Source organism: Paroedura picta, chromosome 9 (genome assembly GCF_049243985.1).
Source record: "Paroedura picta isolate Pp20150507F chromosome 9, Ppicta_v3.0, whole genome shotgun sequence".
NCBI lineage: Eukaryota > Metazoa > Chordata > Lepidosauria > Squamata > Gekkonidae > Paroedura > Paroedura picta.
In genome coordinates, this window is record NC_135377.1 from 8,278,598 (window position 1) to 8,566,955 (window position 288,358).

The window sequence follows — 288,358 nt, forward strand, 5'->3', positions numbered from 1 at the left end:
TTCTACACATAGTTTAAACCAGGGGTAGTCAAACTGCGGCCCTCCAGATGTCCATGGACTACATGGACTGCGGCCCTCCAGATGCCCATGGACTACAAAGATGTCCATGGATTACAATTCCCAGGAGCCCCCTGCCAGCATTCGCTGGCAGGGGGCTCCTGGGAATTGTAGTCCATGGACATCTGGAGGGCCGCAGTTTGACTACCCCTGGTTTAAACCCTAGGTGGTTCAAAATTAAGATTAACTTCACAAAGAGCGAGACGCGAGCCACCAGCATGACAACGCCATCTTGTTTCATAGTTTAAACCCATTACTGCAGATTCTATTCTCTGCTGTGAACAGGAACTGTTCCCTGCCCTCCTCCAAGTGACAACCTTTCAGATCCTTCAAGAGACCCATCCTGTCCCCTCTCAACCTCCTCTTCTCTAGGCTGAACCTTCCCAAGTCCCTCAGCCTTTCCTCACAGAGCTTGGTCCCCAGGCCCTGGATCATCCTTCTCATTCTCCTCTGCACCCTCTCCGTTTTGTCCACATCCTTTTGGAAGTGAGGTTTCCAGAACTGCACCCAGGACTCCCAGTGGGGTCTGGCCAAGGGTAGCATTTCTTTCAATAGATATCATAGAATCATTGAATCATAGAGTTGGAAGGGGCCATGTAGGCCATCTAGTCCAACCCCCTGCTCTACGCAGGATCAGCCCTAACCAACCTAAAGCCAAAACCCAGCTGAGTTGGAGGAGACTGGAGGATGTTGAAGGAGGCTTCAGACTTGAGCCAAAGGGAAAGATGGAATGTGAGTATTTTAATGAACACAGGGATAAATGAATAATCATCACTGTGTGGAGTTGGAGGACAGGCATAGGAATGGGAAGGCGACTGTAAGCCGCTTTGAGCCTCCTTTGGGTAGGGAAAAGCGGCATATAAGAACCAACTCTTCTTCTTCTTCTTCTTCTTCTTCTTCTTCTTCTTCTTCTTCTTCTTCTTCTTCTTCTTCTTCTTCTTCTTCTTCTTCTTCTTCTCCTCCTCCTCCTCCTCCTCCTCCTCCTCCTCCTCCTCCTCCTCCTCCTCCTCCTCCTCCTCCTCCTCCTCCTCCTCCTCCAGGGAAGAGTTCCTCCTAGCAACGGGCTTCCATCTTTGGTCAGGCTAGGAAGGGGCTGCCTCTGTCGGAACTGTTTCCTTTTCTGAGTTTGACTATTCTAAAGCTCCGGATGAGTTTTTCTTGCGAGAAGATCTCCAGGGTAAATGAGTGCACCGCTCCTCAGAAAGGAAGCTACACACAGCATGTGCGTCATTCGAACGTCCGTGCCTTGCGATGGTGCAGAGAAATCGGCAGCCGTTGGCGGTGGAGAATCTTTCTCGGAGCACGAATTCCCAGTGTTCATTAGCGAAAGAGGTACAGGTGCGGCTTTAAAAATTAAAGAGGCCTTAATTGGGGGTGGGGAAGTAGAGGAGGCCTGTCCTGCCATTGGGAAGTCACCCGCAAAATGAAAAGCAGAACGCCAATTGAGGGCGGGAAATGTTTGGAGGCTGAAAATAGCAAATGCTTCCTTCCTGTGATGGGGCTGGTGCATTTGAGAGTACACGGAAGTTTCGAGGGGAATTAAGGTAAAGGTAAAGGTATCCCCTGTGCAAGCACTGAGTCATGTCTGACCCTTGGGGTGACGCCCTCTAGCGTTTTCATGGCAGACTCAATACGGGGTGGCCTTGCCAGTGCCTTCCCCTCGAATGCCCAAATTCCTGAATTTTATCGATGTCCTCTCAGACTGATTTGTTTCTTTTGGGGAGGTCATGAGTAATTCAGGGAAAGAATGGGAGGGAATCTGGAGAAAGGGCCCATCAGGACAATTGTGGCTTTGCATTTCAAAGCAAATTCGTTGAAGATGTGCTACAGAACCACTAAAAATTGCCCTACAATTAAAGGCACGTTCACAGAGCCAGCCAGGTTTCCCCCCCACCCCTTGCAACAAAACCAACCAGGCTTTTCCTTACCTCTCTTCTCCTTTTGCACCTTTTGCTCAAAGTGAATCTGCATCTACTGTTATTTATTTGAGAGACAGCTTGGCGTAGTGGTTAAGATCAGTGGCTTCTAACCTGGCAAGCCAGGTTTGATTCCCTGCTCCTCCACATGCAGTCACCTGGGTGACCAGCAGCCAGCTGGACAACCCTATTAGACCTGTTCTGTCAGAGCTCTCTCAGCCCCACCCCACTTACAGGGTGTCTGGTATGGGGAGAGGAAAGGAAGGTGATCGTAAGCCACTTTGAGACTCCTTTGGGTAGTGAGAAATGGGGTATAAAAACCAACTCTTTGCTTCATGACTAGTGAAACCCATCTGTCATATCACCCCATGCCCTTCTGTTCTCCAGGCTACGCGTACCCAACCCTCCCAACCTCTTCTCATAAGGCATTGATCCCAACCCCTCCACCATCCTAGTCGCCCTTCCCGTTGGACAATTTCCTTCTTGAGCTGTAGCACCCAGAACTGGAGACAATAGTCCAAAAGAGGTCTAACCAACCCCCAAACTACAAATGAGTTGCCCTAAGAGCTTTGTGTAGAGATATAAAAGTATGGGAGAGAAATGAAAGCACAGCATCCGATAGTGGAGCCTACCAGTGACAACCGGACGCAACCGACCAGTGGCAAACCAGACGCCTCCAGGAAGTCCATCAGCAGGGGGCAAAGGCCCCAGTACTCTCCTGTAGCTCCAGTCTCTGATCCTCAAAAGTACATTTTGGTGGACTGCAGATTATCACTCCATCTTCCTCACACCCTTCACCTCACATGCTGCAGGATACCGGTTGCTATGGAGATTCGACACTGATTTAGTCTAACTTTAGAGAGACCTTGCACCCTTGCCTATTTTTAACAGGACTTGTTTGGAAGACTCTCTGCTGAACAGCTCTGATTCTCTAAACAGGGCCACCAACTTGGGTTCTCGTTTCTTAAGGGTTTCATCCTCGTCTCAGAGGTCCTAAATGATGACCAGTGAACGGATGGGCCCTGGAGAAGACGCATCATCTGAAAGAGACCAGAAGACCTAGGACCAGACCTTGTCTTGTGATGGAGAGGTGGCTGCTGAGGAGACATCTAATGCTGCCAGACTTTCTCCACCCAACCTGATCTCCTAGATCAGTGGTAGTCAAACTGCGGCCCTCCAGATGTCCATGGACTACAATTCCTATGTGCCCCTGCCAGCGTTTGCTGGCAGGGGCTCATGGGAATTGTAGTCCATGGACATCTGGAGGGCCGCAGTTTGACTACCCCTGTCCTAGATTGAGAAGCCTCAACATAAGAACCTGCCATGGGAGCAACGGGCTCTGAAGGGGGAAGGCCCACCTCTCAGTGGATGGCTTCTTCCCAAGGAGACCTCTACTTTGTGTTCTGAACAGTTATTTCTTTATTACATTTCTACAAAACAAATCCTCGAATGCATTCTGTTTCTTCGCCACCCGTTGTTATTGTGGCGTGTCTGTTTAACTTCACAACAACAACATAACATATTTAACAATTAATGAAAGTTTCTTTTAAAAATTCCATTGAAAATTAAATTGAAGTGACAATTTAAATTAGTGCCATCATCATCATCATCATCATCATCATCATCATCATCAGGTCATTGTCAGATCTCCTGCAGCTAGACTACATTCAGGGGGCATCTTTAGTGGGGAGGGGGGGCAGTAGCTGCTGTTTCACTGCCCCCAACCATAAGCCTTGTGGAGGAGCTCTGGCTTGCAAGCCCTGCAGAATTGTGCTGACTCCACCAGGACCACAGGTTCAAGGGGGTGGCAGGTTACAGCATTGTGCATGGGGTTGGACTAGATGACCCAGGAGGTCCCTTCCGACTCTATGATTTGATAACTCTATGATTCTGGGACCCAGATCTGCTCTGGGAGCTCATTCGGCTAGGTAGCGGCCAGGTGTATTTCCTTGGGGCCAGGGCCCATCAACTGACTGGAACCTGTGGAGCGGATTGCTCTCTTAGGATCCCCTCCTCACTCTCAACTGCATCCTTTCTTAATTCTGCTGCAAGCAAATCGGCTTCATTACAAACATAACAGGAACTTAATCTAGGTTAATTAATACCATTGAGCAAATGACCACGGTGCTGGAAAGCCATTCTCCCCAGAGCGTGTAGTTCCAGGTCACAAAAGCATCCTCCTGACCTTTAAACCTCTTCCCCATAGACAGGTCTTTCCAATTTTGGCATAGCTCTTTAATGCAGTGAGGGAAGTTATACGTTCTTTTGTCCCGGAGAATGCAAGCCAGGGCGTTCTCTGGGACTGAAAGATCGAGATAAATAATGGCGCTTGGATTAGCACCTCTCCAAAAGAAGAATTCATTTACTTTTTAACTTAGGAGGAAGAAGGAGGAGGAGGAGGAGGAGGAGGAGGACGAGAGGAGGAGGAGTTGGTTCTTTGTACCTTTCTTTTTATATGTTTCTAACATCCTGATGAAGAGCCTCTTTTGGCGCAGAGTGGTAAGGCAGCAGACATGCAGTCTGAACCTCTGCCCATGAGGCTGGGAGTTCAATCCCAGCAGCTGGCTCAGGGTTGACTCAGCCTTCCATCCTTCCGAGGTCGGTAAAATGAGTACCCAGCTTGCTGGGGGGTAAATGGTAATGACTGGGGAAGGCCCTGGCAAACCACCCCTTATTGAGTCTGCCATGAAAACGCTAGAGGCCGTCACCCCAAAAGTCAGACATGACCCAGTACTTGCACAGGGGATACCTTTACCTTTACCTTTAACATCCTGACATAAGAAAACGGGTCCCAAATACATATAACCTTACTCATCCTGAAGCTCCAGCATGATCGCACAAGAGTCAAAACTGAATTGAGACTGAACCGAAGAAGCCCACAACCAACCCCAAGTTATGTACAAAAGCCCCACAATAGATCTTCCTGTCAGTGCGCGCGATTGGTCAGTTCCACTGGATCCAGCAGACGGGATCTAGCTGCACATTGGTCAGTTACAGTGCAGGCTTACGATCCTCCTCCAGACCTCAAGCTGGGTCCTCAAAGAGCCAGTTTGGTGCAGTGGTTAGGAGTGCGGACTTCTAATCTGGTGGGCCTTGTTCAATTCTGCACTCCCCCACACGCATCCTTTGGGTAGAGAAAAGTGTTATATAAGAACCAGCTCTTCTTCTTCTTCTTCTTCTTCTTCTTCTTCTTCTTCTTCTTCTTCTTCTTCTTCTTCTTCTTCTTCTTCTTCTTCTTCTTCTTCTTCTTCTTCTTCTTCTTCTTCTTCTTCTTCTTCTTCTTCTTCTTCAACTACAGACACAGCAATTTCCATTGTTGAAAATGGCCCACAGATTCATACTGGAGACCAGTCCAGCTGCTCTGTTGATCTGTGGATCCATTTCGGTGAAACGTGGTGGAAAAGAAAGTTCTCCTCATTCGCCATTCTCCTTCCAAGCTGGCAACCACCTCTTCCAGGAGCAATTTTCTCCATGCTATGTTTGAATTGTTGGACACTAAATGAGAATGCTTGTTTCCCCCTGGAGCATTTCCTGGAGCTTACGCTTTCCTCCTTGCCAGGTTATTTATCTTCCCAGGAGACTGTTTGTTTTGCCGGTCACTGGTATTCTATTTTTATTTTCAAAGGGGTGGAGGAGATGAAAGACTTGCTAAATGTAAGGCCTATTGATTTCTTGGGACCGGGTAAGTAATTTGCTTCGGTGCTGACTCCGGAAGCAGCCAAGTTTATGGTACTGATGAAGAGCTTCCGGAAAAAAGGGGGTAATTTCCATGGGGCCATGCTATGTGGCAGAAGCAGAGGCTATGGAGCCTGGATGAATAATGCAAGGAGATGCATAGGACCATCATGTGGGCAGAGTGTGGTCAGGTGACACCCAATTTATGGAGAACCCAGCAAGAACCTTTCCAGGCAAGTGAGAAGCAGAGGTGGTTTGCTGTGGCCTTCCTCTGCAGAGCCTTCCTTGGTGGTCTCCCATCCAAGTCCAGACCCTGCTTAGCTTCTAAATTTTGGTGACCCCAGGAAGGGACTTTCAAGGCAAGTGAGAACCTGAGGGCGTTTGACATCATCACCTGCTTCTGCAAAGTCTTGCTTGGTGGTCTCCCTTCTGTGGTTTCACCTCGTCTCCCTTCTTAGGTTTCTCCTTGTGGTGACCCCAGCAAGGCACTTTCAAGGCACATGGGAAGCAGAGGGGTTTAGCCATGGTCTTCCTCTGCAGATCCTCATTTGGAAGTTACAGCAAAACAAAATGGAGGGATTTAGACAGTGCGATATTGATACCCTGGCTAGGTTCATGGGTGGACAGGCACAAAAAGCACGCAGAGACATCTAAGTAGTAAGTCACAACTAAAATGTCTCAGAGAGATTCCCCCATGCTATCCACCCCATTAATTACATGCCTTTTAACCATGGGAGGTCATGTGAAGGTACAGAAGCTGAAAACATCATACAAACCTTGACAAAGTTGTTTGGATGTAGCCAAACTGTTCAGCAATCATTTGCCTTCCAGGCTGTAACAAAGGACAGGAGTTGAACTGGCAGAAGATTTAGCATATCTAATTCTTTATATCACTTCAAGGTACAACCAGAAAGTGACGATGGTAGCTCTAGGAATCATGGGAAGCTCTGTGATAAGACCTATGTTGCTTTATATCCAGGCCAAAGTAGCTCATGGGGCCTTCAGCCCCGTGGCATGGATTTCCTGTTCCATCTCAGCATTAATGAATTCCGTGCTCGGAAATTTTTATTTTCAGTGAGCGGGAAGTGTTTTGTCCACATGAGGTTTTCTTTTTTTCCAGGAAACCCGCGCTGACAATGAAGCCCAATTAATGGGGCCAGTTGAAATGGAAGAGGGAGCATTTGAGGAAGATAATTAGGAAATCCAGACTCTGGTGCTGGAGACAAACTAATGACACTCCAGAGAGAAATGAAACTCTTAGATTCGGTCCATGCTAATTAAAGGAGAATGTCAAAAAGAACACAGTGAGAAAATGGCCTCCTTTAAGGAAAACATCCCCTTCGGCAAAGTAAGAACCCTACATTCATGTAGCAGAGTCTTATTAAAAAACCTGATTTGGTTTAGGGCCAGGAAAACCTGAAGGCAAGGTCACGTATTACTGGTTTAGACCAGCTTTTGTCAACTTTTTTTTGAGAAATCCCTGAAACATTCTCCAGGATTTGAGAAGCCCCAGAAGTGGCAGGATCATGCAGAATAGGGTTGGGAAGCAGAGCTATATCATGCCTACCCAGGGCCCTTCCCCTTCATACCCCCTCCAGGCCCTTCATTGGCCATTGGGGGGGGCAGTCTGACAGATATATATATCACCTGATATATATATAAAAGATTAATTAACTCCCACCCATCCGGGAAACGCTTCCAGGGTCGTCAAGTCACCCCTTGTTCATGCAAGATGGCCAAGCTGACGGACCTAGTAAACAGGAGACCTCCAGATGAATTTCAAAGCCGTTGGCCTTTTTATTTGGCCTATATTAATAATAAAGAAGAAGGGAACGACAAAGAATGAGGTGGCTGGATGGAGTCACTGTGCGAGCTTAAATGGACTCTGGGGAATGGTAGAAGACAGGAAGGCCTGGAGGATCATTGTCCATGGGGTCACGATGGGTCGGACATGACTTCGCACCTAGCAACAACAACAATAACAACATATTAATAAGTAGGTTTGTAAAGTATATTAGAATAGAGGGACAATTGAAGTAGTAAGATACTACTTATTGGCAGTATCTATTCTTAGGGATTCACAATTTCTGTTCTATGTTCATATAATATTAAATATCTATAATTTTTTTTTAAAAAAAGACCCCCCTGGTTCACAAAGCCCTGGTTGAGAAAGCCTGGTTTAGATCAAAATGTCTGACACTGAGTAAAGAACTACAACCACTGTCACGCTTCTGCTCCAAACTTCAGGCCGAAACTGGAGTTGGCAACCTCCTCCCCTAGAATGAAGACTGCCGACTGTATAAACTGACCGGACTCAATTAAGCCAAACAGACCATTTGCGAGTTTTATCCAAAATAATGTGTACTTCCCTTTTAAAAAGTGCAGGTATAATCCAATTTACCCCCAACATATTATAGGTTCGCCAGTGGTGGCCATACAAAGACCTGGTATGGTGGGATGGCACTGTTTTACAGGTCCTGCAGAACTTTGGCAGTTCTGTGAAGGCCCGTGTCTCTGCAGGCAGCATATTCCATGAGGCTGAAAAGGCCATGACCCTGGTCAAGGCCAGGTGTGCTTCTTTTGGGCCAGGGACCCCCCCACCCCCACCCATCCCGAATTTACAAAAGGCAATACTATGAGAGCTGGCTCGGACAGGTGACTATGGATACGTCATTGACACCTGGCAAATGGCCATACCAAATAGCCATGGCAGGAGTCTGGCAGACAGGCAGAACCCAAAGATATGGGCACAATGCTGGGGAATCACCCATGAAGCTCACCGTGGGCCTGATGAACCAGCCAGCCTGACTCCAAGCAAGGCAGTGGCTTCCAGTGTTCCGATGCGCCAAGAGCGTCGACATCTGCTTTGGCGTTTGTGATCCGAATCAACCGGCTCGGCTGCGCAATCAGGTGCCCTGAAGCGGGAATCTGGAGCCGTGCAGGGCGTTCCGCTTGACCTTGCTTTTGCCCTTGCTGCTCTCGATCAGAGCGTGCTGCACGGAGGCCCCTGCATGCTGTAGGAACCCAAGTCGCCACCTTCCAGCAGAGCATGCAGCTGTTCGACAAAGGGCGGTCCGGCTGTATTTCAGCGCCTCTTTTTTTATCAGTGCCCGACGAGCACCTTCCACCTTGCCGGGTTTCATGCAGTGATAAACGCAGGCCAGATCGGAAATCGATGCCAATAAGGGAGGCTGTTCCAGCTTCTGCTAATAACGGGGTGGCCCCTTTTTTACAGCCAGGGCTGCTTTGGCGGGAGGGACGAATCAGAGCCAATGTTATCAAGGCCTTCCTGTTCTCCTGACGCCAATGCTTTCAGCCTGAGAACACAATCCAAAGGGCTATCTCTCACTAGAAAAATATATATATATATATTGCAGAACAAAAAGCAAATACGTCCTCATGTTTCCGGTGAACTGGCTGAGTTTTTGAATAAGAAGCCTGACCAGGCAGTTCTAAAGAGCCAGCTTGGTGTGGTGCTTAAGAGCGGCGGCTTCTGATCTGCAAGTTTGATTCCCCACTCCTCCACATGAAGCTGGCTGGGTGACCTCGGGCTAGTCCCAGTTCTGGTAGAGCTGTACCACAGAGCAGTTCTGTCAGAGCTCTCTCGGTCCCACCTAGCTGTTGTCAGGATTGGTCGGAGAATTCACAGGGCTTGTAACACTAGAGCCAGTTGAAGGATTTGCGGGACCCTGGCAGAGGACAATTGCAGCAGAAGCAGACAGACTGGGGGTGGGGGGGTGGAGGGGCCTCCCCACAGTGGGAAGGGGCATCACTCTGAGTGTCCTTAAAGAGGGAAGAAGAAGGAGGCGAGACGCTATGGGGGAAGGGAGGAGGGGCACTGTGTGGGGCTCCTGGAAGCGCAGAGCCCCTAACATGTGTTACTTGTGCTACAAGCATAAACTGGCCCTGTCTGTTGTGGGAAGGGAAGGTGATTGTAAGACGCATCAAGACTCCTTTGAGTAGTGAAAAGTGAGGTATAAAATCCAACTCTTCTTCTTCTTCTTCTTCTTCTTCTTCTTCTTCTTCTTCTTCTTCTTCTTCTTCTTCTTCACAGAGTGGCACATTTCTAAACCCACTAGAGTCAATGGGCTTCGATGGGCTTAAGACTCTGCTTAGGAAGGAACTGTTGGTGAATACAGTGATAACACAGGTGCCAGGCAGATCCTAACAACCAGCAGGATTGGGAGCACAGGCACACAAATGGGGGGACGACACAACCCAGAAGTGACAATGGTAGCTCTAGGAATCCCTGGAAACTCTATGGTAAAACTTTCAAGTAGGAGGGTCGTGTGGCAGATAAAGGGGAAGGTGTAATGTCGCAATGGGATGGGTTTTATGTAACACCATGTAATGTTGTATTTTGATGTGTCTTAATGGGGGGAACTTAATTGGGATTTTATGTAGGGGAATTGTTTGTAACCTGCCGTGGGCCAGCTTGCTGGGAGTGGTGGGTAATAAATCCAAACAACAACTTACAATTGAATTGATTATTTATTACGGTCTTTGACCAGCATATCCAAACAACAACAACAATAACAATTTATAAGCAGGACTGGGCATGGAATTGGATTCACTGTGGGTGGGCAGATACTTGTGAATTTCCTGCACCCTACCAGGGGTTGGACTAGATGACCCTGAAGAACTTTCCAACTCTATGATTCTAAGACGCTCTTGAAGCCAAAGTTGGCCTCTCCCAAAACCCAGGACAATTATAGGAACTGACTTATTCCAGCCAGTTGGTTTCACACACCCTGTGATCTTACAGAGAGTGTCTCCCCCTCCCCGCATCAATTTGAATGTACATCTCACAACTTAGCACCTCTAGCCAGAAGACAGACATAATATTCAAGACAGAGATAAGAACACCAGATGGCCCTGGGAAGCAGAGGCACTAATCCTCACATGGGAAAATGGGAGGGATCAGGTTCTGAGAGTGAGAATACCAAAGGCATCATGGGACTCCGGTCAAGCCCTGGCACGGGCCAGGGGGAGAATACGGAAATTGGCAGAGCGGTTCCTTCTTGCAGGCCCTCCGGAATGGTTTGCAATTTTGGAGTGCCCTGATCTGACTCGGCAAAGTGTTTCGCCGGGCCGGGAATTTTGCATGCATCTCTGCCTCCCGATCACTTCTGTGTCAATTTGGCAGATGTGTAAATTGCCCTACCGGATAGAATCACACTAATTGTCAGTCTCAGCCAGCAAACGGATGTGTGTCACACCCAGGGCTGTGCGACAGGAAGGTTGATTGAATTAAGACTCCCTTTTTCACAGCTGAAATAGCTCCAGATGAGGAGAGCTATGAAATGATGAGACAGCGGGACAGAAAGAGCTTCGATGAACAGCCCTCAGTAGTCCCTGGTTACAGTCCTGTGGTGCGTACTGTAGAATCATAGAACCATAGCGTGGGAAGGGGCCATAGAGGCCTGCTCATGGAGGTCCAGCCCCCCCGCTCAATGCAGAGTCAGCCTCAAGCATCCAGGATATTTATCTGTCCAGATGTTGCTTGAAGACTGCCAGTGAGGGGGAGCTCACCACCTCCTTAGGCAGCCTATTCCACTGCTGAACTACCCGGACTGTGAAAAATTTCTCTCTGATATCTAGCCTATATTGTTCTACATATAGTTTAAAGCCATTGCTGCAGGTCCTGCCTTCTGCTAACAACAGAAACCTTTCCCTGCCCTCCTCCAAATGCTATCCGTTCAAATACTTCAAGAGAGCCATCCTCTCCCCTCTCAACCTCTTCTTCTCCAGGCTGAACACTCCCAGATCCCCCAGCCTTTCCTCACAGGGCTTGGTCCCCAGGACCTGGATCATCTTCATCGCTCACCCCCCTCTCATGCTAACTTACTATTCTTCATGACGTAGTGGTTAGAGAGTGGTGGCACCTAATCTGGCAAGCCGGGTTTAATTCCCTGCTCTCCCACGTGCAGCCAGCTGGGTGACCTTGGGCTAGTCACAGTCCTGATAGTGCTGTTCTAGCTGAGCAGTCTGGTCAGAGTTCTCTCAGCCTCACCTCCCTCACAGGGTGTCTGTTGAGGAGAGGAAGGGAAGGTGTTTGTAAACCATTTTGAGGCTTCTTCTGATAAATTAAAGCGGTATATCATCATCATCATCTTCTTCTTCTTCTGCTTCTGCTTCTTCTGCTTCTGCTTCTTCCCAAAGCTACACATTTCTAAACCCACTAAAGTCAATGGGCTTAGATTTCTTTTTGGGGAGGGGGAGGAAGGGGAGCTCTGCAAATTAACACCTGTATCTTGAGCTGAGCATGGACACCAAAAGCAAAATTCAAGGAAGTGCTTGGAGCATGGGCGGTATGCATGCAGGGATAGTGGTGGTGGAAAGCACCCTCACGACACAGCTGACTTCTGGCCACCCCATAAGGCTCACAAGACAAGAGGCATGCGGGGGTGGTTTGCTGTTGCCTGCCTGAACGTCACAAGACTGGTATTCCGTGGAGGTCCCCCTTCCAAATGCTAGCCAGTGCCGACCCTGCGTCGCTTCTGAGATCGAATGAGAGCAGGCCAGCCTGGGCTAACCCAGTCAGGGTGGCTTATGCAATAATGGGACATAAATTGTTAATTTTTTAAAAAAATGCTGTCTCTGACCCTCTGGACCCAGGCTAACTCCAAAGGTTAACCCTGGAACAAAGAGAGAAGAAGGAGAGCTATTTCTTTTGTACCCTGCTTTTTAGAAGAAGAGGAAGAAGAGTTGTTTTTTATACTCTGCTTTTTACTGCCCAAAGTAGTTTCAAAGCAGCTTACAATCTCCTTCCCTTTCCTCTCCCCACAACAGTCGCCCTGTGAGGGAGGTGAGGCTGAGAGAGCCCTGATAATACTGAAGAAGAGGAAGAAGAGTTGATTCTTAGATGCCGCTTTTCTCTACCAGAAGGAGTCTCAAAGCGGCTTACAATTGCCTTCCCTTCCTCTCCCCACAACAGACACACTTTGAGGTGAGTCCGAGAGAGCTCTGAGAGAACTGTGACTGGCCTAAGGTCACCCAGCTGGCTGCATATAGAGGAGGGGTGGTTAATCAAACTCAGTTCTCCAGATTAGAAGCCTCTGCTCTTAAGCACACCCCCACTCACTGCCTCTTGGATGAAACAGAAAGCCAATTAAGGGCCTGCGTCTTGGGTCGCGCATGCACGTCCATTTGCCCACCAAAATCCGAGGAACTGCCTTTTGCTCCAAGTTTTCCGGCTGCCCTCCGATGGCAACCGGCAGTTTCTTAGCCACACCGCCCCGCTGCTCGATCGCTCGAGGAGAGGTTTTGAATCGGAAATAGCGAATGGCTGATCTCCATTAAGGCAGTGGTGGTGTTGGGAAAACTCCGCTTAGGGGGAATTACACATCGTACCAGCGCTGCCTGCCTCTTCGGAAACACGTCGGGTCATCTCCCCGATTGCATGCAGAAAGGATTTGGGCTCTCTAATGGAAGCTCGGGGCCTTTGGTCACAAAGGTCAGGCAGGGGCACCCGTCAAGTGGCTGGATGCCTCTTTTCTCCGGCAGGGACGTATAATGAGCTCAACCGCTCAGGCCTGCCCAATTATTTTATGCCGTCTCTATTGACAGGGTGCTTCTCTGCCTCGCAACGGCATTGTGTTATTTTTACATAGCCGGCGCTGGGGGAAAGCACTTACAACTTCCTTGGGGGCTGTGCTAATAGGCAAACATGACTCCGGTCAGAGTCAGCAGCTCTAGCGGGGCCAAATTGGGAGAGGTATCGGAAACTAATTGCTCTCCTTGACGGTGCGCTTCCTGCCCATGGTTGAGCTTTTGGAGTTTGACCCTGAAAGGGACAGAATTCTTCATACTTTAAGTGTGGGTGTGTGTAGGGGGGAATGCCACTTTCTGAAGAAGGTAAATGTTTGTTTAAGAATTCTGATGGACTTTCATTGGTCCAGACTAGGCCTACGCAATTTACAGGAAGGGACTGAGGCCTGGGATAGACCAGTTTTGTCAGATCTCAGAAGCTAAGCAGGCTCAGGCGTTGGATGAAAACTCTGTGGAGGAAGGCAATGGCGAACCACCTCTGGTTCTCATTTATCTGGAAATTCCCTTGCCGGAGTCACTATAAGTCATCTGTGACTTGATGACTCTTCACACACACACACGGACACACAATGAAAGCCTCCATGGCTGGTTCAAGCAGACTATATGACACACGTCAGCCGACAGAAAGCTGACAGACTTAATGGCTGTCACTTTTTGCTTGAGAGCATGCATACTCATCTTCTTCTTCTTCCAGAAGAAGCAGGAAGTGGGTGGGAGCCCAGATTAAACAAATCAATCTCCCAGGCATGTGCTAGGATTTTCCCACTGCAACCTCAGAGTGACCACTAGGTGTCACTAGTGAGCACATAGGTGCGGCTCAGCTGCTTAAACAATTTAACAACAGCCCTTCAAGGCTGACTTCACCCAATTACTTGCTGATGGCAACACTTGGAACCTCTGTTTGTTGGGGAGCTGTACAGATACGTGACCACCAAGCTCCCCAGGGGTGACAAACTGATTTGTGGATGTGATGTCAGTCTGTTGGGCACTTGTAGAAAACCTTTTTCAGATATGTGTGCGAAGCTTAACCTTTGCCCTGGATGTTGGTTCATTTGTGCCAATCCCCCCCCCACACACACACACACATCTCAGCCATTCTTTAAAAATATCAGACTTGGAGTTAAGCTTGCCAGCTCTGGGCTGGGAAAGACCTGGAGATCTGGGGGAGGAGTCTAGGGAGGGAGGGGTCTGGGGAGGAGAGGGAACTCGTTAGGGTACAAAGCCATAAGCTCCACCTTCTGAACCTGCCATTTTCTCTGAGGCAAGCAATCTGGACTGACCAGAGATCCATCGTAAGAGCAGATCTCCAGGTCCCCCCGCCTGGAGGTTGGCAACCCAACTCAGAGGCCCTCTGCACGGGAATCCTTAACTGCATTGGTAAAAGGGAATCTGTAGTCCTCAAGGTCAAGTGGAAGGGATGCAGGACCCCCCTTTTCCACCCACCCCCCTTTTGCAGGTTTCTGAATGAAGCTCTGCTGACTGAATGGAGCAAACTGGCCCATTTTGCATTCTGTTTTTTTTTCCCTTTCTTTTGTTCTCTCGCTCCCCCCCCCCCCCCCGCCCATCCAAAAGCCACAAAGTCTGGGCTGGTGTCGAAACATTTGCAGGGCTGCTCATTAGCACTCTTTGGTGACAGAACGAAGGAAGTCCAACTGCTCCGGGGAGGGGGGAAAGAATGCAGAAAGTGACTCAGCCACCGGCAAATTACATTCATGAGACCTCGTATACAGCAGGGGATGCAAAGAATTAACAAGCGTTGCTTGCCACAGGTTTTTTTTATTTTGGCACTGCAATGCCCTTGAATCAGTCAAGGAAGATCGCACAAACCAACCACTTCTAGAAGTCCTGACGCAAACTAGAAGTCGTCCAGGAACGGAAGAGGGGCTGTGGGTCAGTCCTAAAGCCCCTGCTTGGCAGGCAGAAGGTCCCAGGTTCCATCCATGGCACTGCCAGTTAAAAGGATCAGGTGGCCGGTGATGAAGAAGGAGAATTGGTTTACATACCCTGCCTTTCTCCACCAGAAGGAGTCTCAAAGCGGCTTACAATCGCCTCCCCTTCCTCTCTCCACAACAGGCACCCTGTGAGGTAGGTGGGGCTGAGAGGTAGGTGGGGCTGAGAGCTTTGAGAGAACTGATCGGTGAGAACAGCACAATCAGGACTGTGACTGGCCCAAGGTCACCCAGCTGGCTGCCTGTGGAGGAGGGGGGAATCAAACCCAGCTCTCCAGATTAGAAGCTGCCACTCCTAACCACTACAGCACACCGATGTGGAAGACCTCTGTTTGAGGCCTTGGAAAACAGTTACCAGTCTGAGTGGGCAATACTGAACTTGATGGACCGCTTGTGTGATTGACTATAAGACGGTATCATGGCCTCAGGAGGAGGACTAGGACGGAGCTCAAAGGGGAAGGCCAGCTCCATAATGGGCCAATCAGATAGGATTGCTTCAGGCAGCAGAGTTTGACAGGCAGCATCCTCCTTCTCCAGCATCAGAGAGGGGGTGTGGCTCAGTGGTAGAGCATCTACCTGGCATGCAGAAGGTTCCAGGTTCAATTCCTGGTGTTTCCAGTTTTAAAAAGGCCCACATAGAGGTGATGTGACCAGAGATTCCAAACCGGGGTTGTGGGCAATCCTAGGGTTATGTGAGAGCTCCCCAGGGGTTACACGGCCTTTCCCAGGAATTCAGAAGGCTGCTAACATCACTGGACATCCCTGGAGCCCCCTTCCCTTGTTGTTCTACAGGCCTCGTCTCTTTCTCCACCATGGAAACGGAAAATGATTGGCTGATCGATTGGCTGGCTCCTGCATCGCACTTCTGCACCCACTTCTGATCATCACTTCGGGGGTTCCCCGAAGCCTGAAAGCTAATTCAGGGGTTCCTCCAGGGTCAAAAGTTTGAACAAGGCTGCCTTAGACACTAGAGAGGTGTCACCAGTCTGAGTGGATAATGCGGACCTGGAAGGACCGGGGGTCTGATTCTGCATTAAGGCTTCCAGCTTTGGCTTGGGAAACACATGGAGGTGTTGTGGGTGGATTTGGGGGAGCAGGATCTGGGGCAGGGGTGGGCAAACTGTGGCCCTCCAGATGTCCATGGGCTACAATTCCCATGAGTCCCTGCCAGCGAATGCTGGCAGGGACTCATGGGAATTGTAGTCCATGGACATCTGGAGGGCCACTGTTTACCCACCCCTGGTCTGCGGAAAGGGCCTCAGCAGGGTCAAATGGCACAGCAGGGTCAAAAAAGCAGCCATGTTCTCCAGGGGGACTGATCTCGGTTACCAGGAAGTCCATTGGGATAGCAGGGCCTTTCCAGGGGCCACCTGGAAGTTAGCAAGCCACCTGAGCTGGCCGTCCGTGTTCGTGACACTGCCGCTTCCTGAATCAGACTGTTGTTCCATCAGATTCGTGTGCATTCGAGTGTGTCCTGCCCTCCGCAGTCAGCTGCCCACCTGCGTCAAGGCCGCCCGGCCGTAAGCCCGAAGACACAATCCTCCTCACCTGCTTGCTCACCCAGGCCTCTTCACAATCCTCCTCACCTGCTTGCTCACCCAGGCCTCTTCGGCAAGCCACGGTTGCGGATCCCCGCGCTCTCACGAGATCCGTCCCACTCGCGAGACTCAGAAGACTTCTGCCGCAGTATCTGCACGCATGCATAACCGCGCCCCGTGCAAAATGTGGAGCTCCGATGAAAACAGGGCAGCCCAGGAGTCTGAACGTCTCAGCGCCACTTGGGGAAACAAGGCTGAATCATTCCGAACAGGAGATTTCTATTCAGAGCATCCGGCCCTCCCCCCTCCCCCTCCCCATATCCGGACCAGCAAAATGCTTGCTGATCGGCACCCCTACAGCAGACGATGTTCCAGTGGGTACCGCGTTCGGTTTGGACCGGCTCTGTTGCAAGGCAGAGTGAGATAAAAATAGCACAGCACTTGGTATGCTGGAAGGGCTACAGAAAGAGCTGTTTGGTTTAAAAATATGGCATCACCTTCCATAGGGTTGACAGGTCCCCCCAGCCATGGGCAATGGGGGGGGGGTGGAGGGAGATAGGGTTGCTAGGTCAAGGTTGCAAAACTCCTGAAGGTTAGGGGATGGAGCCAGAGGACAACAGGGACCTCAGTGGGGTATAATACTAGAGCCCACCCTCCAAGCATCCATGTCCTCCAGAGGGACTGATCTCTGCAGTCTGGAGTTGAACTGTAATTCCAAGGGATCAGAATCCCACAGAGCTGGAAGAGACCACCAAGGGCCATCCAGACCAGCCCCTCACTCCCCCGTCATCTTCTCAGGGACTGACAGGTGCTCGTCCCATCTCCTCCAAAAGACTTCCAATGAAGGAGACTCCACCACCCTCAGAGGCAGCCTATTCCATGTGTGAACAGCCCTCACCATCAGAAAATGCTTCCTAATATTTAGGGGGAACCTTCTTTCCCGACATTTGAACCCACTGCTCCTTGTCGTTGTCTCAAAACTGCAGTAAACAAGGCGGCTCCCTCTTTCATGTAGTTAAACCGAGCTGTCCTACCCCCCCCCCCTTGCCCTCCTCTTCTCCATACGGCACAAACCCAACTCTTTCAACCTTTCCTCACAAGACACGGATCCCAGACCCTCAACCATCCTGATGACCCTTCTCTGACCACCTTCCATCTTGCCCATATCTCTCTTGGACTGTGGCACCCAGACCTGGACACAATATTCCAAATGAGGTCAAACCCCAATAGAGTGGTATTAATATAACTTACCTTGCTCTAGTTTCTAGGCTGCCAGCAATGCAGCCTAGTATCGCATTAGCCTCCCTAGCTGCCATATCACACTATTGGCTCACGTTCAGCTTCTCGTTCACAGGTCCCACCTGGAGGCTGGCATCCCTAGCTTTACACCTTTGGGTGCTGGTCCCAGTTTTGCAGAAGCAGCCTGGGCCATCCCCGAGACAGGCTCTGTCTTGGGACAGGAGTTATTTCTTATGCAGAGGAAATCGATGGCTCCTCTCCACCTGCTCTATGTTGTTGTTGTTGATAGTATATTTGTTACCCGGCGCTATTGGTGAACTGTCTCGTGGCAGGTTACAGAATAAAACCTCACATAAAACAACATTATGTTCCACATAATAGATTTCTGGTAAGGGCTTGGAGGAGGAGCTGGTCTCATGGCTTAAGTGCCACTCAGCGCTTAACACCCACTCAGGGTGGCTGTCCTGCCCCCGAGTGCCTCCTCCTCCAACCAGCTTGCCTGTCTATCCTGCAGTCCTCTGTCCCCCACACCTAACCACCCCCTCCTCCTTCCACTTCCCTCTGAGGCTCGGAGGCTGCAGATCCCTGCTCTGTGAGAGCTGCCCCTGCCGATGAGTTCCCTAACAGCTGCCTGGAACCCACAGAGCGTAAAGCCCTATGGGGGGCATAGGGCAAAAGGCGATCCCTCAGAAAAGTGAGTCCCCAGACCACAAAGGGCCTTAAAGGTCAAAACCAGACCCTTGAACCTGATCCGGGCTGCAGCCAGTAACCAATGCAGCTGCCTCAGCACAGGCTGGTTCCTGTTAGGGCCTTCCTTGAAGAGTTCCCTCCCCCCTGGACTTCTCCAGGGCCTGTCCCCAAAACTCCATGAATCCCCCAAATCAGAGCTGGGACCCCTAAATCCAGCTGCTTCTCAAATCTGCCCACAGATTTTCACACAACCATGTTTGACATGGGACAACCACTCTAGGTCGTGTTTAGGTGTGGACCGTAGTGGTGAAGGGGTAGCTGGACTCCAGAGACTCCCAAAACACTCCTCCGTTCCTTTTCTGGGCTTTTCACATTTGCCTCTAGGTGGCAGCAGATTTTCAGGAAAAAACAAGGCCTCTGAGAGGCCTGCAGTTACCATCTTGATACTTTGGATCATAACTAGCCTGCTCCACTTCGTCCTAACTAGCCATTTTGGTGGGGTAGAAAGTTTTCCTTCGGAAGGATATTGACCTTCCGCGATCCTCTTTGGTGCTCTTCTTTTCTCTGGCGGTTGGTCCTTCAACAAGCTTCCATCCCACAGACTACTACTGAATTATTCTCTTTCCTGGCTCCTTATCTCTGTGAAAATCAGCGTACTGTACTGAATGGGAAAGGGTGTATCGTCAGGCGGCTCATCCAACCGGGCTGCGTAATGATCTCATGGACGGAACTGGGCGGCCATCCAGTGGGAGGAAGAGGCATGCTGTCCAACCTGGGCATGGCCGACTGTTCCCAATCAGCACGTCTGTTGTGAATGGAATGACATCTGCTATTTTAAAATGTTCATATAAATGGACGGTCTTGTTTGCTTATGAATTTATTGTGTATAAAACGCCCCGAGACAGTTTTACTGGGAGGGGTGGAATATAAACCTGCAAATGAAGAAACGAATGAACGAATAAATGAATGAATGGACAAATGAATGAATGGACGAATGAATGAATGAATCACATTACAGATGCCGATGGGGTCAATGAGGGCAAGTAAAAGCAATTGAGAGCAAGAGGAAGTGAGGGCAACGGACATGAACTGTTGAACATTTTCACAAAGACCGTGCAGGTAAGTTGTCTAAATGGAAGGGGGAGATTCAGTAGTGCAGGAAAATTATTTCCCTCCCCACTCCTGCAAAGAATAGCATTTAGAATAAACAGTAGCTTCCTTTGATACCAAGACTGACACAGGATGAATGGAGACAAACTTGGTAACTATTTCTAGTAAGAGAAGACCTCCAAGGCAACAGCATGCAACCTTGGATGAAAATTAGAGTCCCAAATGTGGCCAGTGAAGGAATGTACTTACAGGTATGGATGTGGGGTGGTGATGTCACTTCCAGGGGCGTGTCCAGCTGGCATCACTTCCGGGGCTCCTCGAAGCCTGAAAAATTACTTCAGGGGCTTCTCCATGGCCAAAAGCTTATAAAACCCAGGTCTTACCTGAGAAATCTCCTGGGCCTAGTGAAGACGTCTCTTTTTGTCTCTCCCCTTCAGTCGAGGGGGGATGTTTGGATTCTCTGCTTCTCCTTCCCTCCTTCATCTCTCTCCTCCCCCTTTGCATTCTTATGCCAGCTTTATGATGCTGTGGAGAGTTTTAATAACAATATTCAGCTGCTGTTTTTTACTATCAATTGGCTTTATGGCTGTTCTATTACTAATGTATCATTCTTTCTGGTTTTACGGCATTCATATGCCTTCCTAATCTATCGGAGGCTTGCCTTGGGAGCTGAGAGACTGCAGGGAAGAACCAGTTTGAGAAAGTAAAGAAGACATTAAAAACTCAAGTCTCTGGGCGATTGTCCTCTTGGTTGCCTCTGGGTTCTTTCTGTGGGGTGTTTTGTCAGGGTGCAGAGAACAGCTCTTGATGCAGGTGTGTATATAATCAGGAGAAGACAACAATTTCTTTTAGCGTTTAAGTCAAGGCTGGAAGGGAGAAAGAACAAAACAACAGAAAGAATTTAAATCTGCAGGCAGCTTCAAATGTGCTGATTCCATTAGAATCCTAGAATCCTAGAGTGGGAAGCGGCCCTACAGTCCATCGAGTCCCACCCCCTGCTCAGTGCAGGATCAGCCTCAAGCATCCAGGAGAAGGATCTGTCCAGCCGCTGCTTGAAGACAGCCAGTGAGGGGGAGCTCCCAACCTCCTTAGGCAGACCATCCCACTGCTGAACTAGACTCAGAGAATCCTAGAGTTAGAAGGGGTCATCCAGGCCATCTAGTCCCACCCCCTGCTCAGTGCAGGATCAGCCTCAAGCATCCAGGATAAGGATCTGTCCAGTGGTTGCTTAAGACTGCAGGAATCGTAGAATCATAGAGCTGGAAGGGACCTCCAGGAACAAACCATAGCCTTGACTAGACACACTTTTGTTGGCAGGGTGATGTCTCTGCTTTTTAGGATGCTGTCTAGAATTGCCATAGCTTTCCTCCCCAGGAGCAAATGTCTTTTAATTTCTTTGCTGCAGTTCCCATCTGCAGTGATCTTGGAGCCCAGGAAAATAAAATCTGTTGCTACCTCCATTTCTTCCCCATCTATTTGCCAGGAATTGAGAGGGCCGGATGCATTTTAGAAGCAGATTTTCCTGTTCTGCACGGGAAAATCTAGCTGACAAAGCAAATTGAAAGTGCGTTATCCTATGTGTGCAGAATGAGCCCTGAACGAAAACTGGAGCATTAATAAAGGCCTTGAATGAATTCTTAATCAAGCAGCATATTCTAAACTGGTATATGTTTTTTTTTTAAATATATATAAGGCAATGTTCCCTTCTGAATTGTTTGACAGCGCCGGAAAATTACTTGGCTTTTAAAAGAGCAGGCTCGGAAGAGGTAATTTTTCCCGAAACAATTACAGGTTATGTATGAACCAGACTTGGATACACAAGACAATATTTATCTTTCAGCATGTTCCTCGCCGAGCTCAAAGGAGGAATTGTTAGAGCATTTCCCTACCATTATATTAGTGGTGTTCGGCTGGGAAATTATGTTTTAAAAAGTTTCCCAGTGCTAAGCTCTCTGTGAAGTCGGCATGAAATCAGCATGATGAACGCTGGCAGACGTTGTTCTTTTGCTTTTGGACTGCCAGAGAAAATCAGTCTGTGTGGTGAAGGTTCTTGAAGTAAGATCCATTTGCTCTCATGGGACATGGCTCAGTGGCAGAGCATCTGCTTGGATGCAGAAGGTGCCAGGTTTGGTCCTCAGCATCTCCAGTTAGAAAGGACCAGATTGGAGATGATGGGGAAGAGCTGAGCCTGAGAGGAAATTAGAATTGCTGGAAGAGACTATGAAGATCAATTCAGTCCTGCCACAGACACCTGACAGGTGCTCATCCAATCTCCTCCTAAAAATGTCCAGTGAAGGGGACTCCACCATGCTCTGAAGGTTGTTGTGGACCAATGGAGAACAATGTTTACTCCCTTAGGCCCCCACTGGGAGGGTCCATGGGTCTCTGGTCCCCAACATCTCCAGTTGGAAGGACAGGGAAGGAGGTAATGTGAAAGACCTCCCCCTGAAACCCTGGAGAATGTCTGCCAATCTGAGCTGACCTTGATGGACCCGTGGTTTAATTCAGCAGAAGACAGCTTCATGTGTGTTCATGTGCTCAATGCGGAGAAAGGAGGCGTCTAAATGAAGTAAATAAGTACATTTTCTTGCCTTTGAGACTATTTTCTTTACTAGAAATACACGGGTCTCCTCCTGTTCTCAGTAGGGTGTCCCCCTGCCCCCCCCCCCCGGTCCTGTTTCAGATTCCAAAATGTTCTCAGGGCAAGATGTCACACTTTGATGAAAGGTCTCACCAGGCAAAAGCACAGTCCCTTGTACTCATCTCAAACAAAGAAAATAAATACTGTCAAATCAAGTGCTGAGTGGAGAACATTGCCAGCCTTTTCCAGTCAGGGTCAGAGCTGAATCCATGTGCAGGCCACGAATGGAAAGAACACCAGCCAAAGCCATGAGGAACCTTAAATCTTCGCAAACTTCTAACAAGCACCTCTCATTCTCCAGCATTTCATATGATGCTGCCTTATATGAAACGGCAGGAATTGGATGCTTTAGGATGATTTTGGATGCTTTAGGTTGCTTAGGGCTGATCCTGCGTAGAGCAGGGGGTTGGACTAGATGGCCTATGATTCTATGACTCTATGACTCTATGATTCTATGAAATCCAACCACTGGTCCATCGAAGTCTGTACTGTCTATTCCAGCCCTTCTCAATTTTTTTTTGCCATCGAGAACCTCCTGAAACCTTCTCCAGGCTTCAAGAAACCCCAGAAGTGGCATGATCCTGTAGAATATGGTTGGGAAGCAGAGATGGGTGCACAGGCCAACCCAGGGCCCCTCCCCTTCCCACCCCCTCCAGGCCCATCATTGGCCATCATTGGTCATCGGGGGGAGGGGTCTGAAGTGACCATATATGACCATATCACACAATCACTGTTTAACAAATTTAAAAAATATATAATTTAAATTAATTCACTCCAACCCATAACTTCCACATGTATCTGAGGTGGTTCACAGAACAATAAAACAATTCCATAGTGGAAGAAATGTCGGCAGAGTTTGATTATGCAAAGAAGGTTCTGAGCACTGGCTGCTTAAAGAATAAATAGCCTTATTGAGAATAGAAACCACCGTCTAAAGAGAAAGGAGAGAGGTGGTCTTAATAGTCCAACAGACTAACTGTGTTCTTGTGGAGACAATCAACAAGGAAGTGGGCCCAAAGGAGCAGGAAGTCTCCAGTTCTTTGTGCAACACCCACATTGTTGACATCTTTAGTCAATTGGAGATGTCCTTCCTCATGTTCCATATCTGAATTTTTTTTATTGAAAGCTTCTACCTCTGTTCAATGGAGAGCCAGTTTAGTGTAGTGGTTAGGAATGCGGACTTCTAATCTGGCATGCCAGGTTCGATTCTGCACTCCCCCACATGCAGCCAGCGTGGTGATCTTGGGCTTGCCACGGCACTGAGAAAACTGTTCTGACGGAGCAGGAATATCAGGGCTCACCCACCTCACAGGGAGAGGAAAGGGAAGGCAACTGTAAGCCGCTTTGAGCCTCCTTCAGGTAGAGAAAAACGGCATCTAAGAACCAACTCTTCTTCTTCTTCTTGCACCATGTCTGAGTTTTCTACATCAAAAGCTCCTACTTCTGTTTGACAGAGATGCTTTTCTTCTGTGCCTCATTTCTGAATTTTTGACACTGAAAGCTCTTACCTCTGTTCAACTGGGATGCTCTTCTTTGTGCTCCATGTCCAAATTTTTGACATCAAAAATTTCTTCCATCTCTGCTTAACAGGGATGCTTTCTCCCCAGAGCATGTTGAGGCTTTTTCCTATGCTAGCTTCATTCTGGACAACAGTTTGTCTTTAAAAAGTTTTTAACTTTGATCGATGCACTGGAACAAATGACCTCAATCTCAATCTCTCTCTCTCTGCCATTAAAACCAGATGTTAGAATTTGCTCTCTCTTCCCGGAGACTGAATTTGCATTTCCTTTATATTTCAGATTGGAATATGTGGCCGCCGTCTTTGAGGTTCAATTTGGCTGCAATCAACAACAGGGGGTGGGGGGTGGGTGCTCATTCTAAAAACAGCTTCCCCCTATTACTATTCCCTTGACATGTCCTAATCATAGGACCACGTACGGGAGAAATCATCACCCCTAGTGCCTTTGAAGGAAAGACTTGATGAGATAGTTTGTATTTATAGCCCCGTGTCTCGTTCCAAAACCGGGCAAATAGCTTCTTCAGAGATGAAAGAACCGATATCTGTATTGTCGCAAATTTGTCTAGCTTGATCACTGTGAATGACTGATCAAGGCCTTTCATGGGGGGGGGGACTTAATCTTTCTAAGTAACTTTGGATGCTCCTTGAATGGGCAATTCATTTGCAGGAATGGAGAATGGAGGGCAGGATGCTGTTTCTGCTGGCTGCAGAGGAAAGGACACGCAGTAATGGGTTTAAACTACAACGACATAGGCTAGATATCAGGGAAAAAAAAAACTTCACAGTCAGAGTAGTTCAGCAGTGGAATAGGCTGCCTAAGGAGGTAGTGAGCTCCCCCTCACTGGCAGTCTTCAAGCAAAGGTTGGATACACACTTTTCTTGGATGCTTTAGGATGCTCTGGGCTGATCCTGCGTTGAGCAAGGGTTGGACTAGATGGTCTCTATGGCCCCTTCCAACTCTATGATTCTATGAGAAGACAGCAGGGCTGCTTAGAGATGCCAGCTCTACACTGCGAAATCCCTGGAGATTTGGGAGTGGAAGAAGAAGAGCTGGGTTTATATTTGTACCCTGCTTTTTACTCCGTGAAGGAGTCTCATAGCAGTTCACAATCGCTTTCTCTTCCTCTCCCCACAGCAGACTCCCTTTGAGGTAGTTGGGGCGCAGAGAGCTCTGAGAGAACGGTAACTGTCCCTAGGTTACCATGCTGGCTGACCCTGACGTGAATGGTGGAGTGAGCTTCAGGGGACAGCAACAGAGTAAGGAGTCAAGGTGAGGGAGTGTGTAGTGTGTACCCTTTTGAATTCTCTGCAGCTTGGACATGGAACCAGGGATCACACAAGCCTTCATTAGGCTAAGGTGACCAGATTGTCCCACTTTTGGCGGGACATCTGGGGGTACCTGGCAAATTGTATTTATGTTGAAATTAAAATATATATATTACAATACTATTTTTGCGTTCCTTGCGTTCTATGAAAGTTTTTGTTGCTCTATATAGATTTTTAATCAAGAACCCCTCCCCCAGTCAATGACGTCCCGCTTTACCAATGTTAAAATCTGGTCACCTTACATTAGGCCAAGAGTAGTCAACCTGTGGTCCTCCAGATGTCCATGGACTACAATTCCCATGAGCCCCTGCCAGCAGTTGCTGGCAGGGGCTCATGAGAATTGTAGTCCATGAACACCTGGAGGACCACAGGTTGACTACCCCTGCATTAGGCCCTTAATCTTCAGTTATCTGTTCCCGGGGGTGGCAACCAGATGTAAATCTGGGGGCGATGGTAGACCCCCCTGCTGGGCGGTCCAGATTGTACAAGGATGGGATGAGATTTCAATGTCTGAAAGATTGGGCACGCCCTTGCAAGTTTTTAACTGGTATTAAATTTTGCCACTGGACTCAAACTCTGTTCTGTTAACTCCAAAGCCTTTTTCATGTCCCTGGAAGGCAATAGCTTTCCCTCGGGGTAACCTCTAGGGCAGATCATCCATCCGCTCCCAAATCACTGGCTGAGGGATGATATTTAAAACTCTGCATCACTCCAAAGTCCTGCCAGGATCGGCGGGTTTTCCTATTGCAGCCTTTGCAAACGAACTTTTCAACATTTTCGTCTGAATCCTAACCTGCCCTCCATCACCCAGGGCTAATTTTTTTCCAATTAAGAAGTTTAGGTACCGATCCATAACGTTCCCCCTTCCCCTTGCACATTTGGCTCACAATTATAGGGGAATTAGCGGCCCTGTTTTAATTAAAAAGCAACCACTAATTAATTTATCCTGCAATTCAACCTTTCAATCTATCAGGACGTGGGCCATAAATCCAATCATTCCCTGATAATTTGACTGTTAAGTCAAAAATGGACTCTCAAGACATTATTCTAAAGACATTATAAGGTGGTGGGGAGCTCCCCCTCACTGCCTGTCTTCAAGCAGCAGCTGGACAAATATTTAGCATGGATGCTTTAGGCTGGACCTGCACTGGGCAGGTGTCATGATCGCCCTCTCGATCTCCTGGGGTGTGTTAACTTAGAGGTTCAAATGACCCGAGGGTCCTTCTTCATCCCTCTCAAACCCCCTCATTCCTTCTGTTTTTCTGCACCTCCCCTCCCCTCCTCCATCCTGTGGTTTATGACCTGTAGAGACTCTCTCTCCAACTGCCAAGAGCTCTCCCTTATATATCCTCATCCTTGGTTTGCAAAGAGGGATTGGAAATTTACTGCCAGGAATGGCAAAGGAAAGTAGATTTGGTGTCTCCTATTTTTGTGCCTTTTAGATCAAAAGCTTACTCTATGGGAACTATTTCTCCCGCTTAAACTATCCTCCCCACCCCCATATATAGACCTGAAGGAGCCATCTATGCTTGTCTCTGTCAATGTTCCTGTTCCTGCCACCTTTTCTCCTGCTTTACCTTATGGAACCCTTCAATAAACACTGATTTCTTTGCACCGCATGTGTATGGAGCAGTTTTCTATGTTTTTCTATGAGGGGGTGTCTTCTGGTCGGCCGGACCAGCCTATGGTTCGTGACAGCAGGGGGTTGGCTTGGATAACCTATTCCAACCTAGTATAAGGACATCTGTGGAGGGGCTGTGGTTCAGGGGAAGAGGCTCTGCTTTGCATGCAGGAGGTCCCAGGTTCAATCCCCAGCATCTCCAGTCAAATGTACTAGACAATGGGTAATGTGAAAGACCTCTGCCCAAGACCCTGGAAAAGCCATTGCCTGAATAGACAATGCAGTACTCTCCGTGATGGACTAATAATCTGATTCAGAATAATCCAGATTCATATTATTCTGCCACGGTATAGGCGCGGCCCAGTTACATGCATGGTTGACATTTTCACTTTGTACAAGAATAAAAAAAAAGAGTGTAATGCATTTTGAAACTCAACATAAAAAGGTGTAAGTCAAGACTGAGCTTGGAAAAACAAGGCAATGGCTGTTCAGCTGTGCCACTAGAAGAGGGGGCCTGGATAAACATCTGGTGCAGAGGTCCATCCGTGGCTATTGGCCACAAGGTCTAGATCAGTTCGAGCCCCTTGTGGTGCAGGGTGGTAAGACAGCTGACATGCTATCTGAAGCTCTGCCCGTGAGGCTGGGAGTTCGATCCCAGCAGCCGGCTCAAGGTCGACTCAGCCTTCCATCCTTCCGAGGTCGGTAAAATGAGTACCCAGCTTGCTGGGGGGTAAACGGTAATGACTGGGGAAGGCACTGGCAAACCACCCCGTATTGAGTCTGCCATGAAAACGCTGGAGGGCGTCACCCCAAGGGTCAGACATGACTCGGTGCTCACACAGGGGATACCTTTACCTTTACCCAGTGGTTCTCAGCCTACCTGGTGGCGCAACACCCTTTGGGTTGCCGAGGCCGCCGTGTCACTGCTATCCCTTTGAGTGTATGTGGGGGAAATCAGGTGACAGGCATGGACTGCTGTGAAAGGTGGGAACCTGGCAGGGGCTCATGGGAATTGTAGTCCATGGGCATCTGGAAAAGTCATGGTTTGGCCATCCCTGGTTGAGACTCCCTTGGGCATTTTGATATTTGAAGGTGGAAGTTACTTGTATTCCATTTTACTGTCAAATGTTGACATTGTGACTGAGGAGCCACTGACGAAAGAACACTTGAAAATGAGCCATTTTACCGGGGCTCATTTTGGCTCCATGGCTGTTGCTGTCACATTACATTTAATAGATACATTGATTTTCACCATCGTTAGTTTGTTTTTGCTTCTCCTTCGTTTACCTGCCTCCCAGCAGGACCATTCTTGGTTGTCTGATGAGAGGTGACCTCAAGATGAGTGTTTATCACCTGGATTATTTGACTACCATGAGCTTGGCCATTCGTGACAGAGGAAAGCTCCCCTGGCACAAGGAGATCTGAACACTGCTGGAGGGAGAGCCAGCAGGCTCTATTCCAAACAACCCGCTTTGATTCCCCGCCCCTCCACATGCATCCTGCTGGGTGACCTTGGGCTAGTCCCAGTTCTCTCAGAGTTGTTCTCACAGAGCAGTTCTCTTAGATCTCTCTCAGCCCCATCTACTTCACAGGGTGTCTGAAGAAGGAAGAGGTGTTTGCAAGCTGCTTTGGGACCCCTTCAGGTAGTGAAAAGCCGGGCAGGAAGAAAAACAGCTTCCCTCCTCCTTTTTCCAGCCGAAATTTGGGAATTTCAGCTCTCCAACCTCAAACGAACTGTTGGCAGCACATCAGTCTGAATAGTAATGCCATTTTTGATAGTTACTCACAGGGAGAAAAACACACACACACACATGGCTCTAGATAGCAGTCTCATTTCCTGGAGGCACACTGGGGAAATTACATGAGCTGCAGAGGTGTGCTTGGCTGGTGACGGAGAGGTCTCTGGATGAACATGCGTATTGCTTCCTGGATGGCACAATGCATCAAGTAAATCTCTCCTCGGCTGCCGCACTGCACAAAGGAAGCCCCCGGAGACCTCCCTGAAAAGGAATGTGAGAATGAGGTCTACTTGCAGATCTCCGAAATCCACCTGAGAAGTTTCAACATTATTCTAGAAACCCTTTTGCCCAGGGGTAGTCAAACTGCGGCCCTCCAGATGTCCAGCGAATGCTGGCAGGGGCTTCTGGGAATTGTAGTCCATGGACATCTGGAGGGCCGCAGTTTGACTACCCCTGCTTTTGCCCTTCGGCAATATGCCTTCAGAAGCTTTGTCTCGAGAGAAACCTTCACGCTTAATTAGAAGGAAAGTCCGAGTGGCAGATCCCCATCAACATTCTTGATAAACTCACAGTGCATTAGCAGCAAAAGCTGTTTCTTGAGGTTGTGACCTTAAGTTCATGGTTATTCTTACTGAATACGTTAGTGTGACATCACTTCCAGAGGAAATCCAGAAGGGACGGCAGAGGGCTCTAGGAATCACTGGAAACTCTGTTGTATTCCATAGAGTCTCTGGTGATTCCGAGAAATCCTGCGTACCTGCTGGGTTTTCCCAGGGAATTAAATTGGCCCCCAAGCCTCCCCCCTCCTACTACAACCGCTACGGATCTGCCTAACCCACTGGGTCTTTTGCAGTTCCATCACTCTCCAATGTCATTGTCGTTATGTTAATGTTATTATTGTTTATGTTTATTGTTGTTATTGTTGTTATCACCTGTTGTTATCATGTATGATGTAACCTGTATCTTTTTCTTGTTTCCTGTAAACCGCCCTGAGCCTCCGGGGAGAGCAGTATATGAATGAATGAATGAATGAATGAATGAATGAATGAATGAATGAATGAATGAATGAATGATGTAATGGCCCACACAACTCAGCTGTTTTTTTAAAAAAACTCCCCGCCCACCCTGCAGCTTGGATCGGCTGCAGCTAGCAGGAACCCAGGGCAGGAGATGTCTCACTCTGACAGGGGAACAGAAAGCCTAGTGGGTATAGTTGATCTCCTCACAGTTTGTGCTTTTGGATGAAGGTAGCCGATATTGTGAACGCTAGGCCTTTCTCTTTCACCTCGTCAGTTTGAGACCGCTGTGTCTGGGAACTTGGTGGGACAAAGCATTTGAAAACGCAGCTACCTCTTGCTTAGGAACTTGATGAATCCTGCAGCTCCCTGCTGGAGCTTCCTTTGATACAACAAGCACAAAGCCAAGCTCAGCTGCGAAAGAAATGGGAGGCAAAGGAGAACAGTGAAAAAGAATTGTCGGGTCATATTTTCCTTACGACTATTGATCGCCTCTGAACAACCTCATCTTGGGAATGCTAAACATTATTGTGCAGGTATTTTTGCAGGCAAGCCATGTGGCAGCTGAGTCAATGCTCTGGCACGCAGTGTGAATCAAATTGCCTTTGAGGAATACCTGAGCCATCCAGGCTAAGCTTTGAAAATCAGAGGTGAAGGGAGGGCTAACAGAGACATGGAGGAGGGCTGTGGCCATTGGCAGCCTGTAAGTACGGGAGGAGGAGGAGCAAGATGTCCGGCTGCTTAAAGAACAAAATAATTTTACCTAAAAGGGAGGGGGGGGAACTTGGTACAGAAAGAGGGGAGAAGAGGCCCAACTAACTGTTCTAACTGTTTGATCATTCAGCCTGTTGTCTAGGCAAGCTGGCGGAAGTTTGCTTAGAAGAGCAGGAAGTTTTTCTTTGAGCCAATCAGGACACTGGAGGAGATAGCTTAGGAAAAAAAACAACCCAGGAAGTTTATGCTGAATACACATCTCCTCCAGTGCCCCCTGAAGGACACTCTTTATATTCTGCTAAATCATGCATACTGCCCCTTTTGGGTCTCTGCAGCCATGGCATTGTATGTCTGAATATTCTGGTATATGAAAATGCCCCTCACATTTCCATGGGGCAACAGTGGCTATATCACAAATCCTGTTTCCAGGTCCTTGCATTTGGCAACTACTCATGGGAATTGTAGTCCATGGACACCTGGAAAGCCCAATAAATGCTAATTAGAGGGGGCCTTTTCACACATGCTAAATAGCATGCTTTCAACCCACTTTCAAATGCACTTTGTAAATGGATTTTACAGTGTGGACCACTAAAACCCAGTTGCAGATTGAAATTGGGGTCATGAGTCAGCCTTAGGCACAGGAGGACTGCTGGGGGTGAGGAATCTGACTCTATCAGAAGGCTCGTCTCCTGATAATGAACCTCCCACACCTGAGCCATCAGCGCTGTTTGAAAAACAAGTACCCAGCTCACCTGAAGGACCTACACCATTGAAGCAAAGGAGCTGGCAGCAAAGACAAGAATTTAAAGAGAGAGGATGTTGTGCTTGACTACAGGCTCCTTATTGCAGGGAAGAGAGATCTTTGCGGGATGAGGGCGAAATGCAGGGACCCAGTGGCTGGAAGTATTTCCAGAATCAGAGCCTGGGGATTGTCACGCCCAAAGAAATGGTTTGCAACAGCAGGTCAGTGTGGGTGAGATGGGTGTGAATTTGGTTTACATTTGTACAGGGCCTCATTGGCCTACTCTGAAGCCATGAACCTTACCTGTTGGACCTTTGGATTGCTTCTAGAACAGGGGCAGTCAACCTGTGGTCCTCCAGATGTTCATGGACTGCAATTGTAGTCCATGGACATCTGGAGGACCACAGGTTGGCTACCCCTGTTCTAGAACACACCTTGAACCTTTAGCTGTGTCAGTGTTTGGCCCATCCTCTGAGCATGCTCCTTATTGCTGCCCATCCTGACCTTGGACTGGATTCTGAGCATGCTTCTGCCTGCCCTGCCCTTGGACTCGATCTCTGCCCTTGGACTCGATCTCTGACTTTGGAGCACCCCAGAGCTGTGCCTCTGTACCTGGCAACCTTCTTGATGGACAGACCATCCAATTTAGCATAAGGCAGCTTCATGTGTGTGCGTGTAAGAAACAGGAGATGGTCCGTGGAGGCCTGGTGGCCAATCCACCTAATTGCTAGACGAGATCCCAGGTCTTTTGATGTGGACCCCAAAGGGGCTGCCTCCTACTGCTGTCGTTTTGACTCTGCTGCACTTCTGGGATCTTCCAAAGCGAGGTGTGACTCCAATCATACAACCAACAATGTGTGTGTTTTTTTAAATTGAAGTCACCCCCCTGCGAAATCCTTGAATTGGGTCATCCATACCAAAGACAGAATAAAGGCCTCATTCAGAGAGCCAACATAGCATCGTATTTAAAAGCAGAGGACTCTAATATGGAAGGACCGAGTTTTCTTCCCCATGCCTCCATGTGTAGCCAACTGGATGACCTTGGGATAGTCACAGTTCTCTCAGAGCAGTTCTCTCAGAGCCTCACCTACCTCAGAGAGTGCTTGCTTGTGTGAGGAAAGGAAGGGAAAGGAGTTTGTAAGTTGCTGCGGGATACCTTCATCCTAGCAGGGTATACGAAGTCTTCTTCTCCCCCATCAGGGCCTAGCTAATTTGACAGGGAGACGGGTTTTATTTCTCCCTTCTTTGTTGGTGCTCTAAATGAGTCTTCCTAATGAACCGAGCTGGCACGTTCGGCTCCTCTGCTGGCTCCCTACCTAATGATCTATGGCACCATGGGGACCGGTTCTATCCAAAATGCTATTTGAATCCACACGCTATGAATCACAGAAAGAAGGTAATTTTCGGGCTCGGGATCTGAGGCTTAGACATTGATAGGGACCGCTCTGCGGAGGCCTTGGCAAAAGCTGCCCTCGGATATGCCGTTCTATTTTGGCAGTGGCGCATGCAGGTGCATTTAGAGAAAGGGCCTGGCTGAGGCACTGTGAAAGGGTCAGGATGTGCAAGATGCGTACCATGTATGGCTCAACAGCATGTTTGCTTATTGAGTTATACTTAGATTCTTACCCCATCACTCCTGGCAAAGCCAGAGTGTCGTGGTTTCAAATCATAGAATCATAGAATTGGAAGGGATCTCCTGGGTCATCTAGTCCAACCCCCTGCACTATGCAGGACACTCACATCCCTATCGCTCATCCACTGTCACCTGCCACCCCCTTGAACCTTCACAGAATCAGCCTCTCTGTCAGATGGTTATCTAGCCTCTGCTTAAAAATTTCCAAAGATGGAGAGCCCACCACCTCCCGAGGAAGCCTGTTCCACTGAGGAACCGCTCTGACTGTCAGGAACTTCTTCCGGATGTTTAGATGGAATTTCTTTTGAATTACTTTCATCCCATTGGTTCTGGCCTGTCCCTCTCGGGCAAGAGAGAACAATTCTGCTCGATCCTCTATATGGCACGAGTATTAAAACCATCCTAAAACTTAAAACTGCCTAATCACAGCCTGGTAGCAGCTTCCTTTGCCAAGATTACATCTCCTAAGGGGAGCATTGGAGGTGTGGAGTTGGAATATTTAGATTAGGAACTCCTTGATCTATTTTTCTTCAAGTAATCTCCCGCGTCCTGATTGGTTCAGTGGAAGACTTCCTGTTCCTTCCCCTTCATTCATAAGTATCCAGGGACAACCGATGGCATCTCGACAAGTGGATTCTTGAGAACATCTCCTGAGTCACTCCCCAACAGCAGAGTCACTCTATAAATATACTATAAATATCCAGAAAATCCCGATGAGTCATGAGGATTGCCCTGCATTAGTCAGGGAATATTATTCTTTTGAGCCAGTGCTGAGTCACAGAAAGATTTATGAATGAAGGAGATGCCGCCACTGGGTGACAGGGCTCCATTCATCCTGGAGAAAGGCATAAACCATCAAGGCAGCCTTAACGTGAGGGGTTGGAGGAATACCCAAAAGAATGCCAAGTCTTTTTTATTATGATTACTATTGTAGCCTCGTAATTGGCAAATCCAGTGGCCGGAGCTGGTATTGGGAAAGACACCTTGCCAAACCTGAAAGAGAACCTTGGTTTGCAGAAAAATGGGAAATCTAATGATGATGATGATATGATGATGATGTCAAGACACGATTGGCCCCTAGCACTAAAATCATAGAATCATAGAATCATAGAGTTGGAAGGGATCTCCAGGGTTATCTAGTCCAACCTCCTGCACTATGCAGGACACTCACAGCTACCTGCCCGCCCACAGGAACCTCAATTCCAGGCCCAGATGATGCCCCTCCCCCCCCAAAAAAAGCCTGTCCTGGAGGAAATTTGCTTCCTGATCCCAAAGTGGCAATCAGCAATTCCCTGGGCATGCCAGAAAGGGCCACAAGAGCCAAGCTCAGACACAACCCCTTCTGCCCACCCACTCACCATCTGCCTCAGTGCAGAGAATCAACATTTCTGTCAGATGGCTATCCAGCCTCTGCTTAAAAACCTCTGAGGAAGGAGAACCAAGGAGGCCTGTTCCACTGAAGAACTGCTCTGTCAGGAACTTCTTGCAGATGTTTATCCAAAAGTTCTTTTGAATTACTTTCATCCCATTTGTTTTGGTCTCACCCTAGAATAATAGAGTTGGAAGGGACCTCCTGGGTCATCTAGTCCAACCCCCTGCACTATGCAGGACACTCATATCCCAATTGCTCATCCGCTGTCACCTGCCCACCCCCTTGAGCCTTCACAGAATCAGCCTCTCCGTCAGATGGCTATCCAGCCTCTGTTTAAAAATCTCCAAAGATGGAGAACCCACCACCTCCCGAGGAAGCCTGTTCCACTGAGAAACCACTCTAACTGTCAGGAACTTCTTCCGGATGTTTAGATGGAATTTCTTTTGCTTTAATTTCATCCCATTGGTTCTGGTCCAACTCTGCTCTATCCTCTACATGGCACCCTTTTAAATACTTGAAGATGGTTATCAGATCCCCTCTCAGTCGTCTCCTCTCCAGGCTACACAGACCAAGTTTCCTCAACTAGGGTTGCCAACCTCCAGATGATGACTGGAGATCTCCTGTTATTACAACTGACCTCCAGATGAGAGAGATCAGTTCACCGAGGGAAAGGGGCTGCTCTGGAGCCAGGATTGCATCGCATTGGACTCTGCGGAGATCCCTCTGCTTCCCAAATCCCCCACCCCCAAGCTCCACCCCCACCAAATCTCCTGGTCTTTTCCAACCCAGGACGAGCACTGATGACTTGTAGAGAGAATTAGTTAGTATCATGGTGGAAAGATCCATCAGTATGACTAAAAGGGTTCTTCCAATTCCAGTGGCAGCAAATATTTAAATACCAGTGCTAGGAGACAACCTCAAGGGAAGGTCTTTGCCTTTATTGCCAGTTGGTTGGTCCTAAGGCAGGGGTAGTCAACCTGTGGTCCTCCAGATGCCCATGGACTAGAATTCCCATGAGCCCCTGCCAGCATTTGCTGGCAGGGGCTCCTGGGAATTGTAGTCCATGAACATCTGGAGGACCACAGGTTGACTACCCCTGCTCTAAGGCAATTGACTGGCCACTTTGTGAGATGAGGGGCTGAGTTAGGTGGACCACTGGTCTGATCCTTCAAGGCTGTTTGAAAAGTCGGTGGAACTAACCTTGGTCAAGGAAAACCAGGATCTGATTAACGGGCTGTGAGCCAAGGCCTGCTTTCGTAAGCTAACCATGGCACAAAGAAACAAAGGCTTCTTGTGTCTATAAGAATACACTCATTTGGATCCACGTATGTCCATGCTAGGCAATTCTAGTTTCCATCTTTGTGCCCTGAAAGTCCGGCTGGGGGATTGTGTCTTTGTTACATCCAGAATATAGACCCAGGACATGTATTGGCATACAGACCTATGTTTAATCTCCCTGGCTGTAAAAAGGGTGTTTGTGTGTGTGTGTTTGTGTTTGTCCATATGGATAATCTATTCATGTATGTGTGGGTTGCTAATCGACCTCTGAAGAAAATCCAATTCGATCGAAACTTTCGAGGTTGTTTGGTATCCATGGCCTGTTTTTTGCCACTGTACGTAATACTCAACGAGCTTTTGCATATTTTCTCCTGCAATCTTAATGTATTGTTCTTAATCGACCTTGTTTAGCACTGAGCAATAAAAAGTACATTTAATATATATTTATACTTATGGGGAAAAAATAGAGAAAGGAACAAGGGCCATTCTGTTCTCTCCCTGCGAAGGGTGCATTTGTCAAACGTGCAAAGCATAGGCTCCGATTTACTTTAAAAATCTCGCTGGCTGTGAAGGTATTAATTCAATCTCACACGTATCACTTTGTGAAGCCACAAAGTGGAAAAAAAAGTCACCCGTTGGGGATGTGAAATGGGTGTTAATTAGAACCCCTGCCTTCCCCTCCTAAAAACACCCCCCCCCCCAAAGCTTCTATCTGCAAGACCGAAAACATATTATAGAATGACTGGCTGGCATTTCTCCCTCCACAGGAGAACTTTAGTCGATATATCTTTCTTACCTGCAGACTCTCCTGTCCTAATTTGTGAAGATATTTTCTTTCATGCCATGCCCGGATTTTTTGTTGTTATTCAAAGGTACAATTTCTAGTTACCGTCACGGTCACTGCCTTGTAGAAACCAAATTATTTGAAAATTGAGAGATTTCTTATCCTCTTTAAAGACTGACAGATTCGAGGAAAATGGATCTTCCAAAGGCTGAGAACACTGTTGGGGAAATGGAGCCTCCATGTGCAGGAGCAGTAGATCTTTGGATAACAGGAGGAAATGTCATACTACGTGCCCTGACTTTTAAGCTTTCTGGGTAATTTGGTGGGCCAATGGAGTATTAGATTCTAGTTGGGAGTTGGGAGAGGCCATTTAGTTCAAGCCCTTGCTCAATGCAGGAGGAGCCTAAAGCATCTTGCGGGGTGGGGTGGACAATCTGCAGAAGAGAGCTTGGAGCAGAGATCCTGGACTCTTAATTGGGATTCACTGAGTCTCCGTTCCTAACCATTCATGGGACAATTTAATGGACCAGTCCACTGTTGTTCAGTGTTCTTATGCTTAATAAAGAGTTTGTTGTTTGGAGCTGAAGTGCTGAACCCATGGATTTAATACATCGCCCTGAACTACGGATTAGGCAAATTCCCGAGTGACCTCAGGCTCAACATGACCTGCAAAATATGCATTTAAAATGCAGCCCTAAACCCCATCTTTGTCTTGCTGGTTTGATCACTTGGAACGTTCACATTTATTTTGCTACCTGCTTCAAGGCCAAGAAGGCTAGTTTCTAATGACCAGGAGAGATCTACCATGTAATGAAACAATTAGTGGAAGCATCACATAAAAAGACAGCTAAATCAATGGTACAAAACAGCTATCTTATGAGTCGAGGTAGGGGAGGTTCTGTTTTTCAGGTTTCACGGACTGATAAAACTTTATGGAGCTGGGAGTTTTGACCTGGCGTGCGTGAAGGCTCAAAGGGAAGTTTGTTCTAATTTTCCAAAACAGTAACCATGAGAATAGACAGATTTAACGGGGAGAAAAACAAATGCTTTTGTAACACAGAGCATTTACATAGGCTTGGGTCCTGCCTACAGTTTCTTGCCTGCCTTTGACTGAAAGATTAAAAGGACCACCAAAACTTTGCTTTTGGATCATGGGAGAAAACCTCTGTCCTGCTTCTCCTTTCTAATTGCATCCCAAATACTGCTCCCCGGAGGATGGGAGATAGAATGAGACCACCCTGGTGGGACCTGGGGATCACCTGCAATGACAGCTTATCTCCAAGACTACAGAGACCAATCCTGTTGGCATTGCAATCAGCAAGTAATTTGGTGAAGTTTGCCTTGAAGGGCTGTTGTTAAACTGTTGAAGCAGCTGAGCTAAACCTTTGTGCTCACTAGTGGCATCAAGTGGTCACAGATGAGATTGCAATAGTTAAAAAAGCACATACTTTGGGGGTTCCTTTGTTTAAGGTACACTCCTACCTATTTCCTTTTTCTTCAGGAAGAAGAAGCATCAGTGCGTGCCCTTTGCTGAATCAAGGAGAAGCCATTAGGCTCTTAGCTTTCTTCATATGTAGTCCAGCCTGCAAAGCTAGCCATAGGGGCTTGCTATGTGTTTCTTTTGTATCTACACTTTAAGCTTTTGTACACTGCTTCAAAAACGAGACTGAAGCAGATCCATATGATATCTATCTGGAAATAATCTTTCCAGTAAAGAGTCTCTCTTTCAAACCTCAAAGGGTGTCAAGTCTGGATCTGTGCCTCATCCACAAAAGTAAGGAATAATGGCTTACTTCCAAAATGCTCTGTTATTCTGCAGCTCTGATTTTCTGGTGGGAGTCAGCACCCACCCAAGTCCAAAAATCCCAGGTAGTCCCCCTGGAGAAAATGGATGCTTTGTGTTGCAGGCTGGAGTTTTAGTCATGGCAGGTTGCCCCACCTCTTCCTGCACCCACATGGGGAAGCCTTTGGCCCAGTGCACCTCATCCGCCCCCGATTTGTGTTCTTGCATGGAAGCTGGGGCAGTGAAGTTCCCAGTGCATAAACGGTCACAGTGTCTGTGATGGGGAGAGGAAAGGAAAGGTGAATATAAGCTGCTTTGAGACTCCTTTGGGTAGAGAAAAGCAGCATATATGAACCAACTCTTCTTCTTCAGTAATCTCAGGGCTCTCTCTGCCTCTCCTCCCTCACAGGGTGTCTGTTGTGGGGAGAGGAAAGGGAAGGCGATTGGAAGCTGCTTTGAAACTCCTTCTGGAATCAAAAAGGGGCATACAAGAAGCAACTCTTCTTCTTTCTCTTCTGCCTGTCAATTTACCTGCAAACAACAAATCCCTCCTCTACCACAAATGTTTAGGAAGGGAGACCTACCGCTTCAGAAGGCACATGTGTTCCACCTTGCTTTGCTTTTCCCACCCGGATTTCTCAAGCCACCGATTTGGAAGATTAAAACCGCCTCCGTTACAACAAGGCCAGCCAACCTCATTTCTCCCATTCCTGCAATGAAGTCCAATCCGTTCCTGGTCCAAGGCCGCAATTTTTTCATGCCGTGGCTGGCACAGGGGCCTCCTCTCCTCAGGGTGGTCCCTGGTTCTGAAGCCCACAGTAGCTGTCTGTCAGTTCCGCTGGCAGCTTCCGGAATGATTGATAGTGTGGACAGATCGCTAGTGGATGCTCTGTTGCCAAGTTCCTCTGATTCACAGCCCACCGTGTTCGCCGGGCTTCTGAAGCCAAATGACTCTTGCAGAATATTTTGACGTCTCCTGCCAGCTCCTGGACTGCTGCTTCTCAGCCCATCTGGCTTCAAGGCTAGCACACCCAGAAGGCTTTTACAATAATGGCCTTGCACTCCGTAGATGGCAATCACACCTCACATCCTAGGATATTAGAAGGAAGAAAAAGAGCTGGTTCCTTTATATCCTACTTTTCACTACTTTCCAGCTCTGTGGCTGATTCTGATCTTCTTCCTCTATGCTCTTGAGTCATGCACACGGCAGATTCTGCACAGGCCAACAAGTTCAAACCCTGCAGGGTGCAGGTCTTGTCCTCTCGCCCCAGCTCCTGCTGAGCCGTCCGCTGCGGTGTGCTGATCTTTGGTTGTCCCTCTCTCCGCTCTGGTCCTCTGCTGATATTTATTATCTTGTTAGGGCTTTCAGCGTCAGGCTGGGCATGATGAATCGGCCCCCATGACATTTGGCAAGGCGAGAAATCATAAAGCCGTTTAACCGTCGAGAAGGCCAAGATGTTCTTTGAGAAATGCCTGGGTGTGCTTCGAAAGGGTAAATGGATTTTTTTTAATGGCTGGAAGTGGGGCTGCGAGCTCCGGATTGATGTCATCTGGAGCTTGGCAAAGCTGTGCATCCATGTATCAGCCAGGTGTGGTGGTTAAAATCAGTGGCCTCTAATCTGGAGAGCCAGGTTGGCTTCCCCACTCCTCCTCCCCACGCGTTGGCAACCTCTGGCCAGTCCCAGTTCTCTCAGAGCTCTCTCCTCCCCACCTACCTCACAAGGTGTCTGCTGTGGGGAGAGGAAGGGGAGGCAATTGTAAGCATCTCAGGAGGCCTGCTGGGTGATCTTTGGCCATTCTCAGTTCTCTCAGAGCTCTCTCTGCCCCACCTACCTCACAGGGTGCCTCTTCCAGGGCCAAGTCTGGGAAGGAAGGACTCCTCAACCAAACCACAAGCCCTGATGGAAAGGCCTTCTTCAACAATGACCTTTGGGTCCAACACAAAGTCTCGAGCAGGCCCTATGGTTGCCTGGTTCCCCTTGGCCACCAGCAAGGCAAGGGAGGGCGAGGGTTGCCACAGGGTGATCTATATGGCCCCCCTTTCCAAGAAGTGATGGTTGCTAGTAATATCTGCACCCTCCTCTCTCCCACTCCTCCTTAGATGTTGGGATAATTGAGATTGAGGCATTGTTTTTCCGCCATGTATCTTTGTGGGCTGATTAATTGTATGTCATTTTATTTTGGGTTTTTAGGGGATTTTTTTTTACTCAGTTGTTGTAACCCACCGCAAGCCATCAGGGAGTGGCAGGGAATAAATTGAATTATTATTATTATTGTTATTGTTGTTATTATTAATAATAATAATAATATCACAGTCGGGAAATTCCTGAGCTTGCCCCTGCCCTGACCAGCCTTGCAGCACCCTTGCTAAGCGTCAGGTGGTGGTGGTGGGGATGGGGAGCACATGGCCAAGCTCGCCTCCACCACAACCACCCTTGCAAGGCCTTGGAGGGGCTGCCGAGGTGGGGAGAGCCTGGTCGCGCTTGTCACCACCCCATCCAGCCCCGTGGCAGGCTTGGGAGGCCTTTGCAGGGCTTGGGGGAGGGGGAGACTCTTGGACGCAAGAGCCTATTGTGTTTTTCATTTGTGTTCTTTATCCCACTTGCTTTTCTCCTAGTCAAACATAAAACGACATTCTGCCATCACTGCAAAATCACGCCGATAAAGTCTCTACGGCAGCAGCATAAGGAAACCCCCAATCCGTTCTGATTCCAAGTTATCGACACCACAGGAAAGCGGGAAGTAAATAATTCCCTTAAGTCCGTAATCAGACGGATTTGGCTCCCCATCACAGCTGTTTATCTTGCTTCTGTGCAGTTCCGGTCCTTCTCCCAGGAACGTACGTTTTTTCAGTCGAATTCACGGCCCGACTGTGCTCGGAGTCCGCGATGGCTCCTCTCATTTGTCCCACCAGCAAGAAATAATTCCCTCTGATTTATGCCCCGCTCATGTCTTCATGATGGCAAACTCTGTTTTCCAAAGGCGTGCCATCTATCAAGAGGATTTATACAGTCCACTGCTTATTATTCTACTTTGTTCTCCTCTTCCGCATCGCGGGGTTCGGCAAAACCACATTAATTCCCCCCCCCCCTTTTTCCTCCAGCGCACTACGATAAAGAGAAGTCCTTATTAACTATCCTGGCTTCCCTCTACAAAATGAAAACTGGATGATCTGGGAGCTATAAAGAAAGGGCCGCTGGCTGTCTAATGAGTCAAGAGGAAAAGTCCGAAACCAGCGGCCTTCTAAGGGGTCAGCAGTGGCCCTCGAGGCAAGACTCTTCCACCGCCTGGTTCAAAGCGAAGGTAAAAACATGGTCCAAATCATTGTTCTCCGTTATCAATGCACAGCCTGGACTTATTGCTTAAGGAAAGGCATTTTGCTCTTTTTGGAGATCAAAAGTATTTCACACCTTTCTGGCTATTTCCCTTGCGGCAGACGGACTGCGGGGAATAATTGGCTGAGCTGGAATGAAGGCCTGGAAGGTTAGGTTGCTCAGGCAGCTCTCACTGTTCACAATCCAGCTGTTGGGAGGGAAAGGGGAGTTGTCCATTGGCTGGGACTGATGCTCTGTGAGAGATGGGGCTGAAGACAATTCCGCAAACAGTAAATAATACACTTTCAATGCACTTTACAGGTAGATTTCCCTGTTCTGCACAGTATTCTGCACACAATAGATAATGCACTTTCAATGCACTTTAGAAGTAGATTTCCCTGTTCTGCACAGTATTCTGCACACAATAGATAATGCACTTTCAATGCACTTTAGAAGTAGATTTTCTTGTTCGGAACAGCATTCTGCACACAATAGATAATGCACTTTCAATGCACTTTAGAAGTAGATTTCCCTGTTCTGCACAGTATTCTGCACACAATAGATAATGCACTTTCAATGCACTTTAGAAGTAGATTTCCCTGTTCTGCACAGTATTCTGCACACAATAGATAATGCACTTTCAATGCACTTTAGAAGTAGATTTACTTGTTCTGCACAGTATTCTGCACACAATAGATAATGCACTTTCAATACACTTTAGAAGTAGATTTTCTTGTTCTGCACAGTATTCTGCACACAATAGATAATACACGTTGCAGAAGGGACAAGGCCTGCCCCCAGTTTGGGAACCCGTGGCCGTCTAGCGCTCTCCCTGTAGGGAAATGTTTGTTATCTGGACATAATATTTCACTCGGAGGTTTTGTCTCCTGGATGCTCACAACGGCTGGAGAGTACCAATGCACCCATAAATAAATCTCCGTTGCTGATGGAGAAAGGTCACTAAATGTTTCCCCGCTGGAGTGTGAAATCAGTGCAAACTTTTAGCCCTGTCTGATCTGGCAATTTGTCAACCCCATGAGGAGCCGGAGCAAAAATCAGGGAGAACAAGACGAGAGAGGAAGAGAGGATGAGGGAACTGAGCCAAGCTGGTCATAGGAGTGGGGGGAGCATCGTTGCTTAAATCAATGTCAATAAGGAGAAAATAAGATGGGGATGGGGTTGTGCATTCACTCTGTCTGCTAAAACTAGGAGAGGAAGCAGGAATGCTAGCTGTAGTAATACGAAACAGGAAGAAATGCTTTCCACAATTTTGAGAAAGAAAAGAAACTACCAATACCTCTATGCCACTACAGAAGTGGTAATAATATTTATTGGAAGAAGAGCTTGGGGGGGGGGTTACCCCGCTTTATATTACCTGAAGGAGCCTCAAAGTGGCTTACAATCGCCTTCCCTTCCCCCACCCCCATGACACCTGTGAAGGTAGGTAAGGTTGAGAGAGCTCTGAGAGAACTGTCACTGGCCCAAGGTCACTCAGCCAGCTGCTTGTGGAAGAGTGGGGAATCAAACTCAGCTCTCCAGATTAGAGGCCACTGCTCTTAACCACTGCTCCAAGCTGTTTTTTTTTAATGCTTTAAGCACAATAGTTTTAGTATTGCTACTCTACTACAAAAGTAATACTACTAGATTTAGCAGTGTGTATTAGTAATAGTGGAAGTCGTAGTCCTAAGTATAGTGGTACTTCTTTTAAAGTAGAGTGGCAATACCAACACTGTTTTTCTAATTAAAATTATTACTATTTCTCTCAGCATAGAGAACCTACTATTATACTACTACTATATTACTACTAGCAGTAAAGTATCAGTATGTATTGTATGCTGAGAGAAATAGGGACAGTTTTAATTACAAAAACAGTGTTGGTATTGCTGCTACTACTACTACTACTAGTAGAGTAGTAGTAGTTAATCTAAGCTGAAACAATGTTGCTGGTCCAAGGTCACCTACTAAGCTTCCACATCATAGTGGGGATCTGAAAATAATGACTCCCACTGTAAACCACCTCCTGGCTCTCAGTTCTCCTTGAGCCTGCCTTTTAATGTGGGTGGTGATGTCATTTCCAGGGGATCTTGCAGGAATGCATGGCCAACTGACATGACTTCAGGATCTCCTCAAAGCCTGAAAAAAAAATTCAGGGACTCTTTCACAGTCAAAAGCTTGAAAAAGGCTGTCCTAAGGTATCTCTCACTGGAGTTGGATATTTTTTTCCGTTGCTTATTTTGTAGGGAGAAGGTTCTCTTCCCTGGAAGGGGATTGGATTCGATGAGTCATAAAGAGTGTTTCGTCCTTCATACTGTGCTTGTTCAATGATCCTTCGATAACATAAAAAGCTCCAAAAGACTGAACAAACCCAGCTCGCCAGATTAGAAGTCCGCGCTCCTAACCACTACACCAAGCTGGCCTCAGCTGTAGTTCCGGGGGATCCCACTTGAGAACTGGAATCTCCATCAGGATCCAACCGCTGACAGGTGAATGTCCCGCATTCAAAGTGCAGGTCAGACTTGCTTTCAACATTTGCATAACTTCCCCAGCTGTTGATTGCCTGTTGCTAAAAGAACATTGAAAGAAAATGCCATTTGCATGGCTTGCTGCACCGGTGGCCTTCTTTGTGAATATTTTACTTTTAAAAAATGGCAGTAGACATTCACAGCATTTATCCCCAGGACATAAAGGTAATTTCTACAAGGAGATGGCGTTCCAAATGATTATTTTGTCTGCCAGTTTGCATCTTAGCATAATGGCCCCAGCTTTGTTCTGTGTTCAAAGTGCTGATCGATTTGGTTTTATTTTCGGCACTGGGCTGTTGTTTATCGCTCTTCCCCATCAGAGCATGAACCGGCGGGCTGTTTCACATCTGTCCTTTAAGCAAGTGGAAGAGGTTCCAAACCAAGGGCATGAGGGAAGTTGGAAGCTGGCAGTTCGGAAGGAGAAAGCACGCCTCCGCCCTCGATTCATGTCAAATGACTTCCTGTCATGTGATTATGACCTGACCTGGATCTCAGAAGCTAAGCCGGGTCAGCCCTGGGGGATGGTTGGGACTTTTAGGCTTGACTTGGTCTCTCCAGAAAATTAGAGCTGCAGATATTTTGAAGGTATGCAGTTATTAGTTACCTTTGCGGATGAGGCAGAGATCCAGACTCATAGTGCTTTGTGGTTTCAAAGAGAGTAATCTTTACTGAAAGATTATTTACAAATATATATCATATTCATCTGCTTCAATCTCTTTACTGAAGAAAAGCGTAAAAACTTACACGATAGTTACAAAAGCAGCACACTGCAAGCCTCTATGGATAGGGTGCAGGTAGGACTAAATGCCACACATCATCAGGTGGAAAGAGCAGAGTGCCTAATGGAATCCAGCTGTTTTCTTCAGCAAAGCATATCGAGGGGGGAACAGAGGATATGTGTATTTAGCATAGTTAGATCAGGAACTTCCTGATTTTTTTAGAAAAAAATAATCCCTCTTCAATGTCCCGATTGGCTCACTGGAGACTTCCTGCTTCCTTGAGCACACTTCCTGCCTGCTTGCCTCCTTACTGAAGACACAGGAAGAAACAACAGAACAGGGCAGTTAGACAGTTAGGAATCTCTCTCTGTCTTTCCATACAAAGTTGTTTCTCTTCTAAATAAAACAATGTTATTATGTTAAGCAGCCTGGTGCTTTGCCCCTCTTTGCAAATTCAAACTCTGCCAACAACGGTTCAGTGGGTGAGCTTGCTTTGCATGCAGAAGGTCCCAGGTTCAATCCCCCCAACCTCTCCAGTGTGGAGAGCCAGCGTGGCATACTGATTAAGAGCAGCAGGTGCTAATCTGGAAAACTAGGTTTGATTCTGCACTCTTCCACTCAAAGCCTGCTGGGTGCCCTTGGGCCAGTCCCAGTTCTCCAAGAGCTCTCTCAGCCCCACCTACCTCACAAGGGGCCTGTTGTGTTGTAAGGAAGGGATGGAGATTGTAAACTGCTTTGATATTCCTTCAGGTAAAGAAAAGCAGAGTACAAAAAGCAGCTCTTCTTCTAAAACAATGTTTACCAACTAGGGTTATGGCGAACCCCAGGGTTATTCCAGAGGTCTGGCAGGGTTATATGGGTTGGGGGAGATTTAATATAAAATGTTTTTAAAAATAACTTGGGTTGATTTTCACCTTATTTGGGCAGGCCAGCTTGCCCCTGCCAGAATGGAAGGTTCCAATCTCATGGTTGGTGGCAGCTGGAATCCAGCACAGTGAGTCCTTTTGGGGTTAGTGACTCTTGTGACTCTTGGGGTTAGTTGGGGGGTTGTTTAATTTTTTTTTTTTACTTATGGGGGTATGTGGGTTGGAAGGAGAGATGGGGGCCTGTCCCGGCCTCAGGCTCAGCAGAGCAGAGTGCTTGACCGCTTCGGGACTTGGGGGTGACTGCATGCCTGAGATTGATCGTGCACTGAGCAGGGGCTGGATTAGTGGCCTGTATGATCCCTTCCAACTCTATGATTCTATGATGGGGGGCCAGCTCCCATTCACTACTGCAACAGGGCATTTCGGTCCCAGTGGCAGCTAGAGCGGGCCTCCGCTCTGCCACTGGGTGAGTCCTCTTGAGGTTGGTTGGTTGGTTGGTTGGTTGGTTGGGGGTTGTTTCATCTGGAGAAAAAGGAGGTGACATGTCGCTTCTCAGGGTGTGGCAGGGAGACATGACCAGCTGATGTCATTTTGTGGTGCCTCGAAGCCTACAAAATTTTTCAGGGGTTAGTCCACCGCCAAAAGGTTGAGAACTTCTACTAAAAGATGTGGAAGCTCTACACATGAGGCCCTGAAGAACCAGTGCCAGCCTGTGTAGACCAGGGTTGGCCAAACTGTGGCTCTCCAGATATCCATGGACTACAATTCCCAGAATGCGTTGTCAGGGGCTCATGGGAATTGTAGTCCATGGACATCTGGAGAGATACAGTTTGGCCACCCCTGGTGTAGACCATACTGACCTTGATGGGCCGGCTGCCTGATTCATTACAACCCACCTTTGTTTGTTCAAAGCAAAAATGGAGGACATTTGCATGCTGAATAGGACCCGATTTGTGACAGGAGGAGGCTCCTCCTTGCAAGAAGACCTTTTCTAAAGGTGGCAGCGTCTGAGTCCCATTATCTGCGGCCAGCTAACTGAGGAAATCTTGTCGACCGTAATTAATTTTAAGGGAAGGTCGGCTTTAGTGATTCCCGATTTCATATTCAGCTCCCGAACTGCCTCTTATTTCTGGCAGCCAAAGCCTTTTGCCGTTTCAAACCTTGACGATGTGATTAAGGAAAGGAAGTCTATAACTTGTTCCTGATGTTTTATTTAACATAGTTTGGTGCTTGATTAAGTCCCTCTAATTATAAGAACTGCTTCGGAGAGCTTAGCACGTCGATCGGATTTGGAAAGTTTCCGCAGTTGAATGAATAGAAAGCAATATCGGAAAGGTCCCCCCCCCTTCCCTCTCTCCATCCACCACCTTCCTTTGTTAATTCCTTGCTATTTGCATGTATAGATATATATTGCTGGGGCGGGTAGGCTATGTTTTAAAATGAGCTTTGGCACTCTGCTACATCCCAGCAGAAATGAAGGATGGCCAATGCTACTCAGTTTTGCTATTTATATTCTGCCTCTCTACTCTAGTAAGGACTCCAAGTGGCTTACAGATTTATTTTCCCCTCCTCTGCTTTGGCTCTGAACAGCAGCACTCTGGGTAGACTAGAATCCTAGAATCATAGAGTTGGAAGGGACCTCCTGGGTCATCTAGTCCCACCCCCTGCACTATCCAGGACACCCACAACCCTCTCGCTCATCCACTGTCACCTGCCACCCCCTGGAAAGCTTGTTCTGTGAGCTCACCTGGCAGAGTGGGGATTTGAATCCGGATCCTAGTCCAACATGACAACCCACCATAATCCCCTTATTCTTTTATATTAAAAAAAAACTACATAGGGGATGGATGATGAAGCTCAGAGCAGCCTTTTTCAACCTTTTGACCCAGGGGAAACCCCTGAAATATTTTGGGGTTCCCAGAAGTGGCGCCATACCCTTTCAAAGAAGTGGGCTCAGAAGTAAGATGTGGGAGCCAGAAAATGTTTCGATTGGTCAACCATTTACCAATTTACCAAGAGGCTAGGCCTGTAGGGCAACAGGAGAAGTGGGCTCCAGTGACATCTAGTGATATCTGCGGCCATCTGAACTTCTGGAAAAGTCCACGAAGCCTCTGAGGAACTCTTGCAGAACCTCAGGACTCCCTGGAACCCTGGCTGGGACTCGGTGGCTTAAAGTTTTGATTGATCATTGATGGGGAGAGACAGTTGCTAACAACAACAATGTATTTCCCCAAAAAATCAGCTTGAGTGATTGATTGATAATGGGCTCAGTTTCTGAAGCTAACCTGGTGCTTTCATCATCTTATTAAACTATTGTATACGTGTAGCTTGGAGAAGAGGAGGGCCAGGGGTGATATGATAGTGTGCTCAACAACGTAAATGGTGGACATGTTGGAAGGAGAGCCAACTTATTGACTGCAGCTTTAGAGACGAGGACTAGGAGCAGCAGGACAGAATATTCTGCCCCAGAGGTTGATGGATTCTTCTTCACTGGAAATGTTTGGATGAACACAGTATATAATTTTTAAGTCTCCAAGACGGTGGGGGCTGGACTGGATGACCCTTCGTGGTCTCTTCCAGCTCTGTGTATGATTCTGATATCACACCTGGCAATGAGCTATAATTCCAGAGGATATCCAGGTCCCTCAAATTGTCATCATATTCTTCATCCTGACAGTGGGCCTGAGGATTGAAATTCCTTTAAGTAGGTCACAACATAAGCTATACAAATATACAGATATTGCAATCCTCAGACTATTTACCCAGAAGCAAGGGGACTCAAAAGAGAGCTCCTTTGGCAATCAATAGGCGTTACAACCTGGTAGCTACATACACAGCTGCAACCTTGAAACGTCTTTTAAAATATTCTTCCAGGTTAAAAAAATAAAATACACGAACGGTCAAATAATTCTATTGATAAAGCCGAGGATAGAAGGGGACACAGGAAGGTGAAGCATTGAAAAAGAGAAGCCGCGTTTTCAACAAGCATCTCAAAAAAATAAGGCAGAAGAAAGGGAAGGCCAGGGAGGTGAATGGAGAGGATTGAGAGATTAGAGGGACGGCAGGAGCTGGAGAATAGATGAAAACGATTTACAGCATCTTCAATTACATTTGGAAAAAAAAAAAAAAACAGGGAGAATGGGCTAACCCACAGAGAAGCCTGCCTGGATGGCTGTGTGAGAGAACAAGGCAAACGGGGGCAAAATGCCAACAATACACAGAATGAGCTTTTCAATCAAGCTTTTTGTTTCCTATTGAGGTAAATATACAAGTGCAACCCCTGGGGGGGGGGAGGGACACAAGGACTTTGAGGGGGCACCCTTTCCCCCACATGATTTCCCCATTCCCTCCTCCTGGCAACCCCCAAATCCTCCCCTTTCCTTGCTTCCCTCTCTCCTGCACACCTGTCCGCCAACCGACCTTTTATCTTTACCTCTATTTGTTTTTGTGTTTTGTTCATTTATTGGTTCATGTTTCAACTTGCATCCCTCGCTTTCTCAAAAGGTCTCATGGCGGATTCATAGAATCATAGAATCCTAGAGTTGGAAGGGGCCATACAGGCCATCTAGTCCAACCCCCTGCTCAACGCAGGATCAGCCCTAAGCATCCTAAAGCATCCAAGAAAAGTGCGTATCCAGCCTTTGCTTGAAGACTGCCAGTGAGGGGGAGCTCACCACCTCCTGAGGCAGCCTATTCCAGTGCCAGTGGAATACACAGGTTTAAAAAAAAGAGAGAGAGAAATGTAAAATTAGTTAAACAGATTTAAAACGTTTTCAAATTCCACAGCCAAAGTGTGTCTCTCCAGACTTCCACGGACTACAATTCCCATGAGCCCCTGCCAAGCTCATGGGAACTGTAGTCCATGGACATCTGGAGAGTCAAAGTTTGGCCACCCCAGTTTGTGATCTTATATGGAAAAAGGGGGATCCAATTACCATAGCCCTCTCTGAGGAATTCAACCTGGTGGCTACAGGAACAGGAGGTTGGACTAGATGACCCAGGAGATCTATGATTCAATGATTCTAGGTGTAGTAGTCAGCAGCTGAATATCAATGTAAGCCTCAACCGTGGGCACGGTGGAACAGCTCTGATTTACAGGCCCTGCAGATCTGTCTTATATTCCACCTTTGTCCATGAGGGAAAGACAATTAGTGTAGTAGAATGTTACGGATCCCACCCTCCAAAACAGTAATTTTTTTTTCCAGGGGAACTGATCTCTTTAGCCTGGAGATGAGCTGAAATTTCAAGGAATCCCCAGATCCCACCTGGGGACTGACTTCCCTAATGGCCATGAAAGAGTTAAGGACATGATAGCTTTTTTGGGGGGGGGGGAGGACTCTGTGGTGCTCCCCTCCCTTGGTGCTTATTTTGCTTAATGGTTAATCCAGGACTGAGTATACCCCAAAGTTACAAGGTGGACCCTGACGATGGGTGTTTCTGTATTCCTCAGTAGGCCTGAGTCAAGAACGTTTTCTAGTTCTAGTGCTAGCGGGGATCTGGAAGGACACAGGGACCTTTCACACCCATAATGCAGGTTTAATCCACTTTCAGTGCAATTTGCCACGGGATTTTACCAAAGGAAATGGCAGAACCCACTTGCAAACCATCACTGAGATGGGTCAAGACAGCATTATTTGAGCAGATGTGAAAGACAGCTTGTTGTACTGGTTAAGAGTGGTAGCCTCTACTAGGCAGAGCTATGTTTGATTTCCCCTTCCTCCTCCCCATGCAACCAGCTGAATTGACCTCAGTCATATAAGAGCTATTCTCATGGAGCAGTTCTTCCAGAGCTCTCTCAGCCCCTCCTACCTCAAAGGAAGTCTGTCACAGGGAGCAGAAGAGAAAGCAATTGTATGCCACTTTGAAAGATATAAAAACTTCTTCTTCTTCGTCTTCTTCTTCCTCTACAGTGAAGGAAATCTCTCCCTGGCTAGATTTCGTGTCAGTGCAGTAAGTTATGGCCCTATAGTTTCTGCAATTCACTGAAGCAGCCGATATAATTCCAAGTGGGCTTCACCAGTTTGGTGTAGTGGTTAGGAGTGCGGACTTCTGATCTGGCATGCCAGGTTCAATTCCGCGCTCCCCCACATGCAGCCTTGGGCTCGACATGGAACTGATAAAACTGTTCTGACCAAGCAGTGATATCAGGTCTCTCTCAGCCTCACCTCCCTCACAGGGTGTCTGTTGTGGGGAGAGGAAAGGGAAGGCGACTGTAAGCCGCTTTGAGTCTCCTTCGGGTAGGGAAAAGCGGCATATAAGAACCAACTCTTCTTCTTCTTCTTCTTCTTCTTCTTCTTCTTCTTCTTCTTCTTCTTCTCCTCCTCCTCCTCCTCCTCCTCCTCCTCCTCCTCCTCCTCTTCCTCCTCCTTGCGCATAGTGAGCTCATGACAGGGCTAAGCGTGGCTGAGCCATTCTGGGAGAAAAACATCTGAAAAAAACCTTAACGCAGCACTGCTGATTTCTGCAGCAGCCCTGAGCGAGGCGTAACATCTCACTGCCGCCTCTGTATTGAACGACAGAATAATGCAACCAAACAGCATGTTGCCCCTCCTCTCCTGCCTTGTCTGCTATAAGGAGAACGTCATGCCTCTTCCCCCGATGCAGCCAGCACAGACTCTAAAGTATCTTTTGAGTAAACCGTGTCATTCTGCCTTTCTTAGCCACGCATCAGTAACAAGGAGTTTCGGTGTCCTCTCCGCGGCGTCTGAACTAGATAAAGCACAGCCTTTGATCGCTGGCAGGCGACGCAGTGTCACATCAAACAAAATCAAAATTCCCCGGCCCACATGCTCTTTTTCTCTTCTCAGGCGCCGCGGCACGTCCCGTTACAGCGTTTAGCGGCGCCTGGAGCACTGATCAATGTCGCTCTCGCCGAAAAATCTCCATGCTGCGGCTATGAAAGCAAATGTGAAATTCTGCCCAGCGCAGCAGCAATTAGACTTGAAATTAATTCTGGGATTTTTTGCCGGAATTACCACGGCCTCCCCCCCCTCTCCCCCCACCCCCGCGGTGGCAAAGTCATTTTTGAGCAATTTTGACAATGCAATTTAAACCTAAGTTGAACAGGCTTTTGTGCCGCTGCTTAAATGAAAGCCGACAGAGCATTTCGAGGCCTTGGGACTGCCAAATTTAAGGATAACCAGTTTGGGATTGGTGGATTCCTTTATTGAAATAGTTTATCCCCAGCTTCTGTGTTGTGAAGAGAGCTACGAGGACTCCCAAATAGCTCAGCCAGTCTTCACCTCCTCCTGGACTTCTATTGCATTTCAGCCAACGCTTACCTCTCAACCATGTCCCCTGCTTCTCAGCCAGCTTCCATCACCATTCTGTCTTCCACCTTCTCAGCCAACCATGGCTGGTCCAAGGTCCCCCAGCCAGCTGCATGGGGAGGAGTGGGGAATCAAACCGGATTCTCCAGATTTGGGACTGCTGCTCTTTACACCACGTTGGTTCTCAATATTAGGCAGTTTCGTGAACACATTTCACTGTCGGGGGAGGGTTGTAGGTCCGTGGGGGAACGCCTACATGACTGGCAGTCTTTCCCAAGTTCAGCCCAGGACCAGGCGAGAGGTGATGTGAATGGCCTCTGGCAGAAACCTCCACCAGTCTGAGTAAATCTGGCTTTCTCAGCCAGGATTTTGTGAAACCCTGGGGTTTCTTGACGACCCTGGAAGCGTTTCTTGAATGGGTGGGAGTTTATTTTTTAATATATATTTTAATTTTTAAAATATTTATTGGGGGATAGGAACATATACGGTCATGTCAACTCATTGACCCGCCCTTCTTCCCCCAATGGCCAATGAATGGCCTGGAGGGGGTGGGAAGGGGAGGGGTCCCAGGTGGGCGTGTCCACAGCTTTGCTTCCCAACCATATTCTGCACGATGGCGCCTCTTCTGAGGTTTCTCGAAGCCTGAAGGATGCTTCAGGGGTTTCTCAATAATTAAAAAGTCGAGAAAGGCCGGAGTAGAGAAGGCTGATCCTGAAGGATTTTTGGTTTGATTCAGCATCATGCTCCTCCAGGTGGATTCAGGACAGCTCACCCCTGTGCTTCTGCCTCCTGCATCTTTCAGTGTACTTCCGTGCTCTTAGCCTGCAGCGTCTGAGAAAAGCCATTTCATCCCCTTTCTTCTCATCAGAACAGAAGTCTAGGTCAAGAGGTGCCATTTAAAATCCTCCATCCCCTTTCTATGAACATCTGGATTTCCCTTGAGCAAAATCTGTGTTTCCCAAGAGCGTTCTCGATAGAAGATTCTTCCTCTAATTTAGTGGTTCTCAATCTTCTTATGCCACGACCTTTTAATGCCATTCCTCATGTTGTGGTGACCCCCGACCATAAAATTATGCCAGTGTTTTCTCACAGAAATTAAACTGAAACTGACCAATGGCTTGAAGATCCATTGGTCATGATTGTACATAAATCGGCTTTTTTTCCAGGGTTTCTCAGTTCAGTTCTGCCTCTTGTCCCACCATGCCGATCTCGCTTTTTTCCGCTGCTCCAGACAGACGAATACTCTATCTTGATCTACCCTGCAAGGCTGTTGTGTGGATGGTGTCCCCCCCCCCCGGCCAAGCTGCTTGCCCTGCCACGACCCCTATGCAATGGTCATTCGATCCCCAAAGGGGCCCCGACCTTCAGATTGAGAACCACTGGTCTAATCCTTAGTCTAGACCAGGGGTAGTCAAACTGCGGCCCTCCAGATGTCCATGGACTACAATTCCCAGAAGCCCCTGCCAGCATTTGCTGGCAGGGCCTCCTGGGAATTGTAGTCCATGAACATCTGGAGGGCCGCAGTTTGACTACCCCTGGTCTAGACAATACCACTTGGGGAATCTGGAATAGTCACAGACCTTAACATTTTCAAGTCTAACTGTTAGATTAAGGATAATCGGTAAGTAACTATGCCTGTTTGCAGCCTTGTTTCTCCAAAGGAGGGATTACAAGCCTCTGTATCTCAGGTGACAATTTTGAAGTCAAAGGAGACCTTATTTTTGAGAGATCTTGAGAAAGTCTGGAGTCAATCTCTGAGCTGTATGGACCATCAGTCTCTCAGGAAGGTCATCTGACATCCCTCGTCTGTGACATTCTGAAATTCAGTTTTTCATCTCCATTAACAACCCAGCCAACTGTAATTTGGTTTTCTTGGAGGCCTTTTGATTCTGGATTCCCGCTCTCTCCCCCCTTCCCGTATTCTTCAGGAAGAAGCACGGAACAGAGAATAGGCAACGATTTATTGGCAGTTCTCATTACGGGTGGTTTGCTGACCTGCTGTTAAGGAAATTTTGACTTGGTATTCTTCAGATTCACTTGGCCAGGTAATTTTTTTGACATAGTTTTCCCCTCAGAGGTCTTTAAACCTTTTCCCGCATCTTCCAACCTCTTTGAGCACCGAGGATAAAATATCAATTATAAGACAAAGAGTTGCTTTTTTGTACTCTGCTTTCTTATGACCTGAAGGAGTCTCAAAGCGGCTGACATTCACCTTCCCTTCCTCTCCCCACAACAGACACCCTGTGAGGGAGGGGAGGCTGAGAGAGACCTGATATTACTGAAGAATAAGAGTTGGTTCTTATATGCTGCTCTTCTCAACCTGAAGGAGTCTCAAAGCGGCTGACATTCACCTTCCCTTCCTCTCCCCACAACAGACACCCTGTGAGGAAGGTGGGGCTGAGAGAGCCCTGAGATTACTGAAGAATAAGAGTTGGTTCTTATATGCTGCTCTTCTCAACCTGACGGAGTCTCAAAGCGGCTGACATTCACCTTCCCTTCCTCTCCCCACAGCAGACACCCTGTGAGGGGCTGAGAGAGCTATGAGAAAACTGGGATTGGCCCAAGTTTACCCTGATAACTACATCTGGAGGAGGAGTGGGGAATCAAACCCATTTCTCCAGATGAGTAGGCTACTGCTGTTAACCACAGTACCAAGAATGGGAGGGCAAGAAGGGATCTGATGCATGGCTCTTGTGGCCCTTTCTTATATGTTCATCGTAATGCTTCTTGATGCTCTGGGTTCAGGAAGGAATTCTCCTCCAGAAGAGGTTGGCCCTGAGATTCCACAGGTTTTTTGCTTTTCCCTGAGGCAGCAGAGGGGTTTTATTGTAAATTTACGGCACTCTGTAGGAGGGTTGGACTAGATGACCTCGGGGTATTTCCATCTTGATGTGTCTGTGGTGTGGAGTTGGGGAAGGGGAAAGGGAAGGACCACACTGGGGTATAATGCTATAGAATCCACGCCCCAAAGCAGCGGTTTTCTCTACGGTCTGGAGAACAGTTATAATTCCAGGAGATCTCCCTACCCCACCTGGAGAATGGCAACCACACATCATGGCCATGGGAAAGATGGGCAAAGAAAAAAAATATGCACAGTTCCTTAATGAGAACAGTGAAAAAGGCATCGAGGGGGAGAAAACGGCACCACATTTGAAAAGCTCTTCCAATACTATTATTATTATTATTATTATTATTATTATTATTATTATTATTATTAATAATAATAATAATAATAATAATAATAATAATAATAATAATAATAATAATAATAATAATAATAATATACTGCTGTTCCTAATTGGGCTCAAGGCGGTTCACATAATTGGGCTCAAGGCCGTTCATGCACTGGAGGTTTCATGCCGGGCTGCAGGCTGGAGTTTTAGTCATGGCAGGTTGCCCCACCTCTTCCTGCACCCACACGGGGGAGCATTTGGCCTGGTGCACCTCATCCGCCCCCCATTTGTGCTCCTGCATGGGAGCTGGGGCAGTGAAGTTCCCAGTGCGTAAATGGTCTATGAGAAGCTCTTCCGCTGCCACAAATTTTGCAGGTCTTTCAGGCACTCCTGGACTCTGGCTCTTTTCTACCTGGAGAAGTGACCAGTGACTCCCGAAAGCTCCTCCCCTGTCCCAAATTGTGTTAGTCTTTCAGGTGTTTCTAGGCTCTTTCTCTTTTCCATTGCTACAGGCAGACATGGCTACCCATGTCTGGGTTTTTTTCTTCTAAAAAAACCCCCAAAGCTGTATTTCCTAAATGTTCCTAATTGGGCTCAAGGCGGTTCACATAACAATTCTTTTATTATGCGGTTCACATAATAAAAGAATAAAAAAAGAATATTCGATTTTTATATCACCTTTTCCATATGCATATCCCTTCCCATATGCACTATGCAAGGGAGTGGGGGTTCATGGGCAGCTCAGTTGCATGCAAGGCCCCCGACATTCCCCTCGTCCGTCTGGCCGTTCCACGCACCAGTGGGGGAGACACGGAACGGGATTTCTTTAACGCGCCGTGAATGGCGAAGGCCCCGGAAGGGGGAGGGACGTCGCCGTCCGACGACACTTTGACAGCATCATCCGATGCTCAGCGGGCCCCTTCATTTCTGCTCATGAAAAGTGCCAGTTGTTTAAAGTGCCAATTAATTAGGAAGCCTGGGACTCGTCATTAAGGCAAACGGCAGTCAGAGAGCAGCGGCGCAACGCCCGTCATGGCAGAAGGAAGCCTGATGGCCACGGGAGCGATTGTCCTCGTGGCTGACCCATGCTGGTCAACACATCCGCAATTAGCAGAGCTCTCACACACGCGCACACACTCTCTCACACACACACCACTGTTGACATGAGGGACCAGCTTGCTGTGTGTTTGTGTGAGTTGGAAGGGCTTTTTAGAGATCAGTGACTGTGACGAAGAAGAGGTGTGACTCAAGCAGCCTGCCATTTTGACCTTGTGAATTCATGGCCACGTAGCCACATGACAGGAGAGGGAGAGAGAGAGAGAGAGAGAGAGCTGCATAGATCACCCTTTCCCAACCTTTTGACTGTGGAAGAGCCCTTGAAATAATGTTTCAGACTTCAAGGAGCACCAGAAGTGCTGCCAGGGGACCATGCCCCCTGCTACGCCCCTGGAAGTGTCATCACTGCCCAGACCCTGTTGGAATTACCAGAGCAGGAGATCCTTTGAGGGGCTTAGTCAGCCAGGTGGCCCCTCAGGTATGGCCGCCAGTGAAATCGGGGGAAGAATGTTCGTAATCAGCATAGTTCAGTAGTGGGATGGGCTGCCTCAGGAGGTGGGGAGCTCCCCCTCACTGGCCATCTTCAAGCTGCGGCTGGACAGATCCTTCTCCTGGATGCTTGAGGCTGATCCTTCATTGAGCAGGGGGTTGGACTAGATGGCCTGCGTGGCCCCTTCCCACTCTAGGATTCTAAGAGTCTAGTTCAGCAGTGGAATGGGCTGTCTAAGGAGGTGGGGAGCTCCCCCTGCCCCACTGGCGGTCTTCAAGCTGCAGCTGGACAGATCCTTCTCCTGGATGCTTGAGGCTGATCCTTCATTGAGCAGGGGGTGGGACTAGATGGCCTGCATGACCCTTTCCCACTCTAGGATTCTAGGAGTCTAGTTCAGCAGTGGAATGGGCTGCCTCAGGTGAGCTCCCCTCACTGGGAGTCTTCAAGCAGCGGCTGGACAGATCCTCAGCCTGGATGCTTGAGGCTGACCCTGCACTGAGCAGGGGGTGTACTAGATAGCCTGCATGGCCCCTTCCCACTCTAGGATTCTAGGAGTCTAGCTCAGCAGTGGAATGATCTGCCTAAGGAGGTGGTGATCTTCCCCTCACTGGGAGTCTTCAAGGAGTGGCTGGACAGAGACTTCTCATGGATGCTTATCCTGCGTTGAGCAGGAGGGTTGGACTAGATGGCCTGCATGGTCCCTTCCAACTCTATGATTGTAGATGCCTTCCCATGGGAAGGGGGCAGTCTCTCAAGTAGTATCCAGCCATGATTTTTCTCCCAATGAGCTAAAAGACTCAACATGTTGGAAATGAGGGCTTAACCCTTTCCCACCCACACCTCTCCTTTCCGCTGTCCCTTCCTGTGTGGCACAGCAAATGCACATCTAAGAAGCATGGCAGAAGACCCGTGGAGTGCCTGCAAGAGCAAACAGCCAAATAAAGATGGCACACAGCCTTCCAGGTCAACCCTCGCTGTGGACTGAAATGGCAGGCAGGAGAGGAGTATGCCCTTGTAAACAGCAATTTCTGTGCCAAATGTGCCTGGGAAATTCATATGCTCCATTTCGCAAGCAATACAAAGGCCAATGCAATTTTTTTACCTAGGTGATCTGTACTTGATATGATTACGGCTGCCAGGATCACTCTGAGAAATAATATATAGCAAAGAGAAAAATAAGGCCAAGAAGAACGGGCAGGCTTAGAAAAACACAGGGAAGATTTAAAATGGCAACAGCATAACCAAAACCAAACTTATAAGGCAGTTTGGAATACGTGGAGATCAATAGACAAATGTATCCTCGATGGATTTGGATTTTTCTAGTAGAGTTGTTTTGTTGGAATTGCAACCAGCAAGTAATTTGGTGAAGTCAGCTTTGAAGGGTTGTTTTTAAGCTGTTTAGATAGCTGAGCTGTGCCTGTGTGCTCACTAGTGGCATCAAGTGGTCATTGGCGAGGTTGCAGGGAACAGTTTTATCAGCGCCGTGGCGAGCCCAAGGTCACCCAGCTGGTTGCATGTGGGGGAGTGCAGAATCAAACCAGGCTTGCTGGAATCGACATCCGCATTCCTAACCACTCCACCAAGGAGGGTGATGACAAATAATTAAAGGAGAAAAGGCAGACACCAGAGAATGGGCCTGCTAGATAAATATTATTATTGTTGTTAGAATCATAGAATCGGAAGGGACCTAGTGGGTCATCAAGTCCAACCCCCTGCACTATTGTTGTTGCTATTATTATTATATTTATTACCCACCGCTTTCAGCAATGCCATCTCATGACGGGTTGCAAGTAATGAAACCTCACACAAAATACATAATATTATTATTAACTCCCCATTCAACAAATATATATCCCAGCGGCAAAAGGCCTATCCTCCCACCCTCAGATCAACTTCTTCCCCTCCCAACAAACCTTACTCCTGTTAAGTCCGCTCCCCAGCAGCCAGGTAATAGGCCAGGAGGGGCAGGGGTTCCCCCACTTCAAGTGGGGGGGGGGGCTGGTGACCCTAGAATTCAGCTGCATTGGCAGAAAGCTCCTCCTTGGTGGAGTGACACCTTTTGCAGCCGATAAATCTCACTGCTGAAACATCTGCCATTCTGCATCTCAGAATCTCCTTGGGTAATTGCACGTTTATGAAGGAAATGGGCAGATCGTGTGGGTTTGAAACCGTCTGGGGCTGTCTTCGGCAATTGTCAGCGCAGAACGTTTCCCAAGCAGGTCTTAAATGTCTTGTTTACTTCTCTGATTTGATTTAAGAGACGGCATACTTCTCTTTCTGGGCTGGTTTGTGGGGGCGGAATTTGTTTTCGTCTAAAGACTCTCCAGAAACGACTGGACTGGCAAAAAGGAATTGTTCTGCCAGCGCTGTTTGGCAGCGCGAGACAAATTTGAATTTCTGTGTTTGCGACTTCTTTGGGCTGTCTTGTTACGCAGAAAGAAGGAAATAGCTCTTGGGAGAGGAACACTCCATTCTGAAGCCATCCTTGTCTCACACGAAGGTTTGCAGGAGTCAGTAACAGGGCAGAGAGGCCGAGGCCTTCCCCTGATGTTGTCTCCTGGCTCTGGGATTCAGAGGATTAGTGCTTCTGTACATGGAGTTTCCTCGCATTTGCTACGGATAATTGGCCCTGCTAGACTCAACCTCCATGAAGCTATCTAGTCCCCCTTTAAAGCTGGTTATTCCTCTGGCCATCACTACATCCTCTGGCAATGAACTCCATGTTTTAATCCCTCCCTTTACAAAGAAGTTTCCTTTTGTCTTTTTGTCTGACCTGAACCTACGGCCCATCAGTTTCATTGAATGCCCTTGAGGTCTAATATTTTGGGAGAGGGATTTTTTTATTTTTTTTATTTTTTGCTTTCTCAACTCTCTCCACCCTGTGCATAATGTTATAAACCTCCGTCACGTCCCTCCACCCCCCCCCCCTTTTGTAAGCCAAAAACTCCCAGACTCTTTAGACCTTTCTCATAGGGAAATTGCTCTGACACCCTAAACCTGTTGGTTGCCCCTTTCTGTACGATTCCCAGCAGTCCCATGCAGAGTTACTCCCATGTAAACGCACTGATTCCATTGCACTTGAACCAGAATTACGTTCTCAATAGACCGTTAGTAGATTGTAAGATGCCGTTTTGAGCTCTTTGCAAGAAGAAAATGCAAAGATGAAGAAGAGTTGGTTTTATACCCCGCTTTTCACTACACAAAGGAGTCTCAAAGTGGCTTACAGTCGCCTCCCCTTTCCTCTCCCCACAACAGACCCCCTGTGAGGGAGGTGAGGCTGAGAGAGCTTTGACAAAACTGCTCAGTCAGAACAGCACCATCAGGACTGTGACTAGCCCCAGGTCACCCAGCCGCCTGCCTGTGGAGGAGCAGGGAATCAAACCCGGCTCGCCAGATTAGAAGCCGCCACTCTTAAGCACTCCACCAGGCTGGCTCAATTTGGACTAGGTTGCAGGATCCGACCCTATAAGAACCGGTTACACTTTCCAACCCACGGACGAGATGGAATAAATCACCGCCGGTCTCCATTGTCCAGGTTTTGACCTGCCGCTATGATTTATGTCTGCAATAAAACAAAAACCCCAGTTTGCTGAATTGTTTTTAATTTCACTGGAGGCATAGCCTTTCCCTCTGTTCATTTCCCCCCCCCTCCCCGAATCTCTCAGATAATTATTAATTTAATTATCTCAAAACAGGCTCACTCCATTTGGATGGCCATTTTTTCCTAGGCATTTTTTCCTCTGGCTTTTATTCCGATTATAATAGAGCTTTCCCTCCTTCCATCCCCCCGCCCGACCCCCACAAAAAAGGAAGAGAAATCTTTTCTGCTCGGCCTTTTTAATTCACACATGTCATCCCTGCCAGAAAAAGTCATTAGATTCATCAGGGCCACGGCAAATGAAGCACATGCTGGTAGCTTGTAAATCTACATTATACCCCTAGATATTATTGCAATAGAAATTTAATTGAATCCACATTGGAGGACATCGACTAATAACTTTTCCTCGTCGTTTTGTTCGGATAGAGGAAAGCACAGGGCAAAAAGTAATTAGAAGCAGTTGAGGGCAAGAAGGCCTGTGTGCTGGGTTGCCAGGCTCCAGCTGGGGCCTGGAGTTCTCCAGCAATTATAACTAATCTCCAGGTTACAGACATAGAAACATAGAATCATGGAGTTGGAAGGGACCTCCTGGGTCATCTAGTCCAACCCCCTGCACAACGCAGGACACTCACAACCCTATCGCTTATCTACTGTCACCTGCCACCCCCTTGAACCTTCACAGAATCAGCCTCTCCGTCAGATGGCTCTCCAGCCTATGTTGGAGACACCAGGCACTTAACAATCCGGAAAGTGCTTTATACTGAGTGGGACTTTCTGTCCAACAAGATCAGGATTGTCACCTCAGGCTGACAACACCTCTCCAGGATGAAAAGTCGAAGGACTTTTCAGCATGGGGTCACGGTTAAGAGTGGTGGCTTCTAAACTGGCGAGCTGCGTTTGATTCCCCGCTCCTCCTCCACATGCAGCCAGCTGGGTGACCCTGGGCTAGTCACGGTCCTGTTAGAGCTGTTCTCATGGAACAGTTTCTCTCGGAGCTCTCTCAGCCCCACCCGCCTCACAGGGACCGTTCCTGCACTAAGGATGTCATTCGGATCTGTATTTTTAAAGGGTCGAGTTTTTTTGTCTGTCTCTGCTCTGAAATTCACCTTTTCGGGCATAGACCCGAATTCCCCCCTTGTTTGCCCCCAGAAATCTGGCTTTCACTTTTCGAAGTGGGGTCTAACGGAGTCTATTTTGGGGCCGTTCAGTGCAGAAATGCACGTATTTCGTTTTCTACAGCACTTGCCATATTGAGTGTCTGGACGCCCCTTTCCTCGTCACTATGACCGTTTATGCACTGGAGGTTTCATGCCGGGCTGCAGGCTGGAGTTTTAGTCGTGGCAGGTTGCCCCACCTCTTCCTGCACCCACACGGGGGAGCATTTGGCCTGGTGCACCTCATCCGCCCCCCATTTGTGCTCCTGCATGGGAGCTGGGGCAGTGAACTTCCCAGTGCGTAAATGGTCTATGAGAAACTCTTCCGCTGCCACAAATTTTGCAGGTCTTTCAGGCACTCCTGGACTCTGGCTCTTTTCTACCTGGAGAAGTGACCAGTGACTCCCGAAAGCTCCTCCCCTGTCCCAAATTGTGTTAGTCTTTCAGGTGTTTCTAGGCTCTTTCTCTTTTCCATTGCTACAGGCAGACATGGCTACCCATCTTGATTCTTCTCTTGTCAGTTTTTTCTTCTAAAAAACCCCCAAAGCTGTATTTCCGAAATGCAGACCATTCTAAATGGGTCCACCTAACAACTGTGTGGACCAGGGGGGATCAAACTGCGGCCCTCCAGATGTCCATGGACTACAATTCCCAGGAGCCCCTGCCAGCGTTCGCTGGCAGGGGCTCCTGGGAATTGTAGTCCATGGACATCTGGAGGGCCGCAGTTTCACTACCCCTGGACTTTTGAAGTCCTACATGGAAATGGCAAGCAGGAGAGGAACTCCATCCTGCACTGAGCTGATCCACAGCGCTGTCAGGAATCCTATTCAGGGCAGGGAGGCGATCTAGCCTGCATTCCCTAAGAGGAAACGGGTAGCGAGGGGGCCAGAGTGGGAGTCATAGCACTCTCCCCCACACCCGCAAATGTTCCTGACAGTGTCACACACTCGGTGGTGCTTGTTAAGTAACATATTAATAGTGCTAGGAAAGAAAAATTTGGGGAGAGAAAATTCTGACGCAGCCCCGGCGGCCTCGGCACAGGCCAATGTGATTGCCGGTGAGGTCATGCAGCCCGAGGCAACCAAACGACAAGCACAAGGGATTCTGGGAAATTTCCCCACTTGGGATGCTGAGATGCCAGTTCTGTTCCTCACAATTTGGGGGGGGGGGAAATTGCCCTGCTTCTGCACCCTCTAGGTTAGCCTGACACAGGCAAGCGGCGAACCGGCTTGCCTCCTTACTTGAAAAACCACGCAGGGGCCAGAACATCCCAAGCTCTATGCAATCCTCCTTGCCAGGGTCTGCCTGGTTGCCAGACTCCTGCCCTGATCATTTGGGATTGTCACCTGTCCATGAGCTGTCTATGGCCCTGGTCCTTCTATGTATTGCCATCTGTCAGTGACGAGCAGGCCTGGGAAAGTTAACCAGATTGTAACTGTTTTAATTGCTTTGCACTGCGTGTTCCTTTGTGAAGTCTAATATATTTATTTATTTATTTATTGGATTTTTAGACGGCCCGGCCCGGTAGCCCAGCTCTGGTTGGTGTAAAACATATTCATGTAAATACAGATTACAATTTGATTAAAACAGTTTAAAATAACAATTAAAACAACAGCAATCATTAAAATAACAGTAAAACAGTTTCTTCACATGCAGCCAGCAGGGTGATAGTGCTATTCTGACTGAGAAGTAATACCAGGGCTCTCTCAGCCTCACTTCCCTCAAAGGGTTTCTGTTGTGGGAAGAGGAAAGGGAAGGCAATTGTAAGCCGCTTTGAAACTACCTTGGGTAGAGAAAAGTGGTATATAAGAACCAACTCTTCTTCTTCTTCTTCTTCTTCTTCTTCTTCTTCTTCTTCTTCTTCTTCTTCTTCTTCTTCTTCTTCTTCTTCAGTGATATCAGGACTCTCTCAGCCTCACTTCCCTCACAGGGTTTCTGTTGTGGGGAGAGGAAGGGAAGGTGATAGTAAGCCGCTTTGAAACTCCCTTGGGTAGAGAAAAGTGGTATATAAGAACCAACTCTTCTTCTTCTTCTTCTTCTTCTTCTTCTTCTTTCTTCTTCTTCTTCTTCTTCTTCTTCTTCTTCTTCTTCTTCTTCTTCTTCTTCTTCTTCTTCTTCAGTGATATCAGGACTCTCTCAGCCTCACTTCCCTCACAGGGTTTCTGTTGTGGGGAGAGGAAGGGAAGGTGATTGTAAGCCCCTTTGAGACTCCCTTGGGTAGAGAAAAGTGGTATATAAGAACCAACTCTTCTTCTTCTTCTTCTTCTTCTTCTTCTTCTTCTTCTTCTTCTTCAGTAATATCAGGGCTCTCTCAGCCTCACCTCCATTATAGGGTGTCTGTTGTGGGGAAAGGAAAGGGAAGGCAATTGTAAGCTCCTTTGAAACCCCCTTGGTTATTAAAAAGTGGGTACATAAATCTAGCGCTCTTCTTCTTCTGTCAATGGTACCTATCTGTTTTCCTCTATCGGACAAAACACCTTTGGAAGGGACAGGCCAAGATCTGGGAAATACCCTCAGTGAAGGGTTACAAGCCTCCCCTCCTTCTCCAATCCTGATACGAATCTACTCCCTGCTTCCTGCACACACCCAGCAGTTTTCCCTACTAATAAATCCCCCAGAGAGCCTAAACCCCAGATACTTTGGATTGTTATCTAGTTCCGCTATCAACACGCCCAGGCTACTGCTGCGATCGTTAAAGCCCGTCGCAAATTAATGCACTGTATTAATAGTTTCACATAGAGAGAGAAAGAGAGAGAGATCTTTCAGTTCAAAACTGGGACGTGGCATCGATCGCTTCCCCCCACCCCTGGCCACAATGCCATGAGCAGAAAACTGTAAGAGGATTGACACATCTCTTTATATCAAAAACACGGGTTATGGATATATTTAGAGATCACACAGAGGCGGCACAAAAGAAATGACTCTTGATCCTGACTTCAGAGGGAAAGCCGTTATTGAGTGAATAAAAAAAGAGATTTCTTTTTGCCGTGCGTGTCAAACTGAATGAGAACAAAAGACAGTGCCATGGGAAGAGGTGAGATATACACCTGCATGGTGGGCAGGCAGCTGTACAATATATCTCTTCGGCTCCAGCGGAAGGCACGTTTCATTGCGAGCTCCCTGCCCACCTTTATAACTTTTATAATAATATTTGGCCATGATGCTCCCAGCTGCTCAGCGGTTCTTGGAATCAGCATTCCGGTTGAGGTCAGCTTCCGCTGCTCAGACCTGGAGCCCAGCAGCGCTTTTGGAGCTGTTCTCTGGGTCAGGCACGTCGTTGTTTTGGAAGGTTGTGATGCTCAGAGTCCCGGAATCCCCTGACATGGTTCCCTGAGAGAGGCTGACCCGCTATCTGCAGCACCTTCCTTTTTAAAAATGTTTTCGATGGATATTAAATGTACAGAGGGTTGGACTAGATGACCCATGAGGTACCTTCCAACTCTATGATTCTATGAGTTGCAAATCAAGTAGAAGTGGAGTGAGAAGGGGGGGGATTTCTCCTCCACAGTTCTTAGCTTCTCTGTGCGCAACTTCATAAGATTGTAACTTAAATTCACAGCTCTATTTTAATGTTCCAAAATCATGCTGGGTCATCTAGTCCAACCCCCTGCACTGTGCAGGACACTCACAACTCTATCGCTCATCCAATGTAACCTGCCACCCCCTTGAGCCTTCACAGAATCAACCTCTCCATCAGATGGCGATCCAGCCTCTGCTTAAAAATCTCCAAAGATGGAGAACCCACCACCTCCTGAGGAAGCCTGTTCCACTGAGAAACTGCTCTAATTCTCAGGAACTTCCTCTGGATGTTTAGACAGAATTTCTTTTGAATTAATTTCATCCCATTGGATCTGGTCCATCCCAGGATTCAGCTGAGGGTGGGGGTGGTGAACATGAGAGAGCTAAACCAGAGTTAAATAAGAGGAAGCCCAAGGAAAACCTGCTTTGAAATGTTCCCACCGGTATTTAATAGTTTTGGGTTTCAGGGAATATTTCGGAACAATGCGGTATCCGAGGTTTAATTACCGAAAAACACGACCTTTGCTTCTGGCCTTCGTTCAACTGCGTATAAAATAAGTTTTTAAAATCCTGCATTAATTGTGTCTCTGGTGGCAAGGCAGATACAGATACAGGCAAAAAAAAAAAATTCTAATCTATCTCCACGATTTAATTGTGCATAATTATTGGATCTCGTCTCTTTAATCTAACCAGCATTCCCACACTTCTGTTCGGCAGGCAGAGGGATTAAAGAATGGCAGTCATGATCTGGAAGTTATTGGAGGATCAAATATCCTCTGGAGGATCAAACATCTTCCACCAATATGAGGTGTGGGGGTTCATTATCAACCCAGACGAGGGTCTCCTTTCTCTGTTGGCTGACCTTTCATATGCTGCTGCGGCAAAGCCCAATTTTGGAGAAGATTTAAGGACCGAATAAGAGACAGAACGCTCAATTCTGCAGCTGTAGGGCCAGTGCTGCCTGTAGAAAACTGGGAGTCCAGCAAGATCTGGAGGCCTCAGCTCAACATCCCATCGGCAACGAGCTGCATCAAGATGCACGGCTCACCCCTCTTTTGTGATTCTTATTAGATTTGCCCCCGCAAATCTAAGTGCAACATTGCGTCACCTCTATTTTTCAAAGCCGGAGGACGGAGCTTGCCTGTTTCACCTCGAGAAATGTTGCTAATAACTATTTTTAACACCCTCTGTTGTTGCACTGACGCAGAAGATGAATTACTTCTCGCTTTTCGTCTGGTGGCTTGCTGGTGCCGTCGCCCTCATTAAATTTAATGAGTCTCCGCCCCAAAAAAGCCCTCCTAACATGTCTGCTTGGCTGAAAAGTGCAACCAGCCGCCAATGATTCTTGTGACTTGGGCTTGAGAGCCGTCTTGGGGGAGGGATTAAGAGCTGTGGCTTCTAATCTGGAGAGCCGGGTTTGATTCCCCGCTCCTCCTCCACATGCCGCCAGCTGGGTGACCTTGGGTTTGTCATAGTTCTCGCAGACCTGTTCTCACAGAGTAATTCACTTAGGGCTCTCTCAGCTCCACCTATCTGTTGTCTGTTGTTGGGAAAGGAAGGAAAATTGCAAGACACTTTGGGGCTACTTTGGGTAGTGAGAAGTGGGTATAAAAACTGCTCTCCTCCTCGTCCTCCTTCTACTCCTTCCTTCTTGGTGTAGTGATTAGGAGTGAGGACATCTAATCTAGTAAGACAGGTTTGATTCCCCGCTCCTCCATAAGCAACCAGCTGGATGGCTCTCTCAGCCTCACCTACCTCATAGGGTGTCTGTTGTGGGGAGAGGAAAAGGAAGGCAAATGAAAGCTGCTTTGAGACTCCTTCTGGTAGAGAAAAGCGGCATATAAGAACCAGCTCTTCTCCTCCTCTTCCTCCTCCTCCTCCTCCTTCTTCTTCCTCCTCCTCTTCCTCTTCCTCCTCCCACTTCTTCGACTGAAACCAGCTTGAATGGATGAGAGACAGAGACCTTTTTAAAATACCCTACCTTTTAGTATTTTTTTAAAAAAATTATTTAAGCAGACAGGTGCTGTCCTCCTTTTTGCATATCTAAACTCTGCTGACTATCCAAAGGCTAATCAAAATTTGCCAATTATTTATCAGGTGCTATGACCATAGATGGTCATGTTGACCTGCACCTCTCAAATGGCTAATGGTGGACATGGAGGGGTGGGAGGGGGAGGAGATCCGGGTGGACATGTCCACAGCTCTGCTTCCCAACCATATTCTGCACCATTGTGCCACTTCTGAGGTTTCTTTAAGGTTTCTTTAAGCTTTAAGAATGTTTCAGGATTTTCTCAATAGTAAAAGAGTTGAGAAAGGCTTGGGTAGGTTAATGGAGAAGAGGTATATCATGAGCTACTAGCCCTGGTGACTAAGGTGACCCCCCATTTAGAAACAGAAAATGTCAGGCTGGGGAATTTCATACCTCATAGGCCTAACCCAACTTGACCTGGAGGGAGGGAGGGTAGTTTCTTGGCTCCTTTCCATGTTCCCTCCCACTTGCTGGACCAAAGTTCTATAACCCCCTTGCCAGGGTATTCCTGTGCCTCCCCCCAACATGCCTCTGCAACTGTGTTACTTGCATTCTCAGATCAGGAGGCCAAGTTGCCTTGCATTTCAAAGGATGGTTATATTGGGATTCTCACTTCCAGGTGAGAGTTGTGATTTGCATTTTTGGTTTGAAGATAAGCTCTTTCCTGTGTGAACTCAAAGACTTGCATATTTCTCTACTGGGGAGAGATTTTTTTCTATAAAGTATCTTTGATTATCATAATCCATGTTCAAAGCATCTCAAGGCAGGAGGAGCCCTGATCACAGGTTTAACTGATAGAGATGTTTAAAGAGTCACACCAATGCAGACAGCAAAAGCAGCCTGGTCAGAATTAGAACAGCCGTATGTTAATTCCTCTCTGAAAAGCCAGCTCTCTCTCTCTCTCTCTTTTTTTTTACAAAACAGACTGTTTAGCATTTGAATGTCAGTGAGAGGCAATTTGCATGACCACGTAGACAAATTAATTAGTTGAACAATGACTGCAGAGGACAGCTAGCAAGATATTTAGGTCTCTCCTTTCCTCCTTCTATATATAACCGTTTCGCTTCTGAATGAGAACTATTTTTAAGCAGCCTAGTGCTCGGCATATTCAAGCTCTGCAAACACTTACAATGTTCTAGCTGTAGTCTTTTCCATCATGACCTGCTATTTGTCTCCCTCCTACTATTTTGAAAGACCAGCACAATCTGTATATTTCATAGTAAGGTGGTTTCAGTAGAACAGCTGCAGTAGAACAGCTGGATTGGACTTCAGGAGCACCTTGGGAAACAACAAGAGAAACAACAACAACAAGACAAAGAGAAATTTGCCTCTCGAAAGCACAAACCTTTTGATCTCTACGGGACCACTGGACTTGAATCTAGCCACAGTAAGTTGGGGTTCCTTGATTATTTCAAAGAAATTAGCACGCCTTTTTCAAAGGCAGAAAAAGACTTCATTGAAGAAGAGCTGACATTTCACTACCCAAAGGGCCCTTAAAGTGGCTGATAATCACCTTTTCTTCCTCTCGCCTGTGAGGGAAGTGGGACTGAGAGAGCTCTGACAGAAGTGCTCTGTGAGAACAGTTCTAATAGGACTGGGACTTACCCACAGTCACCCAGCTGCTTGCATGTGGAGGAGCATAGAATCAAACCGGCTCTTCAGATTAGAGCAGGGGTAGTCAACCTGTGGTCCTCCGGATGCCCATGGACTACAATTCCCATGAGCCCCTGCCAGCATTTGCTAGCAGGGGCTCATGGGAATTGTAGTCCATGGACATCTGGAGGGCCACAGGTTGACTATCCCTGGATTAGAGTTTGCCGTTCTTAACCACTACTCCAAGCTAGCCTGCTAGAGATAATAAATCCTGGAAGCTTCTAGAAAGCTCCGCACAGAAATTTGTATCGTTTTGGTAAATGAGTAAAACTTTTTATATCACAAAAAATAATCCCTGTCATTTCTTGGTAACAACTTTCCTCCCCTGAGCATGAATGTATTTCTATTTACGTTACGCTTAATACCTCGTTGTCTCAAACGTACTGAAATGAAAAACTGTCTGATACACTGATCTGCATTATTAACTTCTGTTCCCAGATTCTCCTGAAAAATAACAGCATAATCATCGTCTCGTTGTTCTTTGAGGGAAGAAAAAAAGAGAGAGCAAGATACCCAGAGGGAAGAAACAATCTCTGAAGAACTCCCTTTTGAAGACGGATGAAGAAAAAAATTGGGATTGTGCCTGGAATAGTAAGAACACGTAAAACAGAAGTAAGAGTAGCCTTTGGGTCATCTGTCATTTTAAAACTTGAGCGGGATTCTTTGCAATAAGAAACCTACTGGAGGGACATCTTTTGAATGCACATGAAGCTGCCTTCTAATGAATCAGAACAGTGGGCCATCTGGTCAGTATTGTCTACGCAGTCTGGCAGCTGCTGTCCATTCTTGGGTTGAGGTCTTTCACGTAACTCCCTGTCTGGCTTTTTACACTGGAGACCCTGGGACCTACCTCTAGCAGCCAATCAACTGGCCCATGGGAGGACTTAATGGGAGAAACACGAAGGACAAACCTAGTCACCAGCATCACATAACTTGGTATAGTGCAGGGGTAGTCAGACTGCGGCCCTCCATAAGTCCACGGACTACAATTCCCATGAGTTTGACTACCCCTGGTATAGTGGTTAAGAGCGGCAGCCTCTAACCTGGAGAACCAGGTGTGAATCCGCAGTCCTCCCCGTCCTAGGGTGACCTTGAGCTCTCTCAGCCTCCCTTCCCTCACAAGGGGCCTGTTGTGGAGAGAGGAAGGGAAGGTGATAGTAAGACGCTTTGAGATGCCTTCATGTCATGAAAAGTGGGGTATAAAAACAACCTCTTCTTCAAAAACCAACATAGGACGTGTCATCCTCCCACCAGCAACAGCTGGGTGATGCTCGAGTTTTAGAAGTTGGTTTTACCATAGAGCTTTTGTCCAAATACCAGAGTGGCATCCCAACATTGCTGGTGTGATGACATCACTTCCTGTGTGATGTCGGCAATGAGGCCTAAGCATTTCTTCCCTGGAAGTGCCCCCACCCCGTCTCCTGCCGGTTGCCAGACTAGCCTGGGTCATCCAAGATAGAGTGGTTATTTTGGGGGTTTCCGAAAATGCTGTCAGGTTGCAGCTGATGCATGGTGACCCTATAGGGCAGGGGTAGTCAAACGGCGGCCCTCCAGATGTCCATGGACTACAATTCCCAGGAGCCCCTGCCAGCGAATGCTGGCAGGGGCTCATGGGAATTGTAGTCCATGGACATCTGGAGGGCCGCAGTTATGCAAGAGACATTCAAAAGTGTTTCACCATTGCCTGGCTCTGGGTAGCAACCCTGAGCTTCCTTGGTGCTCTTCCATCCAAGTAGTAACCAGGGCTGATCCTGCTTAGCTTCCAAGATCTGACAATATCACGCTAGCCCAGGCCATCCAGGTCAGGCCAGATGTCTGTGTACCCCACCTACAATAAGGAAAACCAAAAGTAACATTAATGTTGTTGTTTACCTACGCTGTTTACAAATGCCATTAAGGCAACTGGCGAAGGGGGAAGGGATACGGAAAGAAAAATGGGCAGGACAAATATGCTTGCAACAAACGCAGTAATGGGTTTAAACTACAACGATAGAGGCTAGATATCAGGAAAAAAATTTTTCACAGTCAGAGTAGTTCAGCAGTGGAATAGGCTGCCTAAGGAGGTGGTGATCTCCCCCTCACTGGCAGTCTTCAAGCAAAGGTTGGATACACACTTTTCTTGGATGCTTTAGGACGCTTAGGGCTAATCCTGCGTTGAGCAGGGGGTTGGACTAGATGGCCTGTGTGGCCCCTTCCAACTCTATGATTCTATGATTCACAAAGAAGCATTTTTAAAAAAATCAAAGCATGAAAGGGGGTCACCCTCCCCTCCCCAGCACGCCACCTTTACGTGAGCCCTGTCAGCTTTCACTGCATGCTCAGGCATTTAACTACCTTTTTGGAGTCTTACACTCATTTGCATTTGAGCTGCCGGACCTAAATTGCCGGGCTGCCGCATCATCCCGATAAACACCGCAAGACTCAGTAAATAATAACAATTACCAATCCCCCCGAGAGTCCCGGCCCACTTAAATTAACGTATCTTTTAATTAGCTTTCGGTACTCGACGAATACACGTTAACCATCCTGCACTGCTCACGTCTTTAGAAGAGGTGGGTTATTAGGAGCGTGGCAGGATCTCTTCTGAGCAGCTATTACGTAAACAAAAAGACAACCTATAGACTTTTAAAATATCCTTCCCCCTCCAGGTACTTGACATCTGTACAGTTTCTTTGCAATAGCCTATATTAGTCATTCTCAATAGTTGTTGGACCACAGTCCTTTTAAGAGCTCTTATAGAATCATAGAATCATCGACTTGGAAGGGGCCAGACTGGCCATCTAGTCCCACCCCCTGCTCAGTGCAAGGTCAGCCTAAAGCAGTGGTTAATGTAGACGCCAGGGTTTGTTTATTGCATTCCCTGAAATGAGAGCCACAGTCGCTAAATTTTTAGTTGGAGTACTTCTAGCCAGAAATAAGCTCTTTGAGTGTAGTACTGTTTTATCTGTTTTGCTGTTGCCTTGCTCAGACCTTCTGCCATATCGGAATATCCTGGAATGCCAATAAAGGTGAATGAATGAATGAATGAATGAATGAATGAATGAATGAATGAATGAATGAATGAATGACATCATATGTCACAAAAAGAGCACTTCATCAGGTCAGTGACCAGGATCCCCTCCTAAACTGTTTGGGCTCTTCTTCTTGTATTATTCTAGCTCTGGTCCCCTTCAGATGTGCCAGGGGCACCCAGGGGACCCTACAGTTCCTGTTGATAACGGCTGACTTATATGATGCAGAAATAAAGAGGGACCAGAGTGAACACTGGAGGGCAGGGGTAGTCAAACTGCGGCCCTCCAGATGTCCATAGACTACAATTCCCATAGGCCCCTGCCAGCATTTGCAGAGTTCAGCGGAGCAGAAGGTGTAAAGCCGTTCTCACCTCTAGCCTCTAGGCTGCACGAGATGCATCTATCTGGAAGCGCTGCTTTATTGCTCCATAAATAAAAAAAGAAGGTTCTCATCTCACATCCCATCACATTCCTTTGGGCCTTGCCAAGAAGTCTATTCCTAGCTTTTCATCGGATTTCACTCCCTGCAGGGCAGGCAGCCAAGGCAGTATGACAGAGATCAGTTCTCCGGAGAAAAATGTCGACTTGGGAAGGGGAACTCAATAATACCCTGTTGCCAAGAGTGTAGTATAGTGCAGCGGTTAGGAGTGTAAACTGTAATCTGGAGAACTGGGTTGGATTCCTGGCTTCTCCTCCACATGTAGCCAGACCTTGGGCTAGTCGCAGTCTGTTTAGAGCTGTTTTCACAGAGCAGTGCTTTCTCAGCCCCACCTGCCTCACAGGGTGTCTGTTGCAGAGAGAGTAAGGGAAAGTGATCGTAAGCCACTTTGACACTCCTTCGGGCAATGGAAAGTAGGGTATAAAAAACCAACTCTTCTTCTTCTATCGACATCATTCCCCCTTCCCAAACGATGCCCACTTCAGGTTCCTGGGGATTTCATAGAATCATAGAACCATAGAGCTGGAAGGGGCCATACAGGCCATCTAGTCCAGCCCCCTGCTCAACACAGGATCAGCCCAAAGCTGCTATGATACCTGATCTCTGGATAGACGAGATCAGTTCCCCTGGAGAAAGCTTTGAAGGGTGGATTTCATAGCATTAGTCCCCACTGAGGCCCTTCCCGGCCCCAAATAACCACCCTCTCCAGGCTCCACCCCCAAAGTTTCCAATTATTTCCTTATCCAGAGCTGGCAACCATATGGTGAAGATCTGTGCAACATGATGGCAGCCATTTTTTAAAAATCTGTTCTGCTGCTGGGCAAAAGCCCCACCCACCCTCTTCCCTCCAAACACTTTGATGGGTGCCAGGAATTTCATGGGCACCACGCTGGAGACCCCCGCAGTGGGTGCTCCCAGGCAGGCCGTGGCTTTCCAAGCCTTGCCAGATGTCACCCGAAACAGCTGCATGGGCTGAAGTGACATAAGGGTACATTTATTTCTGGACACGGAAACCCCAGTTTTAAAAAAGGGGAAAGTGAGAGAAGAGGAATCAAGGGCTACGTCTAAGAAGGGAATTTCAGAAAGAGACATTCCCTTCCCCACAGCAATGCCTTCCCTCCTCTCCTTTTGGCATCCTGCCAGATGAAGGGTTCTGGAGGATTAGTCCAAATAAAAGAGATTATACGACTTAAAAAAAAACCTGCACTGATTTACATTATCCGCCAAAGTCAGCCCATTCCCTTTTCTTCTTATGATGAAGACAATGCGGGAGGAAGGGAGAAGAATCACCGGGGGGAAAACAGGCCAAGCCAGGGCCAATTCAATCTTGACAGATCAAAAGCTTTCATTGCTACACCCTCTCCATCCTGCTCTGTGAATCTTAACTTTGGGTAAGCCACTAAGTACCTCCAGCAACATCCGCAGAGATCTCGCTTCGCTCGAGGAGGTAAGCCGGCTGTTTGAAAGAGCGGCTCCCTTGATCCTGCCCGGCCGTGGCAGGATTCTTCAGAAGAGAACAGCGCCCAACGATCTGGATGGATGGGTGCAATATGAATGATAAATACTGGGTTCAAACTATTTTAAAGCAACTTTATCCCACATTTCTCAGTAAAACAGCAGTGGGTCAAGACGGCAAAGGAAAGAGGAAAGTCAAGATGTTGGCCCCTCTGTTGGGGGTGGTGTTAATGCTGGCATCATGGGTCCCTGGCATGGTGCCCAACAGGACCTTATCTGGGGCCCACCAAGTGGTTTTAGAAAGTGGGTGTGGCTAGGCAGAGCTGTTGCCCACCAGGGCTTCTGATTGGCTACTGGAGATCCAATCGGCTGGGCAGATTAGAATATCATTGTTTCTGAGGGAGCTATCAACACACTGTTGCGTTTTACTCTCCTGTGTTCCTCTTTCCCAGTGTATTTTAAAAATTATCCTTCTTCTCCCCTGCAGTTGGCTCCCTCTGTGCATGTGCTGCTTCCTTGGGCGGTAGCCATTTTGTGTTTGGCTCCGCCTCCTGGAGTAGCCATTTTGTGGTTCTGGGTCACTATTCCAAAGATCCAAACCAAGTACTACTCATATGGGAACAGAGGACCCACAACTGACTGTCTGACCCATAGATATAGGGGCCCATAGATCCAACCTGTATAGGGGCCCATAGATCCAACCTGAGTAGTGTCACATGCAGCTTTCGTGTGTCATGTGTATTTTAGGGGATTTTATTGATCTTGTAAGAGCCTCTTGTGGCGCAGAGTGGTAAGGCAGCAGAAATGCTAGCTGAAGCTGTCTGTCCATGAGGCTGGGAGTTCAATCCCAACAGCCGGCTCAATCTGGTTACAGATTGATTTAAACCAATTGGCTCCCTAGTGGATCTAGTGGCATGCTGTCCAATCAGGGCATGGCAAAGACCTTTAGAATCTACCGGCTCCCACAGGGAGACCAGTCGGGCACGAGCCAATCCGTGATTCAGGATCACGATCCTGCATCAGACTGCAAGCTCTTGATCCCAAGAACAGAGAGGCCACGGCCCTGATCCGTGGAGGGGAAGGCCCCAGGTGCAGCTCCTGGAAGCTCTGGGCCTGTAGCACATGCCAACTAAACTACAGGGATGAAACAATTTTGATCCCTTCCTGGTTTTGTTTGCAAGTCTCTGTCACTTTGGTCCAGGAAAGCACCCCCCCCCCCCAACGCCCAAGGTGGAGGGAGGGATGGAGAAAGGCCTTTGAGCATCCTTTTCTCCCGGCAACAATAAGAAGCTGGGGGAAGGAGGGGGGTGGGGGTCACATGGGATCTGCCGGTTCCTTGAATGAAAATCTGCAGCAATGCAGATTGACGTCAGCGGCCCTTCCCCTCCCTCCTCCCCTCCCCCTCCCCCCTTCCCTGGGCTGTTTTTGTGTTTTGACTGAACAGACGCCGGAGCCACAGGCAGGAGGCGAGAAGCCACCGCACTGCAGCAGAAGCATCGCAAGGAGCCGGCAACGGCAGCTTGGGAACCCAGCAGTGAAAGGGGGGGGGGGCTGGAGGTGGCAGAAAGAAGATCAGTCTTTGGTTGGGAAAACCAGGTGTCTCTGCTCTTCTATGAGTTGCCAACTTGGACATGTTGTGTGCGTCTCTTTCCTCCAGGGCATCGGTGTGTTGCAGGTCGCTGCTTCAGCTGCCTTGTCACCAACTCTTTGTTATTGCTGGTTTATGGAAGATTTGTTGTGTGCATGATTTAAGAGCGCACGACGAATATCTTACAGGGCGACACTGGAGGAGATGTGTAGTAAGAAGATTAAGATTAGGGACCTTCTGGTATTTTTCAAATAATCTCCTTCTGATTGGCTCAGCTGGAGACTTCTGGCTCCTTTGAGCACGCTTCCCCTCCGATGCCCTCTAGAATATTAGTCAGTTAGACTGTTAGTGCTACCTCTCTTTTCTCTTACTTACAAAGTTGTTACCTCTTTTCAATGATTTTATTCTTCAAGCACCTGGTGTGCCATTCCTCCTTTACATCAGGGGTAGTCAACCTGTGGTCCTCCAGATGTCCATGGACTACAATTCCCATGAGCCCCTGCCAGCGTTGGCTGGCAGGGGCTCATGAGAATTGTAGTCCATGGACATCTGGAGGACCACAGGTTGACTAAGCCTGCTTTACATATTTAAACCCTGCCAACAGTTATTACACTGGTGGTGTAGTGGTTAAATGTGTTGGACTGGGATCTGGAAGAATCCGGTTCAAATCCCCCCTTGCGTCATGGAGAACTGGGATTCCATAATCATTATTCCAAATAACTTTCTTTTTACTGGGTGGTGTTAAGAGCAGAGGCCTCTAATCTAGAGAACCAGGTTTGATCCCCCACCTGCAGCCAGAGGGGTGACCTTGGGCCAGCCAGTTCTCTATGAGCTCTCTCAGCCCTACCTGTCTCACATGGTGTGTGTTGTGGGGAAAGGAAAGGAAGTTAATTGTCAGCTGCTTTGAGACACTTGACACCTGCTGGGTCGCCTTCAGTTATTCACAGTTCTCTTAGGGCTGTTCTCGCAAGCAGTTCTCTTAGAGCTCTCTCTGCCTCACCTGCCTCTCAAGGTGGCTTCTTGTGAGAAGGAGAAGGCAAGGTGATTCTAGGCCCCTCGGATACACAGTTCCCCAGGGGGGGTCTGTTGTTGGGAGAGGAAGGGAAAGCGATTATAAGTGTCTTTGAGACTCCTTTGGGTAGTAAAAAGGAGGGGGTTATTTTTAAAAAGGCCAGCTCTTCTTCTTCAAATCCAGCTAACTATTTAACTATGGGATCTAAGCTGTGAATTATACCCTGGCCTGGAAAGTTGATATGGTCTCATGAAATCTCAGGAGCTAAGCAAGGTCAGCCCTGGCTCGTATTTGGATGGGAGACCACCAGGAGATAAGAGGGCTGTGATGCAGAGGCCAGCCATGGCAAAAGCACCTTTCTACGTCTCTTGCCTTGAAAACCCTCCAGGACCCCCGTCAGTGTGCAAAGCAAAAAGAGCGAGAGACCTCTTTAAAAGTGAGCAGCAGTTGTCGAAGCAGAGGCTGGTGTTCCCTGTGTCGCAGAAAACCTTGAAATTAACACATACCAATGCGGGCTGTCATGTGTAATCTAAGTAAATGTCAAGCTTCAATGGAAGCACAAACCGAAAGGTTTGTTTTCAGATTTCTGTAAACTAAAAAAAAAAAAATGATGGATGGAGACCTGTTTCTTCATTTCTATGACACGTTCAAAAGACAAAGCAGCATTCAACGGGTCGCTTGTCCCTCTCGACAGCCAGGTGAGCGATAGCTCGCCAAGTGAGCCAGTTTGGTGTAGTGGTTAGGAGCGGCAGCTTTGAATCTGGCAACCTGGGTTTGATTCCCCGCTCCTCCACATGGAAGAAGCCAGTGGGGGGACCTTGGGCCAGTCACAGTTCTGTAAGAGCTGTTCTCAATAGAGCAGTTCTCTCAGAGCTCTCTCATCTTCCCCTCCTTCATAGGGTGTCTGTTGTGGGGAGTGGAAAGGGAATTATAAGCCACTTTGAGACCCCTTCCAGTAGAAAAAATAGCGTATAAAACCCAACTCTTCTTCTAGCCCCGCTACAATGGTATGCTCCTACAGAGCTGTAAGCTTCTGAGTTCAATAAGACTTAGTCCCAAGGCGAGAGAACTTTGATTTTTTCTCATCCCAACCCTTTTTTCATCCTATTTTGATATGAAACTCCACCTTTCCGTTTTGGGTCTCCCTTGCACAAACTGTGGTTTTTATTTTCCTATTTTCTGGTCCGCGTGACATTTTCCCCCCTCCTATAAAACGTGCGTGAGCGGAAGGTTGTGCTTCACACTGGGTCCCATGCGCAGTCGATGCTGACAAATGCTCCAACATCTTCCACTCGGCCGGGCGCACACATGCACACATGCCGCCTCGTTTGGCTCTGCTCGCTGGCGCTATGCTTGCTGAATTCCTTCCACATGCGCATCACCTCTCCTCTGCTGCTCTCATCTAATTATCACCTCCCCTGTTAATGCACAGCTGCCGGCTCCACCGTTGTGTTAAAAAGGCAGCGGGGGGGGGGGGTGTTCATTCTGTTTTGGAAAGTTTGAAGCCGAGCAGATATGCGGCCTCAGAAGCAGGCGAGGAGGCGGAATGGGCTTCTGGCCTGGCCTCGTGTCAGAGCTGAGATCATTCATGATGCAGCCAAGAGGAACAGGCAGTTTTGGATGGCCATTTGTGCAGACATGGGACTAGGGATGCCGGCCTCTAGGCGGGACCTTGGGATCCCCCAGCTTCTCTCCAGGCAACAGAGACCAGTTCCCCTGGAGAAAATGGCTAGCATTATAGTCCGCTGAGGCCCCCTTCCCACTCCAAATCCGACCCACTCCTTGCTCTCAGTATAACATGGCTAATCTGACCCTTAGCTTCATTTGTAGGGTTGCCAGTTCTGGGTTGGGAAATAACCAGAGTCTTTGGGGGTGGAGACGGGAATGGGTGGGATTTAGGGCAGGGTAGGACCACAGTATTGTATAATGCTACAGAGTCTGTCTTCCAAATCAGCCATTTTATCCAGGGGAACGGATCTCTCTCACCTGGGACTAAGTTATAATTCCTGGAGATCTCCCAAGTCCCACCTGGGGATTGGCATCCCAATTCCTCAGTCTGCCTCCTATACCTCATTCTAACCCTCTGGCAGGTCTGTAGGCATGGGGAGAAGGGCAGGGAAGGCAGTGTCCACCCTGCCTGCCCACACACCTGCCCGACTGGGTGAGGGCACCCTGGAGCCAGGCAAGGGTCTGAAGCAGGTGCTTCTCGGCTGGGGAGGACTTCTAGGTGCAACCTCACTGGGCCCTGAGAGCCAGCTGGCAGCTGGAGGAAGGTAAGCAGAGACACAGCATTTGGGGTGGGGTCGGAGGGTCAGGTGGAGATGGAGCTGCAGTGTGTTGACCTTTTTCGATCTGTTCACAGTAAGTGACATGTCCCTCCACAAACATGTCATGTCAGATGTGCTTCCATTTTGCAAGTGAAAAATTTCTTTCTCGAGTTACCATCGGAGTCAGGCCATCTTTGAAGCATGCATGAACAGCAGTTTCCCTGAACTGGGAAAGGTGGGGGATTGGGGATACTGCGAAAATGCATCTGTGCTTCCAAGGCAAATGATGGGATGGTTTACTATTTAGCCCAGGGCTTTTCTTTTCCCTTCCGTCTTCCCTTCCTGCCCCCCAGATCAATTTCTCTCTTTTTAAATTGGCAATTCCCTTGGGTGTGCTATATCTATAGGTCGCTCCCCATCATAAGGAGGAGATGAGAGCTTTGGCTGGCTTCTTATTTCTCTGCCCGGCTCTCTGCCACTCTTCCCACAAAGACTCTTGAGAAATCATTCTGAGCAGCGGGAGAGGGCTTTGAAAAGACAAAGGTTTCGTCGCAGAGATGCTCTTGGAATGAGCCGGGGATGAATTTCTTCCTGCCAACTGTGGGAAAGGGCACATGCGGGGATTCTCAAAAGCCCCAAGGAATATTCCTCCCTGCAAAAGGAATCCACCTGATGATTAAAGATTTCCAGCAAGCAGAACGTGTGTGGAAAGATCATAAAGCTCAGCTAGTTCTCACCTACTGATGGTCCCGGGCCCCAGAGGAGTATGTTTGGCCTCGAACAGAGGGGCTTTTTGCCCTGAGCTCCAGCTTGGTGGAATGAGCTGCTAGTGGACATCTGGGTCCTATTGGAACTATCAAAGGTCGGGTGGACCTGCAAAATTGGGCTCTTCCACCAGGCGTATGGTTGAGGCCTAAAGGAGCAACGGAACTCTGAAATGAGCCTCTCCCCTCTCCTCTCCCCTTCTCGAACCAGGGGAAGTTAGAACTGGGGAAAAACTGTTCTAATCCCACCCATTGAATTGTTGGAGCTCTTACTTCTACCTGCCACTACTGGTCTATGTACTGTATTTATGATGATATTTTATGATTTTAACCTTTGAATAAATCATGTTGTGGGCCATCTTGAGCCTGCTTTGCAGGAAGGGACGGCCGAGAAATTAATTAAAGAAGGAGGAAGAGGAGGAGGTGGTTCTTATATGCCGCTTTTCTCTATCCGTAGGAGTCTCAAAGCAGCTTCCAATTGCCTTCCCTTTAGAGAATGATTGAAACGTGTATTCCACCAGGCTGGGGCCAAGGCCAAAAAGGCCCTGGGCTTGGTCAAGGCCAACTTCAACCTCTTTTGGGCCAGGAACCCTGAGCAGATGTTGGTTTGACTTAATTTTTATAAATATTTTCAAATGTGTTTAACCTTTATTGGGCAATACGCCCATATATGGTCATGTTGACTCACCCCTCTCCCCAAATAGCCAACGATGGGCCAGGAAGGAGTGGGAAGGGGAGGGGCCCCGGGTGGGCGTGTCCACAGCTCTGCTTCCCAACCGTATTCTGCATGATGGCGCCACTTCTGGTGTTTTCTCAAAGCCGGAAGAATGTTTCAGGGATTTCTTTAAAAATTGAGAAAGGTTGGTATATACAAAGTCATTTCAGGTATATTGTACTTTTTTCTTTATATGTGATAAACTCAGCGAACAATCTTACAATTTGAACCTGCTCCCAAAACAGACTCTTTGAACCCAGCAGGAGATTCAGGGAACTTTTGCTAGCCACCTTATTAACAACCTAACTTGTGGATGATCATCTTTTTTTTAATAGCAATCTGCATTTCAATTATTTTTAGCAAACCAGGTAAACTGCTACTGGGAGAAATGCAAAAAATGAACCTATTTCAGAACAACGCGAGGAAGCTAAAAATAGAACAGGTCAGTATTTTGCATGTGTTGATAAAATGGAACGGCCTAATGGTAAATTAAATATTATCCCCATGGGATGAGAGAGTTGCTAATGATTCCATTAGCCTACAGTTGACAAAACGACTCCTGTTTTACTAAGCCCCCTGTGATATATGGCTTGGGGCGTATAGTGTATCGATCGTCTTATTAAAAGAAAAACTCGCCTTCCAAACATTATTTAAAAGCCCCATTTTAAAAATTAAAATGGGAATCGATTGTTGCTGACACAAACAGCTCGGAAAGGCAGGATTTCTCCCTAGCAAAGACACCGTCTTTTCCGAAAAGGAACATCACTGTAAGTGCACCATCGGTTACCGCAGCAGATGTGTTCCCCTCCCTTCCCCTTATCTTTTAACGAGTTATTTCGAACAATTAGTGAGCAAAGTAATGAATTTCCCTTCTGCAAGCCGGAGCTGGCGAAAAGTAATGACAATTAAAAAATGCCCTGTTGGGGGAAAAGCCGTTATTTGCGCGGTAATGTTATTTTCGCAAGATGATATCGACTTGTTTTTAGCCAAAGCTGCTCAGATGCTTGACGGGGACAACTGGGAGAGGAGAAATGGGAAATAAACTTCAAATAAAAACGGAGGTGAATAGCCCAACTTGCCCTGAGCTTTTTGGAGCTTGGAAATTAAGACAAGCTAGGGATTTTTATTCCTCTTTTCACTACCCAAAAGAGTCCCAAACCAGCTTGCACACACTCTTCCCTTCCTCTCCCCACAACAGACACCCTGAGAAGTAGGTGGAGCTGAAAGAGCTCTAAGAGAACTGATGTGCAAGAACAGCTATAAGAGAACTGTGACTGGACCAAAGTCAACCAGCTGCCTACATGTGGAGGAAGGGGGGGGTGAAATTCAGTTTTGCATGTAACAGGCCACCACTCTTAACTGCTGCACTATGCTGTCTCTATGAGCCTCTTGTGGCACAGAGTGGTAAGGCAGCCGTCTGAAAGCTTTGCCCATGAGGCTGGGGGTTCAATCCCAGCAGCCGGCTCAAGGTTGACTCAGCCTTCCATCCTTCCGAGGTCGGTAAAATGAGTACCCAGCTTGCTGGGGGGTAAACGGTAATGACTGGGGAAGGCACTGGCAAACCACCCCGTATTGAGTCTGCCATGAAAACGCTGGAGGGCGTCACCCCAAGGGTCAGACATGACTCGGTGCTTGCACAAGGGATACCTTTACCTTTACCTTATGCTGTCTCTAATGGGATGGGAAACCACCAAGAAAAATGGAGGCTGCTATTGGGATGGCAGGTTTTCTTTTTCAAGTCATCAGAAACACCAAAGCACCCCTTTCCCAGGGCAAACAGCTTGAAGCATGTTCCTCTGAGGGGCCAATTCCTCTGGAGGGTCAACAACAGGGCAGAGAGGCTGAGGCCTTCATAAGAACAGAAGAAGGGCCCTGCTGGATCAGATCAATGGTCCATCTAGTCCAGCCTCCTGTCTCACATAATGGCCAACCAATTCCTTTGAAGGGCCAGCAACAGGGCGTAGAGGCCGAGGCCTTCCCCTCAAAAGAATGTAAAAAGAGCCCTGCTGGATCAGACCAATGAGCCTTGTAGTCCAGCCTATCTCAAACAATGGCCAACCAATTCCTCTGAATGGCCAACAACAAGGCATAGAGGTTTAGGCCTTCCCCTGACATTGCCTCCTGGCTCTGACATTGCCTCTAAATGTGGAGGTTCTGCTCACATCAATCATGTTTAATAGCCTCTGGTAGACTTATCCTCCTTGAATCTAATGGATCCTCAGGGCTGGCCTTTGTTAGCACTTGGAGACTACCAAGAAAAACGACGGCAAACCCCCTCTGTTCTTCTCTAGCCTTGAAACATAGGGTCACTTGGCTGCATTTTTAGGATGAAGGAATACAAACCTCCCCAAATGGCAGTTACTTAAACAGACTGTTGTCGGACAGTTGGAGGACCTTCAGTGAAACTCAGTCACATATCCTGATTTGGGGCATGGCCACAAAAAAAGACTCATTTGTGATTCAGAGTTCTTTGACTAGCAGCATAACAGCATGTTCAACAACAGTATCAACAAACATAGTGTCAACAACACATTTCAGGTGGTAATTCTTCTGCAGTCCCATAGTGCAGGGGTAGTCAACCTGTGGTCCTCCAGATGTTCATGGATTACAATTCCCATGAGCCCCTGCCAGCGTTTGCTGGGAATTGTAGTCCATGAACATCTGGAGGACCACAGGCTGACTACCCCTGCACATGTTTATCTGGATAGGAGGGGGGTGTGATGATCGTCCTCCATCAAATACCTGGTGGAAGAGCTCTATTTTGCAGAGCGTGTAGGGCCTGGGTCTCCATTGGGAGCTCATTCCACCAGGTGGGGGCCAGGACAGAGAACAATCCAGCCCTGGTTGAGGCCAGATGTGTGCTTCCCTGGGGCCAGGGATCACCAGCTGGTTGTCATTGGCTGATAGAATCATTGAACCATATAATCATAGAGTTGGAAGGGACCTCCTGGGTCATCTAGTCCAGCCCCCTGCATTATGCAGGACATAACCCTATCGTTCATCCACTTTAACCTGCTACCCTCTTGAACCTTCACAGAATCTTTGGGAGATTTGGACATAGAGGAGGATTCTTCAGAGGCAGGCAATGACAAACCACCTCTGCCTCTGCCGGGCCTTGAAAGCCCTTTGAGGGGGTTGCCATAAGTTGGTGGTGTCTGGCACAATGTAGACAATCCATGGTTTCTTCACCCCGACTTCCCCTAGGACCCCAGAGGGCCAAACTCCCAATTCACGATCCCTGGGCCAATCTGACCAGGAGGGGAAATTCCTTCCTGATCCTAAAGCAGTCTTGATCTCTATGTACTTGGCATTCTCATGTTCTCCCACCTGCATATTTAGTTGTGGCCTGGCCCATTAATTTGTTGCAAGATCTGCATTGTGCATAATTGCGCTGAATTTAATGGGTGTCCTGCAGGGGGCATCGGAGGAGATTTATTTTTAGCATACGAGAGGGACTTCCTGATGATTGTCAAGTGATCTCCTCCAGTGTCCTGATTGGCTCAACATGAGACTTCCTGCTTTTTGAGCACACTTCCTTCCTGCTTGCCTCCAGAACAGGAGTTGAGCAGAGGAATGACAGCAGATGGCTGCTAATTAGAGAATTGGGTCTTTGGCTCTCTGTCTCACTCTCTTTCTGTACATAGTTGTTTCTATTCAGAAAAAAAACTTATTTTAGTCTTCAGCAGCCAGACGCCCCACTCTTTCTGCATGCTCAAACTCTGCCAACGTAATTTACAGGGGTTTAGGCATGCTTAACTGTGCACAGGATCAGGTTATTCGCTGACCTGTTGGGAAGAAACTCCCAAAGCATAGCTATGTTCTGTCGCAAGATCTCAAACCAAAACAGGATGAAAAGTTAGCTATGACCCAGAGCCTCTTGTGGCGCAGAGTGGTAAGGCAGCAGTCATGCAGTCTGAAAGCTCTGCCCATGAGGCTGGGAGTTCAATCCCAGCAGCCGGCTCAAGGTTGACTCAGCCTTCCATCCTTCCGAGGTCGGTGAAATGAGTACCCAGCTTGCTGGGGGGTAAACGGTCATGACTGGGGAAGGCACTGGCAAACCACCCCGTATTGAGTCTGCCATGAAAACGCTGGAGGGCGTCACCCCAAGGGTGAGACATGACTCGGTGCTTGCACAGGGGATACCTTTGCCTTTAGCATCCACTGGGTGAAGGCACAGCCTCCTGTTCTTTATCACAGGAAAGTTGTGCCAACTTTTCTCCCTGCTAATCAGATTAGGAGATAGTCCCGAGCGTTTGAAAGAAGCCAAACAAAGGCCACTGCCTAAGAGGTTTACTGCATGCAATGCCATTAGAGATGGCTTGAATTGTCAGGTGAAATAAAGTCCCGGTCAAGCATCCGTCCGTGAGCTAATGAAGACCTGGAATGCTTCGTCGGGTACGAAATATGAATGCAGTTACGGGTCGGACAAGGAAAACGAAGAAGAACTGGGGATTTCTTTTGCCCCACCTTTTACTACTGGAAGGTGTCTCATTGGCAGAATTGTTCCACCACGAGCAAAGTCTAGGGTTTCATCCAGACCATGAGAATATAAAGAGCCCTGCTAGATCAGCCCATCTAGTGGAGCGTCCTGCTCTCTTTCCTCTCTCTTGTTGTTTGTCTTCCCAATGAAACCCTTTTATGCTTTCAAGCATCCTCATGCTTTGTTCCTCTTTGCATATTTAAACTCTGCCAAGGGGAACAAACTGTGGATGGGGTTGGCTTGGGCAGTCTGCAATTTGACAGCATCCTGGTTGATCTAGTCCAGCATCCTGTCTCACACAATGGCCAGCCAGTTCCTCTGAAGGGCCAACAAGGCCTTCTCCTCCACTGCATCTCTCCCACTGTTATTCCCTGATAAGAACATCAAAAGAACCCTGCTGGATCATAGCAGTGGTCCATCTAGTCTAGTATCCTGTCTCATACAGTGGCCAATCAGTTCCTTTGGAGGACCAACATGGCATGGAGGCCGGGGCCTTCCTAAGAACATAAGAAGAGAACAGCTGGATCAGACCAGTGTCCATCTAGTCCAGCATCATGTCTCACACAGTGGCTGGTAGGTTCCTTTGGCGGGCCAGCAACAGGGCAAAGAGGCTGAGGCCTCCTCTGGAAAGGACAGATGAAGAGCCCTGCAGATCAGACCAGGGGTCCACCATTCTGTCTTTCAAAATGGCCAACCAGTTCCTTTGGAGGGCCAAGTATAGCACAGAGAAGTTGAGGCCTTCCCTTATTAAGAATGGCAAAAGAGTCCTCCTGGATAAGATCAGGAGTCCATCTAGTCCACCATCCTGTCTCGTAAAATGGCCAACCAGTTCCTCTGGAGGTCTAGCAACAGGCCACAGAGGCTAAGCCCTTCCCCTGAGGTTGCCTCCCTGCACTGATCATCAGAGGTTTACTACTTTTGGATGTGGAGGTTCCCTTTGGTCACCCTAACTAGCAGTCACCAATAGATCCATGAATCTATCTAGGTCAGATCCATCTCTTCCACCGCTATCATGGCCTATGTAATAATAAGCCCAAAATTTGTCCCTAGAATATGGCATTATGACTGTTGACAGGAAGTGACTGAACTAGATCATTGGCCAGTGGGCAAAGACCTAGCAAGCCAGAGCTGTCATGTAGGACAACTTTCCTGAGTTTGACGCCCGATATCTCATGAGACTTTGGATCTCCACCATGGGCACTGAAGATGCAGGTCATCTCTACCTGCAGCCACTGACTTTGCTCACTGTTTGGGCTTTGTTGCATGCAGCGAACCCCAGAATAAAATTGGGGGGAGGGGAGAGAACTATTATGGTAATGATTTTTTTTTTACATCTTCATTTCTTTTCTATAAATGATCTCACTAGGTCATGGAACAATATAAGGCCAAGCCAGGACCTGGTACGGATGAAACGGTGACCATCACTAGCAATTTGATGATCTCTCAGTTCCATTTTGACTTCTTTGGGACAGGAAAGAAGGACATGGGTCAGAAATGAGTCCCCAGAAATCTGGCTTAGGTCTCAATTTTGCCTGATTTCCCCCTTCTACCATCCGTCTCCCAGTGGCTGCATTCAAGGACCTTACGGGACTATGGCAACGGAGCTGTTTTTTTTTATACCCCACTTTTCATTACTCAAAATAGTTCCAAAGTGGCTTACAAATATCTTTCCTCCCCCCCCCCCCAACAACAGGCAACCTGTCAGGTAGGTGGGGCCAAGAGAACTGTGTTGTGAGAATAGCTCTAAGAGAACCTGACTAGCTATAATTCCAGGGGATGCCCAGGTCCCACCTAGGGACTAGCACCTGTAATTTTTGCCCCCTTTGGGAGGGGGATCAAGGTGGAGTCAGAGCCCATTCTGTCAGGGATCAGGGCAGTAGCCCCCGGCACCTATCCCCTAAGGTAGCCCCCGTTCACTCATTACCTGCTACTGATTGGATGATGGCCGTTGACTTGATTCCTACCCAGTTCAGCATCTTAGAGATGCCGGTGACATTGTCTCTGAAACCTGTTTCTTTTCTTTGCTGCTGCCCAGAGGCCTACTCCTGGCATTTTTATGGCCCCTTTTCCACGTACAGCTAGTGACACTGCTGGACTTCAGAAAAGCCTTGAGGTAGTCAGTGAGAGAGCTATCGGGCAGGGGACTTGGGGTTTCCCCCAAGAGAAATCCCACGTGAAGAAATCTGAGCATGAGAATTCATTGCTGCTGGCAAATGGTGGGTCTTTCTTAATGTTCTATCCATATATTTCCTGAAAGTTAAGTAATGGATCGAGTGACTCCAAATGCATGGTGGGATTGTAGGGGAAAGTGTGTCACTGTTATCTCTCTCTCTCTCTCAAAAAAGGATTTTTCCATTCTATGGCAAGGATTTAAAAAGCTCTTCCGTAACAGTGGAATAATTGGTGCATATATACGCAGGCCTATCTGAGATGAGACGAAAGAAGGTTAAGAAAGGGATCTCGATGTCCTTTCTTGGCAACCCTTTATGATGAATTCGAACAGAAGTTCAGATGGTGCCAGAGCACAGTGACAGGAAGGACCCAAAATTTCATGATTGGCTACATGCGTAAGTGCCATCCAGACCCCAGCAGAGAGACTTTCAAAGCTAATGAGGAGCAGAGCTAGTTTGCCCTCACCTTCCTCTGCAGAGCCTTCCTTGGTGGCCTCCCTTCCAAACACTGACCCTGCTTAGCTTCCAGCTTATGGTGACCCCAGCAAGGGGCTTTCAAAACCTTGCATGGAAAGTTCCTCGCTGGAAACACCATAAGTTGGGAGCTAAGCAGGGTTGGTATTAGAAAGGGAGACCACCAAGGTATACTTTGTAGAGGAAGGCCTCGGCAAACCACTTCTGTTTCTCACTTGCCTAGAAAGCCCCTTGCTGGGGTCAACATAAGTTGGGAGCTAAGCAGGGTCAGATGGGAGACCACCAAGGAAGGCTCTGCAGAGGAAGACAATGGCAACCCCCCTCTGTTTGGAAGCTAAGCAAGGTCAGTACTCTGAAAGGAAACCACCAAAGAAGACTTTGCAGGGGAAGCTCATGACTGATCATCAATTTTGGGTGCTGTGGTGGAGCTGGGATGTCCTCCACAGCACCCTGTAAAAGAAATACACTGAGTTGTCCTGCAGAAACTCCCCTCCAGACGATTGGTGATTACACGTTCTCTTTCCCGATGTGATGGACAGAAGTTGCAGGCCCCAACCGTTCTAGCGCCTCTTGCCCGACACAGCAGGGTCCCATCTAAGAGATCGTGTTGTTGATCCACATCGAACGTCTTTCAGTCTCCTCCCGCCGTCCTGATTGCAACAGAGATTTGCCTAAATGCAGATCTCTTTGTGTACTTCAAGGGTTTGCTTACATGCCTGATGGCTTAATTGTCTGTTTGTCATCTCGCATCAGCAGGAAGTCAGAGCCAATTTTGCTGCTGTGAGAAAGGAGATGAAGGGGTTTCTACTGTCCCTTTTGGCATATACAGGTCTGGGCCCCCAAATACCCACGTTTGACACCATCAAAAAGAACCTGTAGAAACGGTGGTCTGTATCTTATCTGTTTGAAAAGACCAGGTCTCCCAGATCTTCATTTTGAGATGAGTTTTTAGGTTCACCTCTTCAAAAGGGGACATCAGGAGCCCTATACAGATAATCCATCTGACCAGCCTATATGATTATGATGAAGAAGAACTGGTATTTATATCCCACTTTTCACTACCCAAAGGAATGTCAAAGTGGCTTACACTTGCCTTCCTTTCCAACAGGGTTGTTTTGGGAAACAGCAGCTACCCAAAGGAGTCTCAAATTGGATTACAATTGCTTTTCCTCCCTCTGCCCACAACAGCCACCCTGTGGAGTGAGTAAGTGGGGCTGAGAGAGTTCTGAGAGAATTGTGATTGGCCCAAGGTCACCTAGCAGGCCTCATGTGGAGGAGTGGGGAATCAAACCCTGTTCTGCAGATTAGAGGCTGCCACTCTTAACCATGACATCATGCTCACGACCACAATGGCTACTTGGAGTAGTTCTCCAGATGAGAGGACGCTTGCTCAGTGGTAAAGAAGGCAAATTCAGTCTTGGGCTGCATCAACAGAGGCATCATGTCAAAAAGGACATGGACAAAATGGAGAGGGTGCAGGGGAGAATGATGAAGATTATCAGGGTCTGGAAGTCAAAGCCCTTTGAGGAAAGGCTGGGGGACTTGGGAACGTTCAGCCTGGAGAAGAGGAGGTTGAGAGGGGACAGGACGGCTCTCTTGAAGTATTTGAAAGGTTGTCACTTGGAGCAGGGCAGGGAGCAGTTCCTGTTGGCAGCAGAGGAGAGGACACGCAGCAATGGCTTCAAACTACATGTAGAATGGTACCTGCTATATATTAGGGGATAAATTTCACAGTCAGAGTAGTTCAGCAGTGGAATAGGCTGCCTCAGAAGGTGGTGAGCTCCCCCTCACTGGCAGTCTTCAAGCAAAGGTTGGATACACACTTTTCTTGGATGCTTTAGGATGCTTTGGGCTGATCCTGTGTTGAGCAGGGGGTTAGACTAGATGGCCTGCGGGTCCCCATCCAACTTTATGATTCTATAGAAACGAATGTTCAGTACCAATCGAAAGCCCCGTCCCATTGTCTGGGTGAAAGAAGCGACGCAAAACTACCGCTCACTGTTAGGTCAGAAAACCACATTCAATATTTCCTTTTTCCCTTTGCGCTGAGCCGCCAAACCGGAACGGAACGCCCCGCCGAGCAGAGCACAAGTGTGCCCTTCAGTCGCGCTCGTCAAATCAAAATTTGCCTTGGCTGATTAAAATTGTCCCTCACGCTGATTAATCAATCCGCCAATTAAAGGGGTGGAAGCTTGCCACTCTGGGTCTCCCCCCCCCCAAATTCCCCCGAAATCTAAGTGAGACTCGAGAATCTTTCCAATGCTTTCTACACAGGGAGAATATTAGTTGCTTAAGATGGATGTGAATGAACTTCAAAAGGCCACAAGAAGCACGTTGCACTTCTTCAGGGAGTTCGGTGATGCTGGCATTTCCATTCCATCTCATCCCCTTCCCCATCTTTATGCTGCTTGCAAAGCACCTTGCTTGTATCCCATGCCCCCAGTCTAGCCTTTGTTGGGTGTCAAAGGGGAAGCCAGATTTATTTTCCATCAGCAGAGAAGCTGGTTGGATCACCCCCCAGGTAACCTGTTGGGTAACAATCACCGAATCATATTATGGGCCTGTACTGGGATTCATCTATTATCCTTCCTACTGTCCCTGAGCCCTACTGGACCCCACAGTGATCCATCCCATCCAGCGTCCTGTCTCATACAGCAGCCAGCCAGTTCCTCTGAGGACCAACAGCAGGGCACAGAGACCAAGGACATAAGAAAAAGACCTGCTGGATCAGACCAGTGGTCCATCCAGTCCAGAATCCTGCTTCACAAAGTGGCCAACCTGTTCCTCTGGAGGGCCAACAACAGGGCACAGGGGGTCAAGATCTTCCCCTGATTAGAACATAAGAAGAACATTGCTGGATCAGACTTATAGGCCATCTAGTCCATCATGTTGTCTCACGCAGTGGCCAGCCAGTTCCTCTGAAGGACCAACTACAGGGGACAGATGCTGGGGACTTCATAAGGACATAAGGAGATCCCTGCTGGATCAGACCAGTGGTCCATTTATAGTCCATCCTCCTGTCTCACACAGTGGCCAGCCAGTTCCTCTGCAGGGCCAACAACAGGGCACAAAGGCCGAGGCCTTCATTAGCAAATAAGAAGAGCCCTGCTAGATCAGACCAGTGGTCCATCTGATCTAGCACCATTACACACAGTGGCCAACCAGTTCCTCTGGAAGGCCAACAAGGGAGCATAGAAGCTGAAGCTTTCCCCTGGTAAGAGCCTAAGAAGAGCACTGCTGGATCAGTTAAGTTGTTGATTTACTCTAACATCCCATCATCAGCATCTGCAACACAGGCACAAATGAGCTCAAGAACGGGAGAGCTGCATCTCACCCCAGTGAGCCCTAATTTGGGAGTCTGAACGAATTTCAGAACGGCAGCTTGTTAAAATGAGGATTCAGTAGGATGGGATGCGGCACAGAGCACAGTTCTAAAAAAGATCAGGGGACAGATTGGAGAATAGGCACTCATCCCTAGAAATTGCCAGGAGAACCAGGGCTGAGTTCTGCTGAGATATATTAAAATATAATAAAATAAGCGAGAATGCAAAAGTTGTCCGTTAACAGAAAATATGATCATAACAGTCGAGATGGTCTCTTAGACTTCCTTCATTATCTCCACACACCAGAATCACCTCCCTTGAGATTTTGGTCATATGGAGCACAATCTAAATTGAATCCATTGCTCGTCATTTAAGAGGCTGTTAAGGGGCCACGATTCTATGATTCTATGATTCTAGAGGCATCGGATTTGGCAGGTCTGTTGCTCAGGGAATGGGCCCGTTGCCTGCTGATGATCTGACAATCAATCCCTGACTTCACTTGGCCCACTGTCCAATCACCTAAACCAGGGGTGGCCAATGTATGACTCTCCAGATGTCCATGACTACAATTACCACAAGTCCATGCCACCACTTTGAGACTCCTTTGGGCAGTGAAAAGGGGATATAAAAATCAAGTCTTCCTTCCTTCCTTCCTTCCTTCCTTCCTTCCTTCCTTCCTTCCTTCCTTCCTTCCTTCCTTCCTTCCTTCCTTCCTTCCTTCCTTCCTTCCTTCCTTCCCTCCCTCCCTCCCTCCCTCCCTCCTTCCTTCCTTCCTTCCTTCCTTCCTTCCTTCCTTCCTTCCTTCTTCCGTCTTCGTAGCTTGACCTTCTTGACAAAATAGAAATATTCTGGGTTGAGTTGGTTTCCCCCCTTTTGCCATTTCTCTACCAGCTTCTTGAACTGGGTGGGGACAGTTCAAGAAAGCCCCAGTTGTGAAATGTAACTTTTTTATAATCTACTTAGGGTGTTGAATGCCCAGCAAGCTGGTCCCCGTCGCTCACATTTTGCCTGTGAAAACAAATTTTTTGCCTCCCGAATAGCTGGTTCACTAAGTACGGATTAATCCAAATCTCTATTTGTCTGGGTGTTGCGTAATTATTTCTCCCAATCCAAGAGCCGGAAGGCATTCTTAAGTCAGCAATGCAGAAGGAACACAAATAAATCTATTATTCACCGCTCGGTGCTCCAAGGAAGCAAAAAACTGAAAGACAAGCGTTCAGTTCAATCTATGGGCATTGACCTTATTAACGTCCTTTGAGAGCGCTCTTCAGGAAACAGCATGGTGTGGGCATCGTTGTTTCTTGGTCGGCTCCTGCCATTCAATGTCTTTCCTGTTAATAATGGCAGAATGGCGGACTGAGGTCATGCCTGGCTCACAGTGCCGGGTGGATGAGAGTCCTCTGCTTTGGTCAATTGCATTCCAACCCCTGATCATTACTCACATGTTGGAAGTTCAGGCCCTCCTCCAGAGCCTTCAGGCCCCACCTGTGTTCCTCTCCCCCGACACATACATTCAATGCCAACTTTGCAGTTGGGGAAGAAGGGGGTGGGAGGCGGGTTTTGAATGTTGGTTTTATGGTTTCATGGACATAATCTTGTGGGCTGGCTGGTCTGGGGGCAGCAGCATAAAAGTCCAAGTATCTGTTCCACTATATATTTCTGGTAAGGCCTGAGAGGAGGAGCATGTCTCATGGCTTGTGCCAGTCAGCGCTAAACACCCACTCAGGGCAACTGAGTGCCTCCTCCTTGAACCGGCTTGCCTGTCTGTCCAGTGGTCGGACAGTTGCCATCCGTCCCCCAACCCTGACCACCCCCTCCTCCTTCCACTTCCACCGAGGCTCGGAGGCTGCAGATCCCTGTTGTGTGAGAGATGCCCCTGCTGGTGAGTTCCCTAACAGCTGTCTGCAGCCTTTCCAGGTCCTGTCAGGGGGAGGCCGGCCGCTCGCCTAATCTAGCGCCCGCTGTGTTCCTGAATGCAATGGGCTTGGCCCCTAGTAAATAAATAAAATAAATGCACTCTCAATGCAGTTTAGTAGATTTCCCTGTTCCGTGCAGGAAAATCCAGCCGCAAAAACACATGGGAAATGCATTCTCCTTCTTCTTTGACTTCCAGCCCCCGGCTTAAAGCTCTGCAAGGGCAAATCTTGAAGAAATGTCCCTAATTTTTCAATCCAATCCAAGCAAAACACCCCTCCAACTGACTCATGCTCTCGATACCTGAGATGCTGCCAAACCCCACGTGTGTGGGAGCATTTGTTGTGGGGCTCGTTTCTAGCCTGTCCGGCCTCTGCAAATCTGGTGATCAAAATGCCGCTCTTGGCAGGTTATGGCGATGCGGTTTATTTGCAGCTTTTCCACGATGGCTTTTCACAGCGACGTGGGGAACAAACCAGATGGAGAGACAGTCGGTGGGTCTTAGTAAGAGACAACGTTGCTCGTAAACATGCCTGATGGCTTCTCTCTCTCGCTCAGATTCCTCAGGATGGCCTATGTGGCTTCCCGTGCTAGGGTCACGTCAAGGTGCACCCAGCACCTGCAGCAGGTGTCCCAGGACTTCTTGGTCTGCAAAGGGCATGGAGTTATTCTTGGCTTCTCGAGAAGGAAAGGGGATGACAGATGGATGTTCTCAAATGGTGTGCAAATAAAAGCCGATGCGCCTCGTTGCGTGCCAGGCATGGAAATGTACCCAACCCGATTCAGTCCTCTTGGGATGAATAGGGAGGATATGAGGGTTGGCACCTGGGGAATCTACTGAGATTATAACTGCTCTTGAGGGCAGGGGAATGGCTGGAGAAAAGGGCTGCTTTGGAAGGTGGACTCCAAAGTGTTAGACCTCACCCAAGTCCCTCTTCTCCCCAAACCCAGCCTTGGTGTAGTGGTTAGGAGTGTGGACTTCTAATCCGGCGACCTGGGTTTGATTCCTCATTCCTCCACATGCAGCCATCTGGGTGGCCTTGGGCTCCCCATGGCATTGATTAAGCTGCTCTGACTGTGCAGGAATCTCAGGGCTCTCTCAGCCTCAAATCCCTCACAGGGCGTCTGTTGTGGGGAGAGGAAAGGGAAGGTGAATGTAAGCCGAGTACAAGCAACAAAGGAGATTTTTTTTATCCCTTTTATGTATAAGCCGCTTTAAGACTCCTTTGGGTAGAGAAAAGCGGCATCTAAGAACCAACTCTTCTTCTTCTTCTCCAGTAATCTCAGGGCTCTCTCAGCCTCACCTCCCTCACAGGGTGTCTGATGTGGGGAGAGGAAAGGGAAGGCGATTGGAAGCTGCTTTGAGACTCCTTTGGGTAGAGAAAAGCGGCATCTAAGGACCAACTCTTTTTTTTCTTTAGTAATATCAGGGCTCTCTCAGCCTCCCCTCCCTCACAGGGTGTCTGTTGTGGGGAGAGGAAAGGGAAGGTGACTGGAAGCTGCTTTGAGACTCCTGCGGGGAGGGAAAAGCGGCCTATAAGAACCAACTCTTCTTCTTCTCCAGTAATATCAGGACTCTCTCAGCCTCACCCACCTCATGGAGTGTCTGTTGTGGAGAGAGGAAGAAGAGGTAATTGTGAGCCACTTGGAGACTTCTTTGGCTAGTGAAAAGTGGGATATAAAAAAACAACTCTTCTTTGTTTTCTTCTTCCTCCCTGTGAAACCTGCCGGGTGAGCATAAGCCAGCCACAGTTGTCTCAGTTCTCCCAGACCAAACCATAGAAGGAAAGACAGGAATTTGGGGATGTTCAGCCTGGAGGAGAGGAGGCTGGAGAGGACAGGATTTGTCTCTTGAAGTATTTGAAAGGTTGTCACTTGGAGGATGGCAGAGAAAGGTTCCTGTTGGCAACAGAGGAAAGGACCTGCAGTCCTGGCTTTAAACTACATGTAGAAAAAATTACAGTCAGAGTGGTTCAGCAGTGGAATTGGTTGCATAAGGAGGTGGTGAGCTCCCCCTCACTGGCAGTCTTCAAGCAGCAGCTGGATATTTATCCTGGATGCTTTAGGCCCGTCCTGCACTGAGCAGGGGTTGGACTAGATGACCTGGAAGGCCCCTTCTAATGCTGTAGTTCTTTGATTATAAACAATAGACTCTAGTCTGGGTCTAGTGGCACCTTTAAGAGCAACACTGTTGAATTCCACGTAGAAGCCTACATGTGCACACACGCGTGTATTATCTGTATTGCTTTTATGTCCTTGTGTGTGAATACAAACCCTCAAGAGCCAAATATATCTGGCTTGAGTCCAGCCTGTCATCTCCTGGATGTGTTTCAGACTGACGAAGGAGGTTCCATCTGGAATAGCATTAGCTGATTTGCCGTTCTAACCCTGCCGGCTTAGCCGCTGCTTGGATTTCCATGTTTGCAGCAAGCGGCAGGATCACACACAAACACAAGCGTACAAACATGTGCGCTCAAGCGTAGCCCCCCCCCCCTCCCCAGCTTCCATTTATAGCCCAACCAGCTGCAGAAGGACGATGATACAATAGCCATGATTAGCTCCCCGTGGAAATTGTAAGGCCGTTTCGGGAGCAAAGTTTCCCCCCAGTTGGCTGCGGGAGAGCGTTAAGGACGTGGCGTTCCGCCACCGTGCAAAAGATCCGGGCCTTCAACCCCGTGTGCAATTTTCAGCCTCCTTCACAAAAAAACATCAGCCGCCGTGCAGCTGCCCAGGAGGCACACACACACACACACAAATGCACACGTCCAAGCTGATCCTCCAAAACTCCCCTTATTACAGATAAAGATTTCATTTGCTTCGGGAGCTGTAATCTTTCAGAGAGGCAGCAGATTACAGCTGCAGCGTTGATAGGAGCAGGGAAGAAATCTTCATCCCAGTAAGGAGAAATATCAGAATCCTGACGTGGGGCTGAATTGGCAGGGTGTGGGGCAGCCAGTGGAATGCACACACACACACACACACTGTTCTGATCCCCTTGAAAAGTGTGGTTTTCTTTGCAATTCTGGGAGCGGTGCGATGCGTAGCATCACATACCGCACCTTTTTGGGGGAAGGGTTTATTTTGCTATCAAGTTTCGGCTGACTTATACAGACCCCTGTGGAGTTTTCAAGGCAAGAGATGTTCAGATTGGATTTCCCTTGCCTTCCATATGCACCCCCCCAAGGTGCTCTCTGCTCAGCAAATTCCAGCCAGCTGGTGGTCTCCAGCCTCAAGGACTAGCGCATCTTGCCTCAACCAGAGTCAGGGCTTTTACAGCCCTGGCTGCAGCCTGGTGGCATGAGCTGCCGGAGGAAACACAGAAGCATGCAGAATTTCCAGAGTCCCGAAGGTCCTGCAAACCGGACTCTTCCGCCCGGCATTTTGCTGAGGCCAAGGATTGAAGCCCTTACTTTCTGGTGCTCACCACTTTGGGCAAAGGAACCCCTGCTTTCTGCCCCACACACAAAGTGGCAAGGAGCAGAGAACAAGGGTCTCAAACTGCTGCAAAACCGTTTGGCTCATGAAACAACCTCCCGGTTCATAACGATCCACAATTTCTCCATGAACCTGAACTGTGAACATGCGGTTTGTGTCCATCCCTCTTAAAGACCTCAGCCTGAAACGGAGAGTAGCATTGCTGGACTGCGGGTCTGATTCAGTTTATTCCATCTGTGTGGCAATAGGAAGAACTCGGCGACCACAACAGACCTCGGCGAAGAGCTCGACGACACGGCAAAGACCTCGGCGACCACAACAGACCTCGGCGAAGACCTCGGCGACACGGCAAAGACCTCGGTGACCACAACAGACGTACCGGCTTAGGTTTCCATTTCCTGCACCACCTGAATACCTTTCTCTCTCCAGCTGTGCTACAGGCGTACAGAGGTTTATGATTTTTATTTTTTATGTATACTTACATTTCTAGACCAGGCTGTAACTGGTCATTACACGCCAGGAACATATATTGAAGAAAATGCTTTGGCCATTAGTACCCACTGAGGAAAGTGCTTTAGTCACCATCTGAACAGAAGACAAAGGGGGTGGGGGGAGAGAAGCCCTCTATCCACTGGATGGGCTCCTGGCCATGCAAATTATCAGGAATTTGCACATCAAAGTTGCCTGCATATTCCCCTTTCCTGGTGCTTTATCCCTGGATCAGCAGGGAGTGATTGCAGCAGGATGAATGGCAGAAGAAATCTAAGACCACTGAATTTCTTCTTTAAAAAAATAAAGGCCAGAGAGAGCCACCTGTTAACTTCTTCTCTTTCCTGCGGTATCTATTGATTTAAAAATGAAATAAAATTGCCAGTTACGGGAGCTGTGCTCACCTTCTGCTTCCATGTAATACTTTTAAAAGGGTAAACACAGCCGAGTACAAGCAACAAAGGAGATTTTTTATCCCTTCATTGAGCTAAGAACCAGTTGGCGAAACCGGCTTTCCATTGGGTTTTAAGAACCCCATTCTTTTCCCTTGAAGCTAGTTTGCCTCGGACTTTTGATAGTTTGATATATTCTCAGGGAAGGAGGGTGTCCTTTGAAAGAAGGAATAGAAAGTCCGGGCCTAATAAAAACCCAAACCCTGTAAAGCAATCCATTCCCATCGGCACATTAAAAAAAAAACGGTGTTAGCTTATAGGTCTACCAATGTGACAGATCCCAAGGATCACCAAAAAGACAAATTGGGATTGTAGATCGAATCAAACTGGGCCTCTCCCTAGAATCTGTTAGGTGCAAAGTCATGTCCGACCCATCGCGACCCCATGGACAATGATCCTCCAGGCCTTCCTGTCCTCTACCATTCCCCGGAGTCCATTTAAGTTTGCACCGACTGCTTCAGTGACTCCATCCAGCCACCTCATTCTCTGTCGTCCCCTTCTTCTTTTGCCCTCGATCGCTCCCAGCATTGGGCTCTTCTCCAGGGAGTCCTTCCTTCTCATGAGGTGGCCAAAGTATTTGAGTTTCATCTTCAGGATCTGGCCTTCTAAGGAGCAGGCAGGGCTAATCTCCTCTAGGACTGACCGGTTTGTTCGCCTTGCAGTCCAAGGGACTTGCAAGAGTCTTCTCCAGCACCAGAGTTCAAAAGCCTCAATTCTTTGACGCTCGGCCTTCCTTATGGTCCAATTTTTGCAGCCTTACATTGCATTGGAAGACCATAGCCTTGACTAAACGCACTTTTGTTGGCAGGGTGATGTCTCTGCTTTTTAGGATGCTGTCTAGATTTGCCATAGCTTTCCTCCCCAGGAGCAAGCGTCTTTTAATTTCTTTAATTTCTTTAATTTCTACCTAGAATAGCCTTTCTCAACTTTTTTTTGCCATTGAGATACCCCTGAAACATTCATCAGGCTTCAAGAAAGCCCAGAAGTGGTGCAATGGTGCGGAATATGGTTGGGAAGCAGAGCTCTATACATGCCCACCTGAGACCCCTTCTCTTTCTACCCCCTCCAGGCCCTTCATGGGCTATTTGGGGAGAGTGGCCAAACTGACTCTCCAGATGGTCCTGGCCTACAATGAGCAAGGGCTCATGGTAATTGTAGTCCATGGCCATCTGGAGAGCCACAGTTTGGCCACCCCTGGTCTAGGACAATTTGATTGGGCAGAGGTTACTCAACCTCCATGGGAGAGTGAACACTTGAACCTAGGTCTGTGAAGTCCTCATCCAGTACACACTATCTGCTACAGGGCAGTGGCTGTCATAAAGCGAGGCATGCTGGCAGGGGCTCCTGATAATTGTAGTCCATGGACAGCTGGAGAACCACAGTTTATTTCACAGAATCACAAAATCACAGAATCATAGAGTTGGAAGGGGCCATACAAGCCATCTAGTCCAACCCCCTGCTCAACGCAGGATCAGCCCAAAGCATCCTAAAGCATTTATTTGAAACTGTATTTATTAATCGCCACTCCCAGCCCGGCCGCCAACCTAACTTGCAAGGTTGTCCTAACTTGCAAGGTTGTCATGGGGCTTAAAATGAGGACACTATAACACATGCACTGGCCTGAGCTCCTGGAATTATTAAAGATGTCCTCTGTGGATAGGGCACATGTATTCTTTTGGAGATCTATTCAGCCCAACTGTTGGAAAGAAGCTAATGAAAGGGAGGGGGCTGGGAAAAACCAAGGGCTTAAGTTGCATGTACCCTAGCAGACATAAAACAGGGAAACAAAGAAAGCATGAATGCTTGGAACAGAGTTATGGAAAAGCTGAAGAGTGAAATGACAAGGAAGTGCCCTGGGGGAAGGCCTGCGTGCCAAGAGGATTCACTTGGGGGGAGGAGGGAGAGTAAATTATTGTGTGGAGCCTTTGTCCTGGCCACGAAAGGTGTGCCAAAGCCTGAAATACGCATCATGTGAAGGGGTAATGTTCTTTTGCCACTCTATTTTTAATTTGCATCATTCATTTATAGTAAACATCATGTCACCTCTCCATATCCAGCTTAACTTAGCATGTTAATATATTGACAATGACCATTAACATGATTTTAGCGCTAGCAGTAAAGGCCATTGCACAAAAAATACCATGGTCTCCAGACTGCCTGTGACCCCTTTCCATACTCCTCTTTGCCCAGTGGTTCTCAGCCTGGGGGTCGGGACCCCTTGGGGGTCAAACGACCCTTTCACAGGGGTCACAGCAGGGCAAGCAGCTTGGCGGGGGGGGCGCCATCCACACAACAGCCTTGCACGGTAGATCAAGGTAGAGTGTTTGTCTGTCTGGAGCAGTGGAAAAGAGTGAGATGGGCACGGTGGGACAAGAGGCAGAACTGAACTGAGAAACCCCAGAAAAAAAAAACAATTTATATACAATCACGAACAATGGATCTTCATGCCACTAGTCAGTTTGGGCTTAATTTCTGTGAAAGAATCCTTGCGTAATTCTATGGAGGAAGGTTGAGAAACACTGTTCTGCACCTAGTGGCCAAAAGGTGGCCAGAACTACTCACAAGACCAGGGGTAGTCAAACTGCGGCCCTCCAGATGTCCATGGACTACAATTCCCAGAAGCCCCTGCCAGCGAATGCTGGCAGGGGCTTCTGGGAATTGTAGTCCATGGACATCTGGAGGGCCGCAGTTTGACTACCCCTGCACAAGACCCATAACATGCTGAATAGGATAGATTCAACTGGGTAGCCGTGTTGGTCTGAAGCAGCACAACAAAACAAAATCAGAGTCCAGTGGCACCTTTAAGACCAACAAATATTTATTCAAGGTGTGAGCTTTTGAGTGCAAGTCTGAGGAAGAGTGTTTGCACTCGAAAGCTCACGCCTTGAATAAATCTTTGTTGGTCTTAAAGGTGCCACTGGACTCTGATTTGGTTTAGTTATGCAGAATAGGAGATAGCCTAGTGAAGGACACTTCCCACTGCCTGGGAACAGACTAATACGTGTTTGTTTGTGTTTGCGTGTGTGCGCACATGCGCACACACATGCATGCGCACACACTGAGAGCCAGTAGTGGAAAAAGGGATTGATAAAACAGGGAAGCAGGAGCTGAGCCTGATGGCTCCTGGTACCTTTGTTCACTTTTCCTAAGAACCACGTTACGTAGCGCGGGGGGCTACCTGACAATATTCAAAGAAGCGTGATGTGCATGCAAATGCTTCCACTCAGAATTAAACTTTGTTGGTCTTAAATGTGCCACTGTACTCGAGGTTGTAGCTGTGGGGGCAGAATCGGGGAGCCAACGGTGCTGCTGCGTAAGCTGCTTTGGGTCCCTGGTGGAGAGATAAGTGGCATATAAATATCTACCCACTCCATGAAGTGTGGACAAGAGATGAATCTGGAAGGATGTTATGGGGGAGGGGGGGCTGCATACCCCGAATACCGAGACACTGAGCTGCCAGTCACACCGCTGGCTGAGGCCGGCAACCTGTCGCGCCCGAGAGACATCTCTGTTTCCGAGCTGCAGCCAATTACACCGTAATAAAATGACCTTAATAGTTTGTGTTTAGTTGATATAATTGGCCTCCAGGGAACGTATTAAGGACTGAACAAATGGAAATAAACGAGGAAGAGGCTTCGAGGGGGGAAAAGGCGGGTTAGTGAGCACAGTCGTTGGGGAGCTCTCTATCTGGCGCTGGAGATGGGAGTGATACAATTAATTAATCTGTAATGCCCTCGATGCGTCCTTTCACTGAGATGGTTGCCATCGCAGAAGAGATGGGCAAGGTTGAGATTTGCACTCCTGGCCATTAATAAAGGGATATTTTGGAAGCGTTTCCACAATAGGTTCCATACTGTGCCTTTCTTTCTTTCTTTCTTTCTTTCTTTCTTTCTTTCTTTCTTTCTTTCTTTCTTTCTTTCTTTCTTTCTTTCTTTCTTTCTCCCCTCCCCTCCCCTCCCCTCCCCTCCCCTCCTCTCCTCTCCTCCCCTCCCCTCTCCTCCCCTCTCCTCTCCTCTCCTCTCCTCTCCTCCCCTCTCCTCTCCTCTCCTCTCCTCTCCTCCCCTCTCCTCCCCTCCCCTCTCCTCTCCTCTCCTCTCCTCCCCTCCCCTCCCCTCCCCTCCCCTCTCCTCCCCTCTCCTCTCCTCCCCTCTCCTCTCCTCTCCTCTCCTCTCCTCCCCTCTCCTCTCCTCTCCTCTCCTCTCCTCTCCTCTCCTCTCCTCTCCTCTCCTCTCCTCCCCTCCCCTCCCCTCTCCTCTCCTCTCCTCTCCTCTCCTCCCATTCATTCATTGATTCATTCATTCATTCTGCTGAGCAATATATGAACACTAGAAGCTGTCATAGGATGAATGGTTCATCGAAGTCAGTATTGTCTACTCAGACGGGCAGTAGCACTCCAAAACCCACCATTCTATCCTAGGCTGAACTTAAATTCTTAGTGGGTGTTCTCATAGAGTTCCAGTATGGTGTAGTGGCTAGAAAGAGGCAGACTATAATCTGGAGAACCGGGTTTGATTCCCCACTCCTCCCCACGCAGCCAGCCAGGTGCCCTTAGGCTACTGCTAGTTCATATGGAGCTGTGCTGAAAGTTCTCTTAGAGCTTTCTCAGCCCCACCTGCCTCCCAGGGTGTCTGTTATGGGGAGAGGAAGGGGAAAGTGTTCATAAGCTGCCTTGGGACTCCTTAGGGTTGTGAAAAGAAGAAGAGCTGTTTTTTTTTTATATATCCCGCTTTGAAGGTGTCCCAAAAGCGAGGTATAAAATAACAGCTCTTCTTTGATTTTCAGTCACTGGTTTAAAACTTTTCAGGGGTAAAGACTATGATCTTTTTAAAAAAGATTCCCAAAAATTGTGTAGTGAAAAACAAGGTGTGTGTATATGTATATGTATATGTATATGTATATGTATATGTATATGTATATGTATATGTATATGTATATGTATATGTATATGTATATGTATATGTATATGTATATGTATATGTATATGTATATGTATATGTATATGTATATGTATATGTATATGTATATTTGAGACTCCTTCTGGTAGAGCAAAATGGCATATAAAAACCAATTTCTTCTTCTTCTTCTTCTTCTTCTTCTTCTTCTTCTTCTTCTTCTTCTTCTTCTTCTTCTTCTTCCTGTTTTGGCCAAAAATTAAGGTATACTTCCAGGTTCCTAGCTTGAAGAAGAACTACTACCGTCTGTAGTTTGTTAGAACGTTGGGTTTGACTCAGGGGAGCTCTGGGTTCAAATGCCCACGCTGTGAGTAAACTTAGGCCAGTCTTTTTTCTCTCAGGCTAGCCTGCCTCACAGGGTTGTTGCGAGGGTCTAGCGAAGGAGCTGAAAATGAGATTGTCCTACACTTAGCTCACTGAAGAAAGATCAGGGTCATACTGAGAAGGAGCAAATGCTGAAGAAGAACTGGGTTATACCAAGAGTGAACAAATACACAGAGAATATTGAAACAGACCAAATAAATGTCTCACGGAGCTTTTTTTTTTTTTTGGTCTCTTAGCAGAGTATTTCATCTGGGTACCCAGCGCTCCTCCCACAAAGCACACATAATGTCTCCAAGAAGAGAAGTTAGATCGGCACAGAAATGACGTTAATGTGATTTCCGCTCGCCGTTCCTCATTCTTCTCGATTGCTCTTAGGGAAAGAGTCATTCCGAGAAAATCCTCAGAGCTTTTCTGACGTCATTTCATGCGGAGGGCAAAAATATAGAGTGTTGCAGATTGTCGGCTTCTTGCTTTCCAGCAACTTTAGGTGTGGCAGCAATCCGGGTCAGTGATGTCTTCTTTGCTTGTCTGGTGGTCTTCTGTTGGCACCGACTTCTGGGGGACTCCATGGCTTCATCTAGTGCTCTTTGGCTTGATTGGATGACCTTGAGTGCTAAGATGGAGAGCCACGAGAGAACACACCCTCGGTCCGGTTGTCATGCTCCTAATCTGCCACAATTCATGCCTCTTTGTGTGCAAGGCCCATTTCCAGTTCAGGAGGGGGTAAGAAGAAGAAGAAGAAAAATAAGGGGAGGAGGAATTGGTCTTTATACCCCACTTTTTACCACCTGAAGGAGTTTTAAAGTGGCTGACAATTGTCTTCCCTTCCTCTTTGTCCTCTGACCGGCTTTGTATAGATGGGTGTCCACATGCAGAGGGGCCTCATGCTAACCTTTTCTGTATCGAATGTTTGTGAGATGTGAACAGACAAGCCATTTATATAAAAGGTGAAAATTGTTAAATGAAGACCCTGGGAAGGGTTTCCATGGGTGAGAGAGAGAGAGAGGGAGAGGGAGAGAGAGAGAGAATTACACATTTATTGGGTGATATGACCATACAGTCCTAGAGGAGATCAGCCCAGACTGCTCCTTAGAAGGCCAGATCCTGAAGATGAAACTCAAATACTTTGGCCACCTCATGAGAAGGAAGGACTCCCTGGAGAAGAGCCTAATGCTGGGAGCGACTGAGGGCAGAAGAAGAAGGGGACGACAGAGAATGAGGTGGCTGGATGGAGTCACTGAAGCAGTAGGTGCAAACTTAAATGGACTCCAGGGAATGGTAGAGGACAGGAAGGCCTGGAGGATCATTGTCCATGGGGTTGCGATGGGTCGGACACGACTTCGCACCTAACAACAACAATGACCATACATCGGTGGTTCTCAACCTGCGGGTCAGAACCCCTTTGGGAGGTCAAATGACCCTTTCACAGGGGTCACGGCAGGGCAAGCAGCTTGGTTGGGGGGGCATCTACACAACAGCCTTGTGGGGTAGATCGAGATAGAGCGTTCATCTGTCTGGAGCAGTGGAAAAGAGCAAGATCAGCATGGTTGGAGAAGAGGCAGAACTGAACTGAGAAACCCCAGAAAAAAAAAACATATACAATCATGAACAATGGATCTTCATGCCATTGGTCAGTTTCGGTTTAATTTCTATGAAAGAACCCTTGCATAATTTTATGGTTGGGGGTCACCACAACATGAGGAACTGTATTAAAGAGTAACAGCATTAGGAAGGTTGAGAACCACTGCCTTATATGGTCATGTTGACCCCCCTAATGGCCAGTGATGTTCCTAGGGTGGGTGGGAAGGGGAGAATCCCTGTGTGAGCATGTGCACATTGCTATGCTTCCAAGCCATGTTTTGCATGATCGCGCCACTTCTGGGGTTTCTCGAAGGCTGAAGAATATTTCAGGGGTTTCTCAGAGTTAAGACAGTTGAGAAAGGCCGCCCCAGACCCTGATAAAACATTTTGATATCGTTTTGTGGGAGTTGCCGATCAATAGAACTTTATTGATAATTGATGTTTTTATTCCGAGGGATTGTGCAGGGGGGGTCCCAGTGCGCTCCTTTGCCCAAGGCCTACCATGCTGCGGAGACAGCCCTGGACGGGCATCGGGTCAATAGCTGGCTGATGAAATCAAAGCCTAATGTGGTGCCGGGAAAGTCCCGCTGCTTGAAATCAGCCGCTCACCAGCATCCCAGGATTTGGGGCATTTATTATTCACTCAGCGTGGAAGCTACTGCTGTGCTGAACTCCCTGTTTACATCGGTCAATGCTGAATAGCGGACCCCCGGCTCCATCAAACCTGGCTCCCTTCCTAGACCCTTCCCCTGTTTGCGATGGGGGGAGTGATTGGAAAGCCCCAGAGTCAGAGTATGAGAAGTGCTACGGAGGCTAATCCACTCTGTTTTGGGGTTTCCTCCAGGGACTAAAAAGCAAAACAGTGAGGGGTTCGCCTTGAACAAAGAAGACTCCCCTGCTTGCTTTTCTGAACCTGTTGTGCTTAACCGCCCTCTGAAATCTCTTTTGCTCCTAGCGTGACTAAACCTAACCGTGTCTAGATGACAACTCATGCACTAGAGCAAGGGAGGCCAAACATTTTTGGGCTGCACCCCTCTTGGCTCATAGGCCACATCCCTAGTGTCCCCCTCCCTGTATATATACACCCCTCTTTCCCAGAGTTAGGTCTGCTGCAAATTCCATCTTTTAGCCTGGATATATGTGTGTGTGTGTGTGTGTTCTTTGTAAAAGTCATTTGTAAAAGCCATTTTGGGGACCAACAGGGAAAGTAAGCAGTGGAAAATCCCTTGTCCAGGAGCAAGCAGGAGAAAGCTTTTCCAGCCACCCAAGGCTTTTGGGGAAGGGTTGCCAACCCTGGGTAAAGAAATTCCTGGAGATCAGGGGTGGAGCCTGAGGAGGGCAAGGTGCTCAGCAGAAAGACCATCCTCTCCAGCCCACCTTCTGAAGCTGTTAGAGAGTTCCGGCAGGGCCCTTGGCTCTTCCGGAAGCTAATTCCACCAGGTAGGGGCCAGGACCGAAAAGACCTTGGCCCTGGTTGAGGCCAGGCGTGCCTCCTGGGGGACTGGGTCATCAGCAAATTCTTCTTAGGTATATATAGGTGTCTTGGCTGCTTTAAGAACATTCACAGAGAAAATACACTTGACAAAAAATGGGGAGGTGAAAGGATTCTAATGCTAATGATGGAGCAGGATACGACGAACCCATGGGGAGCTCTGATGAGCCAAAGGACACATTGATTGGTAAAAGCGGGCAGAATGGCTTGAACCAGAACCTTTCCGCTCCTCAAAAACCCGCCTCGGTTTTCTCGGAAAGCGCTTTTGTTCTCTGTGTGTCCTGTCAAGATCTCTGCTGGAGCCAGGGAAAAAATATCTACCTCATTTGAATTTATTCACCAAAAAAAGAAAAAGAAAGAAAGAAAAGGAACTGAGTGGAAGGCATGCCTTTATATAAATCCCGTGTACCTTTCTGTTTCGCTTAAGGATATCACTGGGGAAGGCCGGGATAAGGACGGAGCCCTTTTTCTGTAAGGGAAATATCTGGGATCTTTTCGCTAAGCAAGCAGATGGCGTATTGTGGGGTCATGGCAGGGATGAAGGCCATTGTGATGGGAATGCGCTTCCTCAGTCTCCCCACCCAGAGCTAAGTATGGCTCAAACATAAAAGTGTATTCCCCACCCCCTCTCATTTTGATTAATTGGCAAAACTCAGATTCGGCCTTAGTTGGCCTTGACTGGTTTCGTCACAGAAGCTGCTTGTGAGAAGCTGGGAAAGACCAGAGATCTTTCCGTTTTGAGCTCTTCAGCGATGGTCTAGCACAGGGTTAGTCAAACTGCGGCCCTCCAGATGTCCATGGACTACAATTCCCAGGAGCTCCTGGGAATTGTAGTCCATGGACATCTGGAGGGCCGCAGTTTGACTACCCCTCTAACAGCTACAAGGGCAGTGACGGGGACCATATTGGCAGAGTTTGAATTTGCAGAGAGGGCGGATCACCAGACTGCTGAAAGAAGAAAATAGTGTGTGTGTGTGTGTGTGTGTGTGTGTGGGGGGGTGTTTATTTATGAAGAGAAACAACTAGGTACAGAAAGAGAGAGACAGAGATCTAACTAACTGTTCTAACTGCTGGACAAATTTAGAGTCCAGGGGTACCTTTAAGACGAATGAAGTTTTATTCACGGGATGACGTTGATTCAAGTGTGCGTGCACTTGAATCTATTCTAACTGTTGTGTGCAGCCATTCTTCTGTTCGACAACTGTTCTGGAGGCAAGCGGGGAGGAAGTGCACTCAAAAAGCAGGAAGTCCCCTGTTGAGCCAATCAGGGCACTGAAGGAGATAATATGAAGATCATCAGGAAGTTCCTAGCCTACCTATGCTAAATATACATCTCCTCCGATGCCCCCTGCAGGACACCTTTTATATTCTGCTCAATTATGCACACTGCAGATCTTGCAGGTTCCAACAGAACAGGTCATGATTCATCCCACAGGCCCATATTCATCAGTCATGCAAATTTTTGTCTTATTTTATTTCAGTACTTGCAGGCTGGCCAGCCTCACTGAGCTGTTTATACCCCACTTTTGCTTCTACTAGAGGAGCCAAAGCTGCTTACAACGTGGTTTTCCTCTCTGCCATTTTATCCTCAAAACAACAAGCATGGGGAGTAGATTAAGTTGAGAGAGAGGGACTGGCCTAACGTCACTCAATGAACATCCGGGACAGAGTGGGGATTCGCACCTGGGCCTGTAGTTCCTAGTCATTCTAACCCAGGCTTTCTCAACCAGGGTTAAGAAATATATTATGTTGTTAAATATTTATCGGATGTTATGGCCATATATGGTCATGTTGACCCAATGATGGGCCTGGTGTGGGTGGGAAGGGAAGGGGCCGTGGGCCCAGCTATGCTCCCCTACCATATTCTGCACAATCTCACCACTTCAGGGGGTTTCTTGAAGGCTGAAGAATGTTTCAGGGGGTTCTCAAAAAAGTTGAGATAGGCTGCTCTAACCACTGGGCCTCATTCATTTAGACTTATCATGGTTAATAAATCGACTCAAAACCAGGGCTTTAGAGCCTGATTTTGATTGATGCCAACAAAACCTAGATAATGAAATGTCCCATATCTGGACGATTGCAGTGAACATAGTTTAATTAGATCGAGGATTCTTGACTGGTCTTCAGTCTCTTGACTTGGATTAGAACCTGAAGACATCAAATGAAACTGAACTCTGGAATGTTCAGGAGAAAAAGCTAAAAGGAAGAGCAATAATGAATATCTCACGGAATTATTCCATGCAGTGATTAAATTTGCAGAGCGCTATCAACCATACCTTTAAAAAAAACACATATTCTAGGTTAGGGCAACTAAAATGATTTAGGCGGTTGAACACCTTCCCTAGGAAGAGAGGGGAAAGAGCTCAGGTGTGTTTTTTCAGGTAAGGGTCTGGCCCCACTGGTGGACCTTCAGATGGCATCTGGGTAATCGATTAGGGGTAGTCAAGCTGTGGTCCTCCAGATGTCCATGGACTACATTTCCCATGAGCACCTGCCAGCAGGGGTTCATGGGAAATGTAGTCCATGGACATCTGGAGGACCACAGCTTGACTACCCCTGATCCAGCATGACTTCTTGTCTATTCCTATGTAGTCCATGAACATCTGGAAGACCACAGCTTGACTACCCTTGATCCAGCATGACTTCTTGTCTATTCTTATGTAGTCCATGAACATCTGGAGGACCACAGCTTGACTACCCCTGATCCAGCATGACTTCTTGTCTATTCTTATGTAGTCCATGAACATCTGGAGGACCACAGCTTGACTACCCCTGATCCAGCATGACTTCTTGTCTATTCTTATGTAGTCCATGAACATCTGGAGGACCACAGCTTGACTACCCCTGATCCAGCATGACTTCTTGTCTATTCTTATGTAGTCCATGAACATCTGGAGGACCACAGCTTGACTACCCCTGATCCAGCATGACTTCTTGTCTATTCCTATGTAGTCCATGAACATCTGGAAGACCACAGCTTGACTACCCCTGATCCAGCATGACTTCTTGTCTGTTCCTATGTAGTCCATGAACATCTGGAAGACCACAGCTTGACTACCCCTGATCCAGCATGACTTCTTGTCTATTCCTATATCTGGGGCAGTGATGTTGTGTAATTTTGGTGCTTGGAAGGGTAACAGTCGTAGAGCTTCTGGAGTTCTGGCCCTTCTGGTTGACCGCCTGATGGTACCTGGGTTTTGGATCCTGTGTGACAGAAAGTTTCGAACTGTATGAACCATAGGCCTGATCCAAAAGGACTCCTCTTAAATTCTTACGTCCTAAGGCAGTGGGTCTCAACCTTCCTTTAATACAGTTCCTCATGTCGTGGTGACCCCCCCTCTACTATGTTTTTCTAACTGGAGCTGAACCCAAAGGACCGGTCCCCCCCCCAAAAAAAAACTCGGCTCGGGTTAAACATCTCCAAGACAGGGAATGCTTGTTGGATACTTTCACAATGGCCTTTCCTAATCTGCTGCTGGTTGACTTGCTCCTTATCCATGCCCTTGTGAGCCTGCACAAGAAAAGCTCACACCTTCAGGAAAACTTTGTGGGTCTTAAAAGGTGCCGTTGGGATCCAACTCTGTTCAGCCGCATCACGCAGCGACTGTATGGGCTTTACCCGGGAGTAAGCAGGCCTCGGGAAGGAGTTTCTTCCACGCATGGGGGTAGGGCTGTAAGGCAGACCCCCCCCCCCCCCCGGCCGTCGGGATGATCCCTCGCTCTCTGCGGCTCTCACTTGTAGGGTGGGGGTGAGGGTGAAGGGTGGGGGTTGGTTCTTCTTTAAGTGGGCGCAAGGGGGGGGCAGCGCACTGGAGCCTGACGTCACTGGGCCATCAGCTGACCGAGCCGAGCTCTGCCTTTCCCAGTAGAAGCGGCGGCACGAAAGAGACAGAGAGAGACGCGCCAGCCGGACCTGCGCTGCGCCCGGGCGCCTCCCGCCAGTGATTCCAGCCCGGCCACGAAACTGACCCGAGCCGGCCCAGGCGCGATGCTCCGTTGCTAACCCGGCGGGAGAGCGGGGCGGATGGCCGGGCTGTGCGCAGCGGGAAGGGCGCCGGGAGCAGCAGCGGCGGCGGCGGAGTCGGTGCCCGGCGGCTCCCAACTCCGGCCATCCCGGGATTGCTGCGCCCAAGGGCGCGCCCGCCCGCCTCGAATCTCCCGCCTCCCCTGAATCCCGGCCGGCTGGGTCGCCTTCCAGGCACGGGGAGATCGGGGTCGCCCCCAAAAGTGGCGTGGGAAGCGCTGGCGCCCCGAAGGAAGAAAGAAAAGAAGGAAGGGGGAGGCTCGGCTCTCCGCCAGAGCGCTCCGGGCGGCCGCTGTGCGGCGATGGCACCCGCCTCCCCTCTGAAGAAGTAAGCCAGCGCTGAACGTCGCCTTCTCTCGTCGCTGCCTCTGTGCGCCCCGCTCTCCTCCGGCTCTCCCCTCCAGCCGGCCATGTCTCGCCGCGAGTCGCCGATCTCGAGAAAGAAAAGGAAACCTCTCGGCTCCCCGCCCGGCAGCTGGAGTCGCTCGGCATTCGCGGGCAAAGACGCGGCCGGCCGGAGAGAGTCGCCGCCGCCGCCGCCTTCTTCGCCGCCCTTGTCAATTGCACGCCTGGCCTGCCGCCCGGGCCGCCGGCCGCCGTGTCAGTTTCACGAGTGAGAAGAACCGGTCGAGCCGCCCCCTGTTGGAGCGACTTTCTTTCGCTTTGCATTCGGATTTTTTTTTCTTCTCCTAAATCCGTTCTTCGTTCTCTCGCTCTCTTTCTCTCTCCTCTTTGCACGGGCGACTGCTCCTCCATAGGAGACTTCCTCGGGGATTATAGCCGGAGAACTCGCCGCGGAACCTGTACAGAGAATAAGAACCTGTTTGAAACCCGCCCAGCCTGTTCCCTTGAAGCCGCCTCGGCTCTCTGCCTCGCTCGCTCCCCTGTCCTGGAGGCTTCCGGCTCCGGAGAAGTTGCATGCTCCTGTTCTGGGACCTATCTAATCTCCCCGCATATACATGTCTATCGATTATATAAGCTGGCCCCGCGCTGCCCTCGGAGGGGCGACGGAGACCGCGGGCGGAGAGTCCGAGAGGTCGGTCCCTGCGGGCTCCTCCGGTTACAAGGAAGGAGCTCAGGTAGCCCGGGGGAGAGAGAGGCAGAGACAGACAGAGAGAGGAGGAGCCCTGCCTGCAGCTCCGGAGAGCCGCTGCCCGTCTGCCTAGTCGAGCCCGGGCTGGAGATTCTCTGGTTTGACTCTGGACCGATGCTCTGGTTGGACAGACGGCCGTTTCCCCCTTCCGGCTCCGGATCGTACCTACAGACTGCGGGATGGAGACGACCAGCTTGTCCTCCGCCGGGAAGACGGGACTTCTGAATCCGAGGGGTCCCTTTTGCTTTCCTGCAGCCCCTTTCCTGCAGCCTCCGGACTCCAGGGTGCCAAGCCGGGGCCGATGAGCCCCGATTCCGCTGAGCTGGGCTCTCCCCCCCTCCTGTTCTCCCCTGCTCTGATCCCTGGGGGGCGGCAGGGATGACATTTTCCAGCCCAGCGAGCCGTGCCGAGAGATGTCCGGTGCCAAAGGAGGCCTGGGGGAGACGCCTGGCTTCTGAAATACCCCACTGACCCTCCCCCACCCCCACCCCGAGGGGGGGGCGCCTTTCCATGTGACGCGCCCCGCCCCGACAATGGAGCTCTCCGAGGTGCGCTGCCTGAGCGACAGCGACGAGTTGTACACCATCAACCAGACGCCCCCTAGTGGCGGGGCCCGTTCCCAGCGCCTGCTGTGGCAGACGGCCGTGCGCCACATCACAGAGCAGCGCTTCATCCAGGAGCAGGGCAAAGGGCTGGGCGCGGACGAGGCCTGCTGCCCCAACCACGCCCACCTCCCCCGGCGCCAGTCGGCGGGCAAGAGCCTGGGCGGCCACAACAACGGGGGCACCAAGGTCTTCCCGGAGGGCGCCGGGGGCAGCGGGGACTTGGGCTTCTTGCGCCTGGAGTGCGCCCCCAGCAACTCGGACTTCTTCCTCAACTGGGGCTACACGTACCGGGGCGTGATCTTCCCCACCTTGCGCAACTCCTTCAAGTCGCGGGACTTGGAGCGCCTCTACCAGCGCTACTTCCTGGGCCAGCGGCGCAAGTCAGAGGTGGTGGTGAACGTCCTGGACGTGCTGACCAAGCTGACCCTCCTGCTGCTCCACCTCACCTTGGCCTTGGCCCCCATGGACCCCATCAAGGGCATCTTGCTGGGCTTCTTCACGGGCATCGAGGTGGTCATCTGTGCCTTAGTGGTGGTCAGGAAGGACACCACCTCGTATACCTATCTTCAGTACAGCGGGGTGGTCACCTGGGTGGCCATGGCCACTCAGATCCTGGCGGCTGGCCTGGGGTGCGGCCTCCTCGGGGACGGCATTGGCTATGTGCTCTTCACCCTCTTTGTCACCTACAGCATGCTGCCTCTGCCCCTCACCTGGGCCATCTTGGCCGGGTTGGTCACCTCCCTTCTGCAGCTCGCCATGCAGGTCCTCATCCCCCGGCTGGCGGTCATCTCCATCAACCAGGTATTCCCCGTGGGTCTGTTCTTCTTTGAATCTTGTGTCGCCTTGAGTTGACATCTGGCTGGTGTTTCTCCCAAGTTGGGTCACTTTGAGTTGGTCACTTGTTGGGTCCTTTGTGTTTCTTGGCTGGTTTCATGAGGCTGTGTGTTGTCATTTGGATGAAACAGACCTCTTTCATGAGTGAGAGGGCATTTGGTGTGAGATGCGTGGTGGCTCAGTGGAAGAGCCTCAGCTGTAGATGTAGAAGGTACTGGACTCTATCTCCAGCATCTCCAGTTAAGAGGACTAGGCAGTATGTGATGTGAAAGACCTCAGCTTGACACCCAGGAGAGCTACTACCAGTCTGAGAAGACAATACCAAGTATGTAGAGAGGGTTGTGGCTCAGTGGAAGGGCCTCTGACTGGCATGCAGAAGGTCCCAGGTTCAATCCCCAGCATGTCCAGTTAAAAGGACCATGCAGTAGGTGATATGAAAGCCCTTTGCTTGAGACCCTGAAGAGCAGTTGCCAGTCTGAGTAGACAATACTCTTTGATGGACCAGTTGCCTGATTCCACATAAAGCAGATTCACAGTATTCATGTGAGTTTCCACAATAGCCTTCCTTCAGGCAAGAGGTTGAAGTATTTTGTGAAACTGCACCATCTCTGAGTCTCTAGAGTCACGCCTTCTGAGGACAGATCTCCCAATAACTTACGTATTTATATACAGACCTGTGACCAGCCAGGGTTTGGTATAGACAACTAGACCTCATAGCAACATGGCCATAGCAGCACCTACCAGCTCTGAGGCATAGAATTAAAGTGTATGATGTTCAGCTGGAAGACGGGGATGGAAAACCAGAACTGAATTGAACCAATGAAGGTAGTCAATCAAATACCAGGACAGATATGAAAGGAGTTGGCATCTGAAGCCACTGGGTTGCCATGAGGACAGCTGTTCTAGAGAGGCCACCACAGAGAAGACCCTCTCTGCAAGTAGATGCCCACCTGCCTTCCAAAAGGGGAGACCCACAGAGGCTGATGACCCAAGTTGGTAGGCAAGTACTTAGATGAGTAGGCAGTCCCTAAAGTAGTGAAATCCTGGACCACTTAAAGGGAACAATTTGAGCAATTTGAGCTGTGCGCCAAAAGCAGTCACAGTGTAGCTGGAAACAAGAGGGACAATGCTTGCCCACAAACGTCTCTCCACAAAAGGGGACAGCAATGACCCAGATGAGGTCCCAGGTAGAAGAGGTGAGAGATAAGCCATACTTTGGAGCCTCTCTCACACATTTTGATATCCGTCTTCCTCCAAGGAGCTCAGGGAGGCTGACATGAATGCACATTTTAGAAACAACCACTTGTTCTTTCGATGGAAGAACAACTGAAGAACCCTACTGGGTCAGATCTAGTTCGGTTTCCTGTCTCACGGTGGCAAGCCAGTTCCTCTAGAGCAGGGGTAGTCAAGCTGTGGTCCTCCAGATGTTCATGGACTACAATTCCCATGAGCCCCTGCCAGTTTGCAGGCAGGGGCTCATGGGTATTGTAGTCCATGAACATCTGGAGGACCACAGCTTGACTACCCCTGCTCTAGAGGACCAACAACAGGGGAGAGAAGCTGAGGCCTTCCTAAGAACATCAGAAAAGCCCCGTTGGGTCAGACCATGGGTCCATCTAGTCCAGCATCCTGCCTCACACGATGACCAACCAGTTCCTCAGGAGGGCTAACAACAGGGCAGAGAGGCTGAAGCCTTCCTAAGAAGATAAGAAGAGCCCTGCTGGATCAGACCAGGGGTCCCTCTACTTAGCATCGTGTCTCACGCAGTGACCAACCAGTTCCTCTAAAGGACCAGTAACAGGGCAGAGAGGCTGAGGACTTCATAAGAACATCAGAAGAGTTGGGTCAGACCAGTGATCCATCTAGTTGAGAATCCTGTCCCCCTGTTGGGACAGTGAGGCTGAGAATGTCTAACTGACCCAGGGTCACCCAACAGGCTTCCAGGACAGAGGCCCTAGTCCAAAGCTGCAACCCTGACCATCCAGATCTCAACCCTGTGAGGTAGGCTAGGTCAAGAGACAGTTACTGGCCCCGGGCCACCCTGCAGACTGAAAGGTGTCAGCAGAATTTCAATATGCAAAGAGGGTCGGAACGCCAGGCTGCTGAAAAAGAACAATGTAGTTTTTATTTGTCTGGAGAGCCAGCTTGGTATAGTGGTTAAGAGCGGCAGCTGCCTCCAATCTGACAAGCTGGGCTGGATGCGCATGCAGCCAGCTGAGAGACCTTGGGCCAGTCACAGCCCTGCAAGAACTGTTCTCACAGAGCAGTTCTCTCAGAGCTTTCTCAGCTTCATGTGCCTCACAGGGTGGCTGCTGAGAGGAGAGGAAGGGAAGGCAATGGTAAGCTGCTTTGAGACTCCTTTGAGCAGTGAAAAGCGGGGTATAGAACCCAACTCTTTTTCTTCTATTATGAAGAGAAACAACTTTGTCAAGAAAAAAAGAGGGAGAGGCTCCTAGCAATCTAAGTAGCTGTCACCTGCAGACATTCTGTCTGTTGTGGAGTTCTGGAGGGAGGAAGTGTGCTCCATGGAGCAGGAAGTTTCCCATTGAGCCAAGCAGGGCATCAGATGAGATAATCTGAAAAAAAAATATCTGGAAGTTCCTGGTCTATTCTGGTAACAATGCTAAAAAACACTTCTCCTTCGATGCCCCCTACAGGACACTCTTTGCATTCCGTTCAATCATGTTCACTGCAGATCTTGCATATTCCCACAAAAGCCTGGGCAAGGTTGTGACCCCGGGGATCCCTGCTTCAAGTCCTTCGCCTTCTTTGTTACACAACAGTGAAGACCTCGAGAAACTCACACATTACCAAAGTCTCCTACTTGGCTAGTAGTATCAGGTGTGAGTAGATGCAGGGTAAATGGTTTCACACCAGCCCATGAAGCTGCCTTATGCTAAATCAGACTCTCGGCCCATCAAGGTCACTCTTGTCTGCTCAGACTGGCAGATGCTCTCTGGGGGTCTCACATGGAGGTCTCCAAATCCCCTAATCATTAGTCATTTAAACTGGGGATGCGGGGGATTGAACCGGGGTCCTTCCGCTTGCCTAGCAGATGTCCCACCATTGAGCTATGGCCCTTTCCCAATTTCTAATAGGAGCAGAATGCAGAAGGGTAAGGCAGGATCTTTTGCTGGGCACGAACACTTTTCAAAAGCATTCCCCCTCTGTATGTCAGCGATAATCTCATGAAATGCATACTTTTCTTTGGTCTTGGGGTTTTCTCGAGGAAGCTTGATCCGAAAAGATAGCTGCTTCGATCGGTTCCATTATCTCAGGTATGTTTCCAGCCGGTCGCTGGTCTCTCGTTGAAATGCCTCCTCGAAAGGCTGTTTTCTCCTCGAAGCGGGCCTGCGATCAATGCAAACCAGGGCGTATTTCTCTGCCACGTTCGCGGATTACTTCCCGGGCGCTCGCCAATTGGCACTAGACCCCCCCTTCCAGTTAATGTTTTGAAAACGAATTTTATGCCTTCCTAAAGGGGAAGGGGAAACGTAACGCCATTCCCAGGGCTGCTTGCAAAGTCAGCCACCGATTAAAAATTTCCACCCGTGCGTCTGAAGGATGTCTGATCATCATCGGCTTCTTCTGCTCGGGGACAGGTTTGCTGAACGAGTGGGCTGCTATCGATGAAATCCGGACTGCTGCTGGTTCCTGTTGCATTGCTGTCCTCAGAGCTGAGGCCGTGGGCTTAGACGGGTGTCATGTTGCTTAGGCTCACAAAACTTCCACTGAGATTCTGGGTCCGGCAGCACCTTAGAGATTTTCAAAGCTTTTGAACCTTGCCGTTCCCTTCTTCGGGGATCTCGTTCTTTGAAAACTCAAGTTGGTCCCTAAAGGTATGTCCGGACTTGAAGGTAGCTCCTGGATGCAAGCAAACACTGGCTACCCTCAGAAGCAACCGGTATCTTGGTCTTCCCTATTTGACATTTGAACGAAGAGGTTATTTCCCCAGGGGGCCGTTTAGGACTGCTGACTGCTACGTTCTTCCCTCCCATTCATAATGTTGAAGGAGGTTACTGTCTGAAGTAGGAAAGAGGGATTGGTGATACCCCCTGTAGTATACTTGACATGACGAAATATGGGCTGCCTTCCTTCTTTTAGCTTTGGGTTCCTAAAATCTGAAAGGTGTTTGGAACGATTTGATTCCACATTTCCCAGATAGGTATTTGGTGCAGTTAGGAAAGTGCATGTTAGAATAGAACCATAGAATCACAGTTGGAAAGGGCCATCCAGGCCATCTAGTCCAACCCCCTGCTCAATGCGGGATCAGCCTAAAAGCATCCAGCCACTGCTTGAAGACCCCCAGTGAGGGGGAGCTCACCACCTCCTTAGGCAGCCAATTCCACTGCTGAACTACTCTGACGGTAATTTTTGTCTTGATATCTAGCCAATATTGTTCTACACGTAGCTTAAACCCATTACTCCAGGTTTCATCCTCTGCTGCCAACAGGAACTGCTCCCTGCCCTTCTCCAAGTGACAGCCTTTCAGATATTTAAACAGGGCTATCCTGTCCCCTCTCAACCTGCTCTTCTCCAGGGTGAGAGCCAGTTTGGTGTAGTGGTTAGGAGTACGGACTTCTAATCTGGCATGCCGGGTTTAATTTCCTGCTCCCCCACATGCAGCCAGCTGGGTGACCTTGGGCTCGCCACCGCACTGATAAAACTGTTCTGACCGAGCAGGAATATCAGGGCTCTCTCAGCCTCACCCACCTCACTGGGTGTCTGTTGTGGGGAGAGGAAAGGGTAGGCGACTGTAAGTCGCTTTGAGCCTCCTTTGGGTAGAGAAAAGTGGCATATAAGAACCAACTCTTCTTCTTCTTCTGAACATTCCCAAGTCCCTCAACCTATCTTCATAGGGCTTGGTCCCTTGGCCCCGGATCATCCTTATAGCTCTCCTCTGCACCCTCTCCATTTTGTCGGCCTCCTTTTTGAAGCGAGGCTTCCAGAACTGCACACAATCGGTCCCAAGAAACAAATTCGGTTTCACAACAAGGGAAAGTTATTGGTTTAACAGAGGGAACAAAATACAGCATTGTTTCCAGAGGATTTTTCAGCTATTTTTTGCCATCAAGTCACACGGCTGACTTATGGTGACCCCCTAGTGTTTTTAAGGTCCAGAGTCATTCAGAAGTGATTTGCTATTGCCTGCTTCTGTACTGTGTGAGCCTAGACTTCCTTCTGTCAAATGCCGATCCTGCATTGAGCAGGGAGTTGATCTAGATGGCCTGTAGAGCCTCCCTTCCGACTCTATGATTCTAGATCGGACTTTCTCAACCAGGGTTTCATGAATGAGGTTTCCTGATGTCCCTGGAAGGGTGTTCTGAATGTTAAACATGCATCAGGTGATATGAGTATATATCGAATCAGAATCATAGAATCATAGAGTTGGAAGGGATCTCCTGGGTCATCTAGTCCAACCCCCTGCACTAGGCAGGACACTCACAACCCTATCGCTCATCCACTGTCACCTGCCACCCCCTTGAGCCTTCACAGAATCAGCCTCTCTGTCAGATGGCTATCCAGCCTCTGTTTAAAAACTCCAAAGATGGAGAACCCACCACCTCCCGAGGAAGCCTGTTCCACTGAGAAACCGCTCTGACTGTCAGGAACTTCTTCCGGATGTCTAGATGGAAAGCCTGTTCCACTGAGAGATCACTCTGTCAGGAACTTCTTTCGGGTGTTTAGATGGAATTTCTTTTGCATCAATTTCATCCCATTCATTCTGGTCTGTCCCTCTCAGGCAAGAGAGAACAACTCTGCTCCATCCTATACATGGCAGCCTTTTAAATACTTGAAGATGGTTATCAGATCCCCTCTCAGTTGTCTCCTCTCCAGGCTAAACAGACCCAGCTCCCCCAACCTTTCCTCCTATGTCTTGGTCTCCAAACCCCTCACCATCTTTGTTGCCCTCCTCTGGACACGTTCTAGTTTGTCTACATCCCTCTTCAATTGGGGTGACCAAAACTGAACACAGTCATATCAACCTCCCCCTCCTCCCAAAATGGCCAATGATGGACCTGGAGGGGGTGGGAAGGGGAAGGGCCTGCAGGTGAGCATGTCCACAGCTCTGGTTCCCAACCCTATTCTGCATGATTGTGCCACTTCTGAGGTTTCTCGAAACCCGTAGTGTTTCAGGGGTTTCTCAATAGTAAACAAGGATCCCCGTTAACTTTTCCAATGAACGCAGTTGGCCTGGTAGCAAAAGCCGTTTATGAAAGTAGCCCTGTGATGCTCATGTTTGTTTTTGTTGGAACTGATTGGGCAGCCCCAACATTGATCATTGTAACCCCAAGACCCCGAAGTGACAAAAACATGTTCCCTGTTCTTATGGAAACTGCACAAATTCACCAAAGTGTGAATTACATTATTTGTGCCGGGCTCCTTGATGACACTCTGCCCCCCTCTTTTCCCACAACTCCCATCTTCTGTGAAAGAGTTTACTAATTAGACTACAGGGTGCAGGAAGCAAAACAATACAAACAATTACAAGCAGTTGGACCTTCCCAGGCCTGCAACAACCACTGACAACTGGTGCTAAGAGGTTAGAATTGACACCCCATCGATATCTTTGAAGAAGGCAGATGCTGACACCTTCATAGTCTCCCATCCAAGTACTGGCCATGTTTGATCCTGCTTAGCTTCTAGATCAGGCTAGCTGGGGTCACCCAAGTGGGGGCTTTTCCAGATGACTGGCTCTATCAGAGTAAACGTTAAAATAACTCCACACATTTGCCTCGGAAGCACAGAAGCTGTACACAGCACCCCCAATCCTTCATGTTTCCCAATTGAGGGAAAAACAAATGGCAAAGATGATCTGACCCTGATGGTAGCAAGAGAAAGAAATTTTTTTGCTTGCACAAACAGAAGCAAATCTGACATGGCATGTTCATGCAGGGATGTTGAACTTCTTGTGAGCATAGCTTCAGAAATGTTCACCTGCTACAGAAATGTTCACCTGGAGAGCCAGTTTGGTGTAGTGGTTAGGAGTGCGGACTTCTAATCTGGCATGCCGGGTTTGATTCTGCGCTCCCCCACATGCAACCAGCTGGGTGACCTTGGGCTCGCCACGGCACTGATAAAATTGTTCTGACCGGACAGTGATATCAGGGCTCTCTCAGCCTCACCCACCTCACAGGGTGTCTGTTGTGGGGAGAGGAAAGGGAAGGCGACTGTAAGCCGCTTTGAGCCTCCTTTGGGTAGGGAAAAGCGGCATATAAGAACCAACTCTTCTTCTTCTTCTTCTTTTTCTTCTACAGCTTCAAGCCCATGTGTGTGAGAGGGAAGAAAAGAGGTCCCACATAAGATAAGAACAAAAGACAAGGGAGGGTTGAAGAGTCTCAACCTCTAACCCAGCGGTAGTCAAACTGCGGCCCTCCAGATGTCCATGGACTACAATTCCCAGAAGCCCCTGCCAGCATTCGCTTCTGGGAATTGTAGTCCATGGACATCTGGAGGGCCGCAGTTTGACTACCCCTGCTCTAACCCATGAGAGGGTGGGAACAACTGTTGAACATATCAGAGAGAGAGAGAGAGAGAGAGAGAGAGAATGAGAATTCCCTTAACCCTTTGCCTCCCAGATCTTCTGCCATGCAGAGTTACAATATCCAGCAAAACCATGGGAAGCCCCTTCAAGCCAGAGACACTGAATGGTATTGCATTGAGAATTGGACAATTTCCTTGGAGGGGAGGGCGAACTTATGAACAAAAAGGTGGGCCTGATTTGCCTCCTTTCCTACATAACCTTTCTGCCCCCCCCCCAATGAGAGTACTGGGGAGTGAAGTTCTTTTGTAGCCTTGAGAATTATCCACTTGTTTGTTAATTGCTGCAGATGCAGAGAGTGTCAAAGGCCCCCTTTGAAACTGAAAAGTTGCCAGTCTCCAATTGCCAGGCAGGCAGCTTTGTGCAATGCTGGCGCCCAGAACAGAAAGCTGGGCTCTGAAAGCACGTTTTTTACAAACAGGAAGACTTGCCAGGCTGTCAGCTGACAGGCACGTGCAGAAGAAACATTATTTATTTTAAAAAGGAGCCCGTTCCAAATCAAACAAACAAACATAAAACTTCTGTAACTCCCAAAGCAAATACGAAGTCAAGGTGACAACCGATTGGAACCACGTCGTTTGGGGTTGCCAAGAGAACAATAACCTGCTCAACGGGGTGGAAGGTTACATTGGATGTGCAATAGGGTTGTGAGTGTCCTGCATGGGGTTGGACTAAATGACCCATGAGGTCCCTTTCAACTCTATGGTTCCCTTCCACCCCCTTGAGCCTTCACAGAATCAGCCTCTCCGTCAGATGGCTACCCAGCCTCTGTTAAAAAATCTCCAAAGATGGAGAACGCACCACCTCCCGAGGAAGCCTGTTCCTCTGAGAAACCGCTCTGTCAGGAACTTCTTCCGGATGTCTAGACGGAATTTCTTTTGAATTAATTTCATCCCAATGGTTTTGGTCCGTCCCTCTGGGGTTGAACTAGGGTTGACACCTCTGGGTTGGACCTCTGGGTTGGGAACTATGTAGACATTTGATGCTTGAGCCTGGGGAGGACAGGGACACAGGTGGGGGCAATTCCTAAGAGTCCACCTTCCAAAGTTGCCCTATTCTCCAGGGGAACTCACTTCTCTTGCCTGGGGATCAGCTGTCATGCTGGGAGATCTCCAGGCTCCCCCTGGAGGTTGGTAACTGCATGTGGAACTGATTAATTTCTTTAATTTCATCCCCGGCCTTTCCCAGTGAGACTCTAGGTAGATCACTGAACCAGAAACTCTAGTCAAAGACCAATAAATGTGTAGTCCAAACGACACACTGAAATTCGATCACACCGTTAGAGAAACAGGGAAGTAAAAGCAGCCAGTTGCCTCACCTAAAGCAGGGGTAGTCAACCTGTGGTCCTCCAGATGTCCATGGACTACAATTCCCATGAGCCCCTGCCAGCGTTTGCTGGCAGGGGCTCATGGGAATTGTAGTCCATGGACATCTGGAGGACCACAGGTTGACTACCCCTGACCTAAAGGATGCAGTCTGGGGGGGGGGGGAATGATTTAGTCCCATCATTCTCTTCTGCGTCTCTCAAAAGAGGCTCAAGGCAGGGTAGAGGCAGCCCTGAACGTGAAGGCTCTGTTTACTTACAGTGGCTCATATCCGTTAATGGGCCAACTCTATTACTGCTATGCTATTAGCAGCTATAAGTAGCTCTTGCCCATAATCAGCAAACAATACAACCATGCTGTGAAAAAAAAGAGGAAAGAATATTCCTACATAGTCAAACTGCCAAGGCTGAAGAAGAAGAAGAGTTGTTTTCCTACCTTGCAGCTTACAGTTCCCTTCCTTTCCTCTCCCCACAACAGGCACCCTGTGAGGTAGGTGGGGATGAGAGAACTCTGAGGGAACTGCTCTGTGAGAACAGGTCTAACAGGACTGTGACTAGCCCAAGGCTGCACAGGGAGAAGGAGTGGGGAATCAACCCGGATTACAGGCCACAGCTCTTTCTTGTTTGTCCCATCTTCTGAGTAGGATAAAAGGAGTTGGATCTCTATTTCTCCTTGTGTCTGATGAAGGGAGATTTGAATCTCAAAAGAATATACCCAGGAAGTCTTGCAACATTGACCCCCAAAACTCTCCTTTTTGGAGACTGGATTTGAGATTCCTTTCTTCATTTTACTAGATCCATGAGTCTTGAACCGGGGATTTTGCTCTTTTTTTAATTCCCCTCCCGGAATGCAGCAGTTTAGAATCACCTCTCTGTACTTGGGGAAATTGCTCTCTATTTATACCCGGTGCTATGATTCAATTCCACCGGTCCTTCTGAACAGATTAGCATGGGAGCATGAAGGGCAAAGAGGAAAGGACAAGGAACCTAGAATAAAGGAAAGCAACAGAATCGGGCTGTGTTCTCAGCATGAAGCCAGTCAAAATGTACGGCTGCCAACAGACCTGGAGAAAAATCTCCTCGGTCTTTAATAGAGGCTTAAAGTATTGAACCCGGCAGGTGGAAACAGGCAGTCAAAGTTTTTCAGAACCTGGAAGTGAATAACATCATCCTGGGATATAACATCCCATCAAATCACTATTAAAAGGACAGGATGTTTGTTCTCCAGGCTTGTTAGTAACCATACGACCATCCTGGTGTACCTTGGTATTATGGGTAAGAGAGGCAGCCTCTAATCTGGAGAACCGGGTTTGATTCTCCCCTCCTCCTCATGCAGCCAGTTGTTCTTGCAAAGTTCTCTCAGGGCTGTTCTTGCAAAGTTCTCTCAGCCCCATCTACCTCACAGGGCAATGGTGGAAATACTGAAATGGTGTGATAGAATCCTAGAGTGGGAAGGGGCCCTACAGGCCATCTAGCACAGCTCCCTGCTCAATGCAGGATCAGCCTCAAGCATCCATAAGAAATCTCTGTCCAGCCGCTGCTTGAAGACTGCCAATATTGATTTTTTTTAATGCTTTCTATTTTTGTTTTATTTACATTATTGAAAGTCTGCCTTTCTCACTGGAATGTGAAACCAATAGCACATACTGAATCCACTAAATGGGTCCTTCAGTAAGAAGAAGAAGAAGAAGAAGAAGAAGAAGAAGAAGAAGAAGAAGAAGAAGAAGAAGAAGAAGAAGAAGAAGAAGAAGAAGAAGAAGAAGAAGAAGAGTTGGTTCTTATATGCCACTTTTCCCTACCCGAAGGAGGCTCAAAGCGGCTTACAGTCACCTTCCCTTTCCTCTCCCCACAACAGACACCCTGTGGGGTGGGTGAGGCTGAGAGAGCCCTGATATCACTGCCCGGTCAGAACAGTTTTATCAGTGCCGTGGCGAGCCCAAGGTCACCCAGCTGGTTGCATGTGGGGGAGCGCAGAATCGAACCTGGCATGCCAGATTAGAAGTCCGCACTCCTAACCACTACACCAAACTGGCTCTTTTGGTAACTAGTGCATTGGGACAGTGGATCCACCAGAGAGAACTGAGCATAGCATGAGAATTCATGTGGCACAATTGGAGGTACAGAAGTTACATAATAGGATTCTACTTACAGCAATAGGATCCTGCACTGCAATATAGACCACAGTCCCTAATTATATACCTAAGGAAGCGTGTAACCAAAATTGTGAGGGTGGACAAAATGGAAAACGTTCAGAGGAGAGCGACAAGAATGCTCTGGGGCCAAGGGACCAAACCCTATGAAGATAGGTTGAGGGACTTGGGAATGTTCAGCCTGGAGAAGAGAAGATTGAGAGGGGACAGGGTGGCTCTCTTTAGGTATCCGAAAGGTCTTTACTTAGAGGAGGGCAGGGAGTGTTTTTTTAGGGAAGGGTGATAAGCTGTCAAAGCAGCAAGTTGATGAGCAAAATAGCATGTTTTGTTCTGTGCAGGAGAAAAAAAGAAACCCATAAAATGGATGTGTATGTGGTTGAATAACGCACACACAGACATGCACACTGCAGGGCTAGCAGCATTGGGAGTATACGTAAAATGTGCCCTCAGCTGGGTATGACGCATTTGCCATAAAAAAACAATAACTTAATGGGCTTTTCTAATGATGAGGGAGAGATTTGAGGGCCCTACAAGTACCTGGCAGGAAGACCTAATGGGTTAGGTGAATAGAATGAAGTGTGGCTTAATTGAGGCAAATGGATGCAGGAAAGTGAGGCTGGGTTTTGTTGGATTAAGTCCGAGAGTGAATCAATGGGTTATTGAGAGATACACTGTCCTAAATTATGCGTCTCCCTGGGGTGTGGAGGGGCAGTAGGCAGTATTTATTTATCATACAGCAGTGACACACAGGAAGTATATAATAATATGTAATACGTAGCCAAGTAGGTATGACGCTTATGCAGACAGACAGGGTGATCCCTAGTGTCGAAGTTTTCTATCCACCCAGTGCAGCTGGGGAGAGTACAAAGAGCTCCTTCCTTCTTTGGAAGTTTTTAAGCAGAGGCTAGATAGTCATCTGAAAGAAATGCTGGTTTTATGAACTCAGGCAGATGGTGAGTGGGTGGGCAGGAAAGGATGTGTCAGTGTTTGTCTCTTGTGGCCCTTTCTTGCATACCCAGGGAATTGCTGATCACTACTGTTTGTTTGTTTGTTTAGTCCATTGATTTTTTTACCCCACCACTCTCTGGGGATTCATGGTAGGGTACAATATAACACCCCCCGTCCCATAAAGCATGAAAAAACCCATCCCATAACAAACAACAAAACAAGATAAAAGAGAAAACAAGATTGGCAGTATAATCCTTCTCCCCATCCCTGCAGCTGTCCACCATCCAGGGTGGGGCATGCTAGATGTTATTGCAAAACCTGAGGAGGGTCCCCTGTTGTTCCTGGCTCTGACCTCAACCAAAGACTTGGCAAAAGAGCTCCATTTTGCAGGCCCTGATGAACTTTGATAGTTCTGTTAGGGCCCTCCGCTCTCCTGGGAGCTCATTCCACCAGGTTGGGGCCAGGACCGAAAAGGCTCTGGCCCAGGTCAAGGCCAGGCATGCTTCTTTGGGGCCAGGGAACTCCAATAAATTAGCACCAACAGAGCAAAGTGCCCTGTGGGGGGCCTAAGGAGACAAGCGGTCCATCAGATAGGCAGGGCCCAAGTCATGAATAGCTTTAAAGATTAGCGCCAAAACCTTGAACCTGATCTGGGCCAGCTCAAACAACCAGTGCAGTTGCCACAAGACAGGCTGGGTAAAGTGTCCTGGTGAGGATCCTAGCAGTGCATTCTGCACCAACTGGAGCAAGTTACAGAAATCCACCCTAGACAGTCCAGAGGAAAATAGGGTGCTAATAGCCTCGACTGGTGAAGGTGGTAAAATGCCATGCAGGCTACCCTTGGGACCAGGGCCTCCATAAAGAGGGAGGTATCCAGAATCACCCCTCCCCCAGCATCCTGGCTGAGGCTGAGATGTTAAATTGCACCCCAGCCATCTTTCTGCCCAGGCACAGGACCTCTGTCTTGGAGGGGTTGAGTTTCAGGTGACTCTGCTCTAGCCATCCAGGAACAGCTTCTAAACAACTGGCAAATATATCTGAGTCTGAGAGGCCGTTCATGAGGAGATAGAGCTGGATGTCATCCACATACTGGTGACGCTCTAGCCCATAACTCCAGACCAGCTGTGCCACAGGGTGCATAAATATGTTAAATAATGTAGGGGAGAGTACCGTCCCCTGTGGGACCCTGCAAGGGAGTCAATAAGGGCACAATAATTTCTCCATGACTGCCACCCTCTGTATCCGGTTCCAGAGAAAGGAGCACAGCCACTGAAGGGCTGTCCCCCGGCTCCCGGCTCTGGCAAGGCAGTGGGGCAACAACTTGTGGTCGACCATGTCAAACTCAGCTGACAGATAGAGCATCATGAGGATGGCCAAACCATCCCAATCCAGCCAGCACTGGAGATCATCCACCAAGGTTACCAGCACCCTTTCCACCCCATGGCCAGGATGGAAGCCCACCTGGTATGGATCAAGCACTGAAGCTTCTTCCTAGTATGCCAGGAGCTGGTCTGCTGCAGCCTTTTCAACTACCTTGCCCAGAAACACAAGATACAAAAATGGCCAGTAGATGAAATTCCTCCAGGCCAGGCTGGATTCTGGAGATTTTTGGTGGAGGGATTACTTGGGCATGGAATTGGGGTCACTGTGGGTGAGCAGGTAATTGTGAATTCCTGCATTGTGCAGGGGGTTGGACTAAAGGACCCTGGAGGACCCTTCTAGCTCTTTGATTCTATGATTCCTTCCCATCTCCCTGGAAAGCATGACGCTCACATTCCTGTGACAGATGGAAAATCATTTGGTGGACTGTAGCACAATCATCTTTGCGATTCCATTTCAGCAACAGGTCGTTCATATTCTGTAGGCCGCCTTCCATTTTGTATGTACTTTAGACAGTCACCTGATCTTACTCACACTTTGAAACTTCATGTCCATTCTTGTTTCTGACTGGCATGCATTTTTGGCCAGGCAGTGTCCTGCCCTTATGAATTTGGGGATGATATTTTTAGAAGGGTGTTGGAGCGGTAAGCAGCAACTCAGCAAAAGGAAGGGTCCCGACTGCTCACAGTGTTGCTCTGCTATAGCTGAGTCCAGGGTCCATTCTGCACACAATGGTTGATGTACTTTCAATGCACCTGAGAAGTAGATGTTCATGTTCTGCACATGAAAATCCAGCTGCAAAAGCACCTTGAAAGTGCATTATCCTACATGTGCGGAATCAGCCCAGGAGCACTTTGGAGACCAACAAGAGTTTTGAGGTCAAAACATTTGAGATTCAACGTTCCCTTCGACAGACACCAGCAGAAAAAAACATATGTTGACAGTTACGGACAATTGTCACTCCATGGAACAAAATTACCTCCGAATATCAACCATAGAAGGAGGTGAGATCAGCTTTCAAAGGCATCTCACTGGATGCTGAATTTTCTCAATGAAATTAATGAGCAGTAGGCTTAGAACAGATGAAACAAAATCTTTCTTCGCCCAAAGAGTCACAAGTTCAGGGCCACAGGCAGTGGCGGCTGCTACGACCACAGAAAGTTTCAGGAAGGTATTAGATATGGCGCCAAGATCCAACAGTGGTTATTCATCACAAGGTATAGAGGGAACACACCACCCAGAGCAGTAATGCTCTGTCTTCTTGATGCTGGGGGAGGGGAGGGGTTTCCTGCTGGTGGACCTCCTGTTGGCACCTGGGTTTTGGCCACTATGTGACATGGAGTGTTGGACTGGATGGGCCACTGGCCTAATCCAACAGGGCTTCTTCTGTGTTTTTAAGAGTAGAGGCCTATGAGTGGCAACTAGTGACAAGGTATAGAGGGAACACTCTGTCTGGGGCAGTAATGCTCTGTCTTCTTGGTGCTTGGGGGCAACAGTGGGAGGGCTTCTGGAGTTCTGATGCTTGCTGGTGAACCTCCTGATGGCACCTGGGTTTTGCCCACCGTGGGACATAGAGTCTTGGACTGGATGGGTCACTGGCTTGATCCAACAGGGCTCCTGTTAGCTTTTTTAAGTTCTTATGCAGATGGGCCTTGTGTGGCACTTCTTCTGTTCTTGTGTTCATGGGTCCTTTCATAGTATTGCTATTCTTTAAGCACTCAATCACCCTTGACTTCATGGTCACTGAATCCTTCCTTCGGGGCTTTGTTTCCCTCTTTCTTTCTCTCCCCTTCTCTGATTGCACAACTCATTGACTGTCTCCGGTTAGCTTGCTTGTCTTCCCTCCCTGGTCCGGCTCTCTCCATTGTTGTCCGGGAGGGAGACCGTCTTTGATATGCAGCTCAATGCTCAGGATCAAGAGCGGCAATTATCCTCCGCCAAGCAAGCGAATCTTTGCCACTTCCGAATGACCACTGGCGTTATTGAATTCCCTCCTGAAATAACTTACAGAGTTTGTCATGGGCAAGGAGGTTCTTTGGCCGTGGGTAGCCCCCCACATTCCCAGAGTCATATTCCTGCTAATTGTGGCCTGTTGGCTGGGAGGGGCCAAATATTCGCCAGAGGTCTGAGGCTGTAGTAAAATGGCTCTTGCAGAGTTGCCTGGAAGTCGACCCCTCAAATATGGAGGTCCTGTGGCTGGGAAAGAAGAGGCCAGAAGAGGAGGAGGAGGAAGAAGAAGAAGAAGAAGAAGAAGAAGAAGAAGAAGAAGAAGAAGAAGAAGAAGAAGAAGAAGAAGAAGAAGAAGAAGAAGAAGAAGAAGAAGAGTTGGTTCTTATATGCTGCTTTTCTCTACCCGAAGGAGGCTCAAAGCGGCTTACAGTCGCCTTCTCATTCCTCTACCCACAACAGACACCCTGTGGGGTGGGTGAGGCTGAGAGAGCCCTGATATCACTGCTCAGTCAGAACAGTTTTTATCAGTGCCATGGTGAGCCCAAGGTCACCCAGCTGGTTGCATGTGGAGGAGTGCAGAATCGAACCTGGCGTGCCAGATTAGAAGTCCGCACTCCTAACCACTACACCAAACATGACTCCCCTGCCTTGATAGGGTGCAACTAACAGTGTTGCACACTGTCAAGAGCTGGGGGTGTCCCAAGATGCCTCCTTATCAATGGAGGTGCAAGTCATTAATATAGACCACCAGGCAAAGCTATCAGCAGCCTATCTGCCCCTTGAAGACTTAGTTGCAGTTATCGATGCAATGGTCACTTCCAGATGGGATTACTGTGACTCGCTCTATGCAGGGTTAACCTTGGTCTGTATCCAGAAATTACAGCTGGGGCAAAATGCAGTTTCACGGGCCCTGCCCAGGACACCTTGGAGGGTTCATATTCAACCTGCCCTCCGACAGCTGCATCGGTTACTCGTGGCATTCTAGATCAAGGTTGTGGTATGGACCCTTAAGCCCTATGTGGTCTGGGTTCCAATATGTTCCTCCGTGAATACCAACTTGCAGCTTAACCTGGCCCCAAAGATGTTTGCCTGGTCTCAACCAGGTGTAATGAGTTGCCGGGTGAGATCCAGGTTCTTATAGAGCTGTTGAAGCTCTATGGGATCTGTAAAACAACCCTGTTCTGCCAGGCCTATTGAAGGCTGTTTGAAGTTTGATGGACTCCCTCCACTTCCATTCCCTTGAATGGCCGTGCGGCCATGTGAGGTGGGGTGGTATAGAAACTAAACAAACAAACAATAATAGAAGAAGAAGAAGAAGAAGAAGAAGAAGAAGAAGAAGAAGAAGAAGAAGAAGAAGAAGAAGAAGAAGAAGAAGAAGAAGAAGAGATGGTTTTTATACTCCACTTTTCACTGACTGAAGGAGTCTCAAAGCGGCTTACCTTCCACTCCCCACAACAGACTCCCTGTAAGGTAGGTGAGGCTGAGAGAGCTCTGAGAGAGACTGCTCTGTGAGAACAGCATCTAATAGGGCTGTGACCAGCCCAAAGTCAACCAGCTGGCTGCATGTGGAGGACCGGGGAATCAAACCCAGCTCTCCAGATTAGAAACCACCTCTCTTAACCAATGCATCAAGCTGTTTCTTGCTGTAAAACAACAACCCATGAAGCATCTCCTAAAGCAGGGGTGGCCAAACTGGGGCGCTCCAGAGGTCTGTAGACTGCAATGCCCATGAGCTCCTGCCAGCCTGTTAGCATGCTGTAAATGGACAGTTTCACATGATAGTTATACTGGTCTGCAAAAAGGAAGCCATGTTAGTTTGTCTGTAGCAACAGAAAAGGGCAAGAATCCAGGAGCACCTTCAATTTGTGGCAGGGGAGGAGCTTCCATGAGAATGACTGCTCAGTTCTTCTGATCCAGCTGGCCTGGACCGTCCCAGTCAGGGCCACAATGCGCTCTAAAGAATAATCCATTTCCCTCCGCAAGGGCGGGATACATTGCCAGCTGTTGCCGGATTTGTGAGCATGAAGCCAAGTGCTGGATGCATTAAGACATTCAGATAAAATAGGAAACTCAGGGACCGTGTAGATTAATTAATTAAGATCGGAAAGGGTCGGATGTGCAAGATATTAGCACCTAGAGCAAGTCAGGAACCGGGGGTCTTTCTCGAGCGCTGTGGGGGCCTGTTGCCTTGCATTTGTTTACGCATCCAAAGGCGGCACATCTGAGTACATTCTCCCTTTGAAGTTCCTTTTGTCAGACAACTGTAACCTTTAGATTAGCGGCAGAATGTCACGGAAGATTAAAATGTTCACTGGCTAGTTTCTCAGTGCTGTGAATTTTAATGGCAGGTTTTCCTGGAGAAAGAACCTCAAAATCGACGTGGGAGTTTCTCTTTAGGGCAATTCAGCAGCAGCCTCTGGACTGAGTCAGATCTTGAACACACAAACACACACACACACATTCATAAACATGGGAAGCTACTTTGTATTGAATTGGATCATCAGATCATCCAGATAGGTATTGTTTATTCAGAGCTGCTGCTGCTCTCTGGGGTCCCAAGCACAGGCCTTTCCCATCATCTGCTCCCTGACCCGTTGAACTGGAGAAACAAGAATATAAGAAGAGCCCTGCTGGATCAGACTGATAGTCCACCAAGTCCAGCCTCCTGTCTCACATAGTGGCCAATTAATTCTCTCAGAGCGCTCTCAGCCCCACCTGCCCCACAGGGTGTCTGCTGTGGGTAGAGGAAGGAAGGTGATTGGAAGCTGCTTGGAGACTCCTTTTGGTAGTAAAAGCTCGGGTACAAAAACTTCAGCTTTCCTTCTAGAATCATAGAATCATAGAGTTGGGAGGGACCTCCTGGGTCATCTAGTCCAACCCCCTGCACTATGCAAGACACTCACAACCCTATTGCTCATCCACTGTCACCTGCCACCCCCTTGAGCCTTCACAGAATCAGCCTCTCCGTCAGATGGCTATCCAGCCTCTGTTTAAATATTTCCAAAAATGGAGAACCCACCGCCTCCCGAGGAAGCCTGTGTTTTTGAGATCAGGCAACCAAAACTGTACACAATCTTCCCAGCAAGCTGAATAGAACCATCAATTCCTCAGAATACCAAACCAAATTTAAAAGGAAATTTCAGGTAGAGATAAGTGGCATATAAGAACCAACTCGTCTTCTTCAGTAATATCAGGGCTCTCTCAGCCTCACCTCCCTCACAGGGTGTCTGTTTTGAGGAAAGGAAAGGGAAGTTGAATGTAAGCCACTTTGAGACTCCTTCCGGTAGAGAAAAGCAGCATATAAGGACCAACTCTTCTTCTTCTTCAGTAATATCAGGCCTTTGCGGCGTAGCAGTTAAGAGCGGCAGACTCTATTCTGAAGAATTAGGTTCAATTCCCCACTCCTTCACATGAGGCCTGCTGGATGACCTGGGGCCCATCCTAGTTTTCTCAGGATTCTCTCAGCCCCACCTTCCTCACAGGGTTTCTGTTGTGGGGAGAGGAAAAGGAAGGCGATCGTAAGCCCTTCTGAGGCACATGAAGTCTGCTGGGTGACCTTGGGCCAGACACAGTTCTCCCAGGACTCTCTCACCTCCACTTACTCCACAAGATGCCTGTTGAGAGAGGAAAGACAGATTATAAACCACTTTGAGACTCCTTGGGGTGGAGAAATGTGAGACATAAAACCAAGCTCTTCTTCAGGCTAAATACTACAATTCTTTAAATAGTAGGGAAAGGAAACAGCTTCAGGACAGGATAGAAAACTCTGGTATTCCCTGCATGGGTTCTAAATGCTAGATGCAGAGCTGGCTTATCCAGGGACGTGACTCTTTTATGAGCAAGAAGCAATAAAACAGAGACATTCCAGCAGCGGAAAACACAAATAACGTCAAACGGCCCTTGTGTCTCCCTGCCTAAAGAGGACGGGATTTTCATTTCAGTAGAGAGCAAACAAACACTCAGAAGTCTTTGCCTTAACTCTGGAGATAAATGTAAGCTGCCATGAGAGGTACACAGCTGGCAAAGTTTGTTATTCTGTAGCGATGATGCCATATGACCATCGCTTTATTTGTGTGGTCATGTTGCCATCTCAGATATTGTAAACATTGATTCGGTTAGGTGAATAGTGGTCTGCTTGGTACATTTCTATCCAGAATGAAGCGGGATAGCAGGGGTTAATGAAATTGGTTTCAATCAAATGTTTATAATGTGTCTATATTCCTGTGTCGATTGCATTTCGTATTCTCCTGTTGTATCCTGCCACGAGATCAGTTTTTCATAGAGGCGGGTTGGAGACAGATTCGTAGAACCGGAGTTGGGAGGGACTTCTAGGGTCATCTAGTTCAACCCCCTGCAGAATGCAGGAAATTCACAAATCTCAAAGCAAGCAAGTAAATGCTCGAAATGTACAGGCTATTTTTGACAGCAGTGTAATTTGGTAGAATGGCTTTATTCATTCATTCATTCATTCATTCATTTATTTATTTGAATGACAGCAGCAACAAAATTTGCAAGTGGGGATTAGTTTATTATACACATGCACACATGCGCACACCTTCCCTCCCCAGGATAATTTTTTCAAGCAAGTAAAATCTTGGAGACCAAGACGTATGAGGAATGGTTGGGGGAGCTTGGTCTGTTTAGCCTGGAGAGGAGACGACTGAGAGGGGATCTGATAACCATCTTCAAGTATTTAAAAGGTTGCCACGTAGAGGATGGAGCAGATTTGTTCTCTCTTGCCCCAGAGGGACAGAACAGAACCAATGGGATGAAATTGATGCTAAAGAAATTCCATCTAAACATCCGGAAGAAGTTCCTGACACTTAGAGCGGTTTCTCAGTGGAACAGGCTTCCTCGGGAGGTGGTGGGTTCTCCATCTTTGGAAATGTTTAAACAGAGGCTGGGTAGCCATCTGACAGAGAGGCTGATTCTGTGGAGGTTCAAGGAGGTGGCAGGTGACAGTGGATGAGCGATAGGTTGTGAGTTTCCGGCATAGTGCAGGGGGTTGGATTAGATGACCCAGGAGGTCCCTTCCAACTATATGATTCTTGGATTCTAGGATTCTGTGATTCTACTCTGGATCCCCAGCCTTTTTGGCATTGACTCCAGCCTGGCAGAATGCTCTGCCAAAGGAAATCAGAGCCTTGCGTGACCTTTGACAGTGGCAAGAGAGAGCTGTTTTGCCAGGCCTACCGATGAGGCCAGGAGTAACACCTAACACCGTTGACTTCTCTGCCCAACCCCACCAAGCTGAGAACTCACATTCCAGCTTCTGAAAGTTCTCCCATTCTCAGCCCCATCACAGAAAGAACTATGGTCAATTTGAATGCTAAATATTTAATGTATTAGTGTAATTGCATAAGGTTTTAATGCTGTTTTCCTGTAGTTTTCCTGGACAAATGTGTATCTCTGAGAATACCAAGAATATTAATTGGTATTAATCGTGAATCTTATCCAGGGATCACGTGCAGGGCGCAAGGTGTAATCTGCCCTCGATTTCTGAAGACAGAGCAGAATATAAATCCCATCGTAAATAAATGTGGACTCTTTCTAGGCAGGGCTTGCAGAAAGAAAGTCTGAGGAAGAGTGCTTGCACGCGAAAGCTCACGCCCTGAATAAATCTTTGTTGGTCTTAAAGGTGCCACTGGAGTCTAATTTTATTGTGCTACTTCAGACCAACACGGCTACCCATTTGAATCTATCTTTCCAGATTGTCCACCACGCACAAGTGGCTGGAGAAACCGGGAACTGTCCAGAGCTCTTGGTGCTGAAACGTTTGATTCTATGCCTGGGAAGCATTAGAACCCTTTCGTTTGGCTCCCTCTGGTGGCTCGCCATGCCTTTCGGATGCAAATACTTTTGACTCTTTCTCTCTCTCTGCTTTTGCTCGACTCTCCTTGCTCCAACCAAAACGCTCACAGGCAGAATGATAATGTTAACGAGGTCCTTTGAAAAAGAAAAAAAAAAACCCTGGATTCAAGGTCCTTCGGAATGAGCAAGAGCATATTTTTTCATTTGTTTGTCTTCTGACTTTCAAAGTGCAAAGAGAGAGAAGAATTCCCAGGTTATTGGTAAAGGGAAGAATGGAATAGATGAGACAGGTATCTGAAGCAGCTCACAGAAATTCACAGGCTGCTACAAATTGTATTCCTCTTGAAGGTGCTACTGGACTCCTGCTCTTTTCTTCTGTACATGAAGTAGACATGTGACGGCAGTTAAAAATGCTTACTTAAATTTATTCTTTGCCCCGGACGCAATCATTTATGGCTTAAGCCTACTTGGAGAGTGGGAGCGTTCTGTTAATTTAGAATCAGAGTCCAGTAGCACTTTTAAGACCAACAAAGATTTAATCAAGGCGTGAGCTTTCGAGTGTAAGCACCCTTCGTCAGACTATGATCTTCTTACATGACAGGGAATATAGAGCAAAAATCAGTTCTGTTACATCTGTGGCACAACCAGATACAGCCAATGATAATCCTTTGTCAGAACAGCCACTGAATCCCCTAGAATTCAGTGTACTTTATAAAGAGAAACCAAAGTGTTGCGGTAGAGAGATCAAAGGCTATCACCTCTCCATATGTTGCTTGCTCCATACAATTTAGAAATAGTTCAATAAAATCAGAGTCCAGATGCACCTTTAAGACCAACAAAGATTTATTCAAAGCGTCAGCTTTCGAGTGCAAGCACTCTTCCTCGGACTAAGAACTCCCTACATGACAGTGGGAATATATAGAAAAAAATTAATTATGTTAAGTTAGTAAACTGTGTCACACATCCCAATACATCCATATGATAATTCTTAGCCCAAACAAATAGTTGTTTTGAGCACACTGCATCAGGAAACTGAGGCTGAGTCCTCATCATTTCCCAGTCTGATGCCATATAATGCCTCTGTTACATTTCTTCTTCTAAGAAGTATCTACATCCAAGAAAATGGATAGGAACGACAGCTCAGTAGTAGAAGGCATACCCCAAATTCAGCCTGTGGCATCTCCCATTAAAGAACATCAGAAGCAGGACTGGGAAGGAGCCAGGACTTGGAAGGAGCCAGTGTCGTGCCATGGTTAACAGCAGCCGCCTCTGAGAGATCTCTGGAGATTTGAGTTCAATTTCTTGCACCTCCATATGCAACCAGCTGAGTGGCCTAGAACCAGCCATAGTCCTGTTAGAGCTGTTGTCCAGGCCTTCATAAGAATATCAGACCAGTGGTCCCTCTAGTCCAGCTTACTGTCTTGCACAGTGGCCAACCAGTTCCTCTGGAGGGCCAACAACAGGGCAGAGAGGGCCAGGCCTTCATAAGAATATCAGACCAGTGGTCCATCTACTCCAGCATCCTGTCTTGCACAGTGGCCAACCAGTTCCTCTGGAGGGCCAACAAGACACAGAAGCTGAGGTTTTCCCCTGATAAGAATATAAGAGGCCTGCTGGACCAGACCAAGGGTCCATCGAGTCCAGCATCCTGTCTCACACAGTGGCCTCCCGTTCCTCTGGAGTGTCTCTGAAAGTGGAGGTTCCCATCAGTCACGGGGGTTATTAGAGTGCTAGTAGAGGGCATTACTGCCTGCTTCACTTTCTCCTGGCAACATAACTCCCCTTGTTTCTTTCCATCTTATTTATTTTAGTTGATCTTTTTTTAGACTACAGCTTTAATGGGTCTCTCTCCGTTGTCTGTTTGTCTTGGTCCAGCTGTTGTGTTTAAAGTTTTATCAGCTGGCTAAGAATCAGGAAGAGACTGTGTGGACTGTGGGGAGACTAAATCCTTTTTTATTAGTGGCGTTGGAGCAAATTCCTGCTAGTAATTCACTTTACTCTCTTGATTGAAGGGTTTAATTGATTTTACGAGTTTACATAGCTCATTCCAGTTAATTTTTTAAAATGTAGTCCACAGCTTTGTTTTTCCTGTTGTTGGGTTTCTTTTTGCTTATGACTTGTTTTGGTTCAAAGAAGAGCTTTTATTTTTTGTATCTCTATTTTATTGGGTGAAAGGTTATAAATCAGGCAGCAGTTTTTTTTAAGACAGAGAAGAAAGAACCCTCTTTTTATCCTGGGCCTGGGGACCAAGCCCTGTGAGGAAAGGCTGGGGGATTTGAGAATGTCTTTAAGTATTTGAAAGGTTGTCACTTGAAGGAGGGCAGGGAGCAGTATCTGTTGGCAGCAAAAGATAGGACCTGCAGTGATGGCTTTAAGCTACATGTAGAACGGTTCTGGCTAGATATCAAATGGGGGGGGGGGAATTCATTGTCAGTGTAGTCCAGCAGTGGAATAGGCTGCCTCAGGAGGTGGCGAGCTCCCCTTCACTGGCAGTCTTCAAGCAAAGGTTGGACAGATACTTATCATGGATGATCCTGCATTGAGCAGGGGGTGCGACTAGGCCTATGTGGCCCTTCCCACCCTAGCATTATATGAGTCTAGTGGCTGGACAGATTTTTATCATGGATGTTTTAGGATGATCCTGCATTGAGCAGGGAGTTGGACTAGATGGCTTGTATGCCCCCCTTCCAGGATTCTATGATCCTTCTCCAATACAGAATGAAGTCAATGTCCGATAACTGAATGATCCTTAGAAATTGGTCATCATTTCTTTTATCATCACCCCAAAGCGGCACAGTTCTGCATAGATGCTGCGGGATTCTACAGGGAATAAGAATTTGGTGGAATCATTTGGGGTTCTTTTTGGACAAATCAAGTAGAGGCTTCAAAGTGATGCTTTCCGAAGAACTTCCGAGTTTCAGCCTCTCGTTAAGATTTCCCGGAGTCCTTTTGGTATATTGTGAAAACAGACCTGCCGATGCTCTCTCTTGAACGTTACTTGATTATGGGAACTGATTAGGCTATCCTTTGGGGAATATGCTTCTGAGTCTAGTTTCCAAGCTTCTCAGAAACCAATATTCAAAGAGACAGAGAAGCAAGAGAGGCCGGGAAGTGTAAGCACATGTTTCAGAAGAGGCAGGGTTGATTAAAAGAAATGGAGCACTGGAGCAAAGCAAAACATCATTCCCAATGACATGCATGTATGTCTCGCTAGGAAGAGTTGAAGCCTGACCCTGGCTCGTATTCAGATGGGAGACCTTCAAGGATTTGGGGGGCAGTTTCTCCAAGGAATACAAGGGGTCATGATGCAGAGACAGGCAATGGCAAACCTACTTGAACGTGCCCGCCTGGTTGCCAGACAATCTTCAGATCTTCTGGCTACACTACATATATCATACAATCAATTAATTAGTAAATAAATAAGTAAATGGTTGGAGGCAGTAGGAAAAGAGGAAGACCCATCATGAGATGGATTGAGTCAATCACTGAAGCCACTGTCCCTTAGGGTTGTCAGCTTTGGGCTGGGAGATACCTGGAGACTTTTGGGGTGGAGCTGGGAGTGGGAGGGATTGGGGGCAGGGAGGGGCTTCATTGGAGTACAATGCGATGTTCACCCTCCTAAGCAGCCATTTCCGCCATCTCTTTAGTCTGGAGCTGAGCTCTAATTCCAGGGGATCCCCAGGTCCTGTCTGCGGACTGGATCCCTTCTCAGTTTGCCAAGACCTGAGCAACCCTGTTCATGATAGGAAGTTTTGGAGGTCATTAACTCATAGGATCACCATAGGTCAGAAGGGACTTGACTGCACACAGAGGTCAGAAGGGACTTGACCACATGCATGCATCTTGGCATTATGCAGTTGGCATGTTACCTTCATATATATGTGCAAGAATGGCTCAGAAACAGAAATGTAATTTCACCATGCCATCTGTTCCACAATATTTCTGGTAAGGCCTCGGAAGAAGAGCATGTCTCATGGCTTAAATGTGACTAAGCACTTAACACCCACTCAGGGTGGCTGTCCTGCCCCTGAGTACCTCCTCCTCCAACCAGCTTGCCTGTCTGTCCAGCAGCCAGCCAATCGCCTTCCGTCCCCCACCCCTGACCACCCCTTCCTTCTTCCCCTTCCCTCTGAGGCTCGGAGGCTGCAGTTCCCTGCTGCGTGAGAGCTGCCCCTGCTGGTGAGTTTCCTGCTCCAGGGCCTACAGCCTACAGCCTTTCCAGGTCTTGGGGGGAGGGGGAGACAGTCCACAGAGTTCTTCCCCTCCACTCCCCCCAATCTAGCACCCATTGTATTCCTGAATGCAACGGGCTTGGCCCCTAGTAGATACATAGAAGTTGAAAGGGGTGTTGTGAAGATGCAAAGGCAGAATGCATGCTATAACTAGATGAGAGCAGAGGGCAGCAAGGGCCCATGTACACATACATAGGCAATGCAATTGCTAAATTACGAACTAGCAGCAGCCTTCTGCTAGAGGTGGACACACCAGGAACTACAGCAGCAAGAACAACAACCATAAATTAGATGCATTTGCAGCCTTACGTAAGATCTCCCCAAACCATGAATCATGTCTTCGTTTTTCCTTTCTTGCAATTCAAATTTTAAAATCCTTCTTTAACTGTAACAGTTTGTCCAGATTGCTGCCAGCATTATAATTGCAAAACTCGCCTCGCTTCTGCCTAATTAATTGTTTGCATTTCCTACACGCCTTATCAAACCAGCGTTTTCGAGGGAGAAAGTAACCATCTAAACGTGCTTGTTTGGAGATAATTGGTTTGAATATATCAAAGAACAGAATCTAGAGTTTCCAAACATGGAACGGTTGGCATATCAGTTCTAATTGGCCTAACCAAGTCCCTACAAGGTTTGGCGAATATCATTTCCCTGATTTTTCAGTCTGTCTCTTGTGCCCATATTCTGAGGAGGCGGAGACGTGCACACGCACACAAATGGATTTTGTTCTCATATTTGTTTAAAATTATGGGTTCCTTAAGAACAAAAGCCAAGCTAGACAGATCAGGGAAAGCAACTGGATGGTTGACTCTACTGTTTTTAATGCGGGACAAATTTCTACTCTAAGTCTGGCATCTCCAGTTAAAAGGACCAGGCAGTAGGCGATGTGAAAAACTTCAGTGGCTCAGTGGTAGAACATCTGCCTTGCATGCAGAAGGTCCCCGGTTCAATCCCTGGCAGCATCTCCAGTTAAAAGGACCAAGAAGCAGGTGATGTGAGAAACATCAGCAGTAAAACCTTAGAAGTAAAGGTAAAGGTATCCCCTGCACAAGTACTGGGTCATGTCTGACCCTTGGGGTGACGCCCTCTAGCGTTTTCATGGCAGACTCAATACGGGGTGGTTTGCCAGTGCCTTCCCCAGTCATGACCGTTTACCCCCCAGCAGCAAGCTGGGTACTCATTTTACCGACCTCGGAAGGATGGAAGGCTGAGTCAACCTTGAGCCGGCTGCTGGGATTGAACTCCCAGCCTCATGGGCAGAGGTTCAGACTGCATGTCTGCTGCCTTACCACTCTGCGCCACAAGAGGCTCATGTGTGAAAAACACATTTCTGCTCTAAATCTGGCATCTCCAGAAGGGACCGGGCAGTAGGCAACGTGAAAAACCTCAGTGGCTCAGTGGTAGAACATCTGCCTTACATGCACTTTATGAAATCCCCAGACGATTACGAGCATTTTGCCAATGTGATACTACGATTACTATTGTGACAGTATATTGGAAGAGAAGACTATTACATCATTGTGCCTCGTGGTTTCCTTTTTTCTTCTGAGTCCACATTGAGGAATCCACGGTTCTATACTTTATCAATGGTCAGGCATCAGATAAAACCAGCATGCATAATAAAAGACAATAATTCCAAGAATTGTTGTCTCCAGTTAGCTCCTTTACATAAAATGATTTGATATAAACTTATATACTCTGGACCAGGGGTGGTCAAACTGTGGCCCTCCAGATGTCTGGACACTATGGGTTTTAGTCAGTTCTGTGGACAAGGAGGCCTGGTAAAAACAAATTGAGCCCTCTAATGTTTCAAAATTAGACCCTGGTCAAGGTGAGCGATCTCTGGGTCCAGGAGGTGTCTTGTAGGGCAGGGGTAATCAACCTGTGGTCCTCCAGATGTTCATGGGCTACAGTTCCCATGAGCCCCTGCCAGCATTTGCTGGCAGGGGCTCATGGGAATTGTAGTCCATGGACATCTGGAGGACCACAGGTTGACTACCCCTGTTGTAGGGGATAACCTTCACCCAAAGTATGCTGCAGGTGAAATGCTGTGACTCTGAATCTTTTTGAGAAGCTAACGTCAAGCCACACAATATATGAGAAAAATCACCCAATCAGGGTTAAAATATAGATTCCGATGCACTTCTGACAATGTTATGTATTATTGACCCCGGAAGAAGGCCTAAGAGGCAGAGATGCATACGGTCTTGTGTCGGTCCTTTGGCATTTATCTACTTTCTTTGAGGAACATATAATCACATACCTAAAATAGATACTGGATGATTATATATGCAGCCGGAGATTCTGGCCTCGTGTTTTAACTGCATTATTACATACGCTATATAATAACTGGACCCCTGATCCCGTACACCAGATGCTCTAGACAAAAGTAGAGGTTAAAAAAATACCTCTATTATAATCAGTTGGGTTTTTCCCCCTCCCATGGCTTTAAATGGCAGGTACCTTCTGTTCCGTGTAATTACACTGCCGCTTGTTTTGCATACAAAAAGGCTACTAAAACTAGGTTAGCTTCTAGACAAAGACGAAAAGGGCCTCTGGAGGGTCAAGTTGTCCTTGCAAACTTCCAGACCTGTCAATTTGCTTAGCTGTTTGGTCCCCCTCTTGGTTCCTCACAGTGGCGATCGATCCGGCATTTCCTGGGCATCCCAGAAAGGGCCACAAGAGCCAAGCACCAACACCTCCCTTCTACCCATCCACTCACCATCTGCCTCAGTTCCCGGAATCAGCATTTCTGTTAGATCGAGATCTAGCCTCCGTTTAAAAACTCAAGTGTCACCATTATACAGCTCCCTTTTTTCCTGATATTCTGCATTTACTGCGTATCCCAATTTTTGTTTGTTATCTTCCCAGTTGGGGCAGATGAAAAGAAAAGACAACCCAACTCAGAACAGATAGAGTCTTCATACGAGACAAAAGGAAAGCGGGTTTATTGCTGGAAAGGAATAGCCGGTGGCCTGCGGATGTTTCCCAGCAATGTGCAAGGTTTCTATGGGAATTGCCGGCAGTGGGCTGTCATTGGTTTCTGGTGTCAGAGGTTTTCAATGAGCACGGAAGGTTCGCGGGTCGCATGATGCAGCCGTCAAGGACAAGTATGCTTCAGTGGGGGGGGGGGAGCTTGGAAAAGGAAGGAGGAACCTCAGTGGGATATAACGCCATAAAGTCCAGCTTTCCAAGGGGCCCTTTTCTCCAGGGGAGCTGATCTCCGACACTGGAAATAAGTCCTAATCCCAAGAGACATCCAGCCACCACCTGGAGGTTTGTGACCCGAGGTCTGTTGCATGATATGTTGCAGCTCTGGGCTTCCTGCATTCAACAGGGGGCTGAGGCTAGATTCTTGCAAGTGTTTCCACCATATTGGGGGTTTTTTCTGTACTATTTTGTGTGGTTTTAATGAGGGTTTTATGCGGGTTATTGTTATGGGGCTTTTTGTATTGTAACCTGCCACGAGCCGGCATGCCGAGCGTGGTGGGTAATAAGGTAAAGGTAAAGGTATCCCCTGTGCAAGCACCGGGTCATGTCTGACCCTTGGGGTGATGCCCTCCAGCGTTTTCATGGCAGACTCAATACGGGGTGGTTTGCCAGTGCCTTCCCCAGTCATTACCATTTACCCCCCAGCAAGCTGGGTACTCATTTTACCGACCTCGGAAGGATGGAAGGCTGAGTCAACCTTGAGCCGGCTGCTGGGATCGAACTCCCAGCCTCATGGGCAGAGCTTTCAGATGGCTGCCTTACCACTCTGTGCCACAAGAGTGGTGGGTAATAAGTAATAAGTAATAAGTAATAAATCAGAACGTTCCCTGAGAGCCACTGTGGTGTAGCAGTTAAGAGCAGCAGCCTCTGATCTGGAGAACTGGGTTTCATTCCCATCACTCTCCTCCACAGGCAGCCAGATGGCTGACCTTGAACTAGTCACAGTTCTCCTAGAGCTGTTCTCACAGAGCACTTCTCCTGAAGCTCCCTCGGCCCCACCTACCTCCCAGAGTGTCCGTTGAGGGGAGAGGAAGGGAAGAGAGTTTGTAAGCCGCTTTGGGGCTCCTCCAGGTCATGAAAAGTGGGGTATAAGAAAACCAACTCTTCTTCTCTAAAGTCTGCTTTTAAAATGTGTCAACGGTGTGAATGGAGCTGCAAGAGGGATGATGCACCCTTGGGTTCCCTGCTCTCCAGCAATGGCCTTGGGTGTCATTTGGCCTCGCCAGCCCGCCCGCCCTCCTTCCTCCAGCGGCTTGATCGGTTGTCAGGTTTGACTCTGATGCAGCATAATTTGCTTCAAGACCTTGTGTACTTCCGCACCTCGTGAGTCACACCGACCGGCCGGCCCGAAACACTGCGAGCTGATGTGCTAAATTGCGTGTTTGCAAGATACCTATGAGTGATTTCCCTCTGACATTTAATTATTTGGTGCCATTTGTTCGTCGAGAGGCCAAGGGAGGGAGAATAGTTTTCTCAGGCATTTGTCTCCCCCACCCTCCCCCTTTAATGCAATATGGATTTGCTCGTCTCTGCAAATGTTAAAAATAAACAGGCCGGCACATTCCCCCCCCCCCATTAAAACAAAAACACTTGGAACTGCTCGTATTCCAGGGGATGGAGGCTGGGCAGATTTGTATATTTAGTTTACAGCATCAGCAGCCGACCGGCCACTGTCAAGCCTTTGAGCTGATTGGGATTGTTTCTACAATAGCAGGAAGGCAATAGGACGTCAACGGTCCAGCAGGCCAGGCAGCTTTCACCGGATGCTGCATTTCAGATGAGATTCTGGCAGAAAATCATTGAATCATAGAGTTGGAAGGTGCCACACAGGCCATCTAGTCCACCCCCCTGCTCAACGCAGGATCAGCCCAAAGCATCCTAAAGCATCCAAGTAAAGTGTGTATCCAGCCTTTGCTTGAAGACTTCCAGTGAGGGGGAGCTCACCACCTCCCTAGGCAGCCTATTCCACTGCTGAACTACTCTGGCTGTGAAAACTTTTTCCTGATATCTAGCCTATATCGTTGTACTTGAAGTTTAAACCCATTACTGTGTGTCCTCTCCTCTGCAGCCAACAGAAACAGCATCCTGCCCTCCTCCAAGTGACAACCTTTCAAATACTTAAAGAGGGCTATCATATCCCCTCTCAACCTCCTTTTCTCCAGGCTGAACATTCTGAAGTCCCTCAACCCATCTCCATAGGGCTTGGTCCCTTGGCCCCAGATCATCTTCGTCGCTCTCCTCTGTACCCTTTCAATTTTATCGACGTCCTTCTTGAAGCGAGGCCTCCAGAACTGCACACAGTACTCCAGGTGTGGTCTGACCAGTGCCGTATACAATGGGACTATGACATCTTGTGATTTTGATGTGATGCCCCTGTTGATACAGCCCAAAATGGCATTCTGTTGTGTGGATTCCAAGACCAGGGTTTATCCTTGAACAGAACAACTGGCTCAGGAGTGGGGAATCCAGGTGGGAAAATATCTAGAGCTTTGTGGGGTGGGGGCTAAGGAGGGCAGGGTTTATTTATTTATTTCTTAAAATTCTAGGCTGCTCCTCTCCGAAAAGGTCTTGGGGCAGCCTGGGGGTGACTGCCTTATGGATCACTGTGGCTAGGTGTTCTGGGTCTAAGTAGGGTGCTAGTGTTGTTGCTGTTAGGTGCAAAGTCGTGTCCGGCCCATCGCGACCCCATAGACAATGAACCTCCAGGCCTTCCTGTCCTCTACCATCCCCCGAAGTCCATGGACTGGTAGGGTGCTAGTAGCTTTGCCTAATGTAGGTGAAAAGCAACCTGGCGAGCTACTCTACTTTTATTCCATTAAAGGTAATCTGGAACTGGATCTACTCTGGTGTCCTGCACCTCCGTAGATAAGGAGGCTATTGAAGATCACTCCCAAATTCTTGGTGCCGTGAGCTGCCTGAAGATGCACCCCATCAAGAATAGGCTCCCCCTGGTGGATGGGAGGCAGAATCGTTCCTGTTTTGCGCCAACTGAGTCGCTTCCCGTCGGGCGACGACCGTGCCAACATCTCTCTATTCGAGCCAAGGAGGTTCACTTGAGATGCGCGAAATAAAGAGCTAACTCTTCTTTGAGCTGCTATTAAAAAATTAGCACAAATTTTAAAAGTTCACTCGCCACTTTCAAGAGCCCTCTCCCCCCCACCCCCTGCGGGCTTTTCATTGAAGAAAAGAACGTAATTTTAGCATAACAGCAAAAGAAGGATCAAAAGGGCGCTTTGAGTTTAATTAAACAATAATTGCCATGGCGACCAATGCTTTGGGGCACACAGACTGAATGTGTTCGGGCAGGCGGGGGGATGGGGTGTCCAATTTTTTATTCCTCCTAATGCTCCTTCTTGGACTAAATCCTGTTGCAGAGAAAAAAATTAAAAATGGACTTGAATCATAATAGGTGACTGCAATTAGGGCTAACTTTGATCGCTTTGGCTGATATAAAATACGGTGGCCATCTCTACTTATTGAATGTCATATCCCGTGTCCAGGTTAGCTCTGGAAGGTTGGTTTAGGGCTCAGTTGGGTCCATCTAACTCCTTCCTCAATTCCCCCCCACACCACCTCTACTCTCTTAGTTTCCTTTCATCTGTATTTACAACCAGCAAGCAAATCTGCCCATCCCCCCCCCCCCCCCCCCCACACACACTGGGAACTTGGACTTCTCCATCAGTGTCCTTGGCTCACAGAGAGGCAACAAAACAGCCAGCTGTGGACTATCCCCCATCCGGGGAAGGAGACTGGATGTCTCTAGAGCAGGGGTAGTCAACCTGTGGTCCTCCAGATGTTCATGGACTACACTTCCCATGAGCCCCTGCCAACAAACACTGGCAGGAGCTCATGGGAATTGTAGTCCATGGACATCTGGAGGACCACAGGTTGACTATCCCTGCTCTAGACTACAAGATCAAAGGCCTCCCCTATGTCAACCCCTGTTCCCACCTAAACCTCCAAACCTATATAATACGGAGGGGACTCATAGTTCCTTGCCTCGGTCGATTACTACTGTTCATGTCTCTGCCTGTTCTGCTCTGCTTGGTGGATATTCTCAATAAAGACTGCCTTTCCTTTTTCACTCTACGGAACTGTGTTGGAATTTCGTCTGAGAGAAGGTCTCTTCCACGTACCAGAATCCTTGAGTTGTGACATTGAATGGTCTGCCTCCGTCCCCTGTATTCTGCTTGCCCTCGTATTGAAAAAGCCGAATTCTTTATTTACTGAAACTGTCTGGAGATCTCCCAGGATTACCACTGATCTCCAGGTGTCACAGATCATCTCCTATGGAAAAAATGGTCACTTTGGAAAGTGGACTCTGTGCCATTATAACCCATTAAAGTCCCACCCCTCCACAGGCCCCACCCTCCTCAGGCTCCGCCCCCAAAATCTCCAGGTATTTCCCTACCCATTGTTGGCAACCCTAACTGAAACAGCTTCCCTGCACTCCCTTCCCAGTTTCTTCATATCATGGGAGAACTCTATCGTCCTCCCATGCCAACTACATTTTTAATGCTTTGACCCTACTTCTTGAAGAACATAGATTGAGAGGGGCCCTGGCTCAGTGAAAGAGCCTCTGCTTGGCATGCAGAAGGTTCCAGGTTCAATCCCCAGCATTTCCAATTAAAGGGACCAGATAGCAGGTGATGTGAAAGACCACCAGATATAAAGGAGATGGAGGTGCATGTGATGGTGTCATAGTTTTGCCAAAGGGTCTCTTCTTTTTGGCATATTCCAAACACTGTTGCACCAAATATTTTTGGTCAGAGATTCTTAATGTATGCTGCATGAGAGGCAGCAAGACAGAAGGGAACTGTATTGTATTAAAGGCCATTTTCGAATCTGAAGAGGACAAACTGACTTCTGCTCACTCGTAATAGGTTGACTGTGGCGCTTCCGTTTATTTTTATAAATCCCTTTTGCTACCAACTCTTCCGAGTGCCCTAAAGACCCAGCGTGAAGGACATCTCGCAAACGTAACTATGACTGGATCTGTTATTTGGCTTCTTAGTGGAGTCGAAACAGAGAGGAGTTTTTAGCTTTGAGAGAACTGATAACGTGACTTAATCAATTGAGTTACTTTCTATTAACTCTCCCGGGCAGGGCTTCACAAATAGCTGTGCCTGCCTATGTTCATGACAAATGAGGAACGGATGGAACATCCCTGCTTCTGTCTTAGAAGGGTGCAGGAGGATCAGACGAGAAGGGAGGGAAGAGAATCTCAACCTCGCCCACCTCACAGGGTGTCTGTTGTGGGGAGAGGAAAGGGAAGGAAAATGTAAGCCGCTTTGAGACTCCTTCGGGTAGAGAAAAATGGCATATAAGAACCAACTCTTCTTCTTCTTCTTCTTCTTCTTCTTCTTCTTCTTCTTCTTCTTCTTCTTCTTCTTCTTCTTCTTCTTCTTCTTCTTCTTCTTCTTCTTCTTCAATCAATGGCTAAGTGTCCTGCTCTCTTGCTTGCCTTTCCGAGGCTGCCCTGCAAATCACAGAATCACAGAATCATAGAGTTGGAAGGGGCCATAGAGGCCATCTAGTCCAGCCCCCTGCTCAACACAGGATCAGCCCAAAGCATCCTAAAGCATCCAAGAAAAGTGTGTATCCAGCTTTGCTTGAAGATCATTCACTGCTCCACTTTACAAAACCTTCCCAAGGCCCAGAGGGGAAGCGGCAGGAGATGCCCAACAGCCCACCCCAGACTGCCGTGATCTCACACCCGTGACTTGGCTTGTGTCTTGGGTTGCCAACTACCCTCACTTCCTCTTGTCTTATGGCCACAGCATGAATGATTAATTGGCCCAGAGCATGAATGATGCATTAGCCAAGCGCATGAATGATTGATTTGCTAAAGCAAATCCTTTTATTTATACCTTTTGTAGGCTGTCCTCTCCTCCGGCCTGACCCCCCCCCCCCCGTTAAATCCAGGCATTGGCAAACAAATCCAAAGTGGAATGAATAATGTTTAGCCCTTTGGACTGTTCAAAGCCCTTCACCCATCATATCTCACAGCAATTCTGAGAATCACCCGGAAACAGAGTCCGTACGGACTACCGACAACATTCAGACTGGTATGAGTCCCTTTCAGAGCTTTGATTTGGGCGGCTGCACAGAATAAGAGCACCTACAACAGGCAGCCCTTTCCCTTAGGGTTACCAGCCCTCTACTGAGGGTAGGGGATACCTGCCACTGACCCCAGATCAGCTCAGCATGGGTGGCTTTGCCAGAATTAGATGTATGACATATGAACTATGACGGGAGAATTAGCAATTCTAGGAGACAGACAGCTAAGCAAGAGGAGGTAACAAACAAGGTACTCCACCCAGGGATCCAAAGAGAAGGCTTGGTCAAAAATCTTAGGCAGAGGAAGTTCTTAAAAATTAAAAAGTGGGGTTATTGAAAAGAAAACAAAAAGAAGGAAAGAGTGGGTTTTTACCTGGAGACTTTGGGGGTGGAGCTCGGAGTGGGCAGGATTTGGAGCAGGGAGGGACCTCAGTGGAGTATAAGGCTATGGAGCCCACCTTGGAGATGACCTGGAAAACCAGGGGATCCCCTGGTCTCACCTGGGGATTGGCATCCGTACACACCCAGCTTCAGTGATAGCCTCGCCCCTCCCTGCCCTGCTTCTCCCCAGACAGTTCTGTCCCCTATTGTGGTGGAGGGGCCGGGACTGTTTCCTGGATCGTCTCTGAAATGCCACCCGATATTGCCCTCTTTCCAGCATACTTTATCTTTGTCCTTTTCCAACGAATGCCTGATCAACGTCCCCGTTAGAAAGGAGAGCCCAGGTCTCAGACATGCTGTAATAAAGAGCTATTTATAACTCCTATCTCTCCATGCTTGCGCGACGACGGCACTAAATTGGGGGGGAAGGCTCGAATTAATGTTTATTTTACCCATTTGGAGATGCTGGGGAGGCGGGAGGGGCCGGCCGCCACGGAGGCTCGATCGATGGGTTGCGTTTTGGTTTAATGAGGAATGCATCAACCGGAGCCATGAAGCAGAATGGTCTCGTTCATTGCCGGGAGCGCCACATCCCTTTGTGCTCTTCTCTTTAGACTTTTTCAAAATAACTGTGCTGTGTTGACAAACAGAACCAAGCATCTGAGCAAGTCTTTCTTGGATTCCATCTTGTGTTGTTGACACATAATGAGCTCGTGGCCTGGGGAGTAAACTGGGGGAGGGGGAAACAGGGGAAATCATAGAATCCTAGAACCATAGAGTTGGAAGGGGCCACACAGGCGATCTAGTCCAACCCCCTGCTCAACGCAGGATCAGCCCTAAGCATCCTAAAGAGATGGTGAATACCTTCAAATCTCCAGATATTTTTGACCCTGGACTAGGCAATCCTAAATGATGCCTTTTTTGTGCTGTAGAGTAGGGGTAGTCAACCTGTGGTCCTCCAGATGTTCATGGACCACAATTCCCAGGAGTCCCTGCCAGCATTTGCTGGCAGGGGCTCCTGGGAATTGTGGTCCATGAATATCTGGAGGACCACAGGTTGACTACCCCTGCTGTAGAGTGAGAACATTGGATCAGAAGAGGAGCCATTTTGGATTAAGCCAATGGCCCATCCAGTTCAATAAATACATAAATTCAGTCGTTTCAAGTGATGCAGAATACAGCTCAAAGGCCTGAACATATCCCAGTTCGTTGTCATGTACCTTGGCTGGTTGTTTGCTTCCAGGTCAAATCCCAAGTGATGTTTTCTACCTGTAAATACCTACATGGCTTGAGACATCTCCAGCGATGAGTCTGTGCCCCAGTTCAGTTCCTACCAGGGTTTTATTTTGATGCTCCCCCACATCCTTGAAATCCATTCCGTCTGCCATGACTAGAGTTGCCGCTTCTAGGTTGGAAAATACCTAGGGATTTGTCACCTGCAGATCAGTTGTAATCCCAGGAGATCTCCAGCTACCACCTGGAATTTGGCAACCCTAGGCACAGCTCAGCGATAGACTTCTTAATGGCCGCCCTTTCTATGCACATGCTGGTGAGAAGAATTCCTCCTTTCGAAAGGCAGTTCTGCTAGAACTCGGCTCAACAAAGTTTAGGCAAACAAATATGGCAGAGAGATCTTATGGCCATTTTCTTTCTTTTGGGAAGGGTTTTGAATACATATTTTACTATTTTAATTCCGTGTGTCTCACGCCAACATTTGTAAACTGCGTTGAGCCTCTATTTGCCCAGGAAGGACACATGATCACATATTGTACTAAATAAGTAAACATTTCTCCCATAGATTCAAGCGTGTACCAGTGTTGGTCTGTGAGTCCAATGGCACCTTTCAGACTGATGAAGTTGTATTCAAGACTAGGGGCCAAGCCCGTTGCATTCAGGAATACAACAGGTGCTAGATTGTGTTTGTGTGTGTGGAAGAACTCTGTGGATGGCCTCTCCCTCCCCCCAGGACCTGGAAAGACTGCAGGCAGCCGATGGGGAATTCATCAGCAGGGGCAGGTCTCACGCAGCAGGGATCTGCAGCCTCTGAGCCTCAGAGGGAAGTGGAAGGAGGAGGGGGTGGGCAAGGGTGGGGGATGGAAGGCGATTGGCTGGCTGCTGGATAGACAGGCAAGCCAGTTGGTGGAGGAGGCACTCAGGGACAGGACAGCCAGTAAAAATCCTCTGAAATATCTCCAAGTCTTGCCCCACCCCCCACACACATCTTCAAGCCTCATTAGGACCCCCATAAGGACTGGCAACTTGTGTCTTTGTGGCTGACAAGGACAGCTGCAGCTTTCGTTGTACTGGCATCCCATGGCAAAACGCATCCTGCTCTGATCACACCTTGAAAACAAATTGGGAGGAAGGGATCCGTCACAGGAACAGAGTCAGAAATAAACCAAAGGAGCGAAAATATGTGTGACTTCCAGAAAGAAAGAAAAGAGACTAACCTGATGGTGAGAACAGGAATAAATAAAAAAGACAAGCACCAATTTAAACATTCCTCACTGGCTTTGCGGCCGCATGAAAATGTGACGCTTGGTTGCTTGTTGCAGAAGAAATTCTGCTCTGTCTCTATAAATGCAGATAGACAGAGATGACTAATTTTGCTCCTAACCATTCCTGACTCCAGCCCCGTGACTCAGCTTTTTGCAAATACCATCGGTGGTTCAGCAAAAGTTGAATGCCCACGACGCCCACATTGGAGCGTGGGATGTCTCAGTGATAATTTCAGAGGATCTCTGTGTTGAAATTAGAGCCCGGTAGCCCTGTAGAAATCAGCAGGATTTTCAAAGCTCCCTTCGTCAGATGCAAGTCAGAAGGGGGGTCTCGGAGTCCTTATATCACTTTTCAGGAGGTGGGATATATACCATGAAACGCTTGTTCGTCTATGGTAGGGTTTGGGTTGGGAGATACCTGGCGATTTTGGGGGTGGAGCCAGAAGAGGATAGGGTTTCTGGAGGGGAGGGACTTCAGTGGGTGATAATGCCATAGATTCCATCTTCTAGGGCAACTGATATTTGTCACCCGGAGATAGGCTATAACAGCAGGAGAGCTCCAGCCACCAGAAGTGCTGCTTGGCCTCTCTGGGAAACTCCACTCCTAGATTTCCTGGAAATGACAGAATGCGATTAGGCTGACAATGATTTTTATTTTTATTTTTGGATTTTTTGCCCTCCATTAGATAGAGCAGTGGTGGGCAGCAAAGGGTGGCAGAAGGAGGTCTCCTGACAGCCCCCCACTGCCAGCCTCCCCACTGAAGGCAAGGGATCCTCCACTCCTGGGCTTACCAGGCAATATACCTTCTGGCATGTCCTGGAAATGACATCATCACGTCAAGGACATCCAGGTGACAGTCTGGTATCTGGGCAAAACCCCTCTGGTAGAAGCCATTTTTACCATAGAGTCTATACTTGAAGACCGGAGAGTCACCAGGATATCCCAATGCAATGACACCACTTCCAGCACATAGCAGATAGGATGTCACCATGTTGTCATGATGTCACTTCTGGCACACGTGGAAGTGATGTCACTGTGTTGTAACGATGTCTCTTTTGGTGCATCCCTGAAGTGATGTCATCCTGTCATTGGTGATGTAGCTTCAGTCCCCCTTCCAGTTTTTGGTAAGTCCCCTCCATGCTCCTTTGGTTAACAGAAGGGACCCGGCAAGTCTAGCAGGAAACCTTGGCAATGCTACTATTCACTGTGCCTGGACTGGAGTAACGGTGTAAAATTGCCCTGTGGGCTACTTGATTGATGGTTCCCCTCCTTGTTTCTTCCAGATAGCAGCTCAAGCGGTGATATTTATGTGCATGAACACCGCTGGAATCTTCATTAGCTACCTATCCGACCGAGCCCAACGGCAAGCCTTCCTGGAGACCCGAAGATGTGTGGAAGCTCGACTGAGGCTGGAAACCGAAAACCAGAGACAGGTAGGGGTTGTTGTCATGTCAAAACATATTGTTCTATTCATTAACGTTGCCCTAACCTGGATGGCTCTTGGAAGCTAAGTTTGGTTGACCATGGTCAGTATTTGGATGGGGGACCATCAAAGGAGTCCAAGATTGCTATGAGGAGATAAGCAATGGCAAACCACCACCTCTGGCCATCTCTTGCTTTGAAAACTCTATGGGCTAGCCATAAGAACAGAAGAGAAGCCCTGTTGGGTCAGGCCAATGGCCCATCCATTCCAGCAGTCTATGTCACACGGAGCATCCATGCCCAAGACATAAGAACATAAGAGAAGCCATGTTGGATCAGGCCAATGGCCCATCCAGTCCAACACTCTTGTGTCACACAGTAGCCAAAACCCAGGTGCCACCAGGAGGCCCACCAATGGAGCCAGAATCCCACAAGCCCTCCCAGTATGGCCCCCAAGCACCAAGAATACAGAGCATTACTACCGCAGACATAACATTCCCTCTGTACCTTTTATTTATAGAGACTGATGACCCTCTGCTTCTTACCTTTTCCCAGTTTCCTCTTGATGCTGTCTATTGCCTGTAACCACCATCTCTGTCTGTGGCAGTGAATTCCACGTGTTAATGAATTGGATCTGACTTGCCAGCACTGTTCCCTACCATTCATGAATAGCGCTGCCAATACTTCTTTGTTTCTCTGGTTTTTTCCACTGGCATTGTGTACAGACATTGTATATTTTAAATTCATCGGTCATCTCTGCATCACCCAATGCTTGTGGCTTGCAGGAGCGATGGCAGGTATCCTGCCCGCCATTCAGCGGAGTTCTAAGAACATCGGAGGTTCCTCTGCCAGAGGAAGAGGCATTTCTTTCAGAGGAATGCTTCCAGTGTTGCTGTGCCGGGAGATAGGAGACATGCCAACGCGGAAACAATGCGTACATGATACGGAAGGAATCTAGTGCCAGGAAACAGAAAGAGGGACAGGAATGAAAGGGAGAAGCAAAATGGGAACAAGGATTTGGGGGAGGAGACATTGCAAGTCTTTCTGAGCCAAAACATCTCTTAAAGCCATGTTTACAAGCTCACTAGTCCAGTGGACCTCCGGGCATAACAACGCATGTTAGGATACTTGGAGTTCTGCCATGTGCCAGAAGTGGTGTCATCGCATTTGGATGTCCTGGTGACTTTCTGGTCTTGGGAGCACAGACTCTATGGTAAAAATGGCTTGTACCATAGAGTTTTTGCCCAGATACCAGAATGTCACCTGGACGTCCTTGACGTGATGATGTCCAAATGCTACCCCTTGTGGGGGCAGGAAGAGGTGGGATAACCTGCCATGACTAAAACTCCAGCCTGCAGCCTGGCATGAAACCTCCAGTGCGTAAACAGTCTAAAACAAGCCTTGCGACCAGGAAGTTTTTGAACTGAAGCCCTGGCCAATCAGGGAAGACTGCTTTGCTATGAGGCACGGAGAAGGGAGTTCATTCGCAAAAAGCAGAAATCTGCACTCTTACTGATGGTGAATTTTGAAATATCGAGGCTTATATCCACTTCTGGATATCGCAGGGGAAAGGTAGAGTCACTGAGGATCAATCATGCATGATGCAGAGGGAGAATGTAAAGCGCCCCAAATCAAAATGGAAATCGAGTTCAGTGTAGACAGAAGGGATTTATTCGAGCTGAAAGTGGGTAAAAAGCCCCATGCAGACTGTCTCTACGTTGCTCTTCAAACTTAATTATAGGGATACATCTGAAATTTCTCATTCCTCCCAGTTTCTCTCTGTGACAGCCTGAGATTAAAAATGCTTCCCCACACGGAAGGATAAATATTGCACTCCCACATCTGAGCAGCTGAAGATCTACTTTCCCTGGTTGAGCTTCCTGTGAGTTTTAAATTAGTGTCTACAAAACAGGTGCTGCTACCACTGTCCCTTGTGAAATGCATAATATTATTCCTTTCCTTCTAGGCTCCTTCCAAATACTGCAGATATAATTTCCCAGCCTCAGTTTCTTGGAGTAAAAGGCAAGGGGCACATCGGGCACACTTTGCTATCAATTTGCATGGAGCTTTTCTTGTTGGCTGCTCACCTGAATAGCAATTTCTTCCCTCCCTGGTGCCCAGGCCTGTGAGCAGAGATAGGCTGGATGGCCTGAATTCTGTGAATTGCAAATACAGACAGGTCACAGAGAGGATCAGTTCCTCTTTTCCCTGCAGGCATCTGCATTCTCCAAATGCAGAGCTTTAGGATCAGGGGATGGCTGCCAACCTCCAGGTTCAACCCACTAAATCTCCAGGTATTTCCCAGCCCAAAGCTGGCAACTCTGGTCTTGCATCAGTGCAATGTTGGCATCTCCCCTCCCTCTGGTTGACAGTATTTTTCTTCTATCAGTAGGATTAACAACTGGGGGGGAGTGGAGATCTCCCCAGTTACATCTGAATTCTGGACTACCAAGATCTGTTTCACTGGAAAAAAATGACTTATTTGGAGGTTGAATTCAATGACATTATATCCAGCTGAAGTCCCTCCCCTTCCCAAGGCCTGCCCTCCCCAGGCTCCACCCCCAAATCTTCAGGGATTTCCCAATTCAAAGCTGGTAACCGTAGCCAGTGTTTTCAGGTATTCACAGGCAACAAGGGGGGGGGGGAGGAGGTTTCCAGAACGTTTAGCACCATAGTGAGAACCTGGCCATCAGAATGTCAGACTATGAAAAATCTGTCGTATGCAGGATGCAACAGCATATATGAATGATATCCGACAGGGGGTATGGCAGGACATGTGTAATTCACATATTTAAGTTAGGAAAGTCCTGATATTTCACAGCTAGAGTAGTTCAGCAGTGGAATGGGCTGCCTAAGGAGGTGGTGAGTTCCCCCTCACTGGCAGTCTTCAAGCAGCGGCTGGACAGATCCTTATCCTGGATGCTTGAGGCTGATCCTGCACTGAGCAGGGGGTTGGACTAGATGGCCTGCATGGCCCCTTCCCACTCTAGGATTCTTTGAGTCTAGTTCAGGAGTGGAATGGGCTGCCTAAGGAGGTGGTGAGCTCCCTTTCACTTGCAGTCTTCAAGCAGCAGCTGAACAGATCATCCTGGATGTTTGAGGCTGATCCTGCACTGAGCAGGGGGTGGGACTAGATGACCTGCTTGGCCCCTAAAGAGGTGGGGAGCTCCCTTTCACTTGGAGTCTTCAAGCAGCAGCTGGACAGATGCTGCACCCGTTGAGTTGTCTCAGAATTCCGAAGGTGCCCACAGGCTGAAAAAGCATGAGCACTCCTGTGTTAGAAAGCTGATCTCATTGGGATGGGAGCCAATCCTGGGGTTTGTTACATTGAATTATATACAAGTAGACCACCCACTGAACAGGTGGTCCCCCCCCCCCAAAGAAAAGGCTTGGGCAAGATGCTGCCAATCCAAACAGACTGACATCCCTAAATGTCAGTGAGTACTTAGAGAAATAAGTGATATGATTTTTTTAAAAAAGGTATCTAGCCTTTATTCTTTATTATGATGACTGATTTAACTATTTACCTAGCTGTTAAATCGTGCTCTCAGAATGGGGGGCGTGGAATTAGAACTAGTTGGTTTGTGTGAGAATATGTAAGTGCGGAAACATTGATTGGGCTGGATGGGAAGCAGCACGGACTTGGGTTCCTCAGGTGTGGAGAGGAATCTTCCTTCTGTCAACCTGACCCCAATTTGTGGATTCAGGTATCCGCAGAGGGGGTCACAGATGACTATGAGAATACGTGATTAAGAGCATAGCACTCTCAATGTGATCTGTGCTCCCTCCACCCACTCCTATATTAGATTTCTGGGGGGCTAGCAGGATAGTGACCGCCGTGGTTTTAACTGTTTTAGGAGTCGATTTTTAGGAATCTGTATTAATTATGTCCAGATGGGTTTTAATGGGGTTTTAATGGACTGTTGGAACCCACCACGAGCCTATTATAAGAGTGGCGGGGAATAAATTGAATGAATGAATGAATGAATGAATGAATGAATGAATGAATGAATGAATGAATGAAATCAGAGTCCAGTATCACCTTTAAGACCAACACAGATTTATTCAAGGTGTGGGCTTTCAAGTGCAAGCACTCTTCATCAGACCATGCATGAATGAATGATTTAATTAATTAATTAATTAATTAAGCAGCCTGATGATGGACATTTGGGGCAAAAAGCCCATTGAAAACTTGCAACTGGCAAACCGGAGGAGTGCAGGGCGAGGAGGTGTTCCAGAATCCTTAAAAACTATTACAAAATCGGCCAGGGAGCAGATAGGGCTCCCCTCTAAGAAAAATGTGGTCTTTTCCCCATTACTCCATCCTGCCCTTGTTGATCAGTACAAGCGACTCCATCTCTCCCGCGTCCTTCCCTTCATCCACCCCAACCGCAGGTCGTTTGATCGCGGCACGCAGGCGATGTCCCTCCGGCTCCTCTTATCCCGTTCCTCAAAGCATCCTCTGAAATTGGGAGATAAGCAGATTAACAGAGCTCCCACGGCCCTTCTTCACTTGCCCTAATGCATCTCATCATCTCTCAGACAGATTCTCATCAGGTTGCTGACGGGATAGAGGGAAATAGCATCGCAGCCCTGAACCGCACATGGAATTTGTCAGGTTGTTTCAGTGCTGAGGTTTCAAAAGAGACTCATGGAGCGGTCCTGGTCATGTTTGGGGCGGATGGTTTTGAATTAAGGCAATTTAAAGCTTTGATTTGAAGCACCGATAGGAGCAGCAGGTTTGCTGATGAATTTAAAGCGAGCTTCCAGCTCTCTGATTTGTGTGTATGTGTGTGTGATTGCATAAATAACGTTCTTTTATAGCCTGGTATAATTACACGGCATCTCCCTGGTAATTCTTTATTTTCACATAACTTTCCATTTCTTCGCATCGATTCCCTGCACCCCCATTATGCAGGCATTTTTTCAAAGTATTTTTTCCCATCAAGAAATCAGTATTCTATTAGGAATGGAATGGATAGAATGGATGGAATAGAATGGATGCTTTAGGATGCTTTGGGCTGACCCTGCGTTGAGCAGGGGGTGGGACTAGATGGCCTGTATGGCCCCTTCCAACTCTATGATTCTATGAATGTAAGAGGCACCTTGATGGACCAGAATAATGGTCCCTTTAGTCTAGCATCCTGGAGGACCACTGTGAATAGAGCCTTCCTATGATGCCTCCTAAGGGCCTCTTGTGGTGCAGGGTGGTAAGGTAGCCAACATGCTGTCTGAAGCTCTGACCGTGAGGCTGGTAGTTTGATCCCAGCAGCCGGCTCAAGGTTGACTCAACCTTCCATCCTTCCAAGGTCGGTAAAATGAGTACCCAGCTTGCTGGGGGGTAAACGGTCATGACTGGGGAAGGCACTGGCAAACCACCCCGTATTGAGTCTGCCATGAAAACGCTGGAGGGCGTCACCCCAAGGGTCAGACATGACCCGGTGCTTGCACTGGGGATACCTTTACCTTTACCTTTACCTTTATGATGCCTCCTAGCACTGGTGTTCAAACTTTCCTAGGCAGAAATTAGGGTTGCCGGGATACCAGAGGGGGATGGGCAGATAGGGTTCCCAGATCCAGGTTGAGAAACTCCCAGAGATTTGAGGATGAAGAGGCCACTCTCCAAAGCATCTCTGTAGTTAGGATATGAGCTGCAATTTCAAGGGATCTCCAGTTCCCACCTGGAGACTGACATCCCTTAGCAGGAATCAAATTCATAATCTTCTGATCCTTAGAGCCAGCTTGGTGTAGTGCTTAGGTGTGTGGACTTCAACATTTTAATTGTAAAGCAACCAATTATTGCTCCCACGTGTTCAATACATAAAACTGGAAACATCTTTTGGGGGTTTCAGGATTTTCAGAGTTTTGTCTTGTGAGCACTGGGACTACTGTGTTCTCAGACTAAACTACAGAGGATTGTGAGGTTTTTTGTTTGCCTTTTTTAAAAACTACTTGTGAGGGTTTTTATGGGGGGGGTGTTTTATTACTCAATAATATTTATTCATATTGAGTAGGGTGGTATAAAATCTAATAATACGTTTAAAAATGCTAAGACTCATGCAAGTGCATGAGAAAAATATGCGACAAATGTAACGGAAAATATTTAGGAATCAGAATTTGTTAGAAAACTTGCGTTTCAATCTAGGATTTGGCCAACAAAAATCCATGAACCCTTTAAAGAAATGCAAAGGAATGGTTTTCTCTGTGATTTTAACTTTGGGTGTTCTGAATCAAGTGCTATGTTCTGATCGATGGAAAATCAAGTAGAATTTTTACATTCTGGGCAGGAACATAACTCTATTCAAGCTAAATGCCCTTGAATATTATGGGCTATTTCCCATGTTATGGCCTAACCTGAATGATGGCCCATAACTTTACTACAAAGCTTCTTGGATGAGAATTATTCATCTTCCTGGCTATTTATTATTGATTTTTTTTGTTAGATGCCTAAATTGAATTAGAGGTTGGAGAAAGCCCGTAATCCCTGTGTTCTAATGATCCACGTCAGATTTATTTTCTGTTATCGTTTTGCCGATATTTTCTGCTCTATACTTTCATTGTTTAGATCAGCTTCTTTTCATCCTTTTGACCATGGAAGAACCCCTGAAATATTTTTCAGGTTTCAAGGAACCCCAAAAGTGGTGACATTCCCCATCAGGAAGAATGCGGGAGCCAAATGATTGATTGATCATTTACCATTTTTGCATAGTGGAGCTCGAGATTAGGCCTGTAGAGCAACAGGGCAAGTGGGCTCCAGTGATATCTAGTGATGTTAGCAGCCATCTGAACCTCTGAGAATGGCCACAGAACCCCTGGCTAGCTCTCGTGTAACCCCAGGGTACTGCAGAACCCTGATTGGGAATCCTGATTGAGGTTCCTTTGTTTCCTGTATGAATTCTGTGCAGCCTTTATTTCAACGTTTATTCATTCATCAGAACATAGCGAGAGTCCAGTAGCACCTTCAAGACTACAAGCCTTTCTCCTCTCTCCCTCTCCCCTTAAGATGGAATTAGGGTTCTGATTATATAGGGACGAGAACAGCTGCTGGTTTTTGTACCCCACTTTGCACTAACCAAAGGAGTCTCAAAGCGGCTTACAATCTCCTTCTCTTCCTCTCTTGATGCCAGACACCTTGGGAGAACTCTGACAGAACTGCTCTGTGAGAACAACTCTGACAAGGGGGACCAACCAGTGCCCCCCCCCACCCCAGGCCAGCAAACCAGAGCAGAACGACATTACCCGAAGTTGTCAACCTACTACAAGTACAACAGCTACCAAATTGGGGGCTACAGTGAAAGAAAGAACAGTAAAACTGAACACTGGAAGAAAGAACTGTAAAAATCAACTTTTAAAAGAAACACAACCCCAAGAAGAAAAGGCTAGCAATGCTGACCCTCAGATAAAAGAAAAAACACTAGGAGAAAGAAACAGTAAACCTACCCCACCCCCAGAAACCAAAACAATAGTTTGGAAGAAGTGATTAAGAAGAGGAAGAAATGAAGGCAAAAGGGGAAAAAAGGATCAGAGTCCCTCAGTCAAACCGTTGATGTCCTACAAGCTGCCAGAGCAAGCAAGCTTCAGCTTGCAGGAGGCTTGCAGAAGCAATGTAACGATTGGCTGGCTTTTATTGCAATTACCATATATACCCACATAGAAGCTGAGGAAGGCTTTTTCAGTTGCTGAAAAACTAGGCTTATACATGAGTATATAGAGTATAAAGTCTTCTTTAGTAAGAATAAATATGTTTACTTACATCCTAGTAACACGTTCAACAATAAAGCTTTGACAGTAACTTTCTTCTAAGGTAAAATTGGTTTTCAGATATATATTTCCCCCCTGTTTACATTGAGTTACAATTGGTTCTGTTGCTCTGTTTCCTTTTTTTTACATTCACAATAGCGATCCCCAACCTGTGGGCTGCGGACCACATGTGGTCCTTTGACTAATTGGAGGTGGGCTGCGAAGGACGTCTCCCCCCCCCCCCCCCCGGCCCTTTACTTCATCTCCCCGGCCCTTTACAACACACTTTGGGTGTCCTTGTCTCCCATCACTCCCAGATGGGACTATCTCGTTGCAGAGAAACAAGCTCAGGGTTCCCATTGATTGGTCCTTGTCATGAGTTAAAATTTCCATGAAAATAAAATGTTCCTTATGTTCATTGTTGTGGCGTGTCTGTATCTTATTTTGAAGGGGTGTTTAAACATTACCATAGCAATCAGAGAGCGTTAGGGCAGTGGTTGAGAGTAGAGGAGTAAACTACCCCCTCCCACTGGGCCTCTGTAAAAGGCGTTGAGTGGTCCCTGGTGATAAAAGGGATGGGGACCACTGGTCTAGGGCAGTAGGAAATTTCCTGCACTGGACATTTCTCAAGTCTAGCCATATCTTCCCCCCCCCCCTCTCTCTCTCTGTCCTCCAGGAGCGGCTGGTTCTTTCTGTGTTGCCTCGATTTGTCGTGCTCGAAATGATTAACGACATGACGAACGTGGAGGACGAGCACTTGCAGCATCAGTTCCATAAGATCTATATTCACCGCTACGAGAATGTTAGGTGAGTGTGCTCTTCGGAGTTTTCGGCCTGCTGCTTTATCAGTCTCCTCCTCTGGGGAATGTCAGGGATGGAGTCTTCTGGGCCATCTTTTGATCACTTCATCCATCACTGATTGGCAAAGTTTGGAAGAAATCCACTAGCAAATGAGCACGTCATGCACTTCCGCTTGAATTAGTCAGAAGAATGTGGTGACCGGTCCATGGTCTACCGGGTCTGGATTCTGCTTGCTTGTTTTTGATGGAAACTGGGAACTGATTTCGGACTCCTGCCTCCAGTCCTGTGACTATTGATATGCCAGTTTACCACACGGTCCCCACAGACTGCAATCCTTACGAGTCCCATTGGAATGAACAAGACTTACTTCCAAGTAAATATGATTAGGATTAGGCTGTTATCTGTCTGAAACAGGCAGCTCCAGCTCTACGGCATAAATAAGCAGTATAGTACGAGGGGGTGGCAGCAGTTTTTGTTACTCCAGGGACTGCCAGGTTTTCCATCGCAAATTGCAAATCCAGTAATTTTTTAATAGAAATTCTGTTCACTGAGGCAACAAGAAAGGAATCACCAAAACACTACAATAAGAAATTAGCAACCTCAAGGTAATATTTGGAGTTTCCTCGAGAGGGTGTAGCAGCTTCATAAGGCAAACTCTATGGTATATCATAGAGGTCGGAAGAAACAGAAGTCCTAGAGTGACATTACAGTTGATCTGCCTCTCCTCTCCAGCCTCTGCCCATCCTTGGAATCTTCCCCTTGGTTTGTTCCAGGAATTTTCTAACACATGTACGATCCTAAGTGGAACCCAACAGTTACTGAAAAACGAAAATAAAAGGAATGAACTGTGAATAAGTATAAATATAATAATAAATAAATTGACTAGTTAGCTAACTCATTTCAAACACAGTTCTGTTCCTTCCTGGCCACTGTCCATGAAGCAAAGAAGCCCAATGGATCCCAAAGCAACAAATTGGGCGAGGATGATACCTCCTGGGGAATTGCAAGCAGGGTTCCCAACACTGCCTAGGCAACTGCTGGGAGGTTTGGAGGTGATGCCCTGAAGAAGATGGAGCTTGGGGAGAATGTGATGTCTGTGGTAAAGAGCACAGATACTAGGGGAAATGCCTAGAGCATCACAATGCAGGTATTCAAAAAATACATAGTTTTCAGCATAATCCATACTGGACACACCATGCACTAGCCAATAGGTTCCTTCTTCAAGTCCAAAGTCATGCACAATAGACTGGCTGTACCCGAGCCCTGTTTGAGCAGGCTTCCATCCAACACACAGGTATTTAAGGCCAGACCCATTTGCTTCAAATGAACCCCTGTTATAAGTGCAGAACTGCATCTTTTGCCCTTGCTCTGCCTTCACATGATTCATGGTTATTCCCAAGATGTCCTATTATCCCAATCATCTCCTAGCTCTGGGCTTCATGACCCGGCTCTTAAGGTCTGTTTTGCTAGTTGTTTACAAAAGGAGCCATGGAAGGCAATCAAACGACGGTGGTTGAAGAAGTTGAAAAATGAGCCTCACCTTAATAAGGTGCATGGGGAAAGCATGGCCCAGTGCTGGGAAATGAAGCTTTGTCAGCAAAGTAAACAAGGGCCAGTGAAGTCAATAAGCCTTCCCCTTTCCATTGAGTCTGAATAGATTTTCCTTCACTTCTATGACCTTGATTTAGCCAAGACATGGCTTCTTAGTGAGTGCGGTTGAAGGAACAAGAACATTGGAGGGAGGAACATTTTCTTTCATGCGCCATTTGTGGACCTCAGAAGATCACCTACTAGTTGACCCACCCACTTAGGGTAGTCTACCTCACATCAGCACATGCCTCTGTTTTTTCCCCCATGTTGGATATCTCACTACACTCTTCCCCACACTGAGGTAAATTTTTCCCTCCAAATTGAAGTTCGCCATCTTACCCAATCACTGTTTGATCATTTTGGCATTATTCAGCCCTGGGGGTTTCTGGGAAGGTTTGTAGCCATTTTTACTTAATAACCCACTTTGTCAGAATGGCACTGAGGCTTTCTTTCTTTCTTTCTTTCTTTCTTTCTTTCTTTCTTTCTTTCTTTCTTTCTTTCTTTCTTTCTTTCTTTCTTTCTTTCTTTTCTTTTTTTTTTACCCAAACCAAGTAAAGATTTTATTTACATAGAGAAGAAGATTGTTGGATTGAGGAATCACTTTTCTGTTTACAAATAAATTGGTTTTCAGTTTCGAGTCAGTTTAGTTGCTTGTAACCATAGGGCATCACAAAATAATTTACATTTTAAAACTGTTTGCAATCAAAATAATATAAATGACATGAACTGATCAAAATGAAACGTTTCCAGATTGTATGTGTCCGCTTATGGTTATTCTAGGCATTTTTCGGTTTCTAATTTTTAATTGCAGGTCTTGTAGATGGTCACAGGCTTATCATTCAGGTGCTAATGAACTCATTTTAACTGAGAGGTTATGTCACTATGTCCCAAAACACGTTGGCTTTTCTTTCATTTTTTAATCTCTATAGTTCCCCTGAATTCTCCCCAGTTTCTAGAAAGTGGACACTCTCCATTTGTGCCACAACTTTATTCTACCTTCCTGGATGAACCAGTAGTCCACTGTCTTCTGAGATGACTGGAGCTCTACCTCACACACATGTCTTAGGAAATGCACCTCTGATTTCCCTTCTTTTCCTTAGAAGGATTCACCTCTCAATCTAGCCTAATTTTGGTGTAAACATCTAACTACCCAACTATTGCTCTAGTTGTCCTGACACTGTGTGGCTTAGCTGTCAGTAGAACACTCTGTTTTCTTCATGTTTTATGAAATAATTTTTTAAGCCTCTGTTTTTTCACTCACATGAGTTTACCAGCTAAGGATTTGTCAGACTTTTCCCTGACATACATACAAGAGCATCTGAACTGTCCCTGCCTCTCTCTGCACTCAGCCAGGACTCTCAGCTGTTGCTAGTTCTTGCTCTGTCTGCCTAAGGAGGCTTTTTAACCTCTCACTAACCATTGCCAGGACCCAGTGAGGTTGAGAGCCAGCTTAGTGATCTGGAGAGCAGGGATGGATTCCCTGCTCTCCCCTGCACAATGCAGCCAGCTAGATGACCTTGAGCCTGCCACAGTTCTCACTGGTTCTCTCAAATTATTTATTTCTCTCAATTCTTTATATTTATTGTTTATGTTGAAATCTCAGTGGGAAATATGGTGGCTTCATCTAGCAAGGAGCAAGGGCTTTGGCTATGGTTGTTGACTTTGGGTTGGGAAATTAATAGAGATTTGGGGGTGGAGCCTGAGAAGGGAGCTTCACATGGATGGGATGCCATAGAGTTCACCCACAAAGGTAGCCATTTTCTCCTTTGGAGATCAGCTATAATTCTGGCAGATCTCCAGGCTCCGCCTGCAGGTTGACAACCCGACTGGCACTTCTTTCACATGCAGGGGTGGTCAACCTGTGGTCCTCCAGATGTCCATGGACTACAATTCCCACGAGCCCCTGCCAGTGTTTGCTGGCTGGGGCTCATGGGAATTGTAGTCCATGAACATCTGGAGGATCACCATGTTTGTATGGATTGTGCTGAGAGTCAACAACCTGAGCTACCAATTCCTTTTCCCCTTGTGTCTTCAGTATCCTGTTTGCAGACGTGAAAGGGTTCACAAACTTGTCCACAACGTTATCGGCCCAGGAGTTGGTCCGGATGCTGAATGAACTCTTCGCCAGATTTGATCGCCTCGCACACGTGAGTCAAGTGACCTAGACATTTTCCGCATGTCAAAAAGAGAGTGTAACGTCACAATCAAACTGGGGTGACAGTCTGCAAGATCTTTGACTATCCAGACTGGATTCAATCTAATGCCTGTGTGTTGTGACTTGGCGTGTATTTACAGTACCAGATGCCTGTGACTGGGGGAGGGGGGGGACAGCACCTGCTGAAGAGCTGATAATGACTTTTTGGCATATCTGAATCGAATTGCCCATCCCTACTTGCAACTAAAAGAGCCTCTTGTGGCGCAGAGTGGTAAGGCAGCAGACATGCAGTCTGAAGCTGTCTGCCCATGAGGCTGGGAGTTCAATCCCAGCAGCCGGCTCAAGGTTGACTCAGCCTTCCATCCTTCCGAGGTCGGTAAAATGAGTATCCAGCTTGCTGGGGGGTAAACGGTAATGACTGGGGAAGGCACTGGCAAACCACCCCATATTGAGTCTGCCATGAAAATGCTAGAGGGCGTCACCCCGAGGGTCAGGCATGACTCGCTGCTTGCACAGGGGATACCTTTACTTTTACTTGCAACTAGAGTATCCCTTGGGGAGTGAACTCCCTCAGTTACCCCGTGGTTATATGGGAGGCAAGAACCTAAACCAAGAATGAAATGTTTGGTCTAGGTCCCTACAAGCCCTGCAGCCATCATGATTTGCTATCTCATGGGAGATGGAAGGTCTTCCTTTAGCAATCCTGAACACGTGGACCTGTGTTATACTGAGTTAGGCCACTGGGCCATTTAGGTCTTTCTTGTCTATTCTGCCTGGCAGGTCAGTTCCCCACGCCTGCTACCTGAGACCTTCTAACTAGAGATGCCAGGAATTCTTACACAGTAGAAGACAGTTTCCTGTGTACATCCAAATTTAGAAACTGTTTTTTTGTTTGTGAAATCCGTTGTTTCGTCAGAACAGATTGCCAGTTCTTAACAGCAAGAATAAAAGAGCTGCTATTTGGTACCCTGCTTTTGACTACTTGAAGGAATTCCAAAGCAGTTTATGAACATTTTTCACCCAGCAGGCCTCACGTGTTTCAAAGCGGCTTACAATCACTTCCCTTTCTCTCCCCACAACAGGCACGTTGTGAGGTAGGTGAAGCTGATAGAGCTCTGAGAGAACTGTGCATGGCCCAAGGTCACCCGGCTGGGTGCATGTGGAAGAGTGGGGAATCAAACCTAGTTCTCCAGATTGGAGTCTAATACTCATAACCATGACGCCACACTGGCTTGCCCCACAACAGGCCCCTTGCGAAGTAGGTGGGGCTGAGAGAGCTCTAAGAGAACTGTGACTGGCCCAAGGTCACGCAGCAAGCTGCATGTGGAGGAGTGGGGCATCAAACCCCGCTCTTAACTACTACGTCACACTGCCTCTCGATGCTATTTTGTCCTACAATTTTAGCTGAAGCTTTAGACCAGGGGTAGTCAAACTGCGGCCCTCCAGCTGTCCATGGACTACAATTCCCATGAGCCCCTGCCAGCATTCGCTGGCAGGGGCTCATGGGAATTGTAGTCCATGGACATCTGGAGGGCCGCAGTTTGACTACCCCTGCTTTAGACAATCTGCCTTGTTCTGCTACCCTAATAATTTTTCTTTGATGTTGTCATTTGCGATAATCCCTCCTGCCTCTGGATTCCGGCGGTGCAAGGAAACATGTGCTGCCAAATCAATCTAGCCTTTTTTAAGCTGCTGGCCAGGAGCAGCCGAGAGCCGTAAGGGCCGTTGGCTCCTTGGGAAGCTGTGTTTGCGGGGCTCTTGAGGATAAGCGGATGCCGTCACTGGTTGCCTGAAGACATTTTGCTCTCAAAGCTCTTTAGAGGGATTCTTGTACGGCCACCTGTTCAACCAGGTCTTTTGCAGGCATCGCCAAGCCCTGTGGCCGTCCTCAGCTCACCTTCCTGGTCTGGGAGGGAGATGTTATTTCATCTGAGCTGCATTCGTCATTGGGAATGGACAACTGGCTCTGTGGACAAGTGGCTCCATTAGCAGAAGAGAAATGGATAGGATGTTGCACTTGCAACATCTCTTTTGAAAGACAGAGGATGCTGTCCAGAGCAGAGTTTAACACCCATCTAAGTCCACCCAGCCCAGCCCAGGACAGGCCAGGTGAGACTGATCTCATCAGATCTTGGAAGCTAAGCAAGACTGGTCTTGGTGGTATTTGGAGGGGAGAGCACCAGGGAAGTCCAGGTCCATGATACAGAAGAAGGAAATGGCAAACCACCTCTGAACCTCTCTTGCTTTCACCTGGAAAGCCCAGGTTCACCTGGTCTCCTCAGATCTTGGAAGCTAAGCAAGGTCGGCCCTACCAAAGAACTTGAGTTGCTACACATAGGCAGGCAGGGATGACAGTCCCCAGAGGGAACCTGCAAATCCCCTGGAATTCTAGCTCATCTCTAAAGGGACCATGGAGAAAATGGCTGCTTTAAAGGTAGTCTCTATAGCATGACACTCCACGGAGGTCCCTCCCTGCCCCAAATCCCGCCCACTCCCAGCTCCACCCCCAACATCTCCAAGTATTTCTCAACCCAGAGTTGGAAGCCCTAGAGGCAGGCAACAGTGAACCTCTCTTGCCTTGACCTTGGTGGCCCAGGCTTGCATGGTCCCATCAGATCTGGGAAGCTAAGCAGGGTCCGCCCTGGTTAACATTTGGATAGGAGACCACCAGGCAAGTCCAGGGTTGCTACACAGAGTCAGCCAATGGCAAACCATTTGTCAGGGACTGTGGCTTGGTGGTAGAGCGTCTATTTAGTATGCGGGAAGTCCCAGGTTCAATCCCCGACATCTCCAGTTTAAAGGATGAAGTAGCAGGTGGTGTGATGGACTGATGGACCAATTCAGCGTAGACTAATGTGCTCATGTTTTGTGGAGAGGCTGGGGCTCAGTAGGAGAGCATCTGTGTGGCCTGCAGAAGGTTCCAGGTTCAATCCCCGGCATCTCCAATTAAAAAGGATCAGGCGGTAGGGGATGCAGAAAACTTCTGCCTGAGACCCTGGAGGACCACTGCTGGTTGGAGTAGACAGTACTAACCTTGATGGACCAATGGTCTTATTCAAAATAAGGTAGCTTCATGCGCCCATGGGAAGCAGAGCTGAATGGCTGCTGCACATCACACACATTTCCTTCCCGGAAATGTACATCATGTTTCCCCCACTATTGTGCTGTCTGTCTGACTTTTCCGTCTCATATGCACCACCAGCACATGATTGCCTGTGTTAGTCCATTGCATAACTTAATTCAAGATGGCAGGAAACAGCCTGCAGTCACATGCCTGTGGCTAAAATTACACCGTGGTCTGTACCGTGCAACTGATACTTCATCAATCCAACAACCAGTTTCCTGCCTGGTACATAGATAGGCAATGAGGAACGCGTAGCTTGAACTCGGAGAGACGAAGAAAGCATCCTTACGGCCTCCTTGACTTATTCATTATTATTGATTGATTTATCACATTTATTAACCGCCGCTCTAAAGCCAGCGGGCTTGTGGCAGTTTACAACAGAGTGAAATACAACAAAATGCAACAGTACAGCAATCCAGTAAAATAAAATTTCTAACCACAGAACACCAAAACATCCCCCCTCCCCCCAATTCCTGATTCAACAGGCCCATTTCAGTCCATTGCCTGAAGGCAGGTGCTTGGTTTGTTAGATCATAATCCCAAATTTCTCTCGATGCTTCCTTCTGATGCTTAGGTTACTAATGTGTCTAGAACCTGGGATTTCTTAATGGCCCTGGAAAGGATTCCTGAATGGGTGAGAGTTAAACTGGGAGAGCCAGTTTGGGGTAGTGGTTAGGATTGCGGACTTCTAATCTGCCGAGCAGTGTTTGATTCTGCGCTCCCCCACATGCAGCCAGCTGGGTGACCTTGGGCTCGCCACGGCACTGATAAAACTGTTCTGAATGAGCAGGAATATCAGGGCTCTCTCAGCCTCACCCACCCCACAGGGTGTCTGTTGTGGGGAGAGAAAGGGGAAGGCGAATGGAAGCCGCTTTGAGCCTCCTTTGGGTAGAGAAAAGCGGCATATAAGACCCAACACTTCTTCTTCTTCAGTAATATCAGGGCTCTCTCAGCCTCTCCTCCCTTACAGGGTGTCTGTTGTGGGGAGAGGAAAGGGAAGGGGACTGTAAGCTGTTTGAGACTCCTTCGAGTAGAGAAAAGCGGCATATAAGAACCAACTCCTCCTCCTCCTCCTCTTCTTCTTAATTTTTAAAATATATATTTTAAGGTGTGTTAGTTATCAGGTGATATGACAATATATGCTTATGTCAAGCCACCTTCTCCTCCCAAAATGGCCAGGTGAGCATCTACATAGTTATGCTTCCCAACCATATTCTGCACCTTCGTGCCACTTCTCAATGGTTAGAAAACATGAAAAAGGCTGGCCTAGAGTCATCTCCTGCTGCAACCTGCAGCAACAAAACTCTCCTTCCTCATCCGTGGGTGGTCCCGGCCACCCACATGACCAACCCACACGGCACCCGGGAAGAGGCGGCCGAACGGGTGAGGAAAGGGGACCGAAGCGAGGAGCTCTGTAAATGTCACTCTGTGGAAAGGCAGCGACCGTGGGTATTTATGCCTGCAGACCAGAAATCCCGAGGGTGGGGGAGGGAGTGACTAATCCCCTTCGTTTAGCATCTGCAGGATGGGACGAGCATTCTCACTTTGATGAGAGCCACGGCAAGGATTTGTTTTCTTCCTCTTCCTTCCTCTGCGTTTTTATTTCTCGTGCTTTCCCACCCAGTAAGCCCCGATGCCTTGCGTAACATGACATTTTTGAGATTTCATTGGCAGCATGACCCTCTATATTAATTATTTATTATCATTATTATTCGGCAATTCAATTTGTTAGTTGCTGCCAGGGCTGGTTTGTCCACGCAGCACTTGTCCACGTTTGTCCACGCAGCCATGGGCCCCATGCTTGCAAGGCCCCCCCCCCCGTGGTGCCTTTCCCCACCATGGATCAGAGCTGTGGCCTCTCTCGTCCCCCTTTCCCTCTGTAAGGACCCTTCGGGTAGCACCCTTTTCCACTGTGGGGGTTCCCTCTACCCCCCCACTCTGGCTCCTCCTGCTAGGGCCCTGTGAATCCTTAAACCTCTCCCGGCTGCGCTCTCAGACAGGTTGGCTGGCAGTGGCCTGCAAGTTAAACCAATAAAACGTACTGAAATGATAAGACAGTCCCATTTTTGTCTCAGACGAACCCCCATTAAAATCCCAACCCAACTCCACAGACTCCATCCTGTTCCCCAGGCCTCAGGGTAGATGCTTGAATACATGGTTAGCAGAGGGGCATCATAGATCTTCCCTATCCTTGCCTCAATCAGATGCCTGGTGGAAGAGCTCCATCTTGCAGGTCCTGCATAATTGGGACAGCTCTGACAGGGCCCTTAGCTCTTCTGGGAGCTCATTCCACCAGGTAGGGGCCTGGACCGTAACGTCCCTGGCTCTGGTTGAGGCCAAACGTACCTCCGGGCAACCAAACCTTGGTCTCTCAAGCTCAGCATTGCCAAGATTGCTCATGGAGGACTCTCACATAGGGATGCCAACCTCCAGATGGGACCTGGGTATCCCTTGGAATTACAGCTCCTCTCCAGACCACAGAGATCAGTTCCCCTGGAGAAAATGGATCTGTTTGAAGGGTGGACTGCATGTCATTGGCCTCTGCTGAGATCCCTGTCTTCTCCAGATGCCATTCTCAAATCTCTAAGAGTTTTCCAACCTGGATCTAGCAACTGCATCTCTCCCAAATCCCTCCAGCGGACATGGAGAAGGGGAACCTGGCAACCCTAGAAGGAGGGCAGAACTGCTACAACCAGTCCAGACCGAATCAGGGTGATCATTTTTAATACGGAGGTAGCGATTCACAAGGTGAAGGAATCGACTCTGCAGGGCGAGTACGAAACCATACTGCCAATCTCATCTGAATGCGACGGGATTCAGCATTAAATTATTCTGACAGTCAAAGTACAGTCTACTAAGCTGCTGAATGATCCAGAGGACACATGTCTAATGTGGGAGGCTGGGGTAAGTTGTCATTGATGCATTGGCAAGATGGTGCAGAAATGTATCATGAAATGCAACCAAAGTGACATTTCGTGCTGAGCCCCTCCCTCCTGGGATTCCTTAAAGGCCTCTGCAGCCAGCCTGGCTCTTTCTCCAGCAGTGGCAGATCTTAGTGTTGCCAGCTCAGGGCTCATAAGTACCTGGAGGCTGTTGGGGGTGGAGCTAGGTGTGGGAGGGGTTTAGGGCTGGGAGGGACCTCAGTGGAGTCTAGTGCTATGGACTCGGGGCAGTTTACAACGTATCGGCAACAAAGCTATCAATTCACCCACCTCACAGGGTGTCTGTTGAGGGGAGAGGAAAGGGAAGGCAACTGTAAGCCACTTTGAGACTCCTTCGGGTAGAGAAAAGCAGCATATAAGAACCAACTCTTCTTCTTCTTCTTCTTCTTCTTCTTCTTCTTCTTCTTCTTCTTCTTCTTCTTCTTCTTCTTCTTCTTCTTCTTCTTAACACTCAGCATTTAAAACAATGCAATTCTCACATTAAATAATTTTAAAATTGCCACCTTTCTCCAGCAGGAGGGAGAAGGTTCAATGCATTATCATTTTCACCTCTTCAGTCTGGAGATGAGCTATAATTCCAAGGGATCCCTTTGTCTCACCTGGGGACTGTCATCCCTAGTTAGACCAAAACAACTGGACTGAATTTAAATCAAAAGAGTTTTCAGCTAAACCATAGGAAGATCTTCCTGGCAGTTCGGGCAGTTCCTCAGCAGAACGGGCTTCCTCAGGAGGTGGTGGGCTATCCTTGGGTGGTTTGGAAGCAGAGGCTAGAGGGACCTCTGACATCAGTGCTGATTCTATTAATTTAAGCATGTTGTGAGACGGAGGGCAGGAAGGGATGAGCCAGTGCTCAGCTCTTGTGGCCCTTGCTTACATGCCCAGGGTAACACTGATCTCCACTTTGGGATCAGGAAGGAATTTTCCTACAGACCAGATTGGTCTGAGGATTCTGGAGGGTTTTTACTTTCCTGTAACCCAGACTTTCTTAACCTGGGGTCCTCCAAGCACCAAGAATACACAAAACATAAGAATATAAGACATGCCATGTTGAATCAGGCCAATGGCCCATCCGGTCCACCTCCCTAAGTTGCACAGTGGCCAAAACCATCAGGAAGTCCAAAAGCAGGGGCAGAACTTCAGAAGGCCTCTCACTGTGGTTTCCCAAACACCAAGATTACAGAGAACCTAAGGACGTAAGAGAAGCTATGTTGGATCAGGCCAATGGCCCATCCAGTCTAACACTTTGGGTTACACAGTGGCCAAAACCAGCTACCATCAGGAGGTCCACCAGCAGGGCCAGAACTCCAGAAGCCCTCCCACCATTGGTACCCAAGTACCAAGATGTCAGAGCATCACACCCACAGATAATGTTCCCTCTATACCTGGCTTTAGAGTAATCCACTTCCAGCTTAAGTTTTGCGATTCTTGACAATTGCACTCTCATTGCAAAAATAGCTCTTTCTCCCTAGCCCTCCCCCTTTTTTTCCCCCTTCTGCATTTGTGTGCCTTCATCATTTTTCCCAGTCTTGTTTGCAAACAGAGATGAATGGCCCTCTTGGAGCTTCTGCTCTGTGCTCGGCATGTCGGATTGGCTCACCGAGAGGGCAGAATTGATAACTTGGTGTACAATTTTGGAAATGCAATCCATCATTTCCTTTCCTGCCCTGGGAAAGAAGCAGTATTAATGAAGTTTCTGCTTGGCACCTTTCAGGGGGATAGCTATTTGAGGAGCTCATTCCGTTGGCTCTCTTTCATGTCATTTTGTCAGCCTTTTTTTCAGTCCCCGTGGTTTAATTTTATTATTTGCGGGGAGCGGGGGGAAGCTGAAGTAAAATCATTCAAAGGCAACTCAGTTGTCTGGGGCTGCAGGCAGTGGCCCTAACGTAGCAGCACAATTCATATTTTGAAAGCTCTTTGATTCTTAGTATCTCCTCTTAAAGCCAATTAGGGAGCATAGTTGGGAAGATCCTCTAGCATAGACTGGTAGGCCATTGTATGAGGCAGGATGCTGGACTAGATGGATTAGTGGTCTGGTCCAGCACAGCTCTTCTTACGTTCTTATGAAGATCCTGGTCTCCATGCCCTATTGTTGGCCCTCTGGAGGAACTGATTGGCCACTGTGTGAGGCAGGATGCTGGACTAGATGGACCACTGGTCTGATCCAGCAGGGCTCTTCTCATGTTCTTATGAAGTCCTTGGCTTCTATGTCCTGGTTGGCCATTGTGTGAGACAGGATGCTGGACTAGATCCAACAGAGCTCTTCCAATGTAGGCCTCAGCTTCTATGCCCTGTTCTTGGTCCTCCAGAAGAACTGGTTGGCCACTGTGTGAGACAGGTTGCTGGACTAGATGGACCACTAGTCTTAACCAGCAGGGCTCTTTTTATGTTCTTATGAAGGCCTCGGCCTCTGTGCCCTGTTCTTGGCCCTCCAGAGGAACCGGTTGGTCACTGTGTGAGAAAGGATGCTGGACTAGATGAACTCTTGATCTGATTCTGCTGGGTTCTTCTTTTGTTCTTATGAAGGCTGCCCACTGCGTGAAACAGGATGCTGGACTAGATTAGCCACTGCTATGATCTGGCAGGACAGTTCTTATCCAGAGCAGCCATCCTCAGCCTTTTGGGGGCTTCTGTCCTTTCAGGAGCTCTTCTTGGGTTCCAGAGCCCCCTGCAGTAGGCTGACTGCTTGATCAATGAGCTTGGCTAAAAAAAAAAAGGTCCACGTTAAGAGTGAACCAGTTCTAATCAACATACCTTGTTTTTTATGTAGACAGGGCAGATTTCTAGAACATTCAACCAAGAGAAGCATGTGTGTTCATTCTTTCCCCCTTGAATGCACCAAAGAACAGATTACAGAATTTATTTTTCTCAATGAAGGTTGAACTGTCTAGCAATTAATGATGTCATACCTGACAAAAAGAGTATTCCATCATTTCTGTTACCTGCCCCCCCATAAACCCTATGGGCTCCCCTTCTCCTATTTTTCAGTCTGTGGTCCCCCTTCCAATGTGCCCCCAGGGGGCCATATGGCCCTCTTTGAGAACGGCTGATCCAGGCAGTGCCCTTGAGCTACTCATCATCTCTCAGCCTACCCCATCTTCTAGTGTCTTCTAAGGATCAGATTATACTTCATGGGTGTCCTTGAAAGAAGAGGGGCATCAAAACATGATTATGAAAATCGATATTCGCAGCGCTGAGAGCTCGGGAGGTAGAGCTCCTTGGGATATCTGACAGGTTTGTGTAGAGGTCCTGCTAATCCATATCAAAGGCCCAGTACAAGAACCTCTCTTTCAAATCCACAAGCTGATCTGGCAGCAGGACACTCGACAATGGGATTAGAATTCTCAGCGTTGAGCGGGAACGTATCTAAGGGAAGGCGCTTTCTTTGAAGCCGGCCTCTCTCCAAAAAGGTACCCACAGTCACACACAACGGATGGTGTTTTTTTCCTCTCCCTACGTGAACTAGGAATGTTTTACCTCTTGGCAGTCTCCTGCATTGCTTTTCATCTTTTTTGGCAGTTCTCTTAAACTGGTGTGTGTGTATGTGTGTGTGTGTGGGGGGGGGGGGGCTGTTGGCATTCAGTGAGCCAGCGAGGTCTAAGTCCAAAGGATCGAGGCTTTCTCTGGTTTCTTAGAATATTTCCGCGCGCGCTGCCCTCTTTGAAGCTTTAGCTACCAGGAGAACTTTTATGCTTGCATGGTTGAATTCTATGCCATTGCAAGTCATGAGATGTGTGATTAGCTGCAGGAATAAACAGCTTTCAAAGGGGACGAGGTGGATCCGTGGAGGAGAGGTCTGTCAATGGCTACTAAACACAATGGTTAAGGAGAACCTCCATGTTCAGAGGCACTGAACCTCTGAATATCAACACCTGGAGGCAATATGAGAGAATGGCCTTGGAGGCTATGCCCTGTTAGCTATCCAGAGGTACTACTTGGGCATGGTGTGAGACAGGATGCTGGACTAGATGGACCACTGATCTGATCCAGCTGGGCTCTTCTGATGCTCTTATGAAGGCCTCAGCCTCGATGCCCAGTTGTTGGTCATCCAGAGGAACTGGTTGGCCACTGAGTGAGACAAGAGGCTGGACTAGATGGACCCCTGGTTTGATCCAGCAGGGCTCTTCCTGAAAGCCCGCATGGTGTAGTGGTTAAGAGCAATGGCCTACAATCTGGCGGATGGAGTTTGATTCCCTGCTTCTCCTCCGTGTGCAGCTAGCCGAGTCACCTTGGACCCATCAGAGTTCTCTCACAGCTCTCTCAGCCTCACCTACCTCACAGGGTGTCTGTGGTGGGGAGAGGAAGGGTAAACAATTGTGAGCCACTTTGAGACTCCTTCAGGTGGTAAAAAGAGGGATACAAAAAACAGCTTATCATTCAGGATGTCTGGAGAGGAAGAGTTCTTCTGTAAAGTAAGACTAGACTGAGAGACAAACAGATGGGCTTGCAGTCCCTTTAATGACCTTCACTGCAAGAGTTTGAACCTGGCTTTCCCTGTTTGTAATACAGCCCTGGGGAGTCTGCAGGCTCTTTTGGAATGTTGAGAAAGGGTAACGGAGGACACTACAAAATGGCTGCCATGGAGGGAAGGACAATGCCATATATTGGCAGGTTGCAAGCTGAGGATCCCTCCAGTGATGGAGACAACTATTCTGGATGGGTACTCCCTACGAACCTAAAGGTGCTGCCTTCTGAAGCATCTCTTGTTCCACTGTAGTAGAGGACAGTATATATTGCCTATCTCTTTGGGAAAATGTTTTGGGGAAGAAGCAAATGGCCACAAGGAAACATCATGTCCTCAGTGGGTACCATGTTGCAAATCACAGGTCTGACTGCTTTCCCACATGGGTTCTAATGCTCATTAAGTTTTTCACCACCCATGGTGTCCAGTCACAGCAAAACAGTATTGGGCTATAGGACAATGATCTCATTTTGACCATCCACAACTCAAGAGATGTGCTCACTCCTAAACCAGCATGGGAGCAAGCACTCAGGCACAACAACCAACCATGGAGAAATTATTACTATTTCAAAAAAATGGAGAGAAGCTAGATATTAGATTTTTTGTCCCTCACTTCTATGTTCCATTTTACTGGCTTGACCACCAATTTAACAGATCCCCTGGGGCTATAATCATACCTCTCCGAAACTCATGTCCCATTTCTCCTGAATGGCAAATCATTTTCCCTTTGATGAATATACCTCTGTTGCTTATAATTTCTAATAAATAGACTCTCTTACATTGAACTGGGCAGCCACATCAGACTTCACATATGCTTTGGAAGAAATCATGGGGCTCGCTTCATTGCAGGTGTACAAAGAAGCACATTTTGACAATTTAGAAGACAATCAAGATATTTGCCATGGATGGAAGAAAGTATAACAGGGGCATGCTCCAAATTTCTTTCCAGTGCTCAATGTGTTATATAAACTTTGTTCTCGCAAAGGGAGTGTCATTGCTGAAAACCATTCTTTTTTGGATGCAGGAACATCACTGCCTTAGAATTAAGATCTTGGGGGACTGCTACTACTGTGTTTCTGGACTCCCAGAGCCTCGGCAAGACCACGCTCATTGTTGTGTCGAAATGGGACTCAGCATGATCAAAACAATCAGGTAATTGGTTTTCGTTTCTCCTTTCATTTGACCACTGCCACCACGCTGTGCTCTGGTCTGTGGTTGGTTGGTTGGTTGGTTGGTTGGTTGGTTGGTTTCCAGAGCCTCATTGGATGATAGCGAACATCCCCCAATCTTCTCTTGATGCTTTGTTCTATCGGTTCATGGAGTCATAGCAAGGAGCTTGCATCTGCTTTCTAGAGCCATGAGCTCCAGGTCTCAAGTCAGCCTGAAAGTCCCAGTGGTTGTCCTAAAAGACTTCATCTCCTGCTAGGAGATCTTTGGGGGGTTGGCTGACGTTACTCATTGTAGAGACTCCCAAACCTGTTCTCTGTTATTTGTTGCTGACACAAACTGAGATACAATCCCAAGGAAAACGAATCCCACAGAATCCCAGAGAAAACGAGCTGAGGCATTTCTTGAGGAAGGTCCAAAGGTTGTGTATTGAAGTCCACAGAGAGCACTATGGGTGTCTCTGTGATAGATAGGGATTAGTAAGAACCATTTGCCCTGCACCCGGTCTAGTTGCTCCTGCCACGACTGTACTCTGCTAGGGCCCTACAAATCCTTAAACTGACTGTGGTGCTATGGGCCTCACAAATCCTTAAACCACTCCTGCATGGAGATCCATCTGAATCTACCTTCTTCACCTGAAAGTTCCCCTTTCCAGTTACCAGACCATTATCTAGCTGATTACAGAACTAGCCCGATCTTTCTTCTTCAGTACAATACACAAATCATTTTCAAAAATCAAAATTGTTCCCAGTATGTTACTCCCTATCTCACATTCAGTGGAGACCATTAAGACTTGTTGGGATCCTGCTCTGTTGAGTCATTTCCAGAACAGGAACAGCTGTGGCATAACACAGGTGGGTGTGCATTCTCACCCCGTTTTTGCATTCTGTGTCCTAACACACAGAAAAGCACAGATCAGGTGAAGGGCTTGTTTTGCAATTCCCGTCCCTTTCATTAAACATTGTTGATCTTCGGTAAAACAAATCTTCCTCCCTCTCTCCCACACACTGTAAACATCCAAAAGTCCCGAGAATACATGGGAGATGTAACTACTTCCGTAACAAGAGGGCTTGGAAGATCATAGGAGGCTAAGGGTGCTGGGCACTGCCCAGTGGGAGAGCTGTGGGTGGGGATATGGGGTTGGGAGGAAGGTGAGCCTGGCTTCTGCATCAAGTCACTTCCAGGTTTAAAAAGTAAAATAGGTAACTCTAGGAATCACTGGAAACTATGTAAAGGGGAAAAAAAACCCTACCCCCTGTGATTCCTAGACTTACCCCAGAAGTGACAAGGGGTAGCTTACCAGCAGAAACCATTGAGTTTCTGGTAATTCCTAGAATTATCTATTTTACTTTTTTTTTTTTAAGCTGGAAACTCTATTAAAAAAAAAACAAGAAAATCTCCTGTGATTCTAGAGATACTCCAGTGACAAGGGGTAATTATAGGAATCAGGAGAAACTCTATGGTAAAACCATAGAGTTTCTGGTAATTCTTAGAGGTACCTTTTATCATTATCAGTTTTTTTTACCGGTGACATGGCACTGCATTTGGTGTCATAGAGTTTGTTTTTTATTTACCTTATTTATACCCCACCTATCTCCCAAACGGAGACCTAAAAAGGCTTACATCATTCTCCTCACCTCTATTTCAGGGGTAGTCAAACTGCGGCCCTCCAGATGTCCATGGACAACAATTCCCAGGAGCCCCTGCTGGCAGGGGCTCCTGGGAATTGTTGTCCATGGACATCTGGAGGGCCGCAGTTTGACTACCCCTGCTCTATTTTATCATCACAACAACCCTTTGAGGTAGGTTAGGCTGAGTGTGCGACTGGCTCAGAGTCACTCAGGAAGTTGCTATGGCTGAGTGGGAGTTCAAACCTCAGTTTCCCAGCTCAGAGCTCAACACAGTCACCACTAGACCACACTGGCTCTTTAAATTTCCCCCTCTCTTCAAATGTCCCCATATCGCTGCTCAGAGCAGCAGCAGCAGCAGCAACAGGGAAGGGGATTGGAGGATCATGCTCCTCAGCCAGGAGCATCTCAACTTGCCCACCCTGCAGGGGGCAAATAGTGCAGCTTTTCTTAATCAAGAATTCCCACCACGGAAAGTCCTGAGATTTCCAAAGCACCGGCCACTGCTGCAAACGTCCTGCTCTGGATTCTGAGTACCAGTTTAGGGGGAAAATGCTAGCCAATTAATCAATCAAGGGGGGAAGCCTTTAACGGAAGAAGAAGGGTTGTTTCTCATCCCCCACTTTTCTCTAATTTAAGGAGCCTCAGAGGGGCTTACGTTTGCCTTTCCCTTCCTCTCTCCTCAACAATCACCTTGCGAGACAGGTGGGGCTGAGAGAGTCCTGAAAGAACTGTGACTGGGCCAAGGTCACCCAGCAGGCCTTATGAGTCTCAAAGCAGCTTACAGGCATCTTCCTTCAGCTGGGTATAATACCATAGAGCAGGGGTGGCCAAACCTGTGGCTCTCCAGATGTCCATGGACTACAATTCCCATGACCCCCTGCCAGCTCATGCTGGCAGGGGCTCATGGGTATTGTAGTCCATGGACATCCGGAGAGCCGCAGGTTTGGCCACCTCTGGTCTAGAGCTCAACTAAATCAGCAAGACTCATTCCAGCTTTCCCTTTCACTCACAATCCCCTGATCACTCCATCTTCTTAACCTGTTTACTTCTGGGAGAAAAATCATTCTGTTCCCAGCAAACTGTACTCCAGAAAAAAAAAAAAAGAAGGAAGAACCACTTAATAATATTTTTAAAAAAAAACCCTAGTCATTGATAGCTTGAAATGCTGAAGTGAGATGAGAAACATCCTTAATTAAAGCCACTGGTGATGCTATAATGAATATCCATGGCATGCTTTTATGGCGAAGGGTTCAGTGGGGTTAATGCACCTTGCAGCTTCTTCCATTCAAATTTCTCTATCTTGCTCTTTCCTTTATGCGCTGGTGTAATAGCGGTAATATGTGAGCCACGGGAGCTGGCCTGCAATTAAATGGGTCTGTGATAACCTACGCTTCCGGGCCGCTTCATTTTCCCACCCGGAATGATATCTCTTAATTGTTACAAACCCAGTTGATAGTGTCTTTTTCGGATTTCAGTGGTCTCCTTTTCAGTGATATGTACGGGATTTTTTGCAAGGCCCTAGATGATTCGGAAGAGGCAGAGCAGGGAGTCGGCAAAATTTTTTATGCTACCATTTGTGTTGTGCATTATTCTTTTCGTTAGAGTGACAGTCACAGCTCTCTGTTAGTATAATCTGTACAATAGAAGTAGGATGGTTTAGGGCAGGGGTAATCAACCTGTGGTCCTTCGGATGTCCATGGACTACAATGCCCATGGGAATTGTAGTTCATGGACATCTGGAGGACCACAGGTTGACTACCCCTGGTTTAGGGGACAGAGTGTCAGAGTACTATCTGGAAGTTCTCAGTTTGAATCCCACCAGGTGGGTGACCTTGGGCCAGTCACGTACACTCAACCTAAACTGCCTCATAGGGTTGTTGTAGAGAGGATAAAATGGAGGAAAGGAGAATGAGGGAAGCTACTTTTGGGTCCCCCTTGGGAATAAAGGTGGGATATAAACGAAGCAAATACACTGGTGCTATGGGGAGCCGAGTTCAAATCCCCACTCAGCTGTGAAGTTTATCGGGAATTAAATCCTATAAAGGAAAAAGGCCAAACATCTGTAAAGAAATCAGTACCCGGGTTGCCAGCTCTGGGTTGGCAGGGGTTCAGGGCTAGGGAAAGTGGAGTTTACAGAGGGAAGGAACCTCAGCAGGGGATAACACTGTAGCATCCACCTTCCAAAGAAGTAATGTCCTCCAGGTAAACCAAACTTGGCTGTCTAGAAACCAATTGTAATAACAAGAGATTTCCAGGAAGGAGATTTCCTGGAAGGAACAAGCAAGAACAACCAATTAGGAAAGCAGAAATGCCAAAACCATGGAGGACTATAGAGATCGATAGAAATACATGAAACTCCAGAAAAATGTTTTGCAAGCATTATGAATTCTGAGTATTAATGAATTGTATAAGGATTATGGTATTCTATGAGGATGAGATTCTAATATTGATGTATGGGAAACCTCTATGCCCCCGGGGGAAAAGAAGTATTGAAAACGTGTCTCTAACCAGTTTGTGTTCTGGCATATGTTTTCTGTTACCTGCATAAAAAGGACTGTTTGATTTTGTGGACCTACATGTCACTTCTCATCATTTTGGTCACCTGGACAACCAGATCAATAAAAAAATGGGACCTGTCAATAACAAAATGTGTCATTTTAAAAGTAATCCTGGGATCGTGCCTCTAGATGAAATCACCTGGGTTTTAGCCCTTGTGAGAAATCACCTGGGTTTTAGCCCTTGCTGGACTGTATTGGCCATTGGACTTAGAAGAAGAAGAGTTGGTTCTTATATGCCACTTTTCCCTACCTGAAGAAGTCTCAAAGCGGTTTATCTGATATGGCTTCTTCTCTTAGGTTCTTATGCCCAGGGAAGGGATGCTCTGTCTTCTTGGTGCTTGGGGGATCACAGTGGGACGGCTTCTGTAGTTCTGACCCTGCTGGTGGGCTTCCTGATGGCACCTGGGTTTTGGCCTCTGTGAGATACAGAGTGCTGGATTGGGTGGACCATTGGCCTGATCCAACAGGGCTTCTCTTATGTTCTTATGGTGTCCTCGGTAGATTTTTAAGATGTTAAGATTCTTTTTCAGATATGTTAGATCCCAGACAAAGCATGACGTAGACATGAGGATTGGGATACACTCTGGGTCTGTCTTGTGTGGTGTGTTGGGCCTCCGGAAATGGCAGTTCGACGTCTGGTCGTGGGACGTGGATATCGCGAACAAGCTTGAGTCTGGTGGAATCCCTGGGTAAGTCCAAGTCTCTTTAACCTGTTGGACTATCAAGCTCTGTAGGGTGCCTGATTCAACAGCATATGAAGAATATCCAACAGGGGGCAACGGAGGAGATGTGTCATTAGCATATTTAGATTAGGAACTTCCTGGCATTTTAAAATAATGTTATTTTCCCGAATACGCAAAGCATATATATTTGAACCCATTTGAAGTTAGCATTCAGAGGGGAATCCCTGCGGCATAACTCAGCTTGCAAGTGGTAATGTACAACTGAACTGATATTGACCTATGGATACTTAACTTAGGGTTTCAGCTTTATTGCATTAACCAAAGTAGCCTACAGTTAAGCTAAAATAGGTTTACCAGACATTCTCTTTAGAGAGCCAGCTTGATGTTGAGATCCAGGGTTTGATTCCCTACTCCACCACAAAAAGCCAGCTGGGTGACTCTGGGCAAGTCACGGTTCTCTCAGAGCTCTCTCAGCCTCACCTAAGAGAAAGAGTATGTAATTGTAAGCTGCTTATAGATTCCTTAGGTTACAGAAAAACAACTCTTCTTCTTCTTCTTCTTCCTGATAGTGCCAACCAGTGAGAGGACTGTCGGCCCATGACACTGGCTGCAGCATCACATCACTTCTGGTTAAAACAAAACCAGAGGTGATATAGGTAGCTCTAGGCATTACCAAAAACTCTATGGTTTTATCATAGATGTTCCAGCAATTTTTAGAACCTCTCTCTGTCACTGCCATTTTTTTAAAACTGAAAGTGATGTGATGTCACAGCTAGTATGAGGGGCAGGTATTTTTCTCCCTCCTTTACTTAGGGCTGTGGTGGGTGGCAGGATCCCTCATACCCTGACCTGGGGGGTCTTAGCAGCCCTACTTATCTGGTGACCTGAGGGAGCCTGGGGGGAGTCGGATGACAAAAATGGTATCACATGACATTGCTTCTGGGCAAATAGCTGGAAGTGATACCACCATATAATCTAGATTTGTCCCCTTTCTCTGTGTTTTGATTTGCTTTTTACCAACCTCAAATTACCCCCCTTTCTGTACTCGTATAAGAATGCCGGAGTTTTGGATGAACGGCCTCCTCCTCTATTATCTGTCAACCTAATGATACAACCACTTGAAGAAACATCCCCTGCCAGCAGCCTTCACACCAAGATGACACTCTGAGTTGCTAATGTGTTCTTCTGGTTGACCTTTGCATCACTCATTCTATTACTAGAATCCAGGCATCTCAACGTGGCCATTTCTCCATCCAAAGTGGCTTCTTGACTTGTCGGATGCAGATGTTATTTCTACCTGACACAGTCTGTGTTTCAGCACATACTGAGAAGCACAACATTGCTTTGGCGTGTAGGAAAAAATTGCCCTTTCCCCATGGCAGTGAGAGACCCTAAGGGGGGGATGGAGACCAGTTAACTGAGCTCTCTTCAGCTCCGTAACAGCTTCCTTCCAAAGCTGAGAAAGGAGTTGCACTTGGATCTCTAAGGTCATATTGTCTGCTTCCATGAAGGTCTAGCTTCTGGTCCCACCAGCTTTACTTGAAGAGTATCAGACCTTTTTTGTCAATAACATACCTCAGTCCAGAGAGTAGTATAGTGTAGTGGTTAAGAACATTGGACTTGGCACTAGAAGATCCAGGTTCTAATCCCTGGTTGTGACATGGAAGAGTTCTGGACCAGCCAGAAGATGAAGAAGAATTTTTATACCCTACTTTTCACTACCCAAAGGAGTCTCAAAGTGGCATGCAAATACCTTTCCCCTCCTCTCCCCATAACAGACACTCTGTGAGGGAGGTGGGGCTGAGAGAGCTCTAAGAGAATGCTCTGCAAGGACAGTCCTAAAAGAACTGTGACTAACCCAAGGTCACCCAGCTGGCTGCAAGGGGAGGAATCACACTGTCTCGGGCAGTATATAAATATAAATATAAATATAAATATAAATATAAATATAAATATAAATATAAATATAAATATAAATATAAATATAAATATAAATATAAATATAAATATAAATATAAATATAAATATAAATATAAATATAAATATAAATATAAATACATACATACATACATACATACATACATACATACATACATACATACATACATTTTATACATACATAAAATGAAGGAGAGGAGAATTATGTAAGGCACTTTGTGTCCTTATTGGGGAGGAAGGCAGGGTATAAATAGAATGAATGAATGAATGAATGAATGAATGAATGAATGAATGAATGAATGAATGAATGAATGAATGAATGAATGAATGAATGAATGAAATTTATTTGGAAAATTATCTGGGGCAAAATCAGAATATACCTGCCTGAATTCTTTGAAAAAATATTTTAAAAGATCAGAATTAGCAGCCCTATTCATATATATTGATATGTCAGGTCACATTCCAAAATGGTCTGAAACTGTTGGGATTATACCATTTTATAAAAATGGAAATCAAAAGGATTCTTTCAACTATGGAGCAGTTAGTTTGCTGAGTGTTCTCCGTAAACTCGATGCAACACATTTGCTGGCTAAACTACAATGTTGGTTGGATCAGGAGGGGCTAACAGAGGAAGAGCAGGCCGAATTCAGGGAGGAAGCCTCAACTATCCATCATTGCATGATTATTCAACATCTTGTTGGAAAATATACCTCTACTAGACAGGCCTCATTTTATGCAGCTTTCATGGATTTTAAAGCAATATTTGATTCGATATCTAAAACCCATCTCTGGGATAAACTCCAGAGCACCTCTATGGACCATAGGCTACTGGCAATTATTAAGTCATTATACCAGGGAACAACCCTAAAGGTGAGGTATAGTTTTCAAGGACATCTTATTAGCACCATCAAGGAGGTTAAACAAGGGTATAGTCTAAAGGTAAAGGTATCCCCTGTGCAATGTTTGACCCTTGGGGTGACGCCCTCTAGCATTTTCATGGCAGACTCAATATGGGGTGGTTTGCCAGTGCCTTCCCCAGTCATTACCGTTTACTCCCCAGCAAGCTGGGTACTCATTTTACCGACCTCGGAAGGATGGAAGGCTGAGTCAACCTTGAGCCGGCTGCTGGGATTGAACTCCCAGCCTCATGGGCAAAGCTTTCAGATGGCTGCCTTACCACTCTGCGCCACAAGAGGCTCTTGGGTATAGTCTAGCATCTATCAAATTTACTTCTATATAAATGATATCATTCAAACTTTTCATGATAGTGAGCTTCACACCCCCACACCCCCAATACTGGCATGTCACTGCATTTCTATACTTCTATAGGCTGATTATGTTCTCCTAACCACAACATGATAGGTCTAAGGAGGATGTTAAAGAAGCTTACAATATATTATTCCAAAAAAGCATCTCAAAGTAAACTACCACAAAATGAAAGTTTTGGTATATCGTAATCCAAAATGAAGAACATAGAAATTGGACCGCCATACCACTGAACAGATCAACTAGGTCAAGTATCTTGGGGTGATCATCCAAGCATTGGGAACCAGAAGTGCTCAATACAAATATGTAGCCAAGCTTGGCCAAAGATCAGAAAACAACATGCTCAGATTTTTCACAAAAGGCAGGCAACACATCCCAGTAATTCAGGGCAAAGTCCCTTAATCGGTTACTTTATGGTGCCTCTGTCAGAGCTCTGATATCAAGTACTGCTACTATAGAGTTCAATCCAAATTTCTTAGAGCTATACTACAGCTCCCCTGTGGCACATTGGCACACTTGGAATCATAGATGCTGAAAGTGGAAGACAGAATTACCATGCTCGCTATTCAAATGTGGCTGAAGTTAAGCCAACAGCCTGCAAATTTGGCATCACTCTCTTAAATATAACTTTCAGTTTTTATGGTCCAGATCAGTGAGATCTAAAATAGAAAAGTTGGGGATATCAATAGATCTAATATGGAAGCTAAATTTACAACAGGTCAAAGACATCTTAAGGCAGAAGATCAAAGATATAGGCCTGCAAGAGAATATAAGTGATTCCTCTGGTTTTCTAGTGCCAGACAGGAACAAATATGTAACAGCTCCAGCCACCTATCTATATAACCCAGGGAACAGTAATTGGAGAAAAGCTTTCACTCTTGCCAGATGATCAGCCCTGCCAATAGCAGTACTAGAGAGCTGATATTAAAAAATCTTCCTCCCTTAGAGACTATGTCCCTGTTCCAGAAATTAGATTGAAACAAGGGATCATTTTTTATTCCACTGCCCCCATATATAACATGAGATAAATTAATACAAACTACATCTGAGAGGTACTTGGATCTGATCGCAAGAGAAAAAGTGAATCAACTTTTAAATGATGAGAATTCTGTGCTGCTGCCATCAAGATGCACAAAAATTTCATAGGACCTTGGTGCATTTTTTAGAACAGTTATAATTTTAAAAAATTGTATCGAGTTTTTGTTTTTAGAATCATAGGGCTGGAAAGCACCTCCAGGGTCATCTAGTCCAACCCCGGCAGAGTGCAGGAAATGGCCACAAGAGCAATTTATGATGTAATAATTTTGAGTTTTAAATTGACTCAACTAATTAATATAGTAACATTTTATCTCTTTCTATAGTATTGCTGCATTTATTGACTACAAATAAAGTTGCCTTGATTATACCACTCTGGCAAAAATCTTGTTCACCTTTAGGATTCAGAATAAGACCTTTTGGGGGGAAAGTTAGCAATCATAACATATGCATGCCACATTGATTGTTGGCTTCTTCAAGAGAACCTCCACATCCAGAGGCACTAAACCTCTGAATCCAAGAGCCAGGAGGCAACATCGGGGAAGGCCTTGTCTTCTGTGCCCTATTGTTGACTCACCAGAGGAACTGGCTGGCCACTGTGTGAGGCAGGATGCTGAACTAGATGGACCACTTGTCTGATCCGGCAGGGCTTTTCCAATGTTTTTATGAAGGCTTCAGCCTTTGTGCTCTGTTGTTGGCCCTCCAGATGTACTGGGTTTGGGCAATACTCTATGGTTGGAGGCCAATTTCTTATCATAGTTTCCCCAAAGGCCAAAGTGTTGCCTCTAATGGCTCTGACGTGCTGATGGCATCAGCACGCTGGATCCTTTTCTGGGTTTGAATAAGTGTGTGTGTGTGTGTGTGTGTGTGTGAGAGAGAGAGAGAGAGAGAGAGAGAGCTCCTGGAGAGTACCCCCTCTTCTTCCAACAGTGGAGCAGTGCCTGGCAACCCTAAACCCGATCATCTCCAGTTAAAAGGACCAGGCAGTTGGTGATGTGCGAGACCCCTGCCTGAAACCCTGGAGAGCCATTGTCAACCTGAGTAGACGATACAGACTTTGATGGCCCATCAATACGTGTGCAAACCAGACTGTCAGAGTTCTCGTAATGAAATTGACTTTGCCCCCCACTCTGACCCCTCCCACATTTATGGCCCCAAAGTGTCACGATGATGGCCTACCGATGTACAGCAGCATGGCAAGGTCATGAATTTGGAATTTGCATTTTAATCGAAGTCATTTGCCTTTTACTGTCCCATTTTCCTTGCCTCGGTCTGATCCAGTGAATGAAACCAATTAAGACAGCAGTTTGAGTTTCAATAACAAGAAAATGTAAACAAGGCCTACAAAGTCAAAGCAAAACCTCTGCTCATTGCAAATGAACTCAGATTTCAGTGCTTGCGAATGGCATGGCTAATGGAATGAAGGGCAGAGGCTTCTGAAGCAAGGGGGATTACAAAACACTGTACGGATTCTCCAATCTCTATGGTAAAAACCACAGAGATTTGGGGAATTCCTAGAGTATCATGGTATCTCACCTCTGGGCACAACTGGAAGTGATGTTGTGGTATTGCTTCCTATCCTCCACTTTTTGCTCCTGCTGGCATAAAGAACTTAAGAAGAGCTCTGCTGGATCAGACCAGAAGCAACCACACTGGGGATAGAGACCCCCCCCCCCCAGTGGAAAGGGGTGTCACTCTGAGGGCCATTCCGCACCGGGATCCATGTAGCAAATTGTTTGCTGAACGAAAAATTGCCATTTTAAATAGTGGAATTTGTCGTTATGCATACCTGCCTTTGTAGTGGAATCCAGTTGCGTTTCTATCGTTTCCCACAGGGTTCCGGTCTCGACAAAAATCGCTAGAAAGGAAGCGCTATTGCTGAGCTGTGTCCCGCCCCTGGCCGTCAAGCAGCCAATGGGCGGCCGTTATCATGCTCCCAAACAGCCCCTTTCCCTTTAAGGAAGGTTTTTTAAAAAAAACACACACACACACCCGTTGCAACGAATATGCGTTGATTCGTTGCAACAGAGAGACCCATCAAAATGTTCTTGAAATTTGTCTGGTAGGTAGGTAGGTAGGTAGGTAGGTAGGTAGGGAGGGAGGGAGGGAGGGAGGGAGGGAGGGAGGGAGGGAGGGAGAGAGATAGATAGATAGATAGATAGATAGATAGATAGAATTTAGTTAGTTTAGTCTTAGCTTAGGCCTTTTTTAGCCTCGCTGATCGCACAAGCAGCCAGCATAATGCAGGAGGAACTGGAACTTCTAGGGGGAGTTCAGGCTTGATTTTTACCTCATTCCTACTTATTTACCTTTACGCCAGTAGCCACAAAACTGGTCTCCTTCAACCCCACATTTGAAATGAGCAGGAAACAATATAAAAATTTTTATGTTTAAGTTGTGAATCCAGTGGTACCTTTAAGACCACCAGAATTTTATTCAGCGTATGAGCTTTTGCGTGTATGCACACTTCCTCAGATACAATGCCATGGAATGGCTTGACCGGAACCAGGGCTTTTTAGGTCCTGGACTCCACTTGGTAAAATGAGCTCCCAGAAGAGATCAGAACCCTGACGGAACGAAAACAATTCTGCAGGCCCTGTAAAATGGGGCTTTTCCACCAAGCCTTCAGTCAAGGCCAACTGGAGCACAGAGGCCCCTCCCACCACCAACTGCAAACACTCTTAGAATAACTGAACCTTAAGCTGTATAGTTTTAAAAAAAAAACTCAGTCACAGAGTTGTAACAGTTAAACGTTCTATGGTTAAAAATGTTATAAGTTTTGTTCGAAATTTTATAAGGTTCGTGACACTTTCTTTATACTCTACTACAAATCTTTCACTGTAAACTGCCCTCAGCCACAAAGGAGGGTGGTATATAAATGTAATAGTATTAAAAAAATTAATCTGTTCATACTTATAGGAAATGTGGGAAAGTAAGTTAACGTACAGCATAATGAAAACAGTTTAATATTATTATTACTACATTTTTTTAATACCACCCTCCCTTGTGGCTCAGGGCAGTTTACAACATAGTTTAATATACATGCTCCAGTGTACAATAAGATACAACGTGCTCTAAAGGGTAGATTCAGTAGATTAAACATTTAACCATTTGAGCATTTAACGGTAACTTAACTGGTTGTTGGACTGAGGATTGCCCTGCGATATATCCAGTGGGCATGTCTGATGGGGGAGGGGTTTCTGGAGGGCCCACCCAAAAGCTTGGAAGAAGAGCTTCATTTTGCAGGCCATGTGGAACTGTGCTAGCTCTGGCAGGGCCTGGATCTCCTCCAGGAGTTTGTTCCACCAGGTAAGGGCCACACCAGAGAATGACCTGGCCCTGTTCAAGGCCAACTATGCCTTGGGGCCAGGGATAACCAGCCAGTTGGACTTGGTTGATCCTGGTGCCCTCTGAGGGCGATAGGCAGAAAGGCGGCGCCCTCAAGTATGCTGGGCCCTAACCGTGTATGGCCTTAACGAATTCCAGAGATAAACATGAATAACAAGCTGTTTGGATTCAATTGCAGGAGATTGAATTTCATGGGAAACATCTTGGACTCAATAAATGTCTAAATGGGAGAGGAATGAACAAATTTATAATCAACTGTTGGCAACAATTAGCTGAGACCTTGTCCTTACACTCCCTTCCTCTTCTTTCAAGCTTTGAAGCATTTCAGGGCATCATCTTCTTTAAAGTGGAACATTTGTCTGTGCAAAGCCATCTCCTCGGTTCACAAATGAGAGGAAAACATATCAGTCTACCAAACGACACTGCATTGTACTATTCATTGTTATATTACGGTCAATTTCTTCAAATCGATTATTCTACACATTGAGAATGATGGAAACCCCAGGACTCAACAGGAATATTGGTTTCTTATCTCACTACACATACTAACCTGCATTCTTAACAATCCCCCAGACAGGCCAAATGTCCTTTGCATTTTGTTTTATCTTTTCTTTGGAATAATCAGTTCAAACATGTAGATGGCATTGTATCTGAGGAAATGCACAAGCACATGAAAGCTCATAACTTGAATAAAAATGGGTTGGTTTTAAAGGTGCCGCTGGCCCTAAACTTTGTTCTGTTGCTTTAGACCAACATAGCAGCCCACTTGAATGGATGCTCAGGGGTCATCCCTACTGTCTCCATCTCTCCCTTGTGCCCCTGCAGGAGAATCCACATATCCAAGGCGACTCTGGATTGCTTAAATGGGGATTATAAGGTGGAGGAAGGGCATGGCAAGGAACGCAACGAGTTTCTGAGGAAGCACAACATCGAGACTTATCTGATCAAGCAGCCAGAGGAAAGCCTGTTGACCCTGCCTGAAGATATTGTCAAAGAATCGGTCGCCTCTTCCGACAGGAGGAGCAGCGGGGCGACCTTCACCGAAGGCTCTTGGAGCCCCGAACTGCCTTTTGACAACATCGTGGGGAAGCAGCACGTAAGTCTAATTCTCTCTCTTTTTGCACCCAAAATGTCATCTGCTCCCTACGCATGCCTTACATGACTCCATCAAGGAAGCCTGGGAGGAAACAAATTTCTACTTAACCTTTTCCCCGACACGAACTGCAGATGATTAAACGCATCGCCGCAGGTCAGAATTAACCGACGTGTCGGTAGCCAGAAAGGGCTGCGGTTCCCCTCCCGTCTCCCCAAGGGAATTAAATGTGACACTTAGTCGAGTGTTAATTGCATCAGCACATCCAGTGGGTTCGTTATGCATAAACAGTGGAGCCTGTTAGAAATCCGGAGTTGCTAAAATCACTGGGGCAGGAGAAGCGGGGGGCTGTGGATGGGGGCAGCAATGGTTGTCCCCGCCTGATGATGTCACTTCCTGTGTGACTTAGAAGTGTCAGCATCATGGCAGGGTATCACACAAATATGCCCCCCTCCCCAAATGCTTTGGGGGTGAGTGCTGGAGCATCTCCCTGGCGCTATGCCGTGCTTGTGGGTTGCACAGGAAGTGACATCATTGCATGGAGACAAAGATTGCTCCTCCCCTTGTGGTTTGACCAGCCCGCTTCTGTCCACTGTCCTGCTAAACACTGGTGGGCAGTGGCTGGAAATTGCCAGTAATTTGCCTGCCATAAGTGAGCTCTTGGCTGGCCTAACCTCTGATGAATGTCAGGCTGATGAATGTCAGGCTGCTTATCTGTAGTTAAGTCAGCCAGTTCCAGCCTTATAAAAAACAGCTGAGGCTTTAATCTCTAATCTGGGGAATGGGGGTTGATTCCCCACTCCTCCTCTACATGCAGCCAGCTGGGTGACCTTGGATCAGTTCCAGTTCTCTCAGAGTTCTCTCAGTCTCATCTACCTCACAGGGTGTCTGTGGTGGGGAGAAGAAGGGTAAGGTGCTCGTTAGGCACTTGAAAAGTGGGGTATAAAGACGCATCTCTTCTTTTTCTAAAGAATCCCTCTTTGTAAGGGATATGAATGTAAAGTCAAATGCTTCTCTATTAAATATAATCTATGCCCAGAAAAAATCTAATTATCAGGGAAAGTGAACAAAGATGCATTGATTCATTGATTGATTCATTAATTCATTCATTTAGTTCAGTGGTACCTTTAAAGCCAACCAAGTTTCATTCATTCATTCATTCATTCATTCATTCATTCATTCATTCATTCATTCATTCAGTCCAGTGGTACCCTTAAAGCCAACCAAGTTTAATTCAACTTCTTCAGTAACAGCTAGGCTAGAACCAGGACCTCTACCTTTCTCTAGGCAGGGACTGATACGTTGGATCAAATGAGACCCCCCACCCCCATCTGCCATCAGAAGTGGTACAGAGAAGACCCTCCCCTCCCGGTCTGCTGTGTGTGGCTTGATTGAGCATGCCCAGAAGTGTCGGTGGATGTAATGTTGTCCAGTGCCTTTGTGTACAAATATTTTCCTTCCTTCAGGAGGGCTGCAACTTGAGAGTGCAATCCATTCCTACCTCGGTGTCATGACTGTGCATCTGCCTTCTCCATCCACTCTCATCCTCCTTGTTGGGCAATCAGGGAACCGATTGGTTAGTTGCTGTGGAGAAGGAAGGAATGAGGAATTCTAATCAGGGCTGTAGCATGTTGAAGAGAACCTAACATTAGAATCCTAGAATCCTATAACTGGGAGGGACCAGATAGGCCATCTAGTCCAGCCCCCTGCTCAGGGCAGCATTGGCCTAAAGCATCCCTGACTTCAATAGGGCTCCATAGCCGAAACATATAAGCATGCTAGAATGACTTCCAGTAATGGATGACTGCAGCTCAGAGAATCAGAGAATCCCAGAGCTGGAAGGGGCCATACAGGCCATCTAGTCCAACGCAGGATCAGCCTAAAGCATCCCTGATAAGAAGCTGTCCTTAGGCAGCCTATTCTCCTGCTGAACTACCCTGACTGTGATTCCCGTCCCCATCCCCTGGTATCAATCCAGTCCATTCTACACATAGTTTAAAGCTATTACCGTACATCCTATCCTCTGCTGCCAACAGAATAGACAAAACTGCAGGGGGAGAAAGATGAGAAATTCCTATGATATTCTCAGTATGAACTGGGAATTATTATTATTATTATTATTATGTTTTTGTAGTTTTATACTGCCCTCCCTTGCAGTTCAGGGTAGTTGATAGCATTCATGGATACTCCAGAACAATACTCTGGGAATTAAGAAATTGAACTCAGTGATTATAACAACTTTATAAACATTCAACTAACCATATAACCAGAATGTAACTATTGCCATAGTTGATGCCATGTGCTGTGTCTAGGGGGGCAGATGTTCTGGGGGGCTTGGTGGATGTTGTGAATCCACTGGCCTCAACCAAAGGCTTGGCAGAAGAGCTCCATTTTGCAAGCCCTGCGGAAGGGCTATTTAATATTAGCAACATCTAAGAACATAAGAAGAGGCATGCTGGTTCCGACCAATAGTCAGTCAGTCAGTCTGTCCAAGATGTAGAAGCCAAGTGGGCATTAGGGAACATACCTGAAACCCAAGCGTACAAATGTGCTCAGTTGAGGTCAACAGTCAAGTAAGTTCATGGTCTCTGACAAAGCAAAAAAGGGAAAGAAGGCATGAGATGATAATAATTGTGTGCAGTCACATCTCAATCAACTCATGGTGAGCCCAAAACTGTTTTTCAAAGCAAGAGATTAGCAGAGGGGGTTGATCAGGGTCTTCCTCTGTATAGCAGCTCCAGTTTTCCTTGGTGATCTCCCATCCCCTGGTAGTGGTGGTGGTTTCCCATACAAGTGGTGTCCCATCTATGACTGACATTGCCTAGCTCCCAAGCATTGATGAGCTCAGGCTAATCTTGGCTACTTAAGCTGCTATGAGGTAGCACATCTCCGCTATTAGTAGTGGAAAGGGCTGTCCAGTCACAACCAACTCATGGTGACCCCAAAAGATTTTCAAGGCAAGGGAGGTTCACAGGTGGTTTACCCCTTCCTGGTTCTGTACAGTGACCCTGGACGTCCTTGGTGGTCTCCCATCCAAGTATGAACCAGGACCAACCTTGCTTAGCTTCCGAGGGAGATTGGGCTAGCCTGAGCCATCGAGGTCAAGTCCCACCATTTTTAGCTTATAAAAATACAACCCAAGAACTCTAATGACGGGTTGGTTTGGGTTTTCCAGACTGAGTGGTCATGGTCTGGTAGTTTTAGACTCAGTCATTTCACCAATAACTGGCAAAAAGTTCAACTCACATCACCATTAAGTAATCATGACTTGTCATTATAATAGGTAGAGTGCAGGGGAAATGCTGGTCTATTTCAGTGACTTCTTGCAGTCGTATATCTGGGGGAAAGCAGCAACATACTTGGTGACACCCATGGGGTGGGATGTCCTTTGACCTTGGGGACCACCAGTGACTTCAACCATTGAGAATCAAGGCAGTCCATTCTCTGCATAGCTCTTGGTCACCCTACCAAGCTCTTGGTCACCCTACCAAGTGACGTAATGTGGGAAGACTGATGCAAACCAAGTTTTGTAGAGCCAGATTTCGGAACTGGTAGTTGAACGCGGAGCTCGAATTAGAATGAGGTTTCTAGGACTGTTGCCTACATCACATTTCAGCAGCCTTTTGCTGTGAGCCCTTTAGGATCTGACCGGGGTGATTTCTGCTGCCCTAGACTCCCCCGTGATGACTGTCTGCTTAAAGAAATTAAAGCAGAAAAGGTTAAAATGCCCTAAGACACCAGTCCGCCTCTGAAGGATGGATGAGTCACACTGGAAGAAGGTCGGCTTGAGTCGCTGTCCCCTTTCAGGGGAAGGATCCGTAATGACACCCGCATCTCGTTCCCCGTTCTTCATGTTCTTAGTCATGCCTCCGCATCACTAAGCATTCCTGCTTTGACGCGTCAGCGTGTTGCTTCGTTTGCTCTCCTGGATGCAGCAGGCGTTTTTGTGTGTGTTGTTTTGTTCCAGAGGAAGAAGCTTTCCCAGGTTGTTGGTTGAAATGACTTTCCCAAGCCGCTGGCTGTTTAGGACCTGAAGCTGTGCATGGCACCTGCCTTCTCGTTTTTGTGCGTCACGTTTCTTTGGTCAATGTGGGTTTGTGTGGGTGGTTTCATTTTGAGCATGCATGGCTCCTTCTCCCTCATTCCACCATCCCCTGCATTGAATTCTGGGAACAATTCTGCCAACTCGCAGCTGTCTTATGGTGACCTCATACAATTTCCAAGCAAGAGGTGAACAGGGGTGATTGTTTTATCTTGCTGTTGTGAACCACCCCAGGTCCATTAACGGAGAAGGACAGTATACAAGCTTGATGATGATGATGAAGAAGGCCTAGAGCAGGGGTAGTCAAACTATGGGCCTCCAGATGTCCATGGACTAAAATTCCCATGAGCCCCTGCCAGCGAATTCTGGCAGGGGCTCATGAGAATTGTAGTCCATGGACATCTGGAGGGCCGCAGTTTGACTACCCCTGACCTAGAGTCTCAGCTAGAGCCCTGCATGAGTGTGTTCCCTAGAATACTTCCCAGAATTCTCTGCAACATCTAAGGGTTCTATAGCAGATATACAGGAGATCCATGCTGACAAGGCAATGGCTTACTCTAGAATAGGCTCCTTGGGACTCCTGCTATAGCGGAGGTGAAACCATAGACTTCCAGGTGATTCCTGGAGCTCCCCAGTGACAGGTCCAGGTCATACCTGGAAGTGACGTAGCAATATCAGTGATGTCACCAATGTCTCACCCACTCACTCATGCTTCCATATCCCTGCCCCTAAACCTCCTGCTGGTTGACAGGCCTAGCCTTGCAAACCTCATCTAGATGCAGGCATCATGGGGACATGACATATTAGTTGATTTTGATTGGTTTGCTGTGGCAGGCAACCTCTTCCCTCTCAGGAGGGTGATATCACAGATGGAGCAATGTCATTTCCAGTCGCCATGTCTGTGACACGCTAGGAATTTCCCCATTCTCTAGGATCTTTTGCACGAGTTAATCTTATACCCACACAGATTTAGAACCCCAATGGTTTGGGCTTTTTGATAAAGGCTGTGGCTGAGTGGGAGAGCATCTACTTTGTACAGAGAAGATCCCAGGTTTAGTCCTTGACAGCTTAAGCTTGAAGGATGATGGGAAAGGTCTCCAGCTAAAACCCTGGAGAGCGGCTACCAGAGTAGGCAATGCTGATTTTGATAGATTCAACAGTCTGATTCCACATGCATGTATCTGTGAATAACTAGGTGTACAGTTGTGAGTATGTGCTAGGCTGTCCATTTGCCTGCTGCTGGGGAGGTGGGAGACCTCCAGCCAATTGTAGCCTTTCCCTGCGGATGCTCAGCTGATAGGCAGGCAAGAACTGGGGCCAAAAAGTGGGGGAGTGTAAGCATAGAGTTCCTGTTGATTCCTAGAGCGATTTGGAAGAAATTCCTCATTGAGATTAATGGTAGTCCTAAATTAGCTCTAGGAATCATCTGGAAATCTATGATCAGAACTTCTGGAAAGCAGCCAAATCCTTATTATTCATTGCAATTTTTCGCCTGGAACTCGCCCCCCTCTCCCCAAAAGCCTTTCCATTGGTTGCTGGGCACTGAGTGACAACCCGATAATATATGCAGTCTCCGCTTGTATGGAAAACACAGCACAGGGGATCTGAACATTGGAAATCAAGTAGAAGAATCTATTACGAGTAGACAATCATGTATGCATGAATTTGTCCTACATTAAGTCAATAGTCCCCCCCCCCCAATCTGATATCTGCACCAGATGGAAAACTCCATTCTAGCCCCTTGGGTGTCAGCTCCAAGTGGAACTCCTCTGCCTGGCATGGTTTCTCATGAACTTCAACAGAGCCATGCTGCTGCACATGTGCACATAATGCTTTGCAAGGGAGGATGCGCTCTTCCATTGAAAGCAATAGGGAAGCTAATAAATCAGTGAGCATTTTTGTTCCCTAGAACTTCTCATTTTGGATGTTCTGGGGAAAGGAAGGCAGAAGTAGTGGAGAAGGCTTTTAGAGAAGAGGTAGGCAACCTCCAACATGTGTCCGGAACAGGGGCAGGTTAAGTAATTTAGCTCTGCATGGCAGCACTCTTTCTCCCTCCCTCTCTCTGCACTTCAAAAGCCAATATTCCTAGAGGAGAGGTCTGTTGGTGGCTAGTAGTCATGGCAATTAAGCTCCACATGGAAAGGGACTAAAACACTGAATCCAAAAGTTAGGAGGTAACATCAAGAGAAGGGCTTGATATCTCTGCCCTGTTGTTGGCCCTCTATGGTAACTGCTTGGCCACTGCGTTAGACAGGAACTTTGACCAAGATGGAACACTGGTCTGAACCAACAGGGCTTTTCTGATATACTTATGAAGGCCTCAGCCTCTTTGCCCTGCTGTTGGCCCTCCAGAGGAACTGGTTGGCCTCTGTGTGAGGCAGGGTGCTGGTCTAGACGGACCACTGGTCTGATCCAGCAGGTCTATTCTTCTGTTTCTAGGTAGGCCTCAGCTCCATGTCCTTTCGTTGGCTGTGAAGAGGAAGTGTTTGGTCACTACGTGAGGCAGGGTGTTCATTTAGGTGGACCATTGGTCTCATTCAGCAGGGCTCTTCTGATGTTCTTATGAAGGCCTCAGCCTCTATGCCCTGTTGTTGGACCTCCAGATGAGCTGGTTGACCACTAAAACAGGACACTGGACTAGATGGACTCCTGGTCTGATTCTGTAGGGCTTCTCTTATGTGCTTTTTCATCCGGTCACACTGGGACAGGCTGAGGTCACGGATGATAGGAGGAAGGGCAGGGAGGAAGCCAGCAGGAACCAGAAGCAAAGTCCCTTCCTGTAGATCCACAAAGATTTGAAATTAGAATACGGGTCATAATAATAATTCTGAGAGCGCCAGCTTCCCTGCTGGTGCTTATTTCCACCCCCCTTCTCCCCTCCCCCAGACCCTTCTAACAAAACATCTTTGTCTTATTTTTATCCATTGCAACAGTATGGCTCAGGGCAGCATCAAAAGCAGAACCAATGTCATTCCTTGGTGACATTTCTAAAGCAGTGTTATTTCGGTCTGCTGTAAAAGAGAGAGAGAGAGAGAGAGCTGTACAGCATGTTCTGTGTACCTGTGCAACCTTTGTATCCCTTTTTCTTTGCCACCTCCCCGGCCTTGTCACAGGTTGCTTTGCTTCTTTGACCTACGCCTCAGCCTGTTGTGCAATCTTAATGTGGCATGCCGCCTGTGTTTGGATGAGAAGCAACCACATTGCAAACAAAATGGCTTTAAAGTAGTATCAAAGGTTGTTGCTAGGATAGAGAGGTTAAAAAAAATTTTACACCCCCACGCTCTGTTGAAGAATCTCAATGCCGGTAGTTGGAAGGGGACTGTGCTCAGTGGAAGAGCCTCTGCTTAGAAGGTCCCAGGTTTGATCCCTGGCATCTCCAGTCTCTGGTAGGAGATGATGTTGGAAACTGCCAATATGGACCAATTATGGAGGGGGGTGGAATATGGCTCCTTGGAAGATCTTCTGCTTGATATGTAGGTTCCAGGTTGAATCTCTGGCATCTCAGGAGGACCAGGTAGGACATGATGTTGGAGACTTCTTGATATGTAGGTTCCAGGTTGAATCTCTGGCATCTCAGAAGGACCAGGTAGGAGATGATGTTGGAGACTTCTTGATATGTAGGTTCCAGGTTGAATCTCTGGCATCTCAGAAGGACCAGGTAGCACATGATGTTGGAGACTTCTGCCTGAAACCTTGGAGAGCCACTGACCATCTGGATTAGCCAATCCAGACATTATGGACCAGTAATGGGGTATGTGAGTGGCTCAGTGGAAGACCTTGAGATGTAGGTTCCAGGTTGAATCTCTGACATCTCCAGTTAAAAGGACCAAGTAGGAGATGTCAAAGACCTCTGCTCATGACCTTGCAGACCAGCTGCCAACCAGAGCAGGTCACACTGATCTTGGTGGCCCTTACACAGATTCAGTAGGGCAGCTTCATTTATGTTCTATCAGGTGTCCCTCCAGTACAAAACCAAACACTCAGCTGTCCGGGGGACCAGGACTGGTCCGTGGATAAGTCGGTACCGGGCTGCAGCTCCTCCTCATCCTCCTCCCCAGCTGCTGCCTCGGGAGCTGCCCTGCCACTCTGCTGCCGGCTCACCTTTGGTGCTCTCCAGCGGCCGCCATGGCTGGGCCTCAGTAAAATTGTCAAGCGTTGACCAGTCCCCGGTGATAAAAAGGTTGGGGACCACTGGCTTATGGGACAGAGGGAAAACTGCAGTTTTCTTATAGTAAGGCAGGCTTATATTCCCCAACTGCCTTCCGTGAAAAGGATAAACATTCGCTGCAGCTAGACCACCGTTCACCTTGCCGTTCTAGCCACTACTTGTATGCACTGAATAGCATAGACTTCTATTTTAAAAAGGGGGGGAAAACAAAACAAAAAAACAACCCCCAGTCATCCTTTTGGTGAATGAATTGCATGGAATGCTGTGACCGTTTGCAATGCAACGTGATCCTTTTTTTTGAAGATTGCATTTTTGAAAAATCTCTCTATCTCCAAAAGGGGACCCGCAGGTTTATTCTGTTTGCATGTGCTTTCCCCTAGACTCTGGCTGCCCTAACGAGAAATTCAATAAATCTGCTTCCAAACCATCTTGCACAAGCTTTGCATGTCCAGTCTGGGCCCGAGGAAATTAACAAGCGAATAGAGCACACCATCGACTTGCGGAGTGGCGATAAATTGAGAAGAGAGCATATCAAGCCTTTCTCCTTGATGTTTAAGGACTCTAGCCTGGAGCATAAGGTAGCCGGGTCTTGATAGATGCTTTTTTCCCCCATCTCAAAACTGTCTTGACGGGACTGCTGCATTGGCCAAGGAGGCGTTGCTCGGGGTTTTCCTCTAATTTGTTTTTGTTTACAATTCCCCCCCCCTGTTTATGGTTTCCTCCCCAAGGCTGAGCCGAAAGCCCTTTAGGGACACAGGAGCGATTGTAATGATTCAGCTTCAGTGCTGGGAAAGCCCTTCCGAATGAGTAAGCTTTTCTGGAGACAGTGACAGCCCTGATAATGAAACATGGGCAGGGTTTGGCTTTCAGAGTTTCTTGGATTTGCCTGGTAGGAAGTGAGGGGGTGGGCAGGCGGGTGAGGGTTCAGTTTGCAACACTCAAAGGGGTTTTCCATGGTGGTGGCTGCATTGGAATGTTCATCAACCTTCTCAGGACCCTTTTCTGAATGTTCATCAACGTTCTGTCTTGGAATGTTCATCAACATTCTGACTTGGAATGTTCATCAGCATTGGATCTTGGAATGTTCATTAACATTCTGTCTTAGAATTTTCATCAGCATTCTAAGGGCCTGTCTCGGAATGCTCATGGGAAATTAAAAAAGCAAGGGGGCCAAGGCCGATGGTGCAAATTCAGGCCAAAATGTATTTCATTGGTCAGTTAAATTTCTAAAATGCCATTTTGCCAACTGTCTGCTACATCAGTGTGATTATATATGACAGTTTCTCCTGATGGAGCCTGTTGGTGAAACATATTTTTGGAAATCTGAATAACATTTTTTTGACCTGATTTTGCTCCTTTGACCTTGTATGTTTGTTTTTCTAAATCTCTGGCGACTCTTTAGTTTCTTGCTTTGGAATGTCCATCAGCATTCTAAGGGCCAGGCAGTAGTCAAACCACAAATGCACGGAAATGTAGCCTTATAAAGAGGAAAAGAGTTGATCAAGTATAAAGGAGTCACTGGCTGGGGGACGCTTTCAGGAGCATATTCTGAATCCACATTGTGTGGGAAGGGGGATCCTTGAGGGATTTAGGCCTGGAGAGAGCAGGCAGGGACAGGATTAAGCACATTTTCCTTGCCCTCTGCCTCTCAGCCCCCAGAATTTTTCACTTTCTCACAAAAAGGCCCTTTTCTATAATCAGGCAAATTTGGACGGTAATGTTCAGTCTGTCCCTAAGTGCTGAGCAAATGAAACCGATGACACAGAATATATACAAACATTCCTTCACAGACTGTGATAATGAAGAGTGAGGTCAGTTTGTACAGGACTCGGACTTCTCACAGCCTTCTTTAACCTCCAGTTAATGATCAAGTAGTAGTAGCACTAGTCAAAAAAGAAGAGCTGGTTTTTAAACCCCGCTTTTCACTACCCAGAGCAGCTTACAGACCTTTTCCCCTCCTCTCTCCACAACATATACCCTGTGAGGGAGATGGGGCTGAGAGAGTTCTGAGAGAACTGCTCTGTAAGAACAGCTCTAATAGAACTATGACAAGCCCAACGTCACCCAGCTGGCTGCATGTGGAGGGGCGGGGAATCAAACCTGGCTCTCTGTATTAGAAACCAGTACTCAACCGCTCCAACCAGTCTGGCTTCTGTCGATGTAGGTGCTATGGAAGACCTCTGTCTGAGATTCTGGAGAACCAGTGACTCTAAGCAGACAACAGAGATGCTGACAGACCAATGGCATAAGACAGCTTTGTGTGACCAAAGACGATAGGCAGAGCATCCCGGAGGCAGGCAAATGATGGAGTAAAAGACCAGAGGCAAGGGAGACAGGCTTATCTTTGGCTGTTAAGCAAGTAGTCCAGAGTGCTCACAGACTGGTAGTTCTGGGGCGCCTTCCAGAGGCACAGTCTTGTCCCTGAATGGCACTTCTTGAGTAGCTTCTCTGTTCTGATTGTAGTCAGAGTCGGAGTCCAGGGGCACCTTAAAGCCAACAAAGTTTCATTCATGGTATAAGCATTTATGCGTGTGCACATTTCTTCAGATACAAATTTCGTGCAGGCTCACAAAAGCTCATGCCTTGCATAAAACTGCTGGCCTTAAAGGTGCCATTGGAGTCAAGCTTTGTTCTGCTGTTTCAGACCATCAGGGTGGCCTACCCGAATCTTAGCCAAAGATTGTACTTCTTCAGCATCGGCTGCTCTCTGTGGGAAGTACGCCCTGGCCGCTTCATCCAGTGAAATACCAAAGTTAGGACAAGCCAAGACCTTTGGCGAAATAACTGAATTTTAAAATTATTTTTTGGGGCCCAGAGAAAGGCTAGCGCTCTGTAAACATGTAAGTTTTGACATCTGTTTTGCTGCTTACTCATCCTATAGAGCTCCAGGGTCATTTCTGGTGGCCAGATCATAATGATTGTGTTTCTAGAAAAACAATCATCAATATCTTAGGATGTCAACGATAAATCCGCTCTCCTAGAGGGTGAGTTCTGGATGCATTGGTTTGGTATCAAAGCCAAGCCACAGACCCATGAACAAGCTGAATTATGCTCTGCTTATTCCACCCATGTTGGAAAGCGCACTTCCAATGTCCTTTTGCAGCTGGATTTTCCTAAGTGGAACCAGAAAATCTACTTCTAAAGGGCATTGAAAGTGCATTGTCCCAGACTAGTCACCTTCTACCTGGGCTTGCTTCTGTACCTAAACTTATTACTTATTATTTACTAATGTTTTGTGTAGTGTATGTGTATTGTGTAGACAGGAGATTCTAGGATTGTCTGGTAGCCAGGCAGGAGACGTTTGGAGCTGGTTTGCCATTACCTGTCTCTTCGTCATGACCCTCATGTTCCTTGAAGGTCTCCCATCCAAATACTAGACAGGGTCGACCCTGCTTAGCTTCCAACATCTGACAAGCCCAGGTGATCCATGTCAGGGCTGACTGGACCTAACTGTAGCCTGCAGATGGCCATTGGTTCATCTAGCTCAGTGCTTTCTCAACCTGAGGATCACAACCCAAAAGTGCGCTGGAAAGCCTGTGACACTGGATCATGGGTCAGCCTGCCCTAATACCTGTCCTTGCCCTTTTCACTGTTTTCTTGTGTGAACCAGAATCCGACCCTTCCGTGTAATATACGAGTGGGGTTTTTTGCTTTTGTTGTTCACTGCCTTTACACGTAGAACAACTCAAAGATATCCCAATGGTTACTAGAGGAATTAGGGACAAAGATGTCCCAATGGTTGCTAGAGGAATTCGGGGGGATTACAGGGAGTAATGGAGAAGGAGTGGGTGGTCAAAGGCTGAAAGGTCACTTCCATAGGCAAAGACGGTGCAGGTCAGAATGCTACTTGCTGGAGAGTTCACAGTGAGGGAAGCTGGGTCCCTTGTGCGATATTTGTTGGCTTTTCAAAAACATCAGGTTAGCTACCGTAGAAAAGGCAGAGCTAAACGAAATGGGTTGTAATTTGCCTGGGGAATCTTGGGCTAGCCCTGGCTGGGTCCCCATACCAAGTAAATTTGGACTTGTGGGCCACCATCCCAAGAAAGCTGAGGACTACTGATAAAACTAAGAGCCTCTTGTGGCGCAGAGTGGTAAGGCATCCGTCTGAAAGCTCTGCCCATGAGGCTGGGAGTTCTATCCCAGCAGCCGGCTCAAGGTTGACTCAGCCTTCCATCCTTCTGAGGTCGGTAAAATGAGTACCCAGCTTGCTGGGGGGTAAAGGGTAATGACTGGGGAAGGCACTGGCAAACCACCCCGTATTGAGTCTGCCATGAAAACGCTGGAGGGCGTCACCCCAAGGGTCAGACATGACCCGGTGCTTGCACAGGGGATACCTTTACCTTTACTTTTACTGATAAAACTCAGTATTCCAGGCTTCCTCAACCAGGGTTTCTTGATGGCCCTAGAATGGTTTCTCGAATGGGTGGGAGTTAATAAATTCTAATACACTTTAAAAAATTGTTAAATATTTCTCCTTTCATTAGGTATCTATTCACATGAATCCTGTAACACCTAAAGAACCAATGATATTTTGGGGGGGTATAAGCTTTCAAGAGTCAAGATTTCCAACTTGCATCAAACAAGGAGATCTTTGACTCTTGAAAACTTATAACCGGAGAATCTTCTGGCTTCTAAGGTGCTATCAAACTCAAAACTAGCTGTTCTGCTGCAGACCTCGGAAACAAATTATACTATGCGGGTGTCCCTTTGTCGTTTCTGGTATCCTTTTGATCTCATCATCCCCATCATCTTCCCAGGAACCTCTCCCTGGTCCTCAAGAAACATAGCCCCTCATTGATTTTTTTTTTTAATGCAGCCCGTTAGACCACAGACCAACAGTACAGAAGTTAGCGATAAGACAAAAAGGCTAGCTTTCGCTTCCCTAGAGATTGTACTTTATTGGCTCGTTCACAGCGTGTTACTTCTGAGATATAAATAAGAGGGGGGAGGGAAATCACACCAGAGGAAGCTAATTAATTTACCGCATCTTCTCTGTAATTTCCCAGAAGCCTCATAAAACCGTCTTGTTCTCTTTACCGAGAGGTCGCCTGAGATGAAAGTTAATTCTTCATGTGTGTCCTTTGTTGTGTTCTGTTTTCTATTTCAGTATTCCCAAATGAGGGACGAAGTCTTCAAGTCGAACCTGGTGTGTGCATTCATCGTCCTCGTCTTTATCACGGCCATCCAAAGTTTACTTCCGTCTTCAAGGTACAGCCGAAGGTGTCCGTAGAACTATACTGGGCATCTTTCTGTGATTGCGTCGAGTCGGAATGCAGATTAAGGGGGGAGGGGAGAAAATGGTCTCAGGTAGACTATCCCGAAATGTTGGAATGGTTGACAGAGTTTAAATGCCCTCGAGGAGCGTTCTGAATGGCCCCATAAGTTTCATGTAGCATTATCAAATGCTTTATTGTTCCTTGGGTGTCTACCTGGGATTTATTTATTTATGTAATTTGGTGGTGGAATATGCCATGAATCTGCAGCTAAATTAAGGTGATCCCAGGGGGGTTTCAAGATAAGAAGTGCCCAGAGGTGGTTTGCTTCTGCGTAGCCACCTTGGGCCAGCTGGGTGACCTTGGGCCAGTCACAGTCCTCTCAGAGCCGAAAAAGCCCTAGCTCTGGTCAACGCCAGGTGCACCTCGCTGAGCCTGGGAATCATCAGAAGATTGGAATTTGCTACCTGCAGAGTTCTTGAGGAGCCTCTATGGTCCCTCTCTACCACTCATTCATGGCCCTTCCCCAAATGTGTCTCTAAAGCTCTTCCCGATGCCCCTGCTTAGCCGCCTGGGTTTGAGTGGGTTCCTAAAAGCATCTCTGCGTTTTATCTCTGGCAGGATGGTTCCGATGGTCATTCAGTTTTCCATCCTGATTATGCTGCACTCGGCTCTCGTACTCCTCACCACTGCCGAAGATTATAAATGTTTGCCCCTCGTGCTCCGGAAAACTTGCTGCTGGATTAACGAGACCTACTTGGCCCGCAACGTCATCATCTTTGCCTCGATTATGATTAATTTCCTGGGGGCCATCCTCAATATTGTAAGCATCCCAAGAGAACAGTCAGCCCTCCGCGCACCGAGGGACAGCGAGCAGGCGGGAAGGGAGAGGGTGGGCGGAAAGGGTCTATGGATGATTAAGACGGGCCTTCTCAGCAGTAAAAGCTGCAAAGAAATGTAGGTTGGGAATCAATTGTAACCTGCTTTGAGACTCATTTGGGTAGTGAAAAGTGGGGTTTAAAAACCAACTCCTTCTTCATCTTTACTTACTTACTTATTGTTTAATTTGTATACCGCCCCACTTGAACTGTGTCAAATAATTGTTCTAGGTTTGTGTTTTGTAGGAGTGTATTCTTTGTTTTTTACATGTCATGTTTCTTCAAAATCTGGGGCTTCTTTTAGACTTGTAAGAAAATCCCTCATTTTTGTCTTGGGTCCCATTGAGTGGATTTTTTGAGCCGCACTTTCTGTCCTGGTTCTGAATTTGAAACAAAAAATCATGCCGTTTCGACTTATCAGTCCCTAGCTGGTGAGAGAGCTACAGCTTGGCTGAGTTACACATCACACTTTCTAATAAGTGCCATTTAAGAAAAAGATAATATCACCCCATGAAGTTTTCAGGTGTCCCACAGGGTCCATCTGGCTCGCTACAATCACAGGGTTATTAAAAGGACTCAGCAACGGGGCTGCCAGACGAAGCATCCTGAGGAAATCATTATATAAATTTGTATTGGATAATACAAACCATTCAATTATGTCTGAGAGAGTGTCAGAATCGTGAATGGCACGTAGTGAAGTGACTATCTTATTATACAGAACAGAACTGCTTCTAAATCTGGTTTCAGATTTAATTAGTCGCAAGCATTTTCTCCTTATGCCTTTTCACATTCTGGTCTGCTGCATCCCCAAATGATATAAAATGGAGGGGAAATTCCAGATTTTCCGTGGTATTGCAAGAGCCCTTTAGTAGCAGGTTCACAGGTTTGGGATGCTCTCCAAACCAGCATTGTTTTGATGCCCAGCTGCTGACAATGCTCCGGAGCTGTTCTTTCTGCCTGGCTGATATATCCACTGTGTTCTTTTCTGGAGAAGAAGGTTCTGGCCGCCAACTTGTACACCTTATAATTTCTTACTTCAGCTGCTGCAATACCCTGTAAGTGGCAGCAGTAAAAAAGGGGAACGCAGTCTTGGGTTGTATCAACAGAGGAATTACATCGTGTTATAGTCCCACTGAGTACCACATTGGTCAGACCACTCCTGTAGTACTGTGTCAAGTTCTGGAGGCCAAAAAGGACATGGACAAAATAGAGGAGGAGAGTGACGAGGATGGTCCGGGGCCAGGGGACCAAGCCCTAGGAGGAGTGGCTGAGGGACTTGAGAATGTTCAGCCTGAAGAACAGGAGATTGAGAAGGGACATGACAGTTCTCTTGAAGTACTTGAAAATTTGTCACTTGGGAGCAGTTCCTGTTGGCAGCAGAGTATACGACCCTCTGTAATGGGTTTAAACTATGTGTAGAATGATTATCGGCTAGATATTGGGGGGAGGGGATTTCATGGTCAGAGTAGTTCAACAGTGGGATCAACGGCCTAGGGAGGTGATGAGCTCCCCCTCAATGGCGGTCTTTAAGCAGTGGCTGATGGATATTTATCCAGGATGCTTTAGGCTGATCCTGCATTGAGGGGGTTGGACTAGATGGCCTATATAGCCCTTCCAGCTCTCTGATTCCATGAATACAAGCCAGTGTAATGTTTTCAGTGTCACCCATGTGTGTTTTAAATATCACTGGAATGACTGTTTCCCCCTCTGTGTCCGCAGCTATGGTGTGATTTTGACAAACGGATGCCCTTCGAGAATCAGACGTTCAATTCTTCCACCTCTTTTACAGACATTTGCTCCTACCCAGAGGTAAGTTTGGGCCCACTGCTTTGGAAACGCATCAGTCACCACAACTGTTCTCTCTTCCAAAACTCTAGGGGAGGAGACAGGTTGACATTTTCCATCTCTGAGACGTGTCCACACTACTAGAGTCATTGGGTAGGCCCTTGACCTTGAAGAGTCCCATGTATCTGGTAGCATTTTCACATGTGCAAGGGGAAAAATGGTAGAAGAAAGAACAGCTGGTTATGTACAAGCCCAGCCTGCTTACATTTCTGGAAACTGTGATAACCTTTCCTTTCTGCTTACCATCATTTGTTGATAGGGGTGCTAGACCCCCTCACGGTTGGGGTGGGGGTCACCTACTTCCAGGGTCCATGTCTCCATGGCAAACCAGCAGACTGGTGCAGAGGGGATTTATCCCTTTAAAAAGGGAGGGACACTCACCATTTGGCAATGGGAGCGTTAGGGTAACATTCTGGTTTGCGGGCAAGACCTCGATGGTTGTAGCAAATTCTACCATTGAGTTTCTGCCCAAAACCCAGAGTGACTCCTCTGATATGCCTATGTCACTTCTGCATCACATTGGATGTCACATGGGCATGTTGTTGACATATCGGATGCTCCCAGTAAGCCCACACTCCATCCCCTGCCAATTACTGCCTATTTTTTTCTTGTATCTGCAGTACTGGAAGGGAAATACAAGAAAATCCTATATGGGTGTGGCTATGGGTGCCATCTACCCCCCTCACTTTCCTTCTCTGGGAGATTATATTGGGGGGAATGGGTTGAGTTTGAGTTTGTACCGGGGTTTTGCCGTATCTTATGCATTTTTCTGTTGTGTTTTAAGGGGAAGTTTTACTTGAGTTTTTATACAGTCCTTGTAACCTGCCACGAGCCTTTTGGGAGTGGCGAGTAAAAAATATAATAATAATAATAATAATAATAATAATAATAATAATAATAATAATAATAATAATAATAATAATAATAATAATAATAATAATAATAATAATAATACCCCGAGAGATTCAGCACACATTAGATAATGTGCTTTAAATGCCCTTGAGTAGTGCATTATAAGCACATTGAAAGTGCAGTATAACATAGTGGCAATTTGTACCATGGCAGAGTATTAGAACTGATTCCCCCCTGGAAAAAATCTCTTGTTTTGCAGTATTTCGTCTTCACCGGGATCCTGGCCATGGTGACCTGTGCCGTGTTCCTCCGTCTCAATTCTGTCTTGAAACTAGCCGTGCTGCTCCTGATGATCGCCATCTACTGCTTCCTGACGGAGACCATCTATGCTTCCCTCTTCCTGCAATACGACAACTTCAATCACAATGGAGAGTAAGTGTGCCCCTAGTGGCCACCTGCATGCCTTGCACTTGGATGGGGCGCACTTTTTTCAGGGTTGGGGTAGGGTGGCTTGTCTCCAGGTGGGAGATGGAGTTCTCTTAGACCTGTTCTCATAGAGTTCTCTTAGAGCTCTATCTGCCACCCACCTACTTCACGGGATGTCTATTTGGGGAGAAGAAGAGAAAGGCCTAGATGGCCTGTATGGCTCCTTCCAACTCTATGATTCTATGATTCTATTAAAGGTGTTCGTAAGCTGAGTGCAATGCCATAGAGGCCCCCCCCCTTCCAAATCAGCCATTTTTTCCTGGGGGGAACTGATCTCTGGCACATGGGAATCAGTTGTAATCCCATGAGATCTCCAGCCTTCCCCTCTTAGAGGTTGGAACCCCTAACTCTTTTGCTTTTCAAGTGGTGGTCCTTGGGTTGCATGCCTGACTCTCCACATAGAAAACTAGCATGTCAGGAGAAAGAGGCCAATGTAAGACTTCTCCTTAGCAGGCTGACTTTCTGCAAGCATAAGAACATCAGAAGAGCCCTACTGGATTAGATTTGTGGTTCATCTACCCCAGCATCCTGTCTCACGTAGTAGCCAACCAGTTCCTCTGGAGGCCCAACAACAGGGCATAGAGGCCGAGGCCTTCCCCTGAGGTGGGGTTGCCAGCTCTGGGCTGGGAGATACCTGGAGACTTTGGGGATGGAGCTGGAATTAGGCAGGATATGGGACTATAACGTTATGAAGTCCACCCTCCAAAGCAGCCAATTTATTCAGGGGAACTGATCTCTGTCACCTGGAGATGAGCCATAATTCTGGGGGATTCCCAGGTCCCACCTGGGGACTGGCATCCCTACTCTGAGGATCTTCCCTTCCAGAAATCTTGAAACCCCCTTCTAACTCCTACCCCATAGCAGACAGAAGTTACACCTTCTGGAGAAAGATTCACCATTCCACTGAGTGTATAAGCAGTCCTTCACGCACCTGCCCATTATTTCTTCAAATAAGGAAAAGTACGACAACCAGGAGAAATATCGACCTTGACCTGAATCGTCTCATATCTAGACAAGATAATTCTGCAGCCATGCTGGAAATATCTCATCACCTCCAAATGTAATGCCTCGGTGAGAGAAAGCAGCCTTATTAGAGAGCTTCAAATAAGAAAAATGACAGGATGGTGGGTTTGATGTGCCAGTCTTTGATTATTATTTCAGGCGGGTTATCCAGCAACCTCTGGCAAGGTAGGAGGGTCAGTGGCAAAGTAGTGGAGAACGGATCCGGGAAAATGATGCAAAGCTTCAGAGAAGCTATATTTTTCCCCTTCCAGAAAGAATACAGTGTATTCTTGAAAGCCAAGTGGTGTGGTGGTTGGAAGTGTAGGACTAGGATCCGGGAGAACCAAAATGGAATCCCCTCTTGTGCTATAGAAGCTTTCTGGGTGATCTTGGACCGGTCACCTTCTTGCCCTAACCTACTTCACAGGGTTGTTATGAGGATAAAATGAAGACGAGGAGAATGATGTAAGCCACTTTGGGTTCCCCAGAGTGGAAAAGACGGAGTGTAAATTAATTAAATAAATAAAACAATAAGGAAATACAGCAAACCAGCACTTTTAGTTTGAGGGAATTCTGCACTGAGAACATAAGAAGAGCCCTGCTGGATCGAACCAATGGTCCATGGCCAACTAGTTCCTCTGGAGAGCCAGTAACAGGGTATAGAGGCCAAGGCCTTCCTAAGGACATGAGCCCTGCTGGATCAGACCAGTGGTTCATCTAGTCCAGCATCCTGTCTCACACAGTGGCCAACCAGTTCCTCTGAAGTGTCAACAATGGGGTACAGAGGCTGAGGCCTTCAAAAAGACATCAGATGAACCCTGCTGGATCAGTCTCCATCTAGTCCAGCATCCTGTATCAGTGGCCAACCAGGGCATAGAGGCCAAGGCCTTCATAAGAACATGAGAAGAGTCCTGCTGGATCAGTCCAGTGGTGTATCTAGTTCAACATCCTGCCTCAGTGGCCAACCTGGGCATAGAGGCCAAGGCCTTCTTAAGGACATGAGCCCTGCTGGATCAGACCAATGGTCCATCTAGTCCAGCATCCTGTCTCACACAGTGGCCAACCAGTTCCTCTGGAGGGCCAACAACAAGGCATCTGTCCAACAAAGCTCTTTCACCGTTATAGCATTTTAAAACATTGACTCCACATGCCTGAGTCTATATTAGTCAGAGTAACATTTTTTGGAGAAATGCTGTCATTCCTTCAAAAATGGTTCGTGAGCAAGTTTTTTTTTTTGATGATCAAGAACCTTTTGTTTGCCTGACTCTGATCTCTTATGTCACAATAAACATGGAACGGTTAACAATCCCATTGAACCTCATTCTATTCCTTTTGGATTTTTCCAGCACAGATTTCCTGGGAACAAAGGAAGCCTCCTTGCTTCTAATGGCCATGTTTCTGCTCGCTGTATTTTATCACGGCCAACAGGTAGGACAAACATACCTGTTTTCACATTTTCTGTGCATCACGATTTATGTCAACATCTATGACAAACTGAAGCATGCTCAGAGGAGGGCAACAAAGATGGTGAGGGTTTTGGAGACCAAGACATATGAGGAAAGGTTGGGGGAGCTTGGTCTGTTTATCCTGGAGAGGAGACAGCTGAGAGGGGATCTGATAACTGTCTTCAAGTATTTAAAAGGCTGCCTTAAAGAGGATGGAGCAGAGTTGTTCTCTCTTGCCCCAAAGGGACAGACGAGAACCAATGGGATGAAATTGATGCAAAAGAAATCCCATCTAAACATCCGGAAGAAGTTCCTGAAAGTTAGAGAGGTTTCTCAGTGGAACAGGCTTCCTCGGGAGGTGGTGGGTTCTCCATCTTTGGAAATTTTTAAGCAGAAACTGGATAGCCATGTGACGGAGAGGCTGATTCTGTGAAGGCTCAAGGGGGCGGCAGGTGACAGTAGACGAGCAGTAGGGCTGTGAGTGTCCTGCATAGTGCAGGGGGTTGGACTAGATGACCCAGGAGGTCCCTTCCAACTCTATGATTCTATGATTGGCTGATCCCGTAGACTGAGTTAATATATGGCAGTGTTTCTCCACCTCATGGGGATGTTGTAGAATAGAAAGCAGGATGCAAAGGATTAAAAAGCCTTGTCACAAATGCAGTTATCTTGTATCCTGGCCCCGTGCAAACAGAGTGCTCTCTTGTACTGGAGGACATGTGACTACCTGTTGCATATAGTTCAACCATTGGGCTTATTAAAAAAGACTCCCAAGTGATATAGAATCATAGACTCATAGGGGTGGAAGGGGCCCTACAGTTTACCTTGTCCAACCCCCTGCTTAGTTCAGGATACAGCCTACAGCATCCATGATAAGTAGCTGCCCAGCTGCTGCCTGAAGACTGCCAGCAAGGGGGAGTTCACCACCTCCTTAGGCAGCCAATTCCAGTGCTGAACTATATGAAATACATTTTCCTTGTACCTCGTACCATTCTCCACATAGTTTAAGCCCTTTACTGCGGGTTCTACCCTCTGCTGCCAACAGGAACCGCTCCCTGCCCTCCTCCAAGTGAAAACCTTTCAAAAACTTCAAGAGAGCCATCCTGTCCCCTCTCCACCTCCTCTTCTCCAGGCTGAACCTTCCCAAATCCCTCAGCCTTTTCCAAGAGGGCTTGGTGTTTCCGAGTCCTTCTGAGGAGCAGGCCACCCAGACTTTTGTCTGCTGAACTGGATCATGTCCCTTCAGACTGTGCTTTGTGGCAAAGGACTGTGGGAGAATCAACCGTTCTGAGTGGAACATTTGCTGGCGATTCATGATAAGGATCCACATGAAACAAACACCAGAGACTCCCCTTCCCGAAAGCAGGGCCTGCGAACGAAAATCTTTATGGATACCGATAAATTTTGAGATAATGTGCAGCCCTAATGCTCGCCAAGACTTCTTTATAACTCAATTTATCTTGGTAAAACCTGAACCGGCCAAGAGAGCTGGCTCACTTATTCTCGGATTTATGTCTCCTGCCGTCAATATGTCTAGAGGATGTCTTCTGCAAAGCCCCAAATTAAGGGCAAGTGAGAGCTTAATTAGTTATCTTTGGCATTAAGAATCAATCATAAACTTCTAAGCCAGGGATTTCGCGTACCCTGAAAGCAACGATTCCAGAGTCTGAATGCGATATTCTCTTAACGTCATTACTCTGCACTTCGGCTTTTAGAGGTATTTTAAAAACACATTAAATAAAAACCCCTCCAAAGGAAAAAAATTTTTTAAAGATGCAGGCCGAAAGTGTAGAAGGAGGTTTTATTTTCATGCTAAGAGAGCCAGCTTGGTGTCGTGAATAAGAGCAGCAGTCTATAATCTGGAGGGCAGGGTGTTGTTTCTCCCCCTCCTCCACATGCAGCCAGCTGGTTGACTTTGGGCTCGTTGCAGTCCTGCTAGAGCTGTTCTCACAGAGCAGCTCTGTCAGAGCTCTCGCAGCCCCACCTACCTCACAGAGGGTGTGTTGTGGGGGGAGGAAAGGAAGGCGATTGTAAGCCACTTTGAGCCTCCTTCGGGTAGAGAAAAGTGGCATATAAGAACCAACTCTTCTTCTTCTTTAGTAATATCAGGACTCTCTCAGCCTCACCTCCCTCACAGGGGGTCTGTTGTGGGGAGAGGAAAGGGAAGGCGACTGTAAGCCGCTTTGAGACTCCTTCGGGTAGAGAAAAGTGGGGTACATATTCTTCTTTTTCTTCTAAAAGATAAGTGAGCTACAATTGAAACAAAAGCTAGTACAAGGCAAAAAAAGATGCCAAAAGTGGGGAAGATGTAACAGAGCTTTTAGAAAATCATGCAAAATATAGAGAAAGCAGGTAGAGTATTTCCCTTCCTACATGTTGTATAATACTAGAACATCAGGGCACCTATGTAGCATGAGTGTTTTGCCCTCCTTTTAGCTCACTGAATGGCAAAAGGAAATGGAAAGGGGAAAGGGGAAACCATAAGAACATAAGAGAAGCCATATTCACTCAAGACAATGGCCCATCTAGTCCAACACTGTGTCACACAGTGGCCAAAATCCAGAAGCTCTTTCAGTGTGCTCACCTCCAAGCACCAAGAATTCAGAGCATCCTTGTCCCTTACCTAGTGATCCAGCTGCTGACGGACCTCTGCCACCACCATCACCACCACCATGTCCTGTGAGTGAATTCCGTGGGGCATCTGTGGCCTTTTGTCTTAATGGATTCAGCCACAATCTAGAGCAGGGGTAGTCAACCTGTGGTCCTCCAGATGTTCAGGGACTACAATTCCCAGGAGCCCCTGCCAGCAAACACTGGCAGGGGCTTATGGGAATTGTAGTCCATGGACATCTGGAGGACCACAGGTTGACTACCCCCGATCTAAAGAACCTGCTGCTTCCATTGGTCCCCCTCCTGAGCATGAGTGAGTTCTCTCATGGTTTCTGCACTGGGGAGGGGGGTAGTCCACACGCCTACTCCTGCCTTAAACAGTCGCCTGCCTCTACCCCCCACCCCGCCCTCATTCCTTCTTGAGCCTACCTTTAAACATGGGTGGTGATGTCACTTCCAGAGAGATGTCACTTCCAGGGGCGTGGCCAGGAGTGTGGCCAGCTGACATCACTTCTGGCGCTCCTCAGAGCCTGAAAAGATATTTCTGGGGCTCCTGCATGCTCAAAAGCTTGAAATAGACTGCCCTAGATACCAAGAAGTACTTCTCTTGAATATTTCCCCCCCCACACACACACACACACATTGTGTCCCTAAGAGAATAAGCTATTCTCAACGATCAGCTTCGGTTGGGCTCTCATGGGTGCCTCACTTGAGCCCTGATCTTCTCTGCCAACATTTGAATTGAATCTGCAAAGGGAGGCTTCCCTCAGCAAGAGAAATCTCGCCCAGAGCCTCTTAAAACATCTTGAGCTTTTCAGCCTTCCTTCCTCCAGAGAAAGAGCACTTATCCTTGAGAGGTGATTGAGCTCTTTCCCTCGATGGAAAAAAAATCCCTCTGATTTTACGCAGCTGGCACTTTGTATAAAATGGGCTTCCTCCCAAAATGGCCACAACACCCTGGATGCGTTCCAGCGGCTGGGCTGAAAGGAAAGGTAAAGAAACAGATCATCCCAGTCCTCAGTCATGGGAACCTTAACAATATCCCACCCTCTAGCACTCTGTGGTGTTTGCAGGAGCCATCAGGTGAAAGATGGATGCAGCTATTTACCATTGCTGTCCCCAGGGTGGACCCAAAGGTGGGAGGGGAGCCTGGTGTCTACATCAAGATTCTCTGCTGAAAATTGGCAAAAGGGTATCTGTTGTGGGGACAGAAAGGGAAGGGGATTGTAAACCACTTTGAGCTGCCTTTGGGTGGAGAAGAGTGGCATATAAGAACCAACTTTTCTTCTTCAGTAATATCAGGGCTCTCTCAGCTTCCCCTCCCTCACAGGGTGTCTGTTGTGGGGAGAGGAAGGGAAGGGGATTGTAAGCCGCTTTGAGACTCCTTCGGGTAGAGAAAAGTGGCATATAAGAACCAATTCTTCTTCTTCTTTTTCAGTAATATCAGGGCACTCTCAGCCTCACCCACCTCACAGGGTGTCTGTTGTGGGGAGAGGAAGGGAAGGGGATTGTAAGCCGCTTTGAGACTCCTTCGGGTAGAGAAAAGTGGCATATAAGAACCAACTCTTCTTCTTCTTCAGTAATCTCAGGGCTCTCTCAGCCTCACCCACCTCACAGGGTGTCTGTTGTGGGGAGAGGAAGGGGATTGTAAGCCGCTTTGAGACTCCTTCGGGTAGAGAAAAGTGGCATATAAGAACCAATTCTTCTTCTTTTTCAGTAATCTCAGGGCTCTCTCAGCCTCACCCACCTCACAGGGTGTCTGTTGTGGGGAGAGGAAGGGAAGGGGATTGTAAGCCGCTTTGAGACTCCTTCGGGTAGAGAAAAGTGGCATATAAGAACCAATTCTTCTTCTTCTTTTTCAGTAATATCAGGGCTCTCTCAGCCTCACCCACCTCACAGGGTGTCTGTTGTGGGGAGAGGAAAGGGAAGGGGATTGTAAGCCACTTTGAGACTCCTTCCGGTAGGTGTTTTGCCGCAGCAGGAAACCAAGTCTGAAGGAGATGGAGCATTTATGGAACAAAAGTCAGATATCCTGTGCCAAGAGCATTACAATGCAAACCTATGCCCACTGTATTGTTTCGGCTTATTGAGCATCAACTAGACTTACTCTGCTGCTCACAGCTTTAACATTCCGATTTCCCTTTTCCTCCCCGCTGCAGCTTGAATACACGGCGCGACTCGACTTCCTCTGGCGTGGCCAGGCCAAAGAAGAAATCAACGAGATGAAGGAGTTGCGCGAGCACAACGAAAACATGCTGCGAAATATCCTGCCGAGTCATGTGGCCCGTCACTTCTTGGAAAAGGATCGTGATAATGAAGTAAATCGCATTTTTGACCTGATCTCCCGGCAGAATGTTCCGGTCCTGAAGGATGAACATGCAGCCAAAATCAGCTGCAGAACGCATAAAACAATAAGGGTCTTATATTAAAGGAGTCGAGTCAGGGAGCACTTGGCATGCTGTCATGGTAGCATGCCCAAGAAGGGGATTCTTGGCAAGTTGCACTTCAGCGCCACCACAGGCCCGAGGGTGGTATTACACAGGAGCTTATGAAGGGCCTGCTGAACTGAGGGCTAGATCAGGGGTAGTAAAACTGTGTCCCTCCAGATAATAGAATCATAGAATCATAGAATCATAGAGTTGGAAGGGACCTCATGGGTCATCTAGTCCAACCCCCTGCACTATGCAGGACACTCACATCCCAATCGCTCATCTACTGTAACCTGCCACCCCTTTGCTTTCACAGAATCAGTGTTTGCTGGCAGCGTCTCATGGGAATTGTAGTCCATACATATCTGGTGGGCCGCAGTTTGACTATCCCTGGGCTAGATGATTTCTACCTGGTGTTATAATTCTGCAGGCCCTATCATAGGTTTTTTTCCCCCATTAATTAATTTATTATTGTCCTTCTTTCTCCCTGAGACTTGAGGTGGATTACAGAGAAAAAAGTCCAACCCATCAACAGGGTTTGGCATCCAATAGAAATCTGGATGCAACCAGGGGCCGCGGAAGTTTATCTCCTCTTTTTGTCACCGCCTAATCCCATTTCTTCTCCTGTTTCCTTATCAAATGTTTTTCCACCTATCCCCCAGGAGCTCTATTCTCAGTCCTACGATGCGGTGGGCGTCATGTTTGCCTCCATCCCCGGCTTTGCCGACTTCTATTCCCAGACGGAGATGAACAACCAGGGAGTCGAGTGCTTGCGCCTGCTGAACGAAATCATTGCCGACTTCGACGAGGTAAATCGGTAGACCAAGGAGGGGAGCCTTGGAAACCCTGTGGCCAAAGTGTGGCTCTCCAGATGCCCCTGGGGCTCATGGGAATTGTAGTCCATGGACATCTGGAGAGCCACACTTTGGCCATTTCTGACCTACAGGGCCACCATCCGTCACCTGTGACTTGATGGCACATTTCTACCACTATCCCCCCGAGGGAGGCAGAGAGGCTAGGAGAAGAGGAGTGAAAGAGGAGTGAAGGTGTGCAGAGAAGGGAATGAGTGACAGAGAATGGTCAGAGAATGGGTGGTATACAAATCTAGACAAATAAATAAATAAATAAATAAATAAATAAATAAATAAATAAATAAATAAATAAATAAATAAATAAATGAATGAATGAATGAATGAATGAATGAATGAATGAATGAATAAATAAATGAATAAATGAATAAATAAATGTGTGTGTGGTCTGCAGAGCAGAAAAAGGCTAGGTAAAGGTAAAGGTATCCCCTGTGCAAGCACCGAGTCATGTCTGACCCTTGGGGTGACGCCCTCTAGCGTTTTCATGGCAGACTCAATACGGGGTGGTTTGCCAGTGCCTTCCCCAGTCATTACCGTTTACCCCCCAGCAAGCTGGGTACTCATTTTACCGACCTCGGAAGGATGGAAGGCTGAGTCAACCTTGAGCCGGCTGCTGGGATCGAACTCCCGGCCTCATGGGCAAGCTTTCAGACGGCTGCCTTACCACTCTGCGCCACAAGAGGCTCTTAGAAAAAGGCTATAGTCATATTTAACTTAAAATGCAGATTTAATAGAGCTGTGCAGCCAAATCTTTTCCTGAGCGCACCCATCCAGTGATAAGTTGCGCCATGTTGGGATTGTTTTAAAGTCTTTTAATGGGTATTTTAATGGGGATAGGACTGCTGTGACCCGCCACAAGCCTACGGGGAGTGGCGGGATATAAATCCAATTAATAATAATAATAATAATAATAATAATAATAATAATAATAATAATAATAATAATAATAATAATAATAATAATGGTCAATATGCACATACAACCCATTCCCGTTGTGCCGAATATAATAACTTTTGCATTTGAAAACCAAGGGAGGCTCATTGGAGTCTGTCTCCTCCAGAGTTCCATTTTTTGCATTCCATTTGTTTTTGTTGTGTGTTCGAGTTCTCCCTGGTTGTCTCTGTTTGGGCCTGGGATGCTCAGATATTGGCAGAAGGACCGTGCGGGACAAAACGCCTTGTGGTGCAAAATGGCAGGGCTGGGCAACTGCTTGAAAGGGAATTTACACAGTGGTCGACTGCTCCAGGTTGCTCATATTGGGCTGGCTGAGAATGGCACCTGCTTGCCCTTAGACCTGGTTCCCATTGGATGCTACGTAGGCTGTTGCTTGGAAGCATTTTCTCAGAAGTAGGTCCCTTCCCAGGTAGAATCTCCAGCTTTCCATTTCAATCCTGAACAAGATAACGTTCCTGGCCACGCCGATATTTTTTTTAATCTCGACGTGACATTTTGAACAGTTGTACAAATCTGCAGAGATCTCCAAAACTAGGGCATGACAGAGGTACCCTTTAAGAACTGGGAATGCAACAGCCGATGAGACAGACTTTACGCTGCTGTAATGCAGTGGGAAGATATTTCTAATCGCCTTTCGGCTGCTTTTCAAGCACGGCAAACTGACAGCGCTCTCTCTCTCTCGCTGCGCCTGCTGGAATGAGAACAGAATTTAAAGCCCGCGTTCCTGTCCAGTTATCAATCTATTGGGATTTCAACTGCAGAGATGCAGTAAAAATGTTACCGTTTGATAACAAAAAGAACAAACGCTGTAAAGAAAAGAAATTAAAGGCTGCAATACGACGTTGGCAGAGTATTCTCACCATCCCTCTGCAGATCTAAGATCAAACATGGGATCATGGAAAGCTTAGTGAGATTCCCCCCCCCCTCTCAGAAAACAAACAAAAAGCCAAGAACTGCAGTTTTAATGAAAAAGAGGCATCGCCTTGCAAGATGCAGTACCTAGACTGGAGGGAGGAGGGTCTGGTAGAACGTCTAATTGTGCTTGTTAATGATTGGGTGTGGAAGGAGGAGAAGGTGAGTGGCAAGGTGGGCAACTGAAAGGAAGATGCATAATCCCCTGAACAAACAATCATAGAATCATAGAGTCGGAAGGGACCTCCTGGGTCATCTAGTCCAACCCCCTGCACTAGGCAGGACACTCACAACCCTATCACTCATCTACTGTAACCTGCCACCCCCTTAAGCCTTCACAGAATCAGCCTCTCCGTCAGATGGCTCTCCAGCCTCTGTTTAACAATCTCCAAAGATGGAGAACCCACCACCTCCCGAGGAAGCCTGTTCCACTGAGAAACCGCTCTGACTATCAGGAACTTCTTCCGGAGGTTTAGATGGGATTTCTTTTGAATTAACTTCATCCCATTGGTTCTGGTCTGTCCCTCTCGGGCAAGAGAGAACAACTCTGCTCCATCCTCCACATGGCACCCTTTTAAATACTTTAAGATCATTATCAGATCCCCTCTCAGTCATCTCCTCTCCAGGCTAAACAGACCAAGCTCCCCCAACCTTTCTTCATATGTCTTGGTCTCCAAACCCCTCACCATCTTTGTTGCCCTCCTCTGGTCATGCTCCACTTTGTCAACATCCCTCTTCAACTGGGGTGCCCAAAACTGAACACAGGACTCCAAGTGAGGCCGGTTGTGTGAGTGAGCAATTGAATATCCCAACGAACATTCCAATCCTTGATAGAGACTGGCAAGGGAGATGTGAACAGAACTGGCAGGGGATCAAGAATCTCTTATGTAGAGATGAATACATGGTCACGTGAATTGCATTGTTCATGCCAACATTGCCCCATAGACTCAAAGGCAGGTGCATGGCACATGGCCAAAGACATCTCTGAGAGCTGACCGGGAGGCTATAACTCCCCCTTGAGTTATATTCCGGCTCTAAGATTCCACAGAATCTTAGAGCCGGAATACAGCCCATCTAGTTCCTGCTGAGAGTGGGTCACGTACCCATCAGTGGCTACCCCTCAAAAGTTTTGCATTAAGTGATCACCCTCTCCCTAATGTCTAGAACCCCCAAATATCTGCGGCTCTTGTCCTCCCAACATGCATCAGCAATCACGCCCAGCCCCAAAGAGAATTGAAATTTGAGGGCTAGGCTGCATAATTTCCCTCTTGCGAGATCTCATTAGCTGCCACATTCATTTGAGCTCATCGGAAGTGCTTCATTTCCTTGGCTTACTCGTCTTGATATTTTCATAAGGTACTATTACTGATTCCATTTCAGGGCTCATTTCCTTATCCTTCCTGGATCCTGCAAAGATACATGTGGGGTGAATGAAATCAGACTCCTCTGAGCCGTCGTTATAATGTCTGACCGCAAAGATAGATTTCCGCGGTTAAGTTTTCACAATTCAGAGATTGGGCCTCACTTGCAGGACATGTCAAATGTTTGTACTGCACATAACTTTAAGTAATTCCACGAAGAGAGGGGCTTGTTTTGCATTCTGGGCACGGCCGCAGTGACCTTGAGTGCAGGAGAGACTGCAGAGTCATGGTAGGAGATAGTCAGAGGCACAGCTTGGACTGTATCTGGAGCACGTCCAACATTTATCAGGCACCAGAGAATGCAGATTTTATGAACTGATGGAGGAATTCACGAAATCCAATCTTTCCTCTAACATAGAATCCGCACGTTCTCGCGTGTTGTCCAACGGGGGGGGGGGGAGCAAAGAAATAACCCTTAAGAATATCCTCTGGTGAGCTGTCATTTCTGGAGGATTTCTTTCAAGAGGTTTGGAGTACATCTGGAGATTTCCAGCTTGTTGTAGTTGTTAAGAAAAGTGGCTGCTAATCTGGGGAACCGGGTTTGATTCTTGCTCCTCCACATGCAGCCAGCTGACTGTGGACTCATCACAGTCCTGTTAGAGCTGTTCTCGCAGGTCAGTTCTGTCAGAGCTCTCTCAGTCCCACCTACCTCACAGGGTGCCTGTTGTGGGGGAGAGAGAGGAAAGGCAAATGAAAGCCATTTTGAGACTCTTCATCCATTGAAACCGGGGTATAAAAACCAACTCTTCTTCTCTACTGCCAATGATCATTACAGTGGTTAGAGAGTCAATGTGGCATAACAGTTAGCCTAGGACCTGAAAGAACCAAATTCAAATCTTCACTCAGCTCCTTCTATGTCCTCAGGCCAGTCACACAGGCAAGCCTACCTCACAGGATTGTTGTGCCCATAAGAGAGAACCATGCATTGATACATATCTTTATATCGTGCAAATTAGGCTGAGAGAGGGTTAGTAGCCCACAGCTCCCCAGTGAGCTTTCATAGCAGAGCGGACATTCGAACCCGGGTCTCCCAGATCCTAGTCTGGCACTCTGACCACTTGGTCAGCATACTCCAAGAAAGGGTAGGATGCAACAAGCAACTGTTGAAGTCATCACATGAAGAGATGTACAGAGTTCGAGCAAATGAAATTTAAGTCAGGGGAGGCACCATGGGAAACAGCCTTCTTGGTTGTGGCACCCAACTCTGGGGCTGTCTTTTCAGTGGGCCCATCTGCCCCCTCCTGCTGCCATTCTCCATCAGCATTTGCTCAGCCATCCCTCCTCCTCGTTCATTCCTTCTTGCTTTTATGCTTTTGCATGCGTATTTTCCTTGGAGAAGAGCCTAATGCTGGGAGCGATCGAGGGCAAAAGAAGAAGGGGACGACAGAGAACGAGGTGGCTGGATGGAGTCACTGAAGCAGTCGGTGCAAACTTAAATGGACTCCGGGGAATGGTAGAGGGCAGGAAGGCCTGGAGGATCATTGTCCACGGGGCCACAATGGGGTCGGACATGACTTAGCACCTAACAACAACAATGCGTATTTTAGCTCTGCGGTTTTTTTTTTTTTTTTTTACTGATGTGAGTTTTGTTGAGTTTAAGAGATTCTAAGATGTGGTTATTATTATGCAGGCTTTTGATTTTGATTTTTTTTTAGCTGTCTTGCTAGCCCTTATGATAACAGAAAATTGAGGTTAAAAATGGATAACAAATAAATAAATGGTTTAGCAACCATCGATGCTGTCTGGTTTGAATCTGTTGTGGATGATGAGCATTTTTTTACTACAGCTGGGCGGAAGGTTTCCCTCTTCCAAGAACCACCTTCTAGTTCATAAGCATTTGAAATTTGAGGGGTAGATAGGGAAGGAAATTTCAAAAGAAGAACAGCTGGGGCTTAATGCAAGGAAGAGCCAGATCAGAGGCAAAATACCCCGAAAGGTAGGAGCTCTTTGGAACAGGAGTCAGAGGAGAGCAACCGCAGGTGAGGAGATCAGAGTCAAACTCAGGACAGGTGCAAATCTAACAACACAGCAGAAAGGGCAGAGGGGAGAAGTTCCCATCACAGACTCCCAGTTCTCTGTATTGACTCTGGATGGCCATTCCACTCATGCCACACACGTTCGATAATGCACTTTTAATGTGCTTTTGCAGCTGGATGGCACAGGAGAGGAGGTTTCACCCCCCCCCCCCCATGATATGGCCTCAGTCTGATCTAGGGCTTCACTCCCTTGCTCATTTGTACAACCCAGATCGGTCTGAAGTCCTCAGTCAGGTTCGGGGAAATACTGCGACTGGCTTCCACTACTTGTTGTTGCTGATATCATGTCACTTCCGGTTTAAGAAAGTGACACAAGATATCTTTATTACCTCAAAACTCTATAATGGTTTTGCATTTGCGGTGATTCCTGTGGTTCTAGGACTTAGAAGCTCTGTGCTTTTATCATAGAGTTTCCAGCAATTCCTAGAGCTAACCTTGTTACTTCAGTGGGGGGTTTTTCGAGGGGGAGGAAGTGATATGATCCCATAGTGGAAATCACAACCCCCTCCAACTAGTCAGTGCTGTTGGATTTGAAAATGTGTTGATACCCCTGTATGAGCCCTTGTGGCGCAGGGTGGTAAGGCAGCAGACATGCAGTGTGAAAGGCTGGGAGTTCGATCCCAGCAGCCGGCTCAAGGTTGACTCAGCCTTCCATCCTTCCGAGGTCGGTAAAATGAGTACCCAGCTTGCTTGCTGGGGGGGTAAATGGTAATGACTGGGGAAGGCACTGGCAAACCACCCCGTATTGAGTCTGCCATGAAAACGCTGGAGGGCGTCACCCCAAGGGTCAGACATGACTCGGTGCTTGCACAGGGGATACCTTTACCTTTACCTCTGTAGGTGGCTATATATTGCTAACCAAAACTGAGATTTTGTCATTGTTCTTGGCAGGAGGATAGTATCAAGGAACCAGGGGAGGGCATGATTTTGAAGCGATTCAGTTGAGCCCTCGAAACATTTCTCGTGATATTTTCAAGTAATCAAAAAAAAATTGCTTGCAGAACCCAAATCCTTTTGTAAACGCAAACTAGGATGTGGCCAAGTCGCTTTGTTCTGGATCGGGAGCTGCAGAATTAATCACAGTGGGTTTTTTGTTTGTTTGTTTGTTTGTTTGTTTGCCGCAGTTACTAGGCGAAGAAAGATTTCAAGACATTGAAAAAATTAAGACCATTGGCAGCACATACATGGCCGTATCCGGATTATCTCCCGAAAAGCAGGTAAGGGGTCATTTCATTTCAATATCACAGCGATAGAACGTGTTTGTCCTACTTGCTTACCCGAAGTAAAGGATGCCAGGATCCATTTTAGAGACACAAAAATGAACTAAGCAGCGTTTTTTTTCTGATCTACACAATCAATACACAGTAAACAGGAAGACTTACCTCCTGAGTTAGGGGGTGGGGGAACTCTGAGGGCAATTCCGCACTCGTTCAAAATTGGACAATGGTTGTAAATTGAAATCGCTACTGATTTGCTGTTATGCACAACATTGTTGACAATCTGCCACACTCCTGAAACCGATCCACAAAAAGCGCTTCATTGTAGCGCTTTCAGGGAAAACCCAAAAAGTGGATTCACCCTCCGGAAAGCGCTACACTCTTGCAACCAATCTGCAACACTAGCGGGAAAGTTTTGTGCGTTACCATTGTTGTGGTTTCTGCAAAGTCCCTCCCCCTGGCTCTCTCCTCTGATCTTCCGGCAAAGCGATCGCCATTTTTTTTTCTCAGAGCAAGTGGAGAGAAACGCACCGGCGAGCCATCATTTACCCAGCGAGGCTTCCCTGGCTGCAGTCCCTCCCCAGAGCTGTTTTAAGTCACCAAGCACCAAGCAACACACAGCCCCGTTTGCTGGTTTATTTTCCCTTTATTTTTCACTCTATATTCGCCCGAAAATCGCGCCCATGTGTGTGGGGTTTTTTTTTCACTCGGGGGGAGCGTGGCAACAATGAAACGGCAGCTCAAACACCACCTGCTAGCTAGATGGGTCTCTCCGTTGCAACGAATCAACGCAGATTCATTGCAATGTGTGTGTTGTTTTTTTAAAAAAACCTTCCTTAAAGGGAAAGGGGCTTTTTGGGAGCATGATAACGGCCGCCCATTGGCTGCTTGACGGCCAGGGGCAAGACAAAGCTCGGCAATATTGCTTCCTGGCTGGGAAACCTGTGGGAAATGATAGAAACGCAACTGGATTCCACTACAAAGGCAGGTATGCAGAACGACGAATTCCACTATTTAAAATGGGTTTTTTTTCGTTCCGCAACCAATTTGCTACATAGATCCTGGTGCGGAATGGCCCTGAGTTTAGCATACTGGGGCAGAAGAATAGAGCATTCGTGGATGCCTAACAACACCTGCCTGGTGTGTGAAGTGGATTCTCTGTTTAATTCCTCTCCCCAGCAATGCGAAGACAAATGGGGCCACCTGTGTGCCCTGGCGGACTTCTCCATCGCGCTGAATGAGAGCATTCAGGAGATCAACAAGCATTCGTTTAACAACTTCGAACTCCGCATCGGTATGTACAGCCGGCCCCGGTGCTCTGAAAACAAATCCGAATCCCTCGTGTGAATCTGGTTCGGCGATATAAATAAGGGAAGGGCTTTGGCATTTCAGCAGAATTGGCCTTATGGTACGTTTCTCCATTTGGATGGAGCGCACCTGGGGCTTTCAGGAGCCGTTTACCTGACAATAGGTATTGTAAATCTTGGAGCAGGTGTGAGATTCCTGGCTGAGAGAAGCCGCTTCCGGTAACGCACTTGGGGCCTAAATATGCCTGGTGCATGCATTCTTTCCATCTGCTCATCCTCCACCTTTGTAAATCAAGCATTGGTTACAAGATGCACCATCGGCACATGATGCGGGAAATCGGTTCTGTTTCCATCGAAGGAACCGTTTGATTTAGGAACGAGCTGGGAAATAATAATTTTGAACCTCAGGACTCTCTCAGCCCTGCCCACCTCTCAAGGTGTCTGTTGCGGGGAGAGGAAAGGGAAGGCGATTGTAAGCTGCTTTGAGAGTCCATACAGTAGAGAAAACCAGGCTATGAGAAACCAGCTCTTCCTCTTTTTACATTTCAAATGAATCCACTTTGGGGTCGCAGTTAAAGAGCTGGACTGGGTGGACCCCTAGTCTGATCCTTCAGGGCATATCTTATGTTTTTATGGATTGTGAATAACACAAATGTGATCCAAGGAGCCAGGGTTGTGCAGTGGCCAAGGAGGACTCTAATAATAAAATCATAACGTTGGAAGGGATCCATAGAGGCCATCTATAGAGGCCATCTAGTCCACCCCCCTGCTCAATTCAGGATCAGCCTAAAGCATCCAGGATAAGGATCTGCCCAACCGTTGCTTGAAGACTGCCAGTGAGGGGGAGCTCCCCACCTCCTTAGGCAGCCCATTCCACTGCTGAACTACTCTGACTTTGAGTTCCCCATACTGATATCTAACCTGTACCAGCTATCTGGAGAACTGGGTTTGATGCCCTGCTCTTCCACACGCAGTCAACTGAGTGGCCTTGGGCTAGTCAGTTTTCTCTTAGGGCTGCTCTTGCAGAGCAGTTCTGTTGGGGTTCTCTCAGCCACACCTACCTTGCCATCTGTAATATTGTAGAGTTTTAGAGTTATATTTTAATGTTTTTTATGTATATTGTTGACATTGTTGTTTTATGGATTTGATCTGTATTTTGCATACCTGTAAACCACTGCAAACCAGTTTGCTGAGAGTGGAGGTTATATAAATCCAATGAATGAATGAATGAATGAATGAATGAATGAATGAATGAATGAATGAAGAGGTGTCTGTTGCGGAGAGTGGAAGGGAAAGATGTTTGTAAACCACTTTGGGACTCAGAATAGTGAAAAGCGGAGTATAAAAAACCCAGCTCTTCTTTCTTCAGCATCCCCCATTCTTTCACATCCATACACAGTAATGCGAAATACCATGCCATGAATCAATTTGATCTTGGTCACCAGCCACACATCTGACCTGGGTCCTGTCCTCTAATCCAGTGGTCCCCAACCTTCTTGTAGTCGGGGACCGTCTCCGAGGGTGGGAGAGAGCCGGCGGCCCGGCCACAGCAGCTGCACGTAAACGCGCACGGACAGTTGCCGCGCATGCACGTTTTCGCCACTAGGTGGCGCTAACGCGCATGTGCAGAACAGCCGCACGTGCGCTTTTTTGCCAGCAGGGGGTGCAAACACGCATGCGCGGCGGCTCCGCGCGTGCACATTTGCATCGCTGGTGTGCCAGTGGCTGCGCCTGCCTCTTCCCCCCCTCTCACTGCACGGGGGGGGAAGGAAGGCGTGGCCACTGGCGGCCTGGTACCATGGTCTTAACGGCCCAGTACTGGGCCGCGGACCGGGGGTTGAAGACCCCTGCTCTAATCCTCCTTTCTTCTCGCTCCTCCACAGGAATCAGCCACGGCTCTGTCGTGGCAGGCGTCATCGGTGCTAAGAAACCCCAGTACGATATCTGGGGCAAAACGGTGAACTTAGCCAGCCGCATGGACAGCACGGGCATCAGTGGGAGAATGCAGGTGCCCGAGGACACATATCTCATCCTGAAAGACCGGGGGTTCGCCTTTGACTACCGGGGGGAGATCTACGTCAAGGGCATCAGCGAGCAAGAAGGCAAAATCAAAACCTATTTTCTTCTGGGAAGAGAACAGCCAAACCCTTTGATCTTGCAGCCCAGGAAGCTGACGGGACAGTACTCCTTAGCGGCCGTCGTCTTGGGCCTCGTGCAGTCGCTCAACAGGCAGAAGCAAAAGCAGATCCTGAACGAGAACAACAACTCCGGCATCATCAAGGGACATTACAACCGGCGGACTTTGCTGAGCCCCGGCGGGTCCGAGTCGGCGGCCCAAGCCGAGGGCGCGGACAAAACGGAACTGCCCTAAACCTGCATCTTTCGGTGTGTGCGTTTTCTTTTCTTTCTTTCTTTTTTTTTAAATTCTGGTTTTTATATATATAAATATATATGAAATAAATATATAAATAAAAATATGCTTTATTATTTTTTTAGGACCAAGGGTTTTCTTTCGAGCGCTTTTGGGCTGGCCGGTCTAGCCTGCAGCAATTTACAGAAGGAGAGGCTACGATGGGTGGAGAAGGGGAAGGCCTTCTTTATGCAGCGGCCATCTTGAATGTGCCACAGGTTGGGTTCAAGGCACTTTCACGCACTGTGAATGAGAGTGCACATGGAATCCACCATGACAGCCAGAGTGGTATAATGGTCAAGAGTGGTGGGCTCTAATCTGGACTAGAATCATAGAATCATAGAGTTGGAAGGGGCCATACAGGCCATAGAATCATAGAATCATAGAGTTGGAAGGGGCCACACAGGCCATCTAGTCCAACCCCCTGCTCAACGCAGGATCAGCCCAAAGCATCCTAAAGCATCCAAGAAAAGTGTGTATCCAACCTTTGCTTGAAGACTGCCAGTGAGGGGGAGCTCACCACCTCTTTAGGCAGCCACCTCCTTAGGCACCCAACTAGTGGGTTTGATTCCTCATTCTTCCACAGGCAGCCAACTGGGTGACCTTGGGCCAGTCACAGTTCTCTCAGAACTCTCTCAGCCCCACCTACCTCAATGTGGAGAGGAAGGAAAGGTGATTGAAAGTTGCTTTGATATGTAGGAGGCCTGCTGGTTGACCTGGGGCTAGTTACATTTCTCTCTGAGTTCTGTTAGCCCCACCTGCCTCACAAGGTGCCTGTTGTGGGGAGAGGAAGGGTAGGCTCTCTCTCAGCCTCACCTACTTCAAAAGACGCCTGTTGGGAGTAGGAGAAGGGAAGGTGATTAAGATCCTCTTTGATACACATGAAGGCTACTGGGTGACCTTGAGCCAGTCACAGTTGTCTCAGCCTCACCTACCTCAAATTGTGCCTGTTGTGGGGAGAGGAAGGGTAGGCATTTGCTTAATGCTGTTGACTAACTTAAGCTCACCAGAGTTTGGAAGTGAAGCAGGGTCCTCCATGGTTAATATTTGGATCGGAGACCACCAAGGAGGACCACGGTTGCTATATAGAGGAAGGCAATAGCAAGCTTCTCTTGCCAGATGGTTGCCAGAAGTTGGTTATGCTGAAAGGTTCCAGACTCTGTTTGAGGCCAGTTATACTTCCTTGGGACCAGGGATCACCAACAAGTTGGAACTGGCTGATTGTCTGGCCCAAAATATCAGAAAACAACCATGGGAAGGACCTGGGTGGTCATCATAAGGGAGGGCTGACCTGAGACTAGAGTCGACAGCTCTAGACTAAGAAAAACCTGGAGATTTTGGGGGTGGAGCCAGAAGTGGGCGGGGTTTGGGGCAGGGAGGGACCTCAGTGGAGTGTCATGCTATGGAGCCCACCCCCCCAAAGCAGCCATTTTCTCCAGGGGAAGTGATCTCCATCTCCTGAAGATGAACTATAATTCCAGGGGTTCCCCAGGGCCCACCTGGGGACTGCCATCTCTAGGCCTGAGGCCCATTTCTAGAGGCCTTGCGACTCCCTTTTGGATCCTGACCCACAGGTTGGGAAACACTGATCTAGCCTACTGTTATGTATATCAGGAAGGAATTGGATATTTTAGTTGGGGATGTTTGGGCCTCTTCAGCCACTGTAGTTTTGTGGGAGAAGGCTGAAGTGGGTGGGAGTTCTGGGTCTCTTGTTGGGTGTTCTTGAGTCCGGGTCAGGGGAGTAAATAAACTAGCTCTTCTTAAGCTCTCCCGAGCCTCCTCCTTCCTTCTACCAGATAAAGCACCTACCTTGCAGGGCTGTTGTGAAACTAAATTGAGAACAAGAGAAAGCATGCTGGGCTGGAACAAGGGGAAGTGTTGTTATTTTTAAATTAAATGGGGAAAAATGGTTTCTCCTGTCTCTGTGTGTGTGTGATTTCACATATTCAGGGAGATTTCAATGTCAAAGCGGGCCAGGGATCTTGTCTTGACAGCTCAGCCCTCCCTTAATGCATCTTGTCAGCCGTCAATCTTAGCGGAAGTCTCAGGCCTGCTTCCCTTCATAAGAGTTACGGAGTCCTCCGCTTTAGCGAGCGATGGTGAAAGAAGAGATTCCAGAAACAGCCTCTGGGGGTTCAGGAGTTGAAGTAGAAATGATTCCGGCTGTCATTCGTAAGCTCCAGGTCAGATTCGGAGAGGCAGCCGGGGCCGGGAGATGGGCTGCCTTATGCAAGCGTTTGCCGCACTGCTAAGGAGGAAACCGAAGATTTTCATCTGTGCTGAACCTGAATCCAACAAAAATGGAGGGTTCCGTTTTCAGGCAGCCGGCCTCATGGACACTAATGTTTCCAATGCGGATCATTGATTCACATTCATGTATTTCCATGGGGGAATATTTACATGCTGGTGTTCGATGGGGCTATGCTCAAGGCAGCTCCAGACCAAGTTCCGCTTTCAGTGAGGGCTGCGAGCCCAAATTTGTCAACTGGTGGGAGAGTTGAGGGTGAGGAATACAGGGCTGCAACATCAGGGATGTGGGTGTGGTGCTTTCAAGGGAAACATCAAAGCAACGTAGAGTAGCTCTAGAAATCGCTGGAAACTCCATGGTTCTACAAATGGCAAGAAGAGTAACGTTTTAAAAAACGGCCATCTATTGAAAAGCTTTTGGCTGATCCTGCCTTGAGCAGGGGGTTGATTAGATGGCCTCTATGGAACCTTCCAACTCTTACTCTGTGATTCTAATTCTCGAACCTCTGCACCCCATTGTATGCCTGATCCTCCCTCGTAGCCTTATAGAAGAACCTCATGGGACATCAGAAATTACCAGATTCTACGCTTGATGTTTGTTCCTTACTTTTAAGAAATATTCCTTTTTAGTATTGACAGGAACTCCATCTATCCTTCCATCCTTCAAAATCATAGAATTGTAGAATCCCAGAGGTGGAAGGGGTCTCTGGGGTCATCTAGTCCAACCCCCTGCCAAATGCAGGAAATTCACCTGCCCACCCACAGTGGTCCCAGTTCCAGGCCCAGATGACGCCCCCATCCCAAAAACACAGAATTTCCGGCCAGTCTAGCCTGGAAGAAATTCTTCTCCCGACCCAAGAGTGGTGATCGACATTTCCCTGAGCATGCACGAAAAGGCCACAGAAGCCAAGCACCGACACGATCCCTCCTACCCACCTACTCACAATCTGCCTAAGTTCACGTTCACTCTGTCGAGTTCAAATGGACCCCAGGAACTGAGAGGGTCATATTGTTATTTAAAAGGCCGCCATGTAGAGGATGGAGCAGAGTTGTTCTCTCTTGCCCCAGAGGGACGGACCAGAACCAATGGGATGAAATAAATTCAAAAGAAATTCTGTCTCAACATCCGGAAGAAGTTCCTGACAGTCAGAGCGGTTCCTCAGTGGAACAGGCTTCCTCGGGAGGCGGTGGGTTCTCCATCTTTGGAAATTTTTAAACAGAGTCTGGATCGCCATCTGACGGAGAGGCTGATTCTGTGAAAGCTTAAGGGGGTGGCAGGTTACAGTGGATGAGCGATTGGGATGTGAGTATCCTGCACAGTGCAGGGGGTTGGACTAGATGACACAGGAGGTCCCTTCCAACTCTTCTATGATTCTATGATTCCATGTCTAGTTCTCCTCTTCTGCATCTTGAAAAAGAGGCTGTCTGAAGGCCCCCCTGGCTTGAATTGCTGAGAAGGCTCCTCAGAATGCTTGAAGAACACACACACAATTACTGCCGTCCAGAGGAAGGCACGGTAATATGATTAACGTTGCGTGTGGACTCGGCAACTTCTTAATAATTCACAGCCGTGGAGGCTTGGAGACGGCTTCTCCCAGCTGTATGCATCAATAAAACATCCCGCCTCCATTGGTTGATCATGGCTAATTTGAAAGAAATATTGTAAAATAGTCTATTATGGGGATACATTATAGTCAGGCCACTGCTGGCTTCACGAGATGAAACTAGACCAGTGTCTGGAGCCGGGAAGACACAACGACCCAGGAAAGAAATCTTTCTCTGTTCCTTCTCAGTCAACCTTCCTCCGAAGCAGAAGAAAAGTATCTTGACTTCTGCATTGTTATTGAATGGTGGGGAGGGGGCGTGGCTTGGTGGAAGAGCCTCTGCTAGGCATGCAGAAGGTCCCAGGGTCGATCCCCAGCACCCGCAGCTAAGAGGACCAGGTAGCAGGTGATGTCAAAGACTGCAGCCTGAGATCCTGAGCAGACAATAGTGACCAAAGATCTGATATGGCAGCTTCATGGGTAAGAGTCCTTCTACAGGGATGGCCAAACTGTGGCTTTCCAGATGTCCATGAACTACAATTCCCATGAGCCCCTGTAGCAGCCATTTTATGGCTGCACCCATCTTGCTGTGTCGGCCTTCCGAAAGTTCCCACAGGTTCAAAATGGCTGTGAATCCTTCCCTGCAACATATCCAAGAATGCTTATTACAGTGGTTCTCAACCTTCCGAATGCCGCGACCCTTTAAGACAGTTCCTCATGTTGTGGTGACCCCCAGCCATAACATTATGCAAGTGTCCTTTCACGGAAATTAAACCAAAGATCCAAGGTGTGAAGATCCATTGTTCATGATTGTATATAAATTGATTTTTTTCCCAGGGTTTCTCAGTTCGGTTCTGCCTCTTGTCCCACCATGCTGATCCCGCTCTTTTCCGCTGCTCCAGACAGACGAACGTTCTATTTCGATCTACCCCGCAAGGCTGTTGTGTGAATGGTGCCCCCCCCCCCGGCCAAGCTTCTTGCCCTGGTGTGACTCCTGTGAAAGGGTCATTCAGCCCCCAAAGGTGTCCCAACCCCCAGGTTGAGAACCACTGGTGTAGCAACTTCACGGTTTGATCATTAAGAGCAATCCAGCTTGCTGTCCCTCAGCATGTTCTATTTCCCACTATAAAGCTCCCAGTCTCCTCTCCCCTCAAAAGCTGAGGTCAAGGATGGTAGAGGCATGCCACTTGGACAGCTTTAATCTCCAGAACTTTCCAAAACAGGACAAAGAAATCCATCACTGAAGAATGCCAAATGGCTGGAGAGGCAGAATATCCAGGCTGGATCAAACCCCACCACAGGCAGTGACTGCCTCACTCTGCCAGCGCAAACAAGCTGGTGATCCCTGGCCCAAAAGACCTACACCTGGCCTCAACTAGAGCCAGAGCCTTCTCAGGATTGGTCCCTACCTGGTGAAATGAGTTCCTGGAACAGCTGTGGGCCCTCCAGGAGCTTTCCGAACGCCTACAAAATGAAGCTCTTCTGCAAGGCGTTTGGTTTGGGACGATGAGTAAATAGGATTTTGCCAAGAAGGGCCAAGGGCCACAGAATTCCCACCCTGAAAAGGAGAAAGGCGTGAAGCCAATACGAATGGCAGAGATTGGCAGCTACAGTGAGTAAGGATTCTTTTAATGGTTTTAAATGGTCTGACTTGATTTTAACGTTTTCCTGTTATTCAGTTGTTGTAAACCTTCCCAAGTTGACTATGCTGTGAGGGGTGGTCATAAAAATCAGGTCAGTAGACAGACAGACAGACAGACAGACAGACAGACATGAGCCTAGAATAATATCTTGTTGAACACTGAGGTCTCTCAGTGCTTTCCCCTCCAAACACAATTATCACACTCATCTCTCTGCCTGGCATTAAGGGATAATTTTGAGGTTGAAGGGGATGATTTGCAAGCAGGTATAATTTAGCAATCTCCCATTTTAGTAATTAAAGCACTGATTAATTGCCATCTCCCCCCCCCCTTACACACAAACACTCACATACTTCTGCTTTCCCACAGTATAACTCCCTGAAACATCTCTAATGAAAAGATTGTAGGTCCGCAGTGGCCTCTCCTAAGACTTTTTGGCACAGGCTTGTTTAAAAAGGTAAAGGTATCCCCTGTGCAAGCACCGGGTCATGTCTGACCCTTGGGGTGATGCCCTCTAGCGTTTTCATGGCAGACTCAATACGGGGTGGTTTGCCAGTGCCTTCCCCAGTCATTACCGTTTACCCCCCAGCAGCAAGCTGGGTACTCATTTTACCGACCTCGGAAGGATGGAAGGCTGAGTCAGCCTTGAGCCGGCTGCTGGGATTGAACTCCCAGCCTCATGGGCAGAGCTTTCAGACTGCATGTCTGCTGCCTTACCATTCTGCGCCACAAGAGGCCTTTACAGGCCTGTTTACTATAACACAAACTCTTCTTTGGAGGGAAGGGTGTAGCTTCCGAATGGTGAGTCTGCTCCATCTGAATGGCTCTCTAAACTACTACACCAAGTTAAGCTTTAGTTAGTCACTGTTCACGCCTTCAGCTCCTTCTTCCAATACTACTCACTTCATCGGCAGCGCCTCCCAAATGCTCCACCCCTCCCCAAATCGTGTTAGTCTTGAAGGGGCTCTTTTGCGCTTTTCCACGGGTCCCAATGGTTTGGACTGTGTCAAAGCACATTTTCTCCTGTCTGTCTGCCACATTGCAAGGGAGGGGGTCTCCCAGTTCATGTAGACCTCTCTCTGGAGTCTTCTTTGAAGAAAGTCCTCTGCAGGAAAGAGGCTTTAAATCAGGGATAGTCAAACTGTGGCCCTCCAGATGTCCATGGACTACAATTCCCAGGAGACCCCTGCCAGCATTCGCTGGCAGGGGGCTCCTAGGAATTGTAGTCCATGGACATCTGGAGGGCCGCAGTTTGACTACCCCTGCTTTAAATGCTTCCTGTGCAGTACGATTTGCCCCCTGAACTCCGTAGCCATTGCTGGGCCTCCAGCCGTCCCCCCCTGGGCACACCTTTCCTTGACACTCTAACGGCACTTGTCATTCTTTTATTGTCGGCTGGGAGCGAAATGCCTCCCGTAGCGGGTGGTTAAAGCGCCGGGCCAGTCGCTCAAGAGTCACTCTTGACAGAGGCCAACTTTTCGCAGGGCAGCGTAGTTGCCAGAGGTTCCTGCTAAGAGCTATCCTTTGAGATTCGGGGAGGGGGGAACGGCGGGGGGGGGGAACGGGACACTCCAAAAATATCTTCTTTGCTGCAGGAAACGTGTTTAGCTGTGAAGTCACAATGTCACTTCAGATCTCTGGCGAAAAATGTGAGTCTGAAAGGGAGGTAAGATGTGGGGGTGGTTCAGAAAAACACAGACGGCCCCTAACGTCGTTCCGTGCTCACCGCTGTTTTGGACTTTGTTTTTTATTTATTCCGAAAAGAGAAAGACCCTGCATGTTACGCTGACAGAACTGTCAAGAAGGGGCTGATGTTAATTCAAGTCATCATTTGTTCTCTCCTTTGACCTCATCAATACTGCTGAAGATTACCTGCTTTATTTCCTCCCCAAGTTGACATCTTTCTGTCGTCTACAGGTACCTTGTCCAAATTGATTATTTCTTTCTGTCTCACGTGGGTCAATCGATACAATCTAATATTGGACTCTATTTTGTCTTGAAATCTGTTATTGCACCTCAAATATGTACGCTTTCCCATTGACCCAGATTGTATCAGTTCATTTAACCCAGGGGTAGTCAAACTGCGACCCTCCAGATGTCCATGGACTACAATTCCCAGGAGCCCCCTGCCAGCGTTCGCTGGCAGGGGGCTCCTGGGAATTGTAGTCCATGAACATCTGGAGGGCCGCAGTTTGACTACCCCTGTTAACCAATCATAGAATCATAGAGTTGGAAGGGGCCATACAGGCCATCTAGTCCAACCCCCTGCTCAACGCAGGATCAGCCCAATAAACAGTTGTAAACTGTGTCCTGTTGTTGTCTGCCATTCAGTTGTGTCCGACTCTTGCTGAGCCTATGGCACAGCTGCTGCCATGATCCGCGATCCCTCGCTGCCTGTCAGGAACCAAGTGGTTCAGACCCCGCAGACTCATGCCTTCAGAATTAATTTTAAGCCATTGGTTCTGGTCTGACCCTCTCGGGCCACAGAAAACAACTCTGTTCCCTCCTCTATATGAATTTAGGGGAGGGCCGGAGGGGACCTGGAGATGACTCTGCAGGAATGGCTTCCCACCAGCCCTGATGAGGTAGATGTACAAGGTCCTACACCACCCTCTGTTCTATGCAGAGGGTTTTATGGACATGACTGCCCTGTGACTTTTTGTTTTCATTGCAGTTAAGAACGATAAAAAAAAAACATGATAAGTTTTTCCAGTCTGGTATGTTTTTGGGTAACTTTTGGAGAGCCAGTTTGGTGTAGTGGTTAGGAGTGAGGACTTCTAATCTGGCGAGCCGGGTTCGATTCTGCGCTCCCCCACATGTAACCAGCTGGGTGACCTTGGGCTCTCCACAGCACTGATAAAACTGTTCTGACCGAGCAGGAATATCAGCCTAATCTCAGGGCTCTCTCAGCCTCACCCACCTCACAAGACGTCTGTTGTGGGGAGAGGAATGGGAAGGCGACTGTAAGCCGCTTTGAGCCTCCTTTGGGTAGAGAAAAGCAGCGTATAAGAACCAACTCTTCTTCTTCAGTAATATCAGGGCTCTCTCATCCTCACCTCCCTCACAGGGTGTCTGTTGTGGGGAGAGGAAAGGGATGGTGGCTGTAAGCCAATTGAGCCTCCTTCGGTTAGAGAAAAGCGGCATATAGGAACCAACTCTTCTTCTTCTTCTTCACTCATGCAAGGGAAAGGATGTTGCTTGGTCCCAGGCTGTCAAACTGTTAAGTCCCAATGGCCCAAGCAGCTGAACCGAACCAGACAAAAGTCCAGTAAATGTTTGGCTAAGGCCCTTTCCACAAACATCAGTTCAGGGACTCTGAACTGGCCCAAGTCTGTACCATATTTTGACTTGCAGACTAGTTTGTGCTCATCCCTAGCCGGCATTGCTTCAAATTTCAAATGAGTGTTCAAAAATACACGTGCTGCTATCGGTGTAGTTGTTTGGGGCGGGGAGAAGTCGGAAGGACAAATGTGTCTGCTGAATGCAGCTCATCCATTAAAGCTTTGTAAAAAGAGCTTCCTGCCTCAGCTATCCATTGGAACCCCCTCCCCAGACTCTAAAGAGGGGGGGGGGGAAACCCACACTCCTAGAGCTATTCATCTGCCTTGCGTCTCCATGTTATCAAATTGATTGATTCTTCCATGATCCTAATAGCCTGAGTAATGCAGGGTGGCATTTCCTGGGGGAACGTTAGACAACACTCATTCCTACTCCACCCTTCGAAGACGGCTTGTCAGAGCCTCTGTAGAAAAGAAGAAGAGAGAATGGATTGTGATAGTTTCCATACCCTGTGGCAGGGATTCCCAATCAGCGTTCCGGGAAGCCCAGGGGTTACGTGTGAGCTTCCCAGGGGTTTCACGGCCTTTCCCAGAAATTCGGATGGCCACTGACATCCCTAGATGTCACTGAAGAAGAAGAAGAAGAGTTGGTTCTTATATGCCGCTTTTCCCTACCCGAAGGAGGCTCAAAGTGGCTTCTAATTACCTTCCCTTTCCTCTCCCCACAACGGACACCCTGTGGGGTGGGTGAGGCTGAGAGAGCCCTGATATCACTGCCCGGTCAGAACAGTTTTCTTTTCAGTGCCGTGACGAGCCCAAGGTCACCCAGCTCGTTGCATGTGTGGGAGCGCAGAACCGAACCTGGCAAACCAGATTAGAAGTCCGCACTCCTAACCACTACACCAAACTGGCTCTCAAACTGGAGCACCACTTCCTCAATTGCTCTATAGAGCCAGCTTGGTGTAGTGGTTAAGAGAGGCGGTTTCTCATCTGGCAAGCCAGTTTGATTCCCCGTTCTCCCACATGCAGCCAGCTGGGTGATCCGGGGCTGGGAAGCATAGCTGAGTATATGCCCACTTAGGTCCCTCCCTTTCCCATGCCCTCCAGGCCCATCACTGGCCATTTTGGGAAGGGAGGGTAGGTCAACATGACCATATATGGCCATATCACCCAATAAATGTTTAACAAATTATAAATATATATCAAAAATTAACTCCTACCTATTCAGGAAACTGTTCTAGGGCTTTCAAGAAACCCCAAGGTTTCATAAAACTTTGGCTTATCTATCAGATGGGGTGTGTGCAGTGTGACTGGGAAATCCTAACATTGTCCAGCAGCTAGGCAGGAAATATTTAGAGGTGGCTTGCCATTGCCTGCCCCTTGCATCATGGCCCTGGTATTCCTTGGAGGTTACCCTTCCAAGGATTAGCCAGGATATTAAGCAAATATCCCAATATTCAATACTCATAACCCTCTATTCTCAGCAGAAGGTTGATAAAAATTAGGGGGGGGGAGAAAAATTGGTCAAGGGTCCCTGTTCGCAACATTCTCTGGCTAGCTGAGGACATTTTTAATAGATTCCTTTTCTCACTGCATGCTTTTTTCCCCTCTCCCGGTTGAAGAAATGTTCAAGGTTCTAACATATCACTATTTTTGGCTCCTTAGTCACAGTTGGTCCTTCCATATCCTTGAATGCCCTTAATGGCTTCGTTTTTCATTTGCCTTTACTGCCATCTGGTGGAGGCTACAACAAAGTGTCCCAAATCTGGTAAGAGCCGATCAGGCATTCCCAACCAGGGTTTCGGAGGACCCTGGGGTTCCCGCAAGAGCTCTCCAGGGGTTCCGTGGCCTTTCCCAGAAGTCTGGAGGGCTACTGGCATCACCAGACGTCACTGGATCCCCCTTCCCCTGCAGATCTACTGGCCAAGTCTCTTTCTCCGCAGTAGAAACTGTAAGTGATCGATTGATTGACCGGCTGGCTCCTGCAAGTGACTCCCATGGGCATTTCTGTGGAGGGGCACGCCAGCACTTCTGGGGTTTCTTGAAGCCTGGAAAACATTCCAGGGGTTCCCCCATATTCAAAAGACTGAAAAAGAGTGGAATAGATGGACAGATGAGTAAAATATCTGCACAGGGGCCGACACGCATGCATTGCAATTGGGGTAACATTCCGCAGGGAAAAGAATATATCGTGAAAGAATAATAGAATCATAGATTTGGAAGTGTCCATAGAGGCCATCTAGTCCAACCCCCTGCTCAACGCAGGATCAGCCCTAAGCATCCTAAAGCATCCAAGAAAAGTGTGTATCCAGCCTTTGCTTGAAGACTGCCAGTGAGGGGGAGCTCACCACCTCCTTAGGCAGCCTATTCCACTGCTGAACTACTCTGACTGTGAAATTTTTTTTCCTGATATCTAGCCTATATCGTTGTACTTGAAGTTTAAACCCATTACTGCGTGTCCTCTCCTCTGCAGCCAACGGGAACAGCATCCTGCCCTCCTCCAAGTGACAACCTTTCAAATACTTAAAGAGGGCTATCATGTTCCCTCTCGGCCTCCTTTTCTCCAGGGTGAACATTCCCAAGTCCCTCAACCTATCTTCATAGTGATAGCAGGCGTACATTTGAAGGGGCTGCTGTAATTAATGAAACGCACATTATTCAATTACAAATTTCTCTGGAAAGATCCAGGGTAAGCATCTGTTAAACGTAGATACCGGTTCTGGACTGATTCTTCGGCGTCATGCAGACTCCAAAATCTATTAGCAGAGAATGTAGAGAATGCAGCGATTCCTTTCTGCCTTCAGATTTCAAGTGCCAGAGAGCTGCTTTCGACAGAACAGGAGTGCCTGCCACAAAGCCGTACTGCTGGGAGTGAGGAAGCAGAAGAATAGGAAAATACAGCTACGCCAAAGAGCTCCAGTCCTCATTCACTTGGGCTCCGGAATCGTCTGGCCTGCAAATGTTAAAGTTCGTTTCAGGGAATTCAAGACAGTGTTTAGGTTCAAGGGCACCTTGAAGGCCAACAAAGTTTTTCTCAAGGTACAACCTGGTGGGCACATGCGGGTAGCAGCCTGGAGGAATGAACCTGGTGTGCACATGCAGGTAGCAATGAACCTGGTGGGCACATGCAGGTAGCAGCCTGGAGGAATGAACCTGGTGGGCACATGCAGGTAGCAGCCTGGAGGAATGAACCTGGTGTGCACATGCAGGTAGCAATGAACCTGGTGTGCACATGCAGGTAGCAGCCTGGAGGAATGAACCTGGTGGGCACATGCAGGTAGCAGCCTGGAGGAATGAATGACTTTTATTAAAATGATATCCCAGCCGTGGGCAAGAGCTGGTTCCTGAGGATTACCTGGCTCCAGGAGGTGGCTGAAGATCTGACTGAATTGCGACTGGCCTCCAGTTCTCCTGGAGAAACTGGTAGCCTTGGAGGGTGGACTCTGTGGCATTGTACCCCACTGAGAATAACCCTTTTTATATCCCACTTGTCACTACCCAAAGGAGTCCCAAAGCAACTTAGAAACCCCTTCCCCTTCCTCTCCCTAAAACACACACCCTGTGAGGCAGGTGAGGCTGAGAGAGCTCTGGGAGAACTGGGACTAGTCCAAGGTGACCCAGCTGGCTGCATGGGGAGGAGTGAGGGATCAATTCCCATTCTCCATATCTTAACCCCTGCCCCAAACCTTCAGATAATTCTCAGGCCAGAATAGGCCCTCCTATGGCAGCCTGAGCCGGAGGAAGCAATGAGACCATTCAGTCATTTGAGGCCACAAACCCATCTACAGATTTGCCAGAGGCCTCCTGGTCAGACCAGCGATGAAAATTTAATCTACAGCTAAGCTGCAGGTGAATTTGGAGATTTCCGCTGAAGTGAAAGATCGGGGGTGACTTCAGGGGAAGGAAATTAAAAAACCACCTGCAATCAGGCCTCTGGGCCTTGCAGGAACCTGGCCATTTTCATTTCCTCACCTGGTCCTGTCCCAGTTCACACCCCAGCTAGTTCACGCATGCTTCAGGGATGGCAGCTGGCAGGGAAGCCACCCTGTCCAATGTAGAAATGGGATCGACCAGAGCTGTTTCATATGAGGCAAAGGCAAAAGCCTACAGCAGGGGTAGTCAAACGGCGGCCCTCCAGATGTCCATGGACTACAATTCCCAGGAGCCCTTGCCAGCATTCGCCAGCGAATGCTGGCAAGGACTCCTGGGAATTGTAGTCCACGGACATCTGGAGGGCCGCCGTTTGACTACCCCTGGCCTACAGGTTTGGCTTCTAAAAAGAAGCTTTTATTGCCTGGAATTATTCTAGAAGAAGGAGAGTTCTTCTCTGCTCTGCGAGAACTGTGAGCTGTGAGAACAGCTCTATCAGGACTGTGACTAGCCCAAAGTCACCCAGCTTCCTGCATGTGGAGGAGGAGTGGAGAATCAAACCCAGCTCTCCAGATTAGAGGCCACTGCTGTTAACAACAACACCAAGCTGCTATATTTATTCTCCATTCTGGAGACTCAGGGCGGAATACAGAAAAATGACATAAAATAAAATGCAAAAGTAGAAATTAAATTCTGTTAAATAGTTTTTTAAACATTTAGGTAAGGATTTCAAAACTACAATTGCCCCATTTCCTCTATTATGTGGGAAAGAGCAGGGGGAAGGGTCATAAGACCCCTTTGGTTGGAATTTATTTTGGTGGATTCCAGGGAGACCGATGGATTTCAGATGTGATTTCAGAACAGCGCCATCTAGCAAGTCCTGCAGAACCATCTAAGATCCCCCAGGGCTTTGATCTCTTTCGGTAGAGCATTCTACAAGACCGGGGCCAGGGCTGAAAAAAACCCTGGCTCTGGTTGAGGCCAACTCAATCTCTGGGGGATGTACAGGGTCTTCTTGGTTTTCAAGGTACCGCTGGATTCAAACTCAATTTTCCCATCTGTTTGTAGACTCTTTCATTTGCATGCTAATTTGCTTCTAGAATCAATTAGTTTGAATTTTGGTGCTGGAGAAGGCTTCTGCCGATTCCTTGAACAACAAAAGGCACAAAAAAAGGAAATATTACAGCAAGGCCTAACTCGCTAGCTGGCTGCAGATAGATTCAAGTGGGTAGCCGTGTTGGTCTAAAGTAGCACAACAAAAATAGAGTCCAAGAGCACCTTGAAGACCAACAAAGATTTATTCAAGGCGTGAGCTTTCGAGTGCAGGCACTCTTCCTCAGACTAAATGAACAACCATCTTAACTGTGGAGATTTAAGGCCAAAGCAAATCGGAGCAAAGTTGTACACTGTGTCACAATATCCAAATTAAGCCATATAGTGCCGTAGGATAATTCTTTGCCAAAACAGCCAATCAGTCCTTTTGAGTTCAGTTGTCGTTCACAAAATCTTGGAGAAATAAAACTGCACAGGGGAGTAATTAATGGCAGACACTTTCCCAGTTGTTGCTGGCCCCATCCATCTCCACCCAAGTGTGGAAGGATCCCTGCAAGTGACAATCTGTGCTGGCAAGCTGCAGTCATTCTTCTGTTCAAGAACTGTTCTGGAGGCAAGCAGGGAGGAAGTGCGCTCCAAAAGCAGGAAGTCTCCTGTTGAGTCAATCCAGACGCTGGAGGAGATGGTTTGAGAATCATCAGGAAGTTCCTATGCTTGTCTATTCTAAACATGAATCCCCTCTGATGCCCCCTACAGGACACCCTTCATATTCTGCTCAGTTATGCACATTGCGGATCTTGCATATTCCAACAGGGGCTGCACTGGGTCCTCCTGCTGACCTCAGGATGCGGGAATAACTCTGAACGATGCACTCGAAAACCTTTTCCCTCAGACCTGTCAAAGCTGCCTCTGTAGAATGGGAACCGACAGTGCGCTGTACTCAGAATAGCTCCCAGACGATAGAACTTTACAAGGTCTGTGGTTGCTTGAGGGCGTCAGAGCATGAGAGAGACAAAAAATAATCATCAAAAGCAGGAACTCAAACACCTGTCTCCCTCAATGAGTATCTCCAGCGTTCAGGTGAGAATTCAAAACTGCCGTGGCTTGCCTAATAACAAGGCCTGGACATCTGGAATTACAAAGGAAATCAGTTCCCCCCAGATGAAAGCGACTGTTCCAAAGGGTGAACTCTATGGCATTATACCCCATTGAGGTCTCCCCCATCCTGAAGTCTCACTGTCTGCAGGAATCCCCGGGAATTTCAGAAGAAGAAGAAGGAAAAGGAAAGCAAAAGGGAAAGGAGGAGGAGGAGGGCGGAGGGAGGAAGAAGAAGGAGGAGGAAGAAGAAGAGTTGGTTCTTATATAGCACTTTTCTCTACCAGAAGGAGTCTCACAGCAGCTTATAGTCGCCTTCCCTTTCCCCTCCCCACAACAGACACCCTGCGGGGAAGGGGAGGCTGAGCGAGCCTTGATATTACTGAAGAAGAAGAAGTGTTGGTTGTTATATGCCACTTTTCTCTACCCGAAGGAGTCTCAAAGCGGCTTCCAATTTCCTTCACTTTCCTCTCTGCACAACAGACGCCCTGTGAGGTGGGTGAGGCTGAGAGAACGCTGATATTACTGCTCGATCAAAACAGCTTTATCATGCTGTGGCGATCCAAAGATTAGAAGTCTGCACTCCTAACCACTACACCAAGCTGGCTTTACTACTAGGTCATATGGATGAAAGGAGACAACCTTTAAAGGTTGGTAAATCCGTCCTTGAAGTCATCTGTAACTAAATTTGTGATAGAACAAAGTTTTGAGTCCCGGCCTTCGGATACATTGAACCAAATTTTACATATTGGGAGGGGGGAGGGGGGATTGGTTGCCAGGAAGAGAAACTGAGAGCCAGTTTGGTGCAGTGGTTAGGAGTGCAGACTTCTAATCTGGCAGGCCAGGTTCGATTCTGCGCTCCCCCACATGCAACCAGCTGGGTGACCTTGGGCTCGCCACAGCACTGATAAAATTATTCTGACCGAGCAGGAATATCAGGGCTCTCTCAGCCTCACAGGGTATCAGTTGTGGGGAGAGGAAAGGGAAGGCGACTGTAAGCCGCTTTGAGACTCCTTCAGGTAGGGAAAAACGGCATATAAGAACCAACTCTTCTTCTTCTTCTAATTAGAAACAAGATGCATCAGCAACTAAGCAATAAATGTGGCTGCACTGGATAAATAATCCTTACCTTTCTTACAAAGTGGTTGTAGAGATTACAACAACATCGTACGTCTGCAGCACTGAAAGCGCTGAGCGAGTGCTAAGAATTTTTAGGGCACTGCTCACTCTGGAACAGTGTCCTTAAACTAAGTGCATCAAAGCTAATTCCCCGTGCTAGATGCCAAATTAGACAGATCAAAAAGATGAGTGCATTTAATTTCCATAGTTTATTCCGGTTGCCAGATGTCACTTTCTTTCATCCCCAATTTGATTTATTGGGGGGGGGGGCGATAGGGGAAAGAGTCCACACTTGGGTGATGAATTATTTATTTAAAACATTTATTAGCTGCCTTTCTCCCTTGCGGAACCTGAGGTGGCTTACAATATAAATTAATCATTCTAAAAGCACACACACTGAAATGCACAATGAGGAGAAGGAGAAGAAAGTTGGCTTTTATACCCCAATGTTCATTCCCCAAAGGAGTCTCAAAGGGGCTTACAATAGCCGTATCTTCCTCTCCCCACAACCTGTGGGGTAGGTGGGGCTGAAAGAGCTCCGAGAATCATAGAATCATAGAGTTGGAAGGGGCCATACAGGCCATCTAGTCCAACTCAGGATCAGCCCAAAGCATCCTAAAGCATCCAAGATGCAGAGAGAACTGCTCTGTGAGAACAGCACTATCAGGACCGCGACAAGCCCAAGGTCACCCACTTGGCTGCAAGCGGAGGAGCAGGGAATCAAACCCGGCTCGCCACATCAGAAGCTGCTGCTCTTCCCCTCGACACCAAACACATAAAATACAGAGTTTTAACACTGCTAAAGCAATGTGGTCTCTTATGCCAATAAAGGTATCGTTCTCATTGTCAATAGAGTCTCGCAGCAGAGTCAGACGCCTCCGTGGCGCTGCTGTAGGAGTGGAACTGGCATGCTGGGAGGAGCGGGGAACAAACGGAAGAATCAATAAAAATGAATAACCCCCTGAAGAGCTACATAGCTCGGCCCCACTTTACCAATGAGATGCGAGTAGCTTTGTCTGCAGTCTAGCAGCTGGTTGCTCAAACCATTACATGAATTCACACAAACACAAACACAAACACAGAGAGACACAAAATTATGAAATCTGCTACCCAAGCAGTTCTCTGAAAGGGGCCAGAGTGTGGATGGCCATTACCTCCTTGAACGGAAGGCCTCTCTTGGGCTTAACCTGGGAGCTGACCTTGGACCTACCTGCTCTGTCTCCACTTTGTCCTCTCCCTCTCTCCACATGGCCTTCCACGGAGTCACTCGTCTCTGCTGGTCTCTCCTGTGGATTCGGTGCTTCCTTATTCTCGCCCACGGGATGCCAGACAAGCTGGACAGGGAAAGGGTTCTTTCAATTAGGCATCTCTCTCTCTTCTTTCGACTGCAACCTGAATGCAAACTGGGTCGCATGGAATAAATTTAAGTTTACCTTTCTTGCAATATACTTCTTGGGAGATTTGTTGACTGTGCTCAGTATCATGCTTCTGTGCTGGTACAAACTCTGCCATGTTGATCAGATGTCCCTACTTAACGCTTGTCCTGCAAGGTAGGTCGGAGTTCCTCTGGAAGGGTGTGGAAAGAAATGAGCAGTGGCTTGCCTAAGGCCATCTAGGGTATTAATGGAAAAGAAGAGCTTGGCTCTCATAGCCCTTTCTTGCAAGCCCAGGGAAATGCAAATCGTCCCTTTGGGATTGGGAAGCAAATTTCCTCTAGGCCAGACTGGCCAGGGATTCTGGTCTGGGGGGAAGCATCCTCTGGGCATGGATTTGAGGTCACTGTAATGAGCATATTTCCTGCATTCAGCAGGGGGTTGGATTGGATGACCCTGGAGGTCCCTTCCGACTCTATGATTCCATGATTCTAAGGGACCAGAAGGGAGTATTTCCTGGTCCCAGCTCAGCTTCTTACTCTTTAGCTCAGCCTTTCTCAACCTTTTTATCATTGAGAACCCCGTGAAACATTCTTCAGGCTTCCAGAAACCCCAGAAGTGTCGTAATTGTGCAAAATATGATTGGAAAGCAGAACTGCGGACACGCCCACCTGTGGCCCCTCCCCTTCCTGCCTCCTCCAAGCTCATCACTGGCCATTTTGAGAGGACTGGGCAAGTTGACATGGCCATATATGGTCATAGCACCTGATAACTGCATATAATTAACTCACCCACCCACCTTGAAACCCTTGTTAAGGAATCCTGCTCTATAGCCCAATGATCCCAAAGAATGCCACAGGTTGTTTCCCTCCATGGGCCCCTCTGTGTCTCCATCCTCCTCCGCACCAGAGAGAAATGCATGCTAGATACGAAAACTGTTAGATGCAATCATTAAGCTATGGATTTTCAACCCACGCTGGAACGCGTTAAAGTTCGGTGCGGGGAACATCAGTCGATTGGGCCTCTGGGGACCTGAAGGGAGGTTGGCGTGGGATCAAAGCCTGCCCAGGCAACGAAGCTAATTTGCTTCTCTCATCTCCACCCAAGATGTGCATCCTCTGTAAAATTTAAATCCCCAAATCGACCACATCTTCCCTCTTGCAAAATGGCAGCTACAGGAAAGTCGTCCCCCAAATAGATGCAATTAGGTTGGTCTGAAGTCGCACAACAAAAATTGAGTCCAAGAGCGTCTTGAAGACCAACAAAGATTTATTCAAGGCATGAGCTTCTGTGTGCAGACACAGTGTCTTGAGCAGGGGGTTGGACCGGATGGCCTGCATGGCCCCTTCCCACTCTAGGAGCCTATGTCCGGAAACACAGGAAGGGTGACATTTTCAGTCTTGCAGGAGTCTTCAGTGGGTACGGGACTGTGAGCCAGGCAAAATAAATAATGTAAATCAGTGGTTCTCCACCTTCCTAATCTCAGGGCTCTCTCAGCCTCACCTCCCTCACAGGGTGTCAGTTGTGGGGAGAGGAAAGGGAAGGCGACTGTAAGCCACTTTGAGACTCCTTCAGGTATAGAAAAGCGGCATACAAGAACCAACTCTTCTTCTTCTTCAGTAATCTCAGGGCTCTCTCAGCCTCACCCACCTCACAGGGTATCTGTTGTAGGGAGAGGAAAGGGAAGGCGACTGTAAGCCACTTTGAGACTCCTTTGGGGAGAGAAAAGTGGCATATAAGAACCAACTCTTCTTCTTCTTCTTTCTTCTTCTTCTTTTTCTTCTTCTTCTTCTTCTTCTTCTTCTAGGTGATCTGGCACTCAACACGATAAATCGTGAGCGTACATTTTATGTAACTCTGACATGTTTCTGTTAAAAGCACACTTGGCAGCTTGCCCACCAGCACCCCAGTTGCTGCCACTGTGCTATTTCTTTCTGTAGCTTCCACAAGGCTTCAAGGCAGAAGACAGCCATGGGTGGACCTTCTCACCAGAGGCTGTCTGGAGTGAATTCTGATGGTCATCCACGCCCTGATGTTGGTGGGTGGCCAGTAAGAAGCAGAGGTGGTTTCCCATTGCCTTTCTCTGCAGAGCCTTCCTTGGTGCTCACCCTTCCAAGTATTGATCCTGCTTAACCTCCCCCAGCAAGGAGCTTTTCAAGGCAAATGAAAAGCAAAGTAGCTTTGCCATGACCTTCCCCTGCTTAGCTTCCACCTCATGACGACCGCAGCAAGGGACCTCCAAGGCAAAGGAGAGTCAGAGTTGTTTTGCCATGGCCTTCCTCTACAGAGCCTTCCTTGGTGGTCTCCCTTCCAATTACAGACCCTTCTTAGCTTCTGACGTCTGACAAGATCAGACTGCACCGTACCTCCTTCTCTCCATCAGGCACAATTACCAGAGGAGGAGAGGGGGATACAATGGAAGCTCTTGTTAAATTGACTCCCAGACCGGGGCAGAGGGAAGAGAGAGAACTCAGGCCAAACAAACAATCGGCTTTCTTTTTCCTCCCAAGGGAGCAGGGAAAGACAGCTGCCCAAACACTCTGGAGCAGCAATTATTCCTCACTAAGGCCAAGCTGTTATAAATAAACCATCACCACATCAAAGCTGCCGAGGTTATGTAAGGATCCCCATCCAGACGCTGCGGAAGCATCCAGGCTGGACGTGTCGCCTGCAGCTGAAATTCAGAGGCTGACCCACTGAGTGCCGTTGAAAGAGGGAAAGCGATTCGTTTCATCGATGGCGTTCGTTTTGGGAGGTGGCCGGGAAGGGATGGAAAAAGACCTCTAAGGGCCTCTGCCCCCCTCCACCCTTCTTGAGAAATCTGCCAGGGACCTCTCCCCCAGAGAAGCCCTGCAATGGGAACTTCTTGGCACAAGGAAAGGCAGAAGACATCATGTTCCTGGGGCAGGACAAAACGGAGGATGCTTGGGCTTCTCTCTGCACCTGTGCCCTCAGCCAAGCACGTAGAGAAGGCACCGGGGATTCCTCCCTGCCCCTCTTCCAAGATTTCTAGGGACTGTTCCTTAGTTTGCAGGCATGCAGAAGAGGAGGAGGAGGAGGGGTTGTTTTTTATACCCTGCTTTTCTCTACCACCAGGAGTCTCAAAGCGGCTTACCTTCGCCTTCCCTTTCCTCTCCCCACAACAGGCACCCTGTGAGGTGGGTGAAGCTGAGAGAGCCCTGATATTACTGAATAACATCAGGACTGATCCCGCATTGAGCAGGGGGTTGGACTAGATGGCCTGTATGGCCCCTTCCGACTTTATGATTCTATAAGAAGAAGAGTTGGTTCTTATCTGCCGCTTTTCTCTACCCGAAGGAGTCTCAAAGCGGCTTATAGCACCTCCTTTTCCCCTCCCCACAACAGACACCCTGTGAGGTGGGTGAGGCTAAGAGAGCCCTGATATTCCTGCTCAGTCAGAACAGCTTTATCAGCACCGTGGCAAGCCCAGGGTCACCCAGCCGGTTGCATTTGGAAGAGCGCAAAATCGAACCCGGCTCCTCAGTTTAGAAGCCAGCGCTCTTAACCACTCCACCATGCTGGCTCTGGGATGCCCTGACCTTGTATGATTGGAACTGTAGATTCCAATAACATTCATGCATGCTCTGACACACAGACTCATACACATGCACACATGTGCCCAGTTAGGGTTGTCATCCCCCTGGAGGGAACTGGAGATCTCCCAGAATCACAGCTCATCTCCAGGTGACAAAAGATCCATCCTCCTGGAGAAGATGGATGCTTTAGAGCAGGGGTAGTCAACCTGTGGTCCTCCAGATGTTCATGGACTACAATTCCCATGAGCCCCTGCCAGCAAACGCTGGCAGGGGCTCACGGGAATTGTAGTCCATGGACATCTAGAGGACCACAGGCTGACTAACCCTGCTTTAGAGGCTTCATAGATAACTACCTGCCTTCATAATGCACCTGTTTTCTTTTGGCCCCTGCGTGACACAGAGTGTTGGACTGGATGGGTGATTGGCCTGGTCCAAAATGGCTTCTCTTATGTTCTCACGTCTCCGTTTGTTCTTATAAAGGGCAATAGCTGCAAACCTCTTTGTCTTAAACAGGCGCATTTGTGGCCTCATTTCCAAGTAATCATTACAAAATAAATGAATAAACACGAGCTGAGTGCTTTTTCTCCCCCAAACTGCTGCAGACAATCTTTGGTCAAGTCCTGGCCCTGAACGTTAAGTGTTGTTATATCTCCCAGCGACCACAAGATGTCAGTCTATCAGAAGGTCATTTCCCAACCAGCTGCTAAATATCTGCAAAACTCAAGCCAGCTTGGTGGAACTCAATTTCGTCCACGTCCTTTTTGAAATGAGGCCTCCAGAACTGCACACAGAGCTCCAGGTGGGGTCTGACCCATGCAGTATACAGCAGGACTATGACAGCTTGCAATTTTGATGTGACACTTCTGTTGATTCCGCCCAGGACTGGATTCCCTTTCTCTCCCGTCACATCACACTGTCTGCTTATATTTAGCCTTCAGTCACAAGTACCCCAAAATCTCGTTCACACAAATTGCAGTTGAGAGGTGTATCTCCCATGCAGTATTCATGCTTCTCATTTTTGTGACCCCTGATATAGAATTCTTCACATTCCGGGTTACCCAGGTTTGATTCCCCACTCCTCCACATGTAGCCAGCTGCGTGACCTTGGGCTGATAGTTCTGTTCTCACAGAACTGTCAGGGCTCTCTCAGCCTCACCTCCCTCACAGGGTGTCTGTTGTGGGGAAGGGAAAGGGAAGGCGATTGGAAGCCACTTTGAGACTCCTTCAGGTAGAGAAAAGCGGCATATAAGAACCAACTCTTCTTCTTCTTCAGTAATATCAGGGCTCTCTCAGCCTCACCTCCCTCACAAGGTGTCTGTTGTGGGGAGAGGAAGGGAAGGTGAATGTAAGTCACTTAGAGGCTCCTTTGGGTAGAGAAAAGTGGGGTATTAAACCCAACTCATCTTCTTCATACTTCCATGTAGAGGGCTGTGAATTATCTAGCCACTTGCAATAGGGGAACAAGTCTTTAGGTTAGACTTCTATATCTTGGGGGCGGGGATTTATTTGCTATAGACAGGATCATGATCCCATGACTGGGAAAGCTCTGCTATGTTGGCCAAACATCCCAACAGTATGAGCTAGTGGGTTTGAGTTCAGACATAAGAACCAAAGGTCTTTTCAGCTCCTGAGTCATGTCTTTGGATGAGTCAGCCAATGAATAGAAGACCAGACTCATATAGAACCATTTGCTTTTGCTATTTGCTGTGAACTAGTAGAAGAAGTTGGTTCTTGTATGCCGTTTTTCTCTACCCGAAGGAGTCTCAAAGCGGCTTCCAATCTCCTTCCCTTTCCTCTCCCCACAACAGACACCCTGTGAGGGAGGGGAGGCTGAGAGAGCCCTGATATGACTGATGAAAAAGAAAAAAGAGTTGTCAAAGCAAAAGATAAATGGAGGTTATTTGCTATTCCCTACCATCTTCCAGGTGATCTCCCATTCAGGGTCTAACCATGACCAATGCTGCTTAACTTCCAGACCTATGTGATCTCAGGGTAATCTTGGCTATTTAGGCTGCTATTAAAGAAGAAGAAGAGTTGGTTCTTAGATGCCGCTTTTCCCTACCCGAAGGAGGCTCAAAGCGGCTTACAGTCGCCTTCCCTTTCCTCTCCCCACAACAGACACCCTGTGGGGTGGGTGAGGCTGAGAGAGCCCTGATATCACTGCTCAGTTAGAACAGCTTTATCAGTGCCGTGGTGAGGCCAAGGTCACCCAGCTGGCTGCATGTGGGGGAGCGCAGAATCGAACCTGGCATGCCAGATTAGAAGTCCGCACTCCTAACCACTACACCAAACTGTCTCAGAATAGGATAAGTACATTAAAAACACTGCATCCCTGCCAAACCTATAAAAATGGCAAATTTCCCACATCCTGGAGAGCCAGGATTCCTTCATCCATGGTTGTATATCCCTCAACCTGGATCAATTTTCAAAGGTCCAGTTTTGGGTGCTGCAGAGGTGAAGGGGGAACAAACTTTAACATTCTGGTTCATCACTGTGAGGGCCATTGGCCAAGATCCAAGTCATTTCGACTGCTGCTGGGTTATACAGAGCTGTTTGGAATGGAAATGAGTTCATTGCAGCAATGACTTACGGTCCTTTTCAAAGGTCTGCTTTGGCGTTCCCCATAAACATATGAGCAGAGCTGTTTGAGCAATTAATTCTTCAGGATTGATGAAGGCAGGTGGCAGGTGACCTCCACGCTAACAAATGTCCACCTTCAGTTAGACTTCAGGTCAGGGAAGGTATATGTCTATACGACATCTCCCGAAACTAATTATCCCATCAGGTTTTCTACTTGGCAAGGCAAATAGTAATTTCAAAGCTTTATCTCCGCTCGGTGTTTGACAGAACTCTCATGGCCAACCTATAATGTTGGCTACACCTTAGCACAGGGGTAGTCAGACTGCGGCCCTCCAACTGTCCGTGGACTACAATTCCCAGGAGTCCCTGCCAGCATTCGCTGGCAGGGGCTCCTGGGAATTGTAGTCCACGGACAGCTGGAGGGCCGCAGTTTGACTACCCCTGCGCAGAACCCTGGAAAGTGTGCTCAGCTAGCCATTTAGCAGCTGCCATTTTAGAACTTGGTATTCACCATCTTTTTTATGTTAATTGTTTAATTTTCAATGGGTTTTAATGGGGTTATGCTGTTTTTTATTGTTTTATTGTGAACTAGAAATTAAGCCCGCTGTATAAAAAATACAGCAGGTGCTAACGGGCATTGGTTGGTTGCAGGAGCCCCCCCCCCTCCAGCTGCCCCCCACAGCCCCCGGCTTCAGCGCGCGGCTTGGAAGCCAGGGGCAAGGGGCAATGGGCTCTCTTCCCCATCCCAGACTGATCCCACCCCCACACTCCTTACTGCTTTATTTATACTGCTCCTGAGGAGCAGTGTAAGGATGAGTCCATAGGGAATGCAGCGGCATATGAATGAATGAATGAATGAATGAATGAATGAATGAATGAATGAATGAATGAATGAATGAATGAATGAATGAATGAATGAATGAATGAATATTCTACAAGGATTAGTCATGGCTCCTTCCCAGAACAAAACCACTGAAGAAGTCTCACAGTGGAACTAAGCATTACCTGGGAGTCAAGTCTTGTTTGGATGACATTCAAGATTCTGAAGAGAAGAACCTCTCTTCATGTTTAATGTTAACCTCTGGTAGGAACACAAGAATTCTTTAGGATTTATTGAGCCACCCAATTTCCCACCTATTTTTATATACCCTCCTATGTGTATTTCCTCTTTGTTAACTTTACACACAGGAGTCAGAATAATATTCTGCAAGGGAAAGCTTGTAAAAACTTGTACAGCACACTATCTCTCCAGACTGTGTCATATGTGGCAGTCATATCAATGTAAACTGCTGATGTCTTAATTTATTTATTTAATTAATTATATTTATATACCTCCTCCCTGGAGGCTCAGGGCAGTTTACATAAAACATATGTAAGATTTCTCTCTCACTTGGGTACATTTGGCCGTTGGCCCCACCCACCCTCTCATTGGTTATATGCTGAGCCTCTTTGGCCATTGTTTTGCTTTCTGTTTTCACTTTATATAGGACCTCTCTTCTTCTTACTCTTCCAGGCTTGGAGCTGTAGCAAGTTAACCTAAGGAAGTTGATCTGTTCACAATAAGTTAAATATCCCTGCATAAATATGTCATTTCAGATTACGCTTCTATTTTTGTAAATAAAATTTATTTCTCTTGTTACCATTGGAGTCAGATCACCTTTGTAATTTTTTTGAACAGCATTTTCTCCTCAATCGGAAAACATGGAGGATCAGGGACACTGTGTCAAGCTTCTGCACTTCCAAGGCAAATTGTATTTCTTTCTTTCTTTCTTTCTGGGTTTTTTTTTACATTTGACTCAATAATTGAGGGAGGGGGTGAGTTTTCAAGAGTCCAAGCTCCCTTTGTCAGAGAGGCACTCTCAAAAGCATATCACTGAGGCGTTAGTCTGATCCTGCATTGACCAAGGGGTTGGACTAGATGACCTCTCTGCCCACTTCCAACTCTATGATTCTAAAATTTTATGCCTCAAAAATCCTGTTGATGCCTAAGAGGATATCATACTCATATCTAGATGATCGATTGTAGGCCAACTTGGCTCCCCTCTGGCACGATCCACAGAACAGATAAACCAGACCTTGGCAAACCAAGTGCCTGATGTGGTGGTATAAGGTAGCTTTGTGTGTGTTCCCACACATCGTAACTTTGAATTGTCCTGCCAGCCTTTCAGAGTCCATTTTTGTTCCAAAACCTGAGACTTGTTGTATTTTTCACGCAAACTGACTGAAAGAATCACTGGTGATATTGAACAGGCACCAGAGTTGGAATTGCTTTAAGGAATCTCCACCTGGAATTAATAGGACTTGGTTCTGAGTGAAGATGAACAACATCAGGCTTGCAAGCTCGCTGGCTGCCTCCTTTCTGAGGGTAATGCTCATCGGAGGAAATACATAACAGCTTTTCCATCCATCCTATGCACTGTGTTCTTTTAGGCCTACGTCAATAAACTCGGTGCAAAATCCATCTTTGGAACCAGCCCTTGTAGAAGACAGCTGAGCTTTAATCCAGAACGTGCTTCCTGAATTGTTTCATGCTCTCTTTTGCTATCCAAGAGCACCTCCCTTAAGCCTCAGAGCTACGAAAATATTAGCAGCAATCCCCCGGCCGGCTTCCTAGCCTGCTCCGTTCCCTCTGTCTCCAGTTCCGAGAGAACAGCCCAAGTCATTTTGTTCCCCTCCAAGAAAAACAGAGATTTCCAAAGGCAACCTTGCAGATGGATAGCACTTCCCACAAGTGGAATTCTCCAGCTACATTTTGACACCTCGAGGAAAATGGGCTTCTTCTTGAAAGTGTTGAATGTGCTAATGTGCAGCAATCCCCACATGAGGCCATTGGCAGGAGAAAACTCCGCGGCCTGCCCCACACACTTTTGCTTTTACGGAGCAATATTGCTTAATTTCTTCATTTGCCTTGACTAGGAGAAATGACAGGATGATCTAGGGCAGGGGTAGTCAAACTGCGGCCCTCCAGATGTCCATGGACTACAATTCCCATGAGCCCCTGCCAGCAAATGCTGGCAGGGGCTCCTGGGAATTGTAGTCCATGGACATCTGGAGGGCCGCAGTTTGACTACCCCTGATCTAGGGGTTCTCCTAAATTAAACTCCAGCAAGAAGAAGAGTTGGTTTTTATGCCCCACTTTTCACTGCCCGAAGGAGTCTCAAAGTGGATGACAATCACTTACAATCACTTACAGTGGCTTACAGTTGCCTTCCCTTCCTCTCCCCACAACAGGTACCCTGTGAGGGAGGTGAGGCCGAGAGAGCCCTGAGATTACTGAAGAAGAAGAGTTGGTTCTTATACGCTGCTTTTCTCTACCCGAAGGAGTCTCAAAGCAGCTTACAGTTGCCTTTCCCTTTCCTCTCCCCACAACAGGTACCCTGTGAGGGAGGGGAGGCTGAGGAAGCCCTGATATTGAAGGAGAAGGAGAAGGAGAAGGAGAAGGAGAAGGAGAAGGAGAAGGAGAAGGAGAAGGAGAAGGAGAAGGAGAAGGAGAAGGAGAAGGAGAAGGAGGGAGAAGGAGAAGGAGAAGGAGAAGGAGAAGGAGAAGGAGAAGGAGATTACCCTGAGATGGTGGATTACACAGTATTTTACCCTCCTCACCCCAGAACCTGACCTCTCCCCCCCCTGCTTTGTTTCTCTTCTTAATAAAACAATTTTATTCTTTTAAGCAATTTGAGCTCCTGCATATTTCAACCAACAGATGGATGCCAAGCGGGAATGATAAAGGGGGACACGCATAGAAGGCTCTGCATGAGTCACCCTAATAAGTAGGTCTGGCTGAGTTGTAGAAGATGAAGATGGGAAAGGAAAAGAAACCAACCCAGCCTGTAAAACAAGCCAGAAACCAACAAAGCTGAGAAATCTGAGCAGTGTTTTCATAAAAATTTCTTAACTACATATTTTATTACACCATGCTAAACTAGGTCAATTAAAAACAAGACATTAACACTGCAGTAGAAGATCTTCTAAGAACCCTCTGGGTCACACAGACAGTCTCAAAAAATTTGCCACAGATAACAGAACAACCTTACCAGAACCACCTGATGCCTTTTGATCCGAATGAGATATGAGAACAGCCACACTTCATTGATCCATCCAGACGAGGTTTGCAGACTGATGTTTTTTTGTTTTTAAAGTAAATCAACCTGGCAAGAATGAATTCTTTATATCCCTTGTATAGATGCAGGATATTCAGTAGCACTTCAGTATAATAAAGACCTCTTTTCTCTCCCAGGCTGTAAAAAGATGGGTATTGTATTTACCCATGTGTGGCTTTCTAACTGACCTCTGACTCCGTTCCAATTGGATCAAAACGTATCTGGTCATTATATTAAGGTCATTTTATCGGTGGCATGCGTTTTGATACCCTAAGTGTGACCCAAAGCAGTTTTGTATCTCTTCCACCGCGATGTTAATGTACTGTTTTTCATTGACCCAGTTTAGCCTTGTGCAATAAAATGTGCATTTAATATATTTTTATGGTCATCATTTTCAGATTTCTCAACCTTTCCGGTTCCCAGAAGCTCGGTTGTTCAGGGAAGAAAGCTGCGTCTGTGAATCTGCATTCAGGCTCGGAATCTCTACTAACTCAGAGCCGAGGGCAGCCCACCGTCTGCTTTAGAATCAAAACACCACGAAGCCCTTTGTGCTGTTTTTCACTCTAAAGCAAACAAGTAAACAGAAATGCAGCGGGACCGGCTTGGTTCCTCCTATTGGAATTATTTTTATGGCCTGAAAATTACACACCGGCTGCTTTTGGCCCTCCTCCCAGAAACAATCTTCTCAGCACTCTCGGGGATGTCTTTGGAGTCCGTGCGTTGGCCATTGCAAAGGAGCTGATGTCTGGAGGCGTTCTTCTAGGTCTTATGCCAGCCTTTCTCAGCTTTTTTTTTCTTTTTAACCATTGAGAAAGCCCTGAAACATTCTTCAGACTTTGAGAAACTCCAGAAGGGGCGTGATGGTAGAGAATATGGTTGGGAAGCAGAGCTGAGTCTATGTCCCCCTCGGGGGGGGGGGGGCTTCCCAACCCCTCCAGGCCCATCATTGGTCATTGAAGGGTGGGGTGCTTCATGTGACCATATATATATTTTAATTTATTTATTAATTTGACTTATTGCCCGCTACTGTCATAACATGCTCGTGGTGGGTTCCAACAGTCCGTTAAGACCCCATTAAAACCCATCCAGACATACATTAATACAGACTCTTAAAAACTGACTCCTAAAACAGTTAAAAGCCATGGCAGTCACTGACCCGATAGACCCTCAGAAATCTAATGTAGGAGTGGGAGGAGGGGGCACAGATCACATGGCGGATGCTACGCTCTTAACGCTGGGGGGCCCATCAGATCTTCCTCACCGCACCAGCCTCAACCACAGACCTGGTGGAAGAGCTCTGTTTTGCACGCCCTGTGGAATGCCGAAAGCTCCTGAAAGGTCCGCAGCTCACCTGGGAGCTCATTCCACCAGGTAGGGGCCAGGACCAAAAAGGCCCTGGCCCTGGTTGAGGCCAGGCGTGCCTCCCTGGGGCCGGGAATATACGCATATCACCTGATAAATGTATATATATATATACACTGATGAACTCCCACCCACTTGGGAAACCATCCCAGGGCCATCAAGAAACCTCAGGGTTTCACAAAGCCCTGGTTGAGAAAGCCTGGCTTAAGCTGCTGCATTAGTGCCTGTTCTACCGTGGCCATATCCGGGTGACTGCAGAAAGTATTACTGTGTGACAGAATGAAATCAGGGATTGTAAATAGTATTAAAATTTAACTTTTGGAGTATTGTTGGTAGGAAATGTAATTTTGAATCTTGCCATTGATCTCTTTTGAAGTTGGCAGTCTTGAATTGGGTAATTTTTGTTAAGTTCAAGGTTTTTTTTTTTGAAAGATTGGTATATTAAAAAAGAGTGTGGTATGTTCTGAAAAATCAGATTTATATATGTATATGGCATTTTGTAGAATAGAGAAAATTGAATTAAAAATATTTTTACTTTCCTCTTTTCCTGCTCCTTCTCCTTCCTGGTCAAGCCCACCCATACATTTCCGGTTCACTGTACAAATATCCCCTGAAGACCTGAGGGATCTGCTGGATCATTGCAGGGAAACATTTCTAACCAGCCCTCCCTCCAACTGGGAAGGGAATGACTTTGTGGGGTGCCCCCAATTAGCACGAAAGGGAAAGGTCACCCTCCAAAAAATGATGCCGTGGCCCCAAGTGGGAATGTCCACAAACATGCTCGTTCAGGACCCTGGACAGCAACCACCCAGCAGGCAGGTAAGTGAAGGACGACAACTTGGATAGAGTATAAATCATACAACAGAGTCCTCTCCAAGGAGGATCATTTTGGGGCACTGCAAGAATGTTTTGGAGTCTCCTTGAATTTGGTCAGTATTTGTGTAGGGGTTAAAGAGCAGCGGGCTCTAATCTGGAGAATGGGTTTGATTCCCCGCTTCTCCACATGCAGCCGGCTGGGTGACCTTGGGCCAGTCACAGTTCTCTTAGAGCAGGGGTAGTCAAACTGCGGCCCTCCAGATGTCCATGGACTACAATTCCCAGGAGCCCCTGCCAGCAAAAGCTGGCAGGGGCTCCTGGGAATTGTAGTCCATGGACATCTGGAGGGCTGCAGTTTGACTACCCCTGTCTTAGAGCATCTCTCACAGAGCAGTTCTTGCAGAGATCTCTCAGCCCCATCTACCACACAGGGTGTCTGTTATTGGGGGAAGGAAGGGAAAGGTCCACTTTGGGATCCCTTCGAGTAGTGAAAAGCAGGATATAACCCCTTCCTGCAGCTCTTCTTCTTTCTCCTTTTAATCTGTGTTGCGTTGTTCCTCCAGTGTGGTGTTATCAATAAGCCTGATCTTACAGTTGCTTAGGCCATTACGGAATATGGTGGGAGCAAATCGGCATTTAGGAAACACAGCTCTGAAATGTAAAAGACTTGTTTTATTTTGCTGGGATTGGTGTTGAATGGCGATGCAGTTTTATCATGCTGTTTTAGCTGTCGACAGCATCAAGCAGGCCTCTGGAGAAAGAGAGAGCAGATGCCCTTTCTTAAAAACTAAATGGGAAGATATGGAAGGATAAAGGGGCATTCCTAAAAGGATCCTTTGCCTTGCGTCGAGAGAAGGACGAGAGGAAAAATATACGGACAGTGCGGCTCCAGAGTGCTAGATTTCGTGTAACATTTGGTGTTCTCTTCCCTATGTTATATCTTTCAGGGAGGGGGGGGTCATCATGTTGGTGTGAAGCAACAGAGCAGAGTTGGAGTCCAGCAGCACCTTGAAGGCCAACACAGTTTAATTCTAGGTACAAGCTTGCATGCCCATGCACACTTCTTACCGGGCATGCACATGAAAGCTTAAATCCAGAACTAAAGTTTCTTGGTCTTGAGGGCAACACTAGACTTCGTTCATGATTATATGTGTACAAGGGGTTTTCAGGGCAAGGGCAAAGCAAAAGGTGTTTTCCATGGCCTTCCTCTGCAGAGCCTTTCTTGGTGGTCACCCATCCAAGCACTGACCCTGCTTGGATTCCATAATTTATGGTGATCCCAGCAAGGGGCTTTCAAGCAAGAAGAAGAAGAAGAAGAAGAGTTGGTTCTTATATGCCGCTTTTCCCTACCCGAAGGAGGCTCAAAGCGGCTTACAGTCGCCTTCCCTTTCCTCTCCCCACAACAGACACCCTGTGGGGTGGGTGAGGCTGAGAGAGCCCTGATATCACTGCCCGGTCAGAACAGCTTTATCAGTGTCATGGCGAGCCCAAGGTCACCCAGCTGGTTGCATGTGGGGGAGTGCAGAATCGAACCTGGCATGCCAGATTAGATGTCCGCACTCCTAACCACTACACCAAACTGGCAAGAGAGAAGGGGTGGTTATTGGTGGTCTCCCATGCAAATGGGATCCTGCTTTTATATTTATGATGACTCCAACAAGGCAAGTGAGAAGCAGAGGTGGTTGGCCTTCCTCTGCAGAGTTTTCCTTGATGATCTCCCTTCCAAGTATCAACCCTGCTTAGCTTCCAAAGTCCGATGAGATCCAGAGACACCATGCCACCTCCCGCAATGTTCTATAGTGCCAAGGAATTGTTCACTCATGTTCTTGCACAAGCAGAAACACAAATGGGGATTCTTCTTGCATCATTCTGCCTGTGCAGGACCTCCAGAGCACCTGGGCAGTTTGCATGGGATCCAACTGTCACATTCTTGAGGGACTGAGAAGGCACTGGAAAGATGTCCCCAAATCATTCCTTCTTTCATGTTCAAAGACAGCCATGCCATGTCTTGGCGCCCATAATGTGCAGGCCAAGCTATCAGGAATGTGGGCCAAGTTTGGAAGCAGCGTGATGTTCTTCTGGTTGTGGTTGTTATACTGTCTGCCCCATCTCATGCGACGCAGGGCAGATTCCATCAATAAAATCACAGGAAGGTAAAGGGCAGCAGTAAAACATAGACTATTAGATTAAATACATTAAAATCTAAAACAAATTTGGTCACTTATCTGTTTGTTCTTGTCATGCTAAGAAGGAAGGAAAGAGAGGAGGTGAATCTTCCCAGTCCTAGCTGACATACAATACGGGGAGGCCACAATATCTCAGATGTTTAGGATGCTTAGGGCTGATCCTGCGTTGAGCAGGGGGTTGGACTAGATGGCCTGTATGGCCCCTTCCAACTCTATGGTTCTATGATTCTATGATTCTATGACATTTCCACAGCGTATTTGGTTGCTTTTTTCAATTCTATCTTGCATATACTTAGATTCCTCTCTCTGACGGATGGCTTTAATATGCATCGTCCTTGCCAGCCCATCTTTTGTCTTCCGTGGCTTCTGGTCCATGTGGGATTTCCACCAGCGATCATTTCTCTCTTGGAGGCGATGGTTGTCAAACAGCGGGAGTTAATAAGATTTGATCAGTGGCTTTCCTGCATTCAACTCGCGGCTCGATGAAGATTAACTCGGCTCCTCTGAATGCCACCGGTAGACAGAGTCGGTCCGGATAGTGAGGGCTCGAACTGATGCTACCAAGATGTAGGCCTCTCTCCCTACCTAGAAGGTCTGAGTTATCACTTCAACTTACAAGCTCTCTCTTGTTGAACTGACTTCCTTTGCACCCTCCCCCCCCAGTAAAGCTGTTTCCTGCTTGATTCATATCCTATTTCATTCACACTGAACATGAAGCACACACACAAAAAGAGAAATAGTGGCCTCAGGTTAGAAGTAATAATATCTGTGTGCCCCTTGCTTAGGAAGTTGATGTCTAGGTAAGTGATGGCAGCTTCACAAGATAAGTGAGGGCAACTTCACAAGGTAAGTGATGGCAATTTCACAAATTAAGTGATGACAGCTTCAATTTCTGGCAGGTGTTTGGTTGAGCTGGGGCTGAGACCGGGGTTCCAAGATCTTTGGGCCCCTCCCCCCCCCAAGGTTTAAACATCACCAAGGTCATCTGCTGTAGTAACAACAGTGGTGAGTAGCTGAGCGGAGGGTCTGCAGGTGAGTCTAGACTGTTGATTGTGCCGTTATCAATCTTATATCTCAGCAACATCACAAAAACAAGACCAAAAAAATGACACACACACACACACAAGCACACCACCCTCAAGGTCTGTGGCCCCTGCCCCTCACATATACCATTAAAATGCAGCTACTGTGTGCAGAGTCGGCTACTGGCTTTCCAGCAATAGATTTATTGGAGGATAGGGAACCCAAAAGCTGTAAAGTGCACCGTCTCCCGTGAAACCAGAAATAAAGAAGATTTATCTGAAGTTCGCTCCATCTATGGGAATTTATCTGCAGGGCAAGCTCTGGAGCGGAAGACAAACGCCTCATCTGCACCAGCCAGTGGGAGCTGGGCACTTCATCTGGAATTAAAAATAGAATGTGTTATTCGGAATGAAAAAGAAGGAGTCGGAGGTTTGAACATGGATACATCCCTGGATGACATGTTATTGCCTTTGCTCTTCCACACAGCACATGCAGGTCTGAAAAATCGGAAGCCGTGAATCTAAAAAGAGGGTGAGTCTAAAAGTATTGTTCCTAAGTTCCCAGTTCATGCATCAACATGTTTACGCCAAACAAAATGCTCGTTCCAAACGAAGTGGTTTTCTCGAAGAACACAGGACAATTGTGGGAGCTTTTTATGAAGAAATGTAAAGAAAATTAGAAACTCCATTAGTGAGAAAAAGGTCAGGAAAGATGCAGCGAGGAATTGTTTCCCATCATAACAATACACCTGCTCATTCTCTATGATTAACATTTCATTGGGGAATCTTACCGCATCCACCCTTTAGCCCTGATCTTGCCCCTTTAGACTTCTTTGTGTTCCCAAAACTCAAAGAACATTTAAAAGGAACGCAATTTGAGTCCCTTGAGGCTGCCAAAATGGCCATTTGGATGTGATTTAAATTGAAGTGCATAGAATTTTTTAGGGAAGAAACTTTCTCCCAAATCAAGCTTCCTTCTTCAATATTGGGAATTTTGGTTAAACTCAGTCCTAGGTCCCTCTAGAAAATTACAGCTGCAGAATAACAGAGAATTTTGAAAGCATGCAGTTACCAGTTACCTTTGTGGATGAGGCACAGCACTTTGTGGTTTAAAAGATAGAAATCTTTACTGGAAAGATTATTCACAAAATATATCATATTAATCTGCGTGAGTGTACTTACTAAAGAAGAGTACAAAGAGCGGCCGCGGGTGCAAAGGGGCCGCAGTTGACGCGGTGGATGGGTGGGGGCAAGAAAGACGCGACGACGCAGGGAAGGGAGCGTTGTCGCGCTGAAGACGTCAGCGCGCAGAGAGGGGGCCGGGCGCTTTATAAGCGCCGCGCGGCCAGGAATCGCCCTCTCTGCCGCTGATCGAGCCGGAGGACACACCCACCCGCCCGCCCTTGTTGTTAGTTGGAAGATGTTGTCACAGCTGCGGAATAGGGGGCACGAGGTGGAGTATATGGAGCAGGAACCAGTTTGCGCACTGGGGCCTGAGGAAGGGGGTCTCCTTAAGAGATTGGCTGACACCGAGCGCGGCCTTCCCGGCTGGGAAGGTCTGGGGCTCGGAGCCAGGAGGCAGGGATGGTTTGCATGTGGTGGACGCCCAGCAACCATAACTTGCCTTCTCCCAGGGGAGGGCTACGAGGGGCAAGGGATCCTTTCCTCCCGGCTGGGAGGAAGGGGGACCCCAGGGCGCCCCTTGAGCCCAAGTCAGCAGTCGGACGACTGCGCGGGGTTTTTTACTCTACACCTCGTGCCAGGCCAACCCCTGGGTTTTTTGGTTAATAAAGCTGTGGCCTTATTCTTTGCCAAAACCCTGGCTCGCGTCTTTATTGGCCTAGTACATCATGCCAGTCAAAAGCTTAAAAGATAGTTACAAAGCAATCACATTGCAAGCCCCTATGGCTGGCTCAAGCAGACTACATTCCTCCACATCCACAGATGGAGAGAGCAAAGAGCCTTAATGGAAGACGCTGCTCCTTGCTTCAACAGCAGAAGAAAAATGTGCAAACTGAATCCAAAATATTGTTCTTTAATAGTCCCGTGTTAGCCCAAATGAGTACTGGTGATAACCTTGTTTTCAAAATGCAATTTCATCCTCAGTGGCTACAAATACATCAAAAAAAATGTCCCACCGAGGTCCTTGTCCTCCCCAGACTCCACCCCCAAATCTCCAGATGTTTTCCAACCTAGAATTGGCCACGCTGTCACCTCAATCCTCCATCAGTGGCCTGGGGGACCTGGCAACCGTAACTGAGGAATGCAAGAGGACATTTTATTTCACCCAAACAATTTTTTCCCTTCTTCAGCGAGTCCCAGTTTCTCTGGAGATTTCTCTAGGCGGATTCCCACTTGGTTGTCATACAATTATAACACCAAGAAAGAACGTTCCACGCAATGAAGTTAATTAAATCGTTGACAGTCGGCCAAGCGTTACCGTAATGGCAATATCAAATCTCGACTTATCTGCTTGGGGTATTAAAAACTCAAGAGCTTCCTGCGTGCATTTCAGCTGTGGCTGTAACAACACATTCTCCGTTGGCTCCTGATCAATCCATTACTTTATATTGAAGAAAGAGAGATTAAAATCACTCTTGTAAGCACAAGGTGGACATCCGTTGCTACTGCTTTCTTTATTCACAAGCTCTCGTTCCTATTGATTGTGTTCACATTTATCTGGAAGAACTGAGTCAGCTCTGTGAAAACAGCAGCTTGGAGAAGGAGGAGTTGGTTTTCAGTACCTGAAGGAGCTACAAAGTGACTTACAAACACCTTATAGGTGGGGCTCAGAGAGCTCTGAGAGAACTGTTCTGTGAGAAGAGCCCTAGGAGAACTGTGACTACCCCAAGGTCACCCAGCTGGCTGCATGTGAAGGAGTGGGGAATCAAACCCAGCTCTCCAGATTAAAGTCTGCCACTCTTAATCATCCCACCCAGGCTGGCTCTTTTTTAGAGATACGTGCATCATGAACATTTGAAGTATGAATTTCAATTTTCCAAGTTCCCCCACACTCCTATGTAGAGTTGTCAGTGGTGGAGAGGGTTTGTCAATGCTCAGATGATGTATGGTGATCCTGTAGGGCAGGGGGAATTAACCTGTGGTCCCCCAGATGTCCATAGATTACAGTTCCCATGAGCCCCTGCCAGCATCTGCCAGGGTTCTTCTTATGTTCTTATGAAGGTCTCGGTCTCTCTGCCCTGTGGTTGGCCCCCCAGAGGAACTGGTTGGCCATTGTATGAAGCAGGAGGCTGGACTAGGTGGATGACTGGTCTGATCCAGCAGGGTTGTTCTTATGTTCTTATGTGATTCAAAATCTTGATATTGATTTCCAGCAAAGACAGGAGCATTGTACACTATGCCTGGTTGGCCTTGACCACTCAGTAGCCTGCAGGGTTGTTTTCCACGATGACTCAGTTCGATGCTCCTTTCCTTTTAAGACAGGCATCAGCGATGTGTTCACCACTGAAAAATACAGCACTTCAAGTGCCATTGTGCTGGTGAAGTCCCTGGCGCTGCTCGTGTTGGCGCACACTCAGAATTTCTCAGAGAGCCTTCAGTTCCCAGGCATCTGGACAAGAACACGCATCCCAATTACCCGACTCAATGAAGGCGAGCATTCTTGGCTGGACAAGGCTGGAAGACTCAGAAAGGGAGGGAGGCTGGAATACTGAAGAGGCAAAACACACAGCTGCCTCCTCCCGCAAACCTACCCCTGTAGGAACGAGACAAGCAAGCAAATTACCATCTTTGTAAAAAGAAGAAGAGATGTTCTACTTAGTTGCCGCATCTCTCTACCCAAAGGAGTCTCAAATCGACTTACCATAGCCTTCTCTTTCCTCTCCCCACAACAGACACCCTGCGAGGTAAGTGGGGCTGAGAGAGCTCTGACAGAGCTGCTCTGTGAGAACAGCTCTGGCAGGACTGTGAGGAGCCCAAGGTCACCCAGCTGGATCCCTGTGGAGGAGCGGGAAATTAAACCCGGCTTGCCAGATTAGAAGCCGCTGTTCATAACCACGACACCTTAATTGGGTTGGAAGAGAAAGCAGCAAGGTACAGCCCAGTATCTCCCTGTCTGTCCAGCAGCCAGCCAATTGCCTTCTGTCCCCCGCCTCTGACCACCCCCTCCTCCTTCCACTTCCCTTTGAGGCTTGGAGGCTGCAGATCCCTGCTGTGTAAGAGCTGCCCCTGCCGCTGAGTTCCCTAACAGCTGCCTGCAGCCTTTCCAGGTCCTGGAGGGAGGGAGAGGCCTTCCGCAGAGTTCTTCCACCCCACCCCTAATCTAGCACCTGTGGGCTTGTCTCCGAGTACCTTGAATAAAACTTTGCAGTCTTAAAGGTGCCTCTGTTATCTATTTTTTTTTCCAATATACAATAAAGTTGACTGGAACTCAGTACTCCACTGAAACCGGTTGTGGCTGAATGGGGCTCTGTGCAGACCCAAAGACATGTGCTCTGGCCTTTCCTGGTGCACCTCCCTCTTCAATAAGTTGGAGGAAAGCCAGAAGCACCTCTTCGCTTTGGGGAAGAGATCCTCCATAGAAGAAGCCAGCAGGTGCCAGGAATCCCATTGGTGGGTGGCCAGGTGCCCATGCATCGGGAGCCCCTGAATTATTGATAGAGCCTTGAGAAACATCTGACTCATTCAGAACGATGCGTCCAAATCTTCATCCATTACTTGATTTGAGGGAGGGAAATGTCCGTACTGTTTTGCTTCCAAACGCTTATGGCAGCGTATTCATCGTACCTATATAAAACAGACACCAAGCCCGCCACCAGCAATGAGATCTCTTTCTATCAGAACAAAGACAAGGATGGAATATTAATTGCCAAATAAAAAACGGGGGGGGGGGGGCTGTCAGTTGTTAAACAGCTTTTCTTGAGTATCGGGGTTAGCACTAGCACAGAACCAGTTTGATTTGCCTGGGGGCCATTGCTGGCTTTGTCAGGAATGCTAATTTAGGGGCCTCCGTTCCTTAACTGCTGCACAAAACCCGAATCCAGGGGCGCCTTTGGACCAACAAAGTTTTATTCAAGGTATTAGCCCACTTCTTCAGAGGCACACTCTATTATTTTTTTACAGCTTTGGATCTGAAGAATTCCATGGCACAGAAGCTTCCCTGGCTTGAGTGAGGATTCGAACCCGGGTCCCCCAAATATTAGTACAGTATTCTCAACTGCTACAACACACACACACACACACACACTGACATTATATGTAAACCTCCCTGAGCTGTATGGAAAGGCGGTATAAAATTCTAATAAATAAATAAAATAAAGGATGTGGCCCATAGCCCATGCTACAAGTGCTACAGAGATACACTGTCCCTGAGGTAACCAGGGCCCTTTAAAGAAAATGGCATTCTAGTGACATTGTACAGAAAGTCTTTATGCAAGTGTTAGCAGTCGCTTCAGCTGGCAAAGTGATTTCTCAGGCCAAAATGACTCAGCCATTTTCCACTGGAAGCTAAGCTCTTCTGTGTGTGTGTGTGTGTGTGTGTCTTGTTTGAAGTTGAGGCTCTTTTATATAACAGCTGCCTACATTTCTGTTTTGAAAATTAAAGAAGGCTCTGAGAAAAAATCTCCCAAGCCAGCCTTGTTCTGCAGCAACAAATTATCCCCTGCCTCTGGCTGAAACTGTACCCGCCTCACCCCCTCCCCCCAAAAAGAATTATAAAGAGGATTTTTTTTTCTAAAGAGAAGTGTTCCAAAACTCCAGTTTCTGTTTTCATTGCAGTTGGAGCGACATCTGTGGTTCTCCTGACCTGAAAGCTTGGCTCAGAGATAATTAAAATATCCTGGTTATTAAGACCAACCAAGCGCCTGCAGGTCTACTCAGGAGTCAGTCCCATTTTATTCGGAGGTTCTTACTCCTAGGAAAGCGTCCTTGGGATTGCAACCATCATCTGGAGGAGTGATGGTTGATCATGGAATCATTATGGAGGAAAGGTCTTTCGGTGGCTATTAGTGAGGGTTAATAAAGGAAATCTCCACATTAAGAACAGGAGGCCACTTTAGGAGAAGGGCTCGGCTTCTGTGCCCTGTTGTTGACTGTCCAGAGGAACTGGTTGGCCACTGCATGAGACAGGATACTGGACTAGATGGACCACTGGTCTGATCCAGCAGGGCTTTTCTGATGTTCTTATGAAGGTCTTGGTCTCCATGCCCTGTTTTGACCCTGCAGAGGAACTGGTTGGTCCCTGGGTGAGCCAGGGTGCTGGAGTAGATGGACCACTGGTCTGATCCAGCTGGGCTCTTCTTATGTTCTAATGAAGGCCTCGCCTTCCTTGCCCTGTTGTTGACCCTGCAGAGGATCTGGCTGGCCACTATGTGAGACAGGATGCTGGACCAGGGGGAGAACTGGACTCATCCTCCAGAGCTCTTCTTATTTTCTTCCCCTCCATATTTTGTCTTGAAGACTTCGTGCCATTTAGGATTGTCAACTCCCCCACCCACGGAGGTGGAGGTCCCCCGCTGCCATGCCTTGCACCCCATCTGCTGAACAGCTGGCCAGCAGGGGGACTTTCCAGTAGCAAGAAGAAGGCCTTGGCCACATTGCCAGCATCACACAGGAAGTGACATCATCACACTAGCGACTTCTGATCAACACTCTGGTATTTGGGTAAAAACTATGGTAGAAGCCAGTTTGACCATAGAATCCCACCCCACCCCTCAAATACCAGACCATCATCCTGAAGTTGCTGGCATGATGACATCACTTCCTGTACAATGGTGGCAACATGGCCTAGGCCTCCTTCTCTCTACTGGTAAGTCCCTTCTTCCCCCACCAGTTGCCAAGAGGGACCCGGAACCCCAGGGACATTCACTCTCACTTTGGGAAACCTGCAAGTTGTCATGGATTTTCTCCGCCGATAGACGTTTGGCAGCTTTTTGTAAGGAAGGAGGGATTTCAGGCAGCTTGTGTCCCCTGAAAAGAGCTCCATGGCAGTGATTTCGTAAGGGCTGCCTCCCTAGCACAGCGATCCCATCCTTGTTGCCAGTGTTAAATCCATGGGTTAAGGAGGCACAGACACTGCAAGTTCATTTCAGCTCTTTCTTGACCCCAGGAGCAATAGAGAGCTAAGATTGAACTGAACCCCCCCACCCCGAAAACACCAACATCCATACTACAGAGAACAGGGGCAGATTCCCGCCGGTCCACGCTATTGCTCCATTTCAATTTGAACCGATTGGACCCGGCAGTTGGGATCCAACTGCAGATTGGCCAATCGCAATTGCAGGATGACCTTCCTGCCCCCAGCCCCCAGCCTCCAACCTCGAACTCAGGTCCTTGGCAATCTCCATACACAACACCATGTGCACGGCGTTTGTCATGCACAGGTTGCTTCCGAACCAAAGATTTTGCTGCGCTTCTCTCCTAAGGGGCACCAAGATGCACTTCTTACGAAGAGAGAGGCCAGCTGGAAAGAATGGACTGGACGGGGGAGTTATGTTCCATTCAAAAGCTTTAAGGAAATGCTTCACCCTCTTTGCAGGCTCTGCAGGCAGAACGGCCTGTTGAAATGTCCGGCCTGCCCCCAGTCTCCAGCCAAAATGTTAAAGCCAGCCTCTCTGTCTGTCTGTCTGTCTGTCTGTCTCTCTCTCTTTGTCTCTGTCTCTCTCTCTGTGTCTCTCTCTGTCTCTGTCTCTCTCTCTAGCTCTGTCTCTCTCTCTACCTGCGTCTCTAGCTGTGTTTCTGTCTGTCTCTGTCTCTGTCTCTGTCTCTGTCTCTGTCTCTGTCTCTGACTCTGACTCTCTGTCTCTCTGTCTCCCTGTCTCTCTGTCTCTCCCCCTCAGCTTGCTAACCTGATGGAAATCAACTCAAAGGATACGGGGAGGGGGGGGAGGACGGATGCCCGGCAACCGGCCAGGAAGCCTCATTTTCCACCGCACTCCTTAAGCAAAAACCTATCAATCATACTCCGCCGTCGAGCCGTGCCTCCAAGCTCTGTTTCTTATAAACACTGCCGCGACGTCCAATGAAATGTGAGCGTGGCCAGGGCTGTCGGATTACCCGGGCTCTTCTGCGGACGGCAAACTCCTTCTGCAGACAGATGGCAACCAGGCACCTCCAGAGAGCCCAAGGATAACATGCAGCCATCCAAAAAGACATGGGTGGTCTCTGCACTGTTAACCTTCTGTCACGTTCCCCGGTAACTCTGTTGGCCCTGGTTGCAGAATGCGGCCTGCGTGCTGGAAGTAGATTGCTCCAGCCACATGCCACTTTTAAACAGAGTCAGATGGCCTTCTGCTTGATTCTCCACTCCTCCGCCACATGAACTTGGGCTAGTCACAGTTTAATTAGATCTGTTCAGACTAGTTCTTTCAGAGCTCTCTCAGTCTCTCGGGCTGCTGTTGTGGGGAGAGGAAGGGAAAGGTGTTTGCAAGCCACTTTGTGACTACTTTGGGAGATGAAAAGCGAGGTATAAAAAACAATTCTTCTTCTAAAGAATTTAAAACGGTAGTGAAAACATGAGTACAATAAATAACAATTAATGCATTAATTAACGCATTACGAACCATTCCCACCCAACCTACCCAGCATGGTGACGTCTAAGAGAGGTGACGCATCTAGAATTTTTCATTGAGAGGCCGGAGAGCCAAGAGGAAATAAAAGACTATATTCCCAGATCTACTTTATAAAGTTCTGTGAAATTCCAGGCATGACTATGCAATGCTAGGTAGAGCTGCATGATCCAAGACAGGTATGTAAGCGAGCAAAGAACTCCAGGTGTTTCCATCACCAATTGCTGAACAGGCACCATTTAACTAAAATCATCTTTAAAAAAATTGTTTCTCTTTTTTGAGCGTTTGCCTGAAATGACAAATTAACACAGCCAATCTAAGCCCTCTTCCCTGCTCCCTTGGACTCGTCCTGATCATTGCTAATGAGTCCAATTTGTGTCTCAATTAATGTAATTAGACCGTAACATCGGGGTTTGGAGGTTTCGAGCACACAAAAAAGTCCCTTTGTCTGAACCATGAAATCACGTTCTTTGTGTCAGGGATACCCCTCCCCTCCCCTCTCATTGATTCCATTCTGGCTTCATATGCAAAGTGGTAAATAGGTTTAGCCCAAGCCAAGGGGCTGGCAGATGCCCAAAAGTGACTTTCCCCTCAAGTCTAGCCTCCCAGGATTAAAAAAGGGACTTTAAATGCAGCTGGGGTTTTGAAGTTTGCACCCCCATCCTGTCCTTTGGTCTCAGGATCTCAGTACATCCATTGTGGAAGGTCATTATTCTAACAGTTCTGGCAACTGATCTGAGGCCCTCTGACCGTTCAACATCTACTCTTCGACATGAGTTACAGTGACCAGTGGTTTGATCCCCAAATTAACAGAATGTCAGGAAGGGGCTGTTTCTTTTAAAGAAGGGCCTGCCGCTTGATGCGGAAAGACAACAAAAAACGGTGAATCTCAAACAGCCAGGAAACTGAAATAAAGAATGACATAGATGGCTGAATGAATAATGATGTCAAAAATTTCTAGAAGCCAGAATAAGGTCCGGATTCACTCTCATTTTCAGCAGTTAGCCACTTTCTTCAGTAGCTCACTCCTTTGGTCACAAAATAATCTGACCATTCATATAAGAGTTTTTCACTCTTGAACACTTTAGAATATCCATAGACCATAGATGTTGTTCTTAAGGTTGAGGAACCTCTGTTTTTCAGTCCTTGATGGGGAAAGCTGGGGAAAGCTGGGAAAGATATATATGAGAGCAACAGAAGACAGGAGTTGTGGAAATCATATTCTGCTAGGTCACAAAAGAGCAGGAGACAGAATCAAAAGAGATGGATCCATTTGTATATTTATCATATGGCACGTGTGCAGTGTAGCATGGATTTCTCCGTGCCTGTCTCCCCCTCCTTCAAAAGCCCTCTGCTTTCTCCAATCCTTCGGGGGGGGGGGGGAACGTTTTGCTTGTTACAACACCCTGCGTTGTAACACGATAACCAAATCAGGACAAAAAGGAAAGGAGAAAATATGCAACTGGTTTGTGCATCTGGGAAGCTTTCTGAAGATATTCCACAATGTTGGGGCCAAACAGAAGTTCAAGAAGGGCATCTCTGGCTAATTGAAGAGGGTATGTCCTAAACAGAGGGAGCTTCTATAGCTGCCTAGCAAGGTCTAGGAAGTTGGGCTAGGAAGTGCAGGGTTCCTTGGGTTCGTCTGTTGCTTGCAGAGGGTGATGTGGCTGACAGTTGCTCTCTTAGTTTCTACTTTGTCTTCTCCCTCACTGCACATGGCCTTCCATGGAGACCCTGCAATGGGCATCGTGGAGTCTAAAAGTTGTGCAAGGATTCCCACCCTGTGGAGTTAGGCGCTTTCAGGCTAATTGATGGCACCAAGGAGAGGAAGGTCGGCACCTACACAATGTCTTTTAGGAGGGGATTTCAGCTTTTTCGGTGGTGTCAGCCTCCCAGAATGCATCAGACAAGGCCCATCTGCATAGGAGCCAGGAATGTAGCCTGCCAGCGTGCCTATTCCATTTCAGAATTAGTAACCTAACCAGCTTCACTGGCAGAGAAGAAGAAGAAGAAGAAGAAGAGTTGGTTCTTATATGCCGCTTTTCCCTACCCGAAGGAGGCTCAAAGCGGCTTACAGTCGCCTTCCCATTCCTCTCCCCACAACAGACACCCTGTGGGGTGGGTGAGGCTGAGAGAGCGCTGATATCACTGCTCGGTCAGAACAGCTTTATCAGTGCCGTGGCGAGCCCAAGGTCACCCAGCTGGTTGCATGTGGGGGAGCGCGGAATCGAACCTGGCATGCCAGATTAGAAGTCCGCACTCCTAACCACTACACCAAACTGGCTCTCTTTAAGTCCAGCAGCACCTCGAAGACCAACAAAGTTGTACTCAAAGGAGAAGTTTTCATGGGCATGAAGGTTCCTTCGAGAGCCAGTTTGGTGTAGTGGTTAGGAGTGCGGACTTGTAATCTGGCATGCCAGGTTCGATTCTGCGCTCCCCCACATGCAACCAGCTGGGTGACCTTGGGCTCGCCACGGCACTGATAAAACTGTTCTGACCGGGCAGTGATATCAGTGCTCTCTCAGCCTCACCCACCCCACAGGGTGTCTGTTGTGGGGGGAGGAATGGGAAGGCGATCGCAAGCCGCTTTGAGCCTCCTTCGGGTAGGGAAAAGCGGCATATAAGAACCAACTCTTCTTCTTCTTCTTCTTCTTCTTCAGAGATAATGAAATGGGAATGACCGGTCCATGCATATAGGCAGAGGGTGAACAGAGAAATGAGCATTATATTTTACCATTATTTATTTTTGCATCTATAACCGCCCTTCCCCACAGACTCAAGGTAGCTTACAGAAGGATTAAATATTCATGAGAATTAAATATTAAGTTTTCATTTCTTTGAAATTTTAATAATTAAATGTTAAATAATTAAACCACTTGATTCAAAGCCGCCTCCTTTCCCAAGTGAAAAAAAAGAGGGGGAGGAGTCATAAAATATTTGCATCAATGGAATTGAGTTGGAAGGTCTTTAGACAACTTGCACAATAAACTGTGAGCAAAGTTCCGCACAGAAGTGCCATCAAGTTGGAGCCAACCTGCAGCAAGCCCAGCAGGGGATTTTCCTGGCAACTGAGAACCATTTGCCATGGCCTTGGTGGGAATGGGTTTGTGCGTTCAAGGCATGTTCTTGAGGATGCACATGGTCCAACAGTAAGAAGCATGTGCAGTGTCAAGTGTCAAGTGATCTCATGTGTAGCTTGCAGTCACCCAGGCTACCTGATCTCATCTGATCTTAGAAGCAAAGCAGGTCAGCCTTGGTTAGTACTCGTATGGGAGACAACCAGTGGCTGCCACTAACTCGCAGAGAAGCGACGCCACAATTGTGTTCTATGACCATCTGCCAACCTTGAGACAGCCTGAAGGCCATCTTCCAAAAGTTGCAAGCTCCTGAAGACCTTCAACCCACGGGTGGTTGCCGATTGCACAGGCAGTGGATCTCCAAGGACAAAGGCAGGGACTCCTTCAATGGACAAGAACTGATGACTATAGATGCAGATACACAGCTGAACACAATCGATTCTTTTCACGCTCTTCCAACCTGGTCAAGCTCTCCTTTCCAAGCGTCATCTTGAAATGGGAGATGACCTTGACCATGACAAGTGACACTATTCTCCTGGGACATCGCAGAGCACAGATGAATGGATCACGAATTCCCAAGATGCTGGACAAAGGGGTGTGTACTGAAAAATCAATTCCAGCTTCCACCTTGGAAGGTGAACAGCCAAGGTCCCTCCTAAGCAGGCAGACAGGCGTGCCAGCTTCCCAATACCTGAAACAGCAGCAATAGTTTTGCCATTAGTCTTCATCTCCTTCTCCATCAGTTCAGGGTCATGTGTTCAAAGTACTTATGCTAGCCTGTTCCCACGTTTGTCTTCTTTTTTCGGCATTACATAATCACACAGAGCTGGAAGGGACCACCAAAGGCCATCCAGTCCACCCTCCCACCTTCTTGGGGACTTAAAAAAATCACACATTCTTGACAGGTACTCATCCAATCTCCTCCCAAAAAATTTCCATGAAGGCAACTCCACCACCCTCCGAGGCAGCCTAGGCCCATTCCACACACATAGGATAAGGCACATTTAATGTGCTTTGGCAGCTGGATTTTCCTGTGCAGAACAGGAAAACCAGCTTCTAAAGTGCATTGAAAGGGCATTATCTCTTGTGTGCAGAATAGGCCCTATTCTATCTACGAACAGTCCTCCTCATCAGATAATGCTTCTTGATATTTAAGTGGGACCCCCTTTCCCATAATTCGAACCCATTGCTCCTAATCCTTGTCCTTAAAGCTGCATTAAGCAAGCTGGTTTCCTCTTCATCACGTCTATCTTGCACGTAGTTAAACAGAGCCTTCGTATCACCCCTTGCTCTCCTCTTCTACAACCAACGTATACCCAACTCTCTCCACCTCTTCTCACACGGTATGGATTCCAACCCATCAACCATCCTAGTTGCCCTTCTCTGGACATACTCCGACTTTAACTGGAGCCTGGAACCAGAGGCAATATTCCAAATGGGGTCCAACAATATCCAATAGAGTGGTACTGTAACTTCCCTTGCTCTAGATTCTCTGCTCCTAGCAATGCAGCCAGGTATCAGATTAGCCTCCTTAGCTGCCATATCACAGTGTGGGTTCACATTCAACATATTGTCCACCTGAATTCCCTTTCATGTGTACTAGTATTAAGCCAGGAGAAGAGATTTCAGAATGGCCTTCAAATCACCGCCGTCGCTGGAATTAAAGGTAAAGGTATCCCCTGTGCAAGCACCTGGTCATGTCTGACCCTTGGGGTGACGCCCTCTAGCGTTTTCATGGCAGACTCAATACGGGGTGGTTTGCCAGTGCCTTCCCCAGTCATGACCGTTTACCCCCCAGCAAGCTGGGTACTCATTTTACCGACCTCGGAAGGATGGAAGGCTGAGTCAACCTTGAGCCGGCTGCTGGGATCGAACTCCCAGCCTCATGGGCAGAGCTTCAGACAGCATGTCGGCTGCCTAACCCCTCTGCGCCCAAAGAGGCTCTGTCACTGAAATTACTGGCATTAAAAAAAAATCTGCTTATGTCGTTACTCTGACAGTTTTGACAGCCACCAGCATTAGTGGTAGAACAGTCTAAATGTCATTGCAACTGCCAGCAATTGGCAGGTACTCGTGGTCACTGTAGTCCACGGACATCTGGAGAGACGCAGTCTGTCCCGCCCTGCCCTAGAGTGTAATGCTTTTAACTGGGGTTGCCAGGAATTGAATCTAGGGCCAAGCATAGCCCACACCACTGGGCCACAGCCCCTCCCTTCATGTCTGATCCTTTTAATTGGAGATGTTGGGATCCCCTGCATGCCAAGGGATTCTCTGCCACTGATTCATAGACTCTCCTCTACTATAGTCAAATGGGTAGCCATGTTGGTCTGAAGTAGCACAATAAAACCAGAGTCCAGTAGCCCCTTTAAGACCAACAAATATTGCACTTGAAAGCTCAAACCTTGAATAAATCTTTGCTGGACTTAAGGGTGCTACTGGACTCTGGTTTTATTCTCCTCTGCTATGTGTGGCGATGGAGTCCTTGAAATTCTCCTCCTCTGGATTTCTGGAAAGTCAGCAGACGGAGCCTTGTGGATCCGTCCTTCATAGCCCGATGATTATACACCACAGCTAGTAATTTGCTTTACGATCGCTCCCGTAACCTATTATTATGTGATGAGAAAGCCCAACAACAGGGGAAGGACAACCACAGTCTGGAGTCAAAGGCGGGACCCACGCAGCCCAAAGAGGAAGTCGTCTTGGAAGAGAACCGGGACGCCGAACGGAAGGAACGAAAAGGCAAAACGTTGTGATTAACGCACCAGCTGTTCTTAAGCAAATCAGAGATGATTCTTTTATTTTGCTTTTCTCCCCCCCCCAAAAAAAGGTTCCTTTATCTCTGTTGCCATTGGACAATGGCAAAAATGCAGAGTGTCCGGCTAATAGGCAAGGTTTCCAAGGTTTCTGTGGGGCTGCCAACTCTGGGTTGGGCAATACTTGATGTTGGGGGTAGAACCTGAGGAGGGTGGAGTCTAGGGTTGGGGGGGGCATAATGGCATAGCGTCCACCTTCCAAAAATTGGAATATTGAATATTAGGTTGGATACACACTTTTCTTGGATGCTTTAGGATGCTTAGGGCTGATCCTGCGTTGAGCAGGGGGTTGGACTAGATGGCCTGTATGGCCCCTTCCAACTCTATGATTCACTTTTCTTGGATGCTTTAGGATGCTTAGGGCTAATCCTGCGTTGAGCAGGGGGTTGGACTAGATGGCCTGTATGGCCCCTTCCAACTCTATGATTCTATGATTCTAATATTGGGTGAACAGGCCAGAGTTTTGCCAAGTCATAGAAGTCAGATACTAAGTGCAGTAAATACATCTTTTCAAGAAATGTATTGCAAAAAAAAGATAAACTTACATTTGCTCTTGTTGATCCAGAGAGAAGAGGGGTTGGAGGGCAGCTTAAAGTACCTTGGACTCAGATTTCACTCCACTCCAAGTGTAGAAGGCTTGCGTGGTGTAGTGGTTAAGAGTTGTGGCCTCTAATCTGGTAATCTGGTAAACCGGGTTTGATTCCCCGCTCCCCCACATGCAGCCAGCTGGGTGTCCCCGGGCTAGTCACAGGCCTGGTAGTTTCTCTGAAAGCTCTCTCAGCCCCACCCCACAAGGTGTCTGTTGTGGAAAGAGGAAGGGAAGGCGATTGTAAGCTACTTTGAGACTCCTTTGGGTCAAAAGCACGGTATAAAACCCAACTCTTCTTCTTCTTCTTCTTAAATGCCTTGCAATTCCAGAAAAATTCAGCATTCCTAAATATTTACCAAATCTGAATACTATACCTATACTCAAATCCCAAAAATGCTGGGTGTTTTATTTTTATTTTGCACTTCCCTAGAGTGGAATGATTTCAGATGCCAAATGACAACAGCAGGCATGATTGGATGAGGTGGATATGCAAAGGGGCATATACAGTCAGCTAGGTGACCTTGGGCCTGTTCTCTTAGAGCTGTCCTTGCTGAGCAGTTCTGTTAGAGCTCTCTCAGCCCCACCTACCTCACAAGGCATCTGTTGTGGGAAGAGGAGGGATATATCAGGTGATTTGGGACTTCTTGAGCAGTGGAAAGTGAAATATTAAAAAACAGCTTCTCTTCTTTAAGTAAGAAAGAAGAAGACACGCAAAATCCCTCCGTCCCTGTCTTATCCCCCCTCCCCTTCTGCAACCAGGATAACCACACAGGGGCAGTGAGCTTCATTTAGTAAAACCGTTGCAGATCGGTCTCTGGGTAGCAATTGTCTGCTGTTTTATGTTACCGTTCCCCATTGCGGTTATTGATCTGTTTTTTTTTCCGGACATTTTAATACATTTGTGTTTTATAGCTGCTATTATTGTGAACCGTTTCAAAGGCCTCTCTTAGGTCACAGAATGGGACACGGAGTCCAAATAAGAAACCCATGAGTGCTGGTTAGGGGGCGGCCACCTCCCTTTGAAGGGTTGCGTAAGTACCGAATTAAGAGAGACATCACCCGATCCACCACGGCAGTTCTTCATTGCCGGAGATGTCGCCAACATTTGCAGTTTCTTGGTACCAGTGATTGATCTTGGTGAATCATTGCACTTGCCTTAGTCATGAGCATTGCAGCCCGAGTTCTTCTCAAACCTTGATTTTAATTATGCCGGGAAAGAAGTCATCCATTTAACCCATAGCTCTGACTGCGGTTGCATGTGTGAAGCTGTCCCATACTGAGTCAGATCCTTGGTCCCTCAAGGTCAGTGGTGTCCACTCAGGCTGGCAGCAGCTCAAGTGGAGGTCTTCCACATCGTCTACTGCCTGGGCCTTTTAGCTGGAGATGGTAGGGATCGAACCAGGGACCTTCTGCATGGCAAGGAGATGCTCTACGGCTGAGCCCTGGCTTCTTCCCAGAGAACTTTCTGCAGTGCAGTTCGTAGCTTGTAGACGAACTACAAATGGAACAACCACAACCGCATACAAACTGAGAGGAACTATAAGCAATTTAAAGGTTAAACCCTTGCTTTCTTCTCCCCCGCTGCTTTTTGTGGGGAGCAGAAAGCCGGGGTTTAAAGGGGTCCCAGCCCTTTAAATCTTTTAAAAAAGAAGAATCAAGGGTGATATCTAAAAAAGTGAATTTCAGAAAAAGAAGAAGAGCTGGTTTTTGTACCCTGCTTTTCACTGTGTGAAGGAGTCTCACGTTCCCTTCCTCAGCAGACACCCTGTGGGGTAGGTGAGGCTGAGAGAGCCCTGATATTACTGCTCAGTCACAACAACTCAATCAGGGCTGTGACTAGCCTAAGGTCACCCAACTGGCCACATGTGGAGGAGCGGGGAAGCAAACCCAGCTCACCAGATTAGAAGCTGCCGCTCTTAACCAATACATATTCCCCTCTCCATAACAGCGCTAGTTCCATTTTATACTCACCCGGAGGGGTGGGGGTTGCTGACCTGATACCAAGCCATGTTGACTAATCAAGGATCTAAACCAGGGGTAGTCAAACTGTGGCCCTCCAGATGTCCATGAACTACAATTCCCATGAGCCCCTGCCAGCATTTCATGGGAATTGTAGTCCATGGGCATCTGGAGGGCTGCAGTTTGACTACCCCTGATCTAAACCCAAGGATCTAAACTTCACGTCTCTTCTTCCTTCCACTCCCCCATGCGTGGCTCTGTCTAATAGAATGACTACAGTAACTCTTTTGCCGTTCTCTGAACACCTGTGCTAAGCAAACGTTTGTTATTTTTCTTTCTTCAGCTGCCGAGTTTGTGCAAGAACCCCAATGGATTAGGAATGTGGGCAATCGTCGGATCATTCCGCTTGTATTTTGCTCGGAATTGCTGAGAAGAAGCAACCCTGCAGAAAATAAATAAATGCGGGCGTGCTACGTGCGAAGAATTATTCATGGCAACTTACAGTCCTCGACAAGAAAGCAAATCAGGCGTCGGCGAATGTTCTGCACTAGCAACGATGACTTTTCCCCCACCTTCAGTCAACGGTCTGCTAGAAAAGCATTTCCCCAGGCTAAGCCCATCGCACCCTGCAGGAGCTTTTGGCGTTCCACAGGGCCTGCAAAACGGAGCTCTTCCGCCAGGTCGTTGGTTGAGGCCGGGCGGCAAGGAAGATCAGAGCCCCCCTGTGGGAGTGATCGGAGGGGTAGTAGCAAATTCCAGCAGCGCCCTCTGTCTCCCTCCCCTCTAGAACGGTTCCTTCGGGGCTGACTGCAGGTAGGGGTTATGTTTTACTGCCACATCTTATCCCTAATGCATGTCGAGTATATTTGTACTGTTGTTTTATTTTTTGTATAGGGTTTTTATCGGGGGGAGGTGAGTAATAAATCTAAATAATAATAATAATAATAGTAGTAGTAGTAGTAAAAAATAATAATAGTAGTAGTAGTAGTAGTAGTATCAGTAGTATATAATAATAATAATAATAATAATAATAATAATAATAATAATAATAATAATAATAATAATAATAATAATGAAGAAGCCAAGCAGGGTCAGTTCTGGCTAGTATATGGATGGGAGATGGTCCAGGATGTCCAGGGTCACGATGTGCAGGCAGGCATTGACCAACTGCCTCTGGACATCTCTTGCCTTGAAAACTACCCTATATACTCGCCTATAAGCCGGCTCGCATATAAACCGAAGCACTTAATTTTACCACAAAATCTGGGCAAACTTATTGACTCGCATATAACCAAGGATGGGGAAATGATCCATCCTCACAGGCTCTCCCATCCAGCCTCCTCCCACCCCCAACAAATACAGAAAAGTCAAGAGGATTAACAGCTGCCGGTTTTTCACCCACAGAAACCAAAAGAATCTTTTGGAAGAAGTGATTAAGAAGAGGAAGAAGTGAAGGCAAAAGGGGAAAAAAAGATCAGAGTCCCTCAGTCCAACCGCTGATGTCCTACAAGCTGCCAGAGCAACGGTTGGCTGGCTGGAGCAGGCTCCTATTTCAATGAACGTATATACAGGCATATAAGCCGAGGAGGGCTTTTTCAGTGTGAAAAATGGTGCTGAAAAACTAGGCTTATACGTGAGTGTATAGGGTATATAAGGTGTCACCAAAAGTCAGCCATATTTGACAGCATTTCCCACCACCACCACCACCACCACCACCACCACCAAGGAGGTGTCAAAGTTCAGGGTATGTCCCACCTGTGAGAACAAGCAGTGGCACGAACATCGCTTCCATGCAATCAGATGTCACTTCATGGGCGACACTTTGAAACCAATGGGATGCTTTTAAACCAAGTAACTTCATGCCCCTCCCCCCACAATGGCCAACGATGGGCCTGGAGGGGGTGGAAAGGGGTGGGGGCCCAGGTGGGCGTGTCCACCGCTGTGCTTCCCAATCAAATTCTGCATGATGGTGCCACTTCTGGGCTTTCTCAAATCCTGAGGAATGTTTCAGGGGTTTCTCAAGGGAATAAAAAAAAGTTGAGAAAGGTTGCCTTACACCAAGGTGAGATTGTTTTACAGTCAATATCTTTGGCCTAAGGCAGAGGTGTAAATCAGAGGTCTCGTTTTGGAGAACTTAACTGCCTCGACCAGGTACACTTCCCTTGAATAATAGTTCCACTGTGTACCTGTCTCTCCTGGTTTAAAAACAAACCTTAAGATGCAGACTGGAGCCAATAGTAATATTGTTCTAATAATAGTCCTCTAATTCTGGCAAGCTTTGCCTCAGCAGCGAGTTCCAATCCTCCTAAGAGGAGAAACTTCAAGTCGGACTCAGAAGGGAAACCCCCAGCTTCCCAAGCAATGGATAAGATCTTGGCTCCAGCCATTGCCTGCCAATCCGCCAACCTGCCAATAAACCAAAGGCAAAGCCATCCAGTTGGTTTATAGCGAGTCAAGCTTTGTGACTCTCTTCCCTTGTGGTTGCTTGGCAAAAAAATAAAATAAAAACCCTAGCTGCGGTTGCTATGGAAAACCTCTCCGGAGGCTGAATCACCAGACCGAAAACGTGTCGTCACAGCAAATATCTGGAAAGACTTCTGCTCAGGGAGCTGCAGCGACCAAGAACATGGAAGCCTGTCCAGATGCCCCAGCTGGTAAATGAGGTCTCTTTCCCACGCATAAATAACACGGGCAAAAGGGATGGATCAGGGCTTGGAATTCCGCCCTGTCCCTTATCCCAAAGTCAATGGAAAACAGCAAAGGGAAAGTGGAATGATTTGGTTAGATTTATTCTGATAGATCCGGTTCACATTCAGGTTGCAATCAAAAGGAGAAAGAGAAACCGAACCTAAGGAGACCTTAAGAAGAAGAAGAAGAAGAAGAAGAAGAAGAAGAAGAAGAGTTGGTTCTTATATGCCGCTTTTCCCTACCCGAAGGCGACTCAAAGTGGCTTACAGTCGCCTTCCCTTCCCTCTCCCCACAACAGACACCCTGTGAGGGAGGTGAGGCTGAGAGAGCCCTGATATCACTGCCCGGTCAGAACAGCTTTCTCAGTGCTGTGTTGAGCCCAAGGTCACCCAGCTGGTTGCATGCAGGGGAACGCAGAATCGAACCTGGCATGCCAGATTAGAAGTCCGCACTCCTAACCACAACACCAAGCTGGCTCTCTTACCTATCACAGCTTGCCCAGCATTGTGTATGTGGGATTATGAGAACATAGTATCTACAGAAGGGACCTGCAGAGACATGTGTCTCCATGGCAGGCCATGTGGAGTGGGGGAGAGGACAGAGAAGCAGGGATCAGAGCACTTTTCACAGGTTAAGACAAAGAGAGGTCTCTCATTCCAAGAGATAATACCTCTCCACATTTAGAGAGATGTCGCTTTCCCTCAATGTCCAGGCAGGCTGAATCGCTCATTCCAACACTGTTTTTACAAGAACGAACCCAGATTTGTGTCACTGCCTCACCCTGAATGCCCCGGCAAAGAGGCATGATGAGTCCCCCGTCTTGAGAGGAACAGACGATGCATCGCTGGATAGTTCTCCCAGGCAACTAAAACAAAAATTAACAGAAGTATCTTCCCGCAGCAGTTCCAGTGGATTCACGCAGGGATTAAGAGATCGGCGCCGGCTAATTGAAAAATAATTCCGACGGCAAAAAAGCAATTTTGTTTTCAGGGTGCTTAAAAGAACTGAGGAAGATAAACGGATAGATTATTTGAAACAAATGCTCCTTCGTACCCCATTAAGTGTAATTCATTGAGCTTTGCGTAAGAGGAGGAAGACTTTCTAATTAGCAAGCCTCACTTATTTGAAATTAAGAGAGAGATGTTCTGATGGTAGACAATTAAGGGGTGATGGGGAACAATTCCCAATCTTGATTAATAAACTCAGATTTCCTTTTGGGGAAGGATGGAAGCCACATCTAGAATCCTGCAAAACGAGTTAGCTCATGACTTTGGGTCTGTTCAGTTTCTGGGCTTTTCATTCCACCATCATTGCTTTGAATATCAGTGTTAGCCTACAGTGTTAGCCTATGGTGCAGTGCAGGGGTAGTCAAACTGCGGCCCTCCAGATGTCCATGGACTACAATTCCCAGAAGCCCCTGCCAGCATTTGCTGGCAGGGGCTTCTGGGAATTGTAGTCCATGGATATCTGGAGGGCCGCAGTTTGACTACCCCTGGTGTAGTGGTTAGAGCAAGAGTGGCTGAACTGTGGCTGTACACATGCCTGTGGACTACAGTTCCCATGAGCCCCTGCTAGCTGGGCATGGTAAATGTAGTGCATGGACGTCTGGAGAGTAACATAATTCACAGGGTTGTGATTGATAGGATAAAATGGAGGAGGAGAGAACACTAGATTTATGTTGGGGAAAAAGCATTCGATATTATAACTCTAAATGCAATAGGATCTGGGAGGGAAAGAAGAAGGGCTGTTTGATTGTTTATTTGTTTGATTTATATCCCGCCACCCACAGCAAGCTGTCTCGTGGCGGGTTACGCAGTTAGTCAGCGTGACAGTTGGGAGTCTCGCTCTCCCTTTCCTCTCTTCTATACAAAACCTTCCTTCACAATAAAACTATTTTTCTTCTTTAAGCAGCTGGTGCTTAGCTTCTCCTTCAGCATATTTCAGCACTGCCAACAAAAACAAGCCAGCCCTTTGGGAAGAACTGCTCTCTGGAGCCTGTCTTCTGGAAGATCTAAGAATCTTCAGAGTCGCGGTCTGAAAACAGAGTGAGAAATGGGCAATCAGAGAGTGCCAGCCCGGGTCTGTGGGAGGAGAGATTGCCAATGTGTGTTTGCGTGAACTTCTGGGAAACGCATTCCGTGTGCCACTGGGTGCCTCGTAGGGCATCGCATTTCCTGCGATTTCCCCAGCTAATTGGGAACTGTTTGCGCAAAAGCACCATGGAAGCATGCGACATCGGAAAGGGCTTGTAAGGAGCGCTAAACACCACATGGAGATCCCTATCTGTGCTGCGGGGCTTGGATTTTTTTTAATGTCAAGAGCGGCGAGGCAGGATGCAATGTTTTCCAGGGTAGCCCCCTTCTCAGTTTTTAATTAATTAATGTTTTGACTGAATTTCCACTGCAATTCTGAAAACTTGCTATTTTGTGATGCAAGGTGAGCAGGGACTCACAAATACTCCGCCCCTGGTGCTGGAACAGTTCTCAGCGGCCTTTCACAAAGTTTTTTATCATTGAGAAACTCCTGAAACATTCTTCAGGCTTCAAGAAACCCCCATAGTGGCATGATCATGCAGAATATGTTGGGAACTAGAGCTTCCCCCATCCCCTCCCTTCCCTCTCCCTCCAGGCCCATCATCATTAATTGGGGGAGGGGGAGGGTTGACATGACCATATATGGTCATATCACCCAATAAATGTTTAACAATCACTACCTGATTGGTCATCCCTGGGGGTGTGCCACTAATAGGGAGAGAGCACCCTGCCAATGAAGGCCAATCATTTCAAATTACATGCAGACAATTCACTCCATACCTTCACTGGCCCTCCCTGGGAGAGTGTTGCCAATAGGGAGAGGACACTTTCCCAATGAAAGCCAATCATGGGGCTTGCCTTCGTCCTCTTCCTGCTGCTTGCTGGGTGGAAGAGGTGCCGGCCTTTCTGAAAGGCCCTGCTGCTAGTAAATTGTCCCAAAGGCTCTTCCCACCCTTCATCTCCCCGAGGCAAGGAAGCAAAGCCAGCTGCTTCTTTTGCCTCCTGTGTTGGTCAGAGTAGTTCAGCAGTGGGAGGGGCTGCCTAAGGAGATGGTGAGCTCCCTCTCACTGGCCGTCTTCAAGCAGAGGCTGGACAGATCCTTCTCCTGGATGCTTGAGGCTGATCCTGCATTCAGCAGGGGGTGGGACTAGATGGCCTGGTTGGCCCCTTTCCATTCTAGGAGTCTAGTTCAGCAGTGGAAGGGGCTGCCTAAGGAGGTGGGGAGCTCCCTCTCACTGGCAATCTTCAAGCAGCAGCTGGACAGATCCTTATCTTGGATGCTTGAGGATGATCCTCATTGGGCAAGGGTAGAACTAGATGGCCTGGATGGCCCCTTCCCACTCTAGGATGCTATGAAGGCGCAACCTTCTCATGCTCTTTCCTACTGCTTCAGACAGACAGACTAACACAGCTGCCAATCTTGATCTTCCTCCCCCCGAATCCCAGTTCAGTAGCAGTCAGAGCAGTTGGACTGAGGCTCATGACTCATCCCGAAGGCCTGTGGGATCAATTGCAGCTCTGCTTTAACTGGGCTGCCGGATGGGATGGGTCTGACAACTCTTTTCCTCTGCTAAGTGCTTGTTATTGGCCTCTCCAAGGCTGTTTGAAGAACTGATGTGTCATTAAAGGAACGCGCCGCCGCTCTCTCCCCCTCTGTGAGCTTCATTGCAGCGGGATGCTGAGCTGGGCTCTTTTAAATTTTCATTTCCTGCCAACCGCAGGTCTCAGCAAGGCAGCCGGGGAGCTCCCTGGATGCAGGAACTTTCTGCAGCTTCTTGCGGCAAAAGGAAGGCTGAAAAGAAAAAGAGAAGCGGATCTGGTGTCTGAAGAGAGTCTCTCATCCTTAGTGAAACCTGGACAGGCCTTGCAAATCCACCTGTTCGGGGAATCGGCTTCCTCCAAATTTGTTCTGCGCATGCAGGGCTGTGCGTTACAGCAGGGGCAGTCAACCTGTGGTCCTCCAGATGTCCATGGACTACAATTCCCATGAGCCCCTGCCAGCGTTTGCTGGCAGGGGCTCCTGGGAATTGTAGTCCATGGACATCTGGAGGACCACAGGTTGACTACCCCTGCGTTACAGCATGCAATCAAACCGGAGTGGATTCTTCCTGTGTACAAATCTGTGCTAAGCCTCCCTCCCCAGGTGTTGGAATTGCAATCAGCAAGTAGTTTGGTGAAGTCAGCCTTGAAGGGCTGTAGTTAAGTGGCATCAAGTGGTCACAGGTGAGGTTGCAATTGTAAAACACCATGCAAATGTGTGTGTGTGGGGGGGGGGAGTTCACAGTCCGAGTAGTTCAGCAGTGGGATCAGCTGCCTAAGGAGGTGGTGAGCTCCCCCTCACTGGCAGTCTTCAAGCAGTGGCTGGGCAGATCCTTCTCCTGGATACTTGAGGCTGATCCTGCACAGAGCAGAGGGTGGGATTAGATAGCCTGGATGGTCCCTTCCCACTCTAGGATTCTAGGAGTCTAGTTCAGCTGTGGAAGGGGCTGCCTAAGGAGGTGGAGAGCTCCCCATAACTGGCAGTCTTCAGGCAGCAGCTGGACTTATCCTTCTCCTGGATGCTTGAGGCTGATCCTGCATTGAGCAGGGAGTGGGACTAGATGGCCTGCATGGTCCCTTCCCACTCTAGGATTCTAGGAGTCTAGTTCAGCAGTGGAATGGGCTGCCTAAGGAGGTGGGGAGTTCCCCCTCACTGGGGGTCTTCAAGCAGCAGCTGGACAGATCCTTATCCTGGATGCTTTAAGCTGGTCCTGCATTGACCAGCAGGTGGGACAAGATGGCCACCAAGGAGCTGCTCACAGGTGCCCAAGACTGTTTGAACCTTGGCAGGCGTTTCCCTAGCGAAGCGTCTGCGCACGATACGAAGCCAAAAGCACCAGCCTCTTGTGCGGAGAAGAATAAAACCAGCGTGGGCGTTTCCCTGCATTGAATGCATTTGTGTGATGGAAACCTGAAAGAAAAATATCTCTCAAAGCAAGCTCTGAAGGACTGTTGCGTCCTTGAGTGAGAATGGCCCCCGTTTGGATCAAGCTGGGCGCCTCTTCTGTTCTTGGCTCTTAGGTCTCAAAAATAGTTCAAGGGATACAGAAATACTGCAAGGAGCGTTAAAAAAATCCCTTTGTATATAAGAAGGAGAGCAGAGGTGGAGGTAAATAGTTGCTCCTGCAGAGTAGCACATCTTTCAGCCCATTTCTAATTTCTAGAAAGAGTAAGAAGAGCTGGCTTTTTTTTTTTTTTGGTATCTTTCTTCTTCCTACCTGAAGGAGTCTTTAAGTGGCTTGCAATTTCCTTTCCTTCCTCTCCCCACAACAGGCACCTTCTGAGGCAGGTGGAGCTGAGAGAGCTCTGAGAGAACTGTCAATGACCTGAGGTCACCCTGCTATATGCAGAGGACTAGAGAACCCAACCCAGTTCTCCAGATTAGTTTACACCTAGGATGGGTTGGCAGGAAGGGATGTGTCAGTATTTGTCTCTTATGGCCCTTCCTTGCATAAAAGGTAAAGGTATCCCCTGTGCAAGCACTGAGTCATATCTGACCCTTGGGGTGATGCCCTCTAGCATTTTCATGGCAGACTCAATACGGGGTGGTTTGCCAATCCTTTCCCCAGTCATTACCGTTTACCCCCCAGCAAGCAAGCTGGGTACTCACTTTACCGACCTCGGAAGGATGGAAGGCTGGTCTTCAGATGACAAAGAGCAATTCCTTGGAGAAAACGGCTGCTTTGAAGGGCATTCTAGCCTGCTAAGATCTCTGCTAAGAGCCACTTTGGGACTCCTTCAGGTAATGAAAAGCAGGGTATTAAAAATGAGTATTGATCTTGCAGGAGACCAGTGTTGTTGGGCTATTGAAGATCTGACGTTGTGATGAATGGTGTTAAGGGTACATTGGTGGAAATTATTGCACTGAAGAGGGTCTATAGGCCAAAACCTCTGCATTTTCACTTTCTATGTTGTGAACGTGTTGGAATTGCAATTTGGTGAAGTCAGCCTTGAAGGGAAGTTGTTAAGCTGTTTAAGCCACTGAGCTGTACCTGTGTGCTCATTAGAGCATCAAATGGGCACAGGTGGGGTTGCAATGGAAAAATCCCAAGCACATGTCCTGGGGATTCCTTTGTTTAAGGTGGGCTCCAGCCTACTTCCTCTTTCTTCAGTGTGTGTTTCTTCAGAAGATCTGTATATATGCTTTGCGGAAGAAAGTAGCAGCATCTTCCATTAAGCCTCTCTGCAGATGTGTGGCATGTAGTCTGCATGCAGCTCAGCCACAAGAGGCTTGCAGTGTGCTGCTGCTTTTCTCACCACTCTTTAAAATTTTGTACTCTGTTTCAGTAAGGAGACTGAAGCAGATGTATATGACATATATTCTGTAAATAACCATGCAGTAAATATTCTCTTTTTGTTGTGTGTGTAAACCTGCTGAGGCAGATCTGAGGCAGGATCGTAATCCTGTGAGTATTATTGGCCAATGTGCAGCTGGTTCTGGATCCAATCAGTTTAAAGTTAAACTGACCTATAGGATGCATTTGTGGGAATCCTTTGTTCTCCACTGCATATCTTGGACATTTTCAGGGGCTTTCCTCAGCTCAGTTTTGGTTCTCTGTACCTTAGAGCTGGGGTCAATAAATAACTGAAATGAACTCTCGGATTTAACACATTTAAACCTCAAAGCGCTGTGCATCTGGATCTGTGCCTCATCCACAAAGGTAACTAATAACTGCATACTTCCAAAACACAGCTCTAATTTTCTGGAGGAACTTAGGACAGAGTCTAGGTCAAAAGTCCCAACAGAACAAAATCTTCAAGAAGCGCGACTTCATTTGTATGCTGTGGACAGAACCTTCGAGCAAAATAAAAAAACATATTCATTTTTGAAAATAAGGACTTTATTTCATTCTCGATTGCTATTGAAAGTATTGTGGTCCATTGCAGGGGAATTTGGGGGGTTGACTCAACTTTTTTTTGTGTACCTTTTTGTTGTTGCTGTGGGTATAAAATACCAGCTCTTCTTCTTCATCAAAGAGAATGAATGGACAAGGAGGATTCGGGCAAGAGATGTTCCTAGTGGATCGTGCCCAGGGCAAATAATTTTTGCACTGGGGGGGGGGGATGTCCTTAGAAGTGCATGTGGCCCCTTGGGTCAACGAGGAAGTGCACATTTGAGGCTATCCTTGAAAAACGGTGCAATTAGAGCTCAAATGAATCTCATCCATCAGCCTTTGCCAGACACATTTCTTGAATCACCTACAACATCGCTTGGCTGTTTTAACTTTTCACCTCCGGTTCTGCTTAATGCGCGGAGAGAGAGGGCGAATAGGGGAGGCCAGGAATAATTGGAGAGAAGGAGCACTTAGCTTGATTAACATTTGTTGGCTTAGATCACAGATGATGTGAAAACAGCCAGGCTGAGGAAGATTAATACCCACCCAAATAAAGGAGCCTTTCCTAGGTTGGTCGTTGGCTGCTTACCAAGTTATTTCTATGACAAACAGGAGGGAGGAACAGGAACAGCTTTCCTGGAGGAGAAAGAAACAGAAAGAGGATTATTATAGGCAGCTGGAAGGAGCCTGCAATCTCCATAGAATCTACAGCAGGAGTGGCCAAACTTTGGCTCTCCAGATGTTCATGGACTATAATTCCCACGAGTCCCTGCCAGCGTGATGGGAATTGTAGTCCATGGACATCTGGAGAGCCGTAGTTTGTCTACCCAACTCACTCAAGTGTTTGGGAATTAGTGGATTGTTGATAACTGGTAGGGGTTGCACCACAAAATGGCTGCCACAGAAGATGACAAATTCAAAATGGTTCCTCAGGAGACTGGGATTGATCACAAAACGTCGGGATTTTCCAAGCCAAGTCTCCTCTGCTAAAGGAAGTTCCTGTTTCTGAACGGGAGGCCCTCTGAAAGTAGAAAAGTGATATCTCCAGGACTCTTCTAGAGCAGCCGTTCCCACACCTTTAGGCATGATGGCCCACAAGTCCAAATTGCCTTGATATGGGGTGGGCCACCCAAGGCAAACAATGACTTTGGGGTCTGTCGAGTGCAGCACTCCATTTTCCACGGTGGCGAACCAGATGTTTCTGAAAACCCAACAAGCACTGTGTCAAATATGTGGGTTTTGAGGGTGAATGCCGGGCTCCAAGGCAAACAGCTCTTTATAGATCTCAGCGGGGAGAGTATGTTGAAGGAAGACTGGAACCCCCAAGAACAACCCCAACTTGTATACATTTTAACAGCAACAGAATCTGCAATGGCTGAGCCTGCTCGGCTTAGAGGTGCTTGATTAGTTTTAAAGGATTGGCTCCCCATGCTGGGAGCCTTGAAGCACATTGGCTGCTTTTGAGGCAGCTAGAATCCGACCTTGGACCTCACGTTCAGTCCTATGTGGATTCACATACACTGCACGAAGGGCACAGCTACCCCAACTATGACTCCCCCTCCCCAGCAAGCTGTGTACAGAATCTTTGAGTATGGAGGATACAATTCAGCCTTTGACTCCTAAGATTCTAAGAAACTCAGTCTAGTAGCTTAAGCATTGCTGATTGGCCCTGGTGAGAACTTGTGTGGGAGTCTATGAAGCAGAGTTCACTCTAAGCTGTGTGTGTAGGGAATGCCAGACCCCAGGGAACCCCTGCTTTGGCATCTCTCCCTCACTTCAGGGGTTTAATGAAGCAGAGGAATTCCACCCCCCAATTCCCCCACCCAAAATTTATGGAGTAGCATTTGTGGCTTTGCCACAGAAGAAGAGTTGGTCTTCACACCCTGCTTTTCACTACTCAAAGGAGTCTCATAGCGGCTTACAATCTTCCCCCTTTCCTCTCCTCGCAATGGAGAGAACAGCTCTGCAGAACTGCTCTGTGAGAACAGCTGTAAAAGGACTGTGGCTGGCCCAAAGTCACCCAGCTGGCTGCATGGAAAGGAAAGAGGAATCAAACCTAGCTCTTAACCACTAAACTAAGCTGGGCCACCACCACTCCTCCTGAAACTCACAGAGCTGGTGCAGACACCACATGCTGCAGTTGCATAAATTAGCTCCCTCCATACACCTGAAACCCCCTCCATGCAACATACCCCCCCCATTTATCCTGAAACCAGCTCCACAAGTTGCTAGTAGTGGGGGTGCCAATTCGTGTGACAGCATTGAGTGGTGTCTGCAGCAGAGGCGCAAATGTCAGCTATGTAAGTTTCAGGTGGGAGGGAGTGGGCACAAGGCTCGGTGCTCACTCTGGTTTGTATACCATATGGGCAGAACATCGCCTCTGACATGCTAACTTGTGTGACAGGAACACATGAGGGAGCTCCTGGCCATGCCCCCTAATCCCCCCTCCCTCGCTAGCCTGCTTACATCTGGCAACCCTATTGACACAGGAGGCCTTGCTCAGCAGCAATCTGTAACCACACAGGGTCTTGTACAGCCCATGGCCCATTTTAAGATCACAGCAGTTCTATTTTGCTCAGGATGTGAACAACTCTGCTTAGCGGGGGGGGGGGGGAATTAGAGGGAATATTGCTACCAAGGATGTCCCATAGTTGTTGTGTAGAGACAGGCAATGGCAAAATCCTGCCATTTGTCTCTTGCCTTGAAATCCCTATAGGGTTGTAAGTTGGCAACAAATCGATAGCACTTTCCACCATCCAATGCCGGAAGACGAGGCGAGGCTAATAGTTCTTGCTGAGCAGTTAAAGTGCCATAGAAATGTTTAATAATATGCACATTCCCCTAAAGGGGTTTGCTTAAAGCTCTCTCCTTGTTCGCACAGCTGTTCCCCGTTCTTCCTTGTTACCCTTTTTTTTTTCTTTTCCTTCCAAACAAGATAAGGAAAAGCCTCTGGCACAAGGCATCTGAAATGGCTTTACGAGGTTTTAAAAGGCACCAACCGCAAGTCTGCTCTGCCAGTTTAAGAACCCGTTATTAATGCCTTTACCATGTCTCTGGTGAAGGAACACTTGAAAACAGCAGGCAGAGCCATGGAATTCACGCCAGGTATGACCACTTGGTCTCCTGAGGACCAGATATAGCCCCCGATGAACATAAAAACAGAAGGTGTGTCTAGTCCAGCAGTTCCCAATTTGCTTTTGTATGGTGATCCAAATTTACTTGGTATGGTAACCCTACCTGGTATGGCGATCTTAACTGGCATGACTATATACCATACGGGCATCTGGGGCAGAGAAGCTCTGTTTTCTTGGTGCTTGGAGGACAACAGTGTGGAATACTTCTGGAGTTCTGGCCTCACTGGCGGACCTCCTGATGACACTTGGGTTTTGGCTTTTCTAATGTTCTTATGTCTGGAGCAGGGGTGCTCCTTGGTGCTTGGAGGGCAACACTGGGAGGGCTTCTGGAGTCCTGACCCTGCTGGTGGACTTCCTGATGGTACTTCACTTTTGGCCGCTGTGTGATATAGAGTGTTGGACTAGATGCTCTGTATCCTTGCAGCTCGGGGGGCAACAGTGGGCGGGATTCTGGAGTTCTGGCCTTGCTGGTAGACCCCGTGTTGGCACTTATTTTAAATAACGTCCACTCATGAAAGATTGGCATGTACATTTATTGACTGAATTTACATCCCGCCTTTCTCCCCAATGGATACCCAAATCCATTCTCCTCTCCACCACTGTATCCTCCTGACAACTGCCTCGACATGGAAGAGTGTAGACTCAAACTGAGGTCTGCCAGATTGTAGTCTGACTCTCACCACACCACACAGGCTGAGGGCAAGTGCAAGTGCCCAAGTTTCAGGTGGGCTGCCATGCTGACCTGCTGTGGAAGACCAAAACACAAGTCTTGCCTGTCTCTAGCCACTGCAGCACACTGACTCGATTTGTCATGGTGACAAACAACGGAATCCCCGTTTTAAAGGGAAGCCCATCCATGATGGATGGATGGATGGATGGATGGATGGATGGATGGATGGATGGATTGGATGGATTGGATTGGATTGGATGGATGGATGGATGGATGGATGGATGGATGGATTGGATTGGATTGGATTGGATTGGATTGGATTGGATTGGATGGATGGATGGATGGATTGATTGGATGGATGGATGGATGGATGGATGGATGGATTGGATGGATGGATTGGATAGATGGATGGATGGATGGATGGATGGATGGATGGATTGGATGGATGGATGGACTGGATGGATTGGATGGATGGATGGATGGATGGACTGGATGGATGGATGGATGGATGGACTGGATGGATGGATGGATGGATGGATGGATGGATGGATGGATGATTTCCATAGGAGGTTTAAGCACTAGTTTCCCAAGCTAAAGCTCAGTGTCCTGTTTACCAGGGGTAGTCAACCTGTGGTCCTCCAGATGTCCATGGACTACAATTCCCATGAGCCCCTGCCAGCAGACGCTACATGGGAATTGTAGTCCATGGACATCTGGTGGACCACAGGTTGACTACCCCTGCTGTTTACCATAGCTTTTCTGTCAGCCAAGTCCAAACATCTGATTCTATTGTACATCCGGCAGGACAAATTGCTACTATTAAACAAAAGAGAAATGATCTCACCAGCTGAGATGATGTCACCAGAGAGACGCTGGTTCATGGCCAATGTTCCATTTACCAGCCTTTAAAAAAATAAATAATACCTGAACATCGCCTGCACGAGAGGAAGGCAGAGCAAAGGATGAATAGATTTACTGCTCACAGCTCCATCTCTTCTGTGTGACGGATGAGATGGCAACGGGAAGGCCAAGGACCTCGCAGGTTGCTGCTGGATAAATCTAATTAATGGAATTAGAAAATCTCCCTCGGTGCCAGAAACACAGACAATAAAATAGGCCCACGTGGCCCAATTTTTCTTTTTTTAAGATGTTATATGATCTGGAGGCTTACGACGAAACTGATTGGATATGAGGAAAGTCATTGAGCTGAGAAGCCCTTGTGAACACAAGGCGGACAGTTCCTGGACCAGGGACACCAGATCATAGAGGTCAGGACAAAGGTTAGAGCGCCATCCAACTTAATAACGTCACCGTATTGGGGACACCAACCCCCCTCCCCCATTTTGCCAGGGAATTTCCTCCTGGGGTTTCCTTGAGCTTCAGCATCCTTGTGAGCAAAGGAATATCATACAGTCTCTGTGAACAGCAGCATCATTTTAACTTGGTCTGATGTGGCCCTGGATACATGAAAGCTCTGGTGGGGTGAGGGGACAGGGCAGGACTCACCAGTCCTATATGGACAGAAAAAGCTATTCCTCTTTTGGTCGGAAAGCGGGTGACTAAAAATAATCAAGTCCAGGCTGCTCTCCCTGCCTTTTGGGGGTCCCTGACTCATCCACCGGAAATCCCGGACAGCATTCTTGATACATGGGCCTGTTGCGCATTTCTTATTGGCAGCCAAAGCTTCATCT

General features: G+C 47.6%; 1 protein-coding gene, 2 long non-coding RNA genes and 1 other non-coding gene across 5 annotated transcripts; all 4 read left to right on the top strand.

The window, feature by feature from the left end:
* The first annotated feature begins 15,694 nt into the window (after window positions 1-15,694).
* Window positions 15,695-15,766, top strand: TRNAA-GGC (transfer RNA alanine (anticodon GGC)). Its single transcript has one exon. It is a non-coding gene; the product is annotated as a tRNA-Ala (tRNA).
* Window positions 15,767-67,687: 51,921 nt separating this feature from the next.
* LOC143844222 (uncharacterized) lies at window positions 67,688-79,941 on the top strand. Its single transcript, XR_013233873.1, has 3 exons — window positions 67,688-67,989; window positions 68,694-68,867; window positions 79,867-79,941. It is a non-coding gene; the product is annotated as an uncharacterized LOC143844222 (long non-coding RNA).
* A 29,270-nt stretch (window positions 79,942-109,211) lies between these two features.
* Window positions 109,212-223,531, top strand: ADCY8 (adenylate cyclase 8). Of its 2 annotated transcripts, XM_077351491.1 has the most exons (18): window positions 109,212-111,116; window positions 149,702-149,851; window positions 158,257-158,387; window positions 162,007-162,118; window positions 173,676-173,803; window positions 178,538-178,696; window positions 187,103-187,373; window positions 195,961-196,158; window positions 200,688-200,788; window positions 201,415-201,616; window positions 203,391-203,480; window positions 204,628-204,800; window positions 207,203-207,284; window positions 212,071-212,229; window positions 213,003-213,149; window positions 219,657-219,749; window positions 220,929-221,043; window positions 222,940-223,531. In XM_077351491.1, exons 1-18 carry the CDS (start codon window positions 110,244-110,246, stop codon window positions 223,425-223,427), a joined length of 3,672 nt encoding a protein of 1,223 aa, XP_077207606.1. In that variant the 5' UTR covers window positions 109,212-110,243; the 3' UTR covers window positions 223,428-223,531. The 2 variants fall into 2 exon arrangements, with proteins under 2 accessions (XP_077207606.1, XP_077207607.1); XM_077351492.1 differs by lacking the exon at window positions 195,961-196,158.
* Window positions 223,532-228,722: 5,191 nt separating this feature from the next.
* On the top strand, window positions 228,723-230,850 carry LOC143844198 (uncharacterized). Its single transcript, XR_013233852.1, has 3 exons — window positions 228,723-228,869; window positions 230,493-230,546; window positions 230,662-230,850. It is a non-coding gene; the product is annotated as an uncharacterized LOC143844198 (long non-coding RNA).
* The last annotated feature ends 57,508 nt before the right edge of the window (window positions 230,851-288,358 follow it).

Coding starts and splice junctions, on each gene's coding strand:
- ADCY8 (XM_077351491.1), top strand. CDS start 110,244: ATGGAGCTCTCCGAGGTGCGCTGCCTGAGCGACAGCGACGAGTTGTAC. Junction 196,159..200,687: donor ACTCTAGCCTGGAGCATAAG/GTAGCCGGGTCT, acceptor TTTCTATTTCAG/TATTCCCAAATGAGGGACGA. Junction 200,789..201,414: donor AGTTTACTTCCGTCTTCAAG/GTACAGCCGAAG, acceptor TATCTCTGGCAG/GATGGTTCCGATGGTCATTC.